This window comes from Onychostoma macrolepis, chromosome 18, assembly GCF_012432095.1.
Source record: "Onychostoma macrolepis isolate SWU-2019 chromosome 18, ASM1243209v1, whole genome shotgun sequence".
Classification (NCBI taxonomy): domain Eukaryota; kingdom Metazoa; phylum Chordata; class Actinopteri; order Cypriniformes; family Cyprinidae; genus Onychostoma; species Onychostoma macrolepis.
In genome coordinates this window covers 29,607,430-29,837,215 of record NC_081172.1, presented here as the reverse complement: position 1 = coordinate 29,837,215, position 229,786 = coordinate 29,607,430, and the positions used below count along the sequence as shown (strand labels likewise).

Here is a 229,786-nt window from a genome sequence, read left to right as displayed (position 1 = left end):
TTTTAGACAGTATTTCCAGCTACATTGTTTATTTTAGCAACTACAGGAATCAACAGTTGTTTCTCTAAATCAACACAGTAGTAGCTGGCTGTGTTTCTGAATGAATCAAATGTTCTGAACGAATCGTTTGATTAAATGATTCAATTTGTCTCTTATTTCGAAGTAACCTGTATAAAATCGACAGAATTCAAAATGAGAAACAAACGATTCCCTCCTAATATGCAAAAAAGACACATTTGAGGAAAATTTCTAAGCGTTTGCGCTTGTCCTATTATATAGTGTTGCATTATATTATATTATATTAAAGTGCCCCTACACTGTAAAAAGTTGAGCCAATTTAAAATTTTAAGGCAACCAGCTTCAGCAGATTTTTGAGTTTGCTCAACTTATTTTTGTGGGAGATTCTCAAATTTATTGTTGTTGAGAAAACTAAAAAATCTGCTGAAGCTGGTTGCCTTAAAATTTTAAGTTGGCTCAACTTTTTAAAAAAATTTTTACAGTGTGAAACGAGTCCTTTTTAAAACGAATCCCAAGCCGTTTCATGTTGACGTCAACATGAAAAATTAGCATATTTCCCGCCCAATTGTTGCGCGCGCAGACTTGGGAAAACTTGATTTTCGCGTTGGTCTGAATGAAAATGCAAATTCATTCTTTGCCACTAGATGCCGCTTTTGGAGAGTTAAAAGCTCACAAACACTTCATTAAATAAAATCGACCAATCACCGCAGATTAGCGTCACGCAAAGGAGGAGTTTGGAAAAATGAATCGTTGAGCGAATCGTTTGGGAGTCGTTGAGCAAATAAGGTAAAAAATAAAAGCATATTATAAGAAAATGAAAGTGTTTTTGACCTCGCATGCGTTTCAGCCTGTTGATGGGGACTCCCAAAACCAAAATATGAACCTTTCATAATCCTTTAAAAGCAGCCTGACTGACTGCAGAAGTGCTCTCTTGTAGTTTTGTTAGCGGCCGCTAGATGGGAGGATTTGAAAGCGGAAGTGTGGCACATGACATGAGCGGAAGTGTGCGTGTTGTTACTGAGCAGTGATGATGATGTAGTAGTGAGAAGGGAGAGCTGTCATATCAGCAGCATATGGAGGATCAGCAATATAAAGTTTTTAAAACAGAAATGGGTTGTTCTGGCGCTCAAAAGCCACGCGCGGTCTTCAGCTTATGATACCGAGGAAAGGCGCGTTCGTGGAAGAAACCAGCTTCTGAATCATGGTTAGTACTTATATGTTATCATATTTCAAAATAAAATGCCCCATCTTACTTAGAGAAATACTTTAAATTTAAACTTCTCTGCATTGAGGAAAAAGTCCTTTTCATCGGCGTTACTCTGTGCAGTAACTGTTTAAATTGTTAGTTTGGTGCCTCTGCTGTGTATCTTTGTTTATGTTGTTTTTATTTGAATAAAATAATTATATAATAGTTTGAACATCATAGTTCAAAGAGGTTGTGAACGACACTTTTTTTTTTTTTTTTAAATACCTAGAGAAGGTTATAAATAATATATGATATATTATTCATGGCCTTCTGTCACATGCAAAATGAATGTAAAATACAGTGTTACCTTATTCTGTAACATTAAAAACAATTTACAAAGTACAAAAAAAATATCATCATAGATTTTGAACTTGATGCTGAAACGGATAATAAATGAACAAAACTAAAAAGTCATGCAAATAACTACAGTGGCTATAGTTATGCTCCGTTCTAGGCTGTTTAGGGTCCAGTCACTTTTGACAAACCATACATTTAAAAAAAACAAAAAATGATAGTCGTGGTCCTCATATGTCTGGACAGTGGATTGGTCAGAGCTGTGGGAAGCCTGGAGGTCTGTCTGCTTTCGTGTCTGAGGTTTATAGCTGAACATATTGAGGACATTGAAGTGAACACTGAGCATCTCCACAGCGAACAATAGAGCAGTTTAGAAGCAAGAAAAGGGGGTGAAAACATTGATTGTTTTCCGCTCTAGTGCCCCTCTCTTGTAAACTGTGTCACATCTCTGCCTGTCCTACATCTTCATCATGTTGAAATTATGTGGGTCAGCATTGACCCAATGTTCCTGGTGGAGATCTGTTGACACCATCTGTGACATACTGTACTGCTGATTACCACAGAAACCATAACCTGTTTCTCAAGTTACAAACATAACCATGTTTATATAAACAACAAAGTGGAGTATAGACAGAATTATGTCATTAAAGGTTGATTTAAATCGGCCTTATGTGGAATTTTTTTCAGTTTATTTTAATAATACTCAGTTTTTTGTTTGAATGTTTATTATTATATCTGAAATACATAGCAATTAAATTAGGACTCTGTTGTTAATTTTAGCTTTTAATATTATAGTTTCCCTGTATGATTTACAAGTAAGTGCAAGTTGACTTTTTAGGTTAAGAAAATGAACTACCTGATATATATATATATGACCCTGGATCGCAAAACCAGTCATAAGTCGCTGGGGTATATTTGTAGCAATAGCCAACAATACATTGTATGGGTCAAAATTATTGATTTTTCTTTTATGCAAAAAAATCATTGATATTAAGTAAAGGTCATGTTCAATGAAGATATTTTTTTTATTTTAAATTTCTTACCATAAATATTTCAAAACTTAATTTTTGATTAGTAATATGCATTGCTAAGGACTTCATTTTGACAACTTTAAAGGTGATTTTGTTTAAAGTATATTTTTATTAATTTTTTTTTTTTTTTTTTTTTTTTTTGCACGCTCAGATTCCAGATTTATTTATTTTTTCAGTATAAATCGTATTTATTCAGTATAAATCTCAATAATAAAAAAAAAAAGACCCTTATGACTGGTCTTGTGGTCCAGGGTGTGTGTGTGTATATATATATATATATATATATGTTCATTTTCTTAATAAAAAAAGTCTGTCAAATTACAACTCGAATTGCAACCTAAATCGATTTGTAAAATCTGTCAGTAGTACCCATCCCTAATATAAACATTCCTTCATAAAGTAATGGAGTATTTAAGATTTATTGATTAAAATGTGTCTTATATTATCATTATAAATACTTAAGTAAAAAAAGAAAGTCATTTGAATTCATATGTACAATATTTACACCACAATTTAAAGTCTAAAATTAATCTGATTATTTATGTATGCTCATATGTATTTAATAATAAATATTTGATTTAATTCACGCTGTATAGATATATCATGGGAAAAACTTGACTGTGCATATGTTTGTGCAAAATATAAAATAGCAAAAATCGCAGTTTCCATGTAAGCACTATGATTTTTACTGTCCACTGAAAAGAAATTAAAAGTAGCTGGGAAGATTTTCAGTTATTAATGACTTGAATTTGTCTGTTACACAAAGCTGTTGTATGAAGAACGCATGAGTAGTGTGGAGAAGTGTAACAGTGTATTTTTTTTCTATGCGGAGATGGAGGCACACAGTTCAGGCCTCGGCAGGAAGAGGAAGAGAGAGGAGTTGAACGGTGAGATGAAGGAGGCCGAGTGTTTCCGAAAACTTCCACGGAGGACTCTGGTGAGTATCGGGAAGGTTGCTGTCAGTCAGCACTCAAATGTGATGATATCATTTCCTGTGCACATGATAGACTCATCTTATGTGTGTCTTTAGGGCCTGACTGAACCTGCACCGTTCGCTGATGAGCTGGTGGCTGCAAAAACCCTATACGTTCGTGTTAGCATGGAAGAAGCCCGCCGTGGCACTCCAGGTGTGTAAATGTTGATTTTAGCCACACTTACCCTCGTCGTATACACATTCTCTGCATGACCTGTATGTATTCTCATTAGAGGACCGACCAGTTCGCGTCTATGCTGACGGGATCTTTGACATGTTTCATTCCGGACACGCTCGTGCTTTGATGCAGGCCAAGTGCCTTTTCCCCAACACGCATCTCATTGTGGGTGGTGAGTTTGAACATCTTTTGCCTCGTATATAATAGTGTACTGTAATAGTGTAAAACATCAGATTTAACCAGTAAATCAGCTCTTCATTTCAGTTATGTGTCACCAAACTGATTTGAAAAAGCAATGTCCCATTAGTTAACATTATTTAATACATTAACTAACAATGAGCAATAGATTTGTTACAGTGTTAAATATTAATGTTGGTTAATGAAAATACAACTGTTCATTCGTTGTTGGTTCATATTAGCTCAGGTCCATTAAATATTATTAACTGATACAACTTATGACTGTAATGATGCATTAGTAAATGTTTAAATTAACATTAACTAAGAATAACAAGTGATTTAGAAGTGTTTTTCATTGTTGGTTCATGTTAACTAATGCAGTTCAATAAACCGTATTGGTTTTTCAGTGTGCAGCGATGATTTGACGCATAAATTTAAGGGTTTCACTGTCATGAACGAGGATGAACGTTACGACGCAGTGAGTCACTGTCGTTATGTTGATGAGGTGGTCCGCAACGCTCCATGGACACTGACGCCTGAATTTCTGTCCGAGCACAGAGTGAGTATCCAGATCAACATCATATTTCCGTTCCTGTGGCTCAAGCGCTAGAGATCATGGGTTTGATTGCCAGGGAATGCATGAACTGATCAAATTCTTTGAATTAAAGCATCTGCCAAATGTGTAAATGTACATTTCCCAGGGTTACCACAAAGGTTGTAGGGATAGTTCACTCAGAAAGGAAAAATGTGTAATTTATATACTCCTCCTTTATATGAAGAATTATTAATGCAGTTCTTTTCCATTCAACAGCAATTCAAAGTCACGTTTGTTAATAATTAATTAACAAACAGGGTAATTATAGCAAAAGTAAATCCATTTTTTTTAAGTTTTGTTACTTGAAATAAACATTAACTGAAATAAAATACAGAATTATAATTTTAAAAAAACTATATGTGACCCTGGAACACAAAACCAGTCTTAAGTCGCTGGGGTATATTTGTAGCAATAGCCAAAAATACATTGTATGGGTCAAAATTATCGATTTTTCTTTTATGCCAAAAATCATTAGGATATTAAGTAAAGATCATGTTCCATGAAGATATTTTGTAAATTTCTTACCGTAAATGTATCAAAACTTAATTTATGATCAGTAATATGCAGTAATATGCAACTTTAAAGGCGATTTTCTCAATATTTAGATTTTTTGCACCCTCAGATTCCAGATTTTAAAATAGTTGTATCTCAGCCAAATATTATCCGATCCTAACAAACCATACATCAATGGAAAGATTATTTATTCAGCTTTCAGATGGAGTATAAATCTCAATCTCGAAAAATTGACACTTAAGACTGGTTTTGTGGTCCAGGGTCACATATAGACATATACATAATGACTAAAATTGTAACTAATTTAAAAGGTAAAATCTAATTTAAAATATTAACAAAAACAATAATAGTATCAGTGATACTGAAGCAACACTGGGCATTATATTACTCCTATGTATATTACTACTACTACTGAAGCAACACTGTTCATAACATGCTTCCTATAGAGATAAAGTTAGGGTTTGGTTTAGGCTTCGTTGCTTGTTATTATTCATAATTTATTGTTATTACTATAGTAAGTGCATGTAATGTGTATCAAGGACACTGTAAAATACAGTGTTACCTTATTCTGTAACATTAAAAAAACGATTTACAAGTCAAAAAAATCATTAAGACAAATATTGGCATCATCGTCGATTTTGAACTTGATTTTTGAATGTGGTTCATTATCAACACAGAACTGTCTCACTCTGTGAAACAGAGAAAGTTTTCAACACTAATATGATAACATTTTGTCCCCAGATAGACTTTGTCGCCCATGACGACATCCCATACATCTCAGCAGGAAGTGATGATGTTTACAAACACATAAAGGAGGCAGGTAGGTATTAGCAACTTGCAAACACAGTCAAAAAATTGTTTTTATTAGAATATATGCTCTCAAATCTTCCTTTCAGGTATGTTTGCACCAACTCAGAGAACAGAGGGCATCTCCACGTCTGATATAATCACACGAATAGTACGTGACTATGATGTTTACGTGCGCCGCAACCTGCAGAGAGGCTACACTGCCAAAGAGCTGAACGTCAGCTTCATCAACGTGAGTGTGATTAAACACCTTCTATCTCTTAAAGGGACAGTTCACCCAAAAATGAAAATTCTGTCATCGTTTACTCACCCTCGGGTTATTCCAAACCTGTATGAGTTTCTTTTTTCTGTTGAACACAAAAGAAGGTATTTTGAAGAATATGGGTAACTATAACCAATCAGTTGATGGTCCCCATTGACTTCCATAGTATGAAAAAAAATAATAATATGGAAGTCAATTGGGGCCATCAGCTTTTTTCAAAATATCATCTTTTGTGTTCAGCAGAAGAAATAAACTTATACAAGGTTGAAACAACTTGAGTGTGAGTAAATGATGACAGGATTTGTATTTTTGAGTGAATTATCCTTTTAATAACAACCATTCAAAGATGTCAGCTCTGCTGCCCTCTTTCTCCCAGGAGAAGAAGTACCACCTGCAAGAGCATGTGGATAAGGTGAAGCAGAAGGTCCGAGACGTGGAGGAAAAAAGTAAAGAGTTTGTGCAGAAGGTGGAGGAGAAGGGCATCGACCTCATTCAGAAATGGGAGGAGAAATCACGCGAGTTCATCGGGAACTTCCTGCAGATGTTCGGGCCAGATGGGGCGTTGGTGAGTCTGGTTGCAGCTAGGGTTGGGCACCGAAACCTAACTAATGTACTAGAACCGAATCAGAACGCAGATTTCGGTGCCATGCCTGTTCTCCGAAACGAACGTAAGAAGCATCATCACTGGCACCGCACGTGAAAAATTATTTCCCAACTGAGAAAATGCACGTGAACTGAAGTCGGAAAGCTCTAATAATACACGTCCAACAAATCTTTGCAATAACGCGAGCGTTTCCGATTTAAAAGCACAACTTGGGAAATGAGAGCATCCGAGGAGCGCGTGAATGCAGAAATTACTCTTGCTCTGATGGCAGCAGGTAGCCTTCCGTTAACTAGCTAAGCTAAAAATGCTTAAATTAAAATGCCTAAATCTAAAATTCTCTTGTATTTGCGTTTTTAAACCTGTTGTCCAACAATAGAGAACATTATAACCTTTTTAGTCCACAACACCAGTTAAATGCTTCCTTGTGTGATCTGATGTAGCTTCTTGTCACAAAATGAGGCAGAAAATATGTTCCGTAGGCTACTAATACATTGATTAGCAATGGATTATAAATATAATTATTATGAAAATACCAGAGATGGCTTGAATAACACAGATAAACTATACATTGTCGTAGTCGAGTGTATATTGTATTTGTTTTATCATTCAAAACTAGGGATGCAGCGATTAACCGGTTTTACGATTAAACGCGCTTTAAAACGTCACGGTTAATTAATCGTAAAGGCTCTGCTACACCGAGTGTTTCTGTTGCACGGAATAGAACTGTTGAAACTTGCGCAAAACGAAAACAAAGTTACACTAGTGGTGCACCATCTTAAAATGCCTTGCTTATCAGAGACATGGAGGCTACTAGATTAACTATGACAGAGGAACCAAACAGCGATCCTTTATTTCCACCAGAGAAATGACTGAATCGATAGTGTGGGACCATTTCGGGTACACCAAGAATGACCAGGGCGTCATTTAAATAGTGCCGTAAAAATTGCTGTTAAAATGCTAATACATAAGGGATAATGCACGGCTAGCCAACCTGTTCTCGCTATGCAATAAACAATTTTAATGCACGACGTGAAGGCAAGGACCACCTGACGCGAAGTTCGTTAGCTCTAGTCTATAGACATTTTCTCAGCCCATATGTAAAATCAGATGAATAAAGATTATTAAAATGAATAAGTATGGATGACAGTTGATTACAATAATAGTTTAGTTTATTCCCCTCATTAGTAACAGTGTCCTCTGTGGGATAAAGTTAATAGGTAACACTTTACAATAAGGTTCATTAGTTAACATTAGTAAACATGAACTAAGAATGAACAATACTTCTACAGCATTTATTAATCTTAGTTAATGTTAATTTCAGCATTTACTAATGCATTATTAAAATCATAAGTTGTGTTTGTTAACATTAGTTAATGCACTGTGAACTAACATGAATAATCAATGAACAACTGTATTTTCATAAACTAACATTAACAAAGATTCATAAATAGTGTAATTCATGCATTGTTCATTGTTTGTTCATGTTAGTTAATACATTAACTAATGTTAACAAATGACACCTTTTTGTAAAGTGTTACCAGTTAATATTAGTCTTATATTAATAATACTTAATTAATATTGTGATTTATCATCCCTGTTATAGTATTATTCATAAGTCAATTTATTTTTCACCATCTTTCCAAGTTCTGTACCTCAGGTCCAAAAGAAATGTAGAAAGAATATACAAAATGAAAACATTACATCCAAATTTCCATTTGTTATTTTCAAAAGGGAAATACTGACATGGATGTTTACAGAGCAGAGGTCACGTTTTTTTAATTCCAATAGGAGAGATGTACTTTTTTTTTGTGCTGTATTATTGGTTACTGTGTTATTTCTGTTTCAAAAGGCAGCAATCAATAACACTTTAATATCTAAAAAGTGTTTATGTGATTTTATGTTGTGAAATTAATAAATGCATAATAATCTATAATCGTTGCATCCCTATTCAAAACGTTTGTATCTTCTGTTTACTCAGTTACAGCGATAGCAATGCATTTGTCCATATTAGGGATTTCCTGGAGCTTCATGAGCAGTGCTGGGGAAAGTTACTTTTAAAAGTAATGCATTACAATATTGCGTTACTCCCTAAAAAAGTAACTAACTTACGTTACTTAGTTACCTTTTATTGAAAGTAATGTATTTCGTTACTTTTGTTTTACTTTCGCGTTACATTCTAAATATGAGCAGGGCTTGATTGTTTTTAATACAAGAAGTTCTATTTATAGCAAATGTAAAAGCCCTTTCACACCAAAAAGTGTAATGAATAAACCTTAGGCTGAAGGAAAAGTAAATTCATTTCCGTACAGTAGAACACAGGAGAAGAAGGTTCAACACTCTTCAGCAATTAAAAAAACAATGAAGCACAATTGTTAGTTTATCTAATTGTTAAAAGTTATTTTTCTGCTTAGTATGGTTGAACTGCATCATCAAAGGTCAGCAGCAAAGACATCGGTTAATAAAACAGGATTAGATACTTTTGTGTTATTTATTTAACATATTTAATTATTGCAGGTTTGTGTCATATTCTGAGTTTGCATTTCACTGTTTTAATTAATTTTGATGAATACTAAATCAGTTTTTTTGCAAGTGGGATGAATTAATGCACATTCACATTTAGTCTAGAACTACTGTAACATCATGTAAAAGTAACTCCGATATTTTCTTGTAAATTAAAAGGTAATGCGTTACTTTACTAGTTACTTGGAAAAAAAAAAAAAAAAAGTAATCTGATTACGTAGCTTGTAATGCGTTACCCCCAACACTGTTCATGAGTACTACTTCTGTGACTGGATATGTGGATTTTTTTTGTGCAAGGGCGCCCTCTGGCGTCCAGTATGAATGATAAAGACATCATGTGTTTAGTGCTGATGGCCAATCCAATTATTAATTGGTCATTTTTATTTATGTTTTATTTATTTTTTTATAAGTTTCGATTTGGCACCGGTATCGAAAAAAAACAAACGATACCCAACCCTAGTTGCAGCTCTTCCACACATCTTAAGCATTGATGTTTTAATGAGTAAATTAATAGGTAATGAAAAATTAAAGTTTGCTCCCCTCATAAGATTTCATTTTCTGTGGAAGATTTTTGCTGAATATCCAAGCTGCTCTTTCTCCTGTAATAAAAGTGTTTGGTGATGTACTATTTAAATGGTCCATGCGCTGTATTAAGACCTTAAACCTTCTGAAGTCATAAGATATCCGAAATTTGAGTTGTTATCCACTGATAAGCCAGAAGTACTAATTATATTTGGCATTGCTGACATCAAATCTGGTGCAGCATGCATATCAGAATGATTTCTGAAGGATCATGTGACACTGAAGACTGGAGTAATGATGCTGAAAAATCAGCTTTGATCACAGGAATAATTACATTTTAAAATAAGCTGGGAAACGGATCTTTTAAATTGTAATAATTTCACGCTATCAGTTTTTACTGTTTTATTTTTTTTAATATTTATTTTTAATCAAATAAATGCAGCTTTGATGAGCATAAGAGACTACTTTTTATAAGCATAAAAAAATCTTAATTATTAGAAACTTTTGACTGGTAGAGTATGGAAATAAAATTCAAGCAGATTTTCAGTGAATACAAGGAATTTAAAAAAAAATGTTTTTTTTAAATTTGATGTAATTCACTAATAGGATGTATTGTGTGTCTAACAGAAGCACATGTTGAAAGAGGGAAAAGGACGGATGTTACAGGCCATCAGTCCCAGACAGAGCCCCAGCAGCAGTCCCGTCCGCGAGGAGCGCTCGCCGTCCCCCACCTTCCGTCTTCCCTTCTTCACCTCCTCGCCATTCTTTTCTCCTCCTCTTCCTCATCACAGCGGCTCACACTACACAGGCAAAGATGAGGACGACTAGGACCCATCCGCTCACAAGAAGCTCTTCGTGTATTATACACTTTCTTTAAGCCATTTTGAGTAGCCAAGAATATAAATGAAGGATGGACTAGCTCAAGATTTATTTGAATACGAAAAATGTATTGAAATGCACAATAGTGACCAAATTATTCCACCCGTACTTTCTAAAGGTTTTGATCCCACGTCTCCCTCTCGCTTCGGAGAGATTTGCCACACACCACTAAACCAAAAGGCTCATATTGTTGGCCTATTCCTTGGATCGTATTTGGCTTGGAACTTGCATAATTATGCATTTTTAGCGCCTCTTATTTTTTTGTTACGCGACAGAGCGTCTGCTTGCACATAATCTCATTCTCGGTTGTGCATAAAATGCACCCTCACCTGCCTTCATTGTCCAGATCTTTTCATACTTGAACAGGGGCCAAATTTGAGACTAATTCCAGGATGGGGGAGGGATCCAGGGACAGCAAACTTCAGGATCGGTCGTCTTTGTATAGTTCTGGAATGTTTCTTCTCATTTTACGCTGGTTACTGTATTGAAAGTCTGTTTTTACTCAGTCGTTCTTTTTGAATGTTCACGCGTCTTTCTGACCTTTTTATGTTTCTGCTAAAGTTCCTCTTACGAACTTTCTCTCTCTCTCTCAGACTCTGATGTGAAGTAATAATTCCGGGGCTTGGCAGTGACGGCGTCTAGCACCTCCATTTAAACCCTGTGCTAGTCTGTGGCATGGGTCCCAGTCTTTTTGGAAAGGGTTTGCTTGCTGAATGTTTACATTACCCAAGCCCGCTGAGGGACAGTGTTAACACGAAAGAGTACCAGGACCTGTTTGTTTACATGTTTACATAGGACAGGAGGAGATGACTGTAGGATTATGTGTTTGCCAGCAGACCAAAAGACAACTTTGGCATTCTTGTGATCAGAAACGTTACGATTTGATTTGTTTTAGATGATTTTTGGGAATCAAAAGGACTGTGTGAATAATGCCAGTGAATCACTAAACCATCTTGAAAGAAAAACACATTTTCTTGTATTGTCTTGTGGCTTGTTACTTATTCATGGGGATCAAAAACACACACAATATAATACAGCACCTTTAATGTCCAATAACGCATGATTTTAGAAAAAGATGACTTAAAAAAACTAACATTAACCTATCACTTCTGAATAGTTAAATGGGCGTAACATCAGATACAGATGTTTGATATTTCAGGTTACATTTCTGTTTTCCAAATTCTATTACTAGTTCTAGCAGCTGCATTCTTAAAAATAAAGTTCCAAAAGGGGGGGGTTCTTTGTGTTCTTAGTTAATTTTTTCTTAGTGTGAAGAACATTTTAATAACATAAAGAACTTTATTCCACTGTGAAGAACCTTTTGTGTAATGTAAAGGTTTATCGGATGTTAAAGGTTCTTCATGGAACCACAGATGCTAATAAAGGACCTTTATTTTTAAGAGAGTAAATCATTCAGTAGCCCTGTGTGTCCTGAAGCACCAGCACATGTAAACAAGGCTATATTTCCCACCATAAATGACATGCCTTGCATGATACATGCCTGAACTCTATAAAATTCACATCATTTTTTTATAAGCTCATATTCTCATATCTGAATGCCTGCCTCTCTTAAGTGGTTCTCAACTTGGGGACTCCATTGGAAGTCCATTTGAGGCCTTCAGTAAACTTCAACAAGGGCCGCAAAACCAACTTAATTTTGTTTAAACTCAGTTAAACTAAAATAATTGTACAGTTAACAAGCTAAAGGCCAATTCACACCAAAAGCAATAACTATATTAGTGTCCACTGCAACAGGGGTTCTAACGTTCTGTTTATAGCGTGTCTGCCACTTTAAGTGCTTAAAGGGATAGTTCACCCAAAAATGAAAATTGTGTCATTATTTACTCTCCCTCAAGTAGTTCCAAACCTGTATGAACGTCTTTGTTCTGCCGAACACAAAGGAAGATATTCTGAAGAATGTGGGAAACAGAGCAGTTCTGGGGCACCATTGACTTCCATAGTATTTTTTTTTCCTACTATGGAAGTCAATGGTGCCCCAAAACAAACAAACTTTTTTCAAAATATCTTCCTTTGTGTTTAGCAGAACAAGGAAATTCATACAGGTTTGGAACTATTTGAGAGGGAGTAAATGATAACAGAATTTTCATTTTTGGGTGAACTATCCCTTTAAGCTGCGAGTGGTTGGATTCTGACTGGCTTTCGATGTTTTTATGATTCATCAGCTGTAAAAAAAATTCGGTAATTCTGTAAAATTCTGAAAATTATTCGAATGATATTGTTCCTGTGTATGAAGTCATAAATTGTCATATCCAACTTTATCCACATACATACATACAAATATCAAGCAGTTGAGATTTGCTTTATAGTATATCTCTATATATACTACATAGCAAATATCAACTGCTTGATATTCTTATTTCATTGTAAAATGCCACTATATTATCGCCCAGCTGTAATCTGCTAAATGCAACTATAAGGAGTGAATATAAGTTGTCATAAACATTAACATCACAATTTTTCTGTAAAGCTGATTTAAAACAATCTGTATTTTTAAAAAGCGCTAAACAAACTTGCTTGAATTTTTACCTCAGTTGTTATTGTTATAGTTGTGGTGTGGACTTCTCTAAAGAATTAGAATGATTATTAACACTTCATAGTTATTGTTATAGTCCACGGTGTGAACGGCCCAAACACTAAAATCAAGGCTACTGTAAAACTGGGGACCTCACATGCACCGCTGAGTATGAAACTGTTCCTTTGCAAACGTCTAATTCCTTTTTTTTTTTTTTTTTTACCTTCAGAGATTTTTCAAGCATCTTTGAAACTAAATATTATGCCTCAGAAGTGGCGTTTACCTTATAATAAAAAAGCACCTTTGTCATCACTGCAGCAGAAGTACAAAAGAACATCTAATTGGTGGTCCTTCCAAATATTGTTTTGGATCTCAGCTTGTTCAGGTCGTCCATCGTGACTCTGAGCAGCAAGCAGAGCTGTGTGCGCTGCAGCGGAGGAGAGCTGGTCTGAGTGCTCTGGAGCCCTGGAGGTAGAGCATGTGATCAGTACATCAGCATCGCTCCATCAGCTGTTGTTGGACGACTGCTCTGGCTTCAGCCGGATGGCCCACGAGTTGGCAGAGACAACAGTACCGCGCCGATGGATGCAGCAGGTGTACGTGCCTTCGTTGAATTCGTTGGCCACGAGCCGCAGGTCCCGATCTTTAATTACAATATAGCCAGGAATGGATGTCAGCAACTGCTCGCCGTCCTTATACCAGCTGATGAAAGATGAAACAAAGCAGCTGAGATACTCTGGACAGAAACTAAGCTTCAAAAACGATGCATTCCATAATTGTTACATTAAAAAGATGAATGCATCAACATAAGACCTCGACTGCATATGAACGATGCTATTGGAAGCTCATAAATGGACATGAAAAACAAAAATTTAAATTTGAATACTTCACTATCATTATCAGAGGAGAAAAAAAATTAAACAATTTAATCTCTTAGGGCCTCATTTATAAAGCGTGTATACGCTTGATCTTAGAGTGTGCATACGCTTAAATCCACACCAACGCTCATATTTGTAAAAACTGTCTTTGACATGGAAAAGTGCTGAGCGTCACATCAGGGTCTGAGCAGACATACGCACATTTTCTTGGAGTACTGCAGGTTTTTGGAAATGTAAGCTGTTCTTGCAGCTCGCTGTTCTAAATGAAAGGATTTGGATGATGGCTGACGATCTTTTACATGTTAATGACATTAATTAGGAGTCGTTTACAAGGCAGAGAGCTGAAACCATTCATTTGCGCACAAGTTCAAGATCATTTGCGATTCATAGATGTCACATCTGAAAGAGACGCGTTTTCTGTACATGCGTTCATTCTATGAATCACACGTACGCATATTTGAGAAATGATCGTAAGATCAATATAAGGATGGTCTCTGCGCAACATTTTAGAAATGAGGCCCCTGATCTTTATGTTAAGATTTTGACATGAAAGAAAATCCAAATTTGTTGAAATGGAACAGTTCATCAAACCTTTAGACAAAATATTATATATAAGAATTTGCATGTGTTTTTCTTTAGTATCATATTTGATATATCAGGCTCATATAGCGTGGAACTCATACTCAAGAAGGAAAAAAACACAGTTTTATTCAGAGGCCAAAACTATGCAATTTGGTTGATGCTGATATTTATATGGTCAAAAAGAAAGATTAATTTCTGATAGCTTGTAATGTAAATCTTTATAACAGTATAGCAGACTAATCAAATAAAATGATATACATTTTAATTGTCACTATATATTTCCAATAATGTCGCAGTAAGATGATATTTAAATGCTTAGTTTTATGATCAAAGCTCTGTAGTTTTATGGTGGGCAAAACATATAATGTGATGCACTACAATAATGATTGACAGATCGACAAATAAACGTTCCTCAAAACTGATCACATTTGATACTCAGATTTTAGCATTTAACATTTAAAAAAAAAAAAATGATGAATGGATAAACAAGTAAATCTAAGTTACTTCAGTCTTCAGTCTATGTGTTCATCTTGAAATATTATTGGTAATAGAAAAGTTATTTTTATGTTTGCTTCATAAAGATTTTACAACAAAAAGACACATGAACCACAACCTGAAGGTGGACGTTTTTTTCAATTTTAAACTCAATCAGATGACACAAAGTATGTAGTAGATTGCATACATAAAATATAACACATCAGGCTTTATAGGGTTAAGGATGCTCTACCTGACTTTTGGAGGCACTCTGGTATTTTTTGTCCCACAGCGGAAGCCCACAACTTTTCCACGAGGCACAATTTTGATCTTCACATTTTCAGGAGGAGGTGTCGGTGTAGACACAGCATCCAGAGGCTCTGAGGAGCAAACCAGCATGTTAAAGAGTCAGCTGTGTTCGTCTATAACACCGCTGCTGTTTAAAGTAATGGATGATGTCCGTCCACATGCACCAAGAAGAATACTGTGTGGAAGTGGAAGGCTTTTGGACGGGAAGCCAGCGCTGCAGGAGATGTTGGAGGAGGATGTTTTCAGTGTCTCACCGTAGCACAGGTCGCAGCGCTGCGGGCAGTTTTTCTTCATGAAGCTCCGCCTCCTCTCACAGAAACCCAAGCGGGCCCAAGGATCACACACACGCTTCTTGTCCATGCATCCTAAAGCAAACGCACACACAGATGAGAGAAACAAGCATGAGCTTTAAAACTCTGGAGAGATGTGAACATGTTCAAAATCACTTATGTTTAAGGTTCATACAATAAAAATTCAACCTATCTATTTTCTAAATGCATGTTACAGAGCTTACTGTTAACAATTCATCAGTGCATGTTTCATTTTTGACCTCGTAATGTTTAATCAAAATGTAATGACTGGATCTTCGGGTGAAAATGACCAATCATTTTGGTCACTGAAACTCCGCCTCCACTGTTAAATGCCACGCCCACACCTCAACATCCAGTTTGATTCATAGAACCAAGTCCTGCCCTACAGTTTATGTATGTCACAATATGGAAGAAAAGTTCCAATTTTCTATGTGACTTACCGTAAAGGCGCTGGATGCCCCAGATATCATCTTGAGCGATGTTCCTCTGACCCGTGTATGTTGCATTGGGGTGCATTAATGCATTAGGGTCCCGTGAATGCCAGAGGCCTAAAGCGTGACCGATTTCATGAGCAGCTACCTGAACCAGGTCATTCAGCCACACACCTGTGCAGACATAACATGCCATCCAATCAAAGAATAGATGGAGGATTTCTCTGAGTGTAAATATATCTCCTTACAGTATGTTCCTTTTTGAGTTCAAACATTTAAAATTCAAAGTGAACTAGCGATGAACACTTTAAAACACTGCTTCATGAACATTTATGAAGCTTTTATCAAACTCCCCAAGTCACATGATTTCAGTAAACAAAGCTTCATTATATCATAGTGTTTCAAACCTTACTTCCAAAATGTGTGAAAAATCCACTGGTCTGCCAATAAATGGCATTGCTCTGGTGAACCCATGAACGAGTGTCTAATGGTTTTCTTTTGTTATCAACATTTTTATTTTTTTATTTTTTTATACATAACATCCAAAAAAAATAAATAAATAAATAAAAAATAAAAACAACAACAGACACATACTCAATATCTCAAAGTCCAATCAAAGGGAGGGAAAGGCAAGAAAAACACAAAAGTCACTCCTTTATACAGTCACGTATATCAAAAAGAAAGCACTGCCAAGCATCGATGGTAGAAGGCTTGGCCCCATTGATTCGTGCTGTTGTACATTCACAAGCCACTATGTGCAGGAGACTACGGATCCAATATGTCTAATGGTTTTCTAATGGAAAAATACAGATGTCAAAAAGGCACAATGTTTTGACTAGTCAGGTCTTCGTCAGGCACAATGTTAATAAACTCTGGAGGTGCAATTTCAGTGTGCAGATATCACATTTTTTTCATTTATTGTTGTTTTGTTCTCCTGCACCTGAGCCATATTCAGGTTTTGGATGTGCATGCCTTTTTTTTCTTTTTCTTTTTTATAACTGATCTCATGTAGGTTTATTTTTAATTATTATTTTAGTACTTATAAATTCAAAAAAGATGATACTTAATTCCAGTAACACTTTATTTTTAGGACTATTAACTATGCATATTACTATGCACATATTAATGCCTTATTCTGCATGACCATACTTTAGATCCCTACCCCATTTAGATACTGTAGATAATCCTTCCCCATACCTAAACTTAACAACTACCTTACTGACTATTAATAAGCAGCCAATTAGGTGTTTATTGAGGCAAAAGTCATAGTAAATAGTTAACAGAGAGAATTGGACCTTAAAAGAAAGTGTGACCTTAATTTCTTTTAATTGACTTGCCAAGCCCACACAAAACAAGCACTAGATTAATGCAAGAACACAAATTTTACAAAACCTTCATATTTAATGGTTTCGTTTATTTGTTGATTACATTTAAAAGATTACACTTCGATTAGAACATCAGCAATTAGTTGAAAGTGTAAAACGTGTCATTATACATGTTTGGGCTGAGTTGAATGTTTTGACCAGCCTGTGGCATTTTGAGCACTTAGAAAGTTTTGCAAAGCAAAATTACTAAAGAGAACACACTTAAAAATGGCATCAGTGGGTCTGTCCCAATACTTACATTTGCGGTCTTTGCACTTGATCACCTGTCTTACACGATGCATTTCCTGTATTTAGCCTTTTACAAAATACATCTATTCATCTCTATACAGTGCACAACACTTTACTCTGTGGCGCCACCATCGGTTCAAATTTAATGTAAAGATTTAGCAAATAAATTTTGAAGCAAAACAAGTGATCTAGAAACTAAAAACCACCTGGTGTTTTCGATTTCCATTTGACTAGAAATAGATGTTCCACAATCTCGAATTTTGTCTGAATCAGACAACTGGTTAAACAGCAACACGTTTGCATATTTACACCAACTTATTTCATCATTCCCCACTTAAATTTGGTTAAAGCACCAAAAGCCTGTTAAAAAATCTAAGCTTTCAATATTGGAATCAATGAGCAGTACCTTGTTTCCAGCTGAAGCGGGATTTGCCCAGAATCCAGAATTCATGGTTGTCAAAGTGAATCTCTCCACGTGGGGGGAGGAAGGCGTGGGCCAGCTCACCGTTCAGCCCGTCAAAACACGGGTGCAGTGGAGACCACCAGCAATCTGTGTGATTGTACGTGTAGAAGCCTGACTCAGAAAAAGGAGGTGTTAGTGTTTCATGCAAAAAAAAGCAGATTAAAAAACTGCATAGAGTACTCTGTCAGCCTGCCAAAGTGCACATGCCTGATGTTTTGGCTCTTTTCCTGCACATTTATTTACCTATAGTGATGTCAGCACTTTTGTTGGGGTTGGTGATTTCAGTGAAAGTCAGAGGAGAAACATCGCTCCATTTGGTGAAGGCAATGCTGATAGCTTTGCGGGTATCATCTTTATTCAGTGTGTTGGGGAACTTTGTGATCCTTGAAGAGGGAGAAACATAAATTACTTCCAGCCAAAACTGAATGACACGCTTTCAAAGAGTCTCTGTGTCTGCTATCAATCAGAACGCACTTTTACAAAAAACCAACACTCCCGAAATCAGTCTGCCCTTCCTAAAATATCCCTCATCATCTGAACCCCAGATCATCTCATGCATCTGTCCGGTCATACTTTAGGCATTTCACAATCATGCACAGCACTAGAAAGGCCTTCTTTCAGAAAGTCAACATATTTTTATATATCCTGTGTCTCTCTCACTTGTAGGTGACGTTGAAATGCTCCCACTTGTATCCCAGTGGGTTGATGGCATAGCGCTTGTATCGGGCCGGACCTCGGTGAGATCTCGCTTCCGTCTGCACACACGGTTTATTCAAATGAACACTAGCCACCTAAGAGGAAGACAGGAGAAGGTATGCTGAAAGAGTGGCAGATATTATGATGTTGAATGTAATATCATCATATATCATGATTCTGATCCACTAAAGTACTGTTAATATGCTCAGTTCAGGAGATCTACCTTCCTGCAGAACTGAGATATAACCTGCTCGAATGATTGCAAAGATCTTGTGTTTGAGTTCTAAACTACGCAGGAAGCTAGATCTCCATGTCCCATGCATTATGATGCAAAATGAATAAGATATGTCTCACAAATCAAATAAGCAGAATTGTAACACTGGCCATGTGAACTAAGATATACTGTAGATTACACTTTGGATCATCTCAAAACTGTGGAGTTCATGTAGCTCCAATCCTGCTGTCATTAAAGCAAAATTCAAGCTTATTCCTAGTGAAAAACAAGTGCACTTAATTGTACTAAATGTGCTCAAATCTTACATGTATTTTCAATAAACTGTACTAAATAATGAAATAAAAGGCCACTTTCATGACTGTTTCTTAACCTAGTCTGTAGGCTAATTCAAAACTAATTTAAATGCATGACATACAAGTTTCAAAAGAAATTACATTAATGTAGTTTTGTATTTAGTTTACCATAAGTGTTTGTCAGTAATGTTAAGCAGTACATTTTAACCATATTTCAAAGACAATTTAAGTAATTATGAAATGACATAAACTGGGTCAAACAACATTTAATCTCATTTAATCGCAACTAACATGCAATTAAGCATCCAAAACATTACATTCAGTTCACACTTTTATCCTTTTAAAGTACTTTTTTTTTTTTTCCGTACTAAGTACTCTTTTTAAAAGTAATCTATTTTTATTTGCATTAGCATCACAAAAAAATAAAGTTGCTAGTGGTATCAGATTTGTTAACTTTTAGAGGAGCAGATAATTAACTGAATCAGTAGAGTTAATGACAGATTCTGTCTCATATTAAAATTCCACATATATGACCCTGGACCACAAAACCAGTCGCACAGGTATATTTGTAGAAATAGCCAACAACACATCGTATGGGTCAAAATGATTGTTTTTTCCTTTTTTGCCAAAAATGCACCCTTCCAGATTTTCAAATAGTTGTATCTCAGCCAAATATTCTCCTATCCTAACAAATCATGCATCAATGGAAAACTTATTTATTCAGCTTTCAGATGATACAATCTCAATTTCAAAAAGTGACCCTTATGACTGGTTTTATGGTCCAGGGTCACATATTTGAGTTGTGCTGCTGTGTTGTGGTTCAGTAGCTGCAGTCAGTAACTCTGTGGAAGATCTGTCACCCATATGTGAACGCGCCCGCCCAGAGACCCGTGACCTTCAACACTCTTCCTCTCTCTCTCTTCCTCCTCCTTTTGATCTTTGCAAAGATTTTACAACTCTTTCCAGAAAAAAAATAAAATGCACGTGAACTGCCAGTGAATGTCTAAGTCTGACAAATGAGTAAGTAAAGTTTTTTGGTCAATTTTTTTCGAAGATAAAGATTACTGGAGTAGGTTTTTACAAGAGAATAGCCTACTACTAAGTCTTTGCGTTTCAAAATTTCACGTTTAATGCAATGCAAATTTTTTTTTCAACGTAAATATTTGCTTCAAGATACCACCTTTTAGCGGTGTAAAAGTAAATACATTCTAGTAGGCTATGCTTAAAAATGCATGTATGAAAATAATAAAATAATTAGTTTGTAACAGTTTAATTGACGTGTGCCAGTGCTAAACTTATACTGAAGGCTCCTGAAAACCCGTGCATGTGATTTCAGTTCTTTTACGACAACAGTATGAAGTTGAGATGATACCGAGCGCTTACCGTGGGTTTTCTCCACGCAGGCACGGACACGGCATTATCCAGCAGCAGCAGCAGCAGCAGCGCGCAGGAACAAACCCAGCGCATCTTTAAATCACACAACTTTCCTCAAGGATTACCTTCCGCTTCGTGCTTCATCCATATATTCTTGAGTAAGAAAGTATTTCCACAGAACTAACCGCATCCAGGCGCGCGCTGGAGACAGATGTGTCCGCGCCTCAGGACAGACAGATTCCTGCGAATGTTTCTGCTGAATGTGTTTAACACTCGCAGTAGAGTTTATTTAATGCACTTCTGCTTCTTGCTCTGAACTTTCGCTCTCTCTGGGGTGCAGGAAGGATCCCGCAGGAGCACAAAGCGCCGCCCTGCTCTAGTGTAATGTCCTCCTCCTTCTCCTCATCTCCTCCCTTTACTCTCCATGCATGTGCAGCCTCTGTTTATCAACTCAGAGCAGCAGAATAATCGAAAATGCTGTGAGTATATATTTTCCTCGTCGCGTTATCACGACGCATGCAAAAACATAAAAGCAAATTTTAACATAACACTTTTTTTTTTTTTCCTCACATTGACCTGACATATAGGTAATTTATCAAATTTTAAGTTGCCAAATTTTCTGGAACACCGATATTCAGGTCACGTCACCTGAGTGACGTCACAATGTCAGCGTCCTCAAGGTGTTTTTGGGGGCGTGGCCTGTCGGCGGAAACATAAAGCGACCAAAATGTATCTTATGTAAGAAAAATCATAAATATGGAATAAAATCATTTTAGCAGGCTATTTGTTTGGCGAAATTCAGCTGTAGGAAAGAATGTATTTTGGGCAAAAAAACTACTGCGAATTTCTCTTCATTTTCCCAACAGATATGAATGTATATCTGGATTTCACCGCAGGCTAAACAACACCTCCAGTACATCACAACAGGTACCTGCAAAAAAAACAACCTTGGTTACGCTCTACAAAACAGAAAAATATTGAGAGTTTAAAAGCTTACCTCACTTTCAACTCCTCGTTTCTGCAGTTTCAGTGACATCTCACTCGAGTCGCATGCCAACATGCAAGGGAGCATTTCGAAAGGGCCACAAATTAAGCATGCATAAAACTGGGCTCATTAAAAATCCATTGTGAAGAATTGCAGATTTTGGCATAACACATGGCATTCGGGGCCAATCAGTTTCTAGCCCTAACCTCATTAGTTTGGTTGACCTTCGGAGGGTTCAGGAACAGCCAGGGCTTTTTACAGTGCTTTACTTTAACTCTCACATCACTATGGAGAGAAGTCAGTTTCTCTGAGAGGAAGTCAGTCGCTTATGATGGATATCTTCTTTGACCTGCAGGGTCAATGTACAGGGTGTTCAATGCTGTTGGCTTCACATTCATGATGCATGACGTCTACAAGACGATGCATTCATTAAAAAGTTAGTCTTGTACTCCAAACAAGGACTGGGCACCCATTCAGTAGCAAATGGCTAATCTAATATTTTAAAATCAAATTACGACTGCTTACACATATATATAAGCACAATGCCATCGAAGGTCAAGTCATTCATTTATACAGCGCTTTACACAACACAGATCATCTTCAAAGCAGCTACACATTAATAAAACAGGAAAATTAGTGTCAATGTTGTAAACAAACTCAATTTGAGCTGTGGAAGACAATAGTGTCATTATTCATCTCAAGTGTTGTTTTAGTATCAATGTTGCAAAGTTCATCAATTACAAAACGAGTCGAGTTCAGCTCTACAGAAGGAAATCGTGTCGCTATTCAGCGAGCTGACGGTTGGTTGTCAGTCAGTGTCATTAACACCGCTGCATTAACATAAAGCATGGAATTCCTGAAGCAGAAAGAAACATGGATTTGGAGAAGGGCACCTGAAAGGCAGCCTCATATCTTTTGCGAGTGGTTTTGAATTTGGCTGGAGGCCCAGGCTTTGGCTGCACTCCAGGTGACTGCGGAACCGGGGGCTGCTTGACCCTTCCCTGTCACTCACTCTGGGAAAGAGCGAAAAAGAAAGGGAGAGGGAGACGGAAGGACGGAGGAGAAAAAGACTAGCGGGACAGGAGATTTTCTTTCAGGGGCCCTGAGAGATGAGAGTTTAATTGGCCATCGATCCATCAGTAGGTCCTCTGGCTCCTGCACCCACTTAATGATTGGCCATGACGTCAGCCTAAATACTCGTGCTAATGAGTGACTTCCCACACAAACACCCCCTGCCCTTCCCTGCCGCAGGAAAACATCAGACCACCAACAACCAACCAAACCCACAAACAGTGCTTGTATGCATTCCTAATAGTCTCATTTGCTGAATTTTTCTTCTGTGTTGCTTATGTCAAAGCAATAAAACTCAAAAACAGTTATGTAAATGTATATTAAATATAAAGAGATTTTGTATTTAGATTGCATTTTGTAGAGCCATTCTATGCAGCAATGACAAGAGCACACCATCTTCTCAATTGCCAACCAATGAATAAAAGGAATAGTTCATCCAAAAGGGAAAACTCGTGTAATTCCAAACCTGCATGCACTTTTTTTTCTTCTGCGAAACACAAAAGATGATATTTTGAAGAATGTTGGTAAACAATCAGTTTTTTTTTCTTTAAGTATCTTCTTTAGTGTTCCACAGAAGAAAAAGTCATGCAAGTTTGGAACGACATGAAAATGAGTGACAGACGGTGTTGACGCATAACATGAAGTAACTAGTAAAGTAACACATTACGTTTGAATTTACAAGATATCTGAGCTACTCTTTCAAATAATGCCAGTTTTTCCCATTTATTGAGTAACAGCTCTCCTGTCCCCATGTCGAGAGAAACCATGAGTAAATGCAGAGGCGTTGTGTGCGCTGTGTGAACATGTTACTGTAGTTCTTCACTAAATGTGAACATGTATTTACTCTTTTCAGTTGCACAAAAACAGATTCAGTATTCCTCAGAACAAGGAAACATTTTTCCATCCTGTTGAAAGCTACTATAAAGACAGAGGCCTATTTGTTTCACATTTGGTGTGAAAAGGCTTTAAATAGAACTTTTTATATTAAAAACAAACAAACAAGCCCAGACTAGATGAGAAAAAGGAACACAAAAGTAACGCAACATTACTTTCCATAAAAAGTAACCAAGTATCGCAGCTGCTTTTTTAGGGAGTAACGCAATAGTGTAATGCATTACTTTTAAAAGTAACTTTGCCCAAGACTGCTAACAGAATTTTCATTTTTGGGAGTTTTTGTCAAACTTTACTGCTTCACATGGTTCATTTTTAAGTAATAGTTTGTTCTGTGCCACCCATTGGTGTTACGCAGAGCTCTTGATATGTTTGACTGAAGCTCCCTTACTTTTTGTGCTAAACAAAGCCATTGAACAATGAAGCAAAAAGGCTTTTCAGTTAGAAGTCTCACTCATGCAGAGGGTTTGACGTAGTATCCACGTCATTTCTTTTTTCTCCACAGATGAACACCCATAATTCACTAGGTTCTACACATTCTTGTGTTCGTGCATCCAGTATTTTGGCCAGTTTGATTAAATGCTTCCATCTAGAGGATTACAGTACACTGCAGCCAATATAAACCCATCCAGAAAAAAAATTCCGCATAAAATTTAAAAAGAGCTCTGCTCGTAGTAAACGAAGAGTCCAGATAAAACCTCCAAACGCTTGTTTGGAATGGTTAGTTTTAACAGTCTTTTTCCTTAATTTTCAGTTATCCGATAGATTTAGATCCTTAAAGATACAAACCTAAAAGGTACAAACTTTAAAATGGCATACGATATTTATATAATATGAAACAAAAACACCAACTCCATTAAGAGTAACTGATTACACATTTTATTAGGATTAAGACGACAGTCACAAAGTTACCAAATGAAGACGATACACTGCAAAAGGAGCCTCATCATCTCTCAGAGCTGTAACACACTGAGGTCAGACGCTGTAAGTGTAATGACACAAGTGTTCAAGAAGATGCACACTTAAATCTGCAGGGTCGAGTTTGTAGTGTTGCCTGAAATGTAACGTAGATACCACGAGCGTAGTAGTCGACAGTGAGCTCATCTCTAAACTGTGCTTCCATCTCTGTGCTGCTCAACCAAAATGCATTCGCATTAAGATAAATCCTCCGGCGCCTTCCGCAGAGTGGAGAGTTTATATGCACATGAAAGGAGCGAGCACGGTGTTCAAGACCTTAAAGGCAGATGTGGCTTATATGTTTTGACATCTCCAAAATCTCCTGCCATAGATCGGGACTAAGGAAAGAGCTTTAGAAATGGGACTCCCTAATATTCTAGCCCCTCTCTTATGCGTTTAGTGAAATGCGTCTGTTTGAAGTTGCATTTGCCTTCAAACTAATCCCAGGAGAAATGCTGAAATGCAGGGAGAGATTTCGCTGATGCAAAGACTGACTCGTAAAGACTGACGGTAAACTTCAGTCAAGTAAACAAAGTGGTGAATGATGATGAAAGTTAAAGTATGACACAGAAAGAAGGTTAAGAGCACAAATGTAAAGTCCCTGAGAGATGTTGGGGACCCCTGACTCTCACACACATACGCACCAGTCACTATATGACACCAAATGAAAGCTGAAACTCGCCTGAATCGGTGTGGTGGTTTTGTTACAGTGTATACAGTAGCATATATGCACACAGACAGATGGACTTAAGCATTAGTACAATTTGCTGCTTTAATTCAAACGTCCTCGCACCTCATTTTGGTCACATATAGAAATTCTTTTACACTGAGACAACCAAAAAATTAAGACAAAATCCAAATAGTAACATCAGCGTACATAAAACTTTGGATGGACACTGAAAAGTTACGCTCAAGAACATTGTGGGGCCATTGGCTTAACGTTTACACTAATTCACTGAGAACAAGATTGTGGACGATACCTAACTAATACTCTTAGGAGGGACCACTACAAAAACAAAGAATGACGGGGTATGTTTTCAGGGTCCAGGTTAGCAGATAGGGATTTAGGAGCCGGAAATGGCCACACTGATACCGCCTGTGAGCAGGAACACAGCTTCAGCGCTAATCACCGGACTGAAAAGGGGCCCGAGCCTCAAATTAGCTGGGATTCAATGGAGACTGGGGGTCTGGAATGCATGTTGTGGAAGAATTAGAAAGGAGAAACGAGTGGGGGTTTACATCTCATCTCATAGCAAGTGAAATTCTGGAGGGAGTTCATGAGGATAAACAATTTCCATCATTGCAGATAAACTATTCTGAAGGGCACATTTGTTTGAATTCATGATGTTTTGGATGTTCTTTTTGGGTTTCCCTTTGTTGATGTTTTCGGTGTGAACAGAGCCCCGTATAAAAAGTTGAGGAAGGGAGGGGAGAGCGAGACAATGAATAACTCCATTCTCTTCGTCCTCTGTTCATCCCACCCATTTATTCGTCTGCGTCTCTCCCCCCTCCTCACAGAAGGGCTGCTGTTAGCAGCGGGTCTCATAGATGCCGCTGCGACCGATGTAACGCACCCATTTAATGACATCGTGATCGCTGTAATTGAGCTTTGGCTCGAAGACCTTCAGGTAGCGCACTTTCAGTCCTGATGGAGCAAATGGTACCTAGAAAACAAAAGGAAAATGACCCTTAGCTTCATTAAACAGAGATTGCATTAGAAAACCAAGCATCTAAAGAAAATCTCAAAACAACCTGGTATACTACTGTATCAGCATAAATGGCTTGCCACTTAAAAGAACAATAAAAATATCCGTCCAGTTTTAGAGACCATGCTGAAAAACAAACTGCAGAACATCCTAATGAAGTCAATGTCTACATGTGTGAAAGAGGTTGCAGGCTTCAGGGATTCAGACTGACCTCAAAGTTCATGGAGATGGGTGGGCGAGCCCACTTCTTTTTGTCATTAGTGGGTAGCAGCTCAATCTCGGCACTGATCTGAGATTCCTTCATACCAGCCATTCGCTTGATCCTACAAAAAAAAAAAAAAAAAAAAAAAATTAGCACAATATGTAAAAAAATACTACTTCCGTTTCATCTCAACTTTAAAGAGAATTCTGAGAAAGATTTTTATTTGCATGTTAAGTTCCAATCCTTGGGATTTACAGTTTTAAGTGAATATTTATTATTGTAAAATTGTCTCCAAAAAGGCAAAAACATCCTGATATTTAAATGTTCAAGTGAGTATTTGGATGGACGGATGGATGGATGGGGTATCTGGATGGGTGGATGAACGCATAAAGTATTTGTATTGATAAATAGATGGATGAAGTATTTGTATTGATGGGTGGAGTATTTGGATGGATGGACGGATGGATGGATGTATAATGTATTTGGATTGGTGGATGAATGGATAAAATATTTGGATGGATGGATGAGGTATTTGTATTGATGGGTGGAGTATTTGGATGCATGGATAGACAAAATAAAATAAAAACTTTCTGTGGTTTTAAACAAACGGTCCTTGAAATTACAAACGTAAACCCCGCTATTCCCAGGTTTTCCATGACAGCGGGAGCACAAGTTAATAATAGTCTTGAAAAAGAACGAAGCAAATTTTGTTTTATGAAATCCTCATTCCCTAGTAGAAGGGTAAAAACCTGAACAGTGCGATTTGAAACTGAACATTTTGAGGGAAATGTGCGAATGGCCAAAACAGATGAAACCGCAAATGAAGATAATGAACTTGTACAGTAAAATCAAGCCGTACTTCCAAACAATGGCGTTCTCACTGGCTTTGTACTTGGCTTTTCCCTTCATACAGATGACCTGAACCCCACTGGTGTTGAGTGGAGTAGGGATGCGCACCTGTAGAGAAACACACGATTTACACTTCAATATATTCAACCAATAAGGCACTTTGAGAATAATGAATGCTATTTCAGCTGTCAATCTCACCTCGATCTTCTGTGCCAGCAGGGAGGGCTTGAAGTTGGACTTAATCACCACCTTTACCTCCAGCTTGGTGCGGCCCACCTCACGGACCAATGGGATGACACGGAAGGGGAGGATGATGTCTTTAGTGGTGCGGTACCTGAGACAAGGACACTGTCATTGTGCTGTGTGACACACTCATATGCAGTCACACACACGTGCGCGCACACACACACTTTTCACTGACCTCATGAGCTCATACTCTCCATCAGGAGGGATGAAGCTAATGCTGCGCTCTGAGTCAAACTTGCTGAGACGGACACACTGGTGGAAAGTGCAGTCATCGATCGCAATGGACTGTTTCCCACTGCAGCAGGGGACACAGAGGAGAGAAACGATGAGGAAACAATGAAGCATGAGCAGAGACTGCAGAGAGACCAAACACACATTACTCATCAGGGGTGGGCGGCATGACGATAAATACTGTGACACGGTAGAAAATGGTCAACTGGTAAAGATTGAGATAACGCAGGACGCATTTAGATTGCTAGATCGGTGGGAAGAGCTGTTTATGCATTTACACATGAGTGATGAAGAAACATGAATTGATGCGAAAATACAAAGCTTGATGCGTCCCGAACGAGAAAAAGAAAGGCTGTTGTTAGGCACAACACAAAGCGGGCTTTACATTGTTTACAACTGTCAAGCAACCTCACAACCTGGTGCATTAATTATGATTTTAACGGATGTGTGAAGTTTAATAGCTATTTTACAACAGCTGTGAATGTTGCTTATTCAATTACAATTTAGTGAAATTTCTACTTGTGTTGCATAATGTGGAATTCTTTTTTTACTAAATTATTTTTGTCCAAGTTCCAAATAACAAGAGAACATAAATGATATTATGTAACTTTCATTCAGTGAATTATCCAAAAATCGTCTCATTTAATATCTAAACCATTTCAATTTAGTTTCCATCAACAATAACTGCACTTCTGTTCAAAAGTTGTCTCGTCAGTAATTTTAAAATTGTTTTGCAGGAGGTCTCGTGTTCACAAGGCTGTATTTATTTGACCAAAAATGCAGTAATATTGATCAAATTAATGCATCCTTGCTAAATATAAATATTAATTTCTTTTAAAATAATACCAACTCCAAACTTTTTAATTTTAGAGCATATTGCAATAAATATGATTATTATATTATGCAAGACTGTGGTCATACCGCCTACCTCTGTTACCCACGATGCACAATAACATTCTGCTTATACGATCATTATGTTGGGAAGGATGTGTTTCGGTCACACTTTATACTAGGTGGCCTTAACTACTATGTATTTATTTTTTGATATAAGTACAATGTACTTATTGTATTGCAAAACACTTTTACTGCTATTGAGGTGGGATACGGGTAAGGTTAGGGACAGGTTTGGTGGTATGGGTAGGTTTAAGGGTGGGTTAAGGTGTAAGGGATGCGTCAACAGAGTAATTATGAATGTAATTACAGAAATTAATTACAGATGTACCTACATATAGGTATTTTTAAAAATATAAGTACAATGTAAAAACATGTATGTACACAATAAGTGCATTGTATCAAATTATTAATTTAAATGCAAGTACACAGTAGTTAAGGCCACCTAATATAAAGTGGGACCTGTGTTTCTAGCACTGTGACCACAACAAAACTGCACGGGAAGGTCTGTAAGAGGGCTGTGATTTGCTGATACTAGATTAAAATAAATAGCGTTATGTTGTGGTCAGAGTCCAGTGGGACAGGCGTTTAAGGGGTCACAAGAAAAAACTTTTAACACAGACTCTAATGAGAATGGCTATCAGTTAAATCAGGTAAGAGGCTTTTGAGTAAAACAAGACAGGGGAAAGACTGTTTGTATGAGACGAGACAAATGCACTAAAGAAAACGCTACGCTCCTTTGCCTAGAGCTGCTAAACACCTCACATCAGGAGGCAATGGCAGTGTCATCCCATGCAAAAAGATCATCTTTATTGAGACGTTTGATGGCATGACACGAAGACAGCTGACAAACGGCCAAGACAGGACGGAGTGAAGGTGATAGATCAGGTGATGTCAGGAGTGAGAGTTACGCTACCTGCCCCCCAACTCACTGAAGTCCAGCGGGAGAGAGGAGAGAGGCACACAAATCAACAGAAAAAAATGGAAAAAATAAAGGGCTAAGCCAACACCAGCTCAGAATCAAACATTCCTCTGTAAAGATACACATATCTACTAGCACAAAAGGCAACAGGGGGAGAGTGAGACTGCAAGACGGGATGTTACAGAACACAAAAAAAGCCAGGAGGAATGAATTCGCTCCATGTGAGACTTCCTGTAATATTGTGTCCAACTGTTCTGCTCGTAAGGCCTTACATTCTAAACTGAGGGGGATGTTATACAAATCAAATCTGTTTAGTTCTTAAAGTCACTGTGAACTGGCATTTATAACCCATTTTACTTTAACAATGTGATGAATTTTCTAAGTAAATCAGAACATTCAACAGGATTTAATTCATCAGGAATCGACTGGATTGTGAGAAGTTCTTATATGACGGGGGGTTGGAGGGGAGAGATTCAAAAATATGATCAACTGTGTCACTAATATGTGACTCCTCAACTCCAGTTTTTTTTTTTAATTCAGGTTTCAACTGTGGGTTTGTGAACCTCTAGGGTTTGTGATGGAACTGCATGGGGTTTGTGCTAAATTCAATTTAAATGGGTAATAAAATGCATTTTCAGATGTTTATATTATGTTTCTGGAAATTAGCTTATGCAGTTATCAAATTTTTTGCTTTAAAAAAAAAAAAGTTTAAATATTTGTACAAAATGATAATATTCCATACAATCTTTCACTGTCACAAACACATCATTTCAAGTGGAGTTACCTCTTTCAAAAATACAAGTAAACAGCTACTGCTCTGACTGGCAAACATCATTGCACTGTATCTACGCACAGTATTTTGTGACATGTATTTTGATGCTCAGCGCTAAAATACAGTGATATATGTTTGAACCAGAGTCAGACTGTAATGAACCAGTGATTTATGCACAGACATGATTTTCCAAGAGCAAACCTCACTGATTTGCATATGCATGTTAGAGGGCATGTAGAGGAAAATCATGACATCACAAACGGAGGGATTTCTACACCTGCCCTTCAGAAAACTCATTTTAAACTGTGGAGTTTGCTTGGAGGTATTAAACTTGCATTATTTTTTTTTATTGTAGAGTAACATCTTATATGTGTAAATATCAACGGCATTTTGATTTTCCATTTCATAACCCCTATAATTTAAAAAAAAAATAATTCAATTTGTAAAAGTGTTAAGTTAAATACAACACTTTAGTTTGGCCTTATGATGAGTCATTAAATGGCAATTAGTACCAAACATATACAATGTTCAATGGTTTACTCACCACAGTGGCTCTCACATTTCCATTCGAGTGTCATCCTACTCACCTTTTGCCCGAGTCATCAGTCGTGCCACCTTTGCCCTGCTTGTCGATGACAATCTTGTCATTCATGCCGAACTTGCACTCTGGCATTCCGCTTAGGTAGCTCTTCATCACCACACGCCCTGAGACATGTGCACTCAACACCTGACCTGCACACACACAGACGCACAGAAAACACCACTACATGAGGCTTCAATACAAAGTAATGAATCCACCATGTAGTACTGTAACTCTCAGCCAGTAGAGGGCAGTAAGGCTCACCCTGCGGTGACATCAGCAAGTTCACACTTTCCAGTACATCCAGGAAGAGTTCGTTGCGGCGATATTTGATGCCCTCACGTCTCCAGCCGATCTGTCCGGTGACCTGACTGGTAATCTGAGACTGCTCCTCTTTCGTCTGAGAGGAAGGAATGCAAAGTGTAGAGTGTGAGAGAAACATGAGCACAAACAAACAACATGCCAGATATTTTGTATTGCAAGTTGTCATGTAAAGCTTTGTGAAAATATAAAAGTGAGGTACAGAGAGCTTTAGGGATGCTGTATTTGTAGGCCAGCGAGTTAAAGGGGTTTATGACGTTGCTAAAAAGAACATTATTTTGTGTATTTGGTGTAATGCAATGCGTTTACGCAGTTTAAGGTTCGAAAAACACATTTTCCACATATCGTACATTATTGCCTTTCTGAAACGCGCAGATTTTTTACAAAGATCTTCGCTCTGAAAAGCGTGGCGTGCTCTTATTGGCCAGCTATCCAGTGAGTTGTGATTGGCCGGATACCTCAAGTGTGTGACAGAAATGTTAAGCCCATTGCCATATTTGGAAACACACAGCGTCACGGCGGTGGCAGCGGCAACAATACTACAACAAGAATAAAAGTTGCACCTTCTTTCTTTGCGTATACATTTGGGCGGTGTTCTGCAAATCTTCCCACACAGTGACGTAGATTTGTGGGGGTGCGTTTGAAGCAGGCATTTTAGGAAGGCGTGGATGAGTCTTAACTTTTAGAGAGAATATCTCTTTTGCTTTGAGACTTTAATCTTTGCGGCTTTATGCATCTTATATATGCACAAACAGCTTGTAACACTCCAAAGACAAAGGAAAACATGAAATCGCATCATATGACCCCTGAGCGCGTCCGGTTAAAAATGGATTTTTGGTTAAATTCCTGAAATGAGGTCTTTGAAAACTATCATAAAGATTATCATGATGAACAAAACATGTAAGAATCATAAATACATTTTGGTCAGCTAATTTTCTGCAACGAGTCCAAAACATTAAAAGTCAATGGGAAAATCCTATTGGGTCTTTGTCGAGGGATGATAACTTCCAGACTGGCCTACAAAAATACATCATCACTGCAGCACTCCATGACTGTATAAGTACAGCTGTGCTTACATGATGCTGGAAGCAGTGAGTTACAGGTCATCAGGCACGTGGTGAGCAGTGATGAAGGTGAAGATGAAGGTGTCAGAAACATTAACACACAGTTCAGATTCCACATGCTTCAACAAAGGCTTTGCTCCATAAAATCAGATTTCAACACTTCTGTTACAGGTACATTAAGTGTCCATTTTCATAAAGCATTCACATATTAGGAAACCTAATGGACCAAATGCTGGCGATTCATTCAGAACGCACCTGGCTCTTAATACCCTGTTGAGTAATGAAGGTCTTCAATGCTCCGGTCTCAGAGTTCTGGGGGTACCCGAAATCCAGGATCTCTACAGTAAGGGCAAAGAGAAAAACTATGACCGTGTTGAACTAATACAGCAGTGCTACAGAATCCATAACGTCAAAATTGGAGTTTTGGTTTTGAACTTTTGGATCACGCCTGTTAGTGTTGAACTGGTGTACTCTTAAACATGTTGACAAAAACTTTTAGATAAATGCATTAAAAATGAATAGCCTTTTTTTAACCAGAAAAAACAACCCCCTAAAATACCCCCCCCCTAATAAATAAATATTTGTAATATATAATATGATGGAACACATGATATAAAACTATACAATAAACAAGTATACATTTTAAATGTATATAATTTAGGGAGTTAAATTATAGACATTTTACAATTTTAATATTTATTAAAATTATTATTTAGTTTTAATTAAGTGTAATGTTATTATTATAAAATATATATATATATATATATATATATATATATATATATATATATGTGTGTGTGTGTGTGTGTATATATGATTTAAATGAAATGTAATTGTTCAGTATTTAAATTAAATTATAAATAATGTTGTTCAAGTAAAAGACAGTTTTGAAATATTACACTTATGCTTATGTTGCTTCCCAACCATCAAACTTATTTTATAAATGTGTCATTGTTTCTGTCCATTGTACACTGTCAGTAAAGTGAGATTGTATATGGAAGGGATGTAAACTACAGCTTTAAAATAATATTGTCGGCATCTTCAATAAAGAAAATTGTGCTCATCAATCCATGTCATTGAGTCTTAAATGTCAGGCATCACAAGGGATTCTAAATTTATGGAACATCATAATCAGTCATGGCAGTTCTGTAGAGCTGCTTTATAGCAGAAAGTAAATTTGTTTCATAACTGATTAACTGTGCAACAGCGAAAGCGTTATTTTCCAGTTTATTACTGTGAGACTGCTTTGAAACAGTCTATTGTATAAAGTGCTATACAAATAAATGTGACTTCACTTGTATATTAACAGCATCCATCTCAGAGAGCAGAGGAGATGTCTGTCTGTCTGTGCAGTATTTTCTTTAGGTTTTGATTTTCTCATTGACATTTCATAAAAATCAAAACCTAAAAAAACAACAGCATAACAGTTGTGGGAGAGTTCATGGCTGGAACTGGAGGGAAAAGAAAACTCAACTGCAGTATAATCAATGTTACTTCGAAGCAACAGACAGGCGAATATCTTTTTACTTCAGTAATAATTTAAGGATAATTCAGGAAAGAGAAGTCCTCATACCATCTAGAAGCTCATAGATCAACACAAAGTTGTTCTTGATGTTCTCCTCGCTGATCTTGCCGAAATAGGCAGTCATGACGTCACACATCTTATAGAGGAACTCAAACACCATGGCTGCGTTGACATTCTGCTTGGTAACAGCAGCCAGCCAGATGTTGGAGCGCTTGACGTGGAAGAAGCTGGTGCGGGCGATGTTGGTGACGGGTGAGCGTACCTGCTGACGGGCGTGGATCACGTTCACGCGGAACGCATCCACCGCATTCCTCCTGCAGAAAGATCATCAAGATGGTGTGAGATTGGGGTAGATTTATCTGCAACATAATTGTTAGATTAACCAACTAAACAAAAATAATAAATAAGAGTTGCAGTCTTATCAAACAACTGGGCTGGCAACCCAAAAGCTATTAGTTCCAAAGCAAGTTGGAATTGCTCATAGTTCTGGTATCAAAAACTCAACACCTCCACTAAACTGAAACCTTGTACATGATTGGATTGCTCTACTTAAATGTGTAATATTAATTGTAATGTGAAGTGCACAAGAGATTTTTTACATATGTTTCTAATAGTTTAACATTAGCATGTTGCCAGGCTAACCACATGATAAGCACTAAAAAACATTCTTAATAAGAAAAAAAAAAATAATAATACATATCACATCCAAAACTTAGGTAAAAGAAAAAGTCTCATTTTAATTTCATTTCTGAGGGTTCATGTGCCAGCCAAGCAACTACCATTGAGGTGGGAATGCTAACGGATAGCTCTCTCCAGGAATTACTGGTCGTTTTACTTAATTACTTGCATCTTACAGTGCTGCCCTAAACAGTGTAAACAATGCAGCGTGAAACAAAACAGAAAATCAGAAAACCTTGTTCTCTCTCATACTGCACAGCACAAAATGCATAGGGTACTACTGTAAGCGACATCCTTTAAGGAACCGACAAAATGCAACTTTTTGAGGCTGGTTAGGACAGAAACTTGGATTAACCTGGAAGAGATCTTGAGTACACCTACAATTCCTTAAAGTGGCAAAAAATCAGAAGTAGCGACAAATCTTTTCTTCCATTCTGTGACGTACATCCATACAGTCAGTGTAACAGATTATCAAAAAAGAAACAATGTAGAGCAAGACTTGGTTCTGTGCATTGGTTGTTGATTGGATGTTGAGATGTGGGCGTGGCACTCAAAAGTGGAGGCAGATGAACGTGAGCTTCCAGGGGCGGAGTTTAAGTTACTAAATGATTGGAAAAGACCTGTATACGTCACCAGAGAGGTGTTTTCTCAGAAGATTCAACTATGACATTCTGATTTAACATTTCAAGGTCAAATTTTTTTAAACATATACACAAACTGTAGATAGAGAGCTTTAGGCCCAATCCCATTTATACCCCTTAGCCCTTCCCCTTTCCCATACCCCTCTGTTTGGCGCGCTTGAGTGAAGGGGTAGGGGTGTCTTGATTCTCTTTTGGTTGGAGGGGTAGGGGAAGGGCCAGATAGCCCTTCAAACGAAGATTTTTCAGGACCACACTTCAAACGAAGGGGTATGAGAAATATCTCAGCATAAACCGGCAACATGGCTGCCCGAGCGAACAAAAGACACATAAATGTAAGCATTTTTGGCATTAATAAAGATTTTAATGAAAAGTAATCATTTGTTTTATGTTACATTCAATCATGAGTTCATATTTACAGGCATGTTATTCAAAGAAATATTTACATTTAAAAATTTTCACATACTTTTGAAAATTCAGCATTTAGTTGATCCTGACAAGCGCTCGTCATCAGTTGTAAACACGACGGCTTTCTTCTTTCGTGAGGGGGTTTGGCGTCACGGCATCTTTGTTTCCAGGCGGAATGTTAAAGAACGTGACACACATCTCCTGGAAATCCTGTATAATTCAACCAATTCGATGACGACTTCGAAACTCCTAAAGTGTTTCCAGATAAGTGTGCCATATGCATCTGACGTTTAGCCAACTTTCCGTGGGCGTGACATCTGAGGCTGAGACTACTAGGGGTGTAACGGTACACAAATATGACGGTTCGGGACGTACCTTGGTTTTAACGTCATCAGGTTCGGTATGATTTCGTTACAGCAGGGGGAAAAACTAATCCTTTTTTTTTAAAATAAACAATGGTTTACTGAACAAGTTGCTCTTTCTTTAAATACATTCAGTTATAGTTTAAATTTTCTTAGTGATAAAAATCTACCTCAGCTTATGCTTAAAACTATAGGGAGCCCTTTTACATTATAAGGTTACAATTAGGCCTAACTTAACCCAAACTTAAATTTAATTTCTATCTATTTTTAAATAAATGATCAACACTCAACTTAAAAAAAATAAAAAATTGGATGCAAACATGTAAATTGCACATAATGCAGTTTTTAAATTAACTTATAAATAATAGGCAAACATTTCTAGGCTATTTGTTAAAATATATTCAATTACACACTGGCTGTCATAGCATTGATTCATAACAGATTAATTTAAACATATTAAATAATATAGACCGACAGGTTTAGTAAAATATGAGTATATGGTGTAATATTTCGCGAAATGCTCCTCTCTAGACTTAATTTCTCTCGTGAACTAACGAGCTGTGGACACTGATGGCTTGCTGAGATAACTGAAATGCTACATGACATTTTTATTTCAACGCTGTTTTGTTGATGTCTTTCCACGGTTGAAACATTGAGCTATTACATGAGGCATGAGATGTTCAGTCATGTTTATTCGTGTTAAAACTAGTAGTACAGAGGAAGGAATGATGGCGTTCACTCACGCCCCGCTCTGTACAAGTCTGCGGTGCATCACGGCTCAGACACAGGAACCGGAGCTGATCGCGGCCGCTCGAGTCAATGCTTGTGTTGGGTTTATACCAGCACGTTCTGAACCGTCCCAGCGATCTGTCATACCACATCAGAGACTGTCAAAACGCCATTTATTATTTGAATTTCTTGGAAAAAACAAACAAAAAAAAAAAAAACTGTATTCGTTCGGTACACATTCGTACCGAACCGAAAGACCCTTACTGAAACGGTTCGGTACAAATACGTGCACCGTTACACCCCTAGAAATTGCTAAACCCTTTTCTCAAATATTGCCAAATCGAGAGAGAGAGAGAGAGATGAAAGTTGCGTGTATGCGCGTCTCTTTTTACAATGAGTGAGTTTACTTCAAAAGTAGTGATTTTATCCTCTCGTTGCTGGAACATATAATGCAGCGATTCAGTACTTAAACTGTTATTAATAAAAGTCGTGGCTCGTGGGGCAGCATTGACAAGTTTCGTTGCTCCTGGATGTGCAAGCTGTGCGATCTCCGATATGTGTGTGTGTGTGTGAGTGTGTCAGTAAGCAGCGCATTCATATAGAACGGTAAGGCTCTAACGCACACGAGCACACCAGTATAGGTGTGTGTATTGTAGGAGCTAGATGACGTATGATGACGTGTGACGGTATAGTAGTGGTGTCCCAATTCTTAGGGGAATATTTTCACCCCTACCTCCTGTTTTAAGGGACATGGGGAAGGGGTATAAAATAGAATTGGGCCTTAATTTCATGATGACTTTAAATGCTGTCTGTCTAGGTAGGTAACTCAGCAGGTTTTGGAACCAAGCTTATGTTTCCTTTATCACTCACTGGGTTTATATATAAAAATAGTCATCATCACTTCATTTTAGCTGTCTGTTTTTACGCTACATACACCGTTTCAGCCCATCTCGTCTACTTCCCAGAGTTCCCTTTCCTCCAGCCACACTCGACATGCACACGCACTGCGACTTCATCTAATGATCTCTCTTTCTCATACAGCCCTGCATGCGTGCGTGAACACACACACACTGCGACAGTATGAGTTGGCAGCGATGTACAGACCCACTGTATCCATAGCAACCCTTCTCTGAACAGACCATCTCTGTGGTTTTAAAAGATGCCTGGATCTTCCAGAAAGGAACTTCCACACAACCAGAGGCCTAAAATTCATTCTAAAATTCTAACAGTGATTTAAAATTGATCTTCATTATATTCCTCACTCCCTTTTCTCTTTACATCCCGGGTGAAGATGAAGCTGGAACTGGGTCGCATATAAAAAAAACAGGTGGGTCACAACATTTGACTGCTTTTATTCCTACAGAATCATTCCTACAGGTGAATAAGGAAGGAAAAAAATGTGGAAAAGGAAGCACATCGACACATCAGGAAAACTTGATATGCATGAACATGGAGGACATGTACCCTTGATGTTATAACCTAGATCTACCTCCTGTTGAAGCAGTCAAAGCCCAACTTCTCCACACCTGAAACACAACCTCACGACTTACCCGATGTCATCACGGTAGACACGGGAGATCAGCACCTCGCCCTTGTGGTTGTAGATGAAGAGTCCTCCGATCATGGTGGTGGTCTCACTCAGTGTTCACGAGCCATGCTGGAAAATTGAATAAAGAGGCGGAGCCAAGCTGTCAGTCACTGGATGGGGAACTCATTAAAAAAATAAGGACATACACTTTAAATTGTATGTACACTAGTGTTGGGCAATATGATCAACTGTCATATCGTCAGTCTGTGAGATCGCCGATACACAATATTGATTATTCAACTATTTTTTTTTTTTTTTGGCCTCATAGCTCATTAAAGGGTTGTAGTGTAAAAATACTCCTCTATTAAATATGGGATTTTTTGTTTCTTATGAAAGAGTGCATTTCTTATCTTTGTGATTTTTATTGTAAAAAGCAAGTTCCAAAAAAAAGAAAAAAAAGAAGAGAGAAAATAACCTTAATTTTTTGCAAACAAACATATTAATAGAATTAAAAAATACTTTTTTTTATATAGTTCCAACCCTAACTACTTCTACTACTTATAATAATAATAATAGTCTTTCTATCGTCAAAGGCATCAGCCACAGGCGACATCTGACTATCCTCGATACACGATACTATCGTCTATTGGCACAACCCTAATGTACACAACATGATAATATTTGTTGCATTGAATTTAAATATTCTAAATTCATTTTTTTTAATTGCTGAATTACAGTCAACAGCTTTGACTTTTAAAAAATTATTTTCAAGGTTATTTGTTAAAAATGCAATAAAAAAAATAAAAAAATGCAAAAAAAAAAACCTGCCTTAGAAGCTTAACAAGAGATTAAAATGCACAACCATGAAGATGCTGAAAACACGTGGAGATTTTCCACTAATGCCCTGCTCCTGTAATCCTCTCTGTTCACACCTCAGAAAGATCTAAAAATACACCTTACAGAAATCAAGCTGAAAAAACCCTGAAAAATAAATAAGACAAAACAAAACGCACAATTTAAATGCGCAGACCGCACCAACGGACATTCAAAAATTCTTTCATTAAGTGTAAATGATCTGTGACAGACACATTAGGACAAATTATTCGCACACAATATTTGTGTTTACTTTAAAATATGTATTTATTTAAACTGGATAATAAGGATGAGTAAACAATGACAGCCTTTTTATTAGGTTTTGAGTGAACCATCCGTATAAAGCTTCAAGACTGCAGAAGAACACTAATGAACCGATCCTGCCTTCAGACTCATTTCAGTCTGTTCTGATGGATGAATGCTTAACCCTATAAAGTCTACTGCATTATATTTGATACATGAATTTCTAAGCCTTCTAAATAGTCATCATGATCAAAACGTGGATGGCAACTGTTGCACACAATTTACTACCAGCCTTCTGTCATCTGAGTGAGAGTTTATACTTTTAGCAAGTAAAATGCCTTTTATTATAGGCTAAACTGTAAAAATGTCCACCTTCAGGTCATGGTTCACATGTCTTTTAGCTGTTAATCTTTACAGATATTTAAAAGCAAGAATAGCTTTATATTGTTGGTAATATTTCAAGATAAACACTTACTAGACAGAAGCAACTTAGATTTACTTTTTTTTTTTTTTATTAAAAAAATCATGTTAAAATGTAATCAAATATGATCATCAGGCTTTTAAGGAAAGTTTATTTGTTCATCTCTCAGTCATTATTGGATTGCACTGTTTTGCCTCCACAATAAAAAAAACAGATTTAATTATCAAATTAAGCATTTAAACATAGTCTTACTAAGACACAGCCTGTTATTGGGAGATAGAGTGATAAGTGATATCTACAAGCCGTATTAATATCAGCATTTTTCCCCAGTTTTGTCCCATGAATAATATTGATAGGTTTTTCCTCTTCAAATATGAGCTCTATATTCTCCCGATATCATACTATATGAGCCACAAAAGCCTGATGTATCAAATATGATATAAAACATTTATATTTTGTCTAAAGGTTCTCTTCCATTTAATTTGTAATTATTTTAATGATTATTTCATGTCAGGTTTTACATTCCCCCGTGACCGACACACACCTCTCTGAATGACAAGAACACAGAACATCTTATGCAGGTGTAACCTCTGCAATGAATTATGAGTGACATTATTATTAATATATGGTCAAGTCTACATAGCCTGCACACAGTATTACAACCCACTCGACAACACAACAATAAAACCTGTCACAACAGTTCCAGTGCCTTATGAATATATCTGAATATTCATAATAACATGATGAATATTTTGATGATGATGATGTAATTTCTCAGCTCTACAGCATCCATCATGGCTGCTGATGGAGAACCAGAAGAGTTCACATGGCAGTTCTGTCCCGGATTTGATAATATTTCTATTTTTAATGAACATGTCATTTTTCGTGATTCTCTGCCGCATCCGTCATGTCTGCGGACCAGCCCACTGCGACTGTCTGTCTCGCCCCAAAATCACTAGACACTAATAAATATAAATACATGTTGTTTGCTTTCTGTATCGTAGAATCAATAAAACAGATTTTATTATTTAATTCAAAATATTTGTCCGAGATGGACCAAAATTGTTGACAGTAAAGGTTTGTAGCGCTAGTCGCAGCTCTTTCCATTCAAACGCACAGACATCACGACTTTAAGCGTATTAAACGATGTTTTCTTTAATTATCGGATCCCAAATACTCCATGTTATTCATTTAACACATTTCCATCAGTGTATCTAACGTCAAACACCCGCGTCCGGCTAGTTAGCTGGTTAAGCTAACTAACTAGCCCAGCTCGGTTGTGTCACGACTGACCGGACGGTGGATTCCCTCAGTCCCTCACTCACCTCTGTGTGTCAGTCTCTGTGTGTCCCTCCGGACCGGACCGGCTCAGCAGAGGCAGCTGTGTCCGGTTCTGACCGAGGCTCCGTGTTATTCCGCGTATTCGGTGTTTTAGGCTGCGGTCACCGTTCACTCATGAATCCAAGATGTCGCCGCTGCTCGCGCCCTCCCTCTGCAGCCGTCAGCTGACACGCGCGCGCGCACACATGTTGGGTTCACTACCGAGTGCGTCCCATAGACACGATCAGCGGATGATGTTCTGTGCTAAACTCAACCTCCGCACAAGAAAATAAGGTCGTTTAGGGACACTTTACGTGTGTCATTTTGAGATGTAGGTAGGCATTTAGTAGCAGATAACAAACAAAAACTTAAAGAATAAATAGCTTTGTGTAAAAGATGTTTGCTGACTTGTTTTGAATGTGCACAAATCTTTAAAAAAAAAAACTGTACTTGCAGATAATCTAGTATTAATGAAATAAAATGCAACTTAAGTGTTCTTAAAGAGAGTACACTGAAGAGAGTAGGCTACATTATATATTTCATAACAATTGAGTACACTTTAAAAAGTGCATCTTAATAATGTCAAATTTTTTACATTTAAAATCCTTGTTTTAATAATCTTTTGTCATGCTTTAATGAAGTGTTGAATAACATATTAAAGAACACTTAGTACTTGGTTATAATTTAAACTGAGGTTTCTTACCCAGTATTAATTTTTTACTTTACATTAATTACATTTATTATATTTTAAATGCACTAAATTCCAACGTAGAAATATTACACAAAGATGCAAGCACCATACATTTAATATACATTTAAACCGTAATACATTTTCATGTAGTTGTTAATAACATGCAATTACGGTAAGTGTGTAGAAACTTTACATTCAGGGTACATTATTTTAAAGGTTTTTTTTCTATAATAAATTACCTTTTTAAAAGTACGCTAACGTGTGCTTCTTTTTCACATGGGTTTGAGATGCAATCCGATTTTTGACTGTTATACAACTTCATTTTCTCTTTTGTAAAAATGCATGAAATGTTCATGTCATAGTAAAGTGTCACACACCGTTACACATATAGCTCAAACAAACATATGTTGTTTTTTTCACAATTTGTTTTCCAATCCCTAAAGTTTTAACAAATGTAATGCAGAGTGTCAGCCTATAGTTGACTGAACATTAAAATGAAAGGAGAAAGTATTTTAACAAGTTACACACACTATCTCACTGTATAATGTCTCAAGAGAACAGAGCTATTACTGGATCTGACAATATTCTTCTGTTCTAAATATGGCATCCTGTGCATAATGAATATTAAAATGTGTAAATAAACTTGAAGACTGTTGGAGTGGATTTGACTCCAGATGTGTGCCTTCGGAGGCCAAGAAATGAAGTTTTTCACTGCGATTGATGATGCTTCCTCTTGTCAAATGATGGGTTACAGACAGCTGTAAATATTTTTCTTATTCAGTAGGTTTTCATCATTTGTGCTGGCATTTGCTTTTCCTCTGTGAGTGTTTTCTGGAATCCAGGACATTTTTAGAAACAAAATGAATCCAGGCCTCACAGATCATTACAGCAACATCACTTGCTTAGATTTCAGTAAATCACACTGGTGGAGGACCGGAGAAGCCAAATATCAAAAAAAGCCCTACGATGGAAGTTTATGGGATTTTTCATCAATTTTATTGTTGAATGATGATGTAGTCGCAAACTCGCAATAGTCTCCTCAACCAGCTGCATGATTTACGTCTGCAGCACAAAGGATGCAGACTGAGAGTACAGGACAGGTTACGTGCTAAAGTTTCATTTTTTAGGGTTATGATTTGTTTGAAGTGTGTTCATCATGTGTTCAGTCTGAGTTGTATATAAATTACGGCTGGTCCCTGGATCTCGCTTTGATACAGTGGAAATATAAATCATAGAACAGCTCTTCTGAGAGCCCAAGAGAATGAAATATATTCTTCTCACTTAAACGCTGGCAGACTGTCAGAATCAGTGTGGGAAAACTTTCTTTATGAGAATAAAACAGAAAGAAAATCCATCCATCATTTTCGACCAACTTAAATGAAGCATGAGTGGAAATGAGCTGTGACTTCCCCCGAGCACATATATAAAATTCCCTTGTGTTTCTTGTGAAAAAGAAGTGCTTAATTGTATTGAATTTGCACTTGTACTTCATACTAAAACTCCACTTAAGTGCATTTAAAGAGAGTCAAATTAAAGAGATGTCAAATAAAAAAGAAATTACATTGAAGTAAAGCCTTGTTTTAATAATCCTTTGTCGTGCTTTAAAGAAGCACACTTATTTTGATGTGTTGACTAACATATTACATACAAGTTTCAATAGAAATAACATTAAAGTATATTTTAGTTTACTATAAATGCTTGTCAGTATTTCAGCAGTACACTTTAATCATATTTCAAAGACAACAGATGTAATTATGAAATTACAAATAGCGATATACACTAAAGTTCAACTAATTGCATTTAACATAAATTTAAATAACATGCATTTAAGTGTCCAAAGACATCACATTCAGTTTGCACTTAAGTATGTTTTTCTAAAATATAGCTATTTTCTGTAATTAGCACTCTATTTAAAAGCTAAATGCACTTCTTTTTTACAAGAACGCATTCTTTGGTTGTACAGAAAGTTTTAAGGAATTATGTATTAATATTAATATTATGTTGTGTAGTAGAAGACGACGTTTTGTTATGTCTTCATGACTGCAGAAGAATAAAAGTGATTTTCTTTTCACACAAAGACCAGAAAAGATGCACACTCGGTGTTTAGGCAATAAACTATATTTATAAATAAAACAATTTGTTTTGTTTTGTCATAAAACAGTGTACAGCGAGTATTAAATTGAACCATTCAATACTACCTGTTTCCAATAATTCAAAATGTGATAAATGCATCTGAGAAAAAAAAGAGGAAGGTTTACAGAGAAACAAAGAAGTAGAGTGCTGATGGTTAATGATGACAGACATTAACATATTAAGTACTGTGTCGTTTGGGGAAGAGTGAGAGAGTGAAGAGAGCTGCTCTCCATCATATTATAAGAATAATAGTGCATCATCGGGTTGCTTTAGGACTGCTGATAACATTGACATAACATCACTGTTGCAGGTTCAGTACATGTTTACAAAGAATAACATTACAGGACTGAATATCTCCCAGGTAAGTTCTTTAAATCAATATCAAACCACAATTGACTTGATTTACTTAATAAATGTCCCTGGTCTTATTGTGCACAATTCATCAGTTCAGGTTATTAAAACAACAAAAGACATCATGCATCATGTTTAATAAAGAGTAAGAGTAAGGCGGGCTTTAAAAGGCCTGTCTGTAAACTTAAAAACTCTCTCTCTCTTTCTCTCTCACTCTCCACTGTTCTTAGCAGAAAATTAAATCCATAAATATAAAATAATTGCCAAAGATTCTATCTTTTGATAGCGTTTGTCTTTTTAAATCATTAAAAATGATTTGTTCATTCTTAAAATGCAAAAGGTGATTTTCTTCTCATATCATGCTTTTCTCTCCTGCTTAATTTAGTTAATCTTTGATTGAAAAACATATCTTGAGGTTAATAAACCAGTCAGAGGACAAAATATTAAAAAAACTCAGGTAAAGTACATAAAAAGTACACAAAAACCAGCAAGCATTCACCTTCATCACTGCATCGCACAGAGTCTCCTTAAATCAGAGACCTCGGGTCTCTGAGGGCATGATGGGATACATGATCTGTTCCAGTCTTCTTCACTGAAGAAAGTGCAAGCCACAGGACACAGGAGGGACATTAGGAGGGACACTCAGCCACTAAAAAGTCAATGCATCTCTTTCTTGTCTTCCTCCACATCTTCTTTTCTTGATTTCACAGTGCCTTGAGCATGTGAGTCGACCCTCGGGGTCAACTGAAGAGCATCACATGACATCGACGAAGAACTCACTGGGGTTCCCCATGGCCATGCGGAAAGATTGGCGTGAGGCTGTGAGTTCGGGCGGCACCGAGGCCAGGTCTCGGTCCGGAGGAGAGCCCGGCGCTGCTGTTACGAGTGTCTGTGGCTGTGGCTGTGGCTGCGGAGGGAGGCCGGGCGCTCCACACACCAGGCTCTGGACGCTCCGGATGGTGTGTGAGCTACGCACGCTGTGTTCGCTAGGGGGCGCTGCAGAGCGCTCGCTGGGAGCCTTCTCTCTTTTCTCAGACTCACTGCCGCTGCCGGATCGGCCTCCAGACTCCTGCGTTCCAGCCGCTTGGGTTCCAGCCGCTACGTTTGCGTCATTTTTGCTGCCGCTTCGATTCGAGCCACTGCTTCGACTGCCTGTGAGCAAAATGAAAGAAAGGAAAGGAAAAGAAAAGTGCGACTTCCTTTTTAGGTTTAATTCTTCGGTCACTTTTCAATGTATTTGCCTTGTCATTGGATCAGATATAATAAGGGCAGAAGAGTTGACCACAGGATCAGAAAGAGGCATTAAGGGGAAATATTTGCCCCCTGGAAGTGATTTCCTGGGCATTTTTTTCTTTACCTTTGTGTGTGTGTGTGTGTGTGTGTGTGTATATATATATATATACTAGAGCTGCCCTTGACTAAGGATTTTTCTGGTCGACTAGTAGTCGTTCATTTTAAGCATAGTAGACTTAATCGCACGTTTATTAATAAACCATATAAATCATATAATGAGCCTTCAATTGCCTTCATAGCCTATTAATTACTCGAGCACACGCATAAAGCTTGCCACAGTGCACCAGCAGAAGTAATGTTTGTGAATGTGTCAGGGAAAAACAGTAAGGAGAATGCATTAACATTTTAATAATTTGGTAAACTAGTGCTGTCATTGTTTTTGGCTTAAGAGATGAAGTTGGAGACACTGACACTGACTCGTCATCATCGCAGTAGTGGATGCGCCTGTATGCATGTTTCATACAGATTACATAATCTGAGAATATTTGTTTTCCATTTGAATTGGTTCATTTGAATGCAGACATGAGTTTCGTGCTCAAGTTCACAGAGACTGAGACGGCAGAAAGCGCATCCTGTTTGCTTTCATTGTTTTACAAAAGCGTGTTTACAAAATGCGATTTCTGTGTTTTGAGTCTTTACAGATTTGAAAGATGTATTACTCTTATCTGTATGACCAAAAATGAGGGAGTATTTTAAGAAACAGTGTGCGCACCGGCGTCTCCATCCGTCCTGCTACTGTACAGCTTACACACTCTGCACAGACACTTCAATAGCGCACATTTCTCTAGGTTAACATTTGATTGAGCGGCCATGTAAAGTTGCTAATACTTACATATTTCACATGATACACCATATTTGACAGGCGAGCATTTGGCTGTCCTGCCCGATGTACTGTATTACCATAGACTAACCGTTAACGATCTGTTCATCACGGACTGCGTGATTTTTTACTTTTTTCTTTTTCTTTTTTTTTGTGCGACTAATAAAATTTTGGTCAAGCAAGCCTCTTCTGGTTGACTAACGATTAGTTGACTATTAGGGGGCAGCCCTAATATACACACATATATATATCCATCGCAAGGGCTGAGCCAAGTGTGCGACCGCACAAGGCCTTGTGCCTCTATAGGCCTCGTGCCACAATAAAGTGTTTTTGTCCTACAAAAGACTATAATAGCTAAAAATCCTAAAAATCGTCGATGTTGGGCTGAAACCTTGTACTTTCAAAACTTTTCAGGAAATGTAAAAAAAACACTATTTTTTTTAAATAATTGCATTGCCAAAGATTAACATTTTACCAAAATCGAGCTTAAGTGGAGTTACAAGGTTTTTAACCACCGAATGTGATTTGCCCATCATTAGAAGTTTAGTGGAGCTACTGTATGTCAGCACTCAGTTTTTTCTGACATTTGGCCAAAATGTCATGTTATTAAAGATGAAGTTCTACGCACAGACTATTTAGTTCTTGCTATGATTGATGCCAAAACATTTGTGAAATTCTATAACAATTTAAATTTTTAGTGTCTCTTTAGTATCTTTTAAAAGGTTATTTTAAAATGTATTGTATTGATGCAAAGTTTCAGCATCACTACTCCAGTCTTCAGTGTCACATGATCCTTCAGAAATCATTCTAATGTGCTGATGCTGAGCAGAACTAAATGTAATGCCATACGTCTTAATTGCGATGTAATCATAATAGTTTTACTTTAGTTGGGCAAGTGCAGTTTTCCCCCATATCCTGAATTTGGAGGGCATTATTGTTCATTGTGGTGGCATTTTTGCCCCAAGCCCCTGGTTAATTTCCGCCCCTGATCGAACGCAGTCTCACCTTCGCTGTGCGGGCTGCCAGCGCTGCCGCCCCCTGCAGTGAAGCTGTAGCTGGGGTCGTGCACAGGGTGGGGATTGTACGGGTGAGGGATCGGGTACTGATAAGGGAACGTGAGCGGCCAGGGAGCTACACCAGGGTGAGGCAACGGAGCCAGAGTGTCCTGGTCAGACGCTCCACTAGAACCATCATGTTCATGCAAGGTGAGACTGGCCATATCTGAGACAGAAAAGGAACAAACAGGAGGGAATAGAGTTTACTCCAAATGAATAAATAAAAGATGCTTCGATGTGAAAGAGTGGGGAAAAATCGAAGAACTAAAGATCAGGAACTCACTGCCGCACAGGTCTCCAAAGATGTAATAGCACTGTTCAGAGAAGGTGATCTTGTTGACAGTGTGCCGGATGTAGCCAGCTTTTAGCAGGTTGCTGGCGTATTTGCGTGCCTCCCGTCTGTCTGTAAAGCCCTCGACGTGATGATAGAGCCAATCCACCACATCTGAACCTGAGAGGAAAACAACTATTTTACTTCTGAAGACACTAGCGGAATATCCACATCCAACTTCAATTTAATGAATTATCTGAAATTATTATTTAAAACAATTATGATTGTTACCAATAAAATCAAATACAAAAGTGGTTGTAAATTCACCCTTGTGAAAAAGTAGACTTTAGAAAAGAATACTTATTATGGAAATAATGCTTTTGAATTTTACTTTATCAGAATATACTTGAATTAACTTAATGTAATACATTTGCATGCTATTTACATTTAAATTAAAATGTATTAAAATGTTTTATTAATTTACATTAAATGCAGTTTTTAAACTAAAGAGTGCTTTTTAGCCCACTAAAGTAGGACTGTAATTTCATAATTACTTCTATTGTCTTTGAAATGTACTGACAAGCATTTATGGTAAACTAAAATAAAAAACCTCTCAATGTCATTTTTATTGAAACTTCTAAGTAATATATTTAAACATATTCACAATTATACATTTGTAATGATGAAGTTGAACTTAAGTACATTTAAAATACATTAACTTTTAACTGTAATATCTAATATCACACTACAGTAAAATTATGACCAAATACATGTGTTTTAGTATGTTAGTCAACACATCAAAATAAGTGTACTTCTTTAAAGCATGACAAAAGATTATTAAACATACTTAACACATAGTAATTAACATAGTAGTTAAAGTGGGACAACATAAGGATTCCAACTTTAAAGTAAAACATTTAAATTGACAGTATTACAAAGTCCACTTAAGTGTGTTGGAGAAACAGTCATGAAAGTGTCTCTCTTTAAGTGCAGATAAGTGGCCTTTTATTCAATTATTATTATATTATCTATTACAGTTTTTACAAAAATATACTTTCAAGATTTGAAACACACTCAATACAGTTAAGCACACTTCTGTTTCACACACGCATAACTGGACAGATACAGACAATGATGAAACATCAAACATGAGATCACAGATAAAAAAGAGGAATTCATTACGAGGACCTGTTTATCCCTTTTTGTGGCATTTTCACTCCAAGCCAAAGTTAAATTTTAAGAGTGAGGCTGCAAGTTTACCTATGAAGGCGTTGGGGATGGTGATCTTTAGCCACATTCTGTCCCGCACCTCCAGGCCTGACTCTGCAGATGCCATTGCTTTGGCTATTGCTGCCATGTCGCTATGGATGGACAGATGGAAATCCTCGAACCCTGCAGAGTAAAGCACAATGAGACGGTGCACAGCAGTCTACAGATGCGAGTGAACTATCAAGACATCAAGATGTCGTAGCCATTCTCAACTGATCTAGGAGGAGTTTTTGATTTCTCAAACATCACAAATCAATCTAATTTCCCTTGTGAATAAGAGGTGTGCTTAATTGTTTTTAATGTGCACTTGTAGTGTACATTAAATCTTAAAAGTACACTTTCATGACTGTCTCTTAACACACTTAAGTGCTCTTTGTAATAAAGTCAAATTAATTTTTTGTCATGCATTAAAGAAGTACACTTATTTTAATGCGTTGACTAATATACTAAAGCACACTATTACAAATTTATAATACTAACACTAACTATAATACATTTTTTAAAATTGTAAATAACATGCAATTATGTGTAAACATTAAATTCAGTTCATAGTAACAGATTCTCTTATTTTTAGTATTTTATTTACAAGTACTCAATGTGAAAGTATTCTAAAGTGTACTTCTTTTTCACAAGGGCTGTACAGCCTAATTTGCAGTGTATAATTTACTGTATGTATTTTGTTCAAGACTACTCACAAATCTTTAATTTTCATTTGACACACACAGTTGGTAAGAGCTACGGTCACAGAACAGTAAGCAGTGGGTTGGCAGATGAAGTCATCCTCTGGCGACAGACAGCGGGCACAGCAGAGGTGGATTATGGGAAGGGTGGGTGGATAAACACTTACGCTCAGTCTCTGGAATGGAGCTTGTGATGGAGGAGCTGGTGGAGGTGATTGTGCTCATGGAAGGGCTCATACCGTACACTGGGTACGCCCCCGTCATAGCGGCAGTGTGAGACACCCAGGCAGCAGGGTCGATGGGACGGATCGGCTCACCTGAACAAACACAGGGGGAGTAAACAGATGCCTGGTCACTTTAGACGGTACCAAAGAGGTCAAAAACAGTAAAAGAAAATGATTTAATTTTAACTATGAAAGAGAAATGGTTGCGAACAGCACTTCATGTTTAAAAGAATAGTTCTTTAAAAGATTTTAAAAGAATAGTTCACCCAGAAATTTAAATTTACTCACCCTCAGGCCATCCAAGATGTTGATGAGTTTGTTTCTTCATCTGAGAAATTCAGCATTGCATCACTTGCTCAGCAATGGATCCTCTGCAGTGAATGGGTGCCGTCAGAATGAGAGTCCAAACAGTTGATAAAAACATCACAATAATCCACACGACTCCAGTCCATCAATTAACGTCTTGTGAAGTGAAAAGCTATGTGTTTGTAAGAAACAAATTCATCATTGAGACATTTTAACTTTAAACCATCACTGCTTGCCAAAATACAAGTCCATAATCCATAATAACGCATCCTCCAGTGAAAAAGTCTATTCCCTCTCACATCAAAACCCACCGACATATTTGTTTAGAACTTTTTTGGACTGTTTTCAGAGCTTGATCTGTGCATATTTCTCTCTTGACTTTTTCACTGGAGAAAGCAATATTATGGATAGAAGAGCGATGGTCTTAAATATAGATTTGTTTCTTACAAACATGCAGCTTTTCACTTCACAATACATAAATTGATGAACTGGAGTGGTGTGGATTATTGTGATGTTTTGATCAGCTGTTTGGACTCTCATTCTGACGGCACCCATTCACTGCAGAGGATCCATTGCTGAGCAGGTGAGGTAATGCTACACTTCTCGAAATCTGTTCTGATAAAGAAACAAACTCATCTACATCTTAGAAGGCTTCAGGGTGGTTATGTTTTCATATGGGCGAACTATTTCTTTAATAGCACTGTAACGCAGTAGCTCTCTTACTTCGTGGGAGGGTGAAACAGCTACGAGGGTTTGGATCCCAACATTTGGCCACAGTCAGTGTGATGGGTCTGTAAATGTGAACATACACATCAGTGCTGATATAAATCTCATTTAGTCCATAATGAGAGCACGGGACATCACAATGTCCACTTCTTACCCAGGTTTATGGACAATCTCTCGTAGCACCCTCACTGCATCATCATTAGTCATGTTCTCAAAGTTGATATCGTTCACCTACAACAAAACAAGCAACTCTTAGAAATCACAAACATCATCGATGATCAGGAATATCTTACAGTATAAAACAAACATCCAAAGCAGACCTGCAGGAGCATGTCACCAGGCTCAATGCGTCCGTCAGCAGCCACTGCACCGCCTTTCATGATGGAGCCAATGTAGATTCCTCCATCGCCCCTCTCATTACTCTGCCCGACTATACTAATGCCCAGAAAATTATACTTCTCTATAGTAAGGGGGAGAGAGAAAAACAAAATGGAGAGATGAACAGCAGACTTAGTAATGTGAGAATGCAACATTTGTATTTGAATCTTTTGTCAAAATGTATAAAGAAAAAAAATCAGTCCCCACTTTCAGTTGTTTTTTTATTATTATTTTTAATTATTTAATTATTATTTTTTATGATTAAAAATTGTTTCTGTTAAATATTTTGTGCTATTGGATCTTGGACTTCAAGCAGTTAATACTTTTATTCAGCAAGGATGCATTAAACTCAAGTGACCTTTATAATGCTACAAAAATGTTTATTTCAAATAAATGCTGTTTTTTTAACCTTCATTTTATCAAAGATTATCACAAAAATAATCAGTTAATTTAGCAGCAAATCAGAAAATTAGAATGATTTCTGAAGGATCATGTGACACTCAAGACTGGCGTAATGATGCTGAAAATTCAGCTTTGCATCACAGGAATAAATTACATTTTAAAATATATTACAATAGAAAACTGTTATTTTAAATTGTAATAATATTTCACAATATTACAGTTTTTACTCTATTTGTGACTTATTTCAATAACATTACAAAATCTTAATTATTCCAAATGTTTAATATTTAAAACAGTTTATTGTTTGAAAAAAATGTACACTACAACTCGATTTGTGCACTGTTAAAATTCACTGCATAAGGCCTGTCTGTAACACAGATGGTTCAAATCGACTTACACATCAAAGTTTAATACTTACAATACTTTTAATAATATAACTTTTCACAATCTAATTAAATCCAGACGGAAAGCTGAAATCCTGCTCTACATTTCTGTTCCAATCAGAAACATGTCTCATTACTAAATGTCGTTAGTGAATGTCATTCAGAGTGGTGCATGTTCAATGGCAGACACACAGATATACATGTGCACATACTCACCCATGTTTAATGTGACAGTTATGATGTTCAGAGACATGGTGGAGTCAGTTATGCTGCTGAACGATGAGGACTGGAGAGATCGAGAGAAAGAGAGCGAGAGATGAGGACACACTTAAAGAGACAAAACTTCAACACTGATAGCCATGGGGTTTATCTGGAGTCTCACCCTCTCCATTCTGGGAGCTTTGGGTTTCCGTCTGCGGCGGCGATGGCGTCTCATGAGACGTGACGATGTGCTCTGCTCCGTAGAGCTGCTGAACCTGTAGCAGCATCACAGATGACATACAATCTTCAAAACATCATATTCAGCCTGAACATGTCTTTTGTGCACATATAATGCACATTAGAGTCCTCCCAGCTCTGATTGGTCCTGAGAGTCACGTGATGCATACCAGCCAATTGTCTGCATTAGTGTAGTAGTGTATCCGACCATGGAAAACCTTGCTTTGTGTTGGCTTTCCAGAGCATGTGATTTGAGTGTACATTAAGTCATCTTCATGAGGAGATGATACGAGGAGCCATAAGCTACCCTTATCATGTATAGTTCAAACATATCTCTGACTCTTACAATTATACAGGATCTTTTTGTATATATAACTTTATAATGTCCATATTCAGATGACGTCTGTTAAGATTGGCCTCTTTACATGTGAAAAATATCAGCGTAGTTCACACTGTCATTGATCAGGAAGAGGCAGAAAGGGTCCTTGTCATAGATTTTATTATCTTTATGCAAAAATACTTTGGACCCTTAAAAACTATTAAGATTTTTTGGCATTTGGACATTTTTTTCAGGACCATTGAGCTCATTCTGCCCTTTAATTATCATTAGTGTAATGCAAACTACAGAGTGTCACTCTTATTATTTTAACACGGAAAATAAAAATTAACATATTTGTATTACTATTATTATTATGCATTCATCAGCTTTTGTTGTATAGCCTTTAATCAATAAACTTAATATTTTTTATTTTAATAAGAAATCATTGCAGAACTAGTATTTTGTACTGTAATACAATAAAAATGGACTGTATTACTGTAATGAACATCACTGTTAAAAGCAATGAGAAAGATTAATTGATTTTTTTTTTAAATCATTGCAAAATTTATACTGTAATACAATAACACTTGGACCTTATGATAATGACTTAAAAATAATGTGAGAGAAATGCATTTATTTTGCTAAAACAATCAATGCAAAACCGTATTTTATACTATAACGCAGTAAATAATTGACCGTATTAACTGTAACAAAAAACAACATTAAAAATTATGAGAAATTTATATAATAAAATAAAACATACTGCAAAATAGTATTCTTTACTGAAATACAATTTAAAAAATGGAGTGCATTACTTATAAAGAAAATAATTTGTAAAAAATTATGAGAAAGACAATACCAGATGCACTACAATAATGTGAACTGAGGCAAATTGTCTTCAAATTAATATCACATAATAAACAATTCTCAGGATGCTAATAGTACAGTAGATTACATTAACTTGCAAAATATGATATTTTCCTCTCTTTACAGTCTGACTGACATGTAAACTGACTGACCATTGTGCAGTTTAAGACAGGTTTATTAGAAATCATAGATACCACAACAGCAGACGGGCATGGGAAAAATAACTTAATATAAATTACTGCACAAATTGTCTCCACTAATGGCTGGATAACAGAAAAACTGTGTATGGAAAAAATGTGAAATGTAAGAACCTAATTTAATGGCTTTTTAATAAGTTTTCTGTTTAACAGTTTGGTTGGACTGGGAAGGGCGCTTTGCATTGTTAAAGTTCTGTCTACATAGTACATCAGAATAAGGCTGTGCGATATGGCCAAAAATATTATCGTAATATCTTTTTCCATATAAAAAGATATTGATATTTATCACAATATATTAGGAAATGCTTTCCACATTTTGTTAGACCTTGACTATGAATGTAAACATAACGTTTCAGTTTGTTCACAATTAAACTCCATAGAGTAATCTAACTTTTAATTTAGGGCCCCATGAAATCCATTTTATTTTCCCATAAATTATTTTATTTTTGTTTTATTTTGTCCCCCCCACCCCCATTTTATTTATTTTTTCTGGATTCTGTGTTTAATGATTTATTACAAATGTAACATCAAAAATGAAATACATTTTAAAAGCTTTAGCAATTAATCAATCCTTTAAAATGTAATCAATTTAAAATTTGTAAATTAATTTACAACAGAACATTGCATTTTTTTTTTTTTGTCAAATAAGATGCTGCATACAGAAATGTATAAATTAAAATATGAATGAAAAAATATCTTGGTTCCATGAATTTCCCTTAAAAATAATAATATTATTATTTTGAGAAGTAAAACATACAATAGTAATATATGTCTGTCATAATTTCTTCAAGTTAAACCAAACTTTTATTTTGGTGGTTTGTCGTGAAGATATTTGAGTTTCAGTTTGTATTTGATGGTAGTTTTTCTCAAATTAAACTTAAAGTGAAGTGACTCTCAGAGCAGATGAAATTCATGTTTTTATGTCTGCAAACAAACGACAGATGCTAAAAAAAACAAACAGTGAGCATCACGTGTGTTCGAGTTTGTGTAGTAGACCAAACTACACAGACTAACTAGCAACATGCACTGACTGGCTGTTGTCATGTTTATTTCTGCTGTTAGATTAATCTAAATCGAGTAAAAATGTCAAAAGCTTATTATCATTATTGACGTTACTGACTAATTTTCTTGTGATCTTGATATGAAATCGTTTATCGCCCAGCCCTACATCAGACATCGGTTTCAAAAGAGTAAGAGAAATGCTTGTTTTCCATGACTGGTTTCTTGAAATAAGTCTGTGAGAGCAGGACTCACCTGCTAGCAGAGTCCTCCTCTTCTGAGTCGAAGAAGCTGGTCGTGTCCAGCTCACTGCTCATCACCGTGGATGAGCTCTCATAGCCGGCGATCTCCGGCCTGCGCTCCGGCCGCGAGTGACCATTCAACCGGCCTCCTGCAGCACACAACTCTCATCAAACAAGCCTGTGTGTTTCCTCACCATTAGCCAGGACTGACATATGGGTAAACTCACCATGTTCATGTGTATCTTTCCGACGAGGCCTCTCTCTCTCCCTCTCTCGGTCTCTGTCTTTGACTCTCTCTCGCTCTCGCTCTCGGTCTCGGTCTCTTCTCAGCGATGGACCCACCTCAGGCTCGGTATCATTGCCCAGGTCATCCTGACTTCCTGCGGCATTCGCACTGGACCAAAGAGGAAGACAGAACGATGAAGGACAAGTGTCCAGAAGACAGATGGTGACTAACACGTAGCTGAGTGACACGTGCCACAGATGATGTGTGAACAAAACCATTTCTAAACAGGTTTTACTTAATGATTAATTTGCTAATCAATTCGTAAAGCATTTGTAAATCATTGAACTATGAAGGAGTGTCATGTTAGAGTCATAGACAACTCAACATTCGACCTATTCTATATAATTAAACAAAATCATTGTGATGAACTGCAGTGTTGAACATGTAATTCATACTATAGTCGGATAAAACTAAAACCATTAAAAACGTTACTTGAAATGCCATACAGAAAAAAATTAAAATAAAATATATATACACACACACACATTATTTATTTAATTTATTATTATTATTTTCTTGAAAATATATTAAACAAAAAATGGCCCAAAATATATTAGTAAAACCATATTTACATAAATACATTTTGGTACATTTTGAAACATATTTATAAAATATAAATTTTTAATATATTTTTTAAATAAAATAAAAAATTGAACATATTTTATTTGAGTTAGATGCCAACAATTCTCATTTTTGTAACTCAAAGAACTAAAACTAAATAAACTAAAACCAATAAATAATAATCAATAGAAACTGACGAAAACCCACAACAAAATTACTAAAACTAACTAAATTTAAAGTGAAAACAGAAAATATATAAAATATAAAATATTTTATAATAATAATAAATAAAATCGATAATATATTTTATAGTGTTTTACTATAATAGCATACTGCTATTATAGTATATCAATGATACTAAAATAACACCGGAAAGAACACATGCACAGACAGTATGTGTTTCATTAGCCAGTCACGCCATAAACAAGCTTAATGAGCAGCGTTTTCTAGCTAGCTCTAAAGCTATTCTTCATCAATAGTACACAAAATGTGTACAGTAAACATTCACAATGAAAACCTAATTATGGCTAATAAAAATTTGTAACTCAGAAAGTTGTGACTCAAAAAAAAAAAAAATCCCTGAAGTGATTTGAAGGCAGCATAAATGTCAGCTGATCCTGTGTGTTGGGGCAAAGTACAGTGTTGAAGTGTTTCTGTATATGTGAGGAGATCTTTGTTTATTTGTACTGAGGATCAGCAGCAGCAGAGGGCGATCACAGGTTGCTGCTGTATTTCCAAACTGCTTTTGGCCTGTGTTCAGTGTATGAATAATTAACCTGCCCGCAAACACACTCACACAGAGGGGAGTCATGCTGCCTGACAGACAGAACAGGAAACACACACACACAGACAGGAAACACCAGCACGACAAACAAGTATGCACACACATGTGGTTACACGCAGATAAAGAGACCCACTGACCAACAATGCCACAAACAGACCTGTGGGAAAACCAGAAACCTGGAGGGCCACACACTGATACGAACAAGAAAATAAAAAACATCAAAAACTATTTAAGGGCTGCACGATTTTGTCAAAATAAATCATTTTGGTATTATTTTGACAAACATTGAGAGCGAAATTTGAACTGTGAAATCATAAACATTTAACGTCCCAATAGAGCGCAACAGTAACCGCCCTTGTTCAGCAGCCTTGGTTTCAGACGCTTTTTTCCAATTCAGTTTCTCCACAGGGATTTTTTTAAGTAATAAAGCCACGAACAATAATGAATCTTTTAAATCAAACAATACTTTTTTCCTTATGAAAAACAAGGACACTACAGTATACTTTTAAAAAGAGTATTAATTACAGAAATAATAAACTCTAAAATATACACTTAAGTGTGAACAGAATGTAATGTAATACTTAACTGCATGTTAATTGAATTTAAATTCAGTTTATATAAAATGTATATTCAATGAAATTACACGAACATAAGTGTGCTTTTGTTGACCCACTTAAGTAGGACTTAAGTACATCTTTATATTTCATAATTACTTCTAATGTATGGTTAAAGTGTACTGTTGAATGCACTGACAAGCGTTTATTGTAAACTAAAATATATTTTAATGTAATTTCTATTGAAACTTGTATACTAATATATTTTAAGTTGCAAGTTTTTGAACATTTAAAATAGTTTATCTTTAAATGTAATATCAAATAACACACTGCAGTTAAAATTACATTGCATTGCTTTATGTGTGGTTTAGTATGTTAGTCAACATCAAAATTAGTGTCCTGAATACATTACTTTAAAGCATGACAAAAGATTATTAAAATGAAGTTTAAAGCAAAACTTTTTATCTGACATTAAGTGCACTTTAAAAGTGTACTTAAGTATATTAAGAAACTTAGTCATGAAAGTGTCTCTTTTCAAGTACACTTAGGTGGCCTTATATTTAATCTATATTATGTTATCTGCAAGTACAGGGTTTTTTTTTTTTTTTTAATTCAGTTTTAATATTTGATTATTCCTATAGTACATGATATTGTCACGCTCTGCTACTGTGTTGGAGACGAAGGAGCGCGGAGCCGAAGGAGATTCACATTCAACTGTCTTTATTAATCCAAATAAAGCCACACAGGTAACAAGCAGGAAACACACACGTAGCAAGGGGGTTTGACGTACAATACCGGAACCAAGACACAGGGACACACAGGGCTTAAATAAATCAAACTAAACGAGATAACAACTAAACACAGCTGGACACAAATTAACCAATAATGAGACAAAACTAGGACAAGAAACAGGATCAAATAAGGACATAACAGGAACTCAACGGGAACATACATGTGACAGATATGAAATGTATATGATATCATAGCGACAGTATATCATATAAACAACTAAGATTGAGTCAAGTGTGAAAATACTGTAAGAATGCATCATAATACACCCCACAGAAAAAAGACAAAACAAAATGCCGCTCATTCACTTTTGAACTTTGACTATTTATTTATTTAACTGAATTGCAGTCTTTCGCAATTCAATATAGGCTGTATTGCATTTTAATCAGCTGTTCATACCTAATAACGCTTCACCTCCATCAAGTCTTTGTTTTTCTTAACCACTTCCACATTCCCATCAAAATGAACACTTAAAGCAATCAATGCCTTTGTAAGAAAAACATCGATTTAAATTGATGAGCAGGTCTTTCTTTGAGGGCCTGTAGAGTTGATTAGATTTACAAGCAATGGGGTCTCCGGCTTATTGGAAGATTTGAGCACGCACAGATCTGAGACTCACACAGCGTCTCTTAAACACACTCCTGTGATCAGGCAGATGTCATTAAGGGTATTGACGTGCTAGCGCTCTCGGGGTTAGGGCTCTGATTAGTTCACGTTAGAGGAAACCGGTGCCTTTGAGACCGAAGTGTAATGAGTTCATGTCAACACCGAGCGCTTACGGTCTCTAACCACCTCCAGTGAGTGTATCTGATAAAATCACACACACAGTATTTAGCAAACTGTGTCCTTTCTTGAAGTTTTTATTGTGTAATGTATTGTTTTGTTGTCACACTAAAGCCCTATTCGGACGGGACTAGTTTTCTAAACTACGTTTGAGTTTCGATTCTTATCACCTGACGTCTGCGATTTTCATGTACCAATTCAGACAGGACTAACATCTCTGTGTTTATTACAGAGGTGGGAGGGGCTGTTTTGTACATCTGGGTGTTTCAGAGGTCACGCGCTCTGTATGCATGCATTGCATGCCATTCGGATTGATTACCATTAGTATAACAGTTTTACTACAAATACCATGGTGAAGCTATATGGCTAGTATAGCAAAACCACGTTAATGTGTGGTTGCTTTAGTTTTACTTTAGTTATTCATTTGTAGTAAACCCGTGTTTAATTTTCATAAAGGTGCAGTTAAAACATTATGTAATTGAGTGCAGAAATGAACGTAAAATAAACGTGCAGTAATTTTACCTGACGCAGATATTACAATAGCCAGTCTGAATGGTTTACGTGATCTGGCTCTTGATTTTATTATTGTTTTTATTTATTTACTTATTTTTTCCTTGCCGGGAGGCAAATATATCAAACATGAGTGCGGTAAGAGCGTCTACGGTAATTAACGTTGGCCAAAACACACAAGGAGACCCGTTGTGAAAAAAAATCTCACCGGCAATCACAGACATTCACATTCGGACGGGACTAGTTTTCTCAGAGGATCACTGAGTTTGCTGAAAAACAGTAGGTAATTTTCTCTGGAATTATTACAAAGGTTGTGTGAGAAAAACACAGAGGTGGCAGATTCGGACGGGATTAAAATCACCAAGTACGTCTGTGAAACACACATTTCTCTAACGACCCCCTGGAAAACTAGTCCCGTCCGAATAGGGCTTAAGGTTTATATAGTTTAATTGTTTCATGCTAAAATACTTTTTCCTATACCAGTTTACTATTTAAAGACAACAACAATAAAGCCATACGGTGTGAAAACTGTGGGTCTGAAACGTCTGGCTCAACCAGTGGTGTGATTTAGAGGTGTGACTGCCTCAACAATGACATAAAGGAAAGCATTTGAGTAGAAATATAATTATATCATTAAAAAGCTGATGTAAAAATGGCTTTATGCGAAATTTAAATATTTGAGTGATAATTTTATTAAATAAATGTAATTAGTATAAATTAGTATAGTAATCGATTATTACATACAAATTATTTACATTTAAATTTTTTGGCTAAGTGAAAACTTTAATTTCGATTTCTGTAAAAAATTCGTTTTGGTACATCACTACTAATATCGACTGAATATGCATTATTTTGGTCGGTTGGTGTACAAGTTAATAGACACATTCACTCACACACACACACACACACACACACACACACACACACACACTCACACACAGAAAGAGACAGTGCGGGACAGCTGTGGGGTTACTGACTGGAAGGAAGGGGGTCTGGAGTCTCCGATGCCTCCTGTCCTCTCCAGCGGGGGCGGCAGATCGGCCTGAGAGTCTGCGCACACTGAACCGCCGTCAGAGCCATGAGAGCCGTCTGCAGACACCAGCTGTACAGACACACACACAGAGAAACAATGGAATTAGCTTATCTACAGCAAAGGAAGTTAAGCATCTGTGACATGATCGACATTGTATCATGGATCATGCTAACATACCAATATATACAGTACAACCATTCAAAAGTTTGGGGTCTGTAAGATATTTAAATGTTTTTTGAAAGAAATGTCGCTCAACAGAGCTGAAATAATTGAATTAAAAATACAATAAAAACAATAATATTGTGAAATCTTATTGCAATTAAAAATACTGTAACTGTTTTCTATTTAAATATATTTTAAAATCAAGTGTTCATTTTTTTAAATTAAATATTCAAATTCAAAATTTCCTGTGATGCAAAGCTGAATTTTCAGCATCATTACTCCAGTCTTCAGTGTCACATGGTCCTTCAGAAATCATTCTAATATGCTGATTTACAGTTCAACAAACATTTCTGATTATTGCTAATGTTAACAGCACATGTGTTGCTTCAGATTTTGTGATAAATTTTACTTTGATGAATAGAAACTTCAAAACAACAGAAATATAAATCTTTTGTAACATTAGAAATGTCTTTACTGTGACTTTTGATCAATTTAATGCATCCTCACTGAATAAAAGTATTAATTTCTGGCATCATTCTTCTAAACAGTAGTGTATGATAGATATATGTATAAGCTTTGTGTCTATGCTTTATAAACAGTTAATGCAATAGATTTCCCGTTGTACAAGCATCACTGTAAGTGTATAGAACTGAACTTGTGTTGAATCATAATCAAAAGTGTACTGTAGTTTTCTCCATGTTTTAAAACCAACTGAGATCTGAGGGCACAGGGGACATGTCATAGTTTAGGAGGGGAATAAATGAATCAGAATGCCATGAACCCTATAATAATGATCATTAGGAGTGTCTTTGGAAAGAGAGCTTTCACATGCCTGCTGGAGAAACAGAGAGCCTCTTATACGACCACATCCGCTCTGATGCATCCTGCGACACTGGCTACAATGCTCTGCATTGGAGTCCCTACACCACCCTAAATCTGTCTGATTGAATCTTCTCATTATGGCCGGGATATTTCAGGAGTGTTTTTCACCCACCCTGTGACTTCACTTAGATAATCCAATCACAGTCAACATGGAAGGAGACAATGTGCTTTAAGAGCACAGCAGCACAGAGAATAAGCCATTTACTTATTTACATTTACTGCCATTTTCACTTATTACACCTTGGGTGATACTTATTACATTTTGGGTAATAGTTTTTTTTTTTAAACATTATTTCCCATATTTTCCACAGTAGGTATGAGAAATAAGCTACATGAACAATTTAACATATCAAAACTCAAATAAAAGAAAGAAAAAGGACAAACAGATGTGCTCCTTGTAAAAATGGTACATGCAAAAATTATTTAAGCCTAATTGAAGATTCATGTATTTGAATTGCTTTAAAAAACTGTCGCTTGGATTAAACATTTTTACATAAAATAATAAACTTAATGTGATGCATTTTTGTCAGTTATACATGAATGAAAAAGGAAAGAAATAGGCAAGATTTCTGTAATAGTACTAATATACTGAATGTCTTTTCAATACACAATAACCAGGTTTATGTATTTATCATCAATAAATCCAATCTGTTTCAATCTCATACATTTGAACTAAATATTGCCTTTTCCACAGCTATATTTAATCATGTTCATAACTGAATAAACTTAATTGCTTTCATGATGAACAGATTTATGCTGATTCTAAGCAATTAGAATACATGCATTGTGAAAGTATGATTACTTAAAACCGAACAGATGCAAACAGTTAATAAACTATCATATTCTAACATGATTTATTTATGTATGAGAGATAAATAGTTCATTAGTTTATGTTAAAACTGTAAATGGAAATTTTATATGCAATTCAAATACATAAATCTTACATTTACGTATGTATTTGAAAAAGAAATGAGGCCAAAGAGGGCATCCATATCTTTAGAAGATAGATAGATAGATAGATAGATAGATTATTTACATGTAAGGAGTGTAAATGGGACCAAAGCAAATATCACCATATGCCAGCTTTTAACCTAGGGGCCTCAATCACTAATCTGCCACAATAAATTGCTTTTCTGGCAGCAAAGGTTATTATATTTTAGAATTTCCTGTTGGCAGACCCAGATGGAATGACACTGGATCCAATTCTAACTGATGGATGCCAGATATTAAATCAAATTTTGTGTTTTACAGTAATAAACTGCTGACTACATGCAGGTGTTGAAAGCGATGCAGTACCGCTCTGAGCACTAGATGGCCCTCCAGCACACTTGCGTTGCTCTTTCAAAGCCTGCGAGCTCTTTGACGGACAGAGCCAAGTCCCTCCCTGCCCGACAGCTTCCACAGGCTCAGCTCTGCATGGGAAAACTGCTGGTGTGAATCTGAAACAGGGGCAGTAAGAGGACGTGCATATTTCCCAAGCCCCAGGTTCCTGCCTCTCCTGGCCGCTGCATTGGAAAAGCGCATCTGAAGATGGCAGGGAGTAAAGCAGCGATAAAGAGCACACCTTGTGCTTCTCTGTGGAACGGGAGATTTGAGAGATGGCAATCTGGCTGCATGCGTGTATGTGTGCTTAAATCCGTGTGAAGGAACAGTTTGTTTCTCTTGGCTGAAAAAAACAGGGTGTGTATGCGTGTGTTTGGAAAAGAGTCAGAGGGAGGTGATGCGAGTAGAAAATAGAAAATAATAGGGAATGCGAGAGTGTGTTACTTACATGTGCATTCATCTGTAAATTATACAGCGGAACGTAAGTGCATTGAAACTGTGCAACCAGGTGTGAGCCAGTGCGTCTGATTGAGTGTGTGTGTGTGTGTGTGTGTGTGTGTGTGTGTATGCACAGGTGTACGTTTCTTGCTTTAAAGACAAAATGAAATGGTGTTTAAAACCTATTTCTGTAATGTGATGTATTTCAGGATATCAACATGAAGAAACTACAGCACATATTAAATTCAATAGGAGAGTAGGACTTACAGTGAGCACATCTTTACATGTAATTTCATATTTTCTTCTATTGTCTTTACTGACAAATGTACTGACAAGCATTTATGGTTTAACTAAAATATACTATATAATATATATGCCATGTTTTTAAATAGGCTACATTTGTAATTGCACATTTGTAAAGATGGAGCTGCAGTTTATATACATTTAAGTTTACAAGTACAGTATAAATTATAATCTTAAAGTACTTCACATGCGTTTTAGTATGTTAGTCAACAAATCAAAATGACTTTTAAAACATGACGAAAGCTAATTTAAAATGTACTTAACATGTAAAACATTTAATTTAACATTATTTAACATACAAATATGGTTATATAAGTGAACTCTAAGTACGTTTAAGTGGTCTTTTATTTCATTAATATATTATTTGCAAGTGCAGTTTTTTAAAAATACACTTTAGATTTGAAGTACACTGCAAGTGTTTATTCAATATAATTAAGTGCACTTCTATTTCACAAGGGTCCTGTAAACAACCAAAATATGTACAGAATGGGATTAAAACTCCTTTAAAAAGAATTGACAACCATATTTAGCTGCAGTGTGATACAATCAGGAAAGTGTGTTAAGAAAGTAAAGAGGGTCACTTTGATGACATGCTGAGACTGGACTCATCTTTAAAGTATCTGTCACACAGCACAGAAATTAATAGCATATAATATAACCAACACTGACATGAACACAAACACACAGCTATGAGGCACCACGTAGGATTTAAATCAAACTTCGCTTATCAATACATACATAAAACACGTGCATATACACCTATAAATTACTCACATATAAGTTTATAAGTGTATATGCATTCATTACTAATTCATTACTAATGTCTCATACACAGCAGACAAACACCCCAAAATGCCAAAAAAGCAAAACAAAAGAGCCAAAACACAATTGCATCCACCTGATGTCTACAGCAGGCAAGAGAAACTCCATCTGGCCCAAACACACACGGGACGAATTCCACTCAAAAGTGAGGATCACGTGAGTATTACTGTCTCATTACTATTACTGTCTGTGTGAATGAATTTTGGTACATGATATATGAAGACATAAAAACAAAAAACACTCTTACGTTCAACTAGTTGTCTTTAATATAAATTTAAACTATAGTACATTTTCATTTAATTACATTCAGTTCACACTTAAGCATATTAAATATATATATATATATATATATATATATATTTCCATAATAAGTACACTGAAAAAAATGATTAATTGAATTTACAAATTTCAGACAATCAATTTATTTGAGCTACATTTAAAGCTGCAGTCCGTAACCTTTTTTTGGTTAAAAAATGATCCAAAATCAATATTTGAGCAGGTACATAACCAGCCAGTGTTCAAAACTATCGCCTTACTTTAGCCCGATTCACAACGGTTAGCTTATAATAATGTTTTCTAATTTGAGCGGTACGGGTAGGTTTCCACGGGAAATACGAGCATGGCACTGCGTCATTACGTCACGTCTGTAAACATAAAGAAGTTGTCCCGGCTAGTAGGCTCTCGCATGTGAGGATCCTGCAGGTGATGGATCGTTTATAGTCTTTTCTCACAGCAGCTAGAATAATTAAATGTATCATTTTGATGCATATTATGTGTTTATGAAACACATGTGAATGAAATTAAATTATATTTCAGTTTTAAATGTGCTTCTGATTACAGATAGCCTGGGATTACACAAAGAAAACCAGTTCGAAGGAAGCATAGTTTGTTTTTTGGGTTAAAAGAATTTAAATTTTTAATTTGAAAGAATGTCTTAATATGAAATTCGAATGGTATGGCAATTAGATATTAGACTGTACAGAAATTGAAATCTACACCCTAATACCCAATATACTCATAGTCACGCAATGCTGATGTTGTTAATTTGAGAATAAAGTATAACAATAATAATAATTTGCACGGTTAGATGTGATATGAGCTAACCGATCGTTAGATTAAATCACCAACGGTAGCGCGATTTACTGCTTTTTTCCTCAGTTGGTCAGAACAAACGTGACAGACTTGTAACTTACTTGTTCAGATGACAATATCCGGTGAAAATTCTTATTTGGGTCATATATTCCAAGACGTAGACTAATCTGTGATTGCGAAGTACAACAAATATCCGCACCGTACGGTGACTGACTGCCACACATTCACCTCAAAACATTAGATTCATCCGCGCTGGAGCCGTGCCAGAGTACAACCCCACGCAAGCAAGATAATTCCGCAAGTAACATAGATGGCGACAAAGAGGCAAAACTTACGGACTGCAGCTTTAAATAAACAAATTTAGTTGACTAACTTTCAACAAAATTTGTTTATTTAAATGTAGCTAAAATAAATTGATTGCAACCACTTACCTTTAAAAAATTGAGTATAATTTTTTTCAGTATACTCCTTCGAAAAGGATGCTTAAGTATGTTTCTTTTTCACAAGGGAAAGGACGACATGTCACTCAGAATTCACATGATCATAAATGGTAAACCTAATTTCTATCATGACAACTCTTGGAGGGTTTGGCATGGTAATGTAAATGAAAATGTTAAATGTTGGGGGTGTAACTATTAGTGATCCCGACTGTTACGTCACAGTCGGTATTATGTTCTGGTTCGTCTATTTTTCAGTGGTCTTTTGTATTCACGAGATTTACATAAGAAGGAGGAAACAATGATGTTTGAGGCTCACGGTATGTCATTTCCATGTACAGAACTCTTATTATTCAACTATGCCAAGGTAAATACAGTTTTCTATTCTATGGCACCTTTAATGTGTTTGGTCTTGGCTGAACAGACCTGCTACACTGCTGCTGCTGCTGCTACTGCAGAGGAAGTACCGAGACTTGCTACTGCCAATACATCCACAGATGCTGCACATATAACATATGAAATAACCCCCACATATAACTTACATCAATCACCCCGTAGCAGATCTATGCAGGTGGAGCTGGGGATGGTGGAGGGTTTCTGAAGCATGCTGCAACTGCTACAGCAAGCACTAGCCAAGTTTTTGAATACTGAGCAGCAAGCTCATTGGCTGCTGATACGAAAAGAACCAATCAGCTGTGCCATGTGATAATGATGTCATTATGTCAGATTGAGTTAGGCCTATTGGACTGCACCATCTAGATTTTCATGACAGAACTTTGGATTTATTGAAGTGACTATCATAAGAATACGCTGCTAACCGCAATGGGGACCTTTGTAAAAAGATTCTGTTGCTCGTGTTTTTTGGAAATGACCCTCAGAGTAGCATCTCCGTCCCGCAGTGGCCTTCAAGGGTGTTAAAAAATACCATTAGGAATTTGCACTCTCAATATTCTCTACTCCGTCTCTAAGACAGACGGAGGAGGAGCAGATGTTTGCTAACCGCTAAACACTTGCGCTCAATTTAACGCTTCCAAACACACACTCACGCCTGACTGACTGATCTCCGAGCTCCCTCACACCTGGGCCTCCTAATCAAACCTTTACCGGCAACATCGAGACGCAGGACCCTGTTACATTCTGAGGTTAATGAAACACAAGCACGAGAAATGAGATGAGGGAAGATGTGTAAGTGTGTGTGTGTGTATGTGTGAACGCTAACTCACCCATGACACAACACGTCCGTTGAAACACGGTAGTTTGGCGTTGTCATCAGATATCTCCTCCTTCACCACCCTGCAGAGACAAGAAGTCTATTAAAATGTTTTTTTTAATTAAAATGTAACAAACAAACATGAGTTTCACTCGAAATATAAAAGCAAGCACTGTGGTCTATTGTCACGGATAACAAAATCCTCTTTAATTTCATTTTGCTTAATCACTTAAACCAATTATATGGTTTTGTTTGAGAGCAACTATAATAAGAATACACAAAGAAACTAAAGAAAATCTCAGTTCTGCCTTTGCTATGCAGTTGCTACAGAGATCTAGCTGGTTGCTAGGTTGTGTTGTGTTCTGTTGACTGATAAGGCATCGCTAGGAGGTTGCTAAGGTGTTCTGAGTGGTTGCTAAATGGTTGCTTACTAGCTCATGTCAAAAAAGGCCATAGTAAAAGTGACGCTTGACTTAGCAAACACCCCTAAATAAGTAAAGCCACAATGATCAGCTCCATTTATAAACGGCCCCTCACGCGCACACAGGTTAATTTAGTCTCACATAAAATAAACCTCTGAGTCCTTCCCCCTTCCCAGCTGCTCCTTAAAAAGGTGCTGACCCCTCTGACTCCTGTCGCCATGGAAACCTTTGTCAAAAAGGAAGAGGGTGAAAAACAGCTGGCTGGAAAAGCACGTAAGGTTTGCAGAAACAGACCATGTGAGCTATTAATAATAAAAATCTATTGAGTGATCATGTTTGCATTCATGCAATATAAATCAAATACCAGATATCTATCTTTAATCACACATCAAAGCAGTGCTGACGAAACAGCGGCTGTGCTATAGAACAACAGCAATAATGCACACAGGACATGCTTATTGTTTCCCCTATAGACAAAATATACGTGAACTAGGGATGTGCATCTCCATAACTGAGGCCGATGCGATATGCATCTCGAGGCATGGCCAACGATACAATACATTAAAGATACATATGAAGCAGCTACCGATGCGATGCGCTCCGATTCACCCCTATTACGATGCAGTGCGATCCGATTTTGATTTGATTCAAAACAATGCGATTCAATCAATGCAATTGATATGGTTCAGATAGTTCGCTTATATTTCTTCGGTTCAGACAGACATCCATGTTAATCTATATTCTTTGTGACTCTCAGGACATACCTCCGTCTCCATAGTGTTGTGATGCATCATATTCACGTAGCAGCAGTGATGAGAGAAGGCGCTTGAGAAACAGTTTAGAGAGAAGAAATCAATCTACACATAAAATATTGGTCACTAATTATTGGTCACTTCCTAAATAATAAAAGTATAGCGCATCTACTAATAATAATGCAAATTTGTCAGAAACAATGCATCGCGATACAAATGCCAGCTTGTATCCGATGCAAACTTTTTTACATCGATGCATCGCATTATTTACTTTTATGTCAATGCACCGATGTGAATCGGTGAATCTTACCATCCCTAATGTGAATGCTTTTTCATTTCAAGCCACTCTCAGTTTTAGGTGGCATTTCCATTGGCTTTGTAAAGACCATCTGATGTATTTTGCACATAAAAATGGCAACATTTGAGAACAATAATATTCAGTCTGATCTGACTGGCTTGCTTTACTGTTTCCTCCTCTAGTGTCTAAATAAATTAATATCAAATGAATTCAAACTGATGTTTATCTTTTTTACATCCACATTCAGGGATTTATTTGTGTCATGCATCATCTCTCTTTCTCTCTCTCTTCCTGCCAGATGAAGCTGATCTAATGAAACCCTTCAACAGTGACTGTATCTGCTGAATTCACATCTGTTCAAGTGATGAGTCAGAGCCTCTCAGGCTCAAGATCTCATTCCAACTCCGTGTCCCAATACACTTGTGCCTATATACGATGTTTCTTGTGCAATACAGCATACAGAAAGGTAATGCTGTTGAGTTTGGTGGACGCCTCAGGATGCTTCATGTATTATTACAAAGCCTTCTAAATGTTCTTCTGTGTCAAATCGATGGTGCAAAAAATGACATCTAAATAGGCAGCATGCTAGCTTTTGAAAAGCAGTTGATGAGAGTATTTGTGTATGTGCATATTTTATCCCACAGTATGTAGACTCTGGCATGAGCATGATGATTGACAGCTCTCAGTGAATTCCAATCTCAGCACTTTGTTGCTTTTAGTGAGTAGATTTCACATTGTTCCACAGCACAGACTCTAATCCTGCTTGGGCTATGCAATAAAAACTCAGCAGGGATGGTGACATAAGAGGCTCAGAGAGCAGCTCTACTTCTCCTTTCCCATTCTGTTTTTCTCCTCTGCTCTGCTCATTCCTTTGGCAGCATGAGGTCCCTGCTTCATCTGAAATCCTCAGGTTGGATAACGGCAGAAATCCTGCTCAGATATGAGTTATATTTTTACTTGAATGCACAGTTCAGCCAGAGATAAAAAAAAAAATCTGTCATCAATTAGTCACCATGTCGTTCCAAACCTGTATGACTTTCTTGCTTGGAACACAAAAAGTGAAATAAAATGTTGTACTAAATCATGTAGTCACCAGGTTAAGATACAAAAAGGACAAAATATAACACAACAAAAAAAACATTAAAAGTGGTGTGTATAGTTGTTGATCGCATGTTGAGATGTGGGTGTGGCACTCAAAATGTAATTTTTACTGGAAAGTGATTTTATTATCAGGGGTGCACATAAGTGGTACGCAGGTGCGCATGCATGACCAAAAAAAAAAAAAAATGCGCTGGGTAAATTAAAAAAACTTGTCCCTTTTAGACTCTATTCATTTACTGCTTGTTTTCTTTAAATAAAAAATATATTTAAAAAAAAAAACGAACACTAGCTTTTCTAATCTTTTTGTATTCTATCTATGTTTTCTTTTTATTTATTATACAATTAACAAAAGTAAAAAAGGCCTCGAACACTAGCTTGTTCTACTCTTTTTCTATTCTGTTTTCTTTTTATTTATTATATAATTAAAAAAAAACCTTGCTACGTGTACTGCGTTAAGCTAACTGAGACTTGTTATAGCACTTGCATATCATTGCTCTTATGTTGATTCTGATTGCTGTAAGTCGATTTGGATAAAAGCGTCTGCTAAGTGACTAAATGTAAATGTAAGTAAGTTTATATATATATATATATATATATATATATGCATCTTTTAATGTAATTTTTCTAATTTTGATGTAATACTTATTTATTATTTTAAAATATAATAGTATTATCACACTTTATTCATTACTTTGTTTATTAATTTAAAAAATAAATAACTAAATAAATACTAAATAATTAAAGTGCAATAATATTACTATCACTATTATTAATTTATTTTTCTTATAGTTATATTTAATGGGTCACACTACACTGATAAAAATTATTTTGTAGTGAAATACTACAGAAAAACAAATGTAATTTCTACATTAAATAATTTAGTTCAGGCAAGAATTTAAATAAAAGAGTAAATTCAATATTAGTACTCAATTTAAGAATTTAAAGTTTGAACTTATAAGTATATTTTACTTGGAATTGTTTGTTATTTTTACAAATATCGTTTAAGTAAATATCAACGTCATGATCCCGTTGTTCCCATCATGCACTTGGGCATGAATTATTAATAAGGTTTTTTTTGCTGTTTTCGAGATGTATTTACACTGTTTTGTGGTTGCTTTTGTTGTTAGGTTAAGTAACTTGCTGTTTTGTGACATCTGGAGTTCATTTTTTACTCAAAATGACCCATTCATACTCGAACACTATTCACTGATTAGTGATTCACCGTCATTGTGTATCATGTGCCAAGTATTCAGGTCTCTGTGTTCATTCAGTTAATAACTATATTGAGTCAGCATATTACCTTAAAATGAATAATGAGAAGTCTATTTGCTTACATACGTGCTTGTAACTTAACCACACGCTTTTTTTCTTCTTTCAGTGCTATGTTGTTTGAGTAAAGTTCACAAACCGTGAAATGTACTTGAGTATTGTAGGGTAAATTTTTAAAAAATTAAGTAGAAATGACTCATCAAACTCTACCTGGCCACGTTAAATTTACTTATTTCCTTTACTAATTTTAGATAACTTAGTTAAGTAGATTTTACTTAATTCCGTATTTAAATTTTACTTTAAAAATATGCATGCAAAAACTTGCAAAAAATGCAGTGTGAGGACCAAACCAAATCTCCAGGTGCTCTTAGAGAACCAGGCTGAAAAACTTATGTGCACCCTTTAAACATTACAAGGTAAAAAATAAATAAATAAAATGAAACACATACTGGTGCATTGTTCAAAAATAAAGATCTATAAAATGCATTTAGAAAACAGATGATATATAATATAATATATAGGCAGGGGATGGCAGTATGAACAAAATCATCACATTTCATCATCATTTTATACTATGGTAGGTTACAGTATATACAGTACATTACCATAGTATATTACAATAAGATGACTGAATGAGTCCTATTCGAATAACAACTTGCACAGTCGGCTCATGAGTGGATACATTTATGGTATGTTTTTGTCCTTTTCGAAGCTTTACAGCAGTCAATTTGTACATGATTCTACTTTATATTAGGTGCCCTACTTTGTACTTGTGCCAAAAAAAAATGTTTGGTAAACTGTATTACAAAACACTTTTGCTGCTATTGAGGTGTGATACGGTTAAGATTAGGAACAGGTTTCGTACGGGTAGGTTTCCATGCGGGATAAGCGGTAGAGTTAGGTTAACGGTGTAATTACATGTGTAGCAACACAGGTCAGTTTTTTCTTTTCACTTTATTTTATACATTTAAGTACTGAGTAATATTAACTACATGGATTAGGGTTAAGATGAGGGTTTGTTTTAGGGTAAGTTGCATGTAATTATGCATAATTTATTGTTACTACTATAGTACATGTAACAAGGACACCATAAAATAAAGTGTTACCATGTATTTAATTGTAAGTACAGTGTACAAACATGTACACAATAAATGCACTGCATGAAAATGATTAACTTAAGTGTTAGTAGTTAAAAACAATTCATATATTTTGGAAAAGAGCAGCATGAACATTCTTCAAAATATCTATCTATTCGGAACAACACATTTTTAGTGAACTAACAGCCCTTTAAATGATTGAAATAGTCTATGCTGGGTGCACAACAGATGGATGTCCACACCTTTGCAAGGATCTTCAGATAGATTCATGGCTTTCTGCCTTCCTTCCCCACATATGCATCCAAACTGTCCCTTGTGACTGAGTCTGGTGTAACTGACCGGAAATCTTGATTTTATTACAATTGTGCAGGGGTTTCCAACAGTTTCAGACAAAGATCTTAATTTGTATGACCGACATTTATATACTGTATTTCTCCATCTCTTTTCTGTCTATTTTAGCAATAAAACATGAAAGCGCTCCAATACTTGCACACACAGACCTTCATTAGACTGGCCCAGTGGAATTGGGGCAGTGTGTGCAGATGGCTCATGTGTGTGGACAGGCCCATTGATTTGAAAGAAGGGCTGATCTCTAATGAAGAGGCCTTCCTTCTTCATAGCCCAAGATGATTAGATTTAGTCTAGAAAACAAGCCTTGACTTCCACGGCAGAAGATGTGGAGGAGGAGAAAGAGAGGGAGAAGAAAAGAGAAAAGGCCAATAGATGAGAATAAAAAAGAAAGGAATGTAAGCACTCCCAAAGTGCTCTATCCTGTCTTCGGAGACACAGCAAGTCCAAATCCTGAGACCGCCAGACAATGAGCCAGTGATGCAATGAAATCCACAAGGGCCAAAATACACACAATGCTAATAACCTGGAAATCACACACACGTACAATATGCTAATACCGTCCAACACACTTGAAGAACTGTACACACACGCGCGTGCACTAGGGAGAGGACAAGACAGGAAAATAAAGCAGGGGAAAGTAGGTCAGTCTCCTTTACAGAAACATCACTTCCATCAGAGAGAACAAGTCGGCCTCTCTCTGCTGCTTACATTTGCCAGACTGACCACTCACGCACATTTTATTCAAGACTGAAATTGGAAATCTCAACTTCTTTATAAAGGAGGTTAAACACTCTGTGTAACTTCACAAGCTATGGTCTTGATCTATCCACCACAAATCTTCAAAACAAACATTTAATAATCAGATGGAGTATGTGTGTACGTGTACCAGCTGCGCTGTACAAGAATCAACAGAATAGTTCAATACCACTGGAGAAATGATCTATGAAATTGAATTCCAGCACTGACAAAATAATCAACTTCATAATTTTACAATTTATGGGCAATTTCCCCCTCGGTGCACAAATAAACACTGTAGTCTTTGCTTCCACGATGATGAACAAGACTAATGATTCCTTGCACATTCAAAATGTTTTTGAAATGCCTGTCGTCATTATTGATTAATTGTTTGAGCATGGTTATTTGATCCAATCACAATTATAGTTCAAAATTTGAATCACATTTTGCCATAAATTTAAGCACTTAAAGAAACACCGTCAAATGAGTCTCTTTTTCCGGCATGGTATGGGAGAGAAGAGGAGTCATAATCAGGGTTACTTAATTACAACTAACAGAAAAAAATTAAATAAAATTTAAAAAATGAATAAAAATGTTCAAATCATTGAAATGAATCATTTTATTATACACAATTCCATGTAAAAAAAAAAAATGTTAATAACAAATATTTGCATGGCAATTTATCATTCAGCACAAAATTCATGATTATGAAAGGCCTCTGGGTTATTCTGTTGAATATAGTTATATCCTACACTTTCGTAGCATTTAATTTTGTCTTTCTATAATTCTTTTAAGATTCAATAAGTCTTAGGATAAATAAAATAAAAATAATCACAATCAAAAATATATGTTTTCCCCCAACCGAGTTTAACTGCTACAATGCATCACGGAAAATACTGCGACATTAAGGCTTGGGCACTGTAATACAACTGTGTCTCTGATATACAATGCAGCCATAATTTCATATGCTGTTCCAAATAAAAATGAAATATTGAATGACCTTCCTTAGAGGCAGAACATACTTTTGTCCTGATTGATGCATGCCATGAAATATACCTCAAATCCTCTGAATCTCCATTTATTACTGTTTCACCAGTGAGAGGCTTTTCTCTAGTAGGATCCTCCATCTGTCTGTGAAACCTGTATGTGTGTGTGTGTTACTATAATGATGATCATGATGCTAATGGCCTTACTGGCCCTGCAGCTGTTATGAGAGAGACCCAAGAGAGGGACTGACACACACACACACACACACACACACACACACACACACACACACACACACACACACACACACACACACAGACTACCACAACTAAATGTACACAAGGTCTATCTGAACGAAAACTTAGTGACCCATTTAATCAAGTACACCACCTGACAAGATCTCTATTCTCAACGGCACCTTCTTAAAGAGCAGTAATTCATACATTAGAACAAGTACATGAAACTGAATCTGATCGCTTCCCTGAAACCGATGACACATCTGTAGTGAGCTCAGCTTCATCATCCTCTCATGCTACATCACAACGCCACATTCCTGCCACTGGATGAAGTCAGAGCATATATATCCAATATAATGTTGTTAATAATGAGTGTGAATACATATGGGGGTTTATACGAAGGGTTAAAAAGTAGATTTGCAGCTGGCTTCAAATGACCTCTCACTGAAGCAGGAAGCTGAGAGTGTGTGTGAAAGACAGACACCATTAAAAAAAGAAATCAGACTCACTGATTAAGACATTTAACCTTATCATTACACCTCAAATAATGTCTTTCAGTCAACACGACAAATTATCAAGTCATACAACTAATTCTTATTATTATGATACCTACAGTAGGTTTATAGTGAAGTAATATTTATGTACAGCTTCATCATAATTTAGTGCCTTAATTTTTCAGATATGTTGAGTCTTGCACATTATAAATTGTGATATTCTAAACTAAATCAGCATGGCTTATGAATATTAATTAGGTAATATAATGTTTGGCCAGCAGTCATCTTACTCACTTACTGAGAAAAGTGAGTGCTATAGTGGGACTAATGGGGTCTTCAAGTCATGAAGTTCATATTTATGAGATGGGAAGTCATAATTACGACACCAGGCGCATTAAGTCACTTTGGTCGGTGTACTTTGGTCAAAAAACTCTTTTTAACTCTACATCAAATCGCACATTTTTATGTTTCTATTCAATTCATAAAGGTGCTGTAAACTGAATCATTATATATTCTATCATAATTGTACAGTACTATTTTGCTGTAGTAGCTAAATTAATTGTAAATGAAAAAAAAAAAACATTTCAACAACTTTACAGTCAATACAAACACTACATTTAAGGATGTTTTCTCACTGACATGCCCACAACTCAGAAAGTTCAGCATTTCCCACTTGTTATTATGAATTTGTGGTGACGTTCATTTGCGTTCAACTCATAAATATGATCCTTCCAACATGCATTGAATGCACCATAACACAACGCACCCCTTCTAAAGCCTGAGACTAAATACAGAAACAAGTCAAACATTTTAAATATCCAGAACCTATATATTGTTTCATTGTTTAAACACACACTTGACCACATAAGTAATAATGGTCATACTTTAGTTTGGGGACCAGTTCTCACTGTTAACTAACTATAAACTACTACTTTTGTTTTGTAAACTCCTAATTTGCTGCTTATTAATATATTTAATAAGGTAGTTGTCAAGTTTAGGTATGGGGTAGGATTAAAATATGGTCATGCAGAATAAATTAATATATGCTTTATAAGTACTAATAAACAGCCGAAATGGTAGTAATATGCAAGCTAATAAGCAACTAGTTAATAGTGAGAATTGGATAAGTGTTACCAAAATAATATTTAACACTGATCTGGCCTAACAGTTCTAACTTGCTCCAATCAAAATAAATTCGAAACCATATCAATATTGCATGATTTTTATGAGCTTTTCCTCTGGCAAAAAAAGCAAGTATATGCCTTGGTGATGGTGAGACTGGGTCCGTTTATAGAACAATGTTTTGCGACTTCTGCAAAGATTTTTAGAAGTTGCAAAGATTATTGGAGTATGTTTTACAAGAAAATACTATTTCAGTTTTTCTACTTTAAAATTTCACATTCAGTGCATTGTGTTACCTGCCTTATCTTTTAAATTTAAATTTGCGAGTGAAAACTGTTTCTACACCACAATTTTTTCAGTGTATTTACACACTCTAGTCTAGATCATCAGATCACGATGCCCTACAATCTGTGAATTATCATAATGTGTCAAATTTGTCAGATTTAAATAGTCTTCTCAAGTCCATATGAGATACGTGCGTGAAACAAACTGCGGGACTCATATGCCGACTTTTTTCAGTCAAAAATAAAACCAGTCGTACCTGCCAATCAGTAGGTTAAAACCTAATCATACAGTACAGTACGTGCTGTAATGTACAAATGTTAACCACAACTTATTACTGTCACTCTCACTTATCTTTCACTTAGTTTGCCTGTTGTTCCAGGTCAGTGAGATGAATTCAGCTGATGTTTTGATTTGAAATCACATGCAGCGTAATGGGCATGGATCAGGCGGGCCTGTTTTGCATCATGGCATGGCAGTGGAGAGTCTGGAAGTGATTATGCCACAGGGTACAGAACAATGGCTGGCTGTTCACCTTGATGAGCTGGTTTGGACAGTACGCTGATACAAACAAGCAACGTGGACAGAAAAAGTGTGTTAGGAGGGTCCTGTTTTGCAGGTGGTGGACGGGTCTGTGTGAGTGCAAAGAGGTTTGTGTAGCTTGGCGTCTAAAGGAGAACCTTCTGGCATGCCAAGAAAAGCAAACAAAAAGCAGATCGCATGGACTTGAATTTCGCAACATGACACTGTTCTTTGTGGCTTAACAGTGACTGTGGAAATCTGCTCAGAGGATCAGTGAGCACGATTCCCGAGTGGTCCAGTGTTTCCAAGTCAGCATTCCAGACCTCAGCCGCATACGTTGGGAGGTGCGCAACAGCACTAAAGTGCACTTTACCGCTCATAAACACTGGAATGACTGCTGCACTACTGGGGGTGGTGACAGAGCAAAGTCATTTTTTAACTCCTACATCCAAATACGCAGCCTGCTGCTTTATAAACACAGTAGCATTGAAACAACACCATGTAAATATTGACAGGCAGAATCCCACACTTTTTGACCAATGAATTGCCATTTCTTATTAGATTATAAAGATTTTTTAAATCATTTTATAGAGATTTAACTCACAAAGAACAATTTTGTAGCAATTTTCTTGAGCGGCACATTACTTGACAGCCTAAATGTTCGTGATGTTTATACTTTTATACATAACTTTGAGGGATTTCTCACGACTTTTTTTTCCATAACTTTGGGGGATTTCGGTAATTTTCAAGACTTTTCCAGGCCTGGAAATCACAATTTTAAAATTCCCTGATATCTCCAAGACTGCGGGAACCCTGAATGTGTAACAGGTCTCGATTTAGGCCTGATAAACAGGAATGAATTGGTTTTATTGTTTAAAGCAGAGCTGTGTGTAAATCATGTGCAAATCAGAAAGCGTGTCAGTAGCTGAATATGATAAGAGTCTGAATCAGAATCTGATTATTTCAAAACCAAGGTAAGCTCTCATGAGTCAGATTTACTAACTTGGTAAATAAAATGTTGAAATCCTCAATATGTCATAACTTTTGAGGATCTTGTTTATTTTGTTACTTTTCCAGGCCTGGAAATTGCCATTTAAAAATGTCTTGATATTTGCACGACTGTGTGAACGCACAGGTCTTGAGTTTGACCAGATAAACAATGAATGAATTGGTTTTATTGTTTGCAGTAGAGCTGATTAAAATTGTGTAAATCGGGTGCAAATCAGAAGATATGAGCCAAAGCTACAGTTAATTACTATAGTATTAATTACTCAAAATGTGAGGACCTGATTTCTCACACCATTGACCGATGTCTTCTCCAGTCATTTATGACATTGTATGTGTGTGTTTAATATTTTAAAATCCTTTTTTCTTTTTCAATAAATGTTGCACTCCCAAAGAGTGCACATTTCTAGCATGTGAAATATTGAGCTGAACATAACTAGAAAAAAATCTAGTTCTTCACAACAGAATTTCCCATGGATCTCCTGATTCACCGGCTAAAGTGACATATGCTTCTTCAATCACACTTTACATTGCAGTGTTCATGTCACAGTACAATTACATGAGTAAGTAGCAAGTAAGCAATGAGCACCATACAGTATACTGTATAATTACATCTTATTGCTATCGCAAGTCATTATTTTAACATGAAACATGGGCACTGTAATGTTAAGCATGCTCTTACTCAGTCTGGTTTCACACCTGATCTGTCACTTAACTAAAGCAGGTCTTTTCCTTTAAAAAAACAAACGAAAAAAAACATTAGACTTTGAACCTCAAATCACATAAAGCCTCCTGCCATTAACACTGACCGCAGATCTGAATATCAACTGACCACCTTTTATACAATACACGCGGTTTGTTACCTGTTTGTGCATACAGAGTTTACAATGACCTGGAAACAATACTAATACAGACAGTAAAGCTCAGATTTCTGAGGTTGTGTGAGAGAAACCGACGGGGGTTTGCGAAAAGACAAAGAAAACAAGTAAATACTGACAGCGAAATAAAGCCGTTACAAGTGTCCGGTCTGACAGGAACAACGGACGATACAAATACAAAGGGTTTTATTGTCTTTTAACATGCATATGTGCCTTACCCGAAATCATCGTCCATGGATTTGAAGAAAAATTTGTAGTTGGGTTTATTGAGGACATTTTTGAAGTCGGCGAGCGTGACGTTTTCAGCGGGAATGGGTAGTTTGATGAGGTAGGGAGTCTCCTGCTCGTCGAGGTGGTAGATGATCTTGGTCTCCGCCATGGCGGGCCGCTGCTGAGGGACAGGCCGCGCGCATCAGCCCCACAGCGGCTCGCGCTTCTCGCTTCCACCGCGCCTCTGTCCAGTCGCAACCTCTGCGCGCGCTCTTCAGCCAGCGACGATAAACCCCAAGAACAGAGTATCCTTGCGGTCCTATGTAATACAGATCTATCTAATAGCAGAATGTATTTGTATAATAGATGGTCCTCGGCGTTTTCTTTCCAAAAGGAATCGTGCAGGTCGGTCTTCTCTCTGGGCTCCCTATGAATACTGTTGCTTTTTCCTCTTCTCTGTCCTTTGGAAACAACTGTCGGCCGATGTGAGATAGCCCCTCCTATCGATTCACCACTGCGCTCCCTCTACAGGACGAGTTATAAAAATATTACACTGGTCTTTGGCAGCTCTAGCTTATAAATTTACTTATTTGATCTCAGTATAAAGGGAAGACGCATCTTTCGCAAGGAGGTGTTGTTAAATCGTGTTGTTGCATATTAATCACTACATAGAATAACTCGATCTTTTGGACTGCATGCAAACTGAATAGCTTGTTGAATTATTTTCAATGTCCTTAATTATTATTTTTTTTTTTTGCAGTTGTGAGGTAGTAACCCAACAAACTTGCACCTCATTGCTGTAACTTACCTCATTGCTGGAGATCCCGAGTAATGATTAGTTCGCTGATAACGCCCTCTAGAGGATGAAACGGCTCCTGTGCAGCTGTTAAACTCTGGTGACCTCTGGAGGTGCACAAGATAGCATTTATCAAAAATTATTTTTCTTTGAACTATATAAAAGTTGACATGCCTTTTTTGGGGTAAATCTTATGAAATATGTTAGCCTAATTGTCCGGGTCATATTTCACCCTTAAGAATCAAAATATTTAATAATTATTTTATTTGATATATTCTATTTATTTATTTATTTTTTATCATTGAGATGCATTTACATTTTAATGACAAGCCCCCTCCCTTGAAAAATACTGTTGCTTATAGCCACTGTTAAGTGTAACGGTAGGTTGTTAGGTTTCCGTGAGATGATCTATAACATATATATAAATATCTCATCACAAAAATCGTGTTGTTATATCGCCTATAGCCTAACTAATCGTTTACGTTATTACGTTAATTTCTCGCCATCCCAAACGCTTCCGACGCCAAATAGCTCCGCCCATTTTCATAATTGGCGCGAGTTTACAGTTAACTTATTAGAGTACTGAAGCTTGCAATCGAGTGACTTTAATTAATTTGATTTGGCTGAAGACGATGCTTAAGAGACTGAGGCATGAGCAAACACTGACAAAGACTACAGGATGAGAAAGATTTGACAGTAATGTTTTTTCTTTATTTCCGGTTTGGATGAACAAAAACACAGGCCCATATCCGTCTTACTGACAAAAGGTAAGCATCGTTTTTATTGCATAATTGAAACGTGTATATAAATATTTCCTGATACTTAAAGTTTGCCTATTATAGTCTATGCCTATAATTTTGCATATTAACCAAAAACAATGGTTTACTTCTCATTACCGCGGTAATATCAATGTTACTGTTTTTCCTAAAACAGTGTTGTTTTTAACGGTAAGGTAACCGTAACTACAAATGCCGTAGTTGTTCTTTCCCCCAAAAGATTTAGCATTTACAACAATTCTATCTCAATTCTATAGTTGCTAAGCTGTACCTGTGTTCTATGGTGTGACATAGCAAAATACTTAACATACAAATAACATGAGAAAAATGTATCTTCATTCTTAAAGTTACAAATAACATGAGAGGTTTATCTTGAATGTTAGTTTTTAAATTATTATTATTTTTTTTACATTTTTCCGTCACACCATAGGACACATTGATACATCAACTACCCATCTGTAGAAACACCATTTCTAACAATGGGCTGAAGGGGTCACGTGGCTGAAACCCCATATCAAAGCACACACAGACAGGATCAGTAACACATTTACTCATTAAGGTAGACAACATTAGATGAGGATGGAAAACAACCCCTTTTATTGTTGGCTGTGCAGTGTTTAAGCCTCAATCAAAAAAGCTATGATTCTACAAGTTAAAGAAACTTGCTGATGATGAGTGTCTGCCACATATGCAAGAAAGTAAAATCCAAGGTTGGATCCTCAGACACAACACAAAGTGCTCTCTGATGTCTTTATTACCTGTAAAACTGAACCTGTCTTCCACTGTGCTTGTAGTTAAGGCCACTGATGATCAGCTTGGACCCATCCACCTATAACCCCACCCTGAACACCCATCACGCTCATTGCATTCTCACAAATCATAATCTGTTACCTTCTCTTTGATATATGCTAATTTAAAGGAAATTTGCCTATTGTAAAATAAAAAATGCATTGTTTAAAAAAAAAAAAATCACCACAGCATCTCAATTCCTGAAAACAACCTTTCGCACAAACGTATTTAGGACAATACCGTAGTTACCAATGTCACCCTAGTATGGCTCAAATAACAAATTCAGGCTGTTCGTTTGAACAGAAGTGTTGAAAACACCCACAGTGTTGAAAGGTTTGAAAGGCACTAACATGGCTCCACTTCTTCTGTCTTGATATACCTGAGACTTAACGTTGAGTGGTTAGCACCAGGAAAGAGAAGCTTGAGAAAGACAGATTCCAGTTTAAACAAAAAGGAAACAATCTATTTATCAAAGAAAAGCTGAGAGCGTGTTGGTTCTGCAGGATCTTCATTAGGCCATGATCAGATTTGCACAATGAGTACAGACTGTGTGCATTCACGCCAGTTTTCAAACACTGTCCAGGAAGGCGATTAGTCAGGGATTGGTCCTCCTCAGAACACCTCTGTGTAGCTAGCAAAAGGAAAGTCTCTGAAATCTTAAGTCCTCCAATTGATTTCTCAGAGAACAGATGCAAACACAACATGAGATGATGTGCATAGGCCAGAGGAACATATGCAAAACACCCACAAAAATAAACATAGACACACATCCACACACTCAAAAAGGTAATGGCTAGCAGATGGCAACCAGTATCCTTGATACTGACATACCCCTATCCATATGCGGGCGCGTGCACACACACACACACACACACACACAGGTGATGGGATAATAACCATCACAAACATTTGTCCTCCTCTTTGTTCCACAGCCCTGAGCAGCTTTATGATTAGCTTATGAAAATCAGTGTCTGCCTTTATAAATAGACATCCCAGTGTTGGTGAGAGTGTGTACACCCATCAGCGCTGGCCTCCCACAATGCATTGCTATGGTCCAGTCTGAGCCAAGGAGTTCAATTCCTGTCCTGTTCTGCCCTTCTGGCTTTTCACCCCAAACCTTCTGCTTCTCCACAGAAGTTTTGAACTCATGCGGACACATTGACGTCTCGTAGGGCGATGGTCCCGTTGGCAGGCGGGTCTGTGGGCGATGAAGAGGCAGAGGGTGGTGATGTGAGTAGAGATGGAGCTGTGCTGGTGTTGAGAGCGCTGCTTTGGAACAGTATCTGCTGAAGTGTCCTGCGTAGATTTGGGTGCAAACGGGCCTGAGTTTGATAAAATACCTCCACAGCAAAACACTTCATCACCCCTCCGCACAGATCCTCGTAAAGGGGCACTGTGTACATCCGTGAGGTCTAGAAAGGAAAAAGGAAGAGGAACGTTAATAGACAACCCATTGCTAAAAAAAAACAGACCAGATGAAACATTTATTTTCTATAGGCCTACATAAAATGCCCCATTCTTCATTTAAAACAGATCTCAGTAAGGCCAAGTTAAAATGCCTCAGTGAAAGTAGTAACAAAGGTCCAACTGCATGCACTACTCGCACTTTAATAGCTACAACTCTGACAAGCATCCTTGAAATATATCTTTCATGTAACAAGACAATCATTTTTTACACCAGATATAAAGTGTGTTTGAAGTGTCATGCAAAGAGCAATGCCTAAAGCACTGTAACCAATATTACAAAAGACACAATGTTCAATAAAAAAGTATTAAAAGTTAGACCGATATGGTTTTTTTGACAGCCGATGCCGGTATCATAGACAGCAGGGTGACTGATGGCCGATATGGCCAATATAAGTATATATATTTTAATCATAATTTATGATTATAATTTTTATTTATTTTAATTAATGTTTAAGAAATTTGTAATAATTTGAAAATGAATTATATTAAAAATAAATGTGTAAGATAAAGATACTTATACTACGGGGCCGTTGAATGCTTGAATCTGATTGGCTGACGAACGTTCTAAGGTGTGCAATTATTTTCAGGGAAACACACGACGAACGTAGTTCCAGGCAGGTCTTGACCGCATTACATGACCATATCACTTCGCCAAATGATTCCTGTTATTTCAAAGGTCTTACAACAGCAAAATAATCAAAACCCAAAATTACGTTTTATGTACGCACCTACTCTATTTCTCCATCACTCTCTCTCCCTCACAGACACACATAACATTACAGTTTGCACACACGTTAACATTCAAGCTAATAGTAAGTAGTAAGTGCTACTCTTGATGTTTTTTTTTCAGTAACAGTAAATTTAACAACTTACAAACTATGACTTCTCACAAGTAAGGTAACAACGGCCCTGTTCGTGAAGAAAATTAACTTAAAGTTTCACTAACGTTAGAGACATTAGCCGAAAACTTTTGAGAGTCACACTCATAGAGGTAATTCACATGCTCTCTCTCTCTCTCTCTCTCTCTCTAATAACTTAGTTATTAATCTGCTATCAACGGTTTAAGCCTCGTTACTAGGTCTAAAATGACGTTTTGGAATTAGAAACGGAGGTGATGGATGAGATGCGGAAGAGAGAATCCTATTCACAATAGCGGTTTAAGTTCAAAAACCGGACAAATACCTTGAAATATTTCATCTGATCCATGTCTTAAGGTGTGGCAACCGTAGTATAAGCAGAATAATTTACTTCGGTCCGTTGAATTATTCGAAAAATAATGCATTATTTTTCTCTCTTGCTTGTGAGAAAATTATTATTTTTCTAATAATTCAACGGCCCGTCGTCAATTATTCCTTACTTATACTTTAGATGACAACTTCCTGATTCTGCAATCCTATTGCAGTATTTTTCACAAATAAAGAAATATTGAAAAATATATAAATAAAAAGAAAGTAACCAACCGGGCACTCTGGGAAGTTTGTGTGTATTGGGAATCATTTTTTCAACTAAAACCAATGGTAACACTCATTTTACATACAGCACACAGCAAAAATGACATGAATATGACAGTGGCCAAATGAATAAAGTGCAGCATAATTTGAAATCACAAGTTTAAAGTTTGTCAATCACGCATCTCCAGTGAACCTGAACTCTCCTCCAGTCCGCACTCAATTCGCACGGACCAACCGTTACTCAGAGCACACACGATCATGCAGGATACAAATGTACACTTCACAAGATCTTACAATTATACGACTAGGTCTGTGGAATCAAATGTTTATTAGACATTTGTTTAACTGATATAAATGCGTATTTGCTAAACACTAATGGTAAACGAGATGGTATTATAATGTTTGCCTTTCTGTTACTAATATAAAAGCAATGGTTATAATACTGTTTTGTATACCTTTCAATTCATTTGTTCAACAGTTCTATCTGATTATTAGACAGACTTCTATCCATATTAGGCAGAACTGTTAAATGACGACAGCAAACAATGAAGATGGAGAATGTGAGCGCTTTGTGCGCAGGTGCTGCTGTTCTCAGCACCGGCAAAATAAAAGTCTCGAACATATCGGCCAAACCGAAAAACCTGTCGGCCAATGCCGATATTTGAAAAATGCCAAATATCAGCCGATATATCGGCCTTTGCGATATATCTGTTGACCACTAGTTAGAACTGTATGTTTGATATATCCATTATTTTATACATCTCAAATCGTTTGTCATATATGACAGGTTATGGTATCATAAGAATTCACTATGAAGAATTCATAAACTTACTACAGTCTCTTAGGATGAAATGTAACCATGCTTGACACAATACACTTTAGAACATGGTAATCAATACAACATGCTTTCAATGAAGCAAAAGAAACCAGCCAAACTGGTTGTGATTGAGCACATCTCTTTACAGCTCTGAAAAGAGACATGACGTCATGAACAGTCAATAGTCAAAGAGTAGCTGAGAGTGTTTATTAGAAACACTGGAATGTGGATGCCCTTTAAGGAAAACTCAGTTTATACTGAGTGGAGGGGTGAGGGAGAAATAGAGAGCGCCAGGCACTAACTCACTGAATTACACGCTTTTATAAACCAGACTGTCCCTAGCTTAATAGTGTTTGTGCCCTCTAAACACAGGCAAAATAAGATAATGATTTGCTTTAACTCCACTTCAGACCACACAAAAGGCTCTTACAATCAATATGGAGATGCTACACTAATGTATTATCAGTTACAGCCCGAAAGGCACTTAATTCACAAAACTCACATGTTTATGCAAGAAGCTGCGAACTCGGGCCAGATCGGGATAAAAGCTGTTCCGCACTACAATCTGCAGCCATCGAATCTGGACTTCAGCGTTCATGCCGTCCAACAACGCAGAGTAGCAGCTTGACAAAAGACTCATCACCTCTGAAAGGCAAATCACATTTCATATTACAAGAGAAGAGATGTCAAACATCAAAGCAATGGGGATACTAATGTCGACAAACTGTGAAATGGATTCTTAATACCTTGAGACAGAGGTGAGCGGTCTAGAAGTCGGTCCAGGAAGAGGACGGTCTGAAAGGTGCTCCAGGAGGAGAGGTCAAATGTAGAGATCACTTGGGGGTCAGGGGAATCCAAGCCCCAAAGATCACACAGGTGCTGAACAGGGCCTGTTAGAGCTCTACCCGCCGAGAGATCTGGTTCACATAACGGAGGACCACAGCCATTTAGCCATCGCTCAAATTCCAGACCTGAGAGGGGAAGGAAGAAGGAGGGGAAGAAGTGTCACATTTCTGTTTATTTAGCCTCCATCTCTTGCACTGCTAATGTTGCTCTGACCCCTCACTGGGTGTTATGACTGGCTCAACGGGGAAATTCCTAACTGAGGACAAATGAAGCGCAGTGAGATGAGTAACTATAAGCGTCTCTGTGTGTTAATCATCATCTCTGACAGCTGTCGAAACTCACCCTCTCGTTGAGCAACGCAGCTCTCCTTCAGCTCAGGGAAGAAGCCAAGGAAAAAGTCCAACAGATCCTGAGCGATTACGCTGCTGAATCTGAACTTCTCAATGTAGGCCTACACACACAGTGCACGGTGGAAAAATTCAGGAACTTCATGTGTGGACCATGCCATATATGTACAGTGGAGAATAAAAATTCACGTATGTGTGGTGAATGTCATGTTTCTCACCCTAAGAAAACTATCAAATCTCTTGATGTCGCCACACAGCTGTGAGAGGTAAGAAACAAAGCAGAAGCCTTTCTCATAGGTGAACAGATTCATTAGACTGCTGGGGTTTACACCTTCAGAGAAAGAGAAGGAAAATGGATAACATGGTACACTGACCCATGAATCACGGGTCTGACGTTATAAATATTTAAGCACATTTTCCAGACAAGCTGAACTTTGCAAATGAGGATTTTCCTAGCTTCTGTCTTTCTGAAATCTGAGTAACAAAGAATTTTAGCTGCATTTACCACACAGCTATTTCAGGTGTACGGAAAAATCATGAAGTGCCAAACCCAAGGTCTCTTTCAGACTCGTACAAAAGCTGGTTTATATTGTTAAAGAGATTGTACCTGGCTCAAATTTGGCCTGCAGCTTACTGACAGGATTGTTGTCTCCAAGAAGACGCATCTGTCTGTGAAGAGCATCTAGACGGAACACAGTCTCAAGACAAGTGAAGGCTTCTCCTGAATTAGAATAATGAAAAGATAAATGTAAGGAGAGCACTGTGGGATATCAACAGGCCTCTGCACACTGCTGGGGCAAATGCAAACACTCCCATATCACTGGCATCATTCTACACAAGTATGAATCTTTGTGAAATGTATGCATAAACATTTGCAAAAGGCCTACAAGGTGATGTTTCTATGTTTGGATATGTGCGAGGACGTGTATACCATAGGCCTCAGTGGTAATGCGCCTCTGAGCATAAGTGGCCAGACCCTCACTGAGCCACATCTCTTCCCATGTAGCATTGGTGACCGCATTGCCAAACCAGCCGTGAGCAATCTCATGGATGACATCAATCAGCAGAAACTCTTGACTCTCCAGTATGGAGGAAATTATGAAAGTAAGACAGGGATTCTCCATGGCAACGATGGGGAATGAAGGAGGAAGGAACACCATGTCGTACCTGTAAAGGGATAGATGGGTTAATGCCTGATTATGAGGCTTGATGTGAACAAGATTGATATGACTGGAAAATACGAAACTGACCTTCCCCATACATAAGGCCCAAAAAGGCCCTCTGCCACATTAAGCCAGCGCTCCACACTGCCACCTAGTTTACTGACCGCACACGTCAGGATGCAGGGCTCTGCCCACACACGACTCCTAAAAGCAGATTGTGGCTGAGGTACAACACTAAACACTAATGAAGACAATGCATATATTTTACAACAATGAGCCTGAGATAACTGGCACATAAGCCAGTTTAAGATAGGCAAATTATGTGGTCTTGACAACTGTGGTTAAGCAGCCTATTTGAGACAAACCAGCGCACTGGCATTCTAGACTGAGCAGCAGTACATCACAGTTTAAAACAACATATGCAAGTATCAAACTATTCTGTTGTTTTCAGCAGGGATAATCAATCCGTATTTACCTGGGCCCAATGTCTGCATGCTGTAGGTCTCCTGCCACCAGGGCAACCAAGTAGGCTGGGACAGGGTACTCCATGGAGAACTGGAAAACCCTGTCCTGTTTAGAGTATGCACTTCTTGAGGCACTCATCAACACTGTAACACCCTCTGGTACCTGTAACACAATAAACATGATCTAAAACCAGAAAACAACACTGAATTCCCACAAAGATGTTTTGGTGGATCAGAGCAGCTTAGATTTACCCTGACAGTGGCAGAGTAGGTGCTTTTGATGGCTGGCGTGTCAAAACAGGGAAAAAATGACCGGTTGCAGACCGAGTGACCCTGAGTGAAGACCAATGGTCGGGTTTGTCCGCATGTCAGTTCGGCATCCAGCCACCAAATCTGATGAAGGAACCAGGGAACAATAAGGTGAGGGAGTACCTTTGGCAAATAAACATTCTTGAAAATAGCTCTGAGCATGCAAATGATTCAATACATATTTACATAAGGTTTAGGTTGCATGGTTAATAGATAGGCACTAAAGAACTGTAATTTGAATTATTTTTTATACAGGTGAAGCAGTTGTGAATCCAAACGTCAAGTTAAGTTCTTGAGGAAGCTGCAGAAACAAAAAGACAACTACCTACAGTACATAGAGGTGAGCAGCTAAAATGCCAGTTTTGGACCTTACAGAGCTCTCACTTTGATATGTAATGTTCGTATGCATAAAAACATGTTTTTATACATTGCAAACTTATATATTTGGCTCAGTGTGATGTTTAATTTGTTATGAATTTTGCTGATGTCAGTGCCAAGGTAACGTTATCTAGCTGGCTATTATAGATGAGGTTTTGATCGAAATTTTGGTAATGAATGGTTTTGGAAGCATCAGTGAGAATGATGTTTTGCTTTGCTGAGTTGAAAAAGACTTTTCCAAGAAACACAGTTGTCATGCTGATATAGTTGTATAGTTTCTGGCTAATACTGCAAATTATTATTGAAAATGAAAAATAATGAAAAATGTAATTTCTGGCACATAAAGCTACTAAACACTACTAAAGAAAAAGATAATAATAATAAACAGCAGTCAAAGGAGCATATAAGGTACATTCAAAATGAAACCCCTCAGTGCAAGCGGGCAATGATATGTACAGGTTACAGTGTAAATGACACTAAACAGGTTTGTTTTCGTAATCAGCTTATATATATCTAGCCATCTGTAATCGAAACCACAGCCCACCTTCCAGTAATTACCTCGTGCACTCATAATCATGACCTGGATAACTCTAGTCATCTACTTAAGGGGACATGTCACTACACTGAGGTCATTCTTATCAGTATAGCTCAGCACACTCACTGTTTTCTATCCTTGCTCGTGTCTAATAAATAAATGGGGTGATCCCACGAGCATGTTTACAATCCCGCGTCCCACAGGACCCCTTTAAATTGGCGTGAAAACGAACGTGGCATAAAGGAGCAGAGCTGCTCATCAACATTAAGGCTCCGCTGCCGGGATATTTTTAGTGGATATTGACTCTATACAATAGTCCTGTGCAACAAAGTTATTATTAGCGTGTATCAGTGGCGATTCGTCAGCTGTCACGGTGTTGACCTTACCGCAGGGCCGTCTGTGGTAGTGTAGCGGATGGTGACACGGAAAGCCCGGTGCGGCCGGATCACCGCGGCAGGGAGGCTGATGTTCAGAGAGGATCCGTAATCGGTAAACGGTTCTATTCGGTAGGTGAGCGACAAAAACACGTCGGGAGCACCGGAGGCGCCGGGCACCTTGCAGTCCACGGAATGAATTAATAACGAAGGATGCGTGTCCAGAATGAGCGACTGGACGCCGGGCTGGACGGGCGTGAGCTCCAGAACCTGCCATCCCGTCATCCTCTTGACGGCGAAGTTCAGGTGGAGGTCCAGGTGGAAATGTCGGAGTTTAAAGCTGTGGAAGTTGGACGCCGACGCGACGTCCACCAGGCGACAGTGCGCCAGACTCCGGCCGCCCTCGCAGGACTTGTTACCGGGCACGGTCAGCACTTTCCGACAGCAACACAGCGTCGGCCGCTGCAGCTCGGCCATCGTAAAGTTTGGCGAAGAAATACACGATAACGTGACTACAGCGTCAAACTTTAATAGCGGCGATCGCGCGCGGCGGTCTTCGGAGTCGAGCTCGGCGGAAGACAGATGAACAAGCGATCGAGTTAGTTACATTGTTGCTGGAGTTAAAGGGGCGGTCGAGGCTGGACACTCAGCGGAGGAGGAAACCGAATGATGTTAAAACGACCAGGAAGGCAGTAAAAGGCATTAAAACAAAACACAAGTCTACGTAAAATCCATTAGAGCCGTAGACACGACTGACTTCAGCCCTCCGACCTCCATCTAAAGCAGAATATACGTGTGGATGTCCCGAAATCCCTACGGAGAGATCGGTAAAAACTACCGGCAGAAGGAGAAACGCATAGTGAAACCCTGATGAGGAGAAACGATCTGAGTTAAGTGACTCCCTTAGAAAACAGGAAGTAAAAACAGGGGAGGAAATCACTTCGAGACGGGAAAGTTTTCGAGCTGCAGGGGGGCGCTGCGGAGCTCGCGATCAAACAAAATAACGCTGTCCAACAGCGGACAAACGACATGAAATCAACAGTACTGGGTTATATTTGTTATGGATCATGGATTAGATGTAGTTTATATAAAGCGCCCACGTTACTATTGGTAATAGACTAGTTAATGCCACTTCCGATGGTGCCTGGGATTGAACGGACTGGACTAGTAATGCACCCATATTAAAATTGTGGCTGTTACTAATAAAACACTTATTTCATGTTATGGCCACAAGCCGATAAATGGCTACTTTTTTTGCATATAAATTAAAAATAAAATACTAAAATCAGCCATTTAAGATGCTACATCATTACAGTAAAAGTAGATTAATTTGTATTCAAGAGATTTGCTAAATATAAGAGACTTTTTAATGATTAACTTTAAGGGAGCATCAGATGAGGCAAATGTATTGTAAATGTAAAAATTGAGAAACAAGCATGCACAATTACATCTCCAATAAATGACAAAAATCTGCAATATTATCTAAAATGGTGCCGCTGCAATGTTTCTAAACAGCACAGAGGCAGCACTGAATAAGATATTTACTTAATGAGATGAACATTTTCATTATTTACTCAAGTTGTTCCAACCCTATATGAGTTTCTTTCTTCTGCTGAACACAAAATATATTTTGAAGAATGTAACCAAACAGTTGATGGACCCCATTGACTTCCATAGTGTGGAAAGTATCCCAGCAACTGTTTGTGTTCAAAAGAAGAAATAAACTCATACAGGTATGGAACAACTTAAGAGGAGTAAAAGATGGCAAAATTCACATTTTTGGGGTGAACCGTCTCTTTAAATACTGATTCAGACAAAATGTTGGTTTTGGACTTTGGTCGATGACAATGTACTCTTTAACAGACTGAAAATGTGGGTAGGACTCTCTGAGACAGTGCTTAGATGGTTCAGGCCATATTTAGCAGGGAGTGCAACTTTGTGAACATTTACCAATCTAACTGGGCTGCCTTGATACATGGACTTCCTTAAGTTTCAATCCTTGAGCCTGAACTATTCGATTTATATATGCTCCCATTGGCCATATAATTGAGAACAAAAATATTGCTTATCACAGCTGTGCAAATGACACCCAGATCTACCTTGATCTCTCTCCAAGTGACTTCAGTCCCATAGTCTGTGCCAGTGCATAAATAAAATTTACAGCATTCCAAGTTGAATAAACTTAAGACAAAGAAGCGGTAATTATATTTGGCAATAAATATTAAATATCAAAGTCAGGAACCTTGGTATCATTCTGGAATATTATTTCAAAAACCATATAAAAGCACTAACTAAATCAGCCTATTACCATCTAAAACAGTACAAATCAGATCCTTCGTGCACAAGAGAAGCTTATTCATGCATTCATGAGCAGCAGGGTAGATTACTGCAATAGATTTCTCACTGGCCTTCCCTGGAGGACTATTAGACAGTTACAGCTCATACAAAACACTGCTGCAGGCTCCTGACCAAAACCAAAAAAACTGAGCTTATTATCAGTCATTAGGTCATTATATTGGCTTCCCGTTCCATTTCAGAATACTTTTAATTGTATGGAATTCCCATAATGGCCTTGTTACAAAATACCGTGCAGATATGCTGGTGAGAAGGCATTTAGCTAATATGCCACCCACAGCTGGAAAAAGCTTCCAAAAGTTATCAGGGGTGTCCCGAATTTTGCTCCTTATTATTTCTTATGTACCTTTTTATGACTACTATTTTTAAAAAGTCATTTTTATGTAAAGAGCTTTAAACTACCGTTGACGTGGTGTATAAATAAACCTGCCTACAGATTCCAGAATGGATGATTCATGAACAACTACCTTTAACAGGACACACAAAGAATAGTTTACCTGAAATGAAATTCGGCCATTTATTTACCATCATGTAGCTTGGAACATAAATGAGCTACCTAGCAAAATGTCTAGTTTGCTCTTTTCATTACAATAAAAAAGTGAAAGAATACCAGCGGTTATCAAGCTCCACTGATAGATGAGTACATTATAAGTTCACACAATTCTGCATTGTGAACATTTTGCTAAATAATCTCTTTTGTTTCTTTCTTTTAAGCAATGTGATTGTGATTAGCTGAATTAATTTTTAGGTTTGGATAAACTATTCCTTTAGGTATCATGCTCAAGGGACAATCGTTACTGAATCACATCATGTATGGTGTCTGAAACGATCCCTTTAACCCCAGGTATCTCCAGAGGGACTGTTCTTGGGATAAGTGTCAGCTAAATGAATAACCACAGTAATGTTATATATTGCAGTAAACTCTTGTTGCAGTTGGTTGGCAGATAGTCTGAAGGGGAAAGAGCCGTCCTGCATAAGCATATGATACTGTATTGGCTGCAGGTCCATTTACAAGTGCGCTGTTGTAATCTCTGAAAGTGCTGGTTTCCCTTGTCATCCTGGACACCGTACTGCTTTCTTTCATTGGGCAGATGTGTTTGTGGACTGGACATGGTTTATGTACTTTCTCCAAAAGTAATTATATTTCTCATCAACAGAAAGAATGAATGCAATATCTATTATATGTGACCCTGGACCACAAAAGCAGTCATAAGTAGCACGGGTGTATTTGTAGCAATAGCCAAAAATACATTGTCTTTTATGCCAAAAATCCTTAGGATATTAAGTAAACATCATGTTTCATGATGATATTTCATAAATCTCCTACCGTACGTATATCAAAGCTTAAATTTTGATTAGTAATATGCATTGCTAAGGACTTCATTTGGACAACTTTAAAAAATTTTGCACCCTCAGATTCCAGATTTTCAAATACTTGTATCTCGGCCAAATACTGTCATATCCTAACAAATCTTATTTATTCAGCTTTCATATGAAAATTGACCCTTATGACTGGTTTTGTGGTCCAGGGTCACATATACTCAAGTATATCACTTTTTCTTTGGGTCTTTTGTCTCACTCAGAAGTTGTAATGTTCTTTTCTTAGCATTGCCATAATTGTGCCATGTAAGGTGAACAGAAGTAAAAAAAAATATATCGGCGGTAATTATTATGAGGAAATGGCAGATGCATAACAGAATCAAATCTGTGAAAAGGTGCTTGAATTATAATTTTGCTTCAGTGTATAATGACTAAAATGACATCTCATCTTCTTCTAGAAGCATATCACTCTGGGATCACATTTTTATTACAGTTAATCCTCTGTCAGTAATCCAGAAACAGAGACACAGAAAGGGTAAACCTAAAATAAATTTATTGAGACAGCGGAGAGACTGTACGCTCTCCTACTCTCCTTCCACCCTTTTCACAAGGCAATTAAGAAATCATGCTAAGGCTATGGGGAAAAAAAAAATGGAATGACCGACATATTTGCAGGGTCTGATGAGGGGACTTGTTGGAAATCAGATTCCCCCTCATGCAGACCACAAACGACCATCACAACCTGATTCAGAAAGTCCATTCAGAGCGATCTCTTTGTACCAGTGCTGTGATAGACAACGTAACGCACAAAAAAACAATGGCCCGTTCTAGCAAATTTGGCCTGCTAAGATTATGCTCGACGAGCGTCTCTTTTGGGACAAAGTCAAAACAACGTCAGTGACCTCCTACAGAGGTGAATACAAAGTGCAAAAACAAGCCAAAATGAGAAATGCTTTCATACGTAAAAGAGCAAAAAAAATACCACATAAGAGGAAAAATAAAAGGAACAGGCAAAAATGTTAACAGTGGAAATAGGCTATAAATATACAAAGGCCTCTTAGCTAAATAAGACTGAATCCTTGGTGTGCTGAACAAGGAGACAGTAAATAAGCAGCACTGTTTCTCTTAAAGAGTCCCACTTACTCAGTGCTTGTACAACATCCTGTGGACAACGTCACCTGTGCCAAAGTTTAGGGTTCAAGTCACAAGACAACATTTACACATGTACTGAAGACCGTCAAGTTGTCAAAAATATTAAACTGTAATGAAAGATGATACATCTGAATGTATGTATATATTACATACTGTACATAGACCAGCAGAATCAATACAAAAGGACTCTGCAACCACCTTGTAAATATATATACTCATATAAACAGAGATATGTACTCTGTAAAACATACCAGTTTGCATGAATTGAACTACATGGAAACTGATTTCTCCACTTCGTTACGCAAATATCATTACAGTATCAGTGTTTCCTGACCTAATCATTTAAGCTCACAAGTAGTACATCTTAACAGGCATGCCCCTAATGACAGCCCATGAGTTTCATGGAAATACAATACTCTCCCTCCCCAGGTCCCTATAGGTTTGCAGGAGGGAGTAACATTGAAGCAGCAATGACTGGAATATTAATGGAGAATGTTCCCTTCGGTCCTCGGGAGTGAAACCTTGGCTCGGACATCCTTTAGCCTCTTACAGAGATTTTGTTCTCCACCGCTGCCAGCATCGCACAGAAGCGTGAGTTTTCGTTCGCCAAGAGCTTGGACGGCTCGTCAAATTCCACCACCTGGGTCAAAAAAGGAAAGAAAAAGGCTGCGAGTCGGTAAACAGAAGAACCACAGAAGAATAAAAAAAAGGCTTCTTTCATCAAATACGTTTGAAGGAACCGTGGAGCATTGGATTACGTCCCAGGTCCCACCATGGTTGGAAATCAAGGGGGGCTTGGGGCAAAAATGCCACCAAATTCAAGTCAAGCAAACTAAATCGGTTATGTCTGCTCACATTGCATTATTTTTTCTGTTCATTCTTTTGCAGCATTGAGCATTATAACCAATCACACACATTTCTAATGAGCTTAGGAATCCAATGGCCAATCAGAGGCATTTAAATTAGTCACCACTAAAAATGCTGGAGTTTTGTTCTGAAGAATTCTCTCATAAACAAGAGTGTCGAAGCGTAGATGGTGTCAGTGATTGAATCTGGGGTTTGTATGAGTGCAGAACTTGCGCTAGACTGAAGTCATGGACTGCTTCATTGATGGGGAACAACTTTGCTCGCTTTCTGTATATAACTTATTCCCATTTGTTTTTCATGCTACCAAAATAAGAGTTCAAATTATAAGCAATTTGAACTCTTTAATATGTAATGCTTAAAAAGCAATAGACAAGTTCATAAACAATTCTTTTTTGTCCTCAAACACGAAAACTTTTTTCCATGTATTCTGTTAATCGACATTAAAGATCATTATTACAAAAAGAGCATTTAACAACAATGATTTGTCATACTCTGTAATGAGTTCCTATTTTATTGATATATTAAAATGCAGGCTATTTACATTATGCAACTGTAGTGTAAATACATATAAATGCCATGTCATAAAGATGTTGATAAAACTTGATTGGCCTATAGCATTCTGATTGATTGATTAATTGGTTAGATTTAAGTATTTAACTCAAGTAATTGACATTTAATACAGGTAATTATAAAGACTGCCCCTACAATGGTAAAAAAACAATAATCGAATGCCCCAGAAATCAATTCCAGGGGGCAAATATTGTCCCTTAATGGAAAGGTTTTTTTATCCAAACTACACCATACCTGGCCTTGATTGAGCACCATGATACGGTCACAGTTGAGCACCGTGTGCAATCTATGTGCAATGGTCAGTGTTGTGCAGTCCTGGAATGCATTACGAATCGTCTCCTGAATCAAACAGTCGGTCTCTGTGTCCATAGCCGCTGTGGCCTCGTCCAGAATCAAGATCTAAAAATTGGATGACCCGGTTAAATGAGACAAAGTCTGTTCTGCGTTATCAGCTAATCCCAGTCAGCTTTCTCTAACAGACAAGTTGGGCTGTTAACTCACTTTGCACTGTCTCAGAAGAACTCGGGCCACACAGAGCAGCTGCCGCTCACCCACGGAGAAATTCTCCCCGTTTTCCACCACCTCGGACTCCAGCTTTAAAGGCAGCTGAGACACCTGAACAACAGAGAGGAGATGCAAGACATCAATTACAAAGATTCAAAGCCGTGGGACAACTGAAAGAAACTGATAAGATGGAGGCAAGAGCAACAAGAAGTCATCGGGGACAAACTCATATCTGTCCTTATGTGTGGCAGACAAACTGAGAAGCTGCTGTGTGACAGAGTAAGCAACCTGAAACTACTTCGCCTGTAAACGTAATGCATGGTGTGTCACTTTTGAAGGGTTTTCTTTATCTTACACATTCTTTCATGTGTGTCCTCTCCAGGGCGTCCCAGATTTGCTCCTCTGAATACAGGTTAAATGGATCCAAGTTGGATCTGTTTGATAAGAATACAAAATAGAAAGCAGATGCATGAAGAAAATTGACAGATAAATAAATTCATATGAAGCAGGATTAAGACTCGTGTCAACATTTCCTAATGTCAAGTCACATTGATATAGCACTTTATGCAATATAGATTGTTTCAAAGCAGCTTCAAATGACTGAAACAAGGTAATTACAGTATTAATTCATCAATTTTGAGACAAATTCAATTTAAGCTGTAAAGCAGGTCTACAGAAGTCAATGATATTATTCAGCTCCAGTCAGTTCAGTAACAGTGTCAGTGTTGCACAGTTAGTGTCATGATGCAGCTTAATTCAGTTTAGATTTAGTTCTTAATGCATGTGAAGGGGCAAGCTATAACGTTACCCTCCCAGTGCACTGCGCACAGGTCAAGTATTGTAACACGACGCTTACAGTGCGAGCAATTTCAACTTCAACCCCATTTGCTGCTGACCTTTTGAAGTGAGGCCTGTGGTTACTGGACTGGAGTACTGAACAGATTGCAAAATGCTTCCTGTTCTATGTTCGAAAACATATTACATTTTCTTTCGTTTGTTTTCATTTGCTTTTCAAGCTTGCAGTTTTGGTAAATTGTCCTTCTGGAACATTTTTCATGTGAAATGTCCTGACGCATGAAGCCTAAACATGATATGTGTGAAATGGTCTTTGGGAATCAGTTGGGATACAGCATAAGTCCTGCCTACCTGACAGTACCACTGAAAAGCACTGGCTCCTGTGGAATGATTGATAGTTTGCTGCGTAAATCAGCAAGGCCAATGTCGCAGATGTTGACACCATCAATCTTAATGGAGCCGCCACACGGTTCTACCAGCCGGTAGAGAACCACTCCCAGAGAAGACTTTCCTGAGGACAGATGAGAGGGCAGATTTATTGTTTTTCTCTTTATTACACATTTATCCGTTTTCCCCTTCTCTTTTCACCATGAAAGTCATTTCATAAAAGGCCGGATTCTAAAAGTTACCTTAAATTGAATATCTGACTTTTATTTTAAAAGTTAATGATGTCTTGATAAACTTTTATTATTACCATCTCTTAATAGGCACTTTAAACTTTTATTAGGTATTTAAAACTATAAAGAATTTTATTTTTCATATATATATATATATATATATATATATATATATATATATATATATATATATATATATATATATATATATATATATATATATATATATATATATATATATATATATATATATATATATATATATATATATGTGAATGAGCCAAATGTAAATAACAGACCCTCTTTTAATTTTTTTTTTTTTATTACTGTATTATTATTTTTATTACTTAAGTTTATTTCTTTTTGGTTATGTGCAGTCAAAACTTGTTCTGTGGGATGGAATTCTTTGTAGGTATTACCAATATTGTAATAAAAAAGAAAAGAAAAATTAAATCTCATAATTGATGAGAAAAGACATAACGAGAAGAGACTGACCTGAGCCTGTTCGTCCCACAATCCCGATCTTCTCTTTTGGTCGAATGGTGCAGGAAACTTTCTTCAGTGTCATTGGGAGGTTGTCTCTGTACCTCATCTCCGTTCCATCAAACACGATCTCGCCCTCCTGGGGCCAGTCAGATGGAGGAGCCTTGTTTTTCACTCTTGCAGGAGCCTCCAGAGACAGAGACTAAGACAGACAGAGGTGACTAAGCAAAGGTTGAACTTCATCCTTCAATTCATCGTAAAAGTGTGACAACAGACGTCAGATCTGGAAGAGAAGCTTTTAATGTCAAGTTGAAATTGTCAGTCAAAAATGATGCAGGACTAGTACCTTGATGTAATGATGGATTCTCTCTACGGAGGTGAACCGAGCTTCGGTCTCAGAGGCCAAGCGAACAGTAAACTGGAACAATCCTGTAAGCTGTGAGAGACGAAAGAGATGTTAAGATGCTATGTCTATATAGTTACAATTAATTCATTTTAGTACTTCCAAGTTAGAGTAAATGAAATGCAATTAGCAACACGTTTGATGTGTGTGTGTGTGTGTGTGTGTGTATGTATATATGCTGTCAATCGATTAAATTTTTTAAATCACATTGACTGTGATTAATCATGATTAATCGCAAATTTAAAAAACTAGGATTTACCTCTAAATGTGTTGAAATAAAGAAATGCATGACAAACTAGTTTAAGGAAACAGAACCTTTCACACTTCCAGGTATGAGACATAATCCTTATTATTCTTTTGCTTTTATTCAGCCATTATCAGCCTTTAAACTGGCAATAAAACATTTACCAAGCCACATCGCTTCAATCCCAGTATACATTTACCCAGCTATTATCAAAAGTATTTCTAAATAAATACAACAAAACATTTCTTGCGACCTTACATGAAGTATTATGACAGAATGCATTATGAAGAAGAATTGGACCTGTTCTGCAGGTGCATAAGAGCTAATATTAGCATCATGCTACATAAGACAATTTATGAGATTAATAGTACACGTTTACTCAGAACTCACTTCAAACCACCATCGAGTGTTTGTAATAACTTCCTTTTGCGATCACATGTGGAATTTGGTCGTTTACTGTTGTTAAAATATGCTATTTATAACCTTTTATATCGCTGCACAAATGATCATTTCAGACATACACATTCATCTCAAGAAAATCACATACAGACCATATCTATTGTAATCGTGTGTTTATTATCTTATATAATCTATAGTGGCTGTTGTCATGTTTATTTCTGCTGTGTAAAAGCCTTAACATGTGCTCTGCTGAAACTCACAATGTTTGTGATGTTACAACGCCTCTCTGTTCTTAAGTTGCCAGGGATACATTCCAAATATAATACTATACACATTAGTAAAATGATCTATTTTAATTTTGATTTGTCTATATACACTTTGGGTGGCCGCGGTACATTATAAAAATAGCCCAAAAAAACCGCAAACCACGGCTCTAATTTTCCCACGACTGTATTTTCAAAATAGCCCACTTGTGCCGTTACCCTGGCAACACTGGTGCTGTACCCTCATCACACAATGATAGATAACCTTCCGCGCTGCGATGACGGGAAGAAGTTGGGGTCAAACCTTATCAAACGATTAATTTGCGTTAAAAAAAATATTAACGCGTTAAATTTTTTTGGATTAATCGTATGCGTTAACGTTGACACCACTAATATATATATATATATATATATATATATATATATATATATATATATATATATATATATATATATATATATATATATATATATATATATATATATATATATATATATATATATATATATTAGTGTTGTCAAAATAAATGTTTCTGTTTACATAATATGTGTGTATACTGTGTATATTTATTATGTATATATAAATGCAAACACATGCGTGTATATATTTAAGAAAGGAATGTTATGTTTATATTTGTATCGTGAAAAGCGCTATACAAATAAACTTGAATATTAAATATATTTATATATAAAATATAATAATATGAATAAATAAATGTATAAACGTAAATATTTTCAAAATATACACTGTGTGTTTATTTATATATACATAAATATACACAGTACACATATATAATGTAAACAAACTTATTTTGGATGCGATTACTGCAATTAATCATTTGACAGCACATACACACACACACACACACACACACACACACATATATATATATATATATATATATATATATATATATATATATATATATATATATATATATATATATATATATATATATATATATATATATATATATATATATATATATATATATGTGTTTTTTTTCAGTTAATGTTTGAATTTTTTTTAAGTAACACATTTTTTTTAAAATCATTTTAGTTAAATAACCCTGGTACTATCTGCTTCCTTTATACAATACAATAGCTTCGGTTGTGTAAGCAAATGTTAACTGACAATTTGATCTTAAGCAAATCTCATTTGAAGGAAATATGCACATACTACACTTGTCAGTCAAGTTTAATGCCGTTTTCACACTTGATTTGTTTGTTTGGTCCAAACCGGAGTTTGATTCCCTCCCTATTTCACCGCAGGTTTCTTTTCACGTCATATGATTTGGCTGTAAACTACAGTGCGTTTGCGTCATGAACATGAATGCTGCCGTGAGTACTAGTGGCACCTGCTTACCAGTGTAACTAGGTAATGACTCAGGAGGAGAAACTGCTAAAAATGGAAAGCATTTTTTTCCTCACTTCCTATTTTGGCAGAAAACCAATCAGACAAAAGGCATAACATGCACAGAATGGCATGTGCATTAGTCTGCCACAGATGCAAAGTATGTGGGATTTTCTAAGCAGTGATGAGAAATGCATTTGCTGTTCTGCCTGCAGGGCATCAGTTCCGCTTGGCATCATCAGTTGTGGTTTACTTATGGAAAATAGGCTGTGTTGCTTTTATCACTACTGCAAACAGTTTCATGAACCATATCCCAAGTAGGGATGCACCGAAATCAAAATTCCTGGCTGTAGCCGCAACAGCTTAAGTCTGTCTACACTGGATACACAAAGTGACTGTTGCAAATCATTTGAACTTTGTGCCAGTACGTCATAAATAGAACGCGACATCAGTTTACCGTCTGGGATTTGTCTAGAGTAGATAGCGTCGCTGATTATAATGGGTTCTATTGTATTTTGTCGCGTCATGCAGTTCGCGTCTGGTGTAGACACAGTGTCAGACTTTGGTTAATCTTTGAAACACAAATTAAGGTATTTTCATTTCTGTCCCTCCACTGAAAGTCTAGGTAACCAAAAGATATAAAAGCATCATAAACAAATACATATGAATCAAGCAGTTTAATCTAAGTCTTGTGAAAAGACATGATTGCTTTATGTGATGAACAGATTTAATTTAGGCTTTTATTTAATCAATGATCGACATATGTTTTCCATATGTGGTTTCACTATTTAACATGAACAATACGTCTACAGCATTTATGAATCTTATGTTTCTTTCTACATTTACTTATTTTTAATCAAAACTTGTATCTGTTAACATTAGTTAATGTGAACTAACATGAGCAATGAACAATTGTGAGTACTAACATTAACAAAAGTTAATGCTGTAAAAATATATTGCTCATAGTTCGAAATTGGCTAATAATGGATTAAATAATGTTAAAAAATGAGACCTTATTGTAAAGTGTTACCAATTAAATCTGTTCATCATATAAAGTGATCATATCAAGAGTGCTCAATTCAAATGGATTACTTTTACAGTGCCTTTATAACCTTTTTGGATCTTGTAAGTTTTGGTTCCCTGTAATTTCAATGGTGGGACAGAAAACTCTTAGGTTTAATTTAATTTTTTAATTTGTGTTTCAAAGATACAAGGATAACCAAAGTCTTATGGGTTTGGAATGACACTAGGGTGAGTAACTGGTGACAGAATGATCACTTTTGGGTGAACCATCCATTTAAAAGAGAAAAACAACATTTACACAACTTCCACTCACCTGCACGGCATAGGAAATGGCCAGGCCTGCGTATGCAGGAGGAATCTGGCCATGCATGAGGACGATCATCAAAGCCGTGATGCTAATGAGGGCCACGCTAATCACATCCAGACGCACAGCCAGCCAGCGCATGGCACAGCTGAACAAATAGAAAGGAGCCTGGTTCTGATCCAGCAGCTCCTGATACCTGGGAGAAAACACACAGACACAGTACATCAACCGTGCTCACTGGAAGTCTTATCGTGTAAGGAGAAACGCAACAAAGATGAATGATATCCCAGTGTTTACCGCTGAAGGAATTCGTCCTCTTTCCCATAAGCATGCACTGTGGTCAGGCCCTGAATGCTGGAGGCAATGTGGGACAGGAAAGGTGACTGTGTGATGTTGTCTAATCGTTTGATTTCTCGAATGAAGACCCGAGAAACCACGTGCAGCACCGTAAAGAGGACCACCAGCGGCCCTACTGCCACCAGGAACCACGGGAACACGCTGCCAATCACACCCAGGCAGAAGAGCACCAGAATCACGTTCTGAATGAACATCTCAGCCTGGAATGGCAGACGCGTGTCCACTGAGAGAAGACAGGGAAACGTTTAGAAATGTGAGACAGGTAAGAGTTTGCCTAATAATACAGGTGTGTGATATGTATCGATCTATTATAATATCATAATTGTTGTTTTAATGAAAGAATTATTGCATGTGTGATATTGATTTTGTACAACAGTTCAAGAAACAATAAGTTAATATTGTTGAGTTGCATTTTACACACAATTATAGTCTGCTTTTGCGCCATTTCATCAACAAAAATAGTTCCAAACAAAACCATAGCAGAACCGAGCAACTCGCAGCGGTGTTTCGTTCCTGAATGAAACAGCATTTTTTAATGAATCAATAATAATTCATTGATTCTTTCACAAAGACTGAATGAATTGGTTGAACAGATGACTCAATGACTTAAGACTTGCAGCCACCGACAGGTGGTTTTAATTTCATATTTAAATAACCATTTTATTAAAAAATATTTCAATATTCATACTATTTATGCAATCGTAACTGCAGTGTAAACGCATCTAAATGCCACTTCAGATGCAGATTCTGTGCCACTTCTGCAGTGCAAAAGTGGATGTTGTCTTATTATTCTAATTTGAGTTTGACACAGGATGACGCATACATCTAATAAGGTTGGAAAAAAATGCTTTATAAAAGGCAAATATTGTCTATGAAATATGAAAAGCTGTGTCAACTGTCCACAACAGATGTATACTAGTCGAGATACCAGTACAAAATTAATCGCTACAAATTAGCAATCGTCTAAATTATCATTATCAACAAAATCCCAGAAAATATCCTTTTACGTTAATATCTCACACCCCTATCTGATGATAATGCTACAGTCTAACCCTCCATCAGGTCCCACCTTCATCCATGTCTTTGGAGAATCTGTTCAGGATGCGAGCCGTTGGCGTCGTGTCAAAAAATTTCATGGGACTACGAAGAATCTTCTGGAAAAGTTCTTCATGGAGCCTCGAGGAGGCACGCAGAGTACCCTTGAAAAACAAAAGATCACCCGCTGAAACATGGACCTCATTCTCCGACACAGCAAGTCCATTGTGCAAAACTTCAATCGCTATAAAAGTAACTATGAGATGTAAAATCTCACCTTAACAAACACAATGCCTCTCAGTAGTTTGAGAAGGAGCATGATTCCCATAGACATAGTGTAGACAGCAGCATAGTGTTGCATCAGAGGGTTATCACGCATACTCTCACTCAGTACTGTACTGTTCCCCACCTGCACCGTCGTGTTCTGTTGAGCAGGACATCACGGACACATTGTATTATGCAGTAAAACATGATAATGAATCAACATTTGTGTATGTGTGTATGTATATATATATTTATTTATTAGGTATGCAACAATACAGTTAGTGGATGTCGTACCGAACGGATCAAATATTACATTGAGAATTGTTGTTGGAAATTTAATGTTTTTGGTTAAAGACTGGGGGCATTATTTAAAAAAATAAAATAAAAAATGTGCACAGATAAATCATTTATTATAAATACTTAAAAATTCCATTTAAATTCCAAAGAACTGTACATTTTTATTTCATGTTGACTTAGATAAATATCCAATTAATATTTATTTGTTAATATAGAAATACCGTTATGAATATGACACAAAGTTCAATCGTATCACACTTTCATAATTTATTTAAATATTGATACTTAAGTGCATGAATTTTGTGGCCAAAAATAATATAATTTGCGATCATTTGTGATTTGTAATTTGCAACGTGTGAAGACGCACTTAACAGTAACAGCTCTAGAAAGAAAAGAAAAAACCTCCGGTAAAGGTCAGAAGCACATGAAATATTTAAACACTTCTACTCTGGTCTCACGGAATTGAAGCCTTTTGCCTTTCCTTTGCTTTGAACTGCTGATGGTCTCTTACCCCGCTGCCCTGTTTGATCCAGTAGCTCAGCCACCAGTTGCTGAAGGCTGTGCTGCCCACATTGAGAACAAAGAGGGCGAGGATTAAGTGGAAGACGGTCCACCCTCCTAAAGCCTGGATGTACACTTTGTACACCTCCCAGGGCACCGAGCCTTTCCCCCTCTCTTCCACCTGCATCAGCTGACCTAAAAGAAAACAGACAGCAGTGAGGTAAATCAGTAGGTAAAGCACAACTAAATGTGAGTGAAGTAGAGAAGAGTGTTTACGGTGTTTAGCATACTCGTACTTACCATCACCCTGGTCGGCTAATTTTTCTTTTTTGACAGATCCTGCCTTCTTGTTCTCCAATGGTTTCTTCAGGGAACTCCCAGATTTCTTATTCGGAACCTGATATGATACAAAACGACAGATTTGAAAGCTCCACCATGGCTTCAATCTCATTTGTGCGTATGCAAGAAACACGCAATGACGTGCAAGAACCGATGGTGCAGTTAAAAAAAAAAAAGAGCTGTGTAGACATTCAAAACTTCTCCTTTTGTATTTCGTGGAAGCAATAAAGTCATGCGGGTTTGGAACAACAAGAGGAAAATGATGATGATAGTTTTTGACTGTTTCACCATCTTCCCTATTTCATCGTTTTAGAAAAAAAAGACATGAACTTAAGGGATAATTCACCCATTTACAAACCCTTGTGTTACTCAAAACCTTTCATTATTTTGTAGACCACAAAAGAAGATATTCTTAAGAATATTTTGTCCATATTATAAAATTTAAAGCTCCAAAAAAGTGAAATTAATTAATCCAAACTGTATAATCCCAGTCAAACCGAAGCAACACGATCGGTTTGGATGAACAGATTAAAAATGAAAGTCTTTATTCCTTGAACCTCATGTGTCAAAAATAGTCAAACCCCATTGGTTCTGGACCAAACGCTATGATGTTTGAGGTTCATCCTGACATGGGGGTAAGAAATGGGGATTCTGACCTCAATGATGGGTGTTTCTCCCAGCTGAAGGTTGTTAAAGATGGTGGCGTAGTCTCCATTCAGATTCATCAGGTCCTCATGGCTGCCCTGCTCTGTGATGCTGCCGTCACGCATGAAGATCACGTCATCACAGTCCACCAGATACTAATAACAGAAATAGGACAGGGTTTTTGGAAGCTGAATTAAAAATTCATACAGTACTTTTCACATGACATTATAATACCTGTAGCTGGTGAGTGACAAAGATGACGGTCTTGCCACGCAGATGTTTTCTAATGGCGTTGTTGAAGATGTGATTTCCGACATGGGCATCCAGAGCACTTAAAGGGTCATCGAAAATGTAAATATCCCTGTTGCTGTATAAAGCTCGAGCCAGGCTTATCCGCTGACGCTGCCCTCCGCTCAGGTTGGCACCACGTTCTCCAATCTGACAAAAGGAATCACACCATGTATTAAAGATATACCTTCATTTAAGGGGAATTTATTGTTTGATCAAAGAATTATTATTGTAGTAGTAGCTCAGGTCTGCAGCCCAGTGCACACTGTATAATTTTGGCCACGATTTTGCCATCTAAAACTAATTTCTGCGATCCTAAAGGATTTCTGTCATGGAATAAAACTGTATGTTCAATCGTCTACAGTGTGAAAGTTTTCCATTACATAATATTTGTCCAAAATTGTTGTTAATGTACATCACTTCACTTGTGAAACTGTATTTTTGTGGTCTGAATAAACTCTATACTTCATATAGAGGAAACGATAATATAGATTGCACTCTTTCTTTCCTTTTGTGCTGTTTTTTTTTCCAAACACCTAATTTATGCCATAAGCCAGGTTTCCATCCAAAGTTGCGAATTTAACTTATGTGCAAATTTGGAATAAATCGCATAAAACATTTGTGAACAAGCAACGTTTCCATCCAACGAGTCAAAGAGAACAAAATCGTCCTGGTAAACTGGCACTAAATAGCCAACATAGGAAACTGGGATAAGCTACTTAATATAATAATTGAAAAATATATGAAAAATTACTTGCGCCTCAGAGCGAGCAGACAAAACATAAATGCTGTCATTGCTTTCAGAGGTGAATGCTGATGTTTGGGAAAATCTGCGCTGAAACCGTGTTACTCGTCAGTTGCTCAGTAACACTTTTATGAATTTTTACAAGGAATGTGACAATGTGATACGTGCATCTTCCCAAATTAGTAATGAGAATAATTTATAAATCCGCTGCTGTCAACAAAAATAAACACTGAGGACTTCCTGCGGGTTTCCGTCAAAATAAAAGCTCCATCAACATTCATAAATGTTAGTATTGTAATATTACTGTTGTTCTGTTAAATAAAATGAAAAAGTAAGACAATAATAATGATAATAAATTACAACAGCTCTATTTATTATAACGTAAAATTTTCTAATGCTTTAAAAGAATTCTGCTCAGCAAGGCTGCATTTATTTGCAAACCTGATTCAAGAAGGGGGTCTCAAATGGCCACAAAATATTATTTTACTAACTTATTAATTTTAAGTTAAATTGTGCTTTGTTTGGTATAATGTCTGCTAGAATGTTAAAAAATGTTCAGTGTTAAATAAATATTTTTAAATTGTTGTTTTGTATTAGTGTACGATGTTTAAAAATAATTTATTCCATGTAGTGTCCATTTCATTCATTTAACATTTAATATTAGAGGCATCCAAGTTATCTGACATATTTGAACATTCTTTTAAAAAAAGTAACGCAATAGTTACTTTCCCTGGTAATTGGTTAGGCTACTTTTAAAATGATGTAACTCAGTTACTATTTGAGAGAAGTAACTAGTAACTGTAACTAATTTTTTTTTTTAAAGTAACTTCCCCAACACTGGTCACTACTATTGCACTATAATGCTGCCTCTGCCACCTTATGACAATAGATTTACACTTCGAATTAAGTAGTCTGTCATCAATATCGTGATATAATTTTGAGGCTATATCGCCCACCCCTACTGTATACTAGTGATTAGAACCTAAGAACACGGAAACAGAATGTCGTGTTCAGTGTGTGTAAATCGTGCAGTGCATAACAGGCTTGTGAGTATCTGCTTATTTTTGTGTAGGATGTGTTACCTCGGTCAGGTCAGCATTAGGGAGGATGGCCAAGTCTAGTCTCAAGCAGCAAGCACTCAGAATTGCCTGATACCTGCATGAGACATAAAAAAAATACAGGAAAATAAAATGTCCTGCATTAAAAACCAAAAATGCTTACTCTTAATGGTAAAATATCATGGTGTCATTACAGTTATAAATATATCAAGCAGTGGAGGCTATTCAATGACAAAACACAAGCGTTCAAGGTCATGTGTGCTCATTTTATCTTTGTGCTGAGTCACATTCACCAATCTGCTTGCAGCCCTGTTTCACTTGCTCCTTCACACATACTCAAACACATTACACTGATGTAATGCAGCCATTTGGCAAACCAAAAAAAGTACTGACATGTCCAGTATTAAGGCCCCTAGATACTCGTAATTTTGAAGAATGTTTGTTCATAATTTGAACAAAATCAGGCCAAAACGAAGTCAGCTGGAGTTTGTTTCGGAAGCTCGAAACAGCTTGCCAAAACAAACTTTCCAGAAAAGTTTTCTCCAGCTTGTAAATGCCTTTGAACTACTGTTGGTCTGTGATGATTATGTAATAGGTGGATGTGTTCTGAAGAGCTGCTTTATAGTTGAATTTGAAGTTGTAATTTTAATTGAAAGTGACTCTGACACAGTTTTTCATGTTTAACTCTTCCCCTCCAATGACAGAATTTTCTGGCTTTCTGTGTTATCACTGGTGTACGGTAGGAGGCGCTATTACACATCTTCTGAAAGAGTATTGAACGTCTGGATCAAAACACGGCAAAGAAGCAGCAGAAACAAGCAATTCGGGAATCCCGCGGGATGGGAAACAAAATCGCTATGAATCACGTGATTGGGACGGGACAGGAAAATATGTCAGCGGGAGTGGGCGGGAGCGGGAATAGTAATGATACCCAACTTTATACACAAATATACCTTTTATATAAATAAACTATAAACTATATTTTAATTCTGAACTCAATTCTAGTTGCTCTGTCTCGCTCTCCTCCTGTTTGCTTTGGTGTGGCTGGTTAAGTGAATGACGCAGTCTGTGACGGACAGATTGTTAACGGCTGGTCTATGTAATACACTCGGGCAGGACATCCAAATGCTCACCTATCATTCGTCGACCTCAAATATGGCTTTTCACCTGAAAGATGTATGTAGTAGCAACTTTACATGGCCGCTCAATATGATGTTAACCTAGAGAAATGTGCGCTATTGAAGTGTGGAGTGTGTAGCTGAACAATAGCGCTCGCTGGAGGACAAACGCTGGTGCGCTCACTTGCTCTTAAAATCTCCGTAATTTTTGGTCATACAGATAAAAGTAGCTTAATACATCTTTCGAATCTGTAAAGACTATTTGTGTGCACTCAGAATAACAACAAAACGTTGTGCTTCTGTAAAGTAATTAAAGCAAACAGGATGCGCTTTCTGCCGTCTCGGTCTCTGTGAACTTGAGCGAGAAACTTCGAAACTCCGTCTATGAAAAATATATCTATAGAGAGTGAAATGTCTACTTTCAAATGAAAAAAATTCAAATAGAAGACGTGTGTGTGTTAGCATGGATGATTTACATGAAATTTAATGTGTGTGCAATGCACACTGTGCATTGTTTAAGCTGGCTTTCAGTTCAATATAATAACAAAAACTACATTTTGGATTTTGATTCAACTAAAGTGGGCACGCTGTGATCTGTTAAAAAAAAAAAAATATATATAGCACGAGAGTGGGTGGGAATGGGAGTCATTCTTCCGGGAGTGGAACGGGATGGGATTTTCCCCCCAGTTTTTTCATGGGATTGGGAGGAGATAAGATTTTTTTTCTGTGGGAGTGGGACGGGAGAGGTTTGAAAATCCACTCCCGTGTCACCCTCTAATGTAAAATAACGCAGTATCAAGCATTAAACAGCATATAAATCAAAACTGCCTAACGTTACCAAATGAAATGTCGATCCAGGAAGTGGTATAGAACTGTGCAAACTTTGGATGTGTTGATGGAAGCGATTTATTCCATCTATGTTTTGATCATCCTTCTGAATCTAAACAGTGTGAAACGTACCCACATTTAAGTGTTGATAAAAATTGATTGCATGAAGCTAGAATAAATCAGGTTTTTTTGTTTAAAAGCAGAGGCTCTGTTCTTTGTTTTAGCATATTGCATGTTCAGATATTCACACAAACAAAATATTCTGGGGGCCATTAACTTGTGAAAATGATCAAAAATGCTGCCGGTGGCTAGCAACGTTAATTTAAAAAATTGCTGACGGGGAAAGAGTTAATACTGTATAGCTGCTTTAAAGCAATATATTATATAAAATGCTACATAAGCAAATGTGACTTTATTTGACTGGAGTGCTGAATTGCAGAGCTGGTACAAACATATCCACAGCACTATGATCAGATGCTTTCTTAACTGCTGATTTCTCACTGCTGTCATTTTTGTTGTGTGCTTATTTTGTCATCATGAGGAAAACGCGCAGCACATATTTACATATTCATCCAAATGCAGCTCTCAGGAGAACAGACAGAATTGGATGTTCATTAGCAGTAAACCGTTGCTTAAGTATTTAACTTCTTTTTATTCTTTAGCGAATAACGAAAAATAACTTTGCTGTGAGTACATCAGGGCCTTTACACTTTCCTTTTATTTGGTGCTCACCTCTCTTCCTCCATTTCCTTGCCAAACAGGATATTGTCACGGAAGGATGCATTGAGAATCCAGGCCTGTTGTGCCACATATGCAAAATCTCCATTTACAGCAACAGTCCCTTCTAAAAGAGTCATCTGGGATACACACAGAACAGGCGTTAAAACAGATAAGAGCATTTCAGACAAACACATCTAATTGATGTAGCCTTCAGCATAGACAAAGAACAGGTGCTCTGTTTCATGCTTCAAATCAGACAATCGCTCACCTGGCCAAGAATGGCAGAGATGAGAGATGTTTTGCCACTTCCCACGCTGCCACAGACACCGACCAGCTTCCCCTGAAGATTCAAACATGAAATTATTAGCAAGATTATTCTTTGTTATCTCTACCATTACCAAATTAGCATTGAGAAAGGCGAAGACCTTTTGTATGGAGAGATCGATGCAGTGAAGAGTTCTCTGCAGCCGTTGGCTGATGGTCGGCACTTGAAGGGTTTGATCTTCAGGACTGGATGCCACGTCTACAGACACATCATTTAACAGCTGGCCATGCGTTTCCTCTTCCAGCATCCCGTGATGTTTTGGTTCGTCACGCTGCTGGCGCTTCTTGCGACAGCCTCTCATGCCGAGGCCTACGTAGGGTGTACCGCGGGGCGAAGGCTGGGCGCTGTGACCGCCCGTCTCCCAAGCCAAACTGGCACCGGTCATCTCTATTGCAACTGAAGGATTCCCCGGCAGCTCACGGATCATCTTGACCTCGGCCATCAGTAACAAACTCTGGAGGAAAATGAAGAAACAGAAAACCGATTAAAGGAACTCGTCTCACAGAACAATCATTTCATTTACAGAGCACACAGACGCCGTTTGCCTTTTTTCTAGCCATTATATTATTTCATCTGTCTTAGGATGTCTGCATGTTCATTTTATGCATGACTTAAGAGTGCTGCAGAAATAATGTATTTTTGTAAGCCAAATCCTGGAGACGAGTGAGCATTTTAGCACTTCTGGTTCTATTGTCTTAAAGGCAATGGGGTTTTTGCTTAAATGCCTGAAATGAGGTCTGTGTTTAACAAGCACAAGTTATTTTTACATGTGATTCTACAACATACTTCAGTTAGGGTTATGCTAATTTATACTAAACATACTAATTTGTGATTTTTGCAAAGCTTTTACTCGTCATAAAAAAAGCAGCTGCTAAAAGTGGATAAATATGACTACAGAGGTTGTCTGGGGCATCAAACGTCATAAAAGCTAAACTCATCTACTCGCTAGTTGCTTTCACAGCCTCATTGTGTTTGCAATCACACTCTTGCAAACTATTCTTAAACTTTCAGGGAAACTATTTTTAAATAAAGACTAGAAGTCATTGATGCTGCCACTGAAGTCATGCATCTGTGGCGTAGTTCGTTTTTAAACTACGTTTAGCTTTTACTCCTGGCGATTGTATTTAGGATTCAAAATTATCATTATCATTAAGGTTATCATGTTGAACAGAACATTTAAGAATCATAAAACTTCTGTTGGTCAGCTTATTTTATGAAACAATTTGAAAGCCAATGGAAAAATCCTATTGTTTTTTTTTAAGGATTTATAGGAGAAAAGTATAAAGTCATCTTTTATGCAGCACTCTACAGTTACATGTGTGATGCTGGCACAAAAATCAAAACAAGATGGAAGAGAGTCTGGTCCGGATGTATGAACAGGGTTTCCGGGCCTTGGAAAAAATGTGTCCCGGGCCCCCTCTCCCTCACCGGACACTTGGAATCGTCCTAATCTTCCCCCCGTTATGGTGCCCCTGTGTATGAAGCTGAGCAACCTGAGATGTGAACCCATGTTTAAGAAGTCTTATGCTGATGTATCACTCATAGCACTCAGCAGGCCTTTTCTTCAGTTCGAAGCACAAATACAACTCTTTTCTCTTGCTTTTACCATGTTTTACTCCTTGTCAGGTCCACTTCCATTTTCTTATTCTAACATCTTCCTAAAATTGCCCTTTTATGATGGTATCTCCAACACTTTTGATGTGCAATTTCATTGAAGTGTGATGCAAGTCATGTAAAAGGACTTTTTGTGATTTTTTTTTCATCTGCCACTAGAGTCAGAAACGAAGATCTAATCTGCTGGATTAGGTGAAGGATAGAAGTAAGCTGGATGGCAACTGGAGCTTTTCAATATGGCACCAAGAACAGCCCTATTCCCATCTTATTCAGTCAGTTCCCCAAGATCATGCATCTGGACCATATCAAACACACCTCAATGATAACACTTGTTCCAATACCTGCATTTACAGGAACAGGGTCCCTATGGGAACAGCATGCAAAATACACACTGCCAGACTTGACAAAGGTAGAAGTAACTATCTGGAGAAAGAAGGAGAGAAAGCTCACCTTAAACCTATCAATGGCGACTGATGCCTCTGATAGAGATTTGACAGAAAATGGGGTGACCTTTAAGGCAAAGGTCATGGCATTGAAAACAGTGACGACAGTGAATGCCTGGAAAAAAGAAATGAAGTAAAGAGTCAGTGCATGAGTACATTAATACTGTGGTAATGCCTACACCTCCAGACAAGCAATGTAACCCTACCTGTGCAGCGGTAAGGTCATAACCTAGCAACATGTGGGTGGAGAATGTGGCCACACTGGCAATCACCACAACGATAGGTGCCACGCCGACTGTAATGCTCTGAAAATATCCGGTTTGCTCAAGAATCTGACGCTCCTCTTCTCTAATTCCTGTTAGATGGAACGCAATAAGCCAAAACATTTGCATAGAAATAGACCACAGCAGACTACTATCATTAACTAAAACCTTAAAAAATATTTTCATTACTTTAAATAAAAATTTAATATTTAAGAAAAATTATTTCAACTAGTCGCCAAACAACATTTCTCATTTTCATTTAGTTTGAGTTGAACTGTAGTATTAAAACAACTAAAACTGAACCAAAGCTAAAAGCTAAATCTTTATAAATACTATACATGTATATGTATTAGGGTTGCACGATACACCGGTACTACGGTAGTATCGCGATACTAAAGCTTAAAAATACCCGCGGTGCCATTGCATTTTTAAACGGTAGTATCGTCCATACGGTACCGTAAGATATGTTGTATGCACGGCAAGAACACTGTTTAAAACGTTCATTTGAACATGCATGCCAGCAGAAACATTACAAGTTGATTGCCAAATGTCTTTCTGCTGTGCTCTGTGTATACGCATTATATGGTATTGAGTGTTTCGATGCTTCAGTTCAGTTTGCAATGAGAAGTCGCACTTGCACGTCGTTGTTCATGCTGCAGTTTATCAGAAGAAAGGGTCTGATTCAGACCATCTTGTGTCATTTAAAAAAAACAGCAGCTCAAGCATCACTTATTCAACATCATAATATCTTACAAGAAAGTATTCTCACAGTTTAATTAATTTGACCACTTCTAGAACATGTGTAATAGTCCGTTTCTGGAAGCATCTTTGCGATCACGACGCAAATCCATTCATCAGCATAGCGGCTTTGCACTTGGTTCTTATCAATCATTATGTATATTTTGTTTATTCATTTATAATGTTATGTTTTAATATACATGCTGCTAACTCGGAAATTTCAAAATACAAGAACAAAAAAATGCTCCTGACAGTTTGGCAAAACTACACGAGCAAGAGTGCTGTTTTTGTTTCGTTTGTGTTCGAATCCAAATCCGCGTTGGTTTGGGCGAATCACTGATTCACTGAGCCGTTCATAAAAACAGTCATTTGATTCGCTCCTGAAGGATTCAGCCGTTTTGAAAGAATCGTTTGAATGACTCAGTGATTCAATCACGAACTTCTGCCACCTGCTGGCCGTTTTTAAGTTTCCCATCTAAAAGTAGGCATATTACATTATTTTCCAACATATTTCTATATTCAGAATTTAGTATTTAAAACACTAATCTCATAACATTATTTATGCAATTATGTATAAATGCCACATCTAAATGTCACTTCATGCAGCTTCTGTGCAGTGCTGAGATGAGTTTTGTTTAGATCATTTCATGGATAACAATAGCCAGTCATTCATTCACATCAAGTATTCAGAGAATAATATTGTCTGTTTTCACTTACATCTATTTATTTATTTTGTAGAATTGAATTTTAAATTAACACAATGCTGCATGGTATCGTGATACTTCAGCTGGCATAGTATCGTAAGACATTTTTATGGTATCGTGACAACCCTAATATGTATATATATATATAGATAGATGGATAGATAGATATATATACACACGTTCGTTTTTGTGAAAAGTGGGGACATCCCATAGGCGTAATGGTTTTTATACTGTATAAACTGTATGTGCTATTGTTCTACACCAACCCTACACCTAAACCTTTCCTTACAGGAAACTTTCTGCTATTTCAGATTTTCAATACACTCAATTCTGTGTGATTTATAAGCGTTTTGAAAAGTGGGGACATGGGGCAATGTCCTGAAAAGTCACCTTCTCCTTGTAATACCTGTCATACCCATGTCATTATACAAATCTTTGTCCTGATTTGTCACAAAAGCGCAGCGCACACACACACACACACATTTAAAAAATAAAGAAATTAAATAAAAATGAAAATGCATACAACAAAATTTCTAAACTTAACATAAAACTACATTAGTTCATTAATCCTACAAAAAAAAAAAAAAAAAAATTATATTTATATTTATATTTATATTTATATATATATATATATATAACACTGAGCCAAACACACATGCTAAAAAAAAAAACAACTTACTTCGCACAGCTTGAGAGAAGGCTTTAACCCAGGCATACATCTTAATAAACTTGATGTAGTTCAAAATCTCATTCATCTTTTGAACGCGCTGGTCAGTCACGGCTACTCCTTTCCTCCTGAAGTACGCCGTCAGCCTGGAGCTGAACATCTGCAGGAAAAACACTGCCGTTACAACAGGAACTCCCATTGAAAATGCAACACAAAGCCTGAACGAAAAGCTCACCATAGTGGGGTAGAAGAGGATGAATACAGCAGAGCCCAGCAGAGAAGTCGGCCCCAATATGGATAAGTTGTACGCCATTCCCAGCACGGCCACCAGAGGGCCTCCAGCCAACAGGCTGCCCACGGCAGCGGCTTCAAACATGCGCTGCCCGTCATTCGAACACATATTGATCAGCTAAAGAGAAAAGCAACATGTACGTCGGCAAGATGCGCGAGATATACCGTAGACTACCATAAAATATATGCGGACATCACCTTCTTTAGATATTTTCCTTCACTCTTCATCTCTTCACCATTCAACACCCTAGGATATCTGCTCCTAACCTTCCTAAATGTCCAATTCATTAATTCAAAACTCCTCACCCGCCCAATCTCAACACCGTACCTCTCCCATGCTCTTCTCCCGAAGGCTGCGCAGACGCAGTATCTTGTGGAAGGCCATGGTCAGGACGGCTCCACGCAGACGGGTGCCGGTGCGGTAGTTGAGCGCCCAGGTGAGGGCGAGGGACCAGGAGCGAATCAGCTCGGTGGCCAAGAGGCCCAGCACCAGCAGCAGGCCGTAGGGCAGGTCGGGTTCGCTCATCTGAGTGTACTCCAGCAACCGCCTCACCACAAACGCCTGCGGAGAGGGAGGACGAGCAAGGGGGCGACAGGACACAGCAGGCGTGACTGAGGATACAAACATAGCCGTGCACCAGCACTGCGACATTTACACTTCATGACCTTCCTCATCATAAAACATCTGATTACAGCGTTGGGCAGAGACAGGTAAAGGGATGCAGATCATTGTATGCTACGTGTGGGGCTTCATCATAAAATGCACGGCTTCTAATCATTGGAGACAGTGAGGGAGCGGCAACGTCTACTGAGAGATAATGTCAGCCTGTGTTCTAATAGTTCGTTACCTTATGCGGCCCTTTTCTCTAGCCTTCGGAAAAGAACAAGAGAGACAATGAAACAGTACCGACAGTACCATCTGTGCGGGAGACAAAGCAATGTGACAATCATGGACATAATGCCCCTTGTTTGTGGATTCAAAGACTTTTGTTTTTTACCTACAGTCACACCAGGTTGGGGTACAGGATGGAGACGTACTTTTGTTTTAACACCTGAAAATTAATATCAATTAAATTAGTAGCAGAGTGTGCGGAAGCACAAAACACAGCAAACTTTAACAGCCGACAGTTTAAGAAAGTCATCCAAGCACACACATTCGCGCGCACACACACACGCACGCACGCCGTTCTCAAAGATCATGCACATACGCAGTCAAGGATATGCAGACATAAACTGGGAACAAGGGCAAACCCATGTGGTTGAACACAGCTGCTAGATTTTATTAAGGAAACCTTGAATATTTAACCTTGAAATTTGAAACATCAGTAGATAGTGGAAAAAAAAAGAAATGTACAAAGACGTTGCATGAAAAAAAAACATGGATCAGGCAAATCAATACTTTGTTGTGAGAGGAAAAAAAAGAAACAAAAGACATTGTTGCACAAAATAAGGTCTTTCAGAGTCCATTTGCGAGTTGTCATCACTTAAAAGCTGTCCCATTTATTTTTAAATCGAGGTTAGTGGGGCAGCGATCACCCTCCCTGAATGACGCACATCTTACCAGACCCATTTACACCGCACAGCTGCCCAAAAAGGTGTCCATGAAATTGGTCAAAAATCCAGCAACATATTGAGGACAAGAGGTGCGGGTCTGAAAACGACCTGTACGCTCATGAATCTCTCAAAACTTGAGAGCGTTTCAGTCCAAAACCCCGGCAATATAAAACGCCCGCAAGTCCGTTTTCCGTTCGCAAAGGAGCCGGTTTTTATCTGGAGAAGTCTGAATCAATTGTCCATCGGCATAAAATCTTGCCCACATCCGTCATCGGACATACATTGCACAATCATTTGCCAACCAGTTGCCCAACCTTTCAGACATTTCTTGCTGGATCATTTCAATACACATGAGATGTGAATAATTACAGATATCAAATAAGAGAAGGGAAACAGAAAGGAGCGAGAGAGAGAAGGCAAGAGAGAGAGAGAGAGAGAGAGAGAGAGAGAGAAACGGGCAGCAAACAGCATTAACTCTTGATCCAGCCCTGCATAAGAAACATGCCCTTACCTCCCAGGAATCCTCACCGGCTCTGCCTGCCGTGTGCTCTCCCCGCAGGTTAAACGGACACCCTGTGGAGTCTAAAGAATAGCCTCTGTCACATGTCACACACATGGGGACCCAGCGACCTCTTGACCCCTAACTCCAATCTGAACCCTCCCCCCGACACCCACCTTCCTTTACAAACCACCCCCGATCTCAGTCATCAGAGCAAGGACAGGTATCTCTTCAAGGAGATGTTCTACAGGGAGTTGCTAAATATAGACAACAGGGAGAGAAAGGCAGTTGATGATTAAACAGAATCTTTTGATAAGCCCGATTTTCTCCAATCGGTTGAAGGAGACAGAGCCTTGCTGTGTCGCCCATGGTGGGACAGTGACAGAAGCTCTCCTTGAAGAAAATGTTAGCCTATCCTCCTGATCTAAGGAGACTTCTCTTTAGACTACGCTTGTGCTACATGCAATGCCCCTAAACTTAAGTTGTACCCCAAATCTAGCATTTCATAGTGGACCGTAAGAACAGAATACTTTCCTTATTATCTACACCACAGATATAAAACACCTGGTACCTGGAAAGCAAGAGACAAACAGAAACTTGCACAATCATAGAGCAGCAGTTTTTTGGACAGGTGTAATAAATTGGTTTCTGTTTTTGGAACTGAAGCTCTTGGAACTGAAAATGATGACTACGTTTCGAGTCATTTATCTTTAGCTCTATTAAAACTACAGGATGTTTATGATTAATAACATTTGGCCATAACTGACAGACATGCTTTAAAGTAAAGTGTGTCATATCTACACACCTGGCAGCACCAAACAGAACCGATTCCCGCCCCAAACAGGTTGCGGAAGTAATAACTCCATTCATTTATCGGTAACTTCTAAACCTTTAAGGACAGTCCTACTGTGAGCTACAAGGTTGTTAATCGATGGTAAATGTTTTTGTTGAAACCATCAGTTTGCATTATTTCAATTTGAGAGAATACGGTTTAAAATTGGGATTGCTAGTGGAAAAACTACATTACCCATAATGCTGTGCAAAATCAGAGGGTGGCAGCGAGCAAATCACAACAAAAGATCTAGCTATGCTGTCAAAATACTTACATATTTGTGGATGTATATATACTGTATATACTTAAAATATATTGTTTCTTTAGATAAAATTAATTGTGTTATATCTGTTTGATTTATTATTATTTTTTGCAATGCTTCATGGGATTGTAGTTCCTTCCCCCACTAATACACAGTTTTGTATGATTTTCAAATATTGTTTTGCCTCACTTAAAAAGTTTGCAATGTTGTGATTCACCTCATGGTTTGTTGTTTTGGTTCGTGGCTTATAACGCTTTAACAAAGACTTTTTTTTAAATCCCTATGGGAAAATTTAATGGAAAAAATATATATATTTCTGGAACCAACACTTCTGAAAAAAGTTGCCTAACCTCAACTTGCCCAAATGGCTTGCGATTTGATTTGGTGCTGTTAGTGGCGCAGATATGACATACTTCAATAACATCTAAATTAATAAAGTTCCCCCTATTTTTGACAACAGAGTCGGACTATTCGGCAAAAAGCAGCAGACAAAATGTAATACTCTTTTGGTGTTGGCACAAGTCATCATTAAGGCACTTTATAAATAGCACTACTGGTTAAATGAATTGATAAAATGGTTTGGGAGCCACACTGGAAACACCACAGAGGTAATGCAGATCACGTCTGAGGCCCAGTGACAATGTAACACACCGTTCATTCCCCATCTGAACACTCACCTGAGCATTTGAGGGGGGCAGGATTTGATAGGTGGGTCTATAAAGCTAATAATACACAGAGAGAGCAAGAGCGAGAGAGAGAGAGATAGATCGAGGGAAAAGACACCAGAAAGACACAACAGAGCTGAGATGGTGTTACTTACTGGGCCACTGAAGCCTGCGAGTTGAGTAACCATAAGGCAGAGGATGGACAGCAGCAGACGTGTGCGGCAAAAATGCCAGACCACACGACGAAGAGACGCCCCGTCCCCTCGTGACCTGATTTCTTCCTCCCACAGCCCGGCCAGCCTGTGGAAATGATGTTTTGTTAACATGCAATGCATCTACCAATTACATCAGGTCCAAGAAGTTCCACTGTAGCCCCACTTGATTTGGACATGAGCCATGCAAGTGCCACGGTATGCTTTAAAGTACTTTAGAGTACTATGAAACTACCATGGTTCATCAATCATTCAGTATAGTATTGGTACCATTTGACACCATTTGGTATCACCATAGTTTTGTATGAGAAATTTGCATCTGCCAGGCCTGAATTACATATATTTTAGTTGGATGAGTGCTTGATCTGTGATAAGAAGTCATATATCAGTACTGACCGGCGGCGATTGACCTCACAACTCTCAAACTGCGACACGGCCCATATATCCTCCAGAAACAGCTGACCCTTCTTATGGGCCAACAACACCAGTGAGGTCAACCAGTTAAATGTCATAAAGGAGAAGAGGCCAGCATTGTCGACTGGATGCTGATACCTGTGATGACAGAGTAAAAAACAGGACAGGAAAAGAGACAAGAGATGTGGATTAGTCTCTAAGCTGCAGTATTTTAATTCAGTGCAATTTGGTTTATTTTATTGGGGCCACCCAGCCTGAGTCCCGTGTGCCTTTCTCAGGGACACAGTGTATGTCTCGTAAAACTGTGTCATTTGAGCTTAATCACTGCACTGCGACATTTTAATAGGGTTGGAATTTTACCGAAATGTGGCTTTTGTTAAAATTCAACAAAGATGTTTGTACTTGGGCTGGGTTGACAAGTGATTTCTCAATTTGAATTGACTCATTAAATCCCAAGAATCTATATTTAAGTCTAGTCCAGGGTTCCTCAATTAGTCTTCGCCGAGGGCCGAATTCTGCCAACAATACCAAGCCAAGGGCCACTGACCTACATACATATGTATAATTCTTATTACAATTATTATATTATTGTTGCTTTTGTTAAAATAGTCACAAGATGGTCACGAGATAAATATTCAGATTTTTCCCCCCCAAGTAGTCTGTTTTATTCAAACAATTATGAACATTTTTGCATTTAGATACAGAAGAACTTTGCCTGATGAATATTAAAAACAAATGAACAAACAAAAAATATGGATCTGCATGTCTGCCATTCAAATCAACTGCTCATCTCCAGACTGGATCTCTTCTCTCCACTTTCCCTAATTGCAGATTCAATTATTATCTGTCAGCATTAATATATTTATACTTAGATTTTTTTGTGGGGGGGATCAAAGTGTAACACCGTGTGTCCCGACCAGACGTGACGCGACACAATAAAAAGTATCTTTTCCATTTAATTTTTGTCCTAACCACCCGCAACAGTTTTTTATTATATGCGACGTCGCAGCAGGAACAACATACAAAATATGACAGTGATAATCTCAGGTAATGATTATGTGCTTTATTCAATGTTAAACGTGTCTAAAGCGAGTTTTTATATTATTTTGAGTGAGGTTTATAGCCATAGTGAAAGCAACAATAGATATTTCACCTCAGATCTTGAAAATAAATTCAAGCAAACTTACGTTAAAACTGTGAACTCACTGCGAACCAACATCCATAACAAAGATGATATCAGTCACTCACTCAAAACTGTTCAGTCCATTCACATTTGAGTTATGTATTTTCCGTGTCCACTTTTCTTTACTTCACATTTGCCATGTTTCACATAGTAGCCTATCTACACTGGACGCGACAAAGCATTGCAAATCATTTAGATCATTTTGAGTGAACCGTTCCTTTAAGGCTGTTATTAATAAACACTCATCAGCTGACACCGTTATCTATTCAAATAGTTCAGTTTGTCAACAATTGTTTCAGAAAATGCTTCTACTGGCATCTCAGGTCTACTGAGCCATTGACATTTGAGAGAATGACCTTCAAAAGCATGTAGACATCTGAAAATGGACACAGTGTTACCCATCACGATTTGCTTACTGAAATGAAAGGCGCACTGACCAGTAACTTTAGTACATACTTGCTGGTGGAGCGGATGGGCTTGAGTACACAGACACTGTGGTGGTATTTGCTTCTCCCGACTTCGTCCTCCAACTCTTTTGCGTCAGCGGCATTGCCACCATCCAATGAGAGGCCACCCTCAGCTCTTGCTGCCGTTTCAAAAGCATCCTGGAAGAAACATCAGCAGATCAGGTGTTCAGCTGCCAGGTTTGTTTTTGAGCATGGCATATCAGCACTTTTTAATGGAAACATGTGACTATGCAAAAAAATGTTGACAGGAAATGAAAGAAGACATGTTCGTCAGCATGTATTGGGCAAGGACAAATATCATCAGCGAAAAAAAAAAAAAAAACACAGAGGAAGGAAACCAGTCAGACTCTTAAAACCGTGCAAACCTATACTGCCTAATAATGCCTTGGGGAAAAACCACCGAGGGAACATCAAGTCTTGTGCTGCGCGTGCCTTAAACACAGACAGCTGATGAAGCCCATAATTGTAAATTACGCACACATGTTTAAGTCATGTGTCTTGGCTTAACAAATAACAGGCAAAAGTTTAGAAGACCGTTTAAGGCAAGACGCTACAGGTGAGGCCTTGTCCACGCCACACTAATACATTTTCGTTTGAAAATGAATCTTTTTCTCTTCGTTCACACTAAGCCTGCATTGTTTTTACTAAAAACAAAGCTTTCCGAGGTGGATACATTTGAAAACAGTTTTTACATTGTAGTGTGAACTATAAAAACAATGACGCACATTGTACCGACAGTTATCCATGTTTATCCCGGTATTGTGCCTGTTATGTGGTATTCAGTTTCACACTGTTGCTAAAACTACGGTACTTTGTACACTCTTCATATCGCAGTCCTTCAAAGATGACAGAACATTTGCAACACTCGCAAGTGCTGTCCTGCAGCAAAACATGAGGGCAGTTGAGGAACAGTGTGAGAACTTTATGTCTGTTCCATCTGTATCATCTCAGTGAGCTTTTATGAGGTTTTACGCAGATGCAGTAAAGTGAAAACTGTGAAATTTCTGGAAAACATTTGAAAACGCTAGTGTGTTGACAGGTATCTGGTTTAATGTAGACATTGTAAAAATGTAACGGATATCACCACACATTCCTGAGTTAATTAATCACAGTGCGATTGTTTTGTATTACAAGTTTTCTGAAAAGTTGTTTAATTATGGAAATGAGGCATTATCTAATTAAATATGCACTCATTTGCATACAACAATCTGAACACTGGATATAGGTTCAAAATTATTATTTAATTTTGTTGACACAGAGTTACAGGTTTTTAAAGTGTCCTTATTATGCCATTTTTAAGGTTTCTAATATTGTTGTGGGAGTCTCCTACAATAGGTTTACATGCATTCAAGGGCAAAAAACACTTGTTTTCTCAAAATATGCATTTAATGTCATTTGCACAGATTCTCAAATGATTCGTTCGAAGCATTCGAAAATTCATTCTCTCTAAACCCCTCCTTTCCGTAAGCCTACTCAGCTCTGATTGGTCAGTATGTTGTGATTGGTCTACCATGTACAATGCGTGTCGGAAACAATACGCCATTGCCATAGTTTTGGATTTTGAATGCTCAAAAAATATAAACATTTATTATTTATCATACTTTCATGTTGTGATTCATTGGAGCCAGCTGGTCCAAAAATAAAAATAAAAACTACTGATGCAGCCACATCTTTCAGAAGTGAAAATAAAGAGTTTACTTTCACAGCATAGGATAGAGCGTCTTCTCGACATGAATAAGCTATAGTGTTTGCAAACAGCCAACGTAGAACATATGCAGGCATTATGCAAATGTGTTACATAGTGATGTGTAGCCATCACAGAAGTACTAACGACTCGTTCAGGCTGTTCAGAGTCATTTCTTTCTTTTGGGAGACAATAACTGTATTTATCATGCACCTTTGGCTTTACAACTATGCAAATTGTTTACGGTCACATACAGCTACATTACACACTGCAGGAAAGGCAATATTCGAAATGGGATAATATGGGCACTTTAAAATGCTGATTTTTTTTTTTTGGCATCTCTTTATCATCATTCCATAAATCAGAAACGAAATGTCAACAGCTAGAAAAATTCATTAGAACCATACTTTTAGGAATAAAATCAAAATCAGGCAAATGATATAAAAACAAAACCCTCAGTAAACCCCTAATATAAATCAGGCGAATGATATATGAACAAACCCCTCGGTAAAAACCTTCAAATTATAGGAATAAAACTGTAAAGTTTAGCGTATGTAAGGGCTACTGAAGTGTAAAAAAACTAATTTTGAGAAAACGGCCTTAAAAGATAAAGGCATTGTCATTGAAATCCACAGAAGCAAAAACATAAGTGTAATAAAATAAACACTTCAATATGTATTTTGGATGTTTTCTTTCCACCAGTCTGAAATAAAGACATGTTATGTTATGAAATACATATTAATGCCTTATTCTGAATGACCATATTTTACATCCCTTGATCCTACCCCATACCTAAACTTAACAACTACCTTACTGACAATTAATAAGCAGAAAATTTGGAGTTAATAGAGTTAAAATTTGTAGTTAATAGTTAGTTAATAGTGAGAATTGGTCCCCAAACTGAAGTGTGGAAAATACACTGCGACATGTGCCAAAGACCACTCTAACAAACTAAATATTTTATAACAGGCCAGACAACAATAAAGTTTGCGCTGCCCGCAGCCAGCTGAGACAACAGCCGATTATATGGGCCGTTGCCCTGGGTGACGAGCGCTGTGGCGTATTCTGCTGACATCCAGGCTGAGTGCTGCGAGCAGTCAGAGCGTGTGTCTGCGTATATGTGTGTGTAAGCAAAGGCAGACTCCAAAATGTTTTAAAACCCAGGGAGGCAGAAAAAGCCAGCCGGATTAGCTCACTAAAGGGAACAACATGTACTTTATAGCCTCTCAGTTAAGAGGCAGGGTGGGCATCTTCAAACACCGCTAGTGATGCTATCTAACAAACTACACTCCACTGAAGTCAGCTGCTCATCTACTATCTCCCATCATGAGAAATAAAAGGAATAAACTGAGCAATTCCAAGAGGGTCCCTGCTCCATTGGTGCTCGGGCCCTTGATATGGTACATTTACAATTAGTTAACATTAGTTAATGCACATGAACAACCCTCTACGCACACCTTGGCAATAGAATTGCCATTGGCTAGTACATGTTCTTTTTTTTTTGTTGCCAGACTTCTATTGTTAAGTCACTTCTGTGTTTTGAGTTGGATTCAAGGACCAGAAAGAACTGTGTGTGTATGTATATATTGCATTTCTGATTGGCTGAGAGCCAACCAGCAGTGCAATAGTCTAGTGATAACAGAACTCCAACCGTTTCACTGTTTGTATCACTCCGCTTGCAGTATTTCTGCAGGGCGTCTCATGGTGGACGCCCACTATTTTAGAAATACTACTGTTTTGTCAATGACTGTAAGCAAGAGTGTACTCGTTTAGACTTCAAATATGCGGGTTGTTAATAAAGATAACGTCTATTTGAAAATTAGACAGTGGCATTTTCTGCCGGATTGGGTATCGGTCAGACGAGACCGATCCAAATCTGATATTGTGCATATATTATTCTGTGTTATTGTTATAAACAAACGGAGTTGCTCACTGTCTTTCAATGACAGCTACAGTGTGAAAACCTTGTCCCACAATGTTTTTGCACAATTTTGGACACAGTAGGCCACCAAATGGGAATTAAATATTCCATGGAGGGATTTATAAAATATTTTAAAATAAATACGGTGGGTAACTCGAAGGAGGGTTTACAGATCACAATGCGAGCGGGAGAAGTCTCATATTACGGTCGGTCCTCACAATCGCGGATGACAACATGCAGGATCAACACTGTTCATGTATCGCAGGGTATGATTAAATTAATGTACATTTAACCAGTTTAATATAGAGAGGCACTGAAATGTAGACCTTCGTTTTGACCAACACTGTACAAGACACGAGAACAGTCCGCTATTTAAGTTTGTACGTTAGCATGGCCTCTAACTAACTTTACCGTTAGCTAGGTTTAGCCAGAGATACCTTGCTGAAGTACAAGATAACATTAATGTTCTGCTTGAGAAGATGAAAATTGTAACTTAATGAGTGTATGACAACCAGAAAATGAACGTTTTTGTCTTCTTTTGCATTGGGGTGAATACTGAGGAACATTTTGCTCGGTTTTGTTTGGATTGAGGAAATGTAATAAAATAAATTATATTGCCAATCCTCTCAGGATACCTGGAATCTGTGTTACAAGTACCCCAGACACATCGTTTTTCCATTTTTGAAGCATAAACCCTGTAAAACCGATGCGAGCTTCGGATCTTCCAATGTTTCTCTATGGCGCTGAAACCTAACCGTGCAACTGATACTCGACTGCCATTGGCTAGTCTGTGTTGAGGGGAGGGGCTTAACGATAGGTCAATTAGACGATATTTTGCGGAGTGTGTTATTGTGCTGATATCTTAAGGACCACCGTGGACAGCTGACTCCTAAAGTTTTTGATATTCTTCATATTCTGTGTGGTGGTCAGTTCACAGCAGTGATAGAAATGATCACTTTTCCAATAAGTTTAAATTGATTTTTACCTTTTATGGGCATTTTTACCTTTACAAAGCCATTTTTTCTAAAAGTGTGCATCATCTTTTGAGTCAAATTCTTACATTTCATTCAATTATAATAATAATACATTTAGGCTGTTGCTAAACAAATGAAATCAGTATCAACAAATTTCATCTTTGCAGAAACTGCATATGAAGTGGCATTTAGATGCATTTGCACGTTAATGCAGCTTAGAGGGACATGGAATGCTTTAACCTGCAGTTACAAATGCATACATAATGTTTTGATATTTTAAACAAAACGTTGAATACTGATATTTGAAAATATTTAAAACATGAAAATATACTTTAATTTAACATTGTGATTGAACCGAATCATTCCGTTGATTCATTCAGGAACGAAACACAGTCATGTTGCTCAGAGACGCAAAACAGTGCTGTTGCTGTGTTTGAAGTGATTTTTGTTGACAAAATAGAGCAAAAATAGCCAATATGGGGTCTAAAACGTAAGTCTCTTGATATTAACTTTATTGAGCTGTTGTATAAAATCAATATCACATTTGTAACCATGCTGATTTTTTAAGAAACAAACAAAAAAAAAACGGCATTCTTCGTGTGATATTGATTAACTATATGAACATATATACACACATTTTCTTCCCCCATATCTTGAATTATGTGATCATTCTTAATGCATATTAATAGACTGAATCATGCACGCACTCTAAATGCGTACGCACAGTAAGTTAGTCTAACCAGACTTCATGTAGTCGCGAATGCGTGCACTCTGCAGTGTTTTGTTTAGTTTTTACAATATACTCGATAATGTCATGATGTCTCATGAGTTCAGTATTTGCGCTAAACCTGCTCAGATTTGGCTTGCATGAACTTCCCCAAGGAATTAATGAGTGAACATAACTTACGAAAAGTAACCCGCCAAATTGGCTAGTGATTTGACAGCGTTACCGGCCACAGCTGATTTTTACCCACATTTGGCAGGCTGGCAGGTGTTAATTTCAAACCCTGTATGCATGCATGTATGTGTGTATATACACTGTATGTGTGTGTGTGCGTACATCTGAAAGCCTAACAACTACACTTTTAACATCAGACAACTGAGCAATTTTTAATGATAGAACTTTAGTAATAAAAAAAGTAAAACATGATTGCCATGTATGAATAAAAATATAGGACTCCATATTTGTCATATTGACAGAAAAATAAAGCAGGTTTTAAGGGATTCTGTCCACGGGATCAGATTCATTTATACATTTGCATGTATTTGTGACGTATTACGTATTATGTTTTCTGGATTCTGTGTTTTATGATTAAATACAAACATATTATCAACATCGGCGGTAATCAAACGAATGCATAAAACTTTAACAACGTAATTTTTAAATTCAATCAGATTGAAAATTTAAAGGAATAGTTCACCCAACATGAAAACTGTGTCATCATTTACTGATGTCATTCCAAACTTGTATAATTTTCTTGAAAATTTTCATTTGTAGGTGAACTATAGCCTTAACAGTTTTTTTTGTTTTTGCCAAACAAAGTGCTGCATAACAGATGTTTACTTTTTAAATTCAAACATGGACAAAATTTTATAAAATATAAAAACTAATTGTATTACAAAATTATAAAAACAATAACTTGTATTATTATTACTTCGAGAAGTACATTCTACAACAGTAATATATTTCTGTCAAGTTTTCTTCAACATTTGCGAAATTCTGTGGCATTCCACATTAAACACTAAATGTGATTTTCATGACTGGATTTTGCAATCATGGCGTCCTATATCTTTTTTTTGACAGAAAAGAGCTGATTTCAAACACACAGAAAAACACAAAGCTAATTTTCTTCTGTCAGCCAGCTGCCCCACGAATCAGCACAGCTTCAGCAACTCTGTCACAAGCTCTCTTGGGAAACAGGCTGGAAAAAGCCTTATCTGGGACTGATCAGAATGCAGGGAACAGAGCGATCTAGAAACCAAAGGCACGCTGAGAACGACAGCTCAGGTTCCAGAAAACAGAAATGAACAGAGCATAAACTGTATAACAACACTTTTGTGTACGTTACTTACATTATTTACGTAACACTCATGTTAAAGCGCCTCGAGGCAAGTCAGCGCTGCGCTACAAAAAACGCAAGAAACTAAAGAATTTAATGGATTAGATGAATGAGAGAAGCCTGTCGTGAAGCATTTTGCAATGCTCCTCAGCACGTGCAGGACGTCCCCCTTCCTTCTCATGTCTCTCTAACGCACTCACGTTGCACAAACATACAGCTTGCCTGAGCACTGAGGGGGGCATCGGCCTATCAGCAGGCAAGGCCGCTGCACGCATCACCGGAACCCAGGATCGCAATTGGCTGTCGTGCCAAATAAGGAGGGACCAGATTATATAAACAGATCCAGCTTCTAAATACAGGCTGAGCAGCCAATCACAAGCACTCCCTGCACACACGGAGAGTGGCTGAGAGATACAGAGAGAGAGAGAGAAAGGTAGCGTGATGGAAAAAGACAAAGAAAATTGTGGGCAGCACAGGACCCTCTCTTAGCATGCCGACAAAATGCTGATGGCAGGAGTGCGACGAACAATACAAATGACACGACAAAGGGTTTGGCTACCTTTATGAACCCAAACAACAGCTGCAGCATTTTAATGATGATGAATTAGTTCACCCAGAGATTAAAATCCTGTCATCATTTACTCAACCTCATGCGGTTCCAAACCTGTATGACTTCATGCATGTCTCAAGGTGTTTGTTTTTGCCCATACAATGAAAGTCAGTGTAGTGCAGTGTTGTTTTGTACCTCTGACTTCCATTGCATGCACAAAAACAGCTAAATCTTCTTTTGCGTTGATTAAATGATGACTGAATTTTCATGTTTCGGTGAACTATCCCATCAAGCGTACAAACTGCAAACACTTTTGGAAAACCACTCAATGGGGCATGTGGTATATTCAGGGCGTATTCAAAATAGCTTTAGTATATATGGAGAGGAAAATATATTGGGATGCAAACTGTAAAGAATTAACAATTGGGATTTATAGCTAACAATCTCAGTTCATTAATGATCTCATTCTTTTAATACTTCTCAATAAGGCAAAGAGCAGTGCATGTAATAAGTTTTGTCCACATACACAAAAAAATAATGCTGAGGTTCATGACGCAATAATTAAAACGCATTTTTGTAAATAGAACAATTTATAAAAATTTTTAAAAGGCCCATTCACTAAGGGAGTGCGATATTGACAAAAAATAATATCTCAATATTTTATCGATAACGATTATAATACCTTAAGGACTTTCGTGGACAGCTGACTCCTAATGTTTTTGATATTCTTCATATTCTGTGCGGTGGTCAGTTCACAGAAATGTATCTTTTCTAATAAGTTTAAACTGATTTTTACATTTTATGGGCATTTTTACCTTTATAACGCCATTTTTTTCTAAAAGGGTCCATTATCTTTTGAGTCAAATACTTACATTTAATCAGTGAATTATAATAATAATAAGACTTTTGGGCTGCTACCAAGCAAATTAAATCACTATCAACAAAATTCATCTTTGCAATGCAGAGAAAACACAGAAGCTGCATCTGAAGTGGCATTTACACACTGTTTAATGCAAGAATGCATTTAACCTGCAATTACAAATGCATAAATCATGTTTTGATATATTAAACACAAAATGTTAAATACCGATATTTGAAGTTATTTAAATAATAAAAGATACTTTGAATGTGAAATTAAAACCGCCAGCAGGTGGCAGCAAGTCACTGTTAATAAGTGATTCATTGCGACGGAACCTAATCATTTAAACGGTTGATTCATTCAGGAACGAAACACCGTCATGTTGCTCAGAGACACAAAGCTGCTGTGGCTGTGTTTGAAGTGATTTTTGTTGTCGAAATAAAGCAAAAACAGGACATATGGTGTCTAAAACGCAAGTCTCTTAATTAACCTCTTGTTTATTGAACTGTTGTAAAAAAAAATCAATATCTCATTTGTAATCATGGTAATATTTGGAGCGTTATTTTTCATTATTCTTTGTGTGAAATTGATTAACTAGGCCATATGAAGTGGTACAAAATAGCCTATATACGTTTTCTGCCCCCATGTCTTTAATATTGTGTTCATTCTAAATGTAGTGAAAGACTAGACTTCACGTAATGAATGCGTGCACTCTGTGTGTTTTGAATGGTTTTTGCAAAATACTCTATAATGTCAAATCGCACATTGTTTAAACAACAATTGCGATATTATCACAGACGATATATATCGCACACCCCTACCATTCACACAAATAATGATAACCATAACAATAACTACAGTAGGGAAAAAATTATTTGATCCCCTGTCAATTTTGTACGATTGCCCACTGACAAAAGAAATGATCAGTCTATAATTTTAATGGTAGGTTTATTTGAACAGTGAGAGACAGAATGACAACAACAAAAAAATTCTGAAGAACGCATTTCAAAAAAGTTATAAATTGATTTGCATTTTAATGAGTGAAATAAGTATTTGATCCCCTATCAATCAGCAAGATTTCTAGCTCCCTGTCTTTTACACCAAGCCGACGGTCGGCCGTCAGGGAGCGTCCGTCTGGCTAGTTTCTTTGGTGTGTTCCACTCGTCGGCTCTCGTCGGACTCACGTCGGCAGTAGTTTGCCTGATTCAACATGTTGAATCGGTGTCGTACGAGTCCGTGCAGGAGAATTAAAGCGAAAGTGATTAAAACGGGCAAGTAAATGAAGGCACAGACATGATCTTGCCCAAGCATTCCAATATGAGATGGTTTTCATAACAACATGAGCTGCTTAAAATAATGAAAGTTATCAACGTTACTGATATTCAAAATGGTAATCAAGTGCTGCTTCGTTTACATTTCATATATCTGCGTTTATCTCGTATATCTTTGTTTCGATTTTTCCGTTTGAATAACGAATATTTACTATTGACAGCTGCTGATATAGACAGCTATCTCCTCTCACACAGGCGCAGAACGCACGTGTTCAGTTTGCAGTCGGCTGAAGTCTGTGCGGTGTGTTCACGTGCAGCTTTTTTGTACGACGCTGCCGATGCGAGGCGACCACACTGTCAGCTTCTGTTGTCACTAGTTCTTTGAAGTCGGCTTGGTGTGTACCGGGCTTTATACAGGTAATGAACTGAGATCTCTTAAAGGGAGTGCTCTTAATCTCAGTTTGTTACCTGTATAAAAGGACACCTGTCCACAGAAGCAACCAATCAATCAGATTCCAAACTCTCCACCGTGGCCAAGACCAAAGAGCTGTCCAAGGATGTCAGGGACAAGATTGTAGACCTACACAAGGCTGGAATGGGCTACAAGACCATCGCCAAGCAGCTTGGTGAGAAGCTGACAACAGTTGGTGCGATTATTCGCAAATGAAAGAAATCTCCCTCCGTCTGGGGCTCCATGCAAGATCTCACCTCGTGGAGCTTCAATGATCGTGAGAACAGTGAGGAATCAGTCCGGAACTGCACGGGAGGATCTTGTCAATGATCTCAATGATACCAATTGAAAACAACTGGTAACACACTACGCCGTGAAGGACTGAAATCCTGCAGCAAGGACCCCCTGCTCAAGAAAGCACATGTACAGCCCGTCTGAATGATTCAGAGGAGAACTGGGTGAAAGTGTTGTGGTCAGATGAGACCAAAATCCAGCTCTTTGGCATCAACTCGCCGTGTTTGGAAGAGGAGGAATGCTGCTATGACCCCAAGAACACCATCCCCACCGTCAAACATGGAGGTGGAAACATTATACTCTGGGGGTGTTTTTCTGCTGAGGGGACAGGACTGCACCGCATCAAAGGGACGATGGATGGGGCCATGTACCGTCAGGGCCAGGCCATTGAAAATGGGTCGTGGATGGGTATTCCAGCATGACAATGACCCAAAACACACGGCCAAGGCAACAAAGGAGTGGCACAGAGAAGAAGCACATTAGGTCCTGGAGTGGCCACCAGTCTCCAGACCTTAATCCCATAGAAAATCTGTGGAGGGAGCTGAAGGTTCGAGTTGCCAAACGTCAGCCTCGAAACCTTAATGACTTGGAGAGGATCTGCAAAGTGGAGTGGGACAAAATCCCTCCTGAGATGTGTGCAAACCTGGTGGCCAACTACAAGAAACGTCTGACCTCTGTGATTGCCAACAAGGGTTTTGCCACCAAGTACTAAGTCATGTTTTGCGAAGGGGTCAAATACTTATTTCACTCATTAAAATGCAAATTAATTTATAACTTTTTTTGAAATGCATTTTTCTGGATTTTTTGTTGTTATTCTGTCTCTCACCGTTCAAATAAACCTACCATTAAAATTAGAGACTGATCATTTCTTTGTCAGAAATGTTTTTTTCCCACCGTATATTGGCATCCACACCAATGTATGATAAAGCTCTGTTTATTATAAGCACAGTGCAGTTTTGTTGTATGCTGCTTTAAATGCTCAAGCTCTTTAAAGTTGGGTGGATTCTGATTGGCTCTCAATGTTTTTTTTGTTCATCATCCGGAAAAAAAACTTCTGAAAGTGATTTCAATTATATTATCCTTCTGTGTCGTTATCGTTATAGCTGTGGTGTGATCTTGCCTATTCTCACAGAATTATAATGATTATTACAACTTTATCTTTACCATCCTCCTTGGCTTGAATGGGCCATAAGAAATGATTCCCATTTATAAGAGTTGAAGAGCTGAATATTTGTATGGTGTTTTGTAGAATGAGTGGACGTTCGAAAAGAAGCAGAACTCAAACATTTGATGTCTAATCACAAATCTGAAAACACTACGAAATGACATGCCGCATATATGATGGACTAACCTGCACTTTAGACAGCTCGTAATGGTCCGCTTCAGGTCCGGGTAGGGTCTCTCTTGACGGTACGGCCCTGTACGCAGAACCAGATGCCAGACAGTCCTTTCCCAAATCATGTCCTTTCATCTTCTTTTACCAACATAGGAGCGCCTTTGTTGCTTCTTCTCTGAGCTTGATCTTGTCAAAGTCTCCAAACCTGAACTGATGAGAGAAGAGATGGGCTAACATGAATGGAAATGTTACTCTTATTTAGTCAGTATCGATTGAGCACATTATATGCGCAAATCCCATTTCATCCCATTTAAGCCTGCCTTTGAAGTCTGACAAGATGTCATTGTTGTAGGTAAATAATGGACATACGGGTTGCATGGACAAACTTACAATTTTTAGTAGGCACTTTCATTCGTCTCAAAACCTAGTGAGCAGCCTACCTAAATACCATTTATGGCCATCATTTGGCCAGGCTAAGTACATTATTGTTGAATTTTACCAAATCAATTGAAAAGGACCATAATGATATAATGTTTTCATGACAACTAACCAAATTTTCACCCAAAATTATCATGACTTTTGCAATTCCCATTAGCCATTTTTACAGTGTTTAAGTAAATAAATACATTATTTAAATACATTTACATCGGCATGGATGAACGACAATACAACAAATACTATCCTTATGTATAAATACATATTTATTTTTCTAAATTTTCTCCTAAAATGATCATGACTATAATGCACCCAGATGTTCTGCAATTCTTTTTAGCCATTTTTACTGCACTACAGAAAATAAATATATTATAGTAAGACAATTTATTTACATGTTTATACTTGCTTTTAGTAATGAGAATTAGCTTTGATTGCATTAAGAAAATGATAGTGAAGGTAAAATGTGCTCAACTGTATGTAATAACGCAAAACGTCTCCTTGGTCTTTCATTTACTTACTTACTCCAGTTACTTTATGCAAAATACAGTTTGTTATTTCTTTCTTTTATGCTATATGTCCGAACATGTTCTTGGCTTCAGGTGATTCATGAGTCTGCAAAGACCAAAAATGTTGCTACTAGTAGTGTACTATTGATGTTGACTATGCTCACTAGCTTTTGACACACTGCCAGTATTTTGACATTACCGGACAGATATGATGCTGTCGTGAATGAATATACACATTAATATATTGATCTGTATAGCGAGAGAGGGGCATTTATCTGGCGAATTCTCTATTACGCTTTGACTAATAGCTACATTCTCGGAAGACAATAAAAACACAAACGATGTGTGCATTAGATGACACTGGATAGCGCTGGTTAAAGCTTTAAGTCTTTCTCGTGTTTATTTGAGTGTAACAGGCCTCTAACCAGAAGAGAACAACCAGTTCCCAAAAAGAAGATTGAAAACAACAAACCACACGGGTTTCATTCAGGGACATCTACAGGCTTTTATGATTTAAAAAAACAAAACAAAAAAAAAACACACTCACACAAAAACAAACAAAAAAAAAAAAAAAAAAAACTGGAGATATATATTTAACATTACCCAAACGGATCTGCTTTTTATTATGGCAAAGAACACACCTTATATAATCCCATTCTTATTGTAATAATCCCATTAATGCCTTTTTCGGATAATAATTTCCCACTTAATTCTGTAGCATATATGTATCCTGATCTGGATTATAAATAAAGATCACGCAACAATAATACCAGCTGCATAAATGCGTTTCAATATAACGTTACCGTCTAAATAGAGTGCATCAGACTTGTACTGAGACAATAGATGTCACCGACATCAGGATATAACACACCGAGAAAGACGATGTCCATCACAGTAGCGCATATTTACATGAAAGATGCGTTTTGATTGTTCGTTTAATCTTCTTAAAAGTCAATATAATAATTTACCATGACACGTCCAATGATGCTAAAATCAGAAACAGTTTTAAAACATTTTTAAATGATGGTTTCAGAATTACACATGCGTAGCATGCAAATTATACTGCAATAAATCTTATTTTACATATCACATAAAAGATAAAAAGTGTCCACTGCAGCAGATACCTGTTCGCCTAGTTGGTCTGCGGATCTTCAATAGCGGATGGAGCAAAACAACTTCGTTATAAACCAGCTATTTGAAGGACTCAGATGGACGCCGTTATGGGAAATGTAGTGTAATAGAGTTCGCTACAAGTTCGCATCGTGTAAGTGCCGATTTGGTGGAACTACGTTACCCACAATTCACTTCCCGGTGAATGCGTCAGAGCTCTGTTAGTGGGCGGGGCTCATTGCGCGACTGAAGGCGACGCGCATCCTCTGCAGTCAAACACTAGTATTGCAGTGTGATAATAAGCATGAGGCTCTGGAGTGGAATTTTACAATTCCAGAAAGTACAGTGCGATGATGATACTGCAAAACATGCGTATATTATTCCTTTCGTTTTACCGTTTCATCGGAAACTACACCTGATGCATACTAACCTGTTCAGAGCTCAATTGTGTAGAAACACAAAAATATATCCATGCATTTCCTCTCTACATGCAGCCATAAATGATTTCAAATATCAGTATATATTAAATAAGTTTATCCATATTATCATACATTAGCTATTAAAGTTATTTCAACAAAGCGTTACATTACAAAACATTGCAGATTCAAGTCATTACATAAAGCGAATGTGCGTCTATCAATATATAGTTTTTTTGCAAAACAGAAAACTCCGTTTTTTCAAAATTCATGTTTTTGTTGTTAGTCAACTGTATTTTTTAGTTATTTTTCTTTAATCAAAATAACCCAACTGCGGTTTGATCTAATTGATTAATCTAAAACCAGCTACTACATATAAACACATACACAAAGAACAGGTAAGTAGCTGGAATTACAATAACTTCATATTTCATTGGATAAATGTTACCAGACATTTTAATAATGTCACTTACCAGCTTCACTTTAAATACCAATTATTTTATTTTCAATATATATTAAGGTTAGAATCATGACACATCTCTCTGCCCAACATCACAGGACACCATTTATATATATATTTAGTGCGTGGATAGCCTTGACAGTGTCACTAGATTAATCTTATGCACCGTACACTCTGCAATGTATAAAACTGACTCTAGTTTGACTACACAAGTTAATTTAGTCAAATGAAGACAGATAAATGTCACTGAATGGGGTTTCTTACAAGCTCAGCAGTTGCTATTACTTACCATTAAGTTAAATGTCCTTTCTCTGTAGCCTGATCTACACTAAACCCAGACAAAATGTTCTTGTAAGTGCTCCAGCGTCGAGTAAGGAAGTGTTAATGAAACCTGTATTTCCCTTAATTGTGCTCTTTTCAGTTCTTCTACAGATGGTTCAACAGGAGCTTCAGTTCCTCTGCTAATCTGGCTCAAAATAAACACTACAATTCTCAGACATTGCTCTACTGAAAAACACTGGGCAGACAATTGCAAAAGCTATCAAGACTTCAAAGTGGTTGCAAAAACTATACTTTGTATACTGAAGAAAGATCAGACAGGCAACTTTTTGGACCAATTTTTTTTTATTGTCTGTACACAAAAGCAGGTTACACACGAGATGGGTACAGCATCTGAAAAACAAAAGCAAAAAATAAATAAATTTATTAATGGTTGAATACTTGCAACTTTTTTGGGAAATGAAGCATTTCATACATTTTGCCACAAACATACTGACAGTCAGCATGGCTCAATCTCTACACAGGAGTGAATTCAAAGTAATACATTTACAGCATCGTGCATCAACAATTGTACATTCTCCTTTTTTAAAACTTGATGCAGATTATAAAGTACAAGGGAATGCATTTGTTCCCAAACATCCTACATCAGGGTTGTTCAATCCTGCTCCTGGAGGGACACTGTCTGCAAACTTTTAATTTAACACTAATCAAGGTTTTACTAGGCACACCAGAAACTTCCAGGCAGGTGTGCTGAGGCAAGTCGGAGCTCAACTCTGCAGGACAGTAGCCCTCCAGGACCGAGTTTGGACACCCCTGACATACGACAAGTACGACAGGATCTACCAAAATCTCATCAGGTGTGCTGCCACATGTGAGAGAACTACAAAACCCTACTGTGACCCTGAGGAAGGCAAAAGTGCAAGACCAAGTTGATCTAGTGGCACTGTTCGTGCAATCAGTGAATTCAGAAATGTTCTTCACTCACGATTTTTCCTTTCTAGCATAAATTTGGAAGAAATGCAGTTTCTGATACACATTTCACTGCAGGAATCATTTAATACACCTTCAATGACAAAACTTCACAATAAAGCTCATGAGACCACCTCAATGTTAAAGGACTTGTTAAAATTAGCCAACAGACAGACTTGATTAAAACTTACAAGGTAGCACTAAAAGCAACGTTTTGACCTTTTGAGAAATTGTTAAATCTGCACGGTCTTGAATTTTATTTTTTATTTTTTTGTCACTGCCACATTATAAAAGCATGCATATACTGGACAAATGAACATGGACATAACACACTAGCAAACACAAAGTATATCCAGCCTTATAAGTCTGTCAGACTAGCAAGTACGCATTTCAGGGACAGACATCAATATTTTAAAGAAACTTTAAGACCCTTACCACACGAATCCTGTGCCCCATAGCCTTCGCTGGAAGGTTGCTCTTGAACTTGGCACGAACCATTCCACTGTTTCCATGAGCCCGTGTGACTTTACCCCAGATGACGCGTGTCTTGTTGGGTTTACCGCCAGGTGTTGCAGTATTCCTTCAGACAACATACAAAGCTCACATTAAATAACACTGATGACTACAGACAGAAACCAAATAAGATAGAAATGTTGAAATGTCTTTGCACGCAAACGTCAAAATATGTTTCACAATTATATTCAAACTGTCTATTAATGTCAACATGTAACCCATTTTACTTCCAAAATCTGACATTCCACGTGAAACATGACATTCAATGAAGTGAAAGCCAATGATAACCAAAAAATGCAAAACAGGTTGATGAAGAAGGTTAAACATATTAAATTAATAAAATGCATCAAGAAGTTTTGGAATAATACCAAAGAAACTCAATGTGGTGTCACAACAGCAAACATATCTCTGACAGCAGCGCAGACTCGAGCCTTTCCTCACACATGCCAGGTCCCATAAAGACTTCAGTGTGCATCACTTACTTTTTTGCCTTGTAGACGTAGGCACAGCGCTTGCCCAGGTAGAAGTCAACCTCATCGCGATTGTAGACTCCCTCGAGCTTGAGCAGAGCAGTGTGCTCACGCTGGTTCCTCAAACCACGCTTGTAGCCAGCAAAGATGGCCTTGCTCCACAGCCTAAATGAGACACAAGGTAAAAACAGTTTAATTATCTTCAGCTATATGTATGAGCCAAGCAACAGTTAACCACAAAGTCTGACACACAAGTCAAACACCTATTTTTTTTTTTTAAACCATTTACTGAATCTTTAGACAAAATATAAAAGCAGCGCATTAAATTCTTGTTTTTTTTTTTAAATCATATTTGATACATTAGCATTTGTGGCTCATAAAGATATAGTGAGAATATCAAGCACACACACTAAAGAATGAGGGAAAACTTAATCTAGAGGCACAAACTAATGGAAAATTAGACATTTCTATAACCAAAAAGAAAGATGCAATTCTAATAGCTAACAAAATGCATGTAGAAAACTGTGTACAACTGCTTTTTTTAGCAAAGTGGTGTTATTAAATGCATTCCTGTTATCACACTGAACTAACGTTACACATCAGTTCAGATTATATGTGACAGCTTTTATGTCTTACCTTCCAGGCATGATGCTGCTTTGACCAGGTCAAATAAACCTAAAATGATAAAAAATTACAAAAACATTTAGTCTGAGGAGCAAGAAATATACAGTCCCGTATTGTTGCTAGAACTATTTTAACACATCTACATCTGCACTACGCTAGCGTCGGAGCTGCTGCATGTTTATCTTCCTCAACGCTAGGCTGTTAAGTTCTTATACAAAGTCATACCTAGTTCAAAGTTGTTACTACGTCTTTAAAACAAGCGTATCAGAGTAGAAACCAACACAAATTATAAACTAAACTGTATGTTTTGACAGCAATGAGAAGAAATGAGTTCCGGATAACAGTTTAGCCTTAGCCAACTGGATCCAACAATCCGTTTAAAATCTAAAGCATCTTATTCCTTACGAGGCAGAACTCTGCGGAATATGGACTTAAGGTGTATTTTTATTAATACTGGTAGAAATTGTGCTTTAGTTTACATCACATAAGGCTAAAATGTCACATTTTAAAAGTCGAGCTCTAAAACGCTCACCTGAATCCGTCTAAAAAATGGAGGAAAAGGCTGCTCGCAAGGAACGCTGGGAAAATGTTAGCAGCGGTGTCTGAAAATGTGCCTGACTAAAATGAAAGCGTTTTTCCGCATTTAAATTATACCGTTTTTCCAGTTGCCCCTCAATTATCATCATCATCATCATCAACAACAACAAAATAATAATAATAAATATGTTCTTTAAATTCACTTTAAAATTAACAGTTGTATTTTTTTGACAAGTGTACACATATAGGCCTAGATCACCTTTTCACAAATTATTTCTATTATTAATTCTTTATTTCTACATATACCTTAAAACAAAGTGCTAAATGTTAACAAAGTGCAAAAATACATATGCACATAAACCTTTACATGGAGTATGCATGAATTACAAAAACACAGAGAGAGAGAGAGCACCAACACACACACACACTTTTATCAGACTTTATTTAGAGTTTTATTTGCCTAGTGTTTAGAATTATTATTAGAATTATTTGAAAAGTGTTTAGAAAGCCCCCTAAAAAATGCTATTATTTTTAATTTATAAAATGTAGCTCCACTTCTAGATGACTGTTTTATCTGCTTCATCAGTTAATGGATAACCATTTATAAATCAAATTAAGATAAGATGAATAACCAGTCATTTGCAGTCTTGGAAAATATTGTAATATTTTCCATAAAGACTTGAAATACTGAAATGATGTATTTTTATTAAATTTTATTATACTAAGGACTGCATGGAGTGTGAAGAAACGCTGGTGGTGACTGCTGTCCTTCTTCCTTGCTCTGCTTCTGATAAAATACCCAGAAGTATTAAAATCAGCCTGGTGACTGACAGATCGTTAAACAGACTGTAGATCCATCTCTGTATCATTCTGAGATACAAACTCACGACTAATCATTTATGACCTCACATTATCAGATTTTTTCTATAGCCTGACTAAAAGGGCGATGTGTCTGCTCTGGTGTATCAGGTGTCATGCTCACATTTTCAAGGGACTGTTACTTTTTTTGTGAAGTTCTTGTCATTGTTTGGTCTTCTGTTGCAGATACATGCTGCAGATGTTATGTATATGAACCCAGCCACCAGGCTTTTACATCATTTGCAAATTTCTAAGGACATTAGAGCAGTAATGATTTCTAATGACTCTCAGTGACTATATTTAGGGGCTCCGTTGGCTCTTTCTGAGCAGTCTGTCAAAGCAGAAAGGTTTTTATGTTCAAAGGTTGTGGGCGAAAAAGGACTAAAATCAGGTAAAATACTTTATTTTCATGGAAAAGGAAACCGTGAACCCTGAAAATGACTTCTTCTTTTTGGGTTCTGGAGCTGTTGTATTTCCATCTGCGTTCTCCTCTGTTGTTTCCTCATCGTCATCCTTCGTCTTTCTGTCCTTGGATCTGAAAGGATTCTGCTGCAAACAAATGACACTCATTAGTAAAACAGACTTTGTTTCAATACGTAAGCACAGACAGCACACTTATACAGAGAGAAATTACCTTCTTAAGGACGTTTGATTTCATCATCTTGAGCTTCTCTCTGAAGGTCAGTTCTGGTAGATCCTCCTGTATTGACACGTCATGACTCTTCCCTTCAGTCTTGACAGATTCATTCGATGGAAATCTCTTCGCCAGCAAGTCAAAAACTTGACCGACCAGCAGCTCTGTCAGATGATCCACCACCGTCAGACCGAAATCCTCTTCTTCGACGATGAAGGGCATCACTGGAGTATTTTCAGGGAGCGTTGCAGGACGGGGGAAAGCCGAGGACACAAAAAGCCGCTGCACGAGTTCCTCCACAAAATAATGGAGAAAGTCTCTAGCTGCCATTCTGACCTCCTTCGAGACACTCGTCTTGCATCGTAAGACGCAGTTCATTAAATCTGCGAGCCTTTGATGCAGACGCTCTGAGGCCGTGTAACTGTTGTCCTGCGAGCTGAAGTGACCGCTGCACTTCGACATATATAGAGCGGTCATCAACGAATCAAATAAGGAGGTCTTTGGCCTGTCACTGCCTGAGGGATGATTTGACTCCAGCAGGATGAGTGACATTCCTCCCTCAGACGACTCAAAAGTCAGCTGCAGGACTGGGACAGACCCGGTTTCCCATGTTCTAGACGCTGCAGTGGGATTGTTTGACCAGGCGCTAATGACATCCTCCACAATGAAGTCAATTACATTGCTTGTGACCTCCACCCAATGGCTCGGGCTGAGAGCGCATGGGAGTTTGCCTTCTATTGCTGCAAGAACCGTGCCGATGGCTGTCGTGGCCACTGCGCGGGAGATGTGGCAGTGTAAAACACTCAGCTTTCGGATGACACCACTGATCAGTAACTCCCCGACATCAGTGCAGGAATCGTCAGGACGGAAGTAAACGAAGCATGGTGACGAGGCTGCGTTGATCTTCAGGACGCTGTTGTGCATCACCACATTCACCCGGTGGAGAACTTCCTCCACCACAATACCAGCGAGTTCAGAGGAACGCGAGTTGTCTTTGCCCAGAGAGTCGCTGAAATCGCAGTCAGCGCTGCTGAGGAGGCCATCCACCGTGATCCCAAAAAGAGATTCAAGCGGATACACATACGGAAGTTGTTCCATCTTCAGGATCACTGGTCTTTCTGATGTGTCCTGATGAATATCCTCAGTGGATGAGGACGATGAAGGCCTGTTTGAGTTTACAACTGCAGACGGAGTCATTCCTACTATCGTAGACAGTTTTGGTATTAAATCAGCTGTAGCTGTGGCAGCTGATGTTACAATGGAAGTCAGCATTTGATAGATTTGCTGTCTGGAAAACTGTGTGGAAAAAGCTAAATGAGTTTTAGGTCTCATTACGCAAACTTGTTTTCCCCACTTTAAGTTTATGTTAGGTTACGGACGGTTAGGGTATCTTTAGATCCGTAGATCATTTGTTTTGTTCTGAAACAGCTTGAATCAGTTTCAAAGCGAATGTGTTTATAACACAATTATGCAAGTCACATGTGAGTAAAACCGTCATCCTCTTAATTCCTGTTCTAACTGAAAAATTATATTACAGATTTCCATATCACAACATGAATTAATAACCCCAACTTGCAACTACTATAAGCTTTATCTACATTCATTCAATACACTTTTATAGTGAATTCATTAATGTGGAAAAGTAGACTTACCGGGTAGCTTAATGCTGCCTGTATCATTTCCAAATTCCTGAAAAATAGACATTTGTTAATATAATATAATATGTGACCCTGGAACACAAAACCAGTCTTAAGTTGCTGGAGTATATTTGTAGCAATAGCCAAAAATACATTGTATGGGTCAAAATTATAGATTTTTCTTTTATGCCAAATATAATTAGTATATTAGGTAAAGATCGTGTTCCATGATGATATTTTGTAAATTTACTACTGTAGATATATCAAAACGTCGTTTTTGATTAGTAATATGCATTGCTAAGAATTCATTTGGACAACTTTAAAAGACGATTTTCTCAGTGTTTTGATTTTTTTCCAGATTTTCAGCCAAATATTGTCCGATCCTAACAAACCATACATCAATGGAAAGCTTCCAGATGATGTATAAATCTCAATTTCGAAAAATTGACACTTAAGACTGATTTTGTGGTCCAGGGTCACATATAATATAATATAATATAATATAATATAATATAATATAATATAATATAATATAATATAACATAACCTACATAGGAATTGGAGTTTGGAAAATGGATAGATGGATAATATAATTAAAGTATACGATAATATAATTGAATATCATATATTACAACATCATAGAATATACCCTACACAGAATAAGCAGATTTGAAAATGGCTAATAATATAATATAATATAATATAATATACATAGGACAAGCAGTTTAGAATAGAATTGAATTGAATAGATCCTACATAGGCAGATGGATGGATGGATAATATAATTATATTAAAAGAGAATAGTATAGAACAAATATAATAATTACACTAACGTTAATATAAAGAACAGACATACTGCTCTGTCAAATTCCACATAAAGTTGCAGATGACTGACTGAAAAGTGACACCCTTCAGATGTGGGACAGCAAGTTGTGCGGCTAAACGGGCCGCAAAAGCCAGTTCTCGGTAATTGTCTGACTGAACTCTATTATCACAAGCCATTGTTATCACAAGCCACTATAATCTAAAACTAATTACAGTAAATTTCCAATTTCTAGATGAATGTGGCTCATGGACTCCTGCAGCTTCATTAGTGCACTGGCTGTGACATCATTAGTGTGTGTGATGCTGATACTGTCAGACATTCTAATGGAATGTTCGTGGAATTCAGACTGCTGCTTGAGGAATGCACATATATACTGTATTTACATTCAGTCTTTTAGCAGACGCTTCCATCCAAAGCGACTTACAAATGAGGACAATGGAAGCAATCAAAATAAACAATGAGCAATGATATGAAATGAAATAATAAATAAAAAAGAAAACAAATAGAATAGAAAAAGAATAGAGCAAGCTAGTGTTAGAGGCCTTTTTACGCTTTTGTTAATTGTATAATAAATAAAAAGAAAACAAATAGATAGAATGCAAAAACAACAGAGAAGCTAGTGTTTTTTTGTTTTTGTTTTGTTTTTTAAAGAAAAAAGCAGTTAGTAAATAAACAGCGTGCTAAGTCTAAAAACAAAAAGGGGCAAGTTTTTTTCTTTTTAAAGAATAGAATTAGAATATATTATATACTATATATACTACGTTATACTATACTGTATATATTATTTTAAACAAATAATACTTATTATTATTATTATTATTTTTTTTTTTTTTTTTAAATAAACTAAAAAGTGCAATTTCATCTACATGGGTTGTACTGGAATACTTTGTAACTGACTGAATAGTGACATTAGATTAATATATTTATTTCACTGTTTACAAGAGTATATATATTTTTGTATTACAAAATGGTGATTTCGAAAAAAAACAAAAAACATATCACAATTCGTGTTATTGAACACTGGACAGTAAATAAGATTACTTATGTGTATTATAGAGCTTTATCTGTTTAAATGACAGGTTTATTAGTAAATGCATATAAAATGTAAAATAGCTTCCCTTCCAAGCTAGTGATTTAAAACATGACACATAGGCCTACTGAACTAACACCCAGGAATACATTTGTTTTTAAGAACGCTTCATTCTTCAATGCATAACAATATTTCGAATGTATTTTTATTTATTTTTTTTTTTTTTTTTATTAATGCTCGAACAGACAGTACAAGAAGAACATAGCCAAGAGATCACATACAAATAAAAAAAAAACAATGACCAATAGTTATAAATTAAACATAAATGACAAACACACACACATACACATTAATAATAAAATAAAAATTGTTACAAAAAAAAAGAAAAAAAAAAGAAAATAAATAAAACCATCAGATATGAATGACATTACAATGACATTGCAAAGATATACAAACAATCGTACATAAGGAAAGCATCTAAATACAAGGATTTTCTTTAAATACCTCTGTATAATATTTCAGGAATCTTAGTTTTTTTAAAATCTTTATAAGATGAAGAGATTTTAGAAGTGAGTTTAATTCAATTTTAAAAAGGGGATAGGATGGGTAACTATTTGCAAATTTTTGTTTGTGAATGAAAAATTTACCATATAAAAGGAAAAAATGAATAGTATGTTCCAGGGGTTTATTTTTAGTATTATCATAATAAAAAATAATGTCTTCTAAACTAAAAGAATGTACAACATTGGCAGAATCAAATATATGAGAACCTAGGTCAGACCAAAATTGCTTGGATATAGGGCATTTCGAACGTATTATTATTAGCGGCTTTTATTTTGAAGTGAGTCGTTTCCGGTGGGCGTGGCGCAACGTCTCCGCTCGCTCTGCTGCCATTTTAGTGCGCGGTGAGAGGCGAGCGGCCGCACAAAGAGTCTGCACAAATAAACAATGCTGCAATAATCACGGTCTGCGCTTAGTTTATTTGTGATAGTTGAGCAGTCGACGTTTCTTTACTCGGATCGCACTCATATTCCATCATGGCCACCGAAACTCCACCGGACCAGGTAAAGTAAAGACATATGTGGAGTGTTTGAGATCAAGTGCTCGTGTTTGCGGCCTAACCGTTGAGATCGCTCCTGAGGCAGACTGTTGTTGTGTCGATGTTTACGTGTTTACTGCACGTCTATCATAGAATGCGTCGAGTGTTTGTGCAGCGTTTGCTTCGCATTACTGTAATAAGTGCAATTGTGTAGGTAGTAGCACAGAGAAAGGTTGACGTAATGCTGTTGCTCCGGTGAATGGCGGTGACTGCAGCGCAACACCACGATGCCATTGTTTAAGTTACATTCACTCAGAGTTAGCTATTCACTGATATCAAGATATATGCTGAGTGAACAACACAACTTGTGATTCTCCTTAAGTATTTTAAGATACGTTGGCTTTTGGTGTGAAAATGTTCTCTATAAAGGCAGCTTTCGACGTTTTGAAACGCAACAGTTGTATTTCAACTAGAAGCTCTGTTGTTAAACGTGTTTTTGGTGGCTTTAAATCTCTATAAGTCCTCAGTACTGCACAGTTCATACCAACCTGGCTTATAGCGTCAGTTTTACACCATTAGCAGAGACTCAAAAGAGATTAATGTGAGAGGTTTGCAGAAGATTGAGATCCATTGACTTGTCTGAAATATGAATATGTACTCATTTCTCATGTCATTCATATCGCACGTTTCTGTTTCCCTCAACAGGCGGCTGAGTACATCCCAGAGAAGGTGAAGAAAGCAGAGAAGAAGTTGGAAGAAAATCCATATGACCTCGACGCTTGGAGCATACTGATTCGTGAAGCACAGGTTTAGTGACACAGGGTTGCATTCCTTTTTACCTGGGGTAACGTGTTTTGGGAGGGAACGGGGGTCTCTGACAGCACATCTGATGCTATTTCATGTAAACGGTCTTTGGGACGCACCTTTATGATTCTGTATGTAAATGAATTTTACTTCTTTTAGAATCAACCCATAGACAAAGCAAGGAAGACATATGAGCGACTTGTCGCCCAGTTTCCCAGTTCGGGCAGATTCTGGAAGCTATACATTGAAGCTGAGGTTATACTTTATTTTAATTAAATAATTTTCCTAATCTGTGCATGACAATGCTTCTCCCCATTTTGATCAACAATGTGATATTCACACAACACCAACAATGCACAATAACCGCAGGGAGTCAAGGGAAACTCGTAGCTTGTATCATTAGGGGTTCTCAAGTCATTCTTTTCCTTATACTTTTCAGTTTTATGAGGTGATATTGTTGCATGTTTTATCTGCAACAGCATTAAAACAATTTTAATGGTATTGGAGTGCTTTAGCCTTTATTACTTGTGTCAATTTCTTGCCTCCTGTGTCATTTCTTTGAGGTTGTTGTGGTTTGTTTGAAATTAATTATACAAGATTTTGTCCATATTAGAGTCTGTTTGTCTATAGTCCCTCATTCCATTTTATACATGTGAGTCGTAGTCTAGCATGCACACTAGTTCTCACATTAACTAGTTTGTCTAAATCCTGAGGCAAATTATATGGTATTTTGCAAGTGCACACTCGCCACCAAAATGCAACACTTTGCCACATACTTTTACATTTCAAGGTATTTCTTTAAGGGAATCTGAAAAAAAAAAAGCATTATAAATGTCATATGTAGGTGCGCGGTTTAGAAACAGATTAATTATTGTAATGGTAAGTATCTTACTTGTAACATTTAGGTGCACACATTTAATTCAACTAACCTCACATTAATGTTTGTATATCTTTTTATAGTTTTTTTTTTTTTTGCCCATTAAATTGGCAAACCATTTTTTCTCTGGGTATAAATGAAGTAATGCCACTAAGAAAGCTGAATGTGCAACTTATTTTTTATACTCTTACAAATTTTTGGTGGAGGGTGGTTGTAATGTGTTTTTTTTCTTTTTGCCTAGTCGATCGTTACAGTTGACCCTTTGCCCCACCCTAAAACACTGACCTGTCCCACCTTTGCAAATGTTGCCTTCCACCATTCTCTCAAATAAGCTTTTACTCTCTCCTAATATAAAGTTGTGAAGGAAATTACCCAAAAATGTTAATGTCGTTGGTGAAACACACATTTTCCAATCCAAAACCGTCAGGCTTCATTCACAAAGAAATATAATATCAATAAAAGAACCTACTTTTGATTGAAGATAAATTAATGTTACTAACTTGTCATTTTTTTTGATTAGTTTCAAGTTTACAGTAATATTGTGAATGCATTGTAGAAACGTTTTGAACAGTTCTGTTCAATCACTTGCAATCACTTTAAAATAATTTTCTTTTGAGTTGGTGTTCGCAACAATTTTGATTTGCAGTCTGAACAGATTTTAATTGTGGCTGCATCCAAAAGATAAAATTCACCAATTGGGTTGGATCCTAGTGAAGGGGCAGTTAGGATCGCATATCTACAAATCTTTCTCTAATAGAGACCTCACCATGGATAATATGTCCAAATAATTTAAGAGCGGTTTAATTAATATATGTTATCAGCTTTCATAGTTTCAAATCCCCCCCTCCTCCCCCGCAAATCATAAACCAATTTTTGCTGTTATCACCTGGATTTAACTTTTTTTTAAAAGGGTCTGAAAATTCAGTTTTAATGTGATTCCGTATACTCAATTGAAGTAGCATTCACCTTATTTTGCAACTTGAAGCTGTTTTCTTTGAATGTGCAAGCCTTCAGATTTACTAGGCACTATAGGTATATAACAAAGTGCTACACACCAGTGTGTTTATGATTGTCATAATGAATTTAAAAAACAAATACCCGTTTGCAGTTGCAAGCAACATAACGGATTGTGCTGGTACAGCTAAAATAACGGGAAATCAAGAGCACCGGAAGCCTCGCACATTCAAGCACTTTCACGCTGCTCTGAAGTTAAAAATAAGGTGGATATTAGAACAATCAAGGACAAATCACTTAAGTGTTTACGCACTCATCTGGATCAGATTACTTACAGTATGATTGAGTATTTCTAATCATGAAAATAATTGCTATTTGATTATTCTTCAAGCTTCTCCACCTTTAGTCAAAACTGTTCTTTTTACCCCTACTGTAATAAAATGCACTGTAACAAGTTTGGCTTGTTGTTGTAATGTGCATTGTAATTTGTGTCAGTGAGTGTGTGTGCATGCGTGCGTCTGTCCGAGGCATGGAGACGGCAGTCCCGCAGTGATCGTGCCCCAGAGCCATTCTGCCTCAGTACCAGTATTTTTCACACTGTGTCACGCTGAGTTTTGATTTCGTTTGGAGCTGTTGAGTGGCTGGTTAAGTATGTCAGGCTGTCACCGTTTGCCCTGGAGCACAGACACACTGCCAGTCGCCTCTTACAGCTGATCTCAGCGATTAATGCGATTTAATGTTATGAAGGACCACAGAGGTGATCTGAAATGGCCTTTTGGGGTAGTTAACCGTGAAATGAAAAGTTTGTCATTATTTGCTCAACCTCATGTCATTCTGAACCTGTATGACGTTCCTCTGTGGAACAAAATAGGCATTTAAAAAATCTTTTTTTTGCCTGTGCAATGAAAGTGAATGGGGACCAGTGTTGTTTTGGATCCTTGCATTGTATGGAAGGAAAACAGTTTAATATTATTCCTTTTCTTTTATGTTCTACAGTAGAAAGTAAGGTTACAGCATGAGGGTGAGTAATTGATAAAGATTCTCATTTTTGGGTCAACTATCCTTTTAGTTTTTTTCTTATGTAGTTACATGCGGTACAGTACACTTGCACAGACAATTAAGAATTAATTCATTCAGCTAAAAAAAAATCTCCCTTTTCCATTTGTTGTTATCAGTGAAAATGCTTCAGTCCCTGATGGCCTGTTTGATAATGGGCAGTCGTTTTTTGGTAGTCTCCATTAAAAAAATAATAATAATTATGTCCCAACAGGATCGTTACACAATCCTTCACAGCTTCTGTACCTCTGAAAGGTTTAGTGAAATCGTTTGGAGAAAATTGCAAATATGTGGCATCTGCTCAGACTAAGGTCTATTAAAGCAAGTTTCAAACATCTGGTTTCAGGTAGTCTTTGTATATCCGCTTCACTCTTGCAAGGTCTCACAAGAGTGGTTTTATTCTACCGTAGCACAGATACCACAGTTCTCCAAATAATTTCACTAAATGTTTAAAATCAGTTCTCATCATTTGCATTTGAGTACTTGGGAGAATTTTCACACTTAACTGCTGTTTGTCGTTAGGAATGCATTTGCATTTGTATTTTTATCAGAATACTGAAACTTAGTTTGAGTTTTAGGCCGGTTACCAGAATCACTTGCCCTATCAGTTTACTACTAAATCATGCATCCCATGATATGTTTATACCTTGCAAATGTAAACATCTGGATTTCTGTGATTTATTGTACGTTGTTTGCAAATCATTATTTTAACTGGCTAATAAATGAAGATTTTGTGGAGGAGATTGTCTGAATGACCAGAAATAGGCTTAAAAACATTTCATGGAATAGAATGAAGACTAAAAACAAACGTTCTGCACTGTAAAGCATGTTCATGAATTCATAGCCATGCAAGCCCATTTCTGCACAGGATTAAAAAAAAGTGACTTTTCTAGCAATTCCAACTTTTTTTTTTCTAGCAATTCTGAGGAAAAGTCAGAATTGCGAGATATAAATTCATTATTGCGAGATATAAACTGAAAATTCAGACTTTTTCCTTAACGTTCTAAATTTACATCTCGCAAGTGTTTTTTTCTGCTACTAGAAAAAAATTGTAAAAACATAATTGAAAAACTTTTTTTATTTCACAGTTCTTTTCTTACAAGTTTTCTCGCAATTGTGAGTTTCACAATACTGACTTTTCTTAGACGTGCAAGTTTATTTTTATTTCTGAGAAAAAGTCAAAAATTGCATGATGTTAGTTTATAACTCACAATCTTTTATAAACTCAGAATCGTGAGGAAAAGGCTCTGTATTGTGAGTTTAGTTGCAGTTATTTTATTTTGTTATATCCCATCCCAACAGCTTCCTTTTAAAACTGTCATTGCTCTTACATTATAGTCTAGTTGTTTGTGGCAGCTTTGGAGGAAATTAGAGTTTAATGAAAAATGATATTTGTTCTGACACACAAGTTATTTATTATATTTGTGTTATGCAAGCAGAGATAAATCCTTATTGTTGAGCCTTGAAGTTTTATTTCTGTGTATGATGTAGTGGCAAGAAATGATATAAGAAATTGTTTTCTTGGTGTGTGTGTGTGTGTTTTTTTTTTTTTAATACACAGTATTGCAACGCTTTTGCTGTTTATTGTTGGCTCTTATTCAAAACAGAGTATTTATTTGAGGTTTAAATGTAACTACAAAAGTGATTAAATGTTGATTTGTAACCTGTGATCATTTTTATTTATTTTTTTTGGCTTGGAGGATTTTTAATAAGAGAAATAAACTTGAGTAAACCTGTATTGTAAGTTATCGTCATCATTTGAGCATGATATGACACATTCCCAACACTAGATAGTACTTGTTTTTACTTACTGAGCAATAGCTTTGTAAAAGCTTCAGATGCAGCTCATAGGGTTGATGCTTTTTCAGGACTATGCACTCCAAAAATGTATATTTTTACTAACACATAATGCCCAATACCACAACATTGGTTGCTTTGTGGCCTGTCTACACGCACACAAAATGAGTAATTCTTCAAACTCTAGCTCTAGTGGCTATATGCAGCATCACATGCTTTAGTTGACTGACACAAGTTAACTGACTCAATATTATGCAGAGTTGTGTGAATGTCACATTGTTGACGTTAAAGGGTTTGTGTGTGCATGTGTGTGGAGCAAATCAGTCTTGCTGCAGACCATCACTTTTTAATAATATTGGTTTTCAAATGTGTCCACAGATCAAGGCTAAAAACTATGACAAGGTTGAAAAGGTAAGCGTTTATCATCGCATGGAAGCCACATGTCGAATTTATTGATATTTCTCTGATTGTTGTGACAGACAAATTCACAGGTGTGAGGCCATAAAAGCTGAGCTTTATCTAGGTCACCACTTTAGGCCCTCAAAAGCTCAGGCAGAGTAAACATCAAGATGTTGTAATGAAGTAAAACAACACCCTGCTTGACTAGAAATATCCTGTTTGCTCTTCTAAATCCAGCAATCAGACATTATAAAATGAGGAAAAGCAGATTACAGGCTTGATTCTTCGTTGGATATATTGTCTTTTTTTATTTATTTATCCCGGTTAAGTGAGCAATTCACTGTTAATGCATTTTAGCAACAAAACATCAGTCATACTGGGTCAATTCTGAGTCACATACCTCACATGACCGTTTTTTGTTTCTGAAAACTAACACAAAAGTACCGTGGTGCTACTGTGGTTTTTAGGACATGGTATTCTTTGCATTCATTTAGATTACCATACCATGCAAATGCCATGATATGAATATTAATCATCCAGGATTATATTGAGGTGCCATCTAATGATCGATGTAAGCAGCATAATTATAACTTCAGTATAATTTTACATAATTTCTAGAATTTGTTGCATTTGTTGATTATGCAATCCTAAGTCTGTACGATGGTATTATCACAGTAACATTTTGTTAATTAAAAGTGTGTGTGCATGAGTCAATACTGTAATTTTTTGTGCTGTGTCTTGTGTGTCAGAAGGGTTTGTTCACTGTTCAATCTCTTGCTCAGTTATTTCAGAGGTGCTTAATGAAGGTTCTGCACATTGACCTGTGGAAGTGTTACCTCTCATATGTGCGGGAAACCAAAGGGAAACTGCCCAGCTATAAGTATGTGATACAGTTGTGTTTATATGGCTTTAAAGTAGTGATCAAGTGACTTTATCTAGAGAAGAAGGTGATTGATAACTCTCTTATTATACAGAGGGGTCAAAGGCTCTGAGAACACGATTCAATCTGGGATTCAAAATCTAGAAAGAAATTAATGCTTAAAAAATAAAACAGGTGATGTAGAATGAATAGGGGGAAAAAAAATCTGATTCTGCATTATAATTATTTTGCTTATCAGATTTTTGGCAATGGCTATGCAAACTATCATGTCTGGTTTTCTAGTTTCCATGGAAACACAAGATGCTCTTTGAAACTTCCTCAAATAATGCTGGATAACATGAATATCAAGTTTTGTCATTAAAGTAAAAGAGGGACAATTATTAATAGGCAAATTGATTCTCACTGTTATGCTGATAATACACACTAGTCAGCATTTGAAGTGGATCAAAACCTTTCATCAAAGTTGTTCTAAAATCAAAATGCGTTCTTGTCTTAGATGCAACAAGTTTGATGAACTGTAGTTTGTATGGGGGGATAAAACTTAAGTTAGAAGAATGCAAGATAAAAGATTTTTTTTCTTTTTTTTTTCTGCACCTGAATTTTTTATTTTTTCTTTTTTTTTCTTTTTTACAGGTTAACTTTTACTTTACAATTAATTTAAAAAACAGAAAGTTGCACATTATTGGTCGACGGACATCACTTGGTCACTTTCTTGTGCATTGTTAGTTGTATGTTTTCTTGTTGAACATACTTAAAAAGTGGCTTTAAATACTTAATGTGCTGTTCTTTGGCAGGGAAAAGATGGCACAGGCTTATGATTTTGCCTTGGATAAGATTGGGATGGAGATTATGTCCTATCAGGTGAGTGTTTTGACAGTTCGTTCTACCCTAACTTATTTTAAAGCATCATGGACATTAACTCAAAACTCTTTTCCTTCTGTTAGATTTGGGTGGATTACATCAATTTCCTCAAAGGAGTGTAAGTACACCATTTATATTTTCAAAACTCATTTCACGGTCGTTAAAGAAGTTAAGGCATTTGAAGGGCTCTCTATGCATCTCTAGAGAGGCTGTGGGGTCGTATGCTGAGAACCAGCGCATCACAGCCGTCAGACGTGTTTATCAGAGAGGCTGCGTCAACCCCATGATTAACATTGAGCAGCTCTGGAGGGACTACAGCAAATATGAAGAGGTGAGTACAGTGAGAATTAATGGATGTTATTTTGGTTCAGGACACTCAGCAAGAATTCTGATTTGTTAGGAGAAAGTCATCTTCAGCTTTCTATTGTTAATTTGGTTGTAATGTGCACGTACTGTCCTTAGTTTGTCATGAATAGCTTTTGTTCCATTATAAAGGGCATAAACGTGCACTTGGCCAAAAAGATGATTGAAGACCGGAGCAGAGACTACATGAACGCCAGGAGAGTCGCCAAGGTGAGTTCTGCACGGGTGAAAGTGTATGATGGGATACAGCAACAGGGTTTTTTTTTGTAATATGTGACCCTGGACCACAAAACCAGTCATAAGTGTAAATTTTTCTGAATAAATAAGCTTTCCATTGATGTATGGTTTGTTAGGATCTGACAATATTTGGCTGAGATACAACTATTTGAAAATCTGGAATCTGAGGGTGCAAAAAAATCTAAATATCGAGAAAATCGCCTTTAAAGTTGTCCAAATAAAGTTCTTAGCAATGCATATTACTAATCAAAAATTAAGTTTTGATATATTTACGGTAGGAAATTCACTAAATATCTTCATGGAACATGATCTTTACTTAATATCCTAATGATTTTTGGCATAAAATAAAAATGGACTTAAGACTAGTTTTGTGGTCCAGGGTCACATATGTGCAGAAAGCTCAAAAATAAAGTATTATTTGTAGAAATCTCTCTCAATCGCATTCTTCTTGTCATGTTCCTCTGTTATTATTTCTCTATGCTGATGGTGTGATTGTAATCCTGTTCAGGAGTATGAGACGGTGATGAAGGGTTTGGACCGGAACGCCCCCTCAGTGCCACCCCAGAACTCCCCACAGGAGGCCCAGCAGGTGGAGATGTGGAAGAAATACATCCAATGGGAAAAGAGCAACCCACTGCGTACCGAAGATCAGACCCTCATCACCAAGAGAGGTGACTTACTGCAAGATTCATAAATTATGAGCTGCAGGTTTTGACTGCTCTTAATATCTTCATGCCATATATTAGAATTGAACAGATTAGAGCTGGACGTTAATATAGTTTACATTTTTGTTTTGCTATACGTTATATATTGGCCTATGCAAGTATAACATACTTATTTTTAAATACAGAGTAAGTTTACATTTTGCAACAATATAAACATAAATGTACTGCAAAACACAGTCTAAAATCTTCTCTGGTAGAGTTTAGTCTCAGGCTGATGGATGGAGAAGATTTTAAAGTGATGTTTGGTAAATCAGGCCATTTTTTTTGTACCTAATTATTTTATTTGTCACTTGCAGTGATGTTCGCCTATGAGCAGTGCCTTCTGGTGCTCGGCCACCACCCGGACATCTGGTACGAAGCCGCCCAGTACCTGGAACAGTCCAGCAAACTACTGGCAGAAAAAGGGGTTGGTTTGCAAACCGCTGGTTACAAAATAGTTTCTCTTTGGTTGCATTTAGTTGGTTAGGTGTTGTGTTGCATGTTAATCTTCTTGCACTCATGATCTCCTCATTCAGGACATGAACAATGCCAAGCTGTTCAGTGATGAGGCAGCTAACATCTACGAGCGTGCCATAGGAACTCTACTCAAGAAGAACATGCTGCTGTATTTCTCTTTTGCAGATTACGAAGAGGTAAGATCTCTGGATGACCTGAGCTGTTATTACCTATAAAAGGGCCTATTCTACACTTTGGCTGCATTTGAAGGTCTTCCATGAAGTCCGATTATGATAGTCAAGGTCTCTTGCACCAAAAAGAGTCAGAATTTAGTTTTATCACTATTTTCCACTTATTGTCTTACCTTTACAATTAAATAGGCTGTTTTGCTACTCTATCTTTAAGACTTCTAAATGTAAATTAACACTTTTTTTTTAATTGCATTTGTAAGAATAGTTCACTCTGTCATGCAAAGATGGGCAGCTTTCTGTGTACTGAATATGTGCATGTTAATCTATGCTTGTGACCAATGTTACTTTAGTATCGCTGAAATAGTTTTTATTAATATTTTAAATTTACTGTTTTCATTTAAATTTTACATTTTTACTAATTTTATTGTATATTTGACATTTTTATACGTTTAGTTATGTAGTTTTTATTCATTTTTCTTTATTTTATTTCTTTATTTTTTTTAGTTTGACTATTAGCTGAAATAAAATATTTTAAATAACAAAAATGTTTTTGTGTAGTTTTATTTTTAGTTAACTATAATAACCCTGGTTATGTCATGATTATTAAAAGTAATCCCTGTAATCTGACAATTCGAACTTTGTCCATTTATATTTTTAACCTGTGTTTCGCAGAGTCGCATGAAGCACGAGAAGGTTCATAGTATTTACAACCGCCTCCTGGCCATAGAAGATATTGACCCTACATTGGTGAGTTCAGATCTCTTTGGAGACAAATGCCTGCGATGGACTAATAATAATAAAATTGCTGCTCTGGAGTAAAACCTGCTAGTGTGTCTGATTTCTGTGTGATTCAAGAAATTATTTTGAATCAGTTCCTCTCCAGTAATCACAGTCGACCAGAAATGTCTGGGAAATTCATTGTTTTCACTGTGAATAAAGAGAGACTGACCTTTGATGCTCTTGAATTATTCAGGTCTATATCCAGTACATGAAATTTGCCAGAAGAGCTGAAGGCATCAAGTCTGGCCGCTCCATCTTTAAGAAGGCCAGAGAGGATCTTCGCACGCGGCATCATGTGTACGTCACTGCTGCTCTTATGGAGTACTACTGCAGCAAGGTAACTTCATCACCATATGTCTCTTATATAGATACTACCATTCCAACATTTGAGTTTCAAATGTTTTAAAAAAGAAGTCTCTTATGCATTTAATTAAAATCCAGTAAAACCTGTAATTTTGTGAAATATTTAAAATAACTTTTTTCTATTTGAATGCGTTTTAAAATGTAATTTATTTCTGTGATCAAAGCTGAATTTTCAGCATCATTATTCTAGTCTTCAGAGTCACATGATCCTTTAGAAATCATTCTAATATGCTGAGTTGCTGCTCAAGAAACATTTCTGATTATTATCAATGTTAAAAACAGTTTTGCTGGTTGATATTTATGTTAAATATTTTTTCATAATGTGACCTTCACAGTTTTTACATGTTTTACTTTACGCCCCTCGGATATCTAAAGGACGTTTGGTTCAGTTTATGCATTTTAAATAGATGTATATCCAGACATAAAACGGAGTAACTGAGTGACTTTACCTTTGCCGACAGGACAAATCTGTGGCCTTTAAGATATTTGAGCTTGGACTGAAGAAATACGGTGACATTCCTGAATACATTTTGGCGTACATCGATTACCTCTCTCACTTAAACGGTAAGAACACGATTCCCTCCATCCACACATTTGTTGAATTCACAATGTCCTTTTAATCTGCTGCCAAACAATCTGTGAGATTTATTACGACTATACTGCCCTGTCACATTTCATCCAGCCTGTATCACATTGAGTGAAACGCTGGAGAAAAACAATTTCAGCCCAAGCATTGAGAGATTGCATATCATGGACATGCCCTTGAGATGGCTGTTTATTTACACACGCAGATGATAATATCTGACACATGAGCACTTATCAGACCAGACAAACCCTCCGTCTCCTTTATAAAGCAGATAGCTAGGAGACGTTGTTTGCCATGCAGTAAACATCGCTCATGTTTATCTTGTCGCTAGGCTATTACCAAAAAAGAAGAGAAGTAAAAAGCCTGGCCAAGAATGAGTTTTCAAAAATGACAATGAATTATTGAGCTGTTTGCCCTTCCCTCCATCACAGAGGACAACAACACCAGAGTCCTGTTTGAGAGAGTCCTGACGTCCGGCAGTCTTTCCCCTGAGAAATCTGGGTTAGTGGGATTTGATTGATTCTTTTTCACAAATATACCATCTATTCCTTTTCATTTGCTCTTAAATATTGCTAACTATCTGCTAGGCTTCTGACATTTTATAACCCTGGATTAACACTCATTAACATTTAATGTTTCAGTGCAACTAAATAATGTTAGTAAATTAATTGATTGAAAAGAGGTTGAGCTCAATCCGAATGAAATTTGAATCGGAGCGGTGTAAACCTGAAATAATCCGATTGATAGGAAAAAAATGAAGCATGGAAATGTTTGAATCTGGCTTTTCTCAGTTGGATTCAAAAATACCTAACATGCCCAATGCTTTGATACGTATGTTTACGTACATTTTATGTGCAAACAAATACGTGAATCCAATTACACTTAAGTCATACAAACAGAACATTAAAAATCTGAAATTGGATTGACCAAAATTAGTACATGTAAACGCACCCACTGTTCATACATGACCCTTTAAACCCATACAGTTAGTAATTACACAATGCACGTATTGGTCAGCCTAACCAATATGCATTTTTCATCAGCTAATACTGATATCTAGAGATCAAGTAGGCTAATATAATTTCCTTATGTAAAATAAAATGTATGTACAATATCAAATGAGACATTAACATTTATTTTACATAATACTAAAAATTATGCAAACCGAAGAATATGAGGAGGCTGTTGGTAAATTTTAGATCTGATACAATCTGAATCTATCATGTATCATGCGATAATCCTAAAATATTGACTGAATTATAAGTGTGAAATGTTGCATGAAGTTGGTATAAAATGAAATCTATTTCTAGATGCATGTTATAGACCTTGTTGTGGACCATTTTATCTGTACATGTTTCATTTTTAAATAATGCTTTGGCCTTTTAACCTAAACCTTCTAACTTGATCTTCCAGCCCACATCTCAACATCCAATCAACAACCCATGTGTAGAACCAATCCCTGCCATACTTTTTTTTTTTTTTCAATAATTTGTTACACTTAGATGTACTCCACAATATAGAAGAAAGCATCTGCCACTAATTCCGTTTCATTGCGAATTGAACCCAGGGTTAAATGTAATGTGAAAAGGATGATATTCCTGATGTTAACGTGTGATTTTGGTGTAACAGGGAAATCTGGGCGCGCTTCTTGGCCTTTGAAAGCAACATTGGAGACTTGGCCAGTATCCTGAAGGTGGAGCGAAGGCGTTTCATGGCCTTCAAAGACGAGTATGAAGGAAAGGAGACGGCTCTGCTGGTGGACAGATACAAGTTCATGGATTTGTATCCCTGCTCCCCCAGTGAGCTCAAAGCCCTCGGCTACAAGGTACAACAGGAAATGGAATCATTCACAACAATTCTGCGTGCTTTTCTCTAAATGACACAGTAAACACACAACAATAATGCCAGTGGAGAGAAAACAGCATGCAAGAAAGCGACTGACCATAACGATATGAATGTTTGTACCGTATGCAGTATAGTATAGTGCATGAATAATTTAAGTACAACTAAATTATTTTCATCTGAACATGTTGATTGGCAGGACGTGTCTCGTGCCAAATACGCAACACTGCTCCCAGAGGCGGTGGTCACACCTTCCGCCCCTGCGCTGAAAGACGAGGCTGACCGCAAACCTGAGTATCCCAAACCTGACACCAGCCAGATGATCCCTTTCCAGCCACGTCATCTGGCGCGTGAGTATTAGCACCTCACATACATTTCACATTCGACTCCGAGACGCCTAGTTTGAGGATCCCTGGTCTAGATCATATGGAAGCTTGATTCTGCCACAGATTCAAAATATAAATCTTTATATGTGACAAAGGGTCAATTTTTCAAAATTGAGATTTATACATCATCTGAAAGCTGAATAAATAAGCTTTCCATTGATGTATGGTTTGTTAGGATCGGACAATATTTGGCCGAGATACAAATATTTGAAAATCTGGAATCTGAGGGTAAAAATTTTTAAAAATTTGAAAATCGCCTTCAAAATTGTCTAAGTGAAGTCCTTAGAAATGCATATTACTAATCAAGAATTAAGTTTTGATATGTTTACAGTAGGAAATTTACAAAATATCTTCATGGAACAAGATCTTTACTTAATGTCCTAATGATTTTTGGCATAAAATAAAAATCAATAATTTTGACCCATACAATGTATTTTTGGCTACTGCTACAAATATACCCATGCTACTTATGACTGGTTTTGTGCTCCAGGGTCACATATTATAAAATATAAAATAAAATATTATCTTCTCGCAATTGAGTTTTTCTTGCTATTCTGCCTTTATAGTTTTTTATTAGAATTTTTTTTTTTCCCTCTTAGAATTCTGAGTTTACATCCGCAGTTCTCACATTCTTGTTAGAATTCTGACGTTTTTTTCTTGGAATTCCGAGTTTACAGCCCACAATTCTGACTTTCTCGCAATTGCAAGTTTTATGATTTTCAATTCTAATTTGATTTCTTAAAGTTATGAGTTTATATTTTGAAATTTTGACTTTTTGTCTTGGATTTCCGTGTTTACATCCCACAATTCTGACTTTTTTTCTCAGAATTCTGAGTATACATCTTGGAATTGTTTTTTTGTTTTTACCACAAAAAAAAAAAAAGATAATTGCAACTGTTTATCTCAATGTTTTTTTCCTTTTCTGTGATTTTATGTATCGCAATTTTGAGTTTATAACTTCATAATTGTGAGAGAAAAAGTTTGTAAAATAATCACTCCCAGTTACTTTGAGCTGATTATGTGCATTGATATGTTTGGTGATGTGTCCTCCTGACAGCTCCCGGCCTGCATCCTGTTCCTGGAGGAGTGTTTCCTGTCCCTCCCACTGCTGTCATCCTCATGAAGCTGCTACCTCCTCCCAGCTCTTTCACTGTCAGTTCAACACCTCTTCTTCTTTTAAATGCTTTAGACTAAACTGTAGCTTGTCAGATAAGAGATCCTCGAGATATTTAACCGTAGACTTAATCAAGACAGTGTGATCATGTGTGTGTGTTTTTGTTTTTAGGGTCCCTTTGTGCAGGTTGATGAGCTGATGGAGTCTCTCAGAAGATGTGTATTACCAGAGAGTAAGTATCACAGAATATCATCATATGATCTCCGATATCTCCCTCCATGGTTATTCCTAATTCATTCTCATAACTGTAATACAGGGACGTCTGCTGTACTAAACAGCATTGCAATAAATATAACTACGAGTTCTAAATGTTTCAAATTAAAATGATATACTTATTGTCAAACGTTTGGGGTCAGTAAGATTTGTCGTTGTTGCTGAGAAAAATGAATATTTTTATCGAGAATTCATGTGCAAAAAGTGATGCTAAAGACATTTAGAATGTTACAGAAGGTTTCTAATTTCAAATAAATACTTTCTATTTAAAACATTTTCTACTGGGAAAAAAAAATGTCAGTTTCCACAAAAATATGAAGCAGCACAAACTGTTTTCTCTTTAATAATAAATGTTTCTTGAGCAGCAAATCATATTAGAATGATTTCTGGAGGATCATATGACACTAAAGACTGGAGTAATGATGCTGAAAATTCAGCTTTAATCACAGGAATAAATTGCATTTTAAAATTGTAATAATATTACTGTTTTTACTGCATTTTTGATCAAATAAATGCAGCCTTGATGAGCAGAAGACTTTTTGAAAACAATGAAAAATCTTACCAACAATTTTTTGAAAAGTAGTAATATAATAATATTAAATACTAATAAAATACATTTTGGAATTATAGTAATGAAAATAGAAAATAAAGGTAATATAATGTGGTTCTTATTACTTTTGATAGATTCTCATTATTAGTAAAAATTGTTAAAGCTATTATTATTTAAAAATCAAATGTAATTAAAATCAGAATATATTACACATTTCACTGTTTAATAGAAATGTTTGGCATTGAAGGGTGATTAATGTTTTAGGGATAAATGTGACCCGTTCTTTCAAGGTTTTGTGAGATTCATGCGTTCATGAACTATAATGCTTATGCTCTCGTTCTCTCTCTAGCGGTAGATGCTGCTGTAGAGTTGATCACTGGGAAGCAGTTAGAGATGAGCAGCGAAGGAAACGGACCTGTAGAAAACCACGCTGTGGGAAACAAGTCCTTGAAACGGCCTAACGCTGATTCAGACGAGGAGGAAGACAAAGGCTCGATCGCACCTCCCATCCACGACATCTATCGAGCGCGACAGCAGAAGAGGATCCGATGAGCCGACCGAAACACACACACACACACCCCTGAACAACACAGAGACAATTAAACCCACGTCCAGCCCACTGACGGCACACTGACTCCAGCTTCCACCCTGGTTTACTGTGAAGCCTGCACTCCCACAGCGAAAAGAAATCATCGCTCATCTCCATTTGGTTCAGTGCTTTCAAAGTTTCTTTTTAACAGTTTTATTTTTTAAAACTGGGTGGTTTGTACTGTAAAAAGTTTTTATTCTTGTTTGCCTCATAGTTCTGAACTTGCCATGTGTAGAGTTGCTGGTGATGGAAGAGTTGAATTCATTTTGTAGTGAACTGAGGATCACACACAACTTGCTTCCAATAAAACAAAATGATAAAAATGCTTATGTTGTGTGTGTTACTTCACTGTCTGGTGGTTTTAGAGCAGTGTGCCAGATAAATCAGAGAGCTCCGAAACACATGACGGAGCATTTGTGCTCGCCACTAGGATGCACTATAGTGCAGTGGATATTTTTACTCTACAGTAAGGACACCAGAACACATCAGTTTGAAGACAATTGTTAAGGACCTAGATGTGTCTCCAGGTCATGTTTTACCTCAAAATAAAATGAATGCAAGCTGTTTTAGCACAATTACATGTTGCATTATAAAATTGCTTTCAGAACAATCAAGCATCAATGAAGCATCCTTCCCCCCTCGAATTCTCAATTTATTTCAAAAATTTTTAACTGAAAATGAAAAGTGCCATAATTCACAATCATATATATTTACACACACACACACACACATATATATATATATATATATTAGGGCTGGGTATCGATTCAGATGTCCCGATTCGATTCGATTCTCAAATTTTTTTTTTATTACATTCAGTGAATATAGTTTTAGGACAAAAGCTATTGATGTTTCTAAAAAATTAACAGTAAACGCAGTTTACAAATAGTGAATTAATAAGAAATTAAGACCCACTGGCCTGTATTTTAAACCTATTCTTTTTTTGTATAGGGTCCTTTCTTAATAATAGGGCCCTATAAAATGTTCTTAATTTTTCTGGTAATCAGATGAAGGCATAAAACATTACTTTAATGTAAAGCTATTTGAATTACCACTGTGTGTGAAATGTGCTATATAAATAAACTTGCCTTGCCATTAATTTAATTTATCCTAATCAAATGAAAATTAAACCCTTTTATTTTTTGGCAAGCAAAGTGCTGCACAACAGAGGTTTACTGTTAAAATTAAAAAGAAAACAAATGGGATTATTCCTTTAAAAATAAAGATTTATTAATATTTATTAGTAGTAAAAGCATTGAGTCTTAAGACTGCTCTTAATGTTAAACTAAACTTTTATTTTGACAAGCTGCCATGAGGAACTTGCAGCTGCTGTGTATCAAGTGATACGACGGTAGTTTTCTCAAATTAAACTGTAAAATGCTAATGAAATGACTCTCAGAGCAGCAGTGTGTTAATATCATCATATAGTGAGACGGCAGAAGATGAAAACCCCGCGAGCGTCGCCCGCGCTTATTAAGTGTGTAGTAAACAAAAGAGTGCGTCGCGCCATCCGCCATTCATTCATTTATTCATTCATTCATTCATTCATTGCAGAAATCATGGCGCCTTATGCGTGATATCAAATGCTTCCACAGATTTATAGTATTACTATAGCGTTTCACCTGAGCATTATGAATCACGCGTATGGCTTTGTTCTTGGTTCTTGTCAACAGTATCTCCGCCATGATAAGCACTGAATGAATGACAGGCTTTCTGTTGTAACATCCAGTGTTGCCAACTAATTTTCAAGGTAAGTTGCTAAAGGAAGGTTGATTTATTGATAAAAGTTGCTAAATTATGTTGTGATGTCTTTGTGCGGTGACGTAATCAAAACGCAAAATTGTCACTTCATAGAATCTCAGCAAAAAATATATTTTATGTTAATTTAGATTTGTTCGTAAAATAATACATTCATAATATAATATTAAAATATAGATTAGTGTATTTTTAAAAACAATATTGAATAATTAAACTTACACATTTTTGAACAATTTAAGTTTTTTTTATTAGCTAGTAAACTAGTAAAACTACACATTCTGAACAATTATAGTTTGAAGCAGTGTATTAGTAGCATTATTTAGCATGCTACACTCTAAGACAAATCTGTAAAAATAGGGCTATGCTGACTTGATGAAATTTTCTGAATTGATTTTTCCACAGGTTTTTTACCTGCATTTTAAATTACGCATTGTGTTTTGTGTTTTCGGGTTATAAAAACTGATCATGGAAAATGGATATGTCCTGGAAAATTACTATACCTTTTCTAGACATTTTTTTTTAGTGTACTAACTGATCAACAATTACAGGTACAAGCTACTAACCAGGTGTATCATAAATGAACAGTTATTAAGTTATTATTATTATTATATTGAAATATTGCAAATAGCAGGAAACTTAATACATGTGATGTGTGTACTGCAAGTCATCTTTGGTTTCCTTTTTTGTGTAATTTAGATAGAAAATGTGTACCTTTTTATCATTTGAATCACTTCTCAAAAGTTGCTAAAAGTTGCCAAATACATTTTTAAAAAAGCTAAATTTGTTGCTAGGTGCTTTTGGAGGAAAATGTTGCTTGGGTAGTCTGAAAAGTTGCTAGATTTAGCAACAAAATTGCTAAATTGGCAACAATGGTAACATCGCGCATCGGTAAATAAGGGTGACATCTAGTGGAGAAGACTAACGATAACAATCGCATTAATCAGATCTTATTTTAAATGTGTGCTGAAATAAATACTGGAAAAGATCGATTCGCGGCTTTTGAGAATCGATATCGAATCGACGTCATTAAAAAAAAAAAAACGATTAATCGAAAAATCTATATATATTATATATATATATTATATACACATACAGTCATGGCCAAAAATATTGGCACCCTTGGTAAATATGATCAAAGAAGGCTGTGAAAATTAATCTGCATTGTTAATCCTTTTGATCTTTTATTTAAAAAATTCACAAAAATCTAACCTTTCATTGGATAATAAGTATTTAAAATGGGGGGGAAATATCATGATGAAATAAATGTTTTTCTCTAATACACATTGGCCACAATTAATAGCACCCTTTTATTCAGTACTTTTTGAAACTCCATTTGCCAGTTTAACAGCTCTAAATGTTCTCCTATAATGCCTGATGAGGTTAGAGACACCTGACAAGAGATCAGAGACCATTCCTTCATCCAGAATCACTCCAGACCCTTTAGATTCACAGCTCCATGTTGGTGCTTCTTCTCTTCAGTTCACTCATGTTCTACAGGGTTCAGGTCAGAGGACTGGAATGGCCAGCAGAAGCTTGGTTTTGTGCTCAGTGACCCATTTTTGTGTTGATTTTGAGGTTTGTGTTTGGATTATTGTACGGTTGGAAGATCCAAACATGGCCCATTATAAGATTTCTAACAGAGTCAGTCACTTATTGATTTTTTATCTGTTGGTATTTGATAGAATCCATGTTGCCATGTGTCTAAACAAGATGTCCAGGACCTCCAGCAGAAATATAGGCCCACAACATAAAAAATACAGCAGTATATTTCATTGTACACATGGGGTACTTTTTATCCCTGTGTTCACCAAACCCATCTTGAGTGTTTGCTGCTAAAAAGCTCATTTTTTAGTTTCATCTGACCATAGAAGCCAGTGCCATTTGAAGTTCCAGTCGTGTCTGATAACTGAATATGCTGGAGTTTGTTTTTGGATGAGCTAAGAGAATTTTTCTTGAAACCCTCCCGAACAACATGTGCTGATGTAGGTGCTGTTTGACCATTTTTTAAAAGGTTTTCTGACCCCAAGACCCAACTATTTTCTGCAATTCTCCAGCTGTGGTCCTTGGAGAGTCTTTAGCCACTCAAACTCTCCTCCTCACCGTGCATTAGGACGATATAGACACACGTCCTCTTCCAGGCAGTTTCCTAACATTTTATGTTGATTGGAAATTCTTAATTATTGCCCTGATGGTGGAAATGGGAATTTTCACTGCTCTAGCTCTTTTCTTAAAGCCACTTCACTAATTTGTGAAGCTCAATTATCTTTTGATGCACATCAGAAATATATTCTTTGGTTTTTCTCATTGTGATGGATGATTAAGGGAATTTGGGCTTTGTTTTCCCTCTTGTTAATATTTCTGTGGAACAGGACGCTATGGCTGGATAATTTAATTTACATTTAGTCATTTAGCAGATGCTTTTATCCAAAGCGACTTACAAATGAGGACATTAGAAGCAATCAAAACGAACAAAAGAGCAACAACATGAAAGTGCTATGACAAGTCTTGGTTAGCCTACCGCAGTACACGTAGAAAGGTTTTTTTTTTTTTTTTTTTAAGAATACGAGCAGATAGAATATAGAAAAAAGAAACCTAGTGTTTTTGTTGTTGTTGTTTTTATATAAGAAACAAGTAGATAGAATAGAATAGAATAGAAAAAAGAAAGCTAGTGTTAGTTTTTCAAGAAAAGCTAGCAGTTAGAGAATAAATATGCAATTAATAGAGGGTCAAATGTCTGTGTTTTTTTTGTTTTTGTTTTTTTAATAAAAAGAAGACAGATAGATCAAATAGAATTAGAATAGAGAGTGTTAGAGTTAGAGGGTCAAATAAAGATGGAAGAGATATGTTTTTAGCCATTTCTTGAAGCTGGGTAAGGATTCAGCTGCTCGGATTGAGTTGGGCAGGTCATTCCACCAGATAGGAACAGTTAATGAAAAAGTCAGTGAAAGTGAATTTGTGCCTCTTTGGGATGGCACAATAATGCGTTGTTCACTTGCAGAATGCAAGCTTCTTGAGGGCACATAAATCTGAATTAATGAATTTCAGGTAAAGGGGTGCAGAGCCAGTGGTGGTTCTGTAGGCAAACATTAATGCCTTGAATTTAATGCAAGCAGCTATTGGTAACTAGTGCAAATTGATGAACAGAGGTGTGACATGCGTTCTTTTCGGCTCTTTAATGTTTAATCTTGCAGCGCCAATTTGGATTAATTGTAGAGGTTTGATGGAATTGGCTGGAAGACCTGGAATTGGCTGGAAGACCTCCTTAAACAAGGAGTTGTGTTGCATGTTCTGAGAGAAAGGGCCTGATCTTCCTAATATTGTATAAAGCAAATCTGCAGGACCGGACCGGGCAGTTTCAGCAATGTGGTCTGAGAAATTCAGTTTATCATCAATCACAAGTCCAAGGTTTCTGGCTGTTTTTGAAGGAGTTATGGATGATGAGCCGAACTGGAAGGTGAAATTGTGATGAAGTAGTTTCAGCAAACAAATCACAAGCAGTTCTGTCTTAGCTAGGTTGAGTTGAAGGTGATGGTCCTTCATCCAGCAAGAAGTGAAAATGTCCAAATTGGGCCCAAAGTGTCAATATTTTGTGTGGCCACCATTATTTTCCAGCACTGCCTTAACCTTCTTGGGCATGAAGTTCACCAGAGCTTCACAGGATCCCACTGGAGTCCTCTTCCACTCCTCCATGACGACATCATGGAGCTGGTGGATATTAGAGACCTTGCGCTCCTCCACCTTCCGTTTGAGGATGCCCCACAGATGCTCAATAGGGTTTAGGTCTGGAGACATGCTTGGCCAGTCCATCACCTTTACCCTCAGCTTCTTTAGCAAGGCAGTGGTCGTCTTGGAGGTGTGTTTGGGGTCGTTATCATGTTGGAATAGAAGGGAGGGGATCATGCTCTGCTTCAGTATGTCACAGTACATGTTGGCATTCATGGTTCCCTCAATTAACTGTAGCTCCCCAGTACCAGCAGCACTCCTGCAGCCCCAGACCATGACACTCCCACCACCATGCTTGACTGTAGGCAAGACACACTTGTCTTTGTACTCCTCACCTGGTTGCCGCCACACACGCTTGGCCCCATCTGAACCAAATAAGTTTATCTTGGTTTCATCAGACCACAGGACATAGTTCCAGTAATCCATGTCCTTAGTCTGGTTGTCTTCAGCAAACTGTTTGCGTGATTTCTTGTGCATCATCTTTAGAAGAGGCTTTCTTCTGGGACGACAGCCATGCAGCCCTTCAACCTCTGCAGCAATGCTGGCAGCACTCATACGTCTATTTCCAAAACACAACCTCTGGATATGACGCTCAGCTTCTTTGGTCGACCATGGCGATGCCTGTTCTGAGTGGAACCTGTCCTGTTAAACCGCAGTATGGCCTTGGAACACCGCGCTGCAGCTCAGTTTCAGGGTCTTGGCAATCTTCTTATAGCCTACGCCATCTTTGTTGTAGAGCAACAATTCTTTTTTTCAGATCCTCAGAGAGTTCTTTGCCATGAGGTGCCATGTTGAACTTCCAGTGACCAGTATGAGAGAGTGAGAGCGATAACACCAAATTTAACACACCTGCTCCCCATTCACACCTGAGACCTTGTAACACTAACGAGTCACATGACACCGGGGAGAGAAAATGGCTAATTGGGCCCAATTTGGACATTTTCACTTAGGGGTGTACTCACTTTTGTGGCCAGTGGTTTAAACATTAATGGCTGTGTGTTGAGCTATTTTGAGGGGACAGCAAATTTACACTGTTATACAAGCTTTACATTGTAGCAAAGTGTCATTTCTTCAGTGTTGTCACATGAAAAGATATAATAAAATATTTACAAAAATGTGAGGGGTGTACTCACTTCTGTGAGATAAAAGTACAATTGACTATTATAACTATCAGTAAGATATTAATAACTGTTTACAGTGAAAATTGAAATATATTTCATCTTCAAATTTTGCTTTTTAACTGTGAAAACTGACATTAGTTGCTTGGTCAACCTCCAGTCAGCACAAAACTCACGTTCACCGACCTTACTTTTTAAAAGGCCACATAAATTATTTATTTGCTGGTTCAGTCTGAATGTAAATTTCTTAGTGACTGCTGTACATTTTATGCCTCCCTTTTTGCATTTAATATATCAAATACAATTGAAACAGAAGTTTTCTTGCTACAAGTTTAAATAAGCTTTTTAACAGACTTTGTGTTAAGATGGCATTCTTATCTGTGCATTTAAATGTATCTACTACTATCTGAAGACAGAAACTGACGATGTGCACTTGGAAGATGAAGCTTCACAATACAGCCTTCAGCATCTGTCTGTAATTACTAACCCACCTATTTCCTGCCTTTATATTCTGAACACATGCAGATGTGTTGTCTTGTGTTTTTGTCTTTTATAATTCATCAGTCTGATGTTTAACCATTAGCAGCTCGTGATGTTTGCTGCTGTCGTTGTCTCTGTGAAAGCGCTCATGCCAGCAGCAGTCACTGTTCTTTGTTCTGTCACTGAGCAGCTGGAGAGTGTTAGACACTGACAGCATCACATGCAGGAAGAATCACATCAAAAACATACAGATTTTTCAACTCTGTTCTTTTGTTGATGCTACGCCTAATTTGTGCAGCAGACATGTATTGTTCCCATCAGCGCTTCCAAAACACCCATTCTGAACGACATCCCTGTTACATAACAACAAAGAAACGATTCATCTGTAACAGGAAATGTAGGATGTCTGAACTTATTGGCCCCGGTTATACTGAGCACATGTATTTTCAAGTTTATATTTTACAGTTTAGGTTAAAAATATTACAATGAGAGAAATGAATGGGAAGTACCAAGTAATTTCTACACAGTTTGTTTGATAGAGTTGGCATAATATGCCTTTAAATGATTTGTAATCTCAACAAAGCCTGTGACCTTTTCTTTTAAAGACGTATTTCTTTGTTTTTCTGAAGTATTTGAATTTATATGTAGGATTGAGTTGTGGTCTGAGAACATTGTTTTCCGGGTAGTAAGTGGTAATATAATGTCATAATTTTGATAAAAGAATAGAAAAAATGTGTTAATTGTCTAACAAATCTCATTCTCCATCAATACAGATATAACAGCAGTATAAATATATACACATTTACAATACTTTTTTACATATGATACAATATATAAAATGAACTGAAGTTCTTTAAATATAAACATTGGATATTCTGTTGCCAAAATATTGCACAAATATTTCAGGATGTCCTTTGTAGAACTGTCCAAGCAGACGGCGCTTCTCTTTCAGAGAGAGCTTGGAGTTCTCGTGAATAGTTTTCAGTAACGTCCACAGCTCTTCTCTGGTAGTTTTCTGAACTGTTTCCAGGTAATCTTTTCCGGTCAGACGGCGACAGTACGTTGTTCCTAAGAGAGGGGAGATTTGAAATGCATTCTCTTAGCAAATCAAGGATCATACATTATAAGCCGTGTTTTATTTACAAATATGGCTCACAAACATCTGCTACGATAAGACTGCGGTGATGCTTTTAACATTTACTAATACATTATTAAAATCAAAAGTTGTATCTGTTATCTGTATTATTTAATGGACCGGAACTAACATTAACAATAAACAGCTTTCTTTTTATTAACTAAAGTTAACAAAGATACAAAAAAATAAATAAATACAGTAACAAATATATTGCTCATTGTTCGTTAAGGTTTTTGATTTAATAAATTTAATCAATCAGTTTTATTACCTTGATTACTTGGTAATTCAGGATGAATTATGTGCGTACACATGATATATGGCTTAATTCTTCTATACATGCTTGACATACTCTGTATTACAGTATAGTTATGTATCGAGTACTTTTTTTAAATGTATTTTCAATTTAGCTTGTTTGATTTAATTTTTAATTCTTTTTATTTTATTTTATTATTAATTATTTATTTATTTATTTTAGGTTGAGGTGGAGTGGGAACAATATTTTTTTCACTATTCTCCTGTATTTTCATGATGTTATTACTGTAAAAAAGTAACCAGCATGAAATAATTAACATAAATATCATATATTTGTAGATTTACCTGTGATGAGATCGATCCGTTCCTCTGATGAGACTGGCCAGTTTATCACTTACAAGTTTGTGCAATGTGACGGGAATCTGGGGCAAAAACAAATTATTACAAATGCTGTCCGTTCACTTCAGGCACAGAAACACAATTTTATGAGAGAACAATGACCTGAATTATTGACAAGGCAGACAAATGTCTAATTACAATTGTTATATATGCTGATGTAAACAATCATTCAAAACTTTGGGCCATCTCTCATGCTCACCAAGGCTGCATTTATTTGATCAAAAATACAGTAAAAACAGTAATATTTTCAAATATTATTTCAATTTAAAATACCTGTTTTCTATTTGAATACATTTTAAAATGTAATTTATTCCTGAGATGCAAAGCTGAATTTTCAGCATCATTACTCCAGTCTTCAGCGTCACACGATCCTTCAGAAATCATTCTAATATGCCGATTTGCTTATTATCACCAACACTGAAAACGGTTTTTGCTGCTTAATGTTTGTGGAATCCATTATACTTTTTTTTTCAGGATTCTTTAATGAATCTAAAGTTCAAAAGAACAGCATTTCTTACAGACCCCAAACCTTTGAACAGTAGTGCACATTATACAGTACATGTCTAATTGCATGTCATTAACCACACTGTGCAAATAGTTTTTCAGTGTTTTTAGAGGCCAGTCTGAGCTGCTGACTCACCTTGAAGAGGTCATGGTGGTTGTCCATCATGAAAAGAACCAGAAGATCAACCTTCCCTTTGGCTAGTTTGGCCCCGTACACAATAGCATTGGAGAACGCCCTCTTCACTGCCATTCTGTTCTCTATCTACAGAACAAAACAAACAAACAGCTTGTCAAGTTTCCGTAGGGATGTAGGAATGGCATTTCTGTAGGTGTAATAAATGAATTTCAGGCAAAAGCAGAAAAGAGGCTGTTGTTTAATTCAGTGTCTTTTCACAAGCATGGCAACTGCAAAGCTCGCTTTAGTTTCTGTCTTTAACAATGACACTTTTGTGTGATATAAACACTGTCGTACTGTGCACTGGTCTGATTTAGCAGCAAACAAGCTGGACGATCTGCATCGCTTCCAGTGCAGACGCTGTATCGATTTTTCCATATTTTTTAAATGATTATTTTCACATCTCCCCAAACACACTCTGCAACGGTCTGTCATTTAGATATACACCAGCACTTCTTATCAACCATTTCTGGTTTTACAAATAATTGTACATGAGTTACATAAGCATAAAAACACACACTCGAACTGTATTTCTCAGTCTCCACTAGACGTCAGAGTATTCGTACCTCTTTGTGTAGTTTGATCTCCTGAGGGCCGGCGGCGAGGGCCATGAAGCGCAGTAACCTGCGGAGCTCCTCTCGACTGCGTGAATCCTGCAGCTTCAGACAGAGCTGCAGAGACTCCAGCGCCTGCTCCCGCTTCCCATTCACTGCACACACGCAGAAGAGTATGATAAAGTGATTTGTGACAAATGTTCAACAAGATTCCAGTGGTCTGCGGTCAGTGTTGGGGAGTAACTAGTTACATGTAACGGGAATTTAATTACAAATAATCTGTTACAGTTACTGCAAGAAATGTGTAATTAAATTCCAGCTACTTCTGAAAATGGTAATATACAGATATGATTGCATTGACTGCTTTATAATTTTTGAGGTTAGGACACAGAGTAGGACACATGCTTATTTGACAACTGTTTTATTTCCTATTTAGGTTTGTGTCTATACTTTATTTTTTAAGATAAACTTTTTTTTTGTTGGATATCAGTGTTTCCTGTCAGAGCTGCAAAGATTTGATTTCAAAAACAGTATCATAGCTATTAAGCTATATGTGACCCTGGACCACAAAACCAGTCTTAAGTCGCTGGGGTATATTTGTAGCAATAGCCAAAAATACACTGTATGGGTCAAAATTATCCATTTTTCCTTTATGCCAAAAATCATTAAGATATTAAGTAAAGATCATGTTCCATGAAGATATTTTGTAAATTTCCTACTGTAAATATCTCAAAATGTAATTTTTAATTAGAAAATATGCTTTGCTAAGGACTTAATTTGGACAACTTTAAAGGCGATTTTCTCAATATCTAGATTTTTTGCACCCTCAGATTCCAAATTTTCAAATAGTTGTATCTAAACCAAATATTGTACTATCATAACAAACATACATCAATGGAAAGCATATTTATTCAGCTTTCGGATGATGTATAAATATCAGTTTTAAAAATTGACCTGTACGACTGGTTTTGTGGTCCAAGGTCACATATGTAGCATGTTTATTTGGATCGTGATTAAAATGCAGTGGTTTCGTGCAATCTTATTCATATAAGGCAGTCCGGGAAAAAAACGTGAAACCGTCAGAATCCTTAAAAAAAAAAACGATACAGATTTTTGGTAAAACTGCCCAGCACTAGTTGTTAAGCGGTAGTGCTCTAAGGTAGTGCTATTGGTTTTCAGCAACTAGATATGATCCTGTAGCACAAACATTTCAAAAGCACCTTCTTTATTTTTGTTTAGAACTGTTTTGGCTTGCAAACAGTGCTTGATATATGCAAATTTCACTCCTCATTCAGATGAGATGACTTTTTTAACTGGAGAAAGCAATATTATGAATAAAGGACTCATATTTTTGCTTTAATTAAGTTAAAACACCTTGATGGATTTGTTTCTTATAAACAGGCAGCTTTTCACTTTAGAAGATGTTAACTGATGGACTGAAGTGGTGTGGATTACTTGTGGCTCATCAGTTGTCACTTCACTTTGTGGCTCATCGTGTTTTTATCAGTTGTTTGGACTCTCATTCTGACGGCACCCATTCACTGCAGAGGATCCATTTGTGAGCAAGTGACGTAATGATAAATTTCTCCAAAGTCATCTACATCTTGTATGGCCTGAGGATGAGTAAATTTTCAGCAAATTTGTATTTTTGAGGGAATTATTAGATTAAGTCTGACTCGGTTCAAAAAAGCACTCTTAAAACTGCTATTTGCATTTAATATAAATTAGTTGCATTTAGTTATTGCAACTAAGTGTCCACAATCATTACATTCAGTTCATGCAAGCATATTCTTTTAATGTAAATTATTACGTAATACCAAGTGTGCTAAAGTATACTTCATTTTCACAGGGGCCACTAATAAGACAAGTTTCATTTCATATAAAAGTCAGGTTAAGCTAACATATAGCGGACTGATCTCTCACCAAGCAGCTCGGAGACGCCTGAGTGTATGTCAAAGACGTGGTTGCTGAGCAGCGGCGGGTAGTCAGACTGGCCGTAGTGCTGAACAAGGACTCCGTAGAGGAGCTGCTTGTATTGAGACGTCTCCTCCGCACACTTGGCCAGTCCTCGGCTCACCTCCACCACCAACTGATCAGGAAGAAACTCCAGACAGTCCACAGCCGCTGACAACCAGCTATCTGCTCTGTTAATGAGATGAAAAAGGAAAGAAAATGATGCAAAGATAACACACAATCAATTAAAAGCACAGCCATCTAAAAATACACAACACTTAAAAGACAAGGACAGAATGAATAAATGCGAAAATGTAAGATTACTAAGAGATTTCATTCATCAGAAAGTGTGGAAAAAGTGAGTTTCTTGAACGTTTTCAAGAACGTTTTCACGGTTTGGGTTTAAAAAGAACTACATTATGACCAGCTGACACTCGCCTGAACACAATGTAGTGCAGATTACTGTGCATTTAAAAAAATATTGTTAAAAAATGACAAAATGTTATTTAAAGAGTGCAAAAAAAAAAAATTAATTAAAAAAAAAGTCTTCCAAACCACGTCTTTACCCAAACACTTTTAACAAGTCTATTATAACGATTTATATTTTAGCGCTGTCGGGACGGATTTCGCGGGAAATTGCATACGTTATTCGCCCGTGCCTGTCACGTCAAAGAAGCTCCAGTTCTGGTTAGAGTGTCGTGTTGTTACAACGAAGAAGAAAAAGATTATCATGAATCATTAAAAAGGCAAGCCTCTGTTTGTTTCTAAAACGTTTGCAAAAACCACAAAACTGATATTTATTTGTCCATCCGCTCTGACAGCATGTCCTAAATTCATGCACACCGGTGCGTCGAGACATATTCATCCGCGCAGACGAGCAGAGCCGATGCACAACCAAAACAATACTCTTCCGCGTGCAGTTTTAATTCTTAACCGCTAGGGGGCTCTAAATATTGTGTGACTTTTACATAGACTTTTTTACTTTATATTTCCCATCGACTCAATGTAAGGTCTGAGATTATTTCAACATTTCTGGAGAAGGATATATATTTTTTTAACTCAATACTTTTGCATTGTGGTGTGGCTAGCACAACTCTATATATTTCTTGCACAAAATGTTTTTGCAACTCTAAAACAAATCAGAATAAAAATGAGAGAGTTAAACAAACAGAGATAGAGCATGATATGGAAATAATCAGCATACTGAGCCTCGCTGAAGGCTTTGAGGATCTCACGGTCCAGGTAGCTGCTGGTGTAGAGGAGGTCTGGGTCACTGTCCATGCTGTGGAGGGGCGGGCGAGGGCTCTCTTGGCCCTCCAGCAGGCTCTCCAGAAGCGGAAGCTCAATCAGCTGTAGGAGCCTTAGTATTGTCTGCTGCCGCCATATTTCATCCATCACTGATACAGACACAGTCACGACACACGTCAGCTTTAATACTTTTATGACAATATGATTTTATGACAATGTTGTCAAACAGTCAAAAAAACATATTTCAAATTGTGTCTCATGACATTATACAAAGCATGCATATATTTCCAAAGAAAACGTACATTCCTGTGATAACCCCAGATTCATCATCTGTGGTGTGATGGTTGTGTTCATGTTCAGATTTCCCAAAACATCCTCCAGAGACTTATCCGTTTTCACAGGTGAGTTGTTTGAATACGCAGAATCTTCTTTCCTGAAGAAAATAATCAGACAATAGCAATGAATATGTCATATGTCTGAAACTGTTTCCAATCTATGAAGGACCAAGCTGAACAAGTTTCATGCATTCTTCTAGGAATCACCAAATAAGGATTTTTAGTCCGTGATTCACTGTGATGTTGACATTTCATGGGCATTCATAGAGGATTGGCTTTTAATAGCACCCTCAGTCGAGTTGAGGTATTTCAAAGTGTAAAATCTCAAAGGAAAAACAATTCTGAGAAAATAACAAGCATTCTGTAAGCAATCTCTATGCAACTAATAACAAGTAAACGATTAACTAGTTTTGCGAGGTTTTAGCAATGCTTGTATCTTAGTAGGTGACCTACTGTAAATGAAAACACAATGCACTTTTCTGCATGTTTTCCACACATTTTGTTATCTGTGACACTGATTTTCACAAATTGCTTCAAAGATATTCTGTAAATGAACATTTTATTATAATTCAGGCGTATAATCCTTCAGTAAAGAAAAATTAAAACTACACACTCGCTAAAGTATAGACTTTCTTTTATTATCAAAGTAATAATTCTTCAGCATGACAGAAAACAAATGTAATTACAGTGAATGGGAGCTGATGCTTTCAACCTTCAAAAAGCATGATTTGTGCATTAGAATCCAAGTGGTCTGAAGTCAAGAATCAATCAAGTTATTCACTGAAACTTTTGACTTTATTATCTTTTATCAAATCAAAATAAGGTCCTACATCAAATCTTTTCGGTCATCAAGAATTTAAATGATCAAATTCATAAAACCAGTCTGAATGATTAATTCACTGAACCGATTTGGTCGCAGAAGTTAGGAAGATTATCAATGAATAACGACTTGAAATTTTGGTCTGCTCCTCGCGCAAAGGGACTTACATTTTAAAATGAACTTTAAAAAACACTTGGACCAGTTTATCGTGTTTTTGCCTCCTTTTAGAAGCTTGAAAGCCTCATTCACCATTCACTGTAATTACATGGAAAAGAGCAGCTAACACAGTCTTCAAAATTTCTCCTTTTATGTAAATAAGGTCTTTTAGAGAAAGCATTAGGAAAAGGTCTACAACCTCTCCAAGTATTTTCTGATTATACAGTATACGTTCCACTGTACGAAGGTGACTTGACCTACCTTTTGTAGGGTGGACTGTACGTGTTCCTCTGTATGCTGAGAGAGTCGTATCCGCTCTCAATGGTCTCTGAGCTGGATGGGCTTGGGGTCGGACTGTTTAGAAACCTGTACAGACTACAGCTGCTGTCCTCAAACTTGGCTTGCCTCTTTTCTTTCCCAAACACCTTAGTGTCCACCGCCTCAAAGACTCTGGCCTCCATGAGGGCCTGGCAGAGGCGGACCGCTTTGGTACGAGGCACCTCGGTGTCTCCGCAGAACTTACTCTGAATGATGTGAGCCAGAACCACGTCCACGGCCTCGGAGCCCAGAAAGCAGTCATGGTAGATTTTCAGATTGTGGCGTCTCCTCTTCACCTCCACCTGCGTCTGAAGGTTGTTGATGATATTCGTCCAGATGTACGTGGCTCGGAATGGCTTCCCAGCCATCCCTGTCTCTGTCGAGAGATGGACTGGATGAGAAACGCCAGAATAATGATCTCAGCCTGCATTCTTGTGTTTCTGAATTCCCACACATTAAATCTAGCTTTTGACTGAAAGGAGATGCATTTAATAAGTTTAGTCAGGCTTTAAAAACTATGGACACAAACTAGGCATTCCATGCCAAAACTGGTGATTTTTGCATTTTTAAATCGATTATAAGAATAAAATTACACACAGACTTTGGCGCTGTCTGTTATTAATACTGGAATAAGTCTACAAAATGAAGCTTCTTCAGACTTCTGAAACTGGACCAAGAGGTTTCAGCTTACCCATATTTAATTTCAGCTCTTTATCATTATAATCATCTTGACAGTTGCAGAACATGAAGTTTCCCATGTTTTGCTCTCACGGGTGTAAAGCTGGACTAAAGAAAGCTTTTACAGATCCTACTTCCAACACAAAGAGCACCCGCAGCCAAAATCAATACTGTACCTCATAAGCCTTATGAATGACGCCGGGGGAGGCTGATCATTTCTCGCAAGAAGTGTTTCCATTTTATGTGCAGCTCTGAAGTAACGATGAGGGTCTAAATGACCCATCAGGGATCAGGATATTTACTAGGGGTGGCTATGAATGTTGCGATTACATAGAGACGCGCCCCTCGCACTCACGCCTAGTCTTCAATGAAGGCTCTGCGTCAAGTGGACAACAGCTGGCTGCGATATAAAAGATTCTCTCTAGACTTTGTGGTTCAAGAGTTTTGCTGGGAAGTCCGACATGCAGCGAACAGCAGATTAATGCTGGCTGTGTGAATATACAATATAGTCATTGTTTGCCCCTCTAAAAAACAAGTACTTTTTAGCATATTTTTGAAACGAGTACTTATTACAGAAATAAACCAGAATATAAGTAATTTGCAATTACATGAAATGTATTATAGTATAATTTGTATTGAATTAGTTGAACATAAGATTTTTTGAGCCACTTAAATAGGACTTATGTACATCTTTGTATGTAATTTCATAATTACTTGAATTGAAATATGGTAAAAGTGTATGCCAAATGTTCCGACGATTATTTATGGCAAACTAAAATATACTCTATTTCTATTGAAACTTGTATGTCATGCTTTTTTTAAATATGTTTGTAATCATTCGTAATGATAAATCTCCAATTTAGTACATTTAAAATATATTAACTTTAAAAGTAACATCAGTTAAAATTGTACTTAAAGAAACAATTACGCTTTAGTATGTTAGTTGACACATCAAATCAAATCATAACAAAAGATTGCTTTAAAATGTACTTAATTTGATATTATTACAAAGCACTTTCTTAAAAGTGTAGATAAGTGTGTTAATAGGTTATAAAAATTAGTTTGCATTTTATTTCATTAGCATTATATCATCTACATGTAGTTTCATAGAAGTACAGTTCTTTTTCACAAGGGTGGGTATCACTGTTTTTACACCTAACAAGCAAATAAGCAAATCTGGAAAAGCTGTATTTATCAAGCCAGAAACTAAAAATGTTTTTGTTTCTTTCCAAATGGCTAGATTTGACTAAAGTCATCAGATTCAACCCTCCATCTGATAAACTAGCTGATAAGGAAACTTCCTTGTTGTGTTCACATCATGTAGGCTTTAGTTCATTTGCATGCCGCTGGTCGAACAAATAGTACTTGCTGAGATTTTGGTGTTAAGTGTTAACTATTTGAAATAATTTACAAACAAACAAATACGGTGCTAGTACACTACAGGAATGGAATGACAATACCATGGGACTTAGCTTGAATAAAATATTTTTCTCGTATCACAATGTCATATGATTCTCCAACAGAATTACCATGGTAAATATCCACAACAACATGCCTGAATCATGAGAAATGTCATATCATGACATTTGTTGTTGATTTCTAAGTGTGCGTGAATAATACCAGTGTAACAATATCATAATGCTTCAAATCTGAATCCAGTATCTGCAGAATACCCATTAGAGGAGTCACCATGGTGTTTGTCCCCATGGACCGAGAGCATCTGCTGGGATCACTCCTCTCATGATGGCCAGCACACACTGATGTGTTTGCCCAACACTCAGATAAATAACCCCAGAGGGAGAACACCTCATGATGGCACATCTACACCATTATTATGACACAGAAACATGTTGAAAACAACTTAGCACAAACTCTGCTAATTTGTCCTGCCAAGTGTATAAGAGCTCTCTAGTTTGTCAAGCACAGACAAGTCAAAAGCTTTCACCCTCTGGCTACTGTAAATGCAAAACCGCGTCTGAATGAAAACATTTGCCAGCTAAACCTCTTAATGCCAAAATTAACTTTAGAATTGAAATAGAATTATATAATGTAAACTGAATTCGCCTCAGAAATACATTATTTTACCAATTATAGACAACAATTACAAGACAAATCTTAAATGTAAAGACAAAACCATATAATTTCAGTCAGACATAAAAACGCAATAATATGCATCATTTAATATTGTTGTATGTATTTAGCATTTACACTTTAAGTTAGTTAAAAGCCAAGTAGCCTATTTACAGCATTCAAACACGAAATAAAATCAAAACAGCCAGTCGTACACGCAGAAACCTACCTGGAGGTCTATGCATGTAGTTTGGGTTAAAGCCGGTTGTGTCGCGCCGCTGCTGTATTGAAGCAAAGCATCTCCTTTGGTCTCGCGCTGTAAGTAGCTGATGTTCACACTCGCGCGCTCTGAACTCATCTACAGCCGCAGCCCGCGCGCTCTCACACCCTCGCCGTGACGTCAGGAGGGCAGTCAAGAGCTCATTAGCATAATAATGGGTTCATTTACACTCAAACAGTCACCGAAACTTGCAAATGATAAACAAGCACCACTAAATGTAAATAACGCCGTTATAAAGATAGCAAAAAACGTATTTTGGCCTTTCATGTTTGTTTTTTTTTAGATATGGTTCCCTCCAAAATACCACAGATACAGTTGGCATTTCTACCGTAAAACTGTGGTGACCCTTGTGAAAAAGAAGTGTTTAATTTTATTGACTGTACACTTGTTGTAGGGTACTTCAAATCTTAGAAAAATATTTTTAAAAACTGTACTTGCATTCACTATAATATTAATGAAATAAAAATATACTTTTATGACTGTTTCTTAACACACTTTTAAAAAGAACAAGCTTTACTGTACATTTTTAATCATTACATTAATACTACACTTAATTTGATGTGTTGACAAACAAAAGCACATGTAAAATACCTGATTATAAATTCAAATTGAGTGTTAATCGATATTTCATTTAAAGTTGATATATTTAAAATTGTGTCAAATTCATCATCACAGATATACAAATATATTTTTGAAAAGCTATATTTTAATGTAATTGCAAATAATATGCAATTAAGTGTCCAAAAACATAATGTTCAGTTTAGTTGAGTGTATTCTTTTAAAATATAGCTACTGTTTCTTGCTAAAGTACTTTCATTTTCTTTCAAAATTTCTCTTTCATTTTAAACAAAATGACATTTAGATTTGATGAGCTTCCATATTTGTTTTTTTATGATTATAACAGCCTGACCTGGAACCCTTGAAAATGTATTAGGACATATTTGTACCTTTTTTACCCCTAATAGGTGCATATTAGTACCTTAGAGTAGCAATACGTACCCTTAAGGTACTAATATGTACCTATTAGGGGTAAAAAAGGTACAAATATGTCCTTTTAAAGGTACTGCTCCAGAGACAAGCTGTTGTACCCAGAAAGTTACAATTTTAAACCCTTATTTTTCTGTGTGTAGATAAAAAGTAATTAAAATAATGAAATAATTAATTAAAAGTGAATTAAAATAATAAAATAATCATCAACTATTCTGCAAGTATAGGTGCAACCTTGATCATTAGCCTCTGGAGGTCAAATGAAACTCTATATGAAAGTCTTGTCACTTGAGAAAATATTGATGCTTATCAAGATCTTAAACAATTAAAACTTTATTTGTTTCAGCATCTCGGTCTCAACTGGTTAAACAGGAAGAAGTCTGACAACCGTGAAATAAACACAGCTCTCACAGCATGGTGTGTGGTTTTAAATGACAGTTCAGTTCTTAGAAAACTTGACTTGAAACACTGAAATGCACAAAGGGTCTGAAGTTCAATGAATTTAGCCGGACCAGGATTTAGGTACTTAGAAATATTAACAGACTGTGGATAATAGGGGTTGGGAAAACTGTAATTTGATATGCATATTTAATGCATCACTGCATAGAGTGACCTCTGCTATAAGAAACCCATAGGTATATTTTTTAAGCTGTTCTTAATAGTGTGCTTGTGCATGTCCTTCTTCACCCGCCATGTAAATCATTGCCAATGACATCCCCATAAAAACCTTCAGATGGATGTTATGATCTTCTATGGACATCTTATGAAATTTTTAGTGGAATAATGTAAATAGAGCTGAACCCAGGAAGGAGAATTTGAGAACAGTATAAGGCGCTTGAGCATGCATTTGACAAAGTTCATAAAAGTGAGAATGTGTCATTTTGGTGCAACATTCCAAATAAGAGATTTCGAAAGTACTGATCTCATCAGCAAGGACAGGTATCTTAACCAAAACCTAGCCATGAGCATCAAAGGAAGAGTCAGATTGGACTGTAGCATTAGTGCACAATTGTCAGTGTTGAGATAATAGCTAAACGCGTTAAAAAAAACAGTTAGATGGGGGAGGGATGGGATTTATCTAGAAAGTCCCTTTCTACGGCTCTTCCTCATGATGCTTTGTCAGAGATTCCAGGCCGAAGGATTGTAAGACAGAATTTGCCTCTCAATGCTAACTTTCACACTCTTCAGGGGGTCTCATTCACTCCTTTTTCCCAAGTCATTAGCCCTTTTACTGTCCCCCTCGGCCACGGAGCGCTTTTGCATTCCAATACACACAAACACTGATTCAAACAGTATGTGCCAGTCATCCACAATCTTCCACATACCTCCATGAATTTAACACTAATATTTTGTCACGAAAACTAGTCAATGACAACTTTTAAAGGACACCGATAACAAACTTTCAAGGTTTGAGATACTACAGAAAGCTGCAAGAAAGTTGGAAAAAAATGCGCTTACTTACCCAGTCAGAACAACAGATGATGGAAAGTTTCCAGAGTTGACCTCATGCAAAATGTATTGAATTAAACGTCTATAAAAACAAAATAAGTTCTTCTTAAATGTTACGCTTCCAACCACTAAAAACACATGTGTGTCATCAGAACTGGTTCTGCCGCTTCTGCGTCCTCTTCAAGAGCGGTGATGTTGTTTTGTAAACCTGCGTCACAAGTTAAAGCATTTTCTCTATACTCTTGAGTCAACACATTCCTACAGCTCAGGGCTAAATCATGCTGGAGAACCTGACAGAAAGGTCATAGTACCTGGCTGTTGTTCCGGTTTTCTTATCAAGAATCCCTTCCCCTAAACTGCCCATCTGAGCTCTTTATGCAGGGTGCTTTATCACCTGGGCTTTATGGGAACACAAGGGGTGTGATAAGCGATGGCATGTTAAAGGGATAATTAATGATGACCAGGGTGTTACACTCGTTGTCACGTTTATTGGTCTGGTCATATTTGACACATCACAGGACAGGTATGGAATGTCTTGAGGAATGTTTGAATCTCTTGAAGAACCAACCAGCTCACATTTCTCCTAAAATCAAAATAATCTAAGTAAATGGCACTCGACAATTAAGTCTTTGTGTGAAGACGTTTTTGCACTATTACATGCTTTATGACATTTTTGTCACAATTTTTATGACAATAAGCCCCTCCCCCAATTCTCATTACTGCCAAGCCAAAAAAAAAAAAAAAAATCCTATTGTCCTTACTGTAATAAAGCTAAAAAACTTTTAATCTTATCTAATAATAAATTATATATATATATATACCTCTGGTGTGACTTTAAATGCAGATCTTGAGCCAAAAACTCTTCACCAAACACCAATGGTTTGTACATATGGGTACAGTCATTTTAGACACTTCCAAAACTGTTGCAACAGAGATGGAAATACAATTTTTAAATACATGAATTATGTATCCATCTTTGTTGCCACAGTTTTGGAAGTGCCTTTTTCTGTTCTGAAGAAGGGGGCGTCCCAATACGTTTGTCCATATAGTGTATGTACAAGTCATTGGTGTTTAGTAAAGAGTTTTTGGCTCAAGATCTGCATTTAAAGTCACACCAGAGGTGTTCAGCTTGGATCAGGACTTGGCTTTCTGCAGACCAGTCAAGTTCTTCCACACTGACTCAATCAATTATTTCTTTTTGAACCTTGCCTTATACACAGAGGCATTGTCATGTTAGAATAGAAAAGGGTCCTGTCCAAACTGTTGCTTTAAAATTAGAAGCACACAATTCCCTATAATAGCATTATATGCTTAAACATTAAGATTTGTACTCATGGAAATTACTGAAGTAGTCAAACCTGTTCATTAGAAGGGGGTGACCCAATACTTTTGGCAATATAGTGTATATATATATATATATATATATATATATATATAATGAGATATGTGATAGAAAGGTAGTCAGACCAATACAGAGACAGAAAGATAGATAGACAGAAAAGCAGACAGATACAGAGTAGACAGACAAATAAATACATTAAAAAGACAGAGACAGATCAATAGAAAGACAGACATACAGAAGACAGACAGGCAGATAAAGAGAAAGATAGAGAGACATACAGAAAAACAGACAGACGATAAGTGGACAGATGCAGTAGACAGATGGACTAGATAGAGATAGATAGATAGATAGATTCACCCTGGTAAGTTTTATTAGACCTTTCAATGGACTTTAAAATACTGACTTGGTAAAATCTAATCTTGTAAAAATAAAGCCATTTAGGCTCTTGAAGTTCCTGTCTGTTGTACCGAGTATCTCCAGGATGGACGGATGGATGGTTAGTGGGTGGATTGTATCAATTGCCCATCGATTGTCCCCATAAACGAATTCCAGTCTCAGTGAAACCAGAACACTGTTGACCGGCGTCAAAGAGTCCTCTCAGCTCTGCTCCCACACAACCCCAGCAGCACGTTCCTATCCATATTCATGTGTCTGAGACGTTTGGGACTGGACAAACATCCAGTTCTCCTAGCAATACGCAGCCTGGAATCTACTAACGCCCCTCACTAGATTGAACTGTACAGTGGCTTCCTTCATGAAGGGCCATTTGTGGACATTGAGGTCTTTGTTTTCAGCCACAGAGATGTTCGATTTTGCGGCATTGTGGCTCTCAACAATCATATTTTATTCAACAGTCCACTGACCAGCCGTACTGAAGTCACAGTTTTAGCCACATGACTGAATAGTTTTTCCATGAGACAACTAGAGAGCAGCAAGGTCACCCTTGTGAAAAAGAAGTGCGCTTAATTGTATTGAATGTGCACTTGTAGTGTACTTAAAATCTTAAAAGCATATTTAAAAAAGTCTTCTTACAGGTAATATTATTGAAGTTAAAGGCCATTTAAGTACACTTAAAAGACACTTTCATGAGTTTCTTAACACACTTAAGTACACTTTTAAAAAGTGCAATTTAATAATGTCAAAATAGAAGTTTTACTTCAAAGTACATTTTAAATCATTATTTTAATAATCTTTCATTGTGCTTTGAAGAACTACACTTATTTTGATGTTGACTACCATACTAAACCACATGTATTATATATTTTAAATGTATTAAATTGCATTACAAATGTAAAATTACGATTATTTTTAAGTACATTACATACAAGTTTCGAGAGAAATTATGTTACGGTATATTTTAGTTTATCACAAATGTTTGTCAGTACATTTGGCAGTACACTTTATCCATATTTCAAAAGACAACAGAAGCACTTATGAAATTTCATATAACGATGTGACACCCTACTTAAGCAGGTTAAAAAGCACTCTGAAGTTCAGACAATTAGACAATAAAGCGCTATATAAATGCATCATTCATTCATTCATTCATTCAATTGCATTTAATATAAATTTGAACAATAACACATTTTTACTTGTGAATAACATGCAATTAAGCATTCGAAAACATTACATTCAGTTCACACTTAAGTAATTATATTATTTGCTAAAGTTTACAAGGGTATGGAGAACTGTTAAGAGATTCTGATTATACTCTTGTAGAGCACAAGCATGGAACACATATTTTATATAATTATTTTTATAATTCATCTGATTTTGGACCCAAAGCTTCATTTTATTTGAATTTAGTTTGAATTAAATGACATTTTGCTGATTATATAACCATTCCAATCAGGTTCAATAGTTAACAGTAGTTAACAACATTAGTTAACATGAACTAAGAATGAAGCAGCATTTATTAATCTTAGTTAATGCTATTTTCAGCATTTACTAATGCATTATTAAAATCACAAGTTGTGTTTGTTAACATTAGTTAATGCACTGTGACCTAACATGAACTAACAATGAATGATTATATTTTTTAACTAACATTAACAAAGATGAATAAATACTGTAATAAATGCATTGTTCATTGCTTGCTCATGTTAGTTAATACATTAACTAATGTTAACAAATGACACCTTATTGTAAAGTGTTACCCCATTCCCTTTTGTAATGAAGCAAAATATCTACAAAAAAAGTCAACAATATTTCTTAGCATATTACACCTGACCTGGCGTGGCATTTTTTTTTTTTTTCTAATTATGCATCAGATATCAGCACTGCAGATTTTATAAGTGATGTTCTCGATTTGGTTGCTCTAAATTCCTGGATCACACAGACAATGCACTTCGCAATTCATCTTGTAAAGTTGTGTAAATCCAGGCTAAAGATTAACCAGCCTCTCCCAGTGGAGCTATGTCAGTATTCTAAGCGATAAATCACCGGTCACAACTTACTGTCCACTTAGAAATCTGCAGCATCAATGCAGGAAGAGGAACAAGGACAGCAGAAAGAGATGTCACAGACTATGACTTCCGGTTTGAGGCAGAAACACTTTCACTGCCACTGCCAGAGAGTCCTCCTCCTATTTGAATCAACACAGCTGCTTGATGCATTTTGGTAAGGTCAAGGTGTAAGTTAGTCCTTGTATTTTGAGTTGTGATAATGTAGCCGAGTACTATCATTTTCAAATGGTTCCCTGTTATCTAACATACACCGTCAGACTTTGTTTTGCCTACGTCAAGAACCCCTGTGACGGTGTTTCACTTATAGCAGGATACTGATAGCAGTGCACTGATAGCAGGGAAATCTGAAGTGGACTCAAATGCACAGACAAAACACAATGCTTAGTGACCATACACACTAATTTAAAGGGATAGTTCATAAAAATAATTTACTCACCCTCATGTCATTTTCAAACTTGTATGACTGTTTTATCTGCTGAGGAACGCAAAAAATATAATTTGAAGAATGTTGGTTACCAAACAGTTTTGATTACCATTGTATGGACAAAAACACTGAGACATTTCACTAAATATTCTTTTATGTATCATAATGTAGGCGACCATCTATTATAACGGAAAATATTTATGACATAATATGTCGTTATTATGAGAAAAAAAGATGTCGTTTTAACGAGAAAAAAATGTCGTTTTAACGAGAAAACATCTCGTTATTACGAGAAAAGATGTCGTTTTAACGAGAAAAGATGTCGTTAAAACGAGATAAGATCTCCTTATTACGACATAATTGAGTGGGAAAAAAATATGTGTGCGGCAGCAATGCGTCACCGTACGATATAACTACAGAAGAGTCAAGTTTTAAATAGGACAAATATCGAAAGTCTTTGGTCATTTTTGAACGCGATGCTACTGGTCTAATCGGATTAAGTGATCTATGCTAAGCTATGCTAAAAGTGCTATCGCCAGACCCGGAGATCGGCTGAATGGATTCCAAAACGGTAAAACTCAATTTATTATCTCTGGGGGAGTTGGAGAATGAGCCTATTTCCAAAAAAAAAGTGTTCCTTTAATGTGATTACATGAAAACAAAAAGAGGCAGTGGTGTTTAATATCGTATTTTGTCGTATTGTAATACAGTGTAGATAGCCTAACATAGGCGAGCTGACTGACGTTATCAAGTATGCTGCTGTTCCATTTGCAGAATTACCGCGAAGTCCGAACTTTGCGTACTTGGTATTGAGAAACGGCCACTCACTCAGTCAGTCACTGGTCGCCACCTAATGGCGTAATGATGTAACGCGCATTTATGAGAAAAAGGATTGCAAGTACTCCAGAGTGCAATCTGGACGATTGGGGCGGGGCGACACGTGTCGCTCCGCCCACCCCCAATTCCATTGGTTTATAACAAGGCAAATCTTATTGGTGTAGACCCGAGCATGCGCATTCCTTTGTGTACGATTGTGTATTTAATTTGGCCATATTTCAGAAATATTATGTGCTAACTCTAGAATCATAGGCCTATCTTAATTATTATCTGTTTAGTAACCATGGTAATTTTAGTCAGATGAAGTCATTGTTTACAAATAAACTCTTGATGACAGCACCTCCGGGTTCTTCAGGCTGAATAGCGCTTCATTCATATTTCCATAGGCCACAGATTAGCACTAAATTGGAATTTTATACGCAAATTATGATAATTTACTGTAGGCTATTTTAGAGATGGACAAACACGAACATAAGCGGCTGATTTTACGTTTTAACGCACAACCGTTTTTTGTTGTTGTTTAAAGAGATGAGTTATAGCCTACGTTGCTCAATGCGTCACAAACTAGGTTATAAAGTTCTAATAAAATATTTTCATGGCAAGCTCAATGTTTCCTTGTTTATATCTTAATAAAATATTTGAGCCTATATTGATTCTCTTACAGTTTTTAAAGGTTCCTGTCTTATAGTAAATAAGTGTCCGTGACATCAGATATTAAAATTTCAATTATTTGTGTATCCACACCCTCATTGTGTGTGTGTGTGTGCGTGTGCGTGTGTGTGTGTGTTATAATCTATGTACGGGATGAATTTAGATTCAGTTATTAACATTCGATTATTGTACCCATATAGACCGGCATAACTATTGAATATTAAATCACTCAGAGCTGTAAATCTGTGCAATAGGTACGTGAGCACTTTTAATGAGTAAAAGAGACCTCCTCTGTGATTAATATTTTTTTTATTTATTAAAGACTATAATAACTACTAAAAATCTAAAATCATAGGCCTAATATAGTACAGTGATTCTTGGTTCTTTTTAAAGGATAAAGCCATAAAACCAGTAATTTAATTTGTGCATAGCATATATATATATATATATATATAAAGTATAAATAAAAATGTTGCAGAGAAAATTAACATTTATTGCTTAAATACGCACTAAAACACATTAATAATAATATTTGCTGTAGGTCAGATTTAAAATAGGCCTATATACAAAAAAAAAAAATTATATATATATATTATATATCAGCCCTGATATATATACCAGTGGCGAGCGGTGACTTTTTTAACAGGGTATGCTGAGTGTTAAGATTAAGACCCCCCTCTTCTCCTCATCGCTTTTAGGACACACTCAAAGAGGAAAACACCGTGGCAGGTGTCGATTTAAAAGTATGCACATTCCTACCTTAGGCTATTTGTAAATGAAATTCATCTCCAATCCTTTTTCTATCGTTTCAGGTTTATCCATAGTTATTCGAATGCTAGAAAACCAAGTAAAAACCGCCAAATAACGTTTACACGTAGTTATGTTATGAATAGGAGTTAAAACTCCCACCAGGATGACAATAATAGACCATGCAAAATACCAAACAAAAAAATAAAATAATAATAATAATAATAATATCTTTAAAATATTGCCAAGTAACGTTGCAAACAACAATAAAATCACAGAAGGACTTTAACTGTAAGCGACACAAGTATATGGAAAACAAAGGAATTGTTTCCTATTTTTTCCTGATGTTTGTTATTATTTCAAATTTTATATACATTTTTATAAACTTTTTTAAAATGTATTTACTACTTAGGCATGTTGACAATAACGCCATCAACATTGTCTATGACCAGATATGTTTTTAGTGGACTTTCCAAAATTTGCTTTGCTTGAGAAAGCATATACAGTTATGATGTTTTTTTTTTCATATGATTTCGTCGTGTTAGTTTTACCTCGCGCATGAAATCAGCCGCATAGCAGCTAAACACTGAACGCGCTACAATCCTGAGTCACAGCCACAGAGCGGAGGCGCCAAAGCTGCACAGCAAAACCCCCCAGTGTTAATTTAACACTCTGAGTGTGGATTCACTGGACTCATATAAACACTGAAGCAGTGTTAAAGTGAATGAGATAATTAGCTGATTAACTGAGTGATGATTGACCATTATTGAAGACACCTGATGTTAACAAGCAGAATCATCAAAGGAGAAAATCAAAATTTGTATGTCACCATTTTAGTGGTCAGTGTTTGCATTAGTTGGGATCTTGACCCTTGAATTTCAAATATTATATTTTGTTTGTTATAATTGAACTGAAACAGCCAGACAAACCAGAAGAAAAATGACCATGTGGTGTTGATTAGGTTTTGAACTAGTCATCATCTAGTGACCTGAATACCTGAGTCAGGTTTTCTTTAATGATTACATCAACAAGGTGAAAAACAAAAGATCAAGCATTTTTGCCATAGTCAGACAAATGCTCTCAGAAGTTGCTCCCACATAAAATCAATTTAAATAATCTTTAATTTAGACACACAGACATGAAGAATCAGCGTGAGAATCACAACAATGGTGACCATCAAAAAAGCATGTTGTAGCCAATAAAAACTCATCATTGGCTCCCATCATGCATTGCAGCATGAATAAATTATGAGCTGAATTGTATTTTTATATGACTCTTTAGTAGCTAGTTTTGTGATGTTCAGAGTTGATCTGTTTGTCTGAATATGCTGTCTGTCACCGTTGTTGAGATTCATACGCTGATTCTTGATGTCTGTGTCTGCCTAAAAGAAAAACTTTTTTTTTTTTTTTTGTCAGAACAGCTTGCAAGAAACCATTACAAAATGCATAGAAAATACAGTATCTCACACTGTGGAATCACAAAGCTGTTGTAATCAATAAAGATAATATAACTCAAAGATCAGACTCTAAATAAGCTCAATGACTCAATATTAAAACATAATCATTACCACCTGATGAATTTAGCTCTTGGCTTGTCTGACTGTTATAATTCAGTTACAGCAGCCAAACAAAATTTAAAATTAAAAAGTGAAGGGTCAAGATCCCAACTAATGCAAACACTGACCACTATAATGGTGACATACAAATTTTGATTTTCTCCTTTGGTGATTCTGTTTGTTAACATCAGGTGTCTTCAATAATGGTCAATCATCACTCAATTAATCAGCTAATTGTCTCATTCACTTTAACACTGCTTCAGTGTTTATATGAGTCCAGTGAGTCCACACTCAGAGTGTTAAATTAACACTGGGGGATTTTGCTGTGTGCGGAGAGTGAATTTCCAACTGCTTAGGTTTATTTGGAAATTAAAGTGATTTCTATATTTTATCCATTCAAAAGACTACGTAAGCGATCCCAGTTCTGCATATAAAGCTAGCGGTGTGTTTATGGTTCGCTGCGCAATGCAGTCTTTTGCCATTTAATACCTGCAGACTGCAGCCAATAGAAATGCTTCTCTAGCACAGACCGTGAAAGCAGACTAAAGTTTGTCGTTCATTATAACAAACAAAGTGTAGAGACGATGTAAACAATATATTCAGTGTGCAGTGTAGAGAGCTTCATTCATTAAAATGGAAATTTGTGAGATAGCGATGAACGGAGGGTAGCAGCTTTTTAATGATTTCAGAGTTTGCAAATGTGAAATTGAATTTATACTACAGTTTATAGATTTTTGATTTTATACAAAAGTTAATATTAAGTGACTTACATTTTAGGAACACTGTTGTCTATTTTGCTCTATTTCGTCGACAAAAATATAGTTTTCGTTTATGAATGAATCTTTGCTTTTGAACAAATCTAGTGAATCAATGATTCAATGACCCATTCATAAACAGAGTCACTTGCTTCGTTCCTAAACAATTCAGTCGTTTGAACGAATCGATTGAATGAATGATTCAGTGACAAAGATGTGACTTGATGCCACCTACTGGCAGTTTCCGTTTCATTTTTAAAGTATAAATTGAGTCATTTAAATCATTTAAATTTCTATATTTAAAACATTAATCTCATAACATTGTTATTATGAGATAAATTAATGCCACCTCTGAGTCTTGTCAAAAATTTCTTAATTTCTGTAAATATTCCTTTGTTGATGCTGATTTCATTTGACTGGAAACTTATTATTCTTGATTGTTATATCTTATTATTTTAATTGAATTTATTGTTAGGTAAAAATATCAATAGGAAGGTTAATTTCTGGGTAATTCCTGGGATTCGGTAATATTTCAGTCCCCCAGAGTTTCTAAAGTGGTTCACCAAAATGAATCGTTAGAAGCTTTTCACAAAAATTTTGTAATGTCCCTGAGTTTTTACTTAGAAAATTATTTGTGATTGTCTGTGATTTTTGGCAACAAACATTTACTTGTGTTCATTTCTTGTAAAAAATATTTTTCCAAAAAAAAAAAGCAAAATATTTGATAAAAAACAGACTTTAAAGTTATGTCTCCCAGTCTGAACTCAACCCGTCACACTAACTATTCTTCGCCCATAATAATTTAGTCTCCACTTATATGTGACTTCATTCAGGTCTCTTTAATAGTGGTGCAGAAAATGGTTAGTAGTATCATATTTTTTGTTCATATTTCTGAGGCATGTTATAGTCAGGGAGGGTACTGTCAAGCTTAACAACTCAACCCCGTCATATAAAATTAAGATGGAAAATTATTACTTTTACAACATTTTATTTTCATTCATAAGTATATACAATGTGTTTATTTTACTGCTGCCATATATGGTCTACTCTCCTACACTACATGATGAGCAGTGGCCATTTTGTGTGAAAAACCTCAACCCCATCACAAATATATGTATTTCTCATTGTTACAGGGTTGTAAACTTGTGACAGGGTTGAGTTATTTGCTTCATTTATTTTCATTTATTTATTTGCTTAATAATTTTAATGAAAAAATATAAAATAGTCACAGTTTCAGTAAATATATATACTCCAAAATCATGACAACTCATATTTTTGTTTTAAATAGGATTTTTGACGTAATATGTCCACTTAAACGTTGAAAAGCATCATACATCAGAAGCTGCGCCCACATTTGCAGCAGAAAGACAATGTTGGCCATGCAGATATGTTGACCCAGAAACAAGGAGACAATATGAGAGAGAAACAAAACCAAAAATTTTAATTTAAGGCAATGTATCCCTTCAAATGTGTTACAGTCTTCAACCCTATCACACCTTATCACATTAATATTTTTTAGAAAAATATAGAGACTGTAAACACACAATTTGTGTATTTTTAGCTTCAGTCCTATAAAATTGTGAAAATGATGATAAATGTTACATTTGTTATCATTAAATTGTTATCAGGGACACAAGAGCAGTTGGTAGATGTTTGTTTTATAACGATTTCTGTGTAAAATCCTTTTTAAACCAATCCCATTTTGTCCATTACAGGGTTGAGAAAAAAAAAAAAAGCTGGAAAAAAACTCAAATTGATAAAAGGTCATTAATGTCTGAGGTGGGAAAATGATATTTTGAATATGGTATATTAAAATATGATGAATATTTTTTGGAGGTTTGATATGTGCCTAATGATGTGAGGTATTTAGAAGTTGAATCACATGTAGTTGAAAAACATGTATATTACGTCCTGTCATTGATCAGAAGGTCTGTTCCTATTTTTTATTTATTTATTTATTTTTAAGTAGGAGCACTAGTGCTCCTGAAAAGAAATGTAAGCATAGAGTCCCCCCCCTTCCGAACTAGAGTCCCCCCAGTGAATTCCATTACTGTATATACTGAATATATATATATATATATACATATATTGTTTCAGCAAAGTTTTTATTCCCATTATCCACACATAAGACCCCAGTTCATGCTGATGGACTATTTGGTATTATTGTCTTATTTGTCACCGCAGTTGTTCTTTAAAATAAAGCCATTTGCGGATTTGTCCTATGTCTTACTGAACTACAGTGAATTATCATCATATCCTAAGTTTTTATCCACCGATCCTATATATACACATTACATATATACATTATACAAAACAGCTAAATCTCAAACAGTGGATCATTTTTATCAACATCGCCCAGCTAAAACTGCTCAATGTTTAAGTATGTCTGCTTCGTGTACAGTGAAAAGTGCAATAATATCTGCATAATAAGCTCTGCTGTATTATAAACCAATTAAATTAAAGGTGGGAGGAGCGACACGTGTAGCCCCGCCCCATCGTCCAGGGTGCACTCTACTCATGTTGTAAGCTATTAAAGCTGCAGTCGTAAGTTTTGCCTCTTTGTCGCCATCTCTGTTTGAAAACCTGGAATTGCAGCGTGCGGAATTATCTTGCTTGCGCGGGGTTGTGATCCGGCGTTGAGGCATGGCTCCAGCCATGTGTTGTTGTCAGTCACCGCACTGGTGTGGATTCTGTACTCAGGAATCACAGATTCTAGTCTTCGTCTTGGAATATATGACCCAAATAAGAATTTTCACCATATATTGTCATCTGAACAAGCAAGTAACAAGTCTGCCACGTTTGTTCTGCCCAACTGAGGAAAAAAGAATTACAGTGAATCGCGCTACCAATCGTGATTAAATCTAATGATCGGTTAGCTCATATCACATCTAACCGTGCAAATTATTATTATTGTTATACTTTATTCTCAAATTATTAATGTTAACAACATCAGCATTGCTTGACAATGAGTAGCGTGTAGATTTCAATTTCTGTACAGTCTAATATCTAATTGTCATACCATTCGAATTTCATATTAAGAAATTCAAATTAACAATATTAACCCAAAAAGCAAACTATGCTCCCTTCGAACTGGTTGTCTTTAAAATAAAAATCGTGTGTAAACTCAGGCTATATGTAATCAGAAGCATATTTAAAACTGGAATATAATTTAATTTCATTGACATGTTTCATAAACACATAATCCTTTCTGGATTACAATCCCCCATCAATATTATAAATTTAATTATTCTAGCTGCTGTGAGAAAAGGCTAAAAACGATCTGTCACCTGCAGGATCCTCGCATACAATAGCCTAGTAGCCGGGACAACTTCTTTGTTTACAGGCGTGACGTAATGACGCAGTGCCATGCTCGAATTTCCCGCGAAAACCTACCTGTACCGCTGAAATTAGAAAACATTATTATAAACTAACCGTTGTGAATCGGGCTAAAGTAAGGCGATAGTTTTGATCAATGGCTGGTTATGTACTTGCTCAAATATTGATTTCGGATCATTTTTAACCCAAAAAAGTTACGGACTGCAGCTTTAAGTGACAAAACTGCTATGAAAAGGTACTAAACGAAACAAACCAGCTTTAAAATAAAATTAAAATCAGTTTTCGGCCATTAAATGATGATCATTTATAAATGAAGTACTCACTCAAAGTTCTCATTTAATAGGAAATTTATTTTCACATGTCAGCAAAAACATTGTAGTGTGTAACACAGCTACACCTGAAAAGCAAAAAACTAATCCAATGCTGTCGGCACAGTATTCGTTCGAATCGGTGGCAAACTTGCAAAGCCACCAAATAAAGAACTTCCTATATGTTGTATACAATGTGCATATGACATAAATGTATAGGCCATCTACAAATGTACGACAAATGACCACAATATTTCCTTCTGTGAAAAATACATCTATCTGTGAGATAAAATAAATGTTTTGAGGAAAAAAAGACAAGAGTATAAAGAGATTTTTACCTCAGAAAAAAGATTTTAAGTAAATGCTTTTTATTACAACAAAATATCACAAAAGCGGTATTAGAATTGCACCAACTCTGTTTTAACAAAAACAGAGTTTCAAAAGCACATTGGGAAAGTGTTCTATATTACGTCATGAGAATCCTCTGACAAACAAGCTCTCTATACAAAATGTACATTTATCATATATAAATTTGGCATTCAGATGTAAAAATGGATGTTTTACATATATATCTATGTATAATTTTATTTTTAGAATCACCTAGCCCTCCAAACCATAATTACAGACTGATATTATTATTTTAAACCAAAGGTTTAGGTTCTCGGCAAGACGCATGTATCGGATAACAGATCAATTCTGGTCCTTATTGATAAGAGGAAAGGACGCGGACCTTGATTCGGTACAGAAAACACTCAACTACAGCTAAAGCAGGTTTAAACGTAAAACCACAGTCCATTGTCTCTGTGGATGACAGAAAAAGGCAGCCGTTTGGTCTATTTACATGTGATAAAAACCTCACAGTCTCTTCGTACTGATGTCTGTCCTCAACAGTGCTTTAAAGCAGGTTCATCAGGTTTATGAATGCTCATTCCCATATATGCTTGTCTATCAGCATAATCTAGGCTTCTGTTCAAAGGCAGGCCTGCTGCACCTGTGTCAGAAGCTCCCCGAAGCGATCGAACAGGCCCTCTACCCAAGTCCTGTTGCCCATGCAAGTCTGAACCGTCTCGTCCTGCCCCAGATCTCTACCTCGCGACTTCAACAACCGAATCTGATGTGAGAGAGAAAGACACTGACGAAACATAGTACAACAGTATTGTAAACACAAACTACATTTTTACATTTTCTAAAGACACAAATGTCACCGTCTAGGGTGTTCTGCGTTTGTTGTTTGGTAGAAGCAAAACAGACTCAAACCCGAATCTCCCATATGAGCACCATAGCTAAACGTGAAGGAACTGCAGGGGACGCGAGTTGATGAAAGGCTAATAATTTATTACATCAAATATAAAATAAATTGGGGCGGCACAATGAATCAAAATGAAACAGAAAATGCAATATACTTTAGTGCGATTATCAAATCAAAAGCTAATTAAATAAGAATAGTCTGAATATGCTGAAAGTTTAACATGCAATTTGGGAACACAGTGTTGGGCTTGGTTCACTTTATTTACACATTTAAATCATTCCCAACATTTCTGTGGACAGAAGAATTTCACCGACATTCTGCAAAAATTAAAGTTTGAGAATTTAAAAATGATAAAAGCTCAAGGATTGAATGTTATATTTTTATATTTTCAGTACAACTGTAATTAAAAACAGTAATATATTTGTCTTTATTTTTTATAATTACAGTTAAAATAATAATAAAACTAATGAAGACCCTGAAAGAGGTCTTTTGTTGTTTTCAGCAGAAGCAATATGAGATGAAATGTATACATTACAAAATAATTGCAATATAATATGAAATAAATAAGAAATAATAAAATAAATTAAAATATTTAATCTGTTTACCGTGAACATGTAAATGTGTCGTTATTTTATTGAAATATTAACTTAAAATAAGTAATTATTTCACGTCTAAGGCGTTAGGCTGACAAACGTTTGGGAAACCCTTTGCTAGGCAAACGTTCAGGTCTTATTTTGTTTAAGAAAAGAGCGTGAGTTGGCGTATTTTACCACTGAGGATAAAACAAGACACGTCAGAGTTGATTCTGATATGAGCACGGCTAGTCAAAACAAGATTCTTTCAAAGATTCCTAGAGCTTGTCAGCAAGGACTAGTAGATTGCTTATCCATCCAAAAACTCAAACACAAACAAACGCGTTAATGTCTCACCTCGTCCATACACATCAGGTATGTGTGGTACTTATAGTGTTGTAGAGAGTGATAAAGGGAAAACCACTTTGTTTTCTGCTGATCCACTGTGTATTCCTGATTGAGGGGAAAAAAAATAAAAATAAAAACTGTACAGTGACCTAATTACGGAAGTTCTAAGCGGCCATGCATTATTATTTTTTTCCTTCTTGTTTTCTCGTGATCTCGACATTACAAAAATAGTTTTCTCGTGATCACGAATTTATTTTTGTCGGTATCTCGACATAAGAGTTGTTCTCAAGTTACACAACTGCGCCAACAGGTGGCAGTATAGAACTACGATTGGAGAGTTGTATAGCCTACTGCCTACTGTATCAGCATACTGTACGCGTTTGGGACAGAGGACCTTCTTAGGTTATCTATAATTTGTGCCGGTCATTACTGACATTTAATTAACTTATAAATGTTAAATTCTTGAATAAATATGATAATTTAGCTTGAAATTTTATCTTTTTTCGTTACGTTACTGCTGCACGACTCATCACTCTTTCTCATTTACAACGACATAGCCCATTTCTAATGTGCATATTTCTTATTTTTAATCGTTATTGCTAATAAATGTATATTAATAAGATATACATGTGTATAATTTAGTTCAGTGTTGTAGCCTAATCTTTTGTATTTTCTACATATCTTTGTAAACCTCACACACACAGCAATAGCATTAAGCTTGTTACGCACATGATATCCTACATGACTAATAAAAATCACAAACAAATTATTATATATTATTATATATAATTTTATTATATATAATAATTGTATTTTATTATATATAATTTGAAACGAACGAGGAAAATTAAGTGAGTTTAATCCAAGCAGTTTAAGATTTTTAGAATAGTTAATCTCTGCATTCTTCTAAGGCGCTCCGCCTGCGCTTGCGGCGTTAAATGCTTTGTTGTTGGACCATTTAAACATGTTAACTACACAAAATATTTAGCGTAGCCTAACTCTGGACAAAATCAGCAGTGTTTGATTAGCCTATTTATTTTATTGTAGACGTCATTTCTATATCCACAAGATACAGTATTAGAGCTGGGTTAAAAGAAATGATCTGTCGATCATTTGCGCCTCAAAGGGGGCATTTCAAAACACTTAACGTTGCTCAATGCGTTAATAGAGTGTTTTTAAAAGGCCAAACTCAGTAAACACATTTTTATTAAATTATAAATAGCCTATGTACAGACAAGCAGATGAGTCGATGCGAACGCAACGCGTTTTTTCTTATAGCCTAACTGTTTTCTATGGGTAAAACGCTTAACACGTTAAACGCATTGCGTTCTTGTTATGGGCTTATTTGTTTGTCTGTACATGGAATGCTTTATTAATGATGTGTTTACTGAGTTTGGTCTTTTAAAAAGAGCCTACGCTTAACGCGGAATTAAACGAATTGCATTCTTATTATGGGCTCAACTTCTTGTCTGTATGAATTACTGTGTGTATATACTGAGTTTTGTCTTTTAGAAACACTCTCAATTAACGCATTAATGCAAGTTAAGTATTTTAGAAGGTTCCTGTCAATATTGCGTTCGTTACTATAGCAATAGTAATGTCAAAATCACGAGAAAATTAAGTCGTGATAACAAGAAAACAAGAAGGAAATAATAATGCATGGCCGCTTAGAACGTCTGTACCTAATAGCCAGTATGGTATACCTCCTAGTGGTCAAAAAATTTAACTAGCTGATATCAGGATATTTGGTATTAGCAACACTTGTACTGCTGGACCTGCAGTACTCACCAGGGGAAGTTTGCTGGGCGATTTCGAGGGCTTCATGGTTTTCCTGTTGTAAGCCCTCCCACTTAACCTCACTTTAAAAACAGGAGTCTCGCAGTCTGTTTTCAGCTCGGTCACCACAGACAGCTCAGGAAAGCTGTCTAATGCATTCTGACGGACAAAACAGAGAAAACTGCATGCATTAAAACATCCTGAAATCATAAGCAAGCACAGTGTTTACATGCACAGAACTTCATCAGCCCTATTTTCATTAGTCTTAATCAAGTTTGAATGTACAGTCCAAATTTCTGTGTGTCAAACTCAGTAAGCCTACAAAAATATCTACATATATTTGTGCATCAAATGTATTTTTAAGAAAAAGTATGTGCATGTGAAGAGCAGGGCTTTCTATCACTGGTTGCGTCATAGAAAATTATAAAGTCAACTAACCAACAGAATTGAGTGTGTATTTGACGTTTTAACCTTTCTAGTAGGGATGTTTAAAAGGACATATTTTCAAAACCAACAGCTTGGTGGTCTTAATTACTAGTCAAATAGTTGGTTTTAAAGGAATAGTTTACCTAAAAATGTAAATCTGCTGAAAATGTACTCACTCTCAGGCCATCCAAGATGCAGATGAGTTTGTTTCTTCATCAGATTTGGAGACATTTAGCATTACACCACTTGCTCAGCAATGGGTCCTCTGCAGTGAATGGGTGCCGTCAGAATGAGAGTCCAAACAGCTGATAAAGACATCACAATAATACACACCACTCCAGGCTATCAGTTAAAATCTTGTGAAACGAAAAGCTGCGTGTTTGTAAGAAACAAATCTGTCATTAAGTCCATTATCCATAATAACACTTCCTCCAGTCAATCCCCTGTTGTCTCTCACATAAAAATCCTCCCACATGTTTGTTTTAAATGGTTTTGGACTGTTTTTGCTTGGTGCTTGATCCGTGCATATTTCTCTCCTGTTTTAGATGAGACAACCTTTTCACTGGAGAAAGTAGTATTATGGATTGAGGACTCATATTTTAGGTGAAGGAAGCGGTTTTAATTTAAAACGTCTTGATGGATTTCTTACAAACAGTTTTTTGCTTCACAAGATGTTAACTGATGGACTGGAGTGGTGTGGATTACTTGTGAATTATCGTGATGTTTTGATCAGCTGTTTGGATTCTCATTCTGACGGCACCCATTCACTGGTGAGCATCCATTGTTGAGCAAGTGATGTAATGCTGAATTTCTGAAAATCTGTTCCGATGAAGAAACAAACTAATCTGCAAATCAGCAAATTTTCATTTTTGGGTGAACTATTCCTTTAATTCAACCCGAACAATACAAAAGAGAAACCAAAAAAATTAAATAAAATAAAGATACAGAAGAAATCTAAAAGGTGTTTGCATGAGGATTTTTTTTATTCTGACTGAGCTATTAGTCAGAATGTTAAATGTGGTTATTATTGTGAGCTGAAGCAGGAATATGATATACTGATGGCGAAATGGAAAATGGTGACTCATGACTCACTTTGAAGATCTGACCCATTCGCAGTTTGGGCAGCAGCCTCCGTCTGTTGTCTGTGATCATTCCATCCACCCTCTTCATGTGAGGAAGCAGCAGCTCGTCTGAATGCAGATCAGCCACAAAGGTCAGCTTCACCATGTGCCACATATTAACACTCCTGTTCCAAATCAGACAGTTTGATTCCTGACGTCTCACCGTTCTCTCGCTCTAGCGCGTTCATGACGTCTGCGTCCAGGGCTGTGCTGATCAGCAGCTCAACGAAGCTCTTGAAGGTCTCCTTCATCGTTCTGGTGTTCAGGAAACGCGAGGCGAATGGAACCGGAGGTGTAAACTCTAAGATGGGGATATATGGGATTGGATGAGTGTAGACCAATAGCAACACACAGACTGATCCTTATTGAACTCTCATGAGAAATGATGGCACAGCCCTACTTCAAATCAGTCAATCTTTCAATAAACTAACTGGATCACTTTTCCCCATCACTAATGTTCACAGATGCACATTTGAACACAACAAGGCCATACTTCCTCTGCTGTCACATGTCTCACCATCATCCTCGCTCACAGCCTCCGGTGAGGAGTCGGAGGGAGATGTCGTGAACTCTTCTTTCCATTTCTTTCTCTTTTTAGGTGGCGGTTCAGCCTTGGCTTTCAGCTGCTTGGGTCTGGGTTTGGATAGAGGTCTCTGTTGTGTTGTTTTCTGCGTGGGAGAGTCCGACACAGTCGCCGCAGTGAACCGTTGGGCCAGAAGAGCTTTAGCCTGAGAGCCTCTGGGAACAACAAATAAATAAATGAATGTTATTTATGGAGTATAATATGTAGATTATCAATAGTGTAGTCAACAAGGGAGCGGTTCTGATGGAAAGTGAAATACTGTGAATTTCGTGCTAGCTGCTAGAGTAATGTGTGGGATCAGTTTGATGTTGAAGATTTCAAACACGCTGGCAGGAGATTGATGTTCCATGGAAAAATATTTGGCTGGGTGGGATTGCACAATAGAGGCCTGTGGCTCGGCTTGACATTTTAGTAAAGAATAGCAAAAACTCATCTGTATGTGGTTCAGTTATACATTTATAACTGATAGGAGGCATACATACAGGTGACACCTGTCCTAAATTCCCAATGAAATGGAAATAGCGACTGATCTTTTCTTTCACATTGTGACATAAGATTATAACAGATTATCGAAATATTGAAACAGAAAAAAGTAGGGTGGGGACTTGGTTCTATGTATTGGTTGTTGATTGAATGCTGAGATGTGGGCGTGGCCCTCGATAATGGATGCAGATAAATGTGTTCTTGCAGGGGAGGAGTTTAAGTGACTAAATGATTGGAAAAAGCCTGCGTACATCACCAGAGAGAAGTCTGACTTTTTCACAGGTCCAGTAATGAAATTTGTATTACACATTACAAGGTCAAAAAATTTAAAAATAAAACATGCATGGATTAACTATTCAAAGTAAGATCTGTAATGCACATTTAGAAAACAGATGAGGTGGATTTTCATTTCAGCGTGACTTTAAGCCACCTTGGTAATGACATTTTACTGCAAGTACGTGCAGCACTTACACGTACAGCCCACAAATGAGGAAAGACTGAATTTTGTTTGTCAACATTCATTTCTAACCACATAATTAAAGTCCAACAAAAAAAACAAGTATTTTCTTCATTAGCTGAATTCTCACTAATAGAGTAAGACACATATGGCCTGTACCTCATTGAATGCATAGGTTTGCATCGTGGTTTCCTGCTGCAGACTCGAACATACTCCCGCTTGTTGACAGTGTCAAGAAATTTGACATGTACTCTCCTGTACATGGACTTAGCATCACCAAAGTACCCCAAATACTGTAAAAAAAGGATAAGACACTGCCTATTGTTCCTGGCATTTTGAGATATCCATTGGAAACACACCATGATGCCACATTAATTACTGTTTTATATTGGCACTTACACTATTGGTGGCAAAGAACACTCGTTTCCTGTCCCTGAGCTCCGGTACGAACTTCTGTAGCAGGGCTTTCTGAACCTTCCAGATGGCTGGTGGTTCGACACCTGCCTTCAATGTGATCTACACCCAAAAACACAACACATCAAAGGTTTAAAGAGACAAAGGGTTTGATTAAACACAGACAGACAATCTGTTCTATGTCTCTTATAATTGACAGGAGGTGGTTGAAAACGTCAATAACTGCTCAGCCACAAATGATACGTCACATAATGTCAACATGAGAGTCAACATGAAACGCCATTCACAATCCATTTTAGCTCCATATTATGAATTATTGGTCACACTTTAGTTTGGGGACCAATTCTCACTATTAACTAACTATAAACTACAACTTTTGCCTCAATATATGCCTAATTTGCTGCTTATTAATAGTTAGTAAGGTAGTTGTTAAGTTTAGGTATAGGGTTTGATTAAGGCATCTAAAATATGGTTATGCAGAACAAGGCATTAATATGTGCTTTATAAGTACTAATAAACAATCAATATGCTAGTCGTATGTGCATGCTAAAAAGCAACTAGTTAATAGTGAGAATTGGTCCCTAATCTAAAGTGTTACTGTTACCGATTTTTTTTAACTAGATGGCATATTTAATTGGACTTGATCATGCAAGTGGTTGTTCCATATCAGAATTGGTTAAAAAAGGCAATATCCCATGCAGCCTAGGTGAAAGGGTTACAAAGACAGACATTTTCTTTCTCAGAAATAACATCCACAATGGAAAATGCAATTAAAGGTTGATTTTACGTTGCTCATAAAAGTGGCGGCGTACCTCCAGCCTTTCAATATCCTCATTCCTAACGACAAACTCGTCACGCTCCCGGTACATGCCCTCCCCTCCACTATCTGACAGCTCCTTGTCCATCAGGCCCTCGATAGCAACTGAGTTCAGTTGAACAGCTAGCTTGTCTGGAGGCACATCCTTTAGTAACTCCTCCGCAGACATCTTCTGTACAGCCAGCTGTTGGTCCTGTGGCTTGGCATCAGTAGGCTGTGTGCTGGAGGTTTGAAGTTGCTTTGTATCGTCACCTGAAGGTTTATGTTGAAATTGAACTAGGGTTATCATAATACCAAAACTTCAGAGATTTATTTTCAAAATCAAATATTAAGCAACATACTTTTACCTTTACGTACAGTTCTTGAAGCTTTCCTACATATTATATTATAATATTATGATTTAGACATTATGAATTATGAAAGAAAATGTCTACATAAAGGGAGCTTCCATACCCAACTTCTGCTTTTTGTCTGAGGGCTCGTCTAAAGATGACAGTGCAGAGGTGATGCTCTTTTGAAGATCTTGGTTTTTTCCTACGGAGTCATCTTCATCAGAGGAAAATGACGGCAGTGTTTCCAGGTTCCTCTGGAGCTCTTCATCAAGTCGTTTTGTAGAAATGACACTATGAGGGTCTGGAGATATTAATGGGTTTGTAGGAGGGGGAGGTTTAAAAGGAATAAGTAATTGATTAGGAGGCCTCTTGGAGGCCGAAGGCTTTCTAGTGCGATTGGGCGACCGTATCGGTGGAGATGATAGGTTTTGTCTGGATCCAGATTTAAGAAAGTCTAGGAAGGAGCCCAAGAATCCAGTTTTAACCTCTGGCTGTTTTTCTTCAACCTCTCGTAACTTCTGGCGCATTCTCTCCTGCTGTTGGTAGCTTTCATTTGAGACCTCTGAGGTGGAAGTTGAACTTGCCTCACTGGCACGTGAATTCTGACGCTTAACTTGTGTGCTCTTCTTCTGAGATTTGGGTTGGCCATTTTCATCTTCAACAGATTGCTTCGATGAACCCTTTGATCTGGGTCGTTTTTTTGGAAGGCCATCTGTGGGATGTTCACTAGGACTATCATCGGTTTTAAGGCCTTTCAATCCCTTTGGCTGGCTTATATTATTTGATACGTTTTCAGTATTCAGATGTCCTGATTGACTTTGCTCCTGGCCAGACAACTGAAAGTCAGAGGAGGTTGAATTACTAATAACAAGTCCATTAGCATTCAAAACAGAGCCATGGCTAGAGTTTACAAAATGTCCTTTGGGTAACACATTATTTTGCTCATGAGTGTTTGCTACCTTGTCAGATATTTCTTGTGCAGAGTTGTTTGTCATCTCAGGTTGGTTATTAGAGTTTGAGAGCGTAAACACTTGGTGTCCCTCCGTTTCATCTTTGGAGTATGACGTTTGAGCACCAATTATAGTCATGGCTTGCGAGTTAGTGATTATCATATGCTGAGATGGGAAACTATCAAGTCTGTTCTCAGCTGACTGAAAATTGCACTTGGAGTCTACAGGGTTGGCCACCGATGACATGTCAGCATCAGATGATGTGGATTTGACAAAGTCCTGTGGTGTGACGCCACAGGCGGCTGCGGTAGCAGCAAGGATGTCATCAACATTTGAGAGGATGTTCCTATCATCTGCCAATAGCATGGAGTCAGGAAAGCATACGGAACTGAGAGTAAAGTTCTGCTTTGCATCATGAGGATTTGACTGGTTGAAGTTGTCTTTTTGTGTTGGGTCCTGTTTAGTGGACTCTGTTGAGTTGGGCACTTGGTGAGAGACAACTTGCTGGTTGTGACGCCCATTAACGGTCAAATTAACAGTGTCGCTGTTCATTTGGAGATACTGGACTGGTACGGACTGCATGTACATAGTCTGCTTGGGCTGATTCTGGCCTGAGGTGAGTACAGGCTGTTGCAGAACAATCATGTGAGCGGGATCAAGGAGAACTTGGGTACTGGGAACCCGGATAAATTGTGTTTGGTCCTCAGACAGGTGTCTGGGATCTGTCGGTTGAACTCTGATAATCTGACCCTGAAGGTTCTGCTGCTGAGAACTGGAGCCTTTCAGAAGTAGGGTATGCTGTTTCAGCTGGTCGGCATTCAAGGGTGCATGGGTGGAGTGCATCAACAAAGAGTTACTCTTGGGGTCGGAGGGAGTATTGGCACTGGTAGCGAGCTCCTTTGTGGTTTCCAAATGTGTAAGGATCTGCTCCTCTGTTCGGGAGTTACTACGTATGACACTTTGGGTGTTGTGCCGGTCTTCCATTTTCGAAACTACATAAACGTAATTTTTTGTGCTGTTCTGTGCTCCGACTTCATTGGCTGAAAGGGTTTGAGAGGAGGTCACCATAGAGCCTTTCTGTAATGCCTGCACATCCTCAAGAGGAAGCTCTTCAGAGCCCTCTTTTGATGAAAGAAACATGCGTTCATCTTGTTGATGTGGTTTTAACTCAACTGAGGACTGGTTGTTTGGTAAGGCTTGGGTGTGAGCGGCAGGAGAGGAGGTTGATGACTGCACAGATGACAAGAACTTCTGCTGTAAAAGAGCACTGTCTGTCTTGCTACCAGGAGGAGACTGCATTAAGATATAGTCCTGTCCTGGGTTAGTGGATGATAAACTTCTGGCACGACTGGGTGAGAAGGAAGGGATGGGGGTTAGGGATTGACTTGACACATAGTTTTGCGAAGGTATGCTAGCAGATGCCAGCCCCTGGGTATAGAAACTAATGGTTGGCAGGCCCTGAGAGTGGCTGGAAGAATAGCTTTGAGAAGGACTTCCCATGCAAAGAGTTTGCACCTGTGTCTCATACCCTTCCCTGTTTCCTGCAGGCGGCAAATCCTGCTGCTGACTCGAGGAATAAATCAGAGACTGGCTCACAGATGTCTCAGCTTCAGATTGACTAGCAAATGATGGGAGAGTCTTGTAAATGGAAGGAAGCTTCTCAGGCAAACTAGACGAGAAGCCTTGTGTTTGGCTGAGGTTGCTCGACAGGCTTTGAGATGTGATATAAGCGTGCGAGGCACTAACGGAGACCAGGCCTGGAAGCTGCGTGGATGTGTACGGTTGTGACTGGCTAGCGATCACTGAGCTTTGTTTCTGGGCTGGGGAGGAGTAGCTCTGCGGCTGCATGCCTGGAGAGCTTGCCTGGGCTTGGGTGTCTGTGTTCTCACTGGGATGTTGAGCTATTTTGGAAGAACCGTCTTTAACCTTTACTCCAGATGAGCTGGAAAACCCAGGGGAGGGGGCAGAAGAAACGTAGGCCTGAGTTTGCTGCAGCGCTGCCTGAGAAGCTGTCTTCTGTTGTGTGGTGCCGTTTAGGGGCGAAGGATCGCCCGCAGGACTACAGGGTAAGGGTGTGTGCGGGGAAGGGTCCTGTTGATATGAAATGTCACTCTCGTCGTGCAGGTAACCCTGTAAGGAGTGCTGAGCACCGCTAGCCAGCTGCTCCTGAACTGGCTGGGTGCTAGAAGGCCGCTGGTGGTGCTTGATCACACTACATTCACGCTGAAGTGCTCGTTCAATGGAGCCTGAGAAAACCGGGCCACCGTAAGGCTGAGGGGCTTGCTGGGAGCTGCCCAAGGATGTGGACAGCAGGCTGAACTGAGGCTGGAGGAGGTGTGGGGCTGACTCTTGTGCTGAGCGATAGGTGGAGGACTGGGGTGGCAAGCCAGCCCCTAGAGACGTACCACCAAAAGCAAGTGCAGTTGGCACAGTGTACTGGGAGGATTTGAGCTGCAGCAGAGGGTCATTAGGGGATAGCAGACCATTTGAAGAGCTGAAAGTGCTGTCCTGAACAGCAGGTGCTGATGTAGTGGTGAAACTTCTGGTAGGAAAGGCACTAGGGTGCTGGTAGGATGAGAGCGCAGAAGGCGTCGGGAACGTTCCTGAAGGATGCAGGGCTCCGGTGAGATAAAGTTCTGTTGAAGAGTTTGCACCTACAGCAGAAAAAAAAAAAAGTTTGACATACTGCAAGAGGCATTTAAATTGCACACCATCTCTAAACCAATTTCCTTCTGCATTAAAATGCCACTTTCTGTTACCACAACAATTAAGGGGTTCATATCACGAGGAATCAAATCCTTCCTTGATCTTATGAGATAAAAGAGTTCATTGTGCCATTTAAACCGTAAATTTCCTTAGTCCAAACAGACCATCTATTGAAACTAACCTGCAAAAATGTCTCATTCTGTACCTATTCATTCAGCTGTTTCAGTGTTTGGAAACATGCTGGATTACAGTGAGATGAAAAGGAGAACACAGGATTGATGCTATTATTATTATACACCAGAAGATCTAATGCTAAGAGTAAGAGGAAATAAGGAACTTAGTGTTTCTATTCTAACTTATTCTAAGGATTCTTTGTTTAACGGTGCATTTCAGCCAGAATGGCTTTGTGAACTTATCATGATGTAATGCAAAATTTGCTACGAGACAGTTATTGAGGGATGAAACAGTGCAAACTATAATGGACACAAAAACACAATTCTTAAAGGCTTAGGCAGAAAAAATTGCCTCTTTAATTTTAAGGGAGGGTGGAAAATGTTCATGAAATACTAAATGATGACCTATTAATACATGGAATGTAGGGGAAATTTCATATTTAATTTTTTTTAATTTAATGTTTATTTCATATAACCCCAACTATCTACTTCATGACCCTTTAAGGATGACTGGGGACTGAGAAACTGTGAGACCAATTATTACTCATAAGATGGTGCAGCAAAAACCTCAGTGGTTCCTCTAAAATAGAGACCTAATCCATATTTACCAGTTTGCCAGGATGGGCTTCTAAATGAAGGGAGAAGAGTAGAGCCAGCAGGTCCAGCCTGAAGGCTTCTAGATTCAATAGCAGAGAGGAAGTTCATGACTGATGATTCAGTAGTGTTGCTACTGGCGGTGCTGTGCTGATTTGAGTCAAACACACCTAGGAGAGATATCATAGACAGACAACAGGCTGTCAATGACTTTATAAGCAGTAACTATACCTCATTACAGCCTGAACCTGTTGCTCACCTGTGGGATGGTGGGTGGTGGTAAACGTAGGCTGGTGAGTAGAGGCAAAGGTCTGCCGTTGGAGGAGCTCAGAGTCCAACTGTGTAGAACCATAACTAGAACTATAAAGCAAAAAAGCCACCTTTAGATGGTACACCTTTTTGTACATTTAAAAATCCAACCACAAACTTGAGCTCACGCAAAGATCTTTAATATTCAATTAGGAGAGGCACATTTATATACAGTATCTTCGCATGTAACATTCTATAGGTGTTTACTGTACACTTTCACGTAACTAAACTATTTAGTTTAACAAAAACAAACTATTTCAGACATGATAGCAGATATTACGCAAGTTCTCTGTGATGCAGACTAGTTTGGAGGTAGTAGTGTATGTAATAGGCTTGTAGAAGTTGCATAGGTTGGTTAGTTATATGTGCATATTTATACAAGGTTTCTGTCATAACACATCAATATTTTAAATGTGGTATGTATACTTCACAGCTAAGGAGACAAAAGGAACTACAAAGACAATAGACAGATGTCAGAGAAAGCATATGGAAACTATTTTAGTTGGTTAGTTTGTCTGTTATGATTTTAGCAATGCCACATCTCTTGCTAAATAGAGGAAAGTCTGCACTATATATTTTGCCAAATAAACATCTGCGTAAGTAAATGTCACAGCTGGGGAGATTCATTTGGGTTTGTTTCCTGGCTGTTTTTGATGGTTTCAGTGTGGATGTGTACAGACCTCACAAACTAACAGAGTGAATATACATCAGCTAGTTCTAGTCTGTTGGATTCCTATTAACGGCTCCATTTCAGTTAGTTGAACAAACTATTAAACTGTAAGTGACAGTGATCATTTAAATATATATATATAAACAGCAGCCTAAATGCAACTACTAAGACTCAAAGTCCCACTATGAATGCTGAACTTAAATGTGTGTCCTTTTGTTAGTGTATTATAAATTCCTTCTGTTTATATATATATATATATATATATATATATACTTATGGTACACTACAAATTGTCATTCCTGCTCACTGTGCTATAAAAGTAAATTACCGCAACTGATTTCTGCAATTTGGTGTCAATGTAAATTTCAGCCATACCATTCAAAAACCATAAGCTAAAAGATGGGAACTCAGATTTTTGCAAACGAGTGAACAGAACTACCTGTGCAATTATTTGCATGCTAGTACGGTGTAATAAACTAACCGTCCTTTGTTCTGACTGACAAACCACCTTGTGCTTATTTCTGACAAGATAACACACCATACAAGCAGGATTATATAACATAACGAACTGTATTATAAATGCATTCCTAATGCATTATAACACAGCTAATAAGTCCTCATAATTATAACACACTTCGTTTTTATCTTTTAATAGTTTCCAGGCTGATGTGTCATGTCATGTGTTATGATGTATTAGAAAGATTTAGGCATGAAAAATACAGTAGATCACAATGTGCATTATTAGGAATTATGAAGGGCTCTATGCAGTACACACTTCATGGGAATTTCCAAAAATAAGGTCACTAAACTATCTAAGTGGGTCAGTTATAATGTGTCTACCAGAAGTTTCTTACCTCTCCACAATCAGTGCATGTGTCTTTCTTAATAACTAGTGTTATGGATACCATGTTTTGCACTTAAATGCAATTTTTTAATATGCGATACTGAATAAATAATTCTAAAATATTACATCTGACATCGTTGCCTGATAAAGGAAGGCAATTTATGCATATAAACATGATGCACTAGTGCCACACGTGTGAAAGTTTAAGGAAAATCACTAAATAAGACACTTTGTGTAAAGTTGCAGACACGTGGCCCTTCTGCAACACTGATCGATCAATTGTTTACAAACCTCCTCAATGTCTGCAAAGACACTCTGACTACTGTACGAGTTTATATATGAGAGAACAAGCTGACACAGTCATTATCCTGCACTTTCCGATGATTCACAGGTAAAACATACACCAAAGTGAATAATTATGCATGAGAGTTTAAGTGCAGTGCGGGTTTAAAGGTGATCAGTGATTTGAGCAGATTCAGCAGATGTACAAACATCATCACGGTGTGTAACTACGCGAGAGACTGCAGCTATAAACACATTAACTCCATTAAAACTAGCTTTATATGTGTCTTGACACTTTTACGTGTGTGTATGTGTGTGCGTGTTTCGCTAGGCCTTCCATCACCGGAGTTTTCTTCGGGAGGCGACCCGCCCCTCGTACCTGGGTTTGTAGGCCCAGCCCGCGGTCTGAGCCGCCGCGCTGACCGGCTCTGTGAAGCTGGAGCTCGGGTAATTCCTCTCCATCATCCGCCTTGGATCGGGAATGATGCGCGTCCCCCGATACAGCTACACATTCAACCGAGCGTGAGAAAATCACATATTCCTCAACCGTTGTGTGTCCTGCGGTGATCCGAGCGCTGGTCCCGGGGGTCTGACGGCTGATTTGTGCTGTGGATTAAGCGCAGGGTGAGAATCGCTGCTCGTGGCCCCCAAACAGAATCACACCGAGAGAGACGCGCTGCTGCCTCAAGTCCCCATATTGGCGTTTTCTCCCTAACATTCACTTCCGACAAACTTTAGATGGAAGTTTTTTTGCTTTTCTCCCCCCTCTCTGTCTCTTTCTCGTTTGCTTTCTCTCTCTCTTCACATAAACATACACGCGCGCGCAGCATGTGTCCCTGTGGAGACTAAAATTAATACAGTTATTATACCCTCTCCCTGTCGATAACCTTACCCCAAAATACACCTTTACATTGTAATCAGAAACAGTTATTATTATGAATTTTCCATTTGTTCTTATACAGGTTGTCGTTTGGCCCATATATTCAGTTTCCTATTCTTCTGAGGAGATTTAGAGAACAAAACATACACACAGTGGCCACAATAAGATATCTTAATGCCATTTTATTAGCTAATGAAATATCAAATGATTTTTCTTATGTCTCACAACTAACTTTTAAGACAGTTTCCTTCGAGTTCAGACAGGTTTGCTAATATGATGTGGTTTGGCAAATAGAGTTAAAACTTTATAATGCAGCATGATACATCTATCATTGGGTGCATATAATAGGGTATAAATAAAGAATAATTTTTTTTTTTTTTTGAGACTGATGGTTTGATGTGGTCTACAATTTTTGTTTTTCTATTAAAGTGGTCTACAACCTGACAAAGTCTGAGAACCACTGTCCTTAGCAGAGTAACCACAGACAACCACAGCCACAAAGCGTCACAGTATTTTTGACTGCACCTGGTTAAGTATATTGTTTTGTCATTTCAAAATTAAACATCTTTGTCATGTTTTACTTGAAAAGTAGGCTATACTGTATTTCCTGTAAAATAAATGTTTGAAATTTTGTATAAGTTGACATTCATATTTTTAAGTGTCCAAAAATATTGAAGAATTGTTTTTGGAATAATTACGATTTCTTGAAAAGAGGCTCTTATGCTCAGCAAGGCTGCATTTACTTGATGAAAAACAGTGTTTTAAATTAAACAGTATTTTAAAATGTAATTTCTTTCGGTGATGGCAAAGTTGTATTTTTATATATATATTTTTAGCATAACTACTAAAGTCTTCAGTGTCACATGATCCTTAAGAAATCATTCTAACATGCTGATTTGCTGCTCAAGAAACATTTCTTGTTATTATCAATGTTGAAGTTTTTGCTGCTTAATATGTTTGTGAAAACTGTGATACTCTATTATTCAAAAGTTTGGGGTAAGATTGATTTAAAAAAAGAAAAAAAAAGAAAGAAAATAGTACTTTTATCCAGTAAATGTGCTTGCTTGATCAAAAGTGATAGTAAAGACTGTTATAATATTTCTAAACATTTATATTTTAAATAAATGCATCAAAGAATCTTGAAACATACCACAGCTTGCACAAAAAATATTAGGCAGCTACTTTTTTGAAAAACATCTACATTTTTCAGAATCTTAATTATTACAAAACTTCTCACCAATAGTGCACATAAAACTATACAAACTTGTTTGGGATTTTAAGTAGGCTTCATGTAAATGTAAGTTATCCAGCACTTTCATAATCAACACACATTAACCTGCCTAACATTTGCAAGCAATATCTTACTCTCCATTGACCTTGAAATTGGATTATCTTCGTACCTAAAAGTTATTTTGGTGTACTATGCAAAGCATTTTCATCATCCACCAAAATGTAACAAGGCAATACTAATATACAAAAATATTCAAACAAAGAAGAATGTTTATTATAAAGTCTATTAATATCCCTATAACAATAACATTAGAGCCCAGCCACTATCATTTAAGAGAGGTGCATCAAAGAGGTGCTTCGTCCTCCAGAAACCTGTACAGTATCAGCTGCTTGGCAAAATGCACTTTAAAGCTGGGTGTTCATGCCAGTAGAATGAAATGAAATCCCTAAATCAGATGAAAGCAATAGAATTAGTTTATCTTTATGCACAAAGCTTAGTGCAAACAACACAGCCTGACAGAAATGCCATGACGTTAGAGGAGGTAATATTGTTTTTGGTGAGCTGATCACAGAATTTGTTTTCACAAATGTACACCAAATACTGATCCAGTAAATACACAAATTCTAGTCACGCTCTACTAGATCACACTAAGTTACACTCTACTAGATTGTTAAAATGGACTATAGCATATTGAAAAAGGATAAAATGATTTGTCCTTCATAAAAGCCCACCATATTAAATAAAACATTATGATCTGTCTTTTTATTGAAACAATTATTAATATAAAACTGGTTTTCAATGGTTATAGTTTAAAATAAACACTTACAAAGAATTTAAGAGAATAAAAATGGTGATTAGGTTTAAAAGTTATCTTTGTAGGTAGCTCTAACTATCTACACTATCCAGAAATGTTCAGTAATTTTAATTCATTGCTGAAATGCAGCTTTATATTAGTGGTTTATTCCAGGGTATTAAATCCAAATGCATTTGGTTTAACACATTTTCACATTTACATTTAATCATTTAGCAGACGCTTTTATCCAAAGCGACGTACAATATGAGAACAATAGAAGCAATGAGACCATCGAGAGTGCAGCAGTATACAAGTGCCATGACAAGTTTCAGTTAGCCCAGCACAGTACACGTAGCTAGGGTTTATTTATTGATTTATTTTTATTTATTTATTTATTTTATTTATTTATTTATTTTTTAATTGATAGAATAGGTAAGTGTTAGTATTAGTTGGTCAGGTGCTGGCGAAAAAGATGCGTCTTTAGATGTTTCTTGAAAAAGATGTTTTCAGTTCATAGTCAAGAAAAAGTGGTTTAGTCCATCCTGATTCAGTTTGGAAAACGATGATATGGTTATCGTCGGACGCTGCCTGGCCTGGAACTGCGGACAGATATTAGATGCGTTGAATTAGATGTGTGACCATTTTAACAAGAATTGCACTATAACAGCTAAACTGCAAAATAAATTGATGCTTGTGTAGAATATATTTTAAAACAGGCAGCAACATTCAGCAATTTGCTGAAATTTTACTCTCTCTCTTGCAATCCAAGATGTAGATGAGTTTGTTTCTTCTTCAGATATGGAGAAGTGTAGCATTACATGACTTGCTCACCAACGGATGCTCTGCAGAGAATGGGTGCCGCCAGAATGAGAGTCCAAACAGCTGATAAAAACATCAAAATACAAATCCTCTATCCATAATATTGCTTTCTCCAGTCAAAAAGTGTCTCTTCTGAATCAAGAGAGAAATACGCACAGCTCAAGCACCGTTTACAAGCAAAAATGGTCCAAAATAGTTCTAAACAAATAGGTTGGTGGTTTTTGATGTGAAAGAACAACAGTGGATGAACTTTCTCCACTAGAGGAAGCGTTATTATAGATTACGGACTAATATTTAAGTTTGAAATGAAAATGCTTTAATGATGGATTTGTTTTTTACAAACACAGCTTTTTGCCTCACAAGATGTTAATTGATGGACTGGAGTGGTGTGGATTATTGTGATGTTTTTATCAGCTGTTTGGACTCTCATTCTGACGGCACCCATTCACTGCAGAGCATCCATTGCTGAGAAAGTAATGCAATGCTTCTCCAAATCAGTTCTGATGAAGAAACTAATTCATCTGCATCTTGGATGACCTGAGGATGGGTAAAGTCTCAGTAAATTTAATTTTTTGGTGAACTATTCCTTTCATTTAGCATTTAGAAACAGACAGTGATTACAACACTGCTCTTGAGCAAAACAATTAACCATGAATTGCTGCCTGTTTTGGCAATTAACATACCTTAAATAGTTTTTTTTTTTTTTTTTTGAAGAAACGTTAAATTGGTGGTAATGAGCAACTAAATGACATAATAAAGGTTTAATAAAACGAAACAAAGATTACATAAGGGAATAGATCAAATGAAAAGGTGTGTTGGTACCCAGGATATGGTGGAGGTGGGGCATCGTGCGGGCCATTGATGGCGATGGCCTGTTCATAAGAAGGTAAACCATGAGCATCCGGGCTGGCAACTGAGCCTGTGTGAGGAATAGGATGCAGAGAGACCTCCTCCAGTCTCCGGATGATCACGGAGGCATTGCTTCGGGTGGATCGACGTCTGAAGGAACTACATTTAAAAGGCAAAACATTGCAATCAGTCTCTCCAGTCCCTATAGTAAATGACAAACTCTTAGGATATTTCTCATTCTCATAATTCTCAACATAGAGAATGTGCTTCACACTCGTTATTGTAAAGCCTTACCCTCGGAAGCCATGGTCTTTATTCCTCCCCTGGCAGAAGTACCAAATAAGGAGGCCAACTATAACAATAAAGACTCCAGCGGAGATGATGCCCACCAGCAATGCTGTTACATCAACTTTTGTTTGGGATTCACCCTTATCTATGAATACAGGTGGAAATAGTTGTCAAAAATCTAGTAATAAAATAAATTTAAAATACAGTTTTTATTTGAGGAGTATTATTATTTCTTTATACATGACAGTGCTTTGAGGATGAATTCTTTGAAATATTAGAAGTTAGTACATACACTGCTGGTAAAAAATTTGAAATATTAAAAAAGAAAAAGTGCATTTATTTGTGTAAAAATACAATAACAACAGTAATATTTTGAAATATTTCTATAATCTCAAAAAATGTAATTTATTCAAGCGATGCCAAAGCTGAATTTTCTGCAGCCATTACTCCATTATTGTTCCTTCAGAAATCATTCTCATATGCTCATTTAGTGCAATTATTGTCACTGCTGAATTATACATAATAATAATCTTTCTTATTATAATTGAAGAACAGTTTTCCATTTTTAATATTTTGTGGAAATTGTGATACATTTTTTAGGATTCTTTGATGAATAGTAAGTACAAAAGAACAGCATTTACTTGAAATATACTTTGTAACATTATGAATGTTTTTAAATTATAATCAATTATAGATCAATTTAACACATCTTTGCTGGATAAAAGTATTTACTTTTCTTTTTTAAATCTCATCCCAAACTTTGGAATGGTAGTGTATCACGGTTTCCACAAAAATATTAAGCAGCAAAAGCGGTTTTCAGCATTGATAATAATAATTAATGTTTCTTAAGCAGCAAATCAGCATTTTAGAATGCATTCTGAAAGATCATGTGACACTGAAGACTGGAGTAATGATGCTGAAAATGAATAAGTTACATTTCAAAATACATAGTCATTTTAAAGTGTAATAATATTTCACAATATAACTGTTCTTACGGTATATTTGTTTAAATAAATGCAATCTTGGTGAGCTTAAGAGACTTCTTTTAAAAACAATTCAAATAATCTTAATAAATCTAAACATTTTACTGGTAGTGTACATGTAAAGGATTACACATAAACGGAAATACACAAGCAAAAAAAGACAAAATTTTAATTTTTTTCCCCAGACAAACACAATGACACAATGAAGAAGTGGTTTAAAAAGAAGTGGAACTTTAGTGAACTGGGGATATTAAATAATGTGCCAAGAACTCTGGATGAACAGGTCTCTGACTGTGAAGATGAAAAGATTTCAGTGTTTTTTTTCCCTTGTGGTTTCTGTTAAGGATAAATCATTCAGGTGTATGCATGACAAAAACTCACCCGCTGTGTATTTCCTCCAAAAGTCATTCTGTCAAACCAAAAATGAAATGCGAATTAAATTAATGTCCAGTATGAAATTAACAAATGGGTGTTTGTTAATGCAGGTGTATTAAGCACTGATAAACAGATGTTGGGAGTGAAGGGAGTGTGTCGCTCCAAACACACTCTGGTATCACTTTTTAATAATCATACTTATTTGTACTGCCTAAAAATTTGTACTGTCTGTCTGCCCAAATCCAACCCATGGGCAAGTACACATGACAATGTCGTTTAACTAGGAGTGGTTGTCACAGCCTGTGTAATGAATAAAATTCATTAGTCAAGAATAATAAATGGGATTACTCAACTGTTTCAGGGATATTCTCAAAGACTTCCCGAGCCTCCTCATAACTGCATATCTCCTCGTAACACTCCCGTTCTAGATTACCTGGGGTGAAGATCTCAAAGTCGAAGCGGTTGAACAACAGGTGGCGTCCTAAAAATGTGTTGGCCTCCTGGTCCACAACAAACACTATACGACACCAATAAATATGTCAAACGTGACTGAAAACACAGTGTCACCCAATAATCAAAGGGATAGAAATGACCGACTTTGATAGGAATATAAAGTAGCCTACATCTGAACATAACCATAAAAATTACAATGAACTGAAGTAATTGATATCATTAGCATATGTGATAAGTCTCATAAACATACATTTATCCTATCTTAGATCAGGATAGGATTTTAATAGGCGTATGTGCTTTCGTTATTGTGTTTAAAAACGAAAATATAAATTTTAAAAACAAAAATAAAACCCACCTTTACTGTCTTGATCTGCTGGTATTTGAAGGGTTTTTCTTACACACGCACAGTGTCCACATAAAGTGAAATGACACAGCAGGAGGACAAATATGAGCATTTCTAGTCAACTGCGGGGGAAAAGGACACAAATCGGGCTACTCAACGACAAACTGAATTGCACAAACACACACCCGTAGTACTGTGTTATTTCAGAAGTTGAAATTCCAGTGAACTAATCCAGTAATAATAGTTAGCCTACAGCTGTTTCAGTAGTTTCCGTTGTTAGTTTTAACTTGAATACATCAAATTTGATTTTAATAGAAAAAAGGCCTCGGCTTTAATGGTCGAAATCGAAAGAATGTGAGGGAAGCTATCAAATGACTTACCTTTCAATGTTATCTTATATTTCCTGAGATTAGCGTTCAACTTTAATTAATTTCCAGAGAGCACCTGAAGACATTCATGGTTTGGAAGAAATGCCATTTGTTGTGTTCCAGGAAACGACAGTTTCTGTTTACATCACACACACACACACACACACACACAAACTGTTGGGAAACACCTGCTCAGACCTGAATAATCGATCGTCTTACCTGGAGTGAGAGCAGAACGAGAACGAATCCCGATTTCACCGAAACCTACTACGGCGAAGGATTAGCTCATGAATATTTATTACGTTACATGACGTTTGCGTAGAACGCCTACCTTTTCATGTTTTATTCACAAAACATTCTTAAGAAGAAATTTCTTCTTAACTGCCATTTTCTTCTTATTTTTTTAACTTAAGAAAAAAAGTTAAGAATATTTTGTATTCCCAAAATAAGATTTCATAAGATTGTTCTTAAAACAAAACTTAAAGGGATAGTTCACCCAAAAATGAAAATTCTGTCATCATTTATTCACCCTCAAGTAGTTCCAAACCTGTATGAATGTCTTTGTTCTGCTGAACACAAAGGAAGATCTTTTGAAGAAAGTTTGTAACCAGGCTTGTTTTGGGGCACCATTGACTTCCATAGTAGAAAAAAAAAAAAAAAATACTATGGAAGTCAATGATGCCCCAGAACTGGGGCCTGTACCATGATGGTAGATTAACAAATTCAGAGTTACAGGATTAGTTTCGAGTTGACAAAACCAAACCTCTCCAATCCGGCTTTGTTGGTACCATGATGCTGATCATCAACTTTCTTTGTTAACTCAGGCTTTGATCCTGAGTTTGTGGAGCACGTGCACATGAATGTGTGACATCAGTGGCTAACAGCCAATCACAAGCCTTGGTTAAAAGTTAAAGATTTTGCTAAAGGTTAAAAGATTGAAAAATAGGATTAATTTAAATGCATTTACAATGAAAAAGTACTTGTTCATGAAAGAGGACAAATAAAATAAATTATCTTGCTTTATCAGTGCAGTCACAAGTGAAACTTAAGTTAGTTTATATAGTTGGAAATATACAGCAATAGAGACTCGAACATGTAAGGTCACAGTCATTTTTAAAGCGTTATTTATTGATTCTACAACTTATTTATATTATATACAATCTGTATCTATTAACATTCATTTAAAATAAATTATTCATAATAACTGTTAAACTAAAATAGCTTGTGTGTAATGGATTAATAATAATATAAATCATATAATTAAATAAATAATATAAAATAATGTAATTATCATTAAGGCCAGACCAAATTTTTTTTTTTTTTTTTTTTTTTTTTTTGTACTAGTGACCTTTAATTTGGAGCAAGATAAACTGGCAGAGTGACTTTTTTTGTGTCAGACATGTGTCAGTTTGCTCACATCTGATTGGTCCAATTTCAGTTTGCCATCTCTAACTCAGAACATAACCTGCCCTGGAGCAGGTTAGCTGTGGAGTGTAAGTTACTATGGCAATGAACACAGCTAAAAGCCAAGCTACTTGCATGGTACCTAAAACCCAGAGTTGGCGCAAGCTAAACTGAAACTTGCCTGGCTAGCCAGCTAATCCAGCTTCATGGTACAGGCCCCTGCTCTGTTTCCCACATTCTTCAGAATATCTTCCTTTGTGTTCAGCAAAACAAAGACGTTCATACAGGTTTGGAACTACTTGAGGGTGAATAAACGATGACAGAATTTTCATTTTTGGGTGAACTGTCCCTTTAAGAAGAATTCAAATTCTTGAAAAGAATCTTCTTAAAAATCATCGTAAATAACTTCTTAAATCCCAAACAGTAGGAATTATTTAATACATTTATTGGGTTATTTCAAATTAATTGTTATATTTAAGCATTACAACAACATTAGCTACATGTAATACATAGTAGGACTATTAATAGGGATGTGCACGAGTTTTCTGAAGTGACAGCGATGACTGATGTAAACAATGATCGGTCATGAATGATTAGCCTGTGTGACGCTACTTTTTGCTGACTTCAAAACTCAGTAACAACTCTACAAAAACGAGTCAGATAGGGAGCTTTAATTGGACGCTTTTATTTTAGCTTATAAATACGATATAATCTTTGGCAGTATGCAGCGCACATGAATGCGCCGATACACAGGACGCGTTTGCTGTAGCCGCGCGGACACAAACCGGAAGTGTTCACTCGGATGAGAGCGCGAACACAGCGCAGAAATGAATGAAACACGCCGCATTAAAAACGTGAAGCTGAGCGCCAGTCAACGTCGCGACAAAAGGAGTGTGCGTGCTTATTATGATTATTAGGGAGGTAATCTGCAGGAAGCGCAAAAAGACAATAAAGTGTGAGTTTATCAGTGCGTCATGGATTCACTCAGATAAAGACTGTCATTTTCTTCTTAAGAAAAAATTAAGATGTTCTTAAGAATATATTTGAGCACTTTTTCAAGAATTGCACTTAAGAACATTCTTACGAACTTATTTCTTAAGAAGATTTTCTTGATTCCGGCCCCTGGTTCGAAAAAGGATACAAATGAAGTCAACATGGATCCATCAACTCTTTGGTTTCACACATTTGTCGAAATATCTTCTTTCGTGTTCCACAGAAGAAAGAAGTTCATACAGGATTGGAATAGTTTGAGGCTGAGTAAATGAAGACAGATTATTATCCCTGTAAAGCATTTCAGCCACAGGTGGATGTTACTTTCATGAACCACTAGATGGAACTGTTCTTGTGGTTAAAAGCTTTGAACAAATGTTTAATTTAATTTTCATAACTGTGTGATAATGCATCAAAACATTTTATAAAACGAAATGGAAATTGTAACACAAAATATTAAACCATTTTTTAATTAGCATCAGTTAATTAATAAATTATTTCCTGAAAACAACTTTTGACCTTTATTTTATAGTTTACTTTTGTCTGAATAAGTTATTTTAATATCACCAAGATACTAGGTAAAATTGAATTATTTTTTTATTTTTGGTTTTCATTTTAATTTTAGTTAAAGTTTTAGTAATTTTGTTGTGAGTTTTTGTCATTTTTAGGGATTTTAGTTTAGTTATGTTATTATTTTTCAACTAGCTGATATTAATAATTGTTTATGCATGTGTGTGTGTGTGTGTATGTATATAATAATAATTATTATTATTTTAAGTAATGTTTTTTTATGGTTTTGGTTTTAGTTAACTATAATAACCATGGTCTTAATGTTTATATGTTTGGAATACTGAATTAACCTAAATAAATAAATAAATAATTACAATCAACACTAGTAGAGAACACCACTAGTAGAAAAATAAAAAACATAAAATGACAATTTCTAGTCTTCAGACTAAAGCTGACATCTAAAATTTAGGCTGTAAAGCCCTGTCTCTGACCCTTGAGGAGTGCGGGATATAATTACAGACTGCATGTTTGTAATTAACCTCAAGTTATTTCTGGTCCAAACAATTCCCAAGAGCATTGTTAAACGTATAAGCACGTGTCTTCAACTATAATAAACATTGACCAGAACCATATGAATGTTCATGTCATCTATGAAACATCAACAAGACTCTCAATGCATGACCATGCAGCTGATAAGATGACTTCATGCTCCATGGAGACCGCAAAAAATAAATACATTTATATAAATATCTTGAACATAGCACAGACAAACCTCATCACTTTATAACCTGATCGCCTCATATCTACGCTTTCTGGGGAAAGCAACTCCTCCTCTGCCTCACCCAGATGATCTCCAGCCAGGAAAAGTCCCCAGTTTAACAGCAGTGATGTATTTGTGCTCCTCCTGGAGACTGGTGCTAATTGAACAGTAATAGGCTGCATTATTTCAGCAAGGGTCTGGACACTGTTGTAGCGGCATACTATGGCAAGCTGGTTTAACAATTCATCTGAAACCTAATAGTATCTATTTTAATGTGTTTATGTATTTATTCATTTGTAATTATTATTATTGTTCTTTTTTAGCTAACTAGTATATATTCCATTAAGTACTAGTACTTAGCTGCTAGTGCTTATTCTTTAGCTACACTGTAAAAAATGACCGTGATTTTAACGGTAAAAACCTGTTAAATGGTTAACGGCAAGTTCCCCTAATATATAAGGTGAAAAACTGTGATAGACATTTCAGACAATTTTACGGTGAAATACCGCTTTTGGAAGTGAAAAAGAATGTAAAATTTACAGGGAAAAAACGTAAATTGACGTTCCCAGAATTCCCTGCATTGCATTTTTTTTTACCGTAAATTTTACGGATTTTTTTTTTACAGTGTACTAGTACTTATTTATTAGATCCTAAGAACCTTGGACGTACGCTATAGTTCACGCTGCATCAAAAATTGAGAACCTATTGTTTTTTCTTTATATTCAAAACACTTTTAGACCTTTTTTTCTCAAAAAATAGATTGAATGTTATCTTTTGAACACTTGACATGAACATGAATGGAGATTTTTACTGATTTTTCATGATTTTGTATATGTATCACTATTTCAAAGTAAAGGTCTCGCTCTCTGACTCTGAGTACTCTTTTTACAAATTAATAAATTACAGTTGCTCTGTAAAATATTTCAGAAATCAGTCACCAAATATGAAAACTAGAATCTTTAAGCTTTTAAACGATATATAGTTTGTCAAGATTGCTTTAGGTTTAGACTAAGATATTACTGTTTAAAACATGTAATGGCAAGTGGGCCCACTGGCCAGTGACAGAAGCACCTTTATTTTTAAGAGTGTAAACATGGTAACTATCTGCTCTCTGTGTCAGCAGCAGTGCAAACACAGATTGTTCTGATATGATTTTTTTCAATGCTAGTAGCTAAAAATGAGGGGGCCTATTAGTAGCATGAAAATAGATTCTATACATTTTAAGGATTAAATCAGGGTGACCATACGTCATCTTTATCCCAGACATGTCCTCTTTTTGTAAAACTGAAATGTGACCCTGGACCACAAAACCAGTCTTAAGTCACTGGGGTATATTTGTAGCAATAGCCAAAAATACACTGTATGGGTCAAAATGATAAATTTTTCTTTTATGCCAAAAATCATTAAGATATTAAGTAAAAATCATGTTCCATGAAGATATTTTGTAAATTTCTTACCGTAAATATATCAAAACTTAATTTTTGATCAGTAATATGCATTGCTAAGAACTTCATTTGGACAACTTTAAAGGCGATTTTCTCGATATTTTGATTTTTTTTGCACCCTCAGATTCCAGATTTTCAAATAGTTGTATCTCGGTCAAATATTGTCCGATCCTAACAAACCATACATCAATGGAAAGCTTATTTATTCATTCATAAATTTAGAAAAACTGACACTTAAGACTGGTTTTGTGGTCCATGGTCACAAATATGGTCATCTTAATTAAATGTTAAGGCGGCTTGCCATACGCGGCCCTCTGCACTGCAGTGAACGCCGAGGCAGTTAAGCAGCGTCTGTCCGCACCGAGCCTGGCAGTGAGCTGATATAAGAGTCACATTCCTATCTTTATCTGCTGTGTAAGACCAGACGACGTTGAACTCGTCAGAACCCCGGAGGATTTTAAACATGCGCTCAGCTCTGGATGAATAATGATGGATAACTGGGGTCTGCTCTTGGAAATGTGATAATTTCTCTACAATGGGAAATACCTCCTATGTTACTGGATTCATGTTTTACAGCGTCGGAAGTATGCCAAGTTTATAAACGCGTGCTGAGGAAAAGATTTATTCTGTTTATTTTGCACTGAAATTATGATATAGACTTTCATCACCTTTGGCAGAGCATTTTAATCTCAGCAGAAAATCACCCAACTATTACTCAAGCGTGCAGGCTTTTTTATTAAAAACAAACAGGTTTTCACACACAAAGTTATGAAGTATGTACAGAGAGCCCCCCCAAAAAGGGAACTGGAAACTTTAGAACTTGAAAAAGTCATTGAATTATATATCAAAATATCAGTGAAATTTATTTGAACGAAATATAGCACAAGCAAAGTGTTTTGCAAAAGGAAGTTTGTTACAGGAATTTTTGATCAAATATGGATGTAGATCATTCAAAAAAATTAATTAACACATTGACACATTAATGTTTTTATAATTTGAGGATAATTTATTTTTGTTTTAAGTGGAAATATAAAATTTGACCATTTTTTAAATTATTTGTTTTATTTTAATACTTTTAACTGTAATTAATAGTGTTATTCAAAATGTTAGTGAGTTAGATGTTTCAGTGCATAGTCTGCAATCATTTAATTTGAGTGTTACTATTATGACATATCTTCAGTTAAAATACAGGCAACTAAATATGTGTATGTTCATATACCTGTATATGGAATAAATTGAGCTTTTTTTTAGTGGTATTCTGATTTGTCCATCTTCAGTAATTCAATAATTTAACCAAATTGCTAAAAAAACCTATTTTAAATTAAAAAGCTGATTTAGGATTTTATACATTAATGGTATTTAAAAAAAGAATATATCTATATATTGAATATTTTCTTTTTTAATAATTTTGAATAACTGACATATAGGCCTATACATGATGACTACACCTGTGTGAGCTTAAGGAGAACAGAACTGACATCATACTTCATACATCCACTAATGTAATGAGATTCATTTTTAAGTGTGTCTTAAGTGCCTAAATGCATTGTGGGGCCACCGTATACCCAGAGAGATAAGAAACATTAGCTACGACTTCTCTCAGAGCAGAAATATGATTCACCCTGTGTCAGATCCTGATAAAGCGGGGTCATGAAATCGGACACAGTGGATAGAGAAAAGGAGACATAACTGGTAAATCTCACACAACACATCGTTTGGGCATGAACTGTTAACCTGGGATAGTGAGTGCAAATGGAGAGGGGAAAGCTTTGCATTTCATTGAAACATTTCTCTCAACCTTAAAAGAGTTCAGCGTCAAAATCAACTGTGCTGAAAATCTATTAACATGTCTAAAGGATTCAAAAATAATATCCTCTCATTTCCAGAGTTCATCTTGGTCCTGCTAAATAAAGACACATGTAGTAACCAGGGAATTCTGTCTCTCTTATTCACTTCCGGTGTCAGCAGGCCATTTCCTTCATCATTCACATCTCTCCAGTCTTTGACACTCAGTGGCTGTATCCCAAATTGCAAACTCTCCGAGTAGCTACTTCTTTTGAGCAAATAATTACTTAACAGTTAAAATGTATCTTCTATATAGTATGAATGTAACTCAAACATACTACATACGATCTACCTGCATCAGCTGCATCAATTCACAAAATCCTCATATCTTAAAAACAACTGTTAATATTAATAAGGACAAATGACTCCAAAACATTTTTTTTCAAGTGTTTAACATAAATGTAAAAAAAAAAGGTGATTTGAGCTTTTGACCTTTTTATTTTTAATTGCAAATTTCTTATTGTATCATTTTTGCTTACAGAAAACATTTAAAAGAATCAAATTCTGTGCACTTCAGAATCGCTAGCAAGTCACCCAGGTACTTTCTGTCTACTTTTGGACATACTCCTGTGTTTGGGAAGATATTTGGGAAGAATGTGATTTTGGATGCTACAAAGGTGTCTTCCTGATGTTTAAGTTAGTAAGTTACTGAGAATACCAATGTAGTCATATTTCATTTACATTACTCTTACTTAAGGTTACGATGACTATAAAACAAATGTCAAGTCATGAGGCTTGTTGGAGAGGTGCTATGTGACTGGACTTAAAAGGCTTTTATCAAATCAGCATTTCATGTCCATCTATACGATGAGTTACTCATAATAAGTGGGATAATGTTCATTCAGTCGGTCGCTATAATAAATAAACCCTTTCAGAGAGATAAAACACCAGTGGACCCTGAAGGGGTTTCATTTTACAATAATGACCATCTGACTGTCCATTATCCTTTATACAGCACTGACAGTGAAGCAGAAACATGGTCTTCATGGGTGTTTTATTGGAGGTGTATAAAAACAGAAGCAGCTGTGTCAGGCAGAGGGAGAGAGCGTCTGAAGGCTGGTCTTCACGGTAGCCAGATTCTGTTTCCAGGAGCTCAGTGTGTCATACAGCTGCTGCCACTGCTGTTTGCCAAAGGTGCGGTGTGTGCTGTGGCTACAGGAAGTGAGACAGGAGCCAATCGCATCAGAATGGGCAGATTTCCAAACAACACTTACTACTGCTGCTTACCATCTTAGTGTATTTGTATGTTTCAAATAGGTAACGACTTACCTCACCACAACCTTCCGCTGTGTCTGGTCGATCTTGCAATAAACCATTTTGGTCCGAACAGCTAGAAATTCACATGAAAGCACAGTAAGTATGTGTGGTTGTACAAAAACATGGACGCAAAGCTTTTCTAACATTCAATTTACATATACAGTTGAGCTTAGGTTATATTTTATTGTCCCAATCAGACTCAGAACACAGCAGCCGAATACATAAATGACCACATACAGACATAACAGTTACTTTTAAAATAGTCCGCAAAGGGAGTGCAGAGCCGTACCGTCAATGACGAAGGCCTCCACATCTTCAGCACCAAGCTGCAGCTCCTGCTGCATGGTGTCAAACAAGATCTCCTTCATCTCTACCGCCATGCCCATGAAGGTCAACAGCCTCATTTTTGCCATGTTCTGCTCATGAGACAAACCTGAAAACACAACATGAAGCATTCTGGATTTAATTTAATTCTCAACGCAATATTATGCCACTGGACTGTGCTTTAAATAAGTCACCGTGACACTACACCGAAATAAAAAGCGAATATATTTTTATATATTTTACAGTGGCACATTGCAAAAAATAACATTTTTAGAACATTGATGAATTTCATGTTTTATATTTTGATTTTTTTTATACACTGATTGAAAATAATTACATTCTGTGGCATAATGAATAATGTAAATTGGACTATACATTTAAATATAAAAAATATGCATATTTTATTGGCAATGAATTCAGGCAATTAGTAGTCATAGTAATTATCAATTGTTTATTGTTGCTAATTCAATTAGATCATTCACAAAGCTTCTGATGGGAAAAATACGCTCTAAGATGTTATTGGATGTAGGTGAAGAAGACGCTGACAGACTACAAATATTCACCGTTTCACCCTCTCAACAGAAAATCTGTTTACGTTAATTATAAAATCATCAAATGAGAAGAAGGTCAGTGAGCCGTTTCCTTTAGGGTTCAGAGGGAGGTGCTCACTGTTAGATCAACACTTCATCAGGACTGGTCTGAATCGGCTATCGCTGGTCTATGGCAGGGAGGATCCTGCTCTAATTAACGTCTGCCTTTTAAAAGAACCAAAACTGCTGAGACTCAAATTCCAGCGGCCCAGTGACACCACAGATAACAGACACGCGTGTGAGCCTGTGCTCAACACTCCAGTGCATTTAAAAACAAAGAAAAAATGAGCTGCAATGCACAGAAGACATTTTTATTAAATGTTATTTTTAATATGAAGCAACACTCATCAATTCTTAACAGTAGCTTTAAAAGTTACAATAGGATATATGTCGAACGTCACCTGACCAAACCCGGAAAACAGGTCTCATCGCTTCCGCTTGTCGGAGAATGTATTAATAGCAGTATTAAATAATGGCGATATCAATGGACTTTTAAGGTAATCAGTTAAATTAGCTAGCTGTTTTTATTGTTGACGTTTTATTCGACTTTTATATATAAATGTTATTGAAAAGAATACAAATAATTTATATATCAATCCACATATGTGATGGACATTGGTAATGATTATCTTTAGTGTCTACTTTGAAGGCATCTTGAGTAAAACAGCTTCATATTTAACGGGCATTTGCAAAACGCATGAACCGGAAGCAACGAGACCTGGTTAGCAGAATACGGAAGTCTGTTGTGCATAACCCCTATTATACCAGATTAACTAAGGTACAAAAAAAATGCCTTTTTCTTTTATACAAATTAAAATAAACAAAAACAACAAAATAAAATTATACAAGTAATAATGTAACAAAATATAAAATGTGACCCTGGACCACAAAACCAGTCATAAGGGTCAATTTTTTTAAATTGAGGTTTATACATCACATGGAAGCTGAATAAATAAGCTGTATGGTTTGTTAGGATCGGACAATATTTGGCTGAAATACAACTATTTGAAAATCTGGAATCTGAAAGAAAATCGCCTTTTAAAGTTGTCCAAATGAACTTCTTAGCAATGTATATTACTAATCAAAAATTAAGTTTTGATATATTTACGGTAGGAAATTTACAAAATGTTTTTGGCATAAAATAAAAATGGATAATTTTGACCCATACAGTGTATTTTTGGCTATTGCTACAAATATACCCCAGCGACTTAAGACTGGTTTTGTGGTCCAGGGTCACAAATATTAATAAATAATGTATATGGTTGTTTGGAGTTTTAACACCATGCCAGCATCCTTGGCTATTTGAAATAGTATAAAATAGCAATTTATAAAACCTATAAGGTTTTGACAGTTCGAGATAGAAAATCTAAAATGAATTTGGGGTTGATAGTTAAATATATCTTCAAACGTTTTTTCCGAGTAATAGAATTTCAACCAGCACAATTAAAACAAGACATACTGGACTCGAGAGCATAGTTGAAGGTCTACATTTGACATTAAGAACTTGTGTGTATAATAAGCATTTAAATAAGTTAATAATTATTGAATATTATTATTGTATAGTGCAAATGATTAATCGCATCCAAAATAAAAGTTTTTGTTTACATAATATATGTATGTGTACTGTGTTTATTATGTATATATAAATACACACACATTTAGTATATGTTTTGAAAATTTACATGTATAAACATTTATATATTTATATTATTATATTTGATATTATATATAAATATATTTAATATATAAACATAACATTTTTCTTAAATGTATACGTGCATGTGTGTGTATTTATATATACATAAATATACACAGTACACACTCATTATGTAAACAAAAACTTATTTTGGATGCGATTTATCGTTTGACAACACTAATACACACACACTCTAAATATCCTTAATTCATACAGTATTTTAAGGCATCAAAATTAAGATAGCAGATAAATGGAGTTAAATTTTTTCTTAATTATTTACCAATTGCAATCTAATTAAAAACTGACTAATTTACACATCATGTGTGTACTTTGCATTTTTGTTTATTAGTGTGTCATGGTCATGACTGAATCCTATCGTCGTTCAGACTGTACTCACCGAGAGACTCGATGAAGTCTTTGTTGCTCTGGTAAAACTTCACATATGCAGCAAGCTTTGCACTGACAAAGATAGTCAGGAGCTGGAAGGACAAAGAGGAGTTTTATTCAGAGAATTTCTTAAAAAGATTTAAAGTTTGTGTTCATTTAAAAAAATATGTATTTTCCTACATCGTGGATGAGCTCTCCCTCCAGGAAACGCACTGGTTTCAAGGCTAGGAGATGGTCGAACAGATAGGTGTTTGGGTCTTTCAGGGCACGGACGATGCACCTGGAGAGCAGAGCATGTGTGTAAATCACTAAAAGACAAAAGCAGATCAAAACTGAGAGAACTGACAAGAGAAGATCATTACCTGTGTGCATCCACTCGGGCTTGTGAAGCATTGTCCTCTGTGTAACTTCCCAGTAACTCCACCATCACTTTAGCTGCAGCTTCACTGAAAGACATAGAGTGTAAAGGTCAAATAAACAAAAACCACAACCTGGACACAGCTGACCTGAAATCAAACAAGCAGGTACCTCTTCTTGCACTCGACCAGCGCTTCATACACCAGACGGAGCAGAGTGTGTTTCCTCTCTGTATTCAGATTCCAGTCTGTGATCCACTTGCGCACCTGCACAGAACGCAACACACCAATCATGCAGGAATCGTTTCCTAATTACATAAATACTGAGAGAAACGAGCGGTTTGAGGGCTGAAGCTTATGTTGGCTATACAGGTTAATCCCACAAAGAAATTTTCAGATTATAAGCATATCGGAAAAAAGAACAGATGTAGGGCGAGGACTTGGTTCTTTGCATCAGTTGTTGATTGGATGTTCAGATGTGGGTGTGGCACTCAAAAGAGGCAGATAAACTAACATTTTTCACAGGATTAAACATTAGGAGATTGATTTAAAAAAATTAAAAAGAAGTGCAACACATGCACAGGTAAAGTGTTTACATTATGATCTATAACATGCATTTGGAAAACAGTTTTTAGGAAAAAGCCTATTTAAGAAAATGAAACAGAAAAGAAAATATGATTTATTATACAATAATAAAAAAAAAACATTTCCACCCCAAATTCTCATTACTGTGACACACTTTTTACTGTACATTCCTCATTTACTCAAGAGTAAAAATGCACTCATTCTCTTTACTGTAATACAGTCGCACCCATCAGGACACTTTTTTTTTAAAATTACTAGCAAATGCAGTTTACAGATGCTTTTAGTATACTGTACAAATGTGCATTTTAAATACATATATATATATTTTTACATTACAGTAGACTACTGACTGGAGAAAGGGGACTTAAGTTTTCACTTTGTGTTAATTATGAGATGAAATACGAGCTGGACATTTCAAGACTCATCCAAATACCTTGTGATGCATTTTAAAAGCAGGAATGGAAATACTATGATATTTTTGACATTGCACTGATGTTCGTACCTGGTCCAGGTCTGTAGGTATGAATGCAATGGCATTGCAGGTGGCCGCAACTTTAATCAGACTGCAGTACACATTGTGTCTCACCGGTGTGTTCTCATCCATACCATGGAACAGATTGCTCAAGCTGAAAACAAAGAGTTTAATTAATACATACAAACAAGGATTCATTTCAACAATACAGCGAAAGCACTCACAGCTGCATCCTGAGCGAGGGCCGCTCACCCTCACGAAACTTCACCAGCTTCTCACATAAACTCTCAATGAGAGCTTCCTGTTTCTCCGTCTCCAGAATCAGCAACAGGGAGACGATGCTGTTCATCACACTCTCCACATCTGCAGAGGAACACAAGAGCGCTTGAAAAAATGTTCTTGTAAGTCTTTGCATGTTACATATGTGTTGTAAAGCTCTAACATCAGCTATATGTCATACCTTTGTCATCGTCTTTGAGGCAGACATCACAGGCTTCGATGATCTGCGCCAGATCGACGTGCAGACCTCCTTCTGAATTCTCCTCAGAGATCTCAGCTCCTTTAGACTT

The 229,786-nt window shown here is 36.9% G+C and overlaps 13 protein-coding genes across 17 annotated transcripts in view; 2 read left to right on the top strand and 11 right to left on the bottom strand.

Annotated features, from left to right (window-relative positions):
• The first annotated feature begins 682 nt into the window (after window positions 1-682).
• Window positions 683-12,500, top strand: pcyt1ab (phosphate cytidylyltransferase 1A, choline b). 2 transcript variants are annotated; one of them, XM_058752193.1, is made up of 9 exons: window positions 683-804; window positions 3,422-3,526; window positions 3,620-3,716; window positions 3,796-3,912; window positions 4,325-4,476; window positions 5,767-5,845; window positions 5,922-6,064; window positions 6,471-6,659; window positions 10,368-12,500. In XM_058752193.1, exons 2-9 carry the CDS (start codon window positions 3,422-3,424, stop codon window positions 10,566-10,568), a joined length of 1,083 nt encoding a protein of 360 aa, XP_058608176.1. In that variant the 5' UTR covers window positions 683-804; the 3' UTR covers window positions 10,569-12,500. The 2 variants fall into 2 exon arrangements, with proteins under 2 accessions (XP_058608176.1, XP_058608175.1); XM_058752192.1 differs by lacking the exon at window positions 683-804 and adding an exon at window positions 947-1,222 and having other exon boundaries at window positions 10,368-12,499.
• Window positions 12,501-12,738: 238 nt separating this feature from the next.
• mmp23bb (matrix metallopeptidase 23bb) lies at window positions 12,739-21,264 on the bottom strand. The gene is made up of 8 exons (XM_058751649.1): window positions 20,821-21,264; window positions 18,874-19,004; window positions 18,457-18,596; window positions 18,157-18,324; window positions 16,147-16,311; window positions 15,650-15,760; window positions 15,340-15,466; window positions 12,739-13,854 (listed from the first exon to the last, which is right to left on the bottom strand). Exons 1-8 carry the CDS (start codon window positions 20,902-20,904, stop codon window positions 13,659-13,661), a joined length of 1,122 nt encoding a protein of 373 aa, XP_058607632.1. The 5' UTR covers window positions 20,905-21,264; the 3' UTR covers window positions 12,739-13,658.
• A 3,350-nt stretch (window positions 21,265-24,614) lies between these two features.
• ap2m1b (adaptor related protein complex 2 subunit mu 1b) lies at window positions 24,615-41,467 on the bottom strand. 2 transcript variants are annotated; one of them, XM_058751594.1, is made up of 12 exons: window positions 41,230-41,467; window positions 38,390-38,496; window positions 34,073-34,338; window positions 32,755-32,837; window positions 31,379-31,514; window positions 31,122-31,266; window positions 29,757-29,771; window positions 27,894-28,013; window positions 27,671-27,806; window positions 27,483-27,580; window positions 26,633-26,744; window positions 24,615-26,379 (listed from the first exon to the last, which is right to left on the bottom strand). In XM_058751594.1, the coding sequence occupies exons 2-12, from the start codon at window positions 38,461-38,463 to the stop codon at window positions 26,245-26,247; spliced, it is 1,320 nt and encodes a 439-aa protein (XP_058607577.1). In that variant the 5' UTR covers window positions 38,464-38,496; window positions 41,230-41,467; the 3' UTR covers window positions 24,615-26,244. The 2 variants fall into 2 exon arrangements, with proteins under 2 accessions (XP_058607577.1, XP_058607578.1); XM_058751595.1 differs by lacking the exon at window positions 29,757-29,771 and having other exon boundaries at window positions 41,230-41,465.
• A 2,550-nt stretch (window positions 41,468-44,017) lies between these two features.
• Window positions 44,018-79,696, bottom strand: LOC131524350 (segment polarity protein dishevelled homolog DVL-3). Its single transcript, XM_058751396.1, has 15 exons — window positions 79,007-79,696; window positions 67,251-67,320; window positions 60,513-60,637; window positions 55,496-55,662; window positions 55,282-55,417; window positions 52,589-52,682; window positions 52,423-52,492; window positions 51,364-51,503; window positions 51,198-51,274; window positions 51,041-51,108; window positions 49,955-50,104; window positions 49,099-49,230; window positions 47,851-48,018; window positions 47,518-47,733; window positions 44,018-45,551 (listed from the first exon to the last, which is right to left on the bottom strand). The coding sequence occupies exons 1-15, from the start codon at window positions 79,165-79,167 to the stop codon at window positions 45,154-45,156; spliced, it is 2,172 nt and encodes a 723-aa protein (XP_058607379.1). The 5' UTR covers window positions 79,168-79,696; the 3' UTR covers window positions 44,018-45,153.
• Window positions 79,697-81,144: 1,448 nt separating this feature from the next.
• On the bottom strand, window positions 81,145-92,542 carry rnpepl1 (arginyl aminopeptidase like 1). Its single transcript, XM_058751397.1, has 11 exons — window positions 89,523-92,542; window positions 88,167-88,307; window positions 87,926-88,077; window positions 87,538-87,654; window positions 87,219-87,454; window positions 86,895-87,008; window positions 86,506-86,618; window positions 86,283-86,391; window positions 85,841-86,065; window positions 85,597-85,739; window positions 81,145-82,771 (listed from the first exon to the last, which is right to left on the bottom strand). The coding sequence occupies exons 1-11, from the start codon at window positions 89,985-89,987 to the stop codon at window positions 82,505-82,507; spliced, it is 2,082 nt and encodes a 693-aa protein (XP_058607380.1). The 5' UTR covers window positions 89,988-92,542; the 3' UTR covers window positions 81,145-82,504.
• A 1,174-nt stretch (window positions 92,543-93,716) lies between these two features.
• abcc5 (ATP-binding cassette, sub-family C (CFTR/MRP), member 5) lies at window positions 93,717-136,180 on the bottom strand. 2 transcript variants are annotated; one of them, XM_058751394.1, is made up of 29 exons: window positions 136,108-136,180; window positions 132,907-133,101; window positions 121,481-121,629; window positions 119,824-119,979; window positions 119,371-119,515; window positions 115,732-115,965; window positions 115,348-115,521; window positions 115,125-115,272; window positions 112,947-113,095; window positions 112,748-112,855; window positions 110,784-111,137; window positions 110,627-110,698; window positions 110,371-110,495; window positions 107,717-107,789; window positions 105,836-106,039; window positions 105,613-105,756; window positions 104,918-105,014; window positions 104,628-104,812; window positions 103,833-103,979; window positions 103,590-103,719; window positions 102,461-102,743; window positions 102,173-102,359; window positions 98,520-98,609; window positions 98,186-98,375; window positions 97,425-97,584; window positions 96,634-96,712; window positions 96,276-96,389; window positions 96,009-96,173; window positions 93,717-94,977 (listed from the first exon to the last, which is right to left on the bottom strand). In XM_058751394.1, exons 2-29 carry the CDS (start codon window positions 133,024-133,026, stop codon window positions 94,876-94,878), a joined length of 4,284 nt encoding a protein of 1,427 aa, XP_058607377.1. In that variant the 5' UTR covers window positions 133,027-133,101; window positions 136,108-136,180; the 3' UTR covers window positions 93,717-94,875. The 2 variants fall into 2 exon arrangements, with proteins under 2 accessions (XP_058607377.1, XP_058607378.1); XM_058751395.1 differs by lacking the exon at window positions 136,108-136,180 and adding an exon at window positions 134,957-135,046.
• A 243-nt stretch (window positions 136,181-136,423) lies between these two features.
• On the bottom strand, window positions 136,424-139,321 carry rpl35a (ribosomal protein L35a). Its single transcript, XM_058751398.1, has 5 exons — window positions 139,206-139,321; window positions 138,686-138,724; window positions 138,062-138,214; window positions 137,502-137,646; window positions 136,424-136,490 (listed from the first exon to the last, which is right to left on the bottom strand). The coding sequence occupies exons 2-5, from the start codon at window positions 138,694-138,696 to the stop codon at window positions 136,467-136,469; spliced, it is 333 nt and encodes a 110-aa protein (XP_058607381.1). The 5' UTR covers window positions 138,697-138,724; window positions 139,206-139,321; the 3' UTR covers window positions 136,424-136,466.
• Window positions 139,322-140,345: 1,024 nt separating this feature from the next.
• LOC131524087 (uncharacterized) lies at window positions 140,346-143,341 on the bottom strand. Its single transcript, XM_058750827.1, has 5 exons — window positions 143,196-143,341; window positions 142,355-142,391; window positions 140,703-141,998; window positions 140,492-140,617; window positions 140,346-140,399 (listed from the first exon to the last, which is right to left on the bottom strand). The coding sequence occupies exons 1-5, from the start codon at window positions 143,339-143,341 to the stop codon at window positions 140,346-140,348; spliced, it is 1,659 nt and encodes a 552-aa protein (XP_058606810.1).
• A 1,738-nt stretch (window positions 143,342-145,079) lies between these two features.
• cstf3 (cleavage stimulation factor, 3' pre-RNA, subunit 3) lies at window positions 145,080-161,621 on the top strand. Its single transcript, XM_058751802.1, has 21 exons — window positions 145,080-145,259; window positions 145,940-146,041; window positions 146,198-146,293; window positions 151,101-151,133; window positions 151,904-152,001; window positions 152,796-152,862; window positions 152,946-152,980; window positions 153,067-153,193; window positions 153,358-153,435; window positions 153,971-154,133; window positions 154,484-154,593; window positions 154,703-154,819; window positions 155,486-155,560; window positions 155,787-155,930; window positions 156,418-156,520; window positions 156,974-157,043; window positions 158,172-158,367; window positions 158,584-158,734; window positions 159,828-159,922; window positions 160,056-160,116; window positions 161,057-161,621. The coding sequence occupies exons 1-21, from the start codon at window positions 145,233-145,235 to the stop codon at window positions 161,257-161,259; spliced, it is 2,151 nt and encodes a 716-aa protein (XP_058607785.1). The 5' UTR covers window positions 145,080-145,232; the 3' UTR covers window positions 161,260-161,621.
• Window positions 161,622-168,773: 7,152 nt separating this feature from the next.
• On the bottom strand, window positions 168,774-179,377 carry depdc7a (DEP domain containing 7, paralog a). Its single transcript, XM_058752444.1, is given in 10 exon segments — window positions 168,774-169,443; window positions 170,108-170,121; window positions 170,123-170,184; window positions 170,802-170,927; window positions 171,407-171,549; window positions 173,318-173,538; window positions 174,552-174,744; window positions 174,898-175,028; window positions 176,168-176,600; window positions 179,202-179,377. Coding segments are annotated over 10 exon segments (1,554 nt in total). The 5' UTR covers window positions 179,218-179,377; the 3' UTR covers window positions 168,774-169,228.
• A 14,764-nt stretch (window positions 179,378-194,141) lies between these two features.
• qser1 (glutamine and serine rich 1) lies at window positions 194,142-209,679 on the bottom strand. The gene is made up of 13 exons (XM_058751239.1): window positions 209,594-209,679; window positions 207,369-207,469; window positions 207,124-207,279; window positions 202,808-206,290; window positions 202,350-202,606; window positions 201,523-201,639; window positions 201,283-201,416; window positions 200,118-200,338; window positions 199,764-199,901; window positions 199,572-199,669; window positions 198,066-198,212; window positions 196,287-196,382; window positions 194,142-195,219 (listed from the first exon to the last, which is right to left on the bottom strand). The coding sequence occupies exons 1-13, from the start codon at window positions 209,677-209,679 to the stop codon at window positions 195,079-195,081; spliced, it is 5,175 nt and encodes a 1,724-aa protein (XP_058607222.1). The 3' UTR covers window positions 194,142-195,078.
• Window positions 209,680-211,576: 1,897 nt separating this feature from the next.
• On the bottom strand, window positions 211,577-217,063 carry prrg4 (proline rich Gla (G-carboxyglutamic acid) 4 (transmembrane)). Of its 2 annotated transcripts, none has more exons than XM_058751241.1 (7): window positions 216,816-217,063; window positions 216,241-216,350; window positions 215,786-215,949; window positions 215,439-215,466; window positions 214,081-214,219; window positions 213,760-213,945; window positions 211,577-212,717 (listed from the first exon to the last, which is right to left on the bottom strand). In XM_058751241.1, exons 2-7 carry the CDS (start codon window positions 216,338-216,340, stop codon window positions 212,690-212,692), a joined length of 645 nt encoding a protein of 214 aa, XP_058607224.1. In that variant the 5' UTR covers window positions 216,341-216,350; window positions 216,816-217,063; the 3' UTR covers window positions 211,577-212,689. The 2 variants fall into 2 exon arrangements, with proteins under 2 accessions (XP_058607224.1, XP_058607223.1); XM_058751240.1 differs by lacking the exon at window positions 216,816-217,063 and adding an exon at window positions 216,609-216,809.
• Window positions 217,064-224,525: 7,462 nt separating this feature from the next.
• eif3m (eukaryotic translation initiation factor 3, subunit M) overlaps window positions 224,526-229,786 on the bottom strand; it is a 5,855-nt gene continuing 594 nt past the window's right edge. The window contains exons 2-11 of the mRNA XM_058752379.1: window positions 229,678-229,786; window positions 229,442-229,580; window positions 229,248-229,371; window positions 228,333-228,427; window positions 228,167-228,250; window positions 227,985-228,084; window positions 227,815-227,896; window positions 225,097-225,240; window positions 224,820-224,880; window positions 224,526-224,702 (exon numbers count right to left, since the gene is read on the bottom strand). The exon at window positions 229,678-229,786 is cut by the window's right edge and continues 24 nt beyond it. Of these exons, the coding sequence (XP_058608362.1) occupies window positions 224,579-224,702; window positions 224,820-224,880; window positions 225,097-225,240; window positions 227,815-227,896; window positions 227,985-228,084; window positions 228,167-228,250; window positions 228,333-228,427; window positions 229,248-229,371; window positions 229,442-229,580; window positions 229,678-229,786 (1,062 nt within the window). The 3' untranslated portion in view covers window positions 224,526-224,578. The remainder of the gene's footprint in view (window positions 224,703-224,819; window positions 224,881-225,096; window positions 225,241-227,814; window positions 227,897-227,984; window positions 228,085-228,166; window positions 228,251-228,332; window positions 228,428-229,247; window positions 229,372-229,441; window positions 229,581-229,677) is intronic.

Coding starts and splice junctions, on each gene's coding strand:
- pcyt1ab (XM_058752192.1), top strand. Junction 6,065..6,470: donor TGAACGTCAGCTTCATCAAC/GTGAGTGTGATT, acceptor TCTTTCTCCCAG/GAGAAGAAGTACCACCTGCA. Junction 6,660..10,367: donor TCGGGCCAGATGGGGCGTTG/GTGAGTCTGGTT, acceptor TGTGTCTAACAG/AAGCACATGTTGAAAGAGGG.
- mmp23bb (XM_058751649.1), bottom strand. CDS start 20,904: ATGCGCTGGGTTTGTTCCTGCGCGCTGCTGCTGCTGCTGCTGCTGGAT. Junction 18,325..18,456: donor AAGTGCTGACATCACTATAG/GTAAATAAATGT, acceptor TTTCTGAGTCAG/GCTTCTACACGTACAATCAC. Junction 15,467..15,649: donor GCGCTGCGACCTGTGCTACG/GTGAGACACTGA, acceptor TTTGCTCCTCAG/AGCCTCTGGATGCTGTGTCT.
- ap2m1b (XM_058751594.1), bottom strand. CDS start 38,463: ATGATCGGAGGACTCTTCATCTACAACCACAAGGGCGAGGTGCTGATC. Junction 27,581..27,670: donor TGCTGGCACAGAAGATCGAG/GTGAGATTGACA, acceptor GTTTCTCTACAG/GTGCGCATCCCTACTCCACT. Junction 26,745..27,482: donor GAGAACGCCATTGTTTGGAA/GTACGGCTTGAT, acceptor TTTTTTTTGTAG/GATCAAGCGAATGGCTGGTA.
- LOC131524350 (XM_058751396.1), bottom strand. CDS start 79,167: ATGGCGGAGACCAAGATCATCTACCACCTCGACGAGCAGGAGACTCCC. Junction 52,493..52,588: donor AAGCTCCCAGAATGGAGAGG/GTGAGACTCCAG, acceptor CGATCTCTCCAG/TCCTCATCGTTCAGCAGCAT. Junction 47,734..47,850: donor CTTTGGAGACCTGTGCGGCA/GTGAGTTCCTGA, acceptor TTTCTGTCTCAG/ATATGGCCAGTCTCACCTTG.
- rnpepl1 (XM_058751397.1), bottom strand. CDS start 89,987: ATGGCCGAGCTGCAGCGGCCGACGCTGTGTTGCTGTCGGAAAGTGCTG. Junction 88,078..88,166: donor CCTACTCTGCCACTGTCAGG/GTAAATCTAAGC, acceptor ATTGTGTTACAG/GTACCAGAGGGTGTTACAGT. Junction 86,619..86,894: donor GCAGGCCAAATTTGAGCCAG/GTACAATCTCTT, acceptor CTTTCTCTGAAG/GTGTAAACCCCAGCAGTCTA.
- abcc5 (XM_058751394.1), bottom strand. CDS start 133,026: ATGAAAGGACATGATTTGGGAAAGGACTGTCTGGCATCTGGTTCTGCG. Junction 119,980..121,480: donor CCCATCCGCTCCACCAGCAA/GTATGTACTAAA, acceptor CTGTCATCACAG/GTATCAGCATCCAGTCGACA. Junction 97,585..98,185: donor TGTGGGACGAACAGGCTCAG/GTCAGTCTCTTC, acceptor ATCTGTCCTCAG/GAAAGTCTTCTCTGGGAGTG.
- rpl35a (XM_058751398.1), bottom strand. Junction 137,647..138,061: donor TACGTCTACAAGGCAAAAAA/GTAAGTGATGCA, acceptor TGTTGTCTGAAG/GAATACTGCAACACCTGGCG. Junction 136,491..137,501: donor TGGGGCACAGGATTCGTGTG/GTAAGGGTCTTA, acceptor TTTGTTTTTCAG/ATGCTGTACCCATCTCGTGT.
- LOC131524087 (XM_058750827.1), bottom strand. CDS start 143,341: ATGGCTTGTGATAATAGAGTTCAGTCAGACAATTACCGAGAACTGGCT. Junction 142,392..143,195: donor ATGTGGAATTTGACAGAGCA/GTATGTCTGTTC, acceptor TCTATTTTTCAG/GAATTTGGAAATGATACAGG. Junction 140,400..140,491: donor AGTCATTTTCAGGGTTCACG/GTTTCCTTTTCC, acceptor CTGCTTTGACAG/ACTGCTCAGAAAGAGCCAAC.
- cstf3 (XM_058751802.1), top strand. CDS start 145,233: ATGGCCACCGAAACTCCACCGGACCAG. Junction 145,260..145,939: donor CCGAAACTCCACCGGACCAG/GTAAAGTAAAGA, acceptor TTCCCTCAACAG/GCGGCTGAGTACATCCCAGA. Junction 154,134..154,483: donor GACCCTCATCACCAAGAGAG/GTGACTTACTGC, acceptor TGTCACTTGCAG/TGATGTTCGCCTATGAGCAG.
- qser1 (XM_058751239.1), bottom strand. CDS start 209,679: ATGATGGAGAGGAATTACCCGAGCTCCAGCTTCACAGAGCCGGTCAGC. Junction 206,291..207,123: donor AAGCCCATCCTGGCAAACTG/GTAAATATGGAT, acceptor TTTCTGCTGTAG/GTGCAAACTCTTCAACAGAA. Junction 199,902..200,117: donor GGCTGTGAGCGAGGATGATG/GTGAGACATGTG, acceptor TCCCCATCTTAG/AGTTTACACCTCCGGTTCCA.
- prrg4 (XM_058751241.1), bottom strand. CDS start 216,340: ATGCTCATATTTGTCCTCCTGCTGTGTCATTTCACTTTATGTGGACAC. Junction 215,950..216,240: donor AGCAGATCAAGACAGTAAAG/GTGGGTTTTATT, acceptor GGTGTCGTATAG/TGTTTGTTGTGGACCAGGAG. Junction 212,718..213,759: donor CCACCTCCACCATATCCTGG/GTACCAACACAC, acceptor ATCTGTCCGCAG/TTCCAGGCCAGGCAGCGTCC.